Consider the following 288,358-nt stretch of genomic DNA (forward strand, 5'->3'; position numbering starts at 1 on the left):
CATCAGTATAGAATACTGGTGCTATTGCGTGAATATCCTGTGACAAAATGCGATGGACATATTTCCTAGCACTTTGTGTCCGGGCCGGGCCAAATGGTTGAACACCTCCTGATGTTGGCGGTATCATGTTAGGGACATAATAGTTTGCCTGAAAGGGAAAAATGTAGTTAGTTGTGGACGGGTTACTCAGAATAGAGGTACGAAGATAACTAAATTTCCAATAAGCCCATGCCAGCGCGGGGAATCTGTTTAAAGGTGTACCCATATCTTGATAATAACGAACTAGCAAGGATAATTTAGGGATGAGAGGGTGTGAGTTGGGAGATAGAATCCGTAGAAGAAACTTGGTGGCTAACAATTTTGTCCGCAGTTTTAAGGGAAACTCCGCAGCTTCAACCAGTATGGCATTGTTGGGGGATGACTGTAGAGCCCCAATACAAAGTTTAACAAACTGTACTTGAAGTGAATCCAATTGAGTAAGTTTTTGATTGGCTGCCGTGTCGATAAACCCCGAGCCATAATCCAAGTAAGATCGAATAATGTTACGATATAACAGAAGCATCGTAATGGGATCGGATCCCCAAGATCTCTGTCGTAGGGCGAAAAAGATTGTTTCTTTTGGGAAGGGACTTATCCACCAGGTATTTGACTTGGGTGTGCCATAGTAATTTCCGGTCAAGGTAAATACCTAGATATTTAGTAGACTGGACGATCGGGATCGAAAACCCCTGGAATCGAATAGGGTGGTGTTCCGTACGCTGAGCCTAAGAGAAAACAATCGCACGAAATTTGTCGAAGGATACTTCGAAGTTATGATCAGTGAGCCATTTACCAAAATCCAGAAGCGTCATATGTACTGACTTATAAACCTCTTCAAGTGATGGAAGACTGAGATATATCACGAGATCGTCGGCAATTGGATCATACGTGCTCTGCGTGTAATAAAGTTCTCGAGGGACATCGAATAGATTGAGAATAAAATCGGACTTAGGATATCCCCGTGAGGGAGCCCCTTAGAAGTCATACGTGTTGAGATCTGTGGGAAGTGTTTGAGTTGAAGTGATCTGTGCCTTAGCATGTTCAATAGAAGATTAATAAAGAGAGGCGGAAAATTGTAATTGAGCAATTTTTGGAGTAAAATTTTGAGGTCAACATGATCATAAGTCAAAGAAAATTGCCAACAAGGGTTCCTTCCGACATCGTGCTAAACTGATACCTGTAACCAAAAGGTTAATGGCATCAGAGTCAGAACGACCCGGTAGGAAGGCAAATTGATATTTTGATAGCAAGTTATAGAAATCGAGAGACCATTTGAGGCGATCCAGAATAATTTTTTGGAAAAATTTTCTAAGGCATTGTCCCAGGTAAATACCCCTATAACTATCAGGAAGGACAGGATTTTTACCTGGTTTCAATAGGAGGACTAGATAGAATGCGTTCCAAGTGGAGGGGGTTCGAGTCGTCTCAAGGCAAAGATTGAAAATCTGTAGTAAATGCTGCCTAGCTAAAAGAGGGAGCTGCTTTATTACGGAATACGAGATCGCATCCCGTCCAGGTGTCGAATGTTTGGTTGTGTTGATGACCAGATTTAATTCTTGGATGTCAATTGGGCTCATGAGCGACGAAAATTTATTAGAACTAGGAGGGATAACGAAACTATACTGAGGGTCTACTGAATCCGGCGTGAATGTATTCATATCATTTAAGTGTTATACAGTTATATATACATGACTAGTAGGTGCCCAATTAAATTCTTTATGAAAAATAGTTGGTATTTTGTTTTTATTTCAATGTACGGTACCGAAATCCTCCAAATTCGAATACACTTGCCTTTGGTTACGCTCGCTTAAAGACCCAATATGGCGGCTCCATAAGTAGCATTCGTGACTTGACCTCCCTAGACAGACCTTGGCGAAGATCAGAACGAAACTTGACATCTAGCGGCCAAACCGTGAACACGGTCGGGCCTCTTTTTCAGTAGTTATGTTCCGACCTTGTATATCTTGTAGGCAAGACCGACTCCAATCCTCAAACCGTAATATTAAAAAAACATGGCGGCCGAAGTAGCCGGATTGCTGGTATTGGCTAACACGAAAATATCACGTACACGCACGCACATTAATGATGTCCTGACATAAACAATCAACACTTCCCCACTCCAGTACTGAGAAGGAGGGGAGAGAGTAAAGGGATAGTGTTGAAGGCCACTCCAGTACTGAAAAGGAGGGGAAGGGAGTGAACAGGTAGTGCTGAATACACAGCGTGTGTATTCCGACGTTATACTGTAACATTGTAATAAGATGGCTCCTATCCTATCACAGGTGAATCGAGGCCGTATTATTGGCATGTGAGAGGCTCACATGGTCCCCCAAGCAATAGCACAAGCAATACCATGCAGTCTTAAGGCAGTCTGGAGATGGAAAGAAGTATGGCAAGAACAAGGTGAAGAAGGATTGGTAGACCCGATATAACGCAGCTACAAAATATTTCTAACTAGTATAATATACTTTTCGGTCAAAAACCTCCTTTACGTCTTAATACTGTAATTATCAGAATAGGTTACTTTTTAATTTTTTATGTTAAAATACTATTTATTCGGGGCGTCGACCTATAGAGTTCTTTTGCCCCTACTTGCACAATATATGAACCTGCATGTAATTGGAATTGCGGAAGTGTTGAGTGTTGAATGTGAGGAACGTTAAGGACGACACAAACACGCAGGCCCCAGGCCAGGGATATTAATCATTTACAATTAAAACCCCCTGACCCGGCCGGGAATCGAACCCGGGGCGGCCGGACGCGTTGCCCCGTACACCGCGGGGCCGGACGAGTAGGTAACCTAATGCTGTACTTCAATACATCCGCCACTGTGCCCATTTCGATCACAGCAAAGTCTTGTAGCAGGCTGTCTGCATGCAGTCCATGCAGCAATGCGTTAAGCGAGAAGGTGAGTCATTGTGCCTTCGACACTACCTCTTCACTCCCTTCCCCCATGTTTTGTACTGGATTGGCTTTCAACACTACCCCTTCACTCTCTCCCCTTCTTTTCAGTACTGGAGTGGGGCAGTGTTGATTGTTTATGTCGGGACATCATTAATGTGCACGTCTGTACATATTATATAAACGGCGGCAATTTAACATGATAAATGTAACATCATAGTGAAAATCACTTTTACACATATAAAAACGCTTCGTCATCAAGTACGCATCACGTATAAGCAACTAGAATTACATATATTCTACTAGAAAAGAGCCCAACAAGGTGATTATTTAGAAATTTCAGTTCGTCAAATAACGTTTTCTCTTAGATTTCACTTCCCTGGATAGATGAAAATACATGATAAAACTGTTAAAATGATATTTCTAACACCATTTTGAATGTTTCACAATGAATTAAGGTGCGGAATTCCTCGATTTATTCGCTGTCATGAGAACTGTGAAACATAATTTGTTACCTTAGTTTTGAAGGGGTGGACAATTTCTTAAATTCAGCACCCAATGAATGGCAAGTACTCCCGAAATAATAACGTTATTGGCTTTACGTCCCACTAACTATATTTTTACAGTTTTTGGAGACGTCGAAGTGCTGAAATTTAGTCCTGCAGTAGTTCTTTTACGTGCCAGTAAATCTACCGACACAAAGCTGACGTATTTGAGCACCTTCAAATACCACCGGACTGAGCCAGAGTGGAATCTGCCAACTTGGGGTCAGAAGGCCAGCGCTTTAACCGTCTGAGTCACTCAGCCCAATTACACCCGAAATGATTATGTTAACCCATGAACGGCCCTGGTAATGCTAACATAATGTTGACATATGGCATAGCAGCACTTCACACAATGATAGTAACTTTAGTAATGAAACGTTCAGACATTACGGATGTAATAGGTTTTTACCTATTAAAGAACATGAGTGCAAAAACTTTATTGACTAAACATTGATATTTAACCACATGGACGAGCTTCAGTTCGGCGCTCTCTGCTTGATAACAGATAACCACATCATGAATCTGAATGTGTTGGTAGTGTAAAAACCCTACATTATAAACCCAGCTAATCCCTCAAGTCACTATATCTTCTGTGTAACAGTGTACAGATTGCTCCATCTGTCTCACTTATGAGTTTTGTTATACTTCTAGATCTAGCTAAACATTTCCGCAGGCAAAGCACAGTTTATTGTAAAATACATTTGCATCAAAATCACTCGACATTTTGAAGCACATACACACTGACGGATTAACACAATATCAGTTATATTCTATCTAAAGTAATATTTTTCGAGAAACACGAATAGTTTACAAGTAGAGAAATGACTTGCCTAACCTCAGACTTATTCTCAAAATGATGTATGCACGGTACAATTTTCTCATGCACTTCAAAATAATCACGATGTATATTCCTAATCCAGTTCTCTCTTAATGTTCTATTCCGTAGAAAACTTAAGAATAGTTTTAATATTATTTAACGCGCACAATGTGCAAGGAATTACTATATAAATCATTAGTCTTCGTTGCAAAATTTCACCAGTGATTCTGATCGCTGTTTACAATTTAAAACATGGTTCCTAGTACAGTGTGCACCACATCTTAAACATACACAGTTCAAACCTGGTTCATGATAACGCTTTATATTACACAGTTTATAATGGAACCCATGAACGGAGAACCTTGTCAGCAGGTGTCGCAGTTCATATCCACCTTGAACCCACTCGCGATTTAGCATGGCATCGGTAGAGTAGAAATCTTCCCAGATGTCAGCCTTCTTCGATCGTAGGTCTCGAAGCAGATGAATATAGGGTGTTGTTGCTGGAAGTAACAACTGTAACCTTAGCTCTTCCACATAAAATCCCTCTCTGTATAGCTCATACACGAGCCGGGAAGGAGAATATTTGGAGAGGCACAGAGCCCGTTTCAAGTAGATTGCCTTCAACTTCTCGATTTTATCTAACTGTTTCATACTCAAATGTTCCCAAATGTTTTCCAAGCCATATGTTGCTATAGGGCTGATTTTTAGATGAAAGAGTTTTATGGCCGTTTCTAAATACAAGTTTCTCAGGTGCTTAATGTCAGATATTGCTTTCATAGATGCTTTTAGACGGTCTATGAGATGGAGGGTGAAAACATTACCTTGGGTTTGAAAAATTACACCCAAGTATTTAAAATGCTTTACGGACTTAAGTTCTTGGTCTTCATAATGGAAGATTCCATGAGGTCCCCCTCTTCTAAACGTCATGGACACTGTTTTTTCTACATTCAGTTTGAGCTCATTTTTTAAGAATAGTTTTATAAGAGGCATTGCCATAGTTAGACTAAAACCTGGTCCAACTAGTGCACTCATGTTCTTCAATGGGTAAAAACACGATCAAAACAAGCACATTCTCACATTACTGTGTATAAATACAGAGCCTATGTGTCCACTGACTAATATAAATACACTCACACACTTATATTATACGAAGAAACTAATATTTATCGTCAAGTTTCATAAAATTACACCGACTACATACGATAACAACAAACCAAAACAAACCACATTTCCAACAATTCCGGCTACTCGATTCGCCATCTTTGAACGATCGAGAGGATTGGAGCAACACCTCCTAGATAATAAGGCCTAACAATAGGGTAGTGACGTCACGCTACGGAGGCGATGGCAATGCAGAGAAACGCGGAACATGGTTAAACACAGACTTGATTTTAATATTTTTTGCCAATGGAATAATTTATTTACTAACAAATAGCGTTTAAATTTGAAGGATATTGAATTATACTGTCGTTATTACCGTATTTTAGTGACTCTGCCATTAAAGATAAACAGCAAACAGTTGTAAAACACGACAGAATCTTGCAATGTTAACTCACTTAGGCCGAATTGCTAACATCACAACAGAATGTTACAAACATATTTCAATTTAAATAGGCATTACGTGATCTTAAAAGAAAACTAGCACGTATAATATTAGCATAGGCCTAACATCTAAGCTGATGTAGCATCACTGGCAGTATTTGCACATGAGCCTACAATGTTTCCTCCCTTGAAGTTCATGTATGGTTTAATGAGAATTTCACCTATCATCGATGTTACCAATTTGTCATTATTTTCAAAACCTTTATGTATTCCAGAAAGTATGTAAGTTTCTAACCTAATATTGGACTACCATTCGGACTGGAGCCTACTCTTTTAAAAGTATTGACCTATTGTGGCAACATTAAATTGCTACTGTCTCATAAATTTGTAAAAATCGCACGGCGCAACAGCCCTGAAGGGCTTGGCCTTGATCCTGCTCAGCCCGAAGGCCTGCAGATTACGAGGTGTCTTGGGTTCCGCAGGACGAATCCTTTCAGCCGTTATTCTTGGCTTTCTAGACCTGGGCCGCTATCTCACCGTCAGATAGCTCGCAAATGTAAACACGCAGGCTGAGTGAACCTCAAACCAGCCCTCAGATCTAGGTAAAAATCCCTGACTTGGCCTGGAATCGAACCGGGGCCTCCGGGTAAGAGGCAGGCATTATATCCCCTCACCGCGGGGTAGGCCATAAATTTGTAAACATGAGGAGATATCAGACAGAAGGTTGAACAAATAACAAGAAAATCATACACATATTCCTTTATGAACTAAGAAATATTTTAACTATGGCTATTAAATTAACTGTGAGGACATCATCCTCGGTGTCCAGTTCACCAACTAGGACTAGAATTATTTATTGAATCTTTCTACACATTGTTACACTCATTCCTTGTGATGCAGCTATGATGTTTTGTAACTAAAGAATATACCGCATTTGTATTAGTAATTTTGTCCACATATACATTAGAAATATTTTTACTTTAATAAAACCCGTTTAGAATAAAGGTCATGTCTTATAAGATGATTACATATGCCATGCAGTATGGTTGCCTTGATGTATCGATGTACAGAAAAATTACTTACGTTCCCTTCATCACAGTACAACAACCATCAGGTAACAACGTGTTTATTGTACTTTTCAGCTGTGTTGAAATTCTGTGTATGAGATATGTACTATCTTCAATGGCCCTGTTTATTGCTCCTTTCTATTCTACATTTTTGCCTGGTTCTTTTAACTACTCCTCTTCCAAGACCATGATTGTCAGAGACAGCAGTGGCTTATATCTTTTCCAACTGCCCATCTTATTTATAGTCACATTCTGGCAGGATCAGTACCAGTTACTTCCCATAAAATATCACCGACTTTGAAGTGTCTGTGGCATACCTGTAAAATAATATATCCCCGTGAGCGAAATTCGTGCATTTACAGAGTGAATCGGCCTACACCAGCAGCTCCTGTAGGTGGTATGTTTTAATGCGTATAATAATAATAATAATAATAATAATAATAATAATAATAATAATAATAATAATAATAATAATAATAATAATAATAATAATAATAATAATAATAATAATAATAATAATAATAATACCGTTGAAATAATGTATCCCATGATTGTGATCTAACATAACCTTATATCATTGAAGAGTAAATATGCCTACATATCACCAGCTGTTGCGTGTAGTTAAATACGTCATAGGCCTATACTCATTATGATTGTGTGAGAATGTAATAATAATAGTTACTCACCATTGAGTTATTAGTAAATCTGTAGTCTTGTCTTGGAATTGCACGTAAACATATCTGCCGCATAACCTCGTCTTTCGTAAACTTAATGCATGCACTTCGTTATCACTGCCGGAATTCTCCTTAAAGTTGAGTACGCAACACATCAGTACCATTACGTACAACGGTATTAACAATTGGCACCATTAAAAGAATTAAAACTCTTCTAATTTCAGCGTTACATGGCCAAACTCATTGCTGTGTTATTACTGAAAAGGTTCAAGCTTGCCTCCCGATTTTGACGTCACAGTATATTCCCAGAACAGTTGTGAGGCCTTATATATCTAGGAGGTGTTGATTGGAGTCGGTCGTGATTTGGTCTTGTTGTAGGCAACGGTACCACCCTGTTGGGAATACATTGCTTTTTTAGAGGTTGGTTGTATTGTCAATAGTTGTCATTTGTTACAAGGACAGTATCAACAACAAATATGGGGACTGTGTAATACTAATCTGTGTTTATCAACATCGAGAATAATGATTCGCGTTTGAATATTTAGTATTATTTGGGAATATAATCTATCTGATGAACATTATGGTATATATTTCCTCTTTAAGATGACAGTGGAATTCACAAAATAGATTTTAAAAAAAGGTTATTAATTACACGTGTACTAGGTTATCGTGTTTAAAAGTGCATTATTTTTTTAATGTAAATTGCATCCTTGTACTCCTGTTGATTTTGCATGAAGGATGAAGGTAGCTATTGAAGGATGTGCACACGGAGAACTTGAAAAAATTTATGAGACTTTAGTGTTCATCGAAGAACGAGAGCGTGTAAAAATTGATCTCTTGATTTGCTGTGGAGATTTTCAGGCTACGAGGAATATTGAAGATTTGAAATGTATGGCAGTACCGAGAAAATATCAGTCAATGTGTTCATTTTACAAGTAAGTACCGGTAAACAGGTTATACTGTTTATAATCAGTTTTGTTGTTAGACTTTATGGTAAAGTTATATTTATTTAGGTATAATGCGAGAGCTAGCTAACGATCTCCGAGCAGTGCAAGATAGTGACTCACACTATACACTTATTTCAATATCTCTCCAACAACCGCAAAAAGTTTGGTGCATAATCTCATAAACATCATTGTGTAATCATTCTAAACCAGAAGTATCTAATTTTACCTACACTAAAGTGTGGTGTAACCACTTCTTTTAATCAGTTGCTTTCGAATATATTGTACTATTGTCCAGATTAGTTTAGTTGAGATATTGATGGTTACCCTGTGACCTTGGTTGTTTGTGTGCCCCAGTGAAGCAGATAGCCAGAGGTGTATCTGCAGTTTATACATTTCATTGTGCTTGAAACATTTTAATAACACCAATAGCATTTTCTCTTTTTTCAGACTCTTGAATATAATTAGCCTATACCTAAATTCAACCAAGGTATAGAGGAGTTTCTCCTGCCAATAGAAATTAGACTGTTCCATTTAGAACTCAAACAAATAGTTACAAGTCTTATATTAGAAGCATGTAATTAAGACTGAACATTTTGTTGTATCATGCACCAAAGACAAAAAAAAAAGACAAAAAAATAATAACTTTATGTCCGAAAGAAGAAGAAGCAAACATAAACAACAAACATATTATCAGTGTTCAATCAGTTTTTATGGATTTTAAAGCTACTTTAATGCTATTATTTATCATCTGTGTCATTTTTTGTGTATCTTTGTATGGTTTTAGCTGAAGATATTTCCAAAAAAGAGACAAAACATGTCATAAGATGGATGTATATTCAAGTATTAGTTATATGTGAATATAAGATAATAAACATTTATTGAATGGCAGAAAGTGCCTCTAACTCGAGGTTAAAAAAAGAAAAAAAGAAAAGGAATATCTGTCGAGAGACCAGACTAACAAATGATAAACCGAAAATGGGGTAGCAGCCATTCGGCAGTTGCAAAGGTGGCAGTCTGTATGATTGACCGATATGGCCTTATAATATTTAACATGTATTAGCTATGATTGTACTGTACTGCTGCACAACTGAAAACAACAAGAAACTACTATACGCGCACTTTTTCTTGAGCCCGATTTTTACGGGGTGAGGTGCAAGGAGGGAGTGCTGCCAGTTCCGGTTATACTGCCAACTGGATGGAAATGAAATCTGAATTGAATCGATAATATAATCGATCGATATGAATTTTCTAAACATTTATTATCTTACGTCAACAATTGTGTCACACATACATTATTTAACATTATATAACATTTCTCAATGCGAATCTTGTTACTAGCATGAATTATATAGTTTGGCTTTGCTGTGTAAACAACAACAGTACTAGTTTGCAAAGTGTACGCCAGATGTCGCACAGCGATGAATAAGCGATTCATAGTTTGTGTTTCAAAGGTTGCCGATATGGATGTCGAAGATAACCAAGGTCTACCGATTCAGCACTAGGGAGCTCCGGGCTCAAGAAAAAGTGCGCGTATAGTACAACCGTAATTAACTCCCAAGCACATGCAGCTCTCTCCATATGAATGATGTAGCCTACTGATGATGGCTTCCTCTCGGTAAATTATTCCATTTCTTGGGATGGGGACTACACACGTGGGATAATCATCAGGAAGGTAGATACTGATATTCTACAAGGGAGCATGGAATGTTTTAAGCTTTAATCAGTGTAGTAGGCTAGAGAATCTGAAAAGGAAAAATGGAGAGATTAAAGTTAGGTGCAATTGGTATAAGTCGGCAGGAAGAGCAGGATTTTTGGACAGACAAATACAGAATTATCAACACAAAATCAAACAGGGAGAAATGCAGGAGTTGTTTTAATAATGAATATGAAAATAGGGCTGCAGGTAAGCTACTATGATCAGCATAGTAGAAGAATTATTGTTGTCAAGATTGACACCAAGCTAATGCCCACCACAGTAGTGCAGGTCTATATGCCTACTAGTTTAGCAGATAATGAAGAAATTGAAAGAATACAGTATATGAAGATATAGATTTAATACATTATGTAAAAGGAGATGAAAATCTAATTGTGATGGGAGATTGGAATGTAGTTGCAGACTAAGGTAGAGAATGCAATATAGTCGGAGAATTTGGGCAGGAACAAAGGAATGAAAGAGGAAGTTGGCTGGTAGAATTCTGCACTGATCATAATTTATTTCTTGCTAGGCCTATCTTCTTGGTTTAAACACCACAAACGACAGCTGCATACGTGGACAAGAACTGGAGACACTGGAAGGTATCAAATAGCCTTCATTATGATCAGGCAGAGATTCAGAATCAGTGGATAACTCGGGATACTAGACATGATTGACGAATTGCAAAAGTACAAAGGTGTTAAAAATGAGGAGGGCGGAAAAGAATACAGGCGATTAAAGAATGAAGTAGTAAGAAAGTTCAAGGAAGTTAAAAAGGAATGGCTGAATGAGAAGTGTAAGGATGTTGGAGGTTGTATCTTTGTAGGAAAGGTATAAGCTGCATATAGGAAAACCAAGGAAACTTTTGGAGGGAGGAAAACTAAGTTATGTGTATGAATATTAAGAGTTCAGATGGAAAACCACTGTAGGGAAAGAAGACAATTCAGAAAGATGGTAAGACATATCCAACAGTTGCAACAAGGGAAAGTTCTTGAAGAAGAAGAAGAAGAAGAAGAAGAAGAAGAAGAAGAAGAAGAAGAATTTGACATATTTTTGAGGGACTTAAATAGGAACAAGGCACATGGAATTAATGATATACCCTCAAAATTACTGACTGCCTTATGAGAAACCAGCACAGCAAGTTTGTGATACAGGAGAATTGAAATCCGGTTTTAGACAGAATATTGTTATACCTATACCCAAGAAAGCAGGTGCTGAGAAGTGTGAAAACCACCACACCATAGTTCAGTATCTCATGCCTGCAAAATTTTAACGCATTATTTACTGAAGTATGGAAAGACAAGTTGAAGCTGGGTTGCAGGAAGATCAGATGGTTTCAGAAGAAACACATGAAGCAATCATGACTTTACATCTTTTCTTAGAGAATCAAATTAAGAAGGACAAGCCCATGTACATGGCATTCGTAGATCTAGAAAAGGCATTCGATAAAGTTGATTGGACCAAGCTATTTGAGATTCTGCAGGTGTTTCAAAAAATATTACAATTGGTGTTCCACCAATCAGAGTGCACGTCTGACACAACTAGAGACAGGGTCACAAAGGTCAAGAAATAAGGGAACATTCCATTCTTCTCACATTAACACCCACACAATAGCCACTCATCGTCATGAGTTATCTACTTCCAACGCAACAACTGTCTACCTCAATTTTGCAGACAATAGCAACCACGAATGATGTTCCCTCAAGAATCAATAGACAAGCATGTGTACCACAATAAGTGTTAACGAGACATTTTGTCCAACATCAAACATCTACAGCTCCTTATATTTTTTAACAACATAATATTTTAAAGCAGCATCATATTTTAAACCTGAGTGTTACCCAATCGGAGTTACGTCAACAAACAGGCAGTAAATAGGTCATTTGACATCAACCAAGATTCCAAGACACATCTCAGTATTACATTGCGAACAAATAAATCACCTTTCATCTAGAACATAGATCTCCAGTCTAAGAGTCATGCATTATTTTTAATATAAATTTGTTCATTTGACTTGAACACACAATTTTATAATGTATGTCCATAACAGGAAAGAGTTTTCATCGCTTCTGTGATTAAACAATTTTGTTTGTATTTGTATTTGTTTGTCAAATGCTTTCTGTATTTATTTATTTTTTTTTGCTATTTTGCTTTACGTCGCACCGACACAGATGGGTCTTATGGCGATGATTTTCTGTAATTTCATGTATGTTTAGCTGAAGATGGTCCCGAAGGGACCAAAACTAGTACTCAAATATTAATATTGTACTTATACAGTGTTCATTGGTGGGACATCCTTTGTAATATTTTTCTTCTTTTTTCCCTTTGTGCCATTAGGCGTCGGTGCATTTCAGCCATTTATTAAAGTTTCTTCTGTCGTGCGCCATTCTCTGACCATCACCCAGGGCCTTCCCTCGCTTCCTGATCAGTCCCAAGATGTACGCAATCCGTGGCCTCCCTTGTGTTCTTCTTCCTGTTGGTCTGGCTCGCCACACCTGCTTCGCTTTCCTTTCATCTTTTATTCTTTCTAGGCAACCAATCCAGCCCAATCTTCTCCTCTCAATGACATCCATTATTGACTCCTGCTGAAGCTCATCTCTCACTGTGGTGTTTCTGAGATGGTCTTTTCGAATTTTCCCAGCAACTTTCTGCAAATATCTCATCTCAGCGGCGACCAAATGACTTTCCAGTGTTTTATGCACTGTCCAACTCTCTGCACCATACAGGAGGTTTAGCTTTTCTTGATTAGCTTTTCTAATTCTGTTGTTTATTTCTGCCTCTAATTTTCCATCCTCTCTGAAGATGGTGCCCAGGTACTCAGTTTGTTCTACTTGCTCAATATCCTCAAAGTTCCACTTGATCTGATCTGCACTGCTGAAGACCCTTATATCTAGTGCTGCATAAGTCATGTTCTTGGTGTAACAAAAGTAGTCCGTGCAACTTTTTGCTCCTTGGCCTACTGCCTCAAAACTTATTTTATGGATACTTTTATGGGGGGAAAAGGTGTTGCCAATCCTTAGCTTGTTATCAGTACAGAGTTCCAACATTCTTTCACCATTGGTGTTGATGGTACGTTTTGCTCCATGTTGGCCCACACATCCATGTCCTTGATGTAACCTGCTTCCAATCCTAGTGTTCCAGTCCCCCATCACAATAACATGTCTACTTCTTTCCCTGGCTTTGTCTATAGCTTTTTGCATTTGAACATAGAATTGCTCCTTATCTACTTCTTGCATATCTTCAGTGGGGGCATACACCTGCACTACGTAATACTTTCTTCTAGTTCCACATCCACTGTGATAAGTCTGGAGTTAATAGGTTCCCATCCTCTCACTTTGTTTCCCACTGCTTCGGACATAATGATGACTACTCCGTCTTTTGCCCTTCATTCCTGCTAACTCCTGAGTATCTCATTACATGTCCCTTATCCAAATTTATTTGGTCACTACATTTTCTCTTGGCTTCACTGACTCCAAGTATGGCAAACTTGTACTCCTCCATTTCTTCAACAACTGTATTTCTAACTCCTTCCCTGACAGCGAGGTCACGTTCCTAGTGCCAATTCTCATATACCGTTTCACGCCAGGTTGTTTCCTTGATATCCCTCTGGCTACTCTCATGTTTCTCTGAATAGTTAATTTCGCTCCATGTGGGTTATTAGCTCTATAGAAGTTAGCATGATGAGGGGCTGCTCTCTTAGCTGTCATACCAGCCGGTTTTCTGTCAGGGTATCTTCCCTTAGCCTTTGGGGTCCTCTCCCTATCTGCAAGGCAGCAGTTTGTGGTTCACAGTTCCTCTGCCTACTCCGCCGTTGATGTGTTTACAAGGTTCCTTCTTCCGCCTCCATAGCGATTGACTGCCAACTTCTGATGAATTCTTGAATTCATCTGGCCTCCAAAAGGGGAACTCCTCCGCCCATAGCCATTGGTCCCCCTTCTGATTGTCCGGTTTGGTTGGCCGCCTGACCCTCGGCCAGACAGTCACAGGTCATACCGTCTACTGTCACATACGGTAGCAGGATATTCCTGACCTGACCGGGTGTAATATTTTCCAAAACTAGTAATCATCAACACGGAAATGAATATTTTAACTATGATTCTGAAGGTGATAGAGATCAGTTACCGGGGAAAAAGGATTATCCACAATACAAAAATCAATCGGCAATGATAAGAATCGAGGACTTTGAAAAAGAAGCAGGAATCCAGAAAGGAGTGAGGCCAGGCTGTAGTTTGTCCCTTCTACTTTTCAAAGATTATATAGAAGAAGTGGTAAAGGAAGTCAAAGAGGAATTTAAGAAGGGAATCACAATCCAAGAATGATACTGTTATTTTATCTGATTCTGCAGAACATCTGGAGAAATTGATGCAAATGGTATGAACAGAGACTTGGAGAAAGAGTACAGAATGGAAATTGGTAAGTCCAAAATTTAAGTAATGGAGTGCAGTCGAACAGCCAGGAAATATTACATTAGGAAATGATTTTTTTTTTTTTTGAACAAGTTGCTTTACATCACACTGACACAGATAGGTCTTATGGCGACGATGGGAATGATATTCCCCACATATTTAATTAATTCGCATGAGGTCACATACTCATTTTTTAGACAAATAATTGGGCCTATTTAAAAAAAAAAAATTCACTGAGATGACAGTAAATGCAGAGAGGTACCAAAGCATTTTGACGCCAGTCTTCCATCAGTTAATGGTGGTTTCAACAAGATTCAGCCCCTGCTCATACAGTAGAAGATTCCCTCCTTACTATCTCGGAAGTATTTACAGACAGAATGATCAGTGCTGGTTTGTTTCCCCCTTGTTCTCCAGATCTAACAGTGTGTGATTTTTTACTTGAAAAGTCCGTGCAGAAATGAAGACTACTTACGTGTTTGGGGTAAACCTTTTTTCTTTTTTGACATAGTCTCCTTTTAGGCTTATACACTTCGTCCAGCGATGTTCTAGTTTGTTGATTCCTTCCGAATAATAGGATTTGTCCAAGTCTGCAAAATATCCATTAGTGTTTGCAATCACCTCCTCGTTTGAATAAAATCTTTGTCCCGCCAGCCATTTCTTCAAATTGGGGAACAAATAGTAGTCCAAGGGAGCCAAGTCTGGAGAATAGGGGGAATGTGAAACGATTTGGAATCCTATTTCCATTAATTTTGCGACCACAACTGCTGAGGTGCGTGCTGGTGCCTTGTCGTGATGGAAAAGGACCTTCTTGTGGGCCATTCACGGGTGTTTTTCTTGCAGCTCGGTTTTCAAACGGTCCAATAACAATGAATAATATGCACCTGTAATAGTTTTACCCTTTTCCAGATAGTCGAGGAGGATTATCCCTTGTGAATCCCAAAAGACAATCGCCATAACCTTTCCGGCCGAAGGAACGGTCTTCGCCTTTTTTGGTGCAGATTCCCCCTTGGTAACCCATTGTTTAGATTGTTGTTTGGTCTCAGGAGTATAGTAATGTACCATGTTTCATCCACAGTGACGAAACGATGCTTAAAGTCCTCTGGATTCTTCTGGAACAGCTGCAAACCATCCTTGCAACACTTCACACGATTCCGTTCTTGGTGAAGCGTGAGCAATCACGGCACCCATCTTGCGGATAGCTTTCTCATGTCCAAATGTTTATGCAAAATATTATGTACCCGTTCAGTCGAGATGCCCACAGCACTAGCAATCTCATGCATCTTAACTCTTCTGTCATCCATCACCATATCATGGATTTGATTAATGATTTCTAGAGTCGTAATCTCCACAGGCTGTCCAGAACGTTCAGTGTCACTTGTGCCCATATGGCCAGTCCGAAAATTTTGAAACCACTTATAAACTGTTCTAATCGAAGGTGCAGAGTCACCATAATGTTTATCAAGCTTCTCTTTAGTCTCCTCCGGCGTTTTGTCTTTCATAAAGTAATGTTTAATCACCGCAGGAAATTCTTTTTTCGTCCATTTCTTGAAAATCACTCGACTTCCTTAATTCACACAAATGCCAAACACAAAGGAATAGACCAATATGGCTGAAACTTGGTGTGCGTTCATTCAGTGTGCGTTCATTCAGGAGATGCTACTAACTAAACGTGACCTTGATACACGCCGGTGGTGCCATCTCTCGGACTTTGCACAGATTTTTCAAACCACCTTAGTAGACATACGCAATCCTAGTTTGCATCAATAATCTCATCTTTCTCTTCAAATATTCTATTACATATATTATATCATCGTAGCAATATATATTTCTTCAATTCATTTCTCATTTGTAACATCATAACATCTTCATTTCCCATTTCAAATATTCTGCATATGTAAGTTATTTTGATGCATAAATCATTTTATTCTTGACCATTCATGTCATTGGATCAATATCTTCTTAACTAACATACATGTCTCCTGTCTGCCGTCCTATCCATATCTAACATTATTCTAACTTCTTATGATAACATATAACCTCCATATATTAACACATCATTCGGCATTTTATCGAAGATCCTAAAATGTTCTACTCATAAGCACTTCACATACGACATGTCATAACATGTTGGGATTCTTTGATTTCATTGAAATATCATTATCAGAATATTATATCACATTCCCTAACTGGAGTTAGTCTTGTTTCTTAGGAAGACTACATATTCCCTCATATCGACACAATAAATAAATCACTCGCGAGAATCTAACACAATTTAGGTCAGTCTGAAGACAATACGATATACCACCTAGAGTTTAACTACAAATGAGTTATACTTCTCTCTACCGAGCAATTGTATACATTTATTTTAAGAAACTTATCTTTTTCCTTCGCTTCTGGAATTTCACCTTTCGTTCATCTCGCGCAACTCTGGGTGATGGTCATTCTATTCCACTGGTCATCAGGATGTCATCTGGGGTCCAGGTTCCTCTCTGCCTTGTCAGTTCAGCTCGGTATCATCCGGATAGTCTGCCTCAAGTCTTCTTAGAGAGCCATGATGGTGATCTTGAATTGCTCAATTGAAAAGATAAAGCACATTGATTAAATCAGCTGTAACATATTGACGTTATCAAAGCCTTCTAACGTAATTTTACAATGAGATTCAGTTTCAGATTGCTTTGTGTAGACTTAATTGCTATCAGATCTCCAATATGTCTGCTATTATTTCAGTTTTACGTCATATGGAATTGTTTTATGAATTAATATGTGTTGACGCTGTGTTATATCGAATTATTTCCTCTCTGGTCAAGGCCTTGTTCTTGCCGTTTTAAATACTTCTGCTAATCAGTCCTTCCTATATTTAAATTATATAACATGTATATCAATCTTCTTATATTTATGCTTTATTTTGTTATCTAAACGCTATCAATATTCTTTCTTTCTTGGATTTACTTCTCTTTTTCAATAGCTTTATGAGACTTAATTAGCCCGTCGATCGTAACGTGTCTGCTTCCTATTATTGCTTCTTCATTTATGTGTTTTTAATAATGTTGCTTTTAACAATTCAAATTCTTATTTTGTCTTTACCATTGCCATTATGATCTTGAACATTTCGACTTCGCGTTATACTGAACTTCATTGACATTTTATTGAATTTATGCATTGTGTTTAACTTTGTTATCAGTAATTGCTTTCATCCCAACTTGATTTAATTTTATTCCTGGAACAGTGGAATGGCACAGTACTATTAAGCACAGTCACAATCAGTCAAAGACTTAACGTCTACATATTTCAAGCGTCTAATCAACAACCCTTTCCGGAAGACAATGACAAACTCCTAAGGGTGACGCAACGCTTATAAATACACATCATCTTGTCCCAACAGTGGTATAACCATTATAAGATGATGCAACAACAACAAGAATAAATTTTGAGAAAATGAATAAATCCATTACGTTAAAGAGAATGAGGCTCCAAAATTATAAATAATACCTTCAATATTCTGTAGAAAATGAATTTGTTTAGCTACTAAAAGAACCTAAGTACAATAATATTACTAAGAAATTAGGTTAAGTAGTAGGGCCTACACAATATTGAGTCCTTCAGATTTAAATATTGGTAATGATAATGTGATATTAGACATTAGCTGCACTCTGAAAAGTCTTTAAGTTATAATACCAGGCAACATCAGCTAATTACAGTAACCACAGGTTTAGTTTTCTTAAATTTTGTTAATTTGGCTTTATGTCGCACCGACACAGATAACTTATGTCTTGTGGGGATGATGGGATAGGAAACGCCTAGGTGTGGCAAGGAAGCGGCCGTGGCCTTAATTAAGGTACAGCCCCAGCATTTGCCTGGTGTGAAAATGGGAAACAATGGAACACCATTTTCAGGGCTGCCGACAATGGGGTTCGAACCCGTTATCTCCCGGATACAAGCTCACATCTGTGCGGCCCTATCCACATGGCCAACTTGCCCGGTAACTCTCTTTAAGTTTAAACACATTTACCAACTTCGTAGCATATCACTTGAGAATTTCAAAGGAAAACCTTTTCAACTTTCTTCAAATACTATTTTCAACCAATGAAGCTCAAATTTCAGGCGATTCCACTCGGTACCCAAGGCACCAATGACACATCAAGATTGCGCAGCATAGCCAATAATGCAATTTTGTGTGTACTTCGTGCACCAAGTCGGTTATAGTGGACAAGATACCTTCTTTTTAAAAAAGGTTTTTCAAAACTCACCGACGATATGGTCCATAAACAGTCCTTATAGGTACCCTTTTTAAATAGTAGCACAACTCACAGTTTGTTTTTAAAATAACATAATTTAAATTACCGAGCTCAGAACATTTTAAGCAAGCCTCGGACCTATGGGAGTAATGGAGTCCCACTCCCATTTGACAGGCGAGGGACTCCTTGGAAACAACTTGGCGAACGAAATGGAATTCGATGGGGAGCTATCAATATTAATGGGGCTTATGGAAGAAAGAAGGTAGAACTGGCTGAGTCAGCAAAGAGGATGCATCTGGATGTGCTACGAGTAAGTGATATTCGGGTAAGGGGAGATAACGAGGAAGAGATAGGAGATTATAAAGTGTACTTGACGGGTGTTAGAAAGGGAAGGGCAGAGTCTGGGGTAGGGCTGTTTATCAGGAATATCATTGCACGCAATATAGTTTATGTTAGGCACGTAATGAGCGAATGATGTGGGTAGATTTGTCAGTTGGAGGAAATTAGGACTAGAGTTGTGTCCGTGTATTCACCATGTGAGGGTGCAGACGAGGATGAAGTTGACAAGTTTTATGTAGCATTGAGCGACATTGTGGTCAGGGTCAACAGCAAGGATAGAATAGTGCTAATGGGCGATTTCAATGCGAGAGTTGGGAATAGAACTGAAGGATACGAAAGGGTGATTGGTAAATGTGGGGAAGATATGGAAGCTAATGGGAATGGGAAGCATTTGCTGGACTTCTGTGCTAGTATGGGTTTAGCTGTTACGAATACATTCTTCAAGCATAAGGCTATTCACCGCTACACATGGGAGGCTAGGGGTACCAGATCCATAATAGACTATATCTTAATCGACTTAGAATTAAGGAAATCTGTTAGGAATGTACGAGTTTTCCGGGGATTTTTCGATGATGCAGACTACTATCTGATCTGTAGTGAACCAAGTATCTCTAGGCCTAGGGTAGAGAAAGTGAAATCTGTCTGCAAACGAATAAGTTTAGAAAATCTCCAGGACGAGGAAATTAGACAGAAGTACATGGATATGATTAGTGAGAAGTTTCGAACAGTAGACAGTAAGCAGGTTCAGGATATAGAAAGTGAATGGGTGGCATACAGGGATGCTGTAGTAGAAACAGCAAGGGAATGCCTAGGAACAACTGTGTGTAAAGATGGGAAAAGGCGAACCTCTTGGTGGAATGATGAAGTGAGAGCAGCCTGTAAACATAAAAAGAAGGCTTATCAGAAATGGCTCCAAACAAGGGCCGAGGCAGACAGGGATTTGTACGTAGATGAAAGAAACAGAGCGAAACAAATAGTTGTTGAATCCAAAAAGAAATCATGGGAAGATTTTAGTAATAACCTGGAAAGGCTAGGTCGAGCAGCAGGGAAACCTTTCTGGACAGTAATAAAGAATCTTAGGAAGGGAGGGAAAAAGGAAATGAACAGTGTTTTGAGTAATTCAGGTGTACTCTTAATAGATCCCAGGGAATCACTGGAGAGGTGGAGGGAATATTTTGAACATCTTCTCAATGTAAAAGGAAATCATCCTGGTGGTGTTGCAAACAGCCAAGCTCATGGGGAGGAGGAAAATGATGTTGGTGAAATTATGCTTGGGGAAGTGGAAAGGATGGTAAAAAAAACTCCATTGTCATAAGGCAGCAGGAATAGATTAAATTAGACCTGAAATTGTGAAGTATAGTGGGAAGGCAGGGATGAAATGGCTTCATAGGGTAGTAAAATTAGCATGGAGTGTTGGTAAGGTACCTTCAGATTGGACGAAAGCAGTAATTGCACCTATCTGTAAGCAAGTGAACAGGAAGGATTGCAACAACTATCGAGGTATCTCATAGATTAGTATACCAGGCAAAGTATTTATTCACTGGCATCTTGGAAGGGAGGGTGCAATCAGTCGTTGAGAGGAAGTTGGATGAAAACCAGTGTGGTTTCACACCACAGAGAGGCTGTCAGGATCAGATTTTCAGTATGCGCCAGGTAATTGAAAAATGCTACGAGAGGAATAGGCAGTTGTGTTTATGTTTCGTAGATCTAGAGGAAGCATATGGCAGGATACCGAGGGAAAAGATGTTCACTATACTGGGGGACTATGGAATTAAATTAGATTATTAAAATCAATTAAAGGCATTTATGTTGACAATTGGGCTTCAGTGAGAATTGATGGTAGAATGAGTTCTTGGTTCAGGGTACTTACAGGGGTTAGACAAGGCTTTAATCTTTCATCTTTGCTGTTCGTAGTTTACATGGATCATCTGCTGAAAGGTATAAAATGGCAGGGAGGGATTCAGTTAGGTGGAAATGTAGTAAGTAGTTTGGTCTATGCTGACGACTTGGTCATAATGGCAGACTGTGCCGAAAGCCTGCAGTGTCATATCTTGGAACTTGAAAATAGGTGCAATGAGTATGGTATGAAAATTAGCCTCTCGAAGACTAAATTGATGTCAGTAGGTAAGAAATTCAACAGAACTGAATGTTAGATTGGTGATACAAAGCTAGAACAGGTCGATAATTTCAAGTATTTAGGTTGTGTGTTCTCCCAGGATGGTAATATAGTAAGTGAGATTGAATCAAGGTGTCGTAAAGCTAATGCAGTGAGCTCACAGTTGCGATCAGCAGTATTCTGTAAGAAGGAAGTCAGCTCCCAAACGAAACTATCTTTTTATTGGTCTGTTTTCACACCAACTTTGCTTTACGGGAGCGAAAGCTGGGTGAACTCAAGATATTTTATTCATAAGTTAGAAGTAACAGACATGAAAGTAGCAAGAATGATTGCTGGTACAAACAGGTGGGAAAAATGGCAGGATGGTACTCAGAATGAGGAGATAAAGGCTAAGTTAGGAATGAACTCGATGTGTGAAGCTGTACGCATAAACCAGCTTCGGTGGTGGGGTCATGAGGCGAATGGGGGAGGATAGGTTACCTAGGAGAATAATGGACTCTGTTATGGAGGGTTAGAGAAGCAGAGAGAGACCAAGATGACGATGGTTAGACTCGGTTTCTAACTATTTAAAGATAAGAGGTATAGAACTAAATGAGGCCACAACACTAGTTGCAAATCGAGGATTGTGGTGATGTTTAGTAAATTCTCAGAGGCTTGCAGACTGAACGCTGAAAGGCATAACAGTCTATAATGATAATGTATGTATGTATGTATGTATGTATGTATGTAATTTAAATTACACGGTGATAATCACCTAATAAAACAAAGTAAAAATAACTTAACACCGTATTAACCACAATTTTATGTGAGAGGCTCCAAAGCCTCTTCAGCCCCACAAGCAGGGCGGTAAGTAGTCATTTTGTCTAGCCAAAATGGCTAGACGGAGCATCACTCCAAGCACAGCCATACTAGATCTTGGCCGGATCCCATCTGCCAGTCTACAGAGAGGTACACCAGCTAACACTCTTAAGATAGTTGACTATCACAAGGCATAGTCGCAGAATAATAAGCAGTAGAAATTAACCAGTTACAGCCAATAGCTGTCTTGCAGTTTATGGCACATTGTTAAATTATACATTTTAAATTGTGAGAAAATATTCCTCACCAAATCATATTTTTCTAAATTTCATTTTATATCCGTATTGAACTGAGAACATAAGAGAGGTAACTTAAAGGGTCCACCTTTTCAATACAATTGAATGTTATAATGGTTAAGTTACAACATATTTACTTGGGACTAGTTTCAATGCTGTTTAGCGTCATCTTTAGCCAAAATGTGAGAACAAGCATAGGTACATAAATACAAACATATACAATACGCAAAATATTTTAACATTATGCTTAAATGTGAATAAAATGGGGAATAAAATAGTGAGTAGATTTTCAATCACAAGTTTAGAACTTGACAGTCATTATGGGAACGCATGAAAGGGCAAGTGTAAAGCCTGCCAGTAGACGAGCACGTCGAGCAGATTTTGGACAGAAATGAGCTCCAGAGATGATGAACTGCTTCGCATGGACTCTGTTGTTTGGGATTTCTATGTAAATAAGCATTTGTTTTCTCATTAGCTAAGTTAAAATGTTGACGAATTTGGATATTTGGAGTAGTTGAAAAACTGTTTATATTTTTCACAGTATATTTACATAATTTAACATTTTATTGTAAATTTGTTCCATATTGCAAAGTTATTCTTCTCAGAAATACATTCAACATTTATTGTATGAGCAACAGTATTTTGAAGGTGGATTCTGATATTTCTATGAAATACCGAAAGCAAGTTCTGCTTTGTGCACATTCTTTTCTTTCTTGCTGGCTTTGGCCTTGTCACATAACCTGCTGTGACAATAGGGTGAATCAATCTGTAATAACAGTGTAAAAATGCTGTAATTATTTTAATGCTCATATCAGAGAGATTAAACTAATACTCTGTGGCTTTCCTCTTCAGGGAATAAATCTCTGACTGTTCTCTTCTTATAAGTATAAATATTTGATACAATATGGATATTCTTTACACTATTTTGCACCATATTTATAGAGGTTTTAGTTCATATTTCATCATCTACTAGAGGCAATGCCTTGTTGATGTAGCCACATCTGATGATCTTCTAGCCAGTTCACCGATGGAGTTATTGATGTATGACATCCTTTATCATCCCCTGGGTCTCTTTCCCAGTACTTTACCTTCAGTGCCGGTCTGAGTGGCTCAGACGGTTAAGACGCTGGCCTTCTGACCCCAACTTGGCAGGTTCGATCCTGGTTCAGTCCGGTGGTATTTGAAGGTGCTCAAATACGTCAGCCTCGTGTCGGTAGATTTACTGGCACGTAAAAGAACTCCTGCGGGACTAAATTCCGGCACCTTGGCGTCTCCGAAAACCGTAAAAGAGTATTTAGTGGGACGTAAAACAAATAACATTATTATTATTACCTTCAGTGATGGTTTGGAGAATAGTGTCATGTCTCAGTACATGTCCCAGGAACCTCACTTTCCTCTTCTTTATCGTATTAATAAACATCGATTCTCTTATACGTTTTTAAAACAAAGTAATTTGTTTTTTATCAGTCCATATTTTGCTGGTTATTTTTGCATTTCCATAGCCCATATGTCCTATATACATATTTAGCCATTTTATTACATATACTATAAATCCTCGCCCTGTTTATCACAATTGTTTCGGTGCATAAAACAGTGGGTGTTCATGAAATAAATAAGAGCAGGAGTCACTATGGCGAGTATCACCACTTGCTCGCAGAACTGAAGGACTTAATATAATAACAATAAGTTATTTTATTTGTTAAAATAGTGATAGATTTTTTGTGTATGTAAGAATGAGTCTCCATCTACAAAACACCTATTAAACCTTTGCTTACATATGATTCAGCAAAATATACCGGAATGTGGGATGCCTCTGAAAGAAAGATACTTTGAAAAATCATCGGCCCAAACTGTGAAAGAGCAACTTCGAGGAGAAGGTACAGTCATGAATTGTACACCATTTATAAAGATCCACCTATTAGAAGAATAGTGAAATCAGCCAGATTGAGGTGGGCAGGGCACATAGCATGGATGAGTGATATAGAAGTATGTAAAAAATATATTAAAGTAGCTGATGTACCTGTGCTTCGCTGCAGAATTCTACATTGTGTAAAGAATTCTAGGTTAGGTAGTGTACATGTAGTGAGTAAGATTGTATTAAATTGCATAGCTCTTAACATTACCCTACCGTTACCTACATTTCTACATCCTCAAAAAGACTGTCTTAGTGGTTTTCCCAACTGAAATCAACATAGGTCATTGCAGTGACGCCAGTAAGAATGTCGCGATTAAAAGCAATGCTGCCATATGAAATACTCGATCAAATGAAAACCCCCACATTTTTTCACTTTTAATGAACAATACTACACTGCCGATCTACCAGTTCAAAGTTCCAGAGCTGGAATGACCAGGCCGCAGGCGGCGGGAGCTGTGAACACTCCTTGGCTATTATTCCGTCAGTGTGGACGCTGTTCATTCCAATCAGCGCCTCAGAGTAGGGATCGAATAATTTTAATACTATGATGAACCAGTGTGTTACGTACCAGCAGTGTCAGAAAATGTTTGAACCAGAGGAATGGCATGCTAAAGAAGAAGGTTGTCTAACTCCCCAACTATTTCCTGCCAGTATTCAGGCAGGCTGTTATACTCAGTACACAGCAGTAATCCCATCTATCGGAGATGAGTGGCAGCATAAGAGACGAAGAATATCACAACAACAATGGTGAATGTAATGTTATTGTTGATCAATTTTATGAGCTTTCAATGGCCTTCACATTTAGTTTTCTTCCAACTCTGAAATACCACTCTTATAAGACAAAAATTATCGGAAATGTAATTCTCTATAACTCTAGTTATGTAGTATTTATTGATAGGACCACTAATAAAATAAATATTTGAGAACTAAATTTTAGGCCTTCCCCTAAACTACCATTTCACTCAGCGTGAATAAAATGATTTATAGCTTAGATTGTAGTGGCTCATTCCCCGACTTTACATACCAATTAAATAATCTTCAGCTGTTTTCTTGTGATGCGTGTACATACAGACAGGCAGAAATTACGGAAAAGTAAAAGGTACATTTTCTTGTTACTGTGGTCATGGCAGATACAGAATTATCATTCTTTTTAAATTCTGAGCAATGTACAGAGGGGATGAGGTCGACCAAGAACCGGACGGACAGATGAATGGATGGAAGGATGGTTGGACGGACTGACTTCGGGAAACGGGCATTAGAAATTAAAAGCTTTAACGTTGGATCAAGATAAATGGTGGAAGATTGTTGAAGAGGCTAAGGTTTACAATGAACTGTAGAGCAATAGAAGAAGAAGAAGTCTAGAAACAATACATTTTGAACAAGATAGAGCATCATCGTCTATTAAGCTATGGTGACTTTCAGCTTGGATGAAACACAGAGCACTTTTCTTGAACGCTATGTATTAATGCCAAGTTAATGTTTCCAAGTGACTGGGAACCATCATGCAGGCATATCTTAAACGTTCCTGCTAAGAGGTATGCATCAACGACCTGCTCTGAAATAGACTAAGTTCTGCTTCCTTGCTTGTCTGCGCTGATAAACTTAGCCAGCTCCCAGTATACATGCACCTGTAGGTGTGAAAAGTTGCCAAAAAGACACACATTCGCTACTTAATGCATACATACATACATACTGTACATGTTGTTATCCCATTAGGTAACCTGTACTGTTTGATTCACCTCATGTGACTTCTCTACCAAAGCTGAGTCCTACGCATAGCTTCGTCCATTGGGTTCTTTCCAAACCAGTCTTAATCTTTTTATTGTGAGCCATTATTTATTCCTGTTTTTCTGTCAACTATCATTATTGCTACCTTCATGTCTGTTACCTCTTGCTAACGAATATGATATCTTGAGTCCGTTTGTTTTTCACTCCTGTCCAGCAAAGTTGTCCTGGAAACAATGATATATAGCTTTTGCTCTTAAGTTTTCAATTCAATCCCTACTGGAGGCTGATTCCCTATTCCTGGCCTTTTCTTAAATGATTGCAAAGAAATTGGACATTTATTGAATATTTCCCTTGGAAAGTTATTCCAATCCCTAACTCCCCTTCCTATAAATGAATATTTGCCCCAATTTGTCCTCTTGAATTCCAACTTTATCTTCATATTGCGATCTTTCCTTCTTTTAAAGACACCACTCTATAATTTATTCGTCTACTAATATCATTTCATGCCATTGCTCCACTGACAGCTCGGAACATACTGCTTACTCGAGCAACTCGTCTCCTTTCTCCCAACTCTTCCCAGTCCAAACTTTGCAAGATTTTTGTGACGCTACTCTTTTGTCGGAAATCACTCAGAACAAATTGAGTTGCTTTTCTTTGCAGTTATCGAATCAAGTAATCCTGGTGAGTGTCCCATACACTGGAACCATACTCTAGTTGGGGTCTTACCAGAGACTTATATGCTCTCTCCTTTACATCCTTACTACAACACCTAAGCACGCTTATAACCATGTGCAAAGATTTGTACCCTTTATTTAAAATCCCATTTATGTGACTACCCCAATGAAGATCTTTCCTTGTATTAACACCTAGGTACTTACAATGATTCCCATAAGGAACTTTCACCAGGCGAGTTGTCCGTGTGGTTAATGGCGCGCGACTGTGAGCTTGCATCCGGGAGATAGTGGGTTCGAATCCCACTGTTGGCAGCCCTGAAGATGGTTTTCCATGGTTTCCCATTTTCACATCAGGCAAAATGCTGGGGCTGTACCTTAATTAAGGCCACGGCTGCTTCCTTCCAACTACTAGGTGTTTCCTACCCCATCGTCGGCATAAGACCTATCTGTGTCAGTGCGGCGTTTTTCTCCCCATCAACACAGTAATTAAAACTGAGAGGAGTTTTCTTCTTTGTGAAACTCACAACCTGACTTTTAATCCCGTTTGTCATCATACCATTGCGTTCTGTCCATCTTACAACATTATCAAGGTCTCTTTGCAGTTGCTCACAATCTTGTAACTTATTTATTACTCTATACAGAATAACATCATCCACATAAAGGCTGAGCTCTGATTCCACTTCTTTACTCATATCATTTATGTATATAAGAAAACAAAGGTCCAATAATACAGCCTTGAGGAATTCCCCTCTTAATTACTACAGGGTCAGATAAAGCTTCGCCTACTCGTAATTCTCTGAGATCTGTTTTCTAGAACTACAGACACCCATTCAGTCACTTTTTTTTCTAGTCCAGTTGCACTCATTTTTGCCAGTAGTCTCCCATGATCCACCCTATTAAATGCCTTCAACAGGTCAGTCACGATACAACTCATATTCTTCTTAAAAAAGACAATTGACCATACCCATGAACTCATTGCATTAGCTTTGCTCCATCTTGATTCGATTTCCCATACTATACCACTTTTCTAGGAGAATAATCCTGAGAAAGTGGTGAACTTGCTCAGGATTTATATTCCCTACCTTGCCTCTCAGGTTTCTTGCTAATCAACATCACATGAGTCGTGAAAGTGCTGCATTTGTTTTAAAATGAACACATTCTGCCATAATAATAATAATAATTCGGTGTGACTATTTTTGGCCTGGTACAGCCCTTGTAAGGCAGACCCTCCAATGAGGGTGGGCAGCATTTACTTTGTATGTGAAACTGCATGTTATTGTGATGGAAGATAGTGTTGTATGTGGTGTGTGAGGTGTGGGGATGTTTGGGACAGTACAAACACCCAGTTCCCGAGACTAGTGAATTGACCATTTAAGATTAAAATTCCCGTTGCGGCCGGGAATTGAACCTGGACCCCTCTGAACTGAAACCCAGTTCACTGTTCATTCAGCCAAGAAGCCAGATATAGTCTGCCATTAAGACCTAGTGTAGTTATATTAAGCTGAATCTTATAAATTTTTTATATCTGTTCTCGTAACCAGCTTTTACTTGCTAATTTTTTCTAAAACCCTTTATTTCTCACTGGAAGTAAAGCACACTGTGTTAGTTTCCAGTTAAAGTGTATGATTTTATTTGTTAGTAAACATGTTTTCTTAATCATATGATGTCTGTTCCTTTCATATTGTATAACCTGTGAATTTACTATTTCAGATACTATTCAGGAGAAAAGGTTGCTCCTGTTTTGACACTTTTTATTGGAGGTAATCATGAAGCATCAAATTACCTACAGGAGTTACCATATGGAGGATGGGTGGCCCCAAAAATTTATTACGTAGGATATGCTGGTATAGTCAATGTTGCTGGGATTCGAATTGCTGGGTTATCTGGTATATACAAAGGGCATGATTATATGAAAGGCCATTTTGAAAAGCCTCCATATACTGAAGAAACTAAGAGGAGTGTCTATCACATCCGTAACCTTGAGACCTTCAGACTAAAACAGGTATGTATGGAGAAATATTTCTAATAGAATTGTATTGGTAAAACTTCCATGGTATTCCAACACTCTTCCATAAATGGTACCTGATTAGAGTTCTAAGGTAGTCAGGAAAGTAGATGTCTCATTTGAATTCTGGTGACAAACATGCCCTCCCCTTTTACTTCATTTTTGTAAGTATGAAATCCAGATTAGTATTATAATGCCCACCATGCTTAATCTGGCGAAATTAGGTGTCGCCAACATGTATATTCTCTGTTGGGGAATAGTGATTAGTCATTTGTTCAACCCTCACAAGAATTTAGTGTTTGGCAATCCTGACAGTGTGTCAAGGTATAAAACTGACACTCATTTTATTAAACGCATGGCAGTGAATTTATGTGAGGCTTCCTGGTTTGCTTTTTGGGATATGAGTTTAGAATTTGTACAAATGTATGTGCGTATCATTTTGAAAATTTATAGTCTGTTTTACAGGATAACAGGTTAGAATTTGAAAATTATTAGCCTGCTTTTAGGTATAGCTTGATGTGATAAAATAGTACTCTTCCTTTGAGAGAATCTTGGTTATGTAGACGAAAGGTATCCACGAAATGTCACTGTATTATTTGTCCCAAATGGAATATAAATAATTCATTTTACTCAAGTAAAGTGTAAAATCTGTGGTAAATTAAGAAATAAGACGAAATATTTTACTTGCTGGGAATAATATGGATACATACTTTACTACCTTACAACTGTTTTTTTCTGCTACGTCGCAGCGCTTCCGTATGTGTTTTGTTTGTCTAACACTTTTGTGTGTGATGTCTTTGGTCACTGAAGTTTTTTTAATTAATTAGGTGTTGTTTTCTTCTTGTTGCTCATTCGTTTTGTGCCCTAACTCATTCATTAAATTATATATTTATTGGTCCAGGGATCATGCTGTTTTCCTTTCAACAAATAAGTATTATATTTATTGGTCCAGGGATCAGGCTATTTTAGGTGTTTGAACTGCCCGCGCTGGTCATATGGACAAGGATAATGACAATTCACAGGCATAGGACTCCCATTCGTCGGTGAAAGTGCTGGACCTCAAGAAAGAAACAAAAGACGGCATGAGCAGCGGAATACAACGTAAAGGAGTCCTGTCTACGGCCCGTAAGTACGTGTACATATTTCTCTAGTAACGACGGTATTTCTTAATTTACCGCGGATTTTTCACTTTATTGGTGTGAAAGCAATTATTATGTTCCATTTGGGACAAATATTACAGTGACATTTCGTGGATACCTTTGGTCTACATAACCACTTATCTCTGCTTATAAGGGCTATATCATCATTCAGATAGCAAAACCTCTTATCGCACAAACGTTGTCAGAGAAATACTGATTCATAGCACATTTTGTTAAGAATGAGAACTCTTTGATATAGTTCGCACAAGATTGAACCTTAGGGTCTGTATTTCTCCCACACCGCTTTAACATACGAGGTTTTGCTATCTTAATGATGATATGTCTGTATCTGCATGGTCTACCATTTGAATACTTCATATGAAAGTTTTATTCTTCTATGATTTTTGTTGTTATCAAAGTGAGTTTTCCCCTCATAAATTTATTTTATAGGTGTAACAAATTTTAAAGTAAAACTGTTGAATAAAATTTTAAACTTGATGTTGCGAACCCGTTGTTGACTGGTTAGCTTTTATCCAACTGCAGCAGTAGGGTCTAATGTCATCTATTGGAGGTGAATGGCAGCCATAGAAACAATGTATCTCTGTTAACAGCAGTCATTTTAATGTTACTGTTGATCAGTTTTATGGGCTTAGGACATTGCAGGTCGCTGCATTTAGTTTTCTTCCAGTTCGGCGATATTCAGTCAGTGTCTAAAGGCAATGCCTTGTTGATTCAATCATTGTCTTCTGTCTTCAGCTTGCCATTTCATATCGCAGTAGGAACTATATCCAACGTTTTGCATTGCTTCCTAGGTCGACCTCGTCCCTTCTTTCCTAAGATATTTCCTTCTCGTAGATTGGTTAAAAAGGTATTATGACACACTGTATGACCAATGAATTTAGCTGTTCTTCTATGTACTGTTATCATCAGCTGTTTCTTCTCCTGTAATTCTCGCAGGATACTTCGTTAGTTCTTTTTTCAGTCCAACTGACTTTTAACATTTGCCTTCAGACCCACATCTCAAACGCGTCAAGTTTTTTCCTATCCTGTTCTTGGATTGTTCGAGATTCACATTTGTATAAGAGTAAGCTCCACACAAATGACATCACAAAACTTTTCCTAATCTCAATATCTGGATGTAAGAAGATTTCTTTTGTCGCTGAATGCTTGTTTGGTAAGCACGATTCTTCTTCTTATCTCTTTGCTGCAATGGTTATCATTTATGATTAGACTTCTGAGGTAAGGGAAACTGGCGACTTGTTCCACTACTATGTTAGCAAGCCTGATGTCGGTGTGATTTCGCTTTCGGCGATATTAGGGCATCCAAAGTCAAGGGAGTATCATTTCCACCTCCTTTCATGACTTCCTTTTCTTCCCTTTTCCTTTACTTATCCGGCTTTCTTCTTATCCCACGTAAAGAATGTACATCTGTCAAGATGGCCCTCAATAAGTGTTGATGTTCACCCTCGTGATGAAGCTGGGAAGCAGAAACTAGCTCATTGGGGTCAGAGAAGAGATGGATGTAGAACTGGGATTTATGAGGGGAGAGCCTACCTATTTGAAGACGGCATTGTATGAAGATGTGTAAATTGTCCCTTTCCTTTTTGTTTTCATGTTTGTCCTCATCTCCTGTTTCTGTTGCTCCCTCTTGCCACACTGACCTGCATTATGTTCGTACCATTATATGTGTTTGTTTCTTATTCCCCCCTGTCTTCTGTCTCTCTCTCTCTGACTTGATTTGACATTTGTTTGTTACTTTCCTTTACTTGTATAAGCCAAGACAAAAATGAACTAAGAGGTAAAAATTTGAAGTGTACAGATAAAATTGTCATTGTATTTATATTGATGTCAAATGCGCTATAAATACTCATGATGTTTGGGTTAAAAGTGAACTATTGATGGGAGGGGGTACCTCCTGTGGACATTTTAGGGTTCTTGTGATCCCTGCACCAGGATGTCCTCTGGTTCTCAACTATGTATGCACAACACATACTTCCCTAAGTTTAAAATTCCTAAATAATATATTTTCCAAATTGCAAGGCACAAGAGCCACTAGTACAGCCGACGGCTCAACTAGTATAGTTGTGGTAGAAATTGAAACAAGCCCTTGTTTGCTTGCTTGCTTGCCTGTCTCCACTACAGGCACTAGCCATGCATCTTGGTAGGTGTGCTAGTTACCAACTGATGAGCCCAAATTGGCACATTGGAATGAAACACCGGTAACTAAGAGTGAGTCAGCTGGAAAATTTATAATTTCCAATAACAGACCAATTATATTGGAATTATGAATTTACTCATTCAGGAAAAATATTCAAGTTCCCTATGGGAATCGAAATCTATATCATATGCAGTATGTTTCAAGCTGTCAATCAATCATTGTTTGATTTTAGTCATCAATGTTCTGCATTTAGGGTTGTCACCCAAGTGACAGATTCCCCATCAGTTTTTTACTTAGACTTTTCTTAAATGTTTCCAAAGAACTTGGAAATTTATTGAACATTTCCCATGATCATTCGTTCCAATCCCTCATTCCTCATCCTCATCCCCAATTTCTGCTATTGAATTCCAATTTTATTTTCATAACACTATTCTTTTACATGAGTGACCTCCGTGGCTCAGGCGGCAGCGCGCTGGCTTTACACTGCTGGATACCGTGGTTCAAATCCCGGTAATTCCATGTGAGATTTGTGCTGGGCACAGCGGAGGCAGGACAGGTTTTTCTCCAGGTACTCCAGTTTTCCCTGTCATCTTTCATTCCAGCAACACTCTCCAATATCATTTTATTTCATCTATCATTCATCAATTATTGCTCCAGAGGAGTGCGACAGGCTTTGGCAGCCGGAACAATTCCTATCCTCGCCGCAAGTTGGGGCCTTCATTCATTCCATCCCTGACCTGGTCACTGACTGGAAAACAGATTGTAGGTTTTCATTTTCATATTCATTTGCATGAAATAAATTTCATGGTTGAAGGCCCGTATTGATAATTAATGTTTATATCGTATAGTGTTTTACAAAAGTCCCCCTTTTTTTTTAGTGCTTTAACATTGTATTCACTTATCAAAATACAGTGATGTCAAGTTCGACATGTTTCGTTCCTTAATCCATGGGGACATCTTCAGCTACGTATAAACGTGTATACTTCTTCATAACAGAGTGTTATGCTTTTCAGCATTCAGTCTACAAGCCTCTGTGAATTTACTCACCACTGCCACAATTTTCTATTTGTAACTATTTCTGTACCTCTTTAAATTGTTAGAAACTGAGTCTAACCATCGTTGTGTTGGTCTCCTTCTGCTACTCATACCCTCCATAACAGAGTCCGTTATTCTCCAAGGTAACCTATCCCCCTCCATTCGCCTCACATGCCTCCACCACCAAAGCTGGTTTATGCATACAGTTTCATCTATCAAGTTCATTCCTAACAGTATGAATTTCATTCCGTATTGACGGTTTTTCGGTTACATCAATTCAAATGTAAACAGTCTTCCTATTCAATATTTTGTAATATATTACATCTATAAAGATGATATATCTATTGTACCAAATAGGGCATAAACAACACTGCATAGTCGATCTTACCTTCTTACCTGTTATTTGATAAATGCGCCAGATCACCTGCAGTCGGCAGGAAAGGTCGTTTACTGGGTTCTTGTGAACGAGAGTAGGGAGATGAAAAAAAAAATGTTCTATACGTATGCTTACGAAATGAGGAACACAAACGCATTTACTAACATTTTGAGCCTAAGTTGTGTATTCTTAAACCAATATTTTCTTTTTCTATTTTACAATTGATTGCACTAATAGTGCTAAAATGGATGCGCCAAAGGCTCACATTTATAAATCCAAAGATAAACATCGAAAAAATATACAATAGCTGGTTGATGTCGTGCGGGAGACGATAAGTGAACCAAAGAAGCAAAATGTGTCCTTACACGGAACAGCATCGCTGTACCTACAAATAAAATATATGATGCCAGGGTGAGAAATTGTCCTGCAGAAATAAAGCCACAAAAAAGGTCCCCACACATATTTGGGAAAATGCACACAACAAAATAGTAAGTTTGAATCTACAACTACAGGCATATCCTTTCCAATCTCGCATGAAATATACATTTTATGGATGTGAACCAAGGTCCGTTAATAAACGTTATATTTACAAAATGTACTGATTAAGCTAGTTTCCTTAGTGCCCAGTTCCTACCTAAGACACCTCAATTAACACAAAAAAAAATAAAGAGGGAAAAAAAGAAAGAAAGGATGAATGAATGAATGAATGAAAACGTCCCGCCTGCGAGAAAGAATTCCTCACACAACAGTCTCTTTAAAAATGGCGGCGAGCCTCCCTGCCGTGCAGGCTGGGGAAATGGCCTCCAAGACTCGACCGTGAAACACCCCTCACCAACAAAAAAAATCAAAACATAGCCTAGTTTCCAAGCAGGCAGAGCCCTTCACTTCGCCACGGCTCCTTCCCTCTTCTACACATGACGAAAATAGCCATATAATGAGTGAGGACTCATATGCATTTTTTTAACTGTCCAACACCCGTGACAGACCGCCCTGGGTCTTGATTATAACATATGAAGTATAACATTCCGTTATTCACTCCAACCTCGCCGCCAACCCATGCGACGAGTTCCAGCTACCCTCAAGTGTAGGGTTCAGTCCCTTACTTGGCAGAGTATGAGGGGTCGCAAATATTCGTGACATAGCCTACGGTGTAGTTTCATTACACTCACAGTTAATCAAACTCAATACAAACAAGAAGTAAACAATTAAATCCAGGCCGCATGCATGCTCTACATTATGCAGACAGATTCCCTTCCCAATATAGAGAAATGGTACACTACTGTATCATAAATAAGCGATAATTACCAGCATATATCGTCTGATGCCAGGCACTAAAAAAACATTGATCTGAGCTCGTAAATTAAGCTCCCCTACGACTATGTACACAGCAACACTATCACATAAGCTACCTTAATCCTTGCTTCCTATAAAATAAAATAAATGTATATGCCTTACCCTAGAATCTATAAAGAAAATACCTCAACAAATGGCCTAATGGGCCGTAATCATATTCCCTACTATATTTACAAATTAATCACCGTATTTCTGCATAACAACCCCCCGACCCTACACATATATATTAATTATAGTTCGCTTATCTATCATCTTGGAGACCTCTTCCTCTCCATCTGGGCTGACTGCGAATGCTTAAGCAGTCATGGCAGCAGCGTTGTCCCGGATCGATCCCTTAGGTCAAGTCTTCCAGTGTATCACATTCATGATGTCTTCTTCCGTCTGGGTGGCCCGTTGGTAGTCTTCTTGGGGTCGTGGACGGCAGTTCGTAACACCCGTCTCCTGCACACCTCACCGCTCTTCACTTAAATGAAACATCTAGTTTATTCACAGCACACCACCTCCCGATCTATTTACTCCCTTTGACATGGGAATCAGTATTGGATATCTGTAGTCTTGAAACTGACTTTACTATTCCTGCTCCACTAATCTAGTCTTCTATATCTGACCGGAATAATACCAACTATCCTAGCTTATTGTTATTGGTACATCTTTCGCTCGTCGCCACTTCCCTCTCATCGCCTCATAACAAAAGTCTACACATGCAGCACCCTTTGCGTTAAATAATTAAACACTCACAGTCTCACTGCAGACGTCTACATACTGTCATTCACTTAAATTGCTACCAGGAAGTTTATAAATCTCGAATCTACTGAGTCAAGTTATCGCCACAACACTTGTTAGACACAATCTTTGTCTTAGACAAAGGTTTCTGGCGCGAATATCAGCAGAGACTCGACACGCACGGACAGCGATCTTATCATGGACTGAGTGCCTCCTCACACCATTCTCAGCTCTTATAGAATGCAGGAACCCACGCGACGCTCTCGGAAGTCCTGGGAAACAACTTGAGATTGGCATGTGGCCTCGAAATATTTTCTCACGGTAGTTGGCCTCCCATGTAGTTATTTATTCGATTATATATTAATAGACTTTGATGTACCTATGGCTTCGTAAAATTCTGGCAATGATTTCCATCCTTTTACTTTCCTGGGAAACCTTCAAATATAGGAATTACGACTCAATTTCCGTAATGTGGTGAGCCTGTCTGTTCCCGCTGGAAATCTCTGTTAAGATGGCAGGTCTCTCTTTCTCTCTTCCACATATATTCTTCTTCACTCGTACACAACCACACCCTGCCGGGGGAATTACCTTCTCGGTTCCCCCTCTCTATATAGCATCACGCCCTCACGCGCGGCGTGATACTGCGCAACATTATAATTGCGTTAAATATCCATTCTCTAGAATGAACAGAATGGTTCACTATATTATGCAAACATGTTTTGATCCATTTTTGAAAGTCCTCAGTGGAAAATAAGTCATAAAAACATAAGTTGTAATAAAGCACTATAATTCTAAATAAACAATTCAACAAGTGGCTTATTAAAATCTTGCAGTGGTAACCTGGTAGCATATTATTGACACCTAAATAAAATCACTGTTCATGAGAGGTATAATCTTTTGTCTTCTATATATAAAAATTTGATATGTAGATTAATGTTATTCCATTTGTGAGTTGACTTCCATCATAAACTTGATGTTATTGTCATCACTGATATATGATATTAGGGAGGTAAGTATTACATATACCTGTGTGCTGCTGATATCAGCTGAGGTGCTGTCAAATGGGTCATCTATATACAATAACAAAGTTTTATTATGATCCACCTGTTCAATACATTATATTGTCACATTTAAAATATCTTCATTAGTTAAAAAGTTATATGTGGGACATGTTTCGCTCCTTTAGAGAGCATCATCAACCAAATCTGAATCTCGAATAATTGTTATGTACGTAAATAATGACTTAAGAACTATTAGACCCTTTTTCACAAACTTAAAACTTACTCTATTAGAATATCATAACATATAACATCTTTGTATATGTGCCTTAATTACATGTGCTTAATAGGAAAGATACATTAAAATTGTGGAAGAATGAGTTCTGAAATATTTAAAACAAGTAGCATGTCTAAAATCTTAGAAAGACGTGAAAATCAATCTTAAGAGCTAAATTTGAAGATTTTCTTGGCAGTGAGATCTGGTGAAAAAGTTATTTATCCCTTGTGGATAAGAGTCTATGAAGATTCAAATTTCTCATCAATTTTATGATTGAACTTGTGGGTCACCTATGTTACGGTATCTGCAATGGAAATTATCCAGTTCAAAGCATTTATTGAAAAACGTATTGTGATAAAACCTATGTGTGAGTGAAAATGAATAACAAATTTACATGTTCCACCTATCCGTCTGTAACTTGCTTGTTCAAAAGTCTTTTCACCATTAGTCATGTTGTGATGGGTAAGCTAATCTTATTAATAGTAGTGGGGAGTGATGTCAGGGAGAGAGGCAGGGCGTGTTGGGGAAGTTGTTGGGGAGTAGGTGTTGGCGGAGAGCTGTGTGCAGAAGGAGGTATTCTTGTATGTTTGGGGCGGAGCTTACTTTGCTGTAGTTTACAAATTATCGGAATAAATGTTTCTAATAGTATGTTTATGTTTTTTGCAAATTTCATTTAAATTACAAGCTGGGTTCTTGTAATGGTCGATGTTTATGTGGATATTTTCTAGAACATCATTTAGTGGGCCTCTTTGTTCTGGACGTAAGATTGTCAGATCTTGTTCTGTTGTAATATATTTGTGGTTAATATTTTTATGGTGTTCGCTCATAGCCGAGAATCTATTGTATTTTATATCATTTTCACACTAATAATAATAAACACATGAATGCTAGAGTCTATAAAGTAGAGTGCCAAAACTGTCATTCATCTTATATTGGTCAAACAGGCTGGAAATTTCTTACAAGATATGCAGAACACTGCAATGCTTTAAAATATAACAGATATAAACAGCACACAGATGTATGTAACAGTTACCTCCCTAATACAATATATCAGTGATCACAATAACATGAAGTTTATGATGGAAGTCAACTCACAAATGGAATAACTTTAATCTACATATGAAGTTTATATATGTACACTCGCTTTCGCTCGTTGGGGGTTCTGCCCCCAAAACCCCAGGTAGTCTACATTACAAATGGACATTTCGAAACAGACTGTGGCGAAACGGTATCCCGCATTGACAAATGGACTGTGCCAACGGACGGACGTTTAACTGGCCTGCTTGTTTGGTGCTAATATATTTTTTCATATATTGGTGATTTATTGTATGGATAGGAGTAAGCTTTCCGATCTGGGGCAAATTTCACAAGTTGAAAAATTATTTTATTCACTTAATAGTCAGTTACAGTCTTGAAACTTTCATAGCACCAAATTTATAGATTTCTTCATTCCAGGGACAGAAAGTGCTATCTAGTCTTGATTGGAATTACTGTTTAGGCAGAAAGTGCTCTGAAACAAAGTCATAACGGCATGAAATTTACCTGAATAGTTTGATATTATTCAGAGGTAAAACGTTTCAATTTTCTGGTGCACCTGGAAATTGCGTCCACCATTTTGTTTGGCGGTAGGGGTAAAAATTAAAAATGTAAACTTACTAGAATTTTTGACTGGGTTACAGCCTAATAGTTATCACATTGCCGATAGGGCCAAGGAATGTGCACGCTAAATAGTGCAGACTTTCATTTGGAAATTTATTGTTGCCAAACGGTACGTTGTATCGAGAAACGGATTGCGACATCAGACGATGCTTTTAGTCGCCTACATTATTGACTTATACATGTTGTTGGACCTCCGCTACTTACACCACAGAAAGAGGTGAACGTTTCAATCCATGTCAAATTTCGTCCGCTTTTCACAAGTCGAAAAATGATTCTGCCAACTTAGCAGACAGTTACAGTCTTGAAACTTGCCAGGCATATAGACGATGAAACGGCCTACAATTTTGGTTATTTAAGGTTTTGCAGTATCTCTATCGGCTTCACCACAGATTGCTTAAGAAACATAAATTCGGCTGAAGTTTGAGTAGTATCCCGCATATTCCTTCTGTTTTCCCATACATTCAAGGCAGCCAGAATAATGGACGTTGATCCACATATGGCCAATATTAAATATTTGAACTTATTGCAATTACTACGTCGGTTTCAGGCTAGGAGTTATAACTTTGCCAAGTTTTAATTTTGTACTGCTCTGCATCATGGCGTCCACCATTTTGTTGGGAGTAGGGGGGAAAATAAAAAATTTGAACTTTTCAGAATTGTTCCTTGGGTTACAGCTTAATAGCTATCAGATTGCTGAGGGTTACAGCGTAATAGCTATCAGATTGCCGAATTTCAAATTCCTAGCTCATCTGGAATGTTAGTGAGTCAGTCAGTTAGCCTTCTGGCTTTATATAATAGGGATAGAGCCAGGCAATGTCCACGCTAAATGGTACAGACTTTCACTTGGAAATATATTGCGGCCAAACGGTACGTCGTATCGAGGTACAGATTGAGCCATCAGACGACCCTTTAATTCGCCTACATTACTGTTTTAGGCAGTTTCTCGTATCTTGCCTATTTATACCATAGAAAGAGGTGAACGTTTTGATCCACGCAAAATTTTGTCTGCTTTTCACAAGTTGAAAAATGATTTTGCCAACTTAGCACAGAGCTACAGTCTTGAAACTTGGCAGGCATATAGACGATGAAACAGCCTACAATTTTGGTTATTTAAGGTTTTGGCGTATCTCTATCGGCTTCACCACAGATTGCTTAAGAAACATAAATTCGGCTGAAATTTGAGTAGTATTCCACATATTCCTTCCGTTTTCCCATACATTCAAGGCAGCTAGAATAATGAAAGTCGATCCACATATGGCCAATGATCGTGCCAAGGAGCCTGTTGAATTTCATGCATCTATCTGTCTTATGAGTGTGTGAATCAGTAAAATAATTATTGGAAAATGAACAAAATTGACCAAAACTAGGAAAATGAAGGTCAATCTAAGGTAGAAAGGGTCAAGATACGACAAAAAGTTATAGGACCAAAGTTGTAGATCTCTTCATTTTAGGAACCGAAAGTGCACTCCTTTTATTGATAGAAATTACTGTTCAGTCACAAGATAGCTCAAAACGAAAGTGTGCACCGTCATTAAATTTGGCTTAATACAAATTTTTTAGCGGGTAAAATATTACATATTTGAAGTTCTTGCAATTCTACGTCGGTTACCGCCTAGGAGCTGGACCTTTGGCACATTTTTATTTTGTACGGCACTGCATCATGGCGTCTGCCATTTTGTTTGTGGGAAGTGAGCAAAAATTTAAAATTAAAATTTTTTGGAATTTTTCCGTAGGCTTTTGTGCGGGGTGGAGGGAGGGGCAAACATTAATATCAGGGAGTCTGTCAGTTAGTCTTCTGGCTTTATATAATACGGATTTCAAGTTCCTAGTTCATCTGGAAGGGTCTAACATAAAATTTGAGTCCGATATTTTCATTGGCTGGGGGTGGGCTAATATTAATAAATTGAACGTTTTGGAATTTGTCTTTGGGTTACAGCTTAACAGCTATCAGATTTCCGAATTTTAAGTTCCTAGTTCGTCTGGAAGGGTCTAACATGAAATTTGAGTTTGATACTTTGATTGGACTAAATACGAAAAATTTTAATTTTTGGAATTTTTCCTTAGGTTGTAGCCTAATAGCTATCAGACTTCCGAATTTCAAGTTCCTAGCTCATCTGGAAGTGGGCAAACATTAATGTCAGCGAATCAGTCAGTCAGTCAGTTAGCCTTCTGGCTTTATATAACAGGGATATATAAGACAAGAGATTATATCTCAAGAATAGTGATTTTAATTAGGTGTCATAGAGGCTCCTTGGCTCAGACGGCATCATGCCGGCCTCTCACTGCTGGGTTCCGTGGTTTAAATCACGGTCACTCCATGTGAGATTTGTGCTGGACAAAGTGGAGGCCGGACAGGTTTTTCTCCAGGTACTCTGGTTTTCCATGTCATATTTCATTCCAGCAACACTCTCCAATATCATTTAATTTCATCTGTCATTGCCCCAGAGGAGTGCGACAGGCTTTGGCAGCCTGCACATTTCCTATCCTCGTCGCTAGATGGGGGCTTCATTCATGCCATTCCTGACCGGGCTGAATGACTGGAAACAGGCTGTGGATTTTCAATATGTTACCCGGACACCACTGCAGGATTTTAATAAGTCACTTGTTAAATAGTTTTTTAGAAATAGTGTTTTATTGCAACTTATGCTTTTACAACTTATTTTCCACTGAAGATGACTCTAAAATTGGTTGAGACATGTTTGTATAATGTAGATATATCATCTTTATATATGTAATATATTACAAAGTACTGAATAGGAGGATTGTTTACATTTGAATTGATGCACCTAGCCCTTATCTTCTCATTCCAAGTACCCTCCTGCTATTGTTCCCACTTGTTTGTACCAGCAATTATTCTTCCTACTTTCATGTCTGTTACTTCTAACTTATGAATGAGATATTCTGAGTCCACCCAGCTTTCACTCCTATAATGCAAAGTTGATCTGAAAACTGACTGGTGTAAAGATAGTTTCATCCAGGAGCTGACTTCATTCTTACAGAATACTGTTGATCGCAGTTGTGAACTCCCTGCATTAGCTTTGCTGCACCTTGATTCAATCTATACTTACTATATTACCATCCTGATACTTAAAATGATCTAACTGCTCCAGCCCCGTATTCCCAGCCTGACATTCAATTATCTTGGAGTTCTTACCTACTGACCACTTTAGCCTTGGAGAGCTAATTTTCATATCATACTCATTGCACTTATTCTCAGGTTCCAAGATATTAAGCTGCAGACTTTTGGCACAATATGCCATGACGAACAAGTCATTGGCATAGGCCAAATTGCTTACTACATTTTCACCTAACTGAATCCCTCCCTGCCACTTAATGTGTTGCAGTAAGTTATTCATATATACTATGAGAAATAAAGATGAAAGATTACAGCCTTGTCTAATCCCTGTAAGTACCTTGAACCAAGAACTCATTCTACCATCAATCCTCACTGCAGCCCAATTGTCAAAATAAATGCCTTAGATTGTTTTTAATAATCTACCCTTAATCCCATACTCCTTTGGTAACCTGTCATATGCTTTTCTAGATCTGTGAAACAAACATAACTGTCTATTTGCTGTTTCCTCAAAGACGCATACAAAATGCCGTCAGTTGGTACACTTATTTATTTCACCTTGACTTCACATAAACATACACATAACCTAATCAACTGCTGTCACAAACAATATATACACACATCAACAAACTGCAATTTTAACAATTGCCTATCACAGTACACGAAGATTGCAATCTTGAAACAGTTGACTACCGACTGCCTACATTGGAATGTCAGCCTAACCTCGTGGTGACAAGTATACTCCTGTTAAACCATAACTCCTACTAAACAATAACTTGTCCCTACCATCAAGACCACCTGCCCATATATGTGCCTGGCCAGGCTTCTAGAAAGATACGTAATCAAAATACCTTCTCGTAAATTCTCGAGTGCCTAACAACATGGTTATAATGTACAGAATATTCTACCATCATCTCGTCTGATCTAGTGCCGTTCTGGATGTTACAGTGTGTTATATAATAACGTAGTGGATTACAAATCATACATACAGGTAATAATAAATTATATAATATTAATTACAAGTTCTTAGATTAACTAAACTTATATATATGTCTATATACAGTACATGTTTCGCGACATAACCTCACAAACACTGCAATCATTCCACTACATAAATAATAATAATAATAATAATAATACTAAATGGATGTTAACACTTCATAGCCATACATTACAAGTCATAATAACAATAGTAGTAATAATCGTAAAATAATAATAATACGAGCTAGGTACTTCAAGGAAACCCTTCCGATTAAGGCCACGGCTGCTTCCTTCCCTTTCCTAGGCCTTTCCTCTCCCTCGTCACCATAAGACCTATCTGTGTTGGTGCAACCTAAAGTAAAATAGCAACAACAAAAATAATAGAAACCCTTCCGTCTCTTAGTCTCTGATGTTATTGTGATTTGGACAACTTCAGTAGGAATGTTTTATTCAGTCATATCAAAATTAGATGCCCAGTCATATAATTAGCACCTGTTTTTGGGTGTCAATGTTTGCTCGTTTAAGTACAGGGTAGCGGCAGAAACCAGGTAGATGCAGCATGGCCGGCCGGTTCACGTGTCACACTCTCATTCTTTCTCTCTCACACACACATTACTTCCCTAGCTTCGGCAATCTCTGGCACTCTATGCGGTGAATAGGACCACGAGTTTGCATCCATATACGGCATGTAAACACCGACACACTACCGTGTAAAGAAAATTACAATTATTGCTGTAGAAAACCATTGTTTTTTTTTTTTTTTGCTAGTGGATTAACGTCACATTAGCACATCAAAGGTTTTCTGTAATGCAAGAAGAGGAAAGCGTTAGGTCTGGGAAGGAAGTGGCCATAGTCTTAATTAAGGTACATACCCAAAATTTGCCTGGTCTGAAAATGGGAAACCACAAAAAACCATCTCCAGGGCTGCCAAGGGTGGAATTTGAACCTACCATCTTCTATAGAAAACTGTCTTACTTGCAATAAATATTCACTTTGCTTGTAAAAGTGCTTGTATAAAGTACTATCATTACACTTTCTATTCAGTGTACACATTGCACACATGAATAAATGTAGAAAAAGTGGTGAAAGCATAAACAAGCCTTGCACCATGAGCATTTGATTAGAGAGAGTTCGCTACAAGAAACACATAAAATGTCGAAGTCCAGGGAAAGAAAGCAAGTGGTCTGGCTTATCATGAATATACTCTGCCTTGTATCACACATATTACCACATTTTTGTAAACCTTGGAGAAGACAGCTGATCGTGTTCAAAGGCTTGGATGCGAAGAATGTTGTTTCTCTCTTGAATATTGAGGTTCCTATTGTGGAACTAAAGATAATTTTAGAAGATTCTGATGAATTATTTCCATATACAGAATCTGTAAACATCAAGAGGCTGGATGAGTCCCATAGCACCCATCGGAATCGTCTTTATAAATACTTATTTTCCTTCAACTCTTACCTACTTAATGTTGTTCTCTGTCTAATTCGTCCACGAATCAAAGATAAGCAGACTGATATCAGGTACATCAGAAAATATACATATACTCTTGAAAAATATTTTTGACCAAGCTCGTTAGCTGCAGTCGCTTAAGTAAGGCCAGTATCCGGTGTTCGGGAGATAGTGGGTTCAAACCCCACTGTAGGTAGCCCGGAAGATGGTTTTCCATGGTTTCCCCATTTCCACACCAGACAAATGTTGGAGCTGTAACTTAATTAAGGCCACGGCGGTTTCCTTCCCATTCCTCGCCCTTTCCTGTTCTGCCGGGCTGAGTGGCTCAGATGGTTGAGGCGCTGGCCTTCTAACCCCAACTTGGCAGTTTCAATCCTGGCTCAGTCCGGTGGTATTTGAAGATGCTCAAATATGACAGCCTCGTGTCGGTAGATTTACTGGCACGTAAAAGAACTCTTGCGGGACAAAATGCCGGCACCTCGACATCTGCGAAAACTGTAAAAAAGAAGTTAGTGGGACGTAAAGCAAGTAACATTATTATCTTTCCTGTTCCATCGTCGCCATAAGACCTATCTGTGTCGGTGCAACGCAAAACAACTTGGAAAAAAAAAAGAATGTCTAATTTCCTGGATTTAGAGACAACATTGTAAAGATTTAGGGCTTGGAACAAGCTTTCCGTAACCCATGGACCAAAAATGCCATTTTTTTTCTTGCAAAACAATGAGAACCACTGGTAAGAGACATCCATTTGCTGATATAATAAGTTGCTCAGTTGTGATTGCACCTCGGCTAATACAGTCTTATCCCCTGATTTGTATAATGTCCTGTCCCCATGGAATTCGAAACAACCATGTGGTCCGTGTTGAAAACACTTGAGAGGCCATGTTTGTTGCTTTAGTCTTTTGTATGACTCAAAAATATATTAAAAATTGTTGCAATACTGTTGAAATTCTTTGTGTATTGTTTCATGGCAAACTTTGTAAATTTTTTTTGACACATTATCACAAGACCCTTCAAATTTATCCACCTATGATATGAAGCCTTAAAAGAATGAAAATGTACCCGTTGAACTGCTTGGTGTGCCCATCCTTTATAATCACAACGATGGACGATTTTGCGTGCAGTCTTTGAATCCTTGAACTCTCGCAACATTTCTCGGTTGACTTACTATCACTGTCACATTTTGCTCCTTCTTACTGTACCTGTTTTTTTTTCCACATTTAAATATCAGATGGATTTTTTAGCCGTCAGTAAGTGTGCATAACCGGCCTCAGATTTCTTTGTTTACTGCCGTCATTTTGCCAGTAATTGACGCTTTTATGCTTTTAAGAAATGTTGATAAAGCTCAATTTCTTTTCTGGCATGCTGACTTTAAAGTCTTCTTTGTTGCTGTCCACATTGTTAAGAAAATCGCTTTTATATTCACTGGTGTTATCATTGGTAGTATGATCATAATCAAGGAATTGTAAGGAATCTTCTGTAATTACATCAAGGTACACATTTCCCTTAGCATGTTGAGTAAGTCCTTAAACAAATATAGTAAATTTAAAAAAAAAAAATTATTTAAAAAAATTACATGTGGTATTTACCTTTAAAAAAAAATAATAAAGGAATATGCGCAGAACACTAACTGTATATCTCAAAAGCCAAATCAGTCTCTATCTTGTTTATTTCAATTTCCTGCCAGTCTTCTTTGGCAAATTATACCATAAGGCTTTGGACAATGTTCCAGCCAGTAATAGATAGCAGGATGCAATCATTCTTCATGTTATGTGTTCAAAGTTAAAAACAACTTTTCTCAGGAGCAAACAGAAATGGCACATAGTTGCTCACATATACATTGTATATTTAACATTTATGTAACAACTTGTTGCTTCTTGCAATTAAACACATCTAGTTCACGTCACACGGTCATAAAGATGGGTTATTTCCATGAATACTGCAAAATATTGCATTGAGGGCCGTGCAATTCCGTTCTCCTCATGGAGTGGCAGTGATTGCCGAGGCTAGGGAAGTAAGGTGTGTGCGAGAAAGAAAGATTGACGACGTGACACATGAACTGGCCGACCACGTTGTATCTGCTTCCCACCACTACTCCTGTCACTATTTACAAGGATGGGAAGTTCCACCTATTCAATACTGTATATAACATGTTAATATATTATTGGTACTAGTTTCGACCCTTGTATTGGGTCATCTTTAGCCTTAAATTATAATGGAAAAGAACATTACATGTAACATGCAAACACCGACTATATATTAATGGACTTTGAATTCAAGAAATTCGGGGAAATGTGCTGGTTTTTCAGGGATTTTTTGATGATGCGGACCACTACCTGATCTGTCTACGTGATACTTAAATGAGTAAACTTTGACACCCCAAAACAGGTGCTAAATATACGACTGGGAATGTAATTTTGATATGACTATATAAAACATTCCTTCTGAAGTCGTCGTACCAAATCTCAATCAAATTGGAGACTTAGAGATGGTAGGGTTTCCTTGTAAGTTCACTATAAACCAGGTAGTGGTCCGCATCATCGAACAATCCCTGGAAAACCCGCACATTCCTCCAAATTTCTTGAATTCAAAGTCCATTAAAGTATAGTCTATTATGGATCTGGTCTCCCTACCTTCCCATGTGTAGCGGTTAATAGCCTTATGCTTGAAGAATGTATTTGTAACTGCTAATTCCATATTAGTACAGAAGTCTATTAGATGCTTCCCATTCCTATTAGCTTCCATATCTTCCTCACATTTACCAGTCACCGTCCCATATCCTTCAGTACTATTTCCAGCTCTCTCTTATCACTATCCTATTCTTGCTGTCGACCTTGAAGACAATGTCACTCAATGCTTCATAAAACTTTTCAACCTGGGGAAAGTTGAAATTAAAAAAATAAATAATTGTAAATATCATTCATGTTTCTGCAATTTGTTCTGACTTTATAAGTAGCTGAAGATGTCCCAGATTAAGGGACAAAACATGTTCTACTAGAGATAATACCGAGCTGCAGTCGCTTAAGTGCAGCCAGTATCCAGTATTGCAGTAATCAGCTTCATTTTCCGTATCAAAATTTAATCACTAAATTTTACACTATTGAGAATCTTCCACCGTTTTGATACTTTATTTTGCCTTTTGGCAAATTTTTTATTTATATGTTAACAGTACATGTTTCGTTCCTTGTTTAGAACATCCTCAGCTGTTATAGTGGCTTAGGTGAATGGTTAAGATTTTAAAATACATAGATTTACAAATACATTGATTCACTTAAAAACTAAATACGAATTAAGATAGATGATATTAAAAACAGTGTGGGGTTAGTGTGTTACTGGTATGAGAGCAGATGATTACATGGTTGATTGACTTAAAACTATGTCTATTCATTAGAATAGTTGTTCAAAAAATTTTACACTTTGTTACATAAAAAGTCTGTATGCAATTAAAATTCTTTAAAAAATGTTTGACTTCATAACATTGTTTGAATTGTTGAAAGTTTTTCTTCCTTTCCTTCCAGGTAAGTTGTTGTATGTTGTGTGCTTGCTTATAGTGCTTTTGACTGAGTCTAATGTGAAAACTTTTGGAGCTGATTGCTGATCTATTAATGTGAAGGGAGCCTCGTTTCAAATTTCTGATATGAAATAAAATACGGTAGTGGGAATTTGTTCGAAAGCTGTGTCTTTGCGTAATATAGAAATATAAAAAAGTTCATTTACCTTGCTATAGCTGAATTCCGATTCTACTGTGACCCTGGAGGGACGTTTGATGCTGCTTTGCGTCTGGTGAAGTAATGGTGTGTGTATTCCGTTGTATGCTCCTCCCTACGGGGAGGTGGGGCTGCGGAGAGGGGAGGGGGCGTGTCGGTTACAGTGACGGCATCTACTTTGGGAGGGCTGGGTAAAGGGGATGTACAAAATGGCGGAGGCTCTGTCTTGTTCATTCTTCTACTATCTGTATTGTGTCTTTTGCCTAATGCTTCGAGACTTGATAATGTCCCTTCAAATAAAGGGTTTCTATTATCAATAGTTTCATTGAGGTTATTGTCTTGATCACTTTTTTGTTCTAAATAAATATATAGATTTTCTAAAGTATTTGAAATATAAAAAAGTTCATTTACCTTGCTATAGCTGAATTCCGATTCTACTGTGACCCTGGAGGGACGTTTGATGCTGCTTTGCGTCTGGTGAAGTAATGGTGTGTGTATTCCGTTGTATGCTCCTCCCTACGGGGAGGTGGGGCTGCGGAGAGGGGAGGGGGCGTGTCGGTTACAGTGACGGCATCTACTTTGGGAGGGCTGGGTAAAGGGGATGTACAAAATGGCGGAGGCTCTGTCTTGTTCATTCTTCTACTATCTGTATTGTGTCTTTTGCCTAATGCTTCGAGACTTGATAATGTCCCTTCAAATAAAGGGTTTCTATTATCAATAGTTTCATTGAGGTTATTGTCTTGATCACTTTTTTGTTCTAAATAAATATATAGATTTTCTAAAGTATTAAGGAGAGCTCCTTTGTTTATTTTATGTAATATAGTTAAGTCCTGCTCTATGGTTGTAAATTGATGTCCCGTTAAACTCATGTGCTGGCCCATCGCGGAATTTTTTTTATGTCTTTCGGCATTGACATGTTCTTGGTATCTTACAGTAAAACTGCGCCCAGTTTGTCCGACATAACTTTTTTTCATTGATGGCATTTTAATTTATAAACCCGATTCAGAGTATTTGTTTTTACCTAGGAAATTGACAATGTTGTGATTTAAAAATTTTTGCTTCGTGTTGTTGCTGGTTGAAAATGCGATCTTATAATTATGTTTTCTGAATAAATTGGTTACTGTGTATAGGTTAGGGTTGTTGAATGTGAACTTAGCGTATTTGTCTTTCTTTTTCGTTTCGGGTGTTAGATTGGTTTGCAATTTTTGTTTGAATTTACCGATTATTTTGTTTATTATCTTTGGTTCGAAACCATTATACTGGGCTTGTTTGCGAATAAAGAGCAGTTCTTTTTCTCTTTCTGTGTGTGTAAGGGGTATGTTAAACGCTCCGTATATGTAACTGTAATAAGCTGACCTTTTTTGCGATTCTGGGTGCAATGAGTAGTTTTTTATTGTGGTGGGAGTGAAAGTAGGTTTTCTATGTATCTTGAAGACGAACTCTTCCCTTTTTCGTGTTACATTTATGTCCAAAAAATTTATTGATTTTTCTTTTTCTAGTGTGAACTTTATTCTGGAATCAAGTGTATTTAATTTATTGAGGATATCGTCACTGTTATTCTCTTTTTGATCTATTATGGCAAAAATGTCGTCTTTACAGAAAAACAATATATATACAAATCTCCACCTTATCAATACAAATTTATTTCACATTAAGCAGGTAAATATAGTCAAATAGTCAAGACTAGTTTCGACCCCTAGGGGGTCATCCTCAGTTGACATGCATTAAAAATTGTATTGTTCATAAAAACATCACATATAGTGGTAAAAGTTTAGACTAATTTAGACTGATCATTAATGTTGGTATGTCTAATGCATGACTAGTGTGCATCGTTCATGAAGACACATATCACCTTACTGCTACTACCATCCAATTTTTAGGTTATATAATATGGAACACACATATGTTTGTGTAACTCAACAGTGGCAAGTTCAACTATATACACAATTGGCTATTGATTAGTCACATGAGAGTACAGAACACTGGCTTGAACATTTCTGATTGAGGTATCAATGCAACACCTTACTTGCATACATCCTAGAAGCTAAATTCAGTTTGTAAGGCCCATTACTTCTGATTGAAACTTAGTATGAAGTTAAAATTTGAATAAAAATATTTGCTAATGTAGACATTAAAATGTTGTTAAAATGGGCATATAGTCAAAAACAGTGGTATGTATGCCACACATGTCTAGTTAAAAATATATTACATTGATGTTGTTTATGTGCGGTACAACATGTACACTGATTTGGAATAAATGAGGTTTGTATATATAGTGTTCCAACAAAATGGATCCGTAAAAAATATTATATGTAAAGACAATTGGTATTATAATGATCCGCTGCAGATCAGGTAATGCTATTTATTTATCTGGAGATATTATTGGCAGCTACAGATGTTGGAGTTATTAGAAATGTTAATGGAGCATGTTTTCTTCCGTAGTCGCGATGTTTATAGTTGGTGGCATTAGTCAAATATGTTGAAAGTTATGCGTCTTGGTGCACGTTGATTTGTCCTGGAAGCTTATATGTTGTAAAAAACAAGGTGGAGTGTCTGGAAATAGAAATAATAGTGTGATAATGTTGTGGATAGAAAGTGTAATAGTGAATCATATGTCGTTTTACTTACGTAAAGTGTTGGAACCGTGCGTTCTTTGTAGCTGCCTGTTGGGATCTGATACGTGTAGCTCTGAGATTGTAGTTAGCGGCGGTAGAGGGGAGGTTTGGGGGGATGGGTGGAGTGTTAGTGATGGGAGTGGGGTTGGAGGGGAGAGGGTTTTGGGGCGGTTGATTTGAACATATCGATTTTTGTTTGCTTATTCTTTTGATATAGAAATCTTTTAATAAGGGAATTACTGCATGAAAAAGGATATTGTTTCTGTCTATACTTTCATTTAGGTTGGAGTTTGGATTCACGTATTTGTCTAAATTTATGTAAAATTCTTCTATTATACTGAGCAAGGGACTTTTTGGATTCATATTAAGGATTTGCATGTCGTTCTTAATGTCCGTGAAATTATGTTTTTGATCGTCAATATGCTGACCCATAGCTGAGAAATGTCTGTGTTTGACGGCGTTTACATGTTCATTATATCGTATTAAAAAACTTCTACCGGTAAGTCCTATATAGCTGGCTCGGCAGTCGTTGCATTTTAGGCGATAGACTCCTGAGTGATTGTATTTATTTATGTTATTAACTGATTTGGAATTGTATAGTATGTTGGTGTTATTGCGTGCCGTTTTATATGCTATTTTTAGGCCTTGTTTTTTGAAGATATTTGTTATGGGATGTATATGGTTATTGTTGTAAGTAAACAGTGCATATTCTTTTTTATTTTTAGTGATTCTGGTTAGCTTGGTTTTAGGTTGGTTTTTGACTTTATTGATGATCCGGTTTATCATTTCTCTTTTATATCCGTTTTGTTTTGCTATTTCATGGATTGTGTTTAGTTCTTTATTTAGATTTTCCTTTGAAAGTGGAATGTTGTATGCTCTATGAATCATACTATAGTATGCAGCTCTTTTATGGGCATATGGGTGGGTGGAGTCTATCTTTATTGTATTTGATGTGTGGGTAGGTTTTCTATATATATTGTATGTTAGGTGGTTGTTATGTCTGGTTATGGATATGTCTAAGTAATTTATGGTATTGTTGTGTTCAGTGTCCATGGTAAATTTAATGTGGGGATCTATTCTATTTAGTTGTTCTAGGATTATGTTTTCATTAGTATGTCTATTGTCCATGATTATAAATGCATCATCGACAAACCTGCACCAATAGATGATATTTTCTATTTTTTTAATTTCTTGGTGTTCTAAGTAATCCATATATATATCAGCTATTATGCCTGATATTGGTGATCCCATGGGTAATCCTTTTTGTTGATAGATAGTGTCATGGAACTTGAAATAATTGTTATTGATAGCGAATTGTAAAACTTTAATAAATTCATCTATTTCCAATTTGCTTAGCTTACTGTGGTTATAAAGGTTGGATTCTATGATAGTGATAGTTTTTTGTGTGGGTATATTGGGATACATGTTTGTTATATCATATGTTGCTAGCTTGTAGAAGTGTTCTATTCTTATATTCTTAGTAATGTTGCAGAAATCTATTGAGTTTTTTATGGTTTTGTTTGCTTGAAAAACGTAATGTTTTTTAAGGAATTTTTGTATGTATTTGGATAATTTATAAATAGGGCTTGGTCTATAATTTATTATGGGTCTCATAGGAATGTTGTTTTTATGGATCTTAGGATAAGCTTTAGCTGTAGGTATCCCTGGATTCATGGTGGTTAATTTTGCAGTTTCCTGTTCGTTCAAAAGAAAATTGGTGTTTTTTAGGAGAATTTTTAAGTTTTTCTGGATGCTGTTAGTAGGATCTTTAGTCTTGATTTGAAAAGTTTCATCTTGAAAGCAGGTTTTTGTTTTTGTTATATATTCCTCTTTATCCATAATAACTGTAGTGTTTCCTTTATCTGCCTTTGTTACTATTAGGTTATTTTGCTGGATTTTATTTTTGAGTACCTTAATTTGTGTTTGGTTTGTGATATCTTGATTCTGAGGTTTTTGAGTGATCTTATCAACATATTGTGGTAGTGTTTTTTTAATTTCATATCTAATTTCATTTTGTTTTTCTTGGGGTATTTTGTTTAGAGCATCTTCAGTAATAATAGTGGCTATGTTTTCAAATACTGAATTGTTTTTCCAGTTATGTTTTGGTCCTTTGCTCAGTATAGTTGTTTCTTTTTCATTGAATGTTGTGTTAGTTAGGTTTTGGAGTGGGGGATGGAAAATATGTTGGTTGTTATCAGTAGAAACAGTAATATGTTGTCTATACTGTGTATGGTTGGTTTGGTTTAGTGATGCCTTGAGTGCGTTAAGTTTCTTGTTTAAGGTATTCTGCTTCTGTATGGCTATGTTTTCTATCTTTTCGTTAGTTATTTGTTGGAAGTTGCTCCAGTATGTGTGTGGTAGCTCATGTGAGGCTTTAAGGTGTGCTTCATACATTTGTATGTTGAGGTGTTGTTTTTTCCTATACATGAATTTAATTTCTTCTTTAAGCCATATTCGATTGGTTTTGTTTTGGGTATTTTGGGTTTGATATGTGCTTCTATGTTTATTATTATATTTCCTAAGAAATTTAGGAGTTAGATTATTAAGTAGGCATTGTTTCAAGAAAGTGATGTTTTTGACAATATTTGTGATCTTAATCTTCAGATTTTGGTATCTGTGTGCCATTTTTCTTGCCTGGTTGGCTTTTCTACTGTTATTTATAAGTTTCATATATATATATATACAATATATATATATATATACAATATATATAGAAAACCTACCCACACATCAAATACAATAAAGATAGACTCCACCCACCCATATGCCCATAAAAGAGCTGCATACTATAGTATGATTCATAGAGCATACAACATTCCACTTTCAAAGGAAAATCTAAATAAAGAACTAAACACAATCCATGAAATAGCAAAACAAAACGGATATAAAAGAGAAATGATAAACCGGATCATCAATAAAGTCAAAAACCAACCTAAAACCAAGCTAACCAGAATCACTAAAAATAAAAAAGAATATGCACTGTTTACTTACAACAATAACCATATACATCCCATAACAAATATCTTCAAAAAACAAGGCCTAAAAATAGCATATAAAACGGCACGCAATAACACCAACATACTATACAATTCCAAATCAGTTAATAACATAAATAAATACAATCACTCAGGAGTCTATCGCCTAAAATGCAACGACTGCCGAGCCAGCTATATAGGACTTACCGGTAGAAGTTTTTTAATACGATATAATGAACATGTAAACGCCGTCAAACACAGACATTTCTCAGCTATGGGTCAGCATATTGACGATCAAAAACATAATTTCACGGACATTAAGAACGACATGCAAATCCTTAATATGAATCCAAAAAGTCCCTTGCTCAGTATAATAGAAGAATTTTACATAAATTTAGACAAATACGTGAATCCAAACTCCAACCTAAATGAAAGTATAGACAGAAACAATATCCTTTTTCATGCAGTAATTCCCTTATTAAAAGATTTCTATATCAAAAGAATAAGCAAACAAAAATCGATATGTTCAAATCAACCGCCCCAAAACCCTCTCCCCTCCAACCCCACTCCCATCACTAACACTCCACCCATCCCCCCAAACCTCCCCTCTACCGCCGCTAACTACAATCTCAGAGCTACACGTATCAGATCCCAACAGGCAGCTACAAAGAACGCACGGTTCCAACACTTTACGTAAGTAAAACGACATATGATTCACTATTACACTTTCTATCCACAACATTATCACACTATTATTTCTATTTCCAGACACTCCACCTTGTTTTTTACAACATATAAGCTTCCAGGACAAATCAACGTGCACCAAGACGCATAACTTTCAACATATTTGACTAATGCCACCAACTATAAACATCGCGACTACGGAAGAAAACATGCTCCATTAACATTTCTAATAACTCCAACATCTGTAGCTGCCAATAATATCTCCAGATAAATAAATAGCATTACCTGATCTGCAGCGGATCATTATAATACCAATTGTCTTTACATATAATATTTTTTACGGATCCATTTTGTTGGAACACTATATATACAAACCTCATTTATTCCAAATCAGTGTACATGTTGTACCGCACATAAACAACATCAATGTAATATATTTTTAACTAGACATGTGTGGCATACATACCACTGTTTTTGACTATATGCCCATTTTAACAACATTTTAATGTCTACATTAGCAAATATTTTTATTCAAATTTTAACTTCATACTAAGTTTCAATCAGAAGTAATGGGCCTTACAAACTGAATTTAGCTTCTAGGATGTATGCAAGTAAGGTGTTGCATTGATACCTCAATCAGAAATGTTCAAGCCAGTGTTCTGTACTCTCATGTGACTAATCAATAGCCAATTGTGTATATAGTTGAACTTGCCACTGTTGAGTTACACAAACATATGTGTGTTCCATATTATATAACCTAAAAATTGGATGGTAGTAGCAGTAAGGTGATATGTGTCTTCATGAACGATGCACACTAGTCATGCATTAGACATACCAACATTAATGATCAGTCTAAATTAGTCTAAACTTTTACCACTATATGTGATGTTTTTATGAACAATACAATTTTTAATGCATGTCAACTGAGGATGACCCCCTAGGGGTCGAAACTAGTCTTGACTATTTGACTATATTTACCTGCTTAATGTGAAATAAATTTGTATTGATAAGGTGGAGATTTGTATATATATTGTTTTTCTGTAAAGTAATATCCATCAATACGGAAATGAAACTTATAAATAACAGTAAAAATGTCGTCTACGAAGCGTATCCATAAATTAAGACCTTCTATTTGTCCTATTATTTTTTTGGTATGTTCTAGGTAGTCGAGATAAATATTGGCTAAAATATTGGCTAAAATGCCCGAAGGCCTACCCATTGGTAGGCCTTCTTGTTTATATATTTTTGTTATTGAAAGTGAAGTAGTTGTGTTTCGTAATGAATTTGAGTATGTTAATGAAATCCTCTACTTCTGGAATGCCGAGTTGATTATGTTCTATGAGATTCTTTCTGATAATTTTTATTGTTTCGTCCACTGGAATGTTTGTGTACATGTCCTTGATATCGAAGGAACATGTTACTTGATGTGGTGTTAACTTAAAGTTCTTGAGTACTTTGCAAAAATCTATGGAATTTTTTATTGGTGTCTTGTTGTGAAAAACGTAATGTTTGGTTAGGAAAGTGTGTACGTATTGCGATGTTTTATGAGTAGGACTGTTGGGGAAGTTTATTATTGGTCTTATGGGGATTCCTTCTTTATGTAACTTGGGTAAAGCTTTTGTTGTTGGAATGCCGGGATTCATGTTTATCAATTTTTGGACGTCCTGTTCATTCAAAATAAAAGTTGCGTTTCTTAATAGTGTTTTTAACTCTTTCTGAGTTTTAGTTGTAGGGTCTCGTTCTATTTCCGAAAAAGTGCTATTGTTGAAGAAAGTTTCTGTTTTTTTTGATGTATTCCTCTTTATCTAAAACTACTATTGTCCCTCCCTTGTCCGCTTTGGTAATTACTATTTCTTCTTGTTTTATTTTATGTGACAAGCTTGAAGTAGGTTTATTTCTATTATGAGAAACTTTTAAACCTTTTATTAAGTTCGGAATTTTCTTTTTTACCTCGTGTCTGACGTCATTCTGAATTTCGTTAGGGAGTTTTTGTATTACCGTTTCTACTTCTGCAATGGTGGTTATTAGCTCTTTTTCTTTATTCCTACTTGTCCAATTGAAATTGGGGCCTTGACCTAGGGTTTTCATTTCCTCCTCGGTAAGATTAACCTTGGAAATGTTCTTAACTGGCAAAGGGTAATCTTCCAATTCGATTACTGAATTTGAAGAGTAAGCTTTGCTGTTTTCGTTTTTGGACTTAGCATTTTTTAAAGATGTTAATTTTTTGTTAAAGGTTTCCTGTTTTCTACTTAAAATGATATCCATTTTTTCGTGGATGTATCTTTGAAACAAATCCCACTCTAAGGGTAACAGTAGTGTTGGACTTTGGAGATGTGCTAAATACATTTTACCATTGAGAAATGCTTTCTTTCTGTAAAGGTATTTTATTTCATTTTTTAGCCATATTTGATTGACTCTTTTTTGTGTTTCAAAGTGATGTCTGGATGGTACGTGCTTCTTTTGAGTTTTACTCAGAAATTTAGGAACTAGGTTGTCTTTAAGACATTTCTTTAAAAAATCTATGTCTTTAGTTAACTTAGCTACCTTCACCTTTAGATTAAAGTAGGTGTTACCTTATTTATTTGCCTGGTTGGCCTTTGAATTGTAAGTAATCAGCTTCATTTTCCGTATCAAAATTTAATCACTAAATTTTACACTATTGAGAATCTTCCACCGTTTTGATACTTTATTTTGCCTTTTTATTTATATGTTAACAGTACATGTTTCGTTCCTTGTTTAGGAACATCCTCAGCTGTTATAGTGGCTTACCCCTGATACAGAGTGTTTGTTTTTACCTAGGGAATTGACAATGTTGTGATTAAAAAATTTTTGCTTCGTGTTGTTGCTGGTTGAAAATGCGATCTTATAATTATATTTTCTGAATAAATTGGTTACTGTGTATAGGTTAGGGTTGTTGAATGTGAAAGCGTATTTGTCTTTCTTTTTCGTTTCGGGTGTTAGATTGGTTTGCAATTTTTGTTTGAATTTACCGATTATTTTGTTTATTATCTTTGGTTCGAAACCATTATACTGGGCTTGTTTGCGAATAAAGAGCAGTTCTTTTTCTCTTTCTGTGTGTGTAAGGGGTATGTTAAACGCTCTGTATATGTAACTGTAATAAGCTGACCTTTTTTGCGATTCTGGGTGCAATGAGTAGTTTTTTATTGTGGTGGGAGTGAAAGTAGGTTTTCTATGTATCTTGAAGATGAACTCTTCCCTTTTTCGTGTTACATTTATGTCCAATAGTGTGAACTTTATTCTGGAATCAAGTGTATTTAATTTATTGAGGATATCGTCACTGTTATTCTCTTTTTGATCTATTATGGCAAAAATGTCGTCTACGAAGCGTATCCATAAATTAAGACCTTCTATTTGTCCTATTATTTTTTTGGTATGTTCTAGGTAATCGAGATAAATATTGGCTAAAATGCCCGAAGCCGGAGCACCCATTGGGAGGCCTTCTTTTTTATATATTTTGTTATTGAAAGTGAAGTAGTTGTGTTTCGTAATGAATTTGAGTATGTTAATGAAATCCTCTACTTCTGGAATGCCGAGTTGATTATGTTCTATTTTTTGGACATAAATGTAACACGAAAAAGGGAAGAGTTCGTCTTCAAGATACGTAGAAAACCTACTTTCACTCCCACCACAATAAAAAACTACTCATTGCATCCAGAATCGCAAAAAAGGTCAGCTTATTACAGTTACATATACAGAGCGTTTAACATACCCCTTACACACACAGAAAGAGAAAAAGAACTGCTCTTTATTCGCAAACAAGCCCAGTATAATGGTTTCGAACCAAAGATAATAAACAAAATAATCGGTAAATTCAAACAAAAATTGCAAACCAATCTAACACCCGAAACGAAAAAGAAAGACAAATATGCTAAGTTCACATTCAACAACCCTAACCTATACACAGTAACCAATTTATTCAGAAAACATAATTATAAGATCGCATTTTCAACCAGCAACAACACGAAGCAAAAATTTTTTAATCACAACATTGTCAATTTCCTAGGTAAAAACAAATACTCTGAATCAGGGGTTTATAAATTAAAATGCCATCAATGTAAAAAAAGTTATGTCGGACAAACTGGGCGCAGTTTTACTGTAAGATACCAAGAACATGTCAATGCTGTAAGACATAAAAAAATTCCGCGATGGGCCAGCACATGAGTTTAACGGGACATCAATTTACAACCATAGAGCAGGACTTAACTATATTACATAAAATAAACAAAGGAGCTCTCCTTAATACTTTAGAAAATCTATATATTTATTTAGAACAAAAAAGTGATCAGACAATAACCTCAATGAAACTATTGATAATAGAAACCCTTTATTTGAAGGGACATTATCAAGTCTCGAAGCATTAGGCAAAAGACACAATACAGATAGTAGAAGAATGAACAAGACAGAGCCTCCGCCATTTTGTACATCCCCTCTACCCAGCCCTCCCAAAGTTGATGCCGTCACTGTAACCGACACGCCCCCTCCCCTCTCCGCAGCCCCACCTCCCCGTAGGGAGGAGCATACAACGGAATACACACACCATTACTTCACCAGACGCAAAGCAGCATCAAACGTCCCTCCAGGGTCACAGTAGAATCGGAATTCAGCTATAGCAAGGTAAATGAACTTTTTTATACATTCTATATTACGCAAAGACACAGCTTTCGAACAAATTCCCACTACCGTATTTTATTTCATTTCAGAAATTTGAAACGAGGCTCCCTTCACATTAATAGATCAGCAATCAGCTCCAAAAGTTTCCACATTAGACTCAGTCAAAAGCACTATAAGCAAGCACACAACATACAACAACTTACCTGGAAGGAAAGGAAGAAAAACTTTCAACAATTCAAACAATGTTATGAAGTCAAACATTTTTTAAAGAATTTTAATTGCATACAGACTTTTTATGTAACAAAGTGTAAAATTTTTTGAACAACTATTCTAATGAATAGACATAGTTTTAAGTCAATCAACCATGTAATCATCTGCTCTCATACCAGTAACACACTAACCCCACACTGTTTTTAATATCATCTATCTTAATTCATATTTAGTTTTTAAGTGAATCAATGTATTTGTAAATCTATGTATTTTAAAATCTTAACCATTCACCTAAGCCACTATAACAGCTGAGGATGTTCCTAAACAAGGAACGAAACATGCACTGTTAACATATAAATAAAAAATTTGCCAAAAGGCAAAATAAAGTATCAAAACGGTGGAAGATTCTCAATAGTGCAGTATCCAGTATTCGGGAGATAGTGGGTTCGAACCCCACTGTCGGCAGCCCTGAAGATGGTTTTCCGTGGTTTCCCATTTTCACACCAGGCAAATGCTCTGGCTGTACCTTAATTAAGGCCACGGCCACTACCTTCCCACTCCTAACCCTTTCCTGTCCCATCGTCGCCATAAGACCTATCTGTGTCAGTATGACATAAAGCAACTTAAAAATTAAATAACTGGAGGTTCAACCTATTCAATACTCAAAAGAAAGAAACGTAGCAATCACATTTCTATTTAAATGGGACCGGTTTCGACCTTAGTCTAGGTCATCATCAGCCATAAAAAACATGTAAAATGTTTAAGAATGTTGGAGGTCAGTTTTTCACTGTTAGGCACAAAGACACGACATCACATTCTGTTCTGCACAAAGTCACAACATTAACAATCAACTTGCGAAGATCAAAAAGGCTTGAATTCGCAGACGAACAGATCTGTAGATGAAAGCCGCCAGCTCCCGGTGACTACGTGGCACACTCAAGTTTACCAAGATCTTAGCTGGAGTACGGGTGCTCGTTCGGTTATACTAATTGGCATCGTACATTTTTATATACGTACTTGGCTTCCCGCAGCCGTGACAGGTTCTGGACCTTCGAAACGTTCTCCACTCTGCTTTGGTGTTTGGCCGCAGCGCGTGACCTTGAGTGTGCCACGTAGTCACCGGGAGCTGGCGGCTTTCATCTACAGATCTGTTCGTCTGCGAATTCAAGCCTTTTTGATCTTCGCAAGTTGATTGTTAATGTTGTGACTTTGTGCAGAACAGAATGTGATGTCGTGTCTTTGTGCCTAACAGTGAAAAACTGACCTCCAACATTCTTAAACATTTTACATGTTTTTTATGGCTGATGATGACCTAGACTAAGGTCGAAACCGGTCCCATTTAAATAGAAATGTGATTGCTACGTTTCTTTCTTTTGAGTATTGAATAGGTTGAACCTCCAGTTATTTAATTTTTAACATCAATAATTTCAATACGGAACAATGAAATTTTTATCTTTAAATAAAGCAACTTGTAAAAATAATAGAGATAATTGTTTTTTGATATGTGAATACATTGCCTAGCATTGAAAAAAAGGTGGAATTCTCTCAAAAACTATCCGATATAAATACACTACTCTTTTTGATGGAAGTTACTAAGAACAAATAAAAATATTATTGGATTTACACTCCAGTAACTACAGGGAAGTAGGGATGTGATGGTAATGTTGTTTGCAGATGACAGTGTGGTATGGGGAGGTAATGAAGAGAAATGCAAGGTCAACTGGACATGTTGAGTGAATGTAAAATGTGGCCAAAGCTAATAGTAAATCTAAATTATTCATTATTGTCATCATTATTGATTTATTAATAATGTAATTTTATCTATTGTAACTATTGGGCAATTCAGTGAATTTATCTCATAGACAATTGAGTCTTCAGCCTGAAGACTGATTGGATCCACTGTCAGCTGTCATAGACAGCCTAAACATCACTGAAGAGGCATACTAGGTAAATGACAAGAGAGGTAATTCCCTATTGCTTTTCTTACTAAACCAGACTGCTCTTACACGTCAGTCTGCCAAGCCCACTGAAATACACACACTAAGTTACCCTATGAGCAGTGTTCTCTCTAGAACCTTTTTACTGGGCGCACTGCCGTGCCATTTTTACAGACAGCCCTGCTAACATAACCTAGATATGTGCTATTTACATAATATTAATACATATTTAAGTCACTGGGTGCTCCAAATGTGTATATACTGTAAAACTGTTTATTTAAATGATAATTCTTCATTAATGTTAGCATAATTGCATCAATTACATCAGAGTTTAAATGTTTCGCTTGACTATAACGCAATTTCATGCGCGAGAGCTGTCAGGATTAGTGCGGAATCGCATGCAAGGATTTGATACCGCATTTCGGCCAAACCTGTATGGCACTCCACAGCAACCGAGTGCTAAGTCCCGGCGTTACATGATTATGAATGAACAGTTGAACACTAGAAGTTTTGTCTTGTTTGTGATAATAACACCAAAATAGTTCAGTTTTGAAGTTAATACCAGGTGTATGCTTAGGTCTTTTCCTGTTTGACTAAGAAATGACGCCTGCGAGCATTACGCAGCGTATGAATTTGACACATGTTAGTTTGTTCATCTAACATTAACCTACCAACACACACAAGTTGAGTCTGCTGAACACTAGCGTCTGTGGTGTATTCGTTCAGTGATGATGTCGACGTTTGTGCCTGGAAAAGAACATTTGCGGCACACATTTCTTTTCTTATTTAATCAAAAGAAAAAAGCTGTGGAAAGTTATCATTTAATGGTAGAAACATATGGTGAACACGCTCTATTGATTAGAACATGTGAGGCATGGTTTTGACAATAAAAACGTGGTGATTTCAATGCAAAAGACCATACTTTGTGTCTGGTGGGACCAGAGTGGTATTGTGTATTATGAACTCTTGAAGCCCGGCAAAACCGTTAATGCACAACCCTATCGCCAACAAATGATTAATTTAAATCACGCATTGAACGAAAGATGACTGGAATGGGCCAGAGGACATGGCTAAGTGATTTTGTCTCACACAGCAAAACCAGTGAAAGACACCTTGGCTCTTGGATGGACATTCTTCCGCACCTGCCGTACGACCGTGCCCCTCGCCACTTCTGACGTGGTGCCATCTGACTATCAACTCTTCGCATCAGTGGGACACATGCTTGCAGGACAGCACTTCAGCAATTTCGAGGAAGTTGGAAAATGGCTCGACGAATGGTTTGCCTTAAAAGACAAGCAGTTTTCTGGCGTAGTATTCATAACTTACCTGAAAGATGGGCGAAGTTTGTAGAAGCCAATGACCAACATTTTGAATAAACAAAACATGATTTCCCATGAAAATTACCTGTTTTCTTTACCACAAAAACTGGCAAAAACTTATGCATACACCTTGTATTTACCTGTCTAATATTATTGTTAATGAACTGAGGGGAATAAATTGAAATTTTATCATTTTTTTACGTCGTATTCCCCACCCGGTTACTCATTCATGCCATCCAGCTGACGAAAATTTCTGGGGAGAACACTGATGAGCAACACCTTCACACCATTCACAACAAGGAATGGCTGCTGAAGGAATAACTTCCCTAGCATACTTCGGTTCTTTTACATGAACATGAGGATTAAATGGATGGTAATAATTCATATTATTGACTGCCACCATTTTCGATGTTCGGATTTGTCACCTTTTTAAATGTGACTTTGTGTCTGTCTTTAATATTGTTATTTTGATTCCATTATTGTAATTTCTAGCTTTCTAGACTTTTGGAAGCTATTTTTGCTAACAAGGTATAGTAAGTGTTACCAAGAGACATTTTCACTGATGAATTTACACATGATGTTAGATAAAAATAATACTGGAGGAGGCAGTATTGAACCTCACTACATTCTCCATCATTCTTATTATGAACAAGAAATAAACGCATTTCCACATAGCAAGGAAAATTGACTATATTTTTCACGGAATTATTTTTGATTTAGGCTCTTAATGCTTCCATGTTTGCCTATTCACTTGGTGTAATTAATTTTGAAGTTCTTTAGGATCAAGGATTTCTCATGGGAGAAGATGAACATTGTGGGAGGTTCAAGTATTCTGTTAATCTAGAACTCCTGTCTCATGCTGCTTGGTTTGTCTTGTTCTGGCGTTTAGACAGTGTTGATTTGTTCAAGGTTCAGCAGCCCATTGACATCTTCTTGTCTCATGATTGGCCCAGAGGAGTTCATCGTTTTGGGGATGTACAGGAGCTTATAAAGAATAAACCATTTCTTGAGTAAGTCTATGTTTTCCCTTCTTTGACTAGAGATGTAAAGTGTAATTCTATCTTAAGCTCTCCATGTCACAACAGATTCCATGCAGTAATTTTGATTGAAAATTCCTCTTCTTTGCTCAGGATGTTGAATGTGTCCTGTGTTTATACCTTGGTTGCCTAGAAGTCTTTCAGAATTCCCTTGTTTCCCATTTAAATTCCATGCAATAAGTGCTCCCAGTGAGCATAATATACCTTAGGGTATGTGAAACTGAAATTCTGCCATTGTAACTCAAGTTTGGCTGGTCATAGATGTGGTGGATTTAGTTAATCACCAAGTGCTTTTTATAACTACAGGAAGTTATGGCTCATTGGGTTCATCATTTGAAGATTTGTATGTGCTGTGAATATTGTGCTTAAGATTATAATCCATATATATCCTAAGGGAACATATCTATTCAGGAGTTTTTAATTATTTGTGTATGAGTTAATTATTGCCTTATTTCAAATGTTTCCTTTTGACAGCAACATATGGAATCTGCCATCTAGGTGACAGACCTACATGTAGATATGCAGTGAGTGAGTGAGTGAGTGAGTGAGTGATTGATTGATTGATTGATTGATTGATTGATTGATTGATTGATTGAACATTAATTTCTAGAAAGATATAGCCATTAACATCTGCTTGATTTTTTAAATAAACAACTTGCTCCTTATTCACCACATAATCCACAGGATTATAAGTAATGCAACTGAAGTATATGGGGCTTGGTTGAGAATTTATCATATCTATAGAAAATACTGTACCTGACTTTATGCCCAACTCCACCTGCATTTAAGTCAAAATTAGAAATAAAAATTCAGGAACTATTTAAAGTCATTACTTATATTATTCCTGAATGATAAATTATGTAGTGTTTTCTTTCTTTACAGTATTTTCCATATTTTTGATTATCATCTTCTGAATTGCAAACATTCAGGATCCTTGTAATTGGTCATTTATGGGTTGTGAACTGATATCTTTTGGAAATATACACTATATAGGTAAACAATAGTGAACAGTCCATTAACAACTTATCCTTGATCAACCTCTCGGCTTCTGCATCAATTAATGTGTTAATTCCTGTAGCCTGGAAATATTACTTGTACCTTCCACCTTAACAAAGTTTCTCTTCCAGAGTGAAATTAACAGTTGAGTACCTCAGTGGAAAAACAGCAGATCTTAACTCAGTGTACTTTTGAGAGAGATACTGTACATGCATTTGAAAGTTATTGCAAATTCATTAAAGATTTAGAGCACACATTTATATCAAAACTGCTTTAGAGGAAAGAAAGGATAAGTAGAAGTACTATTGTAAGTAATAATTAGCGTCATAGGTTTCCACTGCCAGGACAAAGATATCTGTTGAGCTATCTTCATAAACAACTTTAAAATCAATTAATGTTCATCATTGATTGCCCCAGCAAGATTGTAACCATCTATTTTTCTTTCTCTGACGAGATCTTCACTGTCACTGGTGTGTGTTTCCTGTAGTGCTATGAAATCCACGTATCAATATTCAAAACTTAAGACTACATTACAGGCCTATTTATGACTACTCATACTTTTTCATCATCTGTAAATTCATTATTTTCACCCTCTTTTGTGTCATTTACAGTTTTAAGTTTCTTATATGAATCATGGTAAACAGGACGACTCATTGGCAAAAGTTTCACACTAAGTAATTGTACTTGGATAGCTTGATGGTTTGGCCGCTGGGGTACATGGAGTTGTATGTGATCACAAGGCTTGCTTGTCGACCTCTTATTTTGTATTTACTTTTATCTATTCACCCTGATGGCCAAGGCTAGGATTTACTGTATATGTAATAAAAATGGCTAAATATGTACATACATTCGGGCTAAAAAACTGCAAAATATGGAGTGAAATATGGACTATTTCTTAATAAAAAGGTTTAAAATAATGTGAAAAATATCTATCTTGTATCAAATAATACTTATACAAAGAATACAGAAAAACATTTTTGCTTAAACATGAAAGCTACCAAAATAAGAATGTAAATTAAAGTCCCATGGATCATACGGGATACACTCGTTGAGTGACACAGCCAAAGCCAGCAAGAAAGAAGAAATGTGCAAAGAGCAGAACTTTCTTTCCATATTTCATTGAAGTACCAGAATCCAGCTTTCAGTTATTGATGATTAGTAAAATAAATGTTTTCCTCTTTACATCACACTATGCCTTTGCTGGCAGGACCTAGTGTTTACAGTGCTATGTCTTCTGATATAGGCTAAAGCAATTTTGTTACTTTCATTGATCTGTCTCTGTCTTATCCTTGGCTTTGGCATTATGAAAGTGACTGAGGTATGAGCGATGCTAGTAATGCCATTCCTTCTGCAGCCAGTCCCTGCTATGGGTAAGGGTAAGGGTTATTCTGCCCGAAGGCAGGTCCGAACCTCCGCAGAGGTCTTCCTGAGCCGGAGTTTACATGCGGTAGGGTGGCCAGTTCCTTTCCGCTCCTCCATTCCCTTACCCCCCACCAACAGCGCGTGACAACCCATCCAACTCCTGACCATGCCCAATGTTGCTTAACTTCGGAGATCTCATGGGACCCGGTGTTTCAACGTGGCTACGGCCGTTGGCTCCCTGCTATGAATGGTGTGAAAATGTTGCTCGTAGGGTTGGTTGATGCATGCATTTCAGTGAGCTTGGCAGACTGATATGTAATAGCAACTTGTGGCTCGTGAGGAAAGCAACGGGAAACTAATAATAATGTTATTTGCTTTACGTCCCACTAACTACTTTTACGGTCTTCGGAGACGCCCAACGGGAAACTGCCCCACTCCTCATTTCACTAGTACGCCTCTTCAGTGATGCCTAGGCCATCTATGACAGTAGATGGTGGAACTGTTGAGGATCAGTCCAGCCTTAGGGCTGAGGACTCATCATACATACAAAGGTAATCCCAAAAATAAGGTCTCCTATTTTTTTTTGTTTATTTCTACAATGGTTTACATCATTTTACAGCGTGGACATTTAGCTATTTTTCTACATAATCACCATTTCGGTCGATGCATTTTTGTAGATGCTGTGACAGTTTTTGTATGCCATGTCATACCAGCTCACCGCCATGCTGTTCAGGAAGTTGCGAACCTCATCTTCCACTTCGTCGTTGGTGCTGGCACCCATCTTACGCACACCTTCCGGTATTTCAACTGTTACGTTCAAATTCTGTGAGCGGCGCTTCGGGAAACCTCAGGAACCAAAGGGTGATCCCCCGTTCTTCACGCATGATTTGCTCAACCTTCACGACTGTCTCGATGGAAATTGATGGTCTCTCGCTCCTGTGTTCATCGTGAATTTCAGTCCTACTGGCTGCAAACTCTCTACACCACTTACGAACATTTTTGACATCCATGCACTTGGCGGTAACATCCAATGGGAGCTCCATTCTCAGTGGCTGCCAAGCCAAGACTGAGTGCCTCAGCGCGGCATGCACATGTTTATATGCAAGTATGGGAAACACTCTTCACAATATTGTGACCAACAGCCACATGAACAGAGTTCTGTATTTCTAAAAAAAAATAGGAGACCTTATTTTTGGGATTACCCTCGTACATGCGTCTCACTGACACAGAGAGTTGTTATGGCGACGATGGGATATGAAAGGTCTAGGAGTTGGAAGGAAGAAGCTGTGGCCTTAATTAAGGTACAGCCCCAGCATTTGCCTGGTGTGAAAATGGGAAACCACAGGAAACCATTTTCAGGGCTGCCAACAGTGGAGTTCGAACCCACTATCCCCCGGATGCAAGCTCACAGCTGCGCACCCCTAACCACACGCCAACTCGCCCGGTAAAGTGAATTTCAAATTATTTTCTGGCAATAATAACTATGAAACCATCAAATATGGAAGATGTTTAAAATAAAAATGTTAAAATATTAAATTTTGTTTCTTCAAATATGTAAAAATATACCCTAAAGATGAAAATATGGACAAATATGGAAAATAAAATATGTTTTAAATCACTCAAAATATATATTACAATATTTTCACTATAGCTAGTGAAGAGAACAAAAATATATTTACACGGAAATCCCAGCCCTGCTGATGGCCATACTCATACGTGAATTCAATAATCTCAGGTTTGGTTTTACTTACGAGGATGGAAATAGCATCTCTGATATTACTGCAATAAATGTGATTGTTTTTCTGGGTTTTTTTTTCTTAAGGCTTTTCTGCAACAGAGATAGAGCTTTCATATCATCCTTTTCCAAACAAATGTATTCTTTCTCCCCCTTGCAATTAGGTCGCACCGTTGGTCAGGGATGTATGCATATTGGGTTATATTTTTCTTTTTTGGTCACACCAGAGTCGTGATCAGAAGCCATGTACATGTGCCCACGTATAAAGAACCTATGGGTAATACTGTCAAAAACGTGTCTCTTCACCAAGTGAACCCACAGACACTACAAGGAAATTCTTATTTTATCGTACATACAAATCTGTCTGGATGATGAGATTATGTTTTCCGTTAGTAAGCTGAGAGATGGCCTTAAGAAAACATGAACTGATTTAATTCCTACCTCTGGAGGCACAGTCTTCTGACCAAATACACATAAATCCCTCACCAGTGTGACATACATACACACCAAAGTTGTATGTCCAAAGTTGCTGAAGTCTCTCTCAGAATACCTGGTGTTGGCAAGTGCTACAAATCTGCCATCACCTCTACCACATCACGTTCCACTCCCTTACTTCTTGACAGGATTGCTATCATTATCTTGCACAGTAAATGCATCATAAACTTTACGTGAATTGGTTACTAGAAGTTTAAATGCAGGGTTACATTCTTACCTTACCTATGGCACGCCGGCCTGTTTTCGGGTCATGGCCTCCCCAGTTGCTCTCCGCCCAACTTGTCGATCTTGCGCAGCAACTCTCCAATTCCGTATCTTCAGGATGTGTGCCGTGTCCTGATGTACACCATCTTCCCATCTGTTACGTGGCCTTCCCACAGGCCTTCCTCCTCCAAAGTCTCCTAAGAATACCTTCTTTTTTTTTAAGTTGCTTTACGTCGCACCGACACAGATACGTCTTAGGGCGACGATGTGACAGGAAAGGCCTAGGAGTGGGAAGGAAGCGGCCATGGCCTTAATTAAGGTACAGCCTGGTGCGAAAATGGGAAACCACAGAAAACCATTTTCAGGGCTGCCGAAGTGGGATTCGAACCTAATATCTCCCGAATACTGCATACTTGCCGCACTTAATCGATTGCAGCTATCGAGCTCGGTAAGAATACCTTCTTTGGGATTCGATATTCTTCTATCCTAATTAGATGACCTGGCCATTTAAGTCTCTTAATTCAAATGGCATGCGACAGGGGTGCCTCCCCATACAGGGAATATACTTCATTGTTATATCTAATTCTCCATTTCCCTTGTACGCATATGGGTCCATAAATTCTCCTCAGGATTTTCCTTTTGAAGGAATCTATCTTCTCCACGGCTTTCTTTGGGAGGGTCCACGTATCACTTCCATACATCACTATACTGCGAATGAGGGTTTTGTATAGTATAGCTTTTAGGCTCTGTTTTATATCTCTACTTCTGAAAAGAGGTACTGCGAAGTATGCTCTATTGGCAGCTTGAATTCTGGCCTGTATTTCTACCATTTCCTCATTCTTGTTGGTTAGATGTACGCCAAGATATTTAAAATCATCCACCACCTCCACTTTGGATCCTTCAGGGACAAGTTGGTCATTCGTATATTTCCTTCCCAGAGCCTGCAACATTACCTTAGTCTTTTGTTCATTGATCTTAAGTCCAATCTCTTTGCCTTCTCTACTCAAGTCTTCAAATGCTTCTTTAATCGTCCTTGTTGCTCTTTCCATCAAATTAATGTCATCAGCATATCCAACTAGTTTATCTGTTTTGTATAGAAGTGTTCCACTGGTGTCCACCCTTAACTTTCTAATCACTGTTTCTAGTGCCAGGTTAATAGAATTGGTGCTAAGCCATCTCCTTGTTTCAATCCCTGATTCACTTCGAAGAAGCTGCCTGCTTCAGTCTGAATTTTCATTCCCACCATCATATTTCTCATAGTTAATTCCACTAGTCGCACCAGCTTTTCTGGTATCTTGAACTCTCTTAATATCTCCATTAATTTATACCTGTCAATAGAGTCGTATGCTTGTTGAAAGTCGATAAATATCTGTACCACATCTATGCCTCGTTCCCAACACTTATTTCACAATAAATATCTGATCAATAGTAGATCTTCCCTTCCTGAACCCTGTCTGGTATTCTCCTAGAATTTTTTCTGCCAGGGGTTCTAGTCTCTTCTTCAGGATGGAGAACAACAGCTTATATACTGTACACAGCAGTGTAATCCCTCTATAATTGCTACATACCAACTTATCCCCTTTCTTGTATATTGGGCATATGATGCCTTTGCGCCAGTCTTCAGGCTTTTCTTCTGCATTCCACACACTCATACTTAGATCGTATATAGCTTCTTGTAGTGTGGTTCCTGCGTATTTCCACAACTCTGCAGGGATTCCATCAATACTTGGTTCTTTATTGTTTTTCAATTGCTGTATGGCTTGTATCACTTCTTGCATAGATGGTGCTGTGACTTCCGATTCATTTGTCTCATTGTTATTCCTTGAGGTAGTTGGTGTTTTCCCTTCCATTTCTACTGGGTTCAGGAGGTGTTGGAAATATTCCTTCCATCTATCTGGGATCCCTACTTTATCTCCCAAAAGTTGTCCGTCTCTGTCCTTACACAAGTTTGTTCTTGGCTTGAATCCTTCTTTCATGTCCTTAATTTCTCTGTAAGCCATTTAGCTATCTTCTTTAAATTCTTCCACTGTTCTAGCTATTTTCTCATTTAATTTTCTTGTCTTCTTTCTTTGATATACATTCCTTCCTTCTTTATTCTGATTTTCCACCTCTTGTTTCTTCACCCTTGTTGGTCTCTCTAGGTATGCTGTATATGCCTTATCTCTTTCTTCTATGGCTTTTTGGCATTCCTCATCAAACCATTCCTTTATGTTCCTTTTGGGTGCAATGTCTAGTGTGTCCTTTGCCACTGCTTTAACGCTTTCCTTTAGAGCAATTCATTTGGTTTCGACTGTTGCTGTTTGGTCCTTATTATATTTCTCTACGAGAACTTCTGCCATTCTTTCCCCGTATCTTTCTAATACTTCCTTATTCTTCAGTTCACTAGTATTGTACTTTTCTATCCTACTCCTTCCTTTCTTGCTTTCATAATGCGACACCTTAAGATTGCCTTAACTAGGAAGTGGTCGGAACCACAACTTGTTCCTCTGTATGACGTGTCATCCATGATATTGGATACCCATCTTTTCTCCATCACTACGGGCTCTATTTGATTACTGGTCTTTCCATCCAGCGATATCCATGTTTGCTTGTGTACCTCTATGGGGGAAACAAGTTGACATCACTTTCATGTTTCTGCTGATAGCAAGGTCAAGCAATCTCTGTCCATTATCATTAGTATTGTTGTGTAAACTATGGATCCCTATTATTCCTTGATATATCTACTCCTTTCCAGTTTGTGCATTTAGGCCTCCTATTATCATCTTAGCATTGTTTGATGGGATTGAATCTAGCACTTGTTCCAGTTCAGTATAGAACTGATCCTTGACTATCTGTTCCTTGTCTTCCGTTGGTGCATATACATTTACGATTGTTAGATTATAGAATCGCATTTTATCATGCAGTGTTGCCAATCTTTCATTTACTGTTAAAAATTGTAGTACATCACCTTTGGCTTGTGTTCGTACTATAAATGCTGCTACTCCTTCCTGTGCATTCCTTGACTTCCCACTACTAAATATTGTGTGGGTTTTGGTATCCCAAATCTCATCTCTTTCTGACCATCTTGTTTCTTGGATGGCTGCTATGTCCACTTTGTTGACTTCTGGTTTCTGCGTCAATACTTTCAATGCTGCAGCTCGTAGAAGGGTCCGTACATTCCATGTACCAATTGCATAGTTCATTTCCGTTAGCTTAGCTTGTCATCTATTAAATCCACAATTCCGAGGCATTTTCTGGAGCTTCACAACAGTTTGTTTTCTGGAGCGAGGTTGTTAGCTTTGCTCCAACCCCCAGCAATCCTGGAGGACTGATGTTTTATGTTAGGGTTGCCCCCTTAGCTGACTGGTCCCCATTTAAAGCGTTGGGAACTCGCTTTCTGCCCTTACATGACTTAGCCGTGTACCTTAAAGAATGTACCCGTTGCCCAGAGGTCACGGCGTGGACGTGCATGTATCAGACTTGGTAGGAATACATGACATTTCCTGTGTTTTGCTAGTGCACTTCCATCAGCAAGAAGTGTACCGATAGGACCACATACTACCCCTTTGACCCCCCAATCTTACATTCAGAATTAAAAATACCTCAGTAACATGTATCTTCATAGGCAATCAGTTCCAATACACTGATGTTCATACAAATAATAAGTAAATTTTTTATTTTACCTGGCAAGATTAAGGCTTTCAGGCCTTACTTCCATCTAACCAGGCACAGAAATATATATTACATTGATTACATTATAATAAATAATATAAATAATGAGAAATTATAAATTTATAATAAAAGGAAAATTTCTCAAAACTAATATCATATACTGTATGTAAAAAAATAGAGCACATTAAAAACATAAAAAAGATAAAGAATTTTAAATTAATCTTATGCCAAGGCAACAATGACAATAGAATGGTTTTGAGTAGTAGCATAAAGTTGGTTGATAAAATGTCACCAAAGAGCTTCTTTGAACATGTGATAGCACTTATTTTTCAGGAAGGTGGTTCCACTCACAGCAGGCAAGTACTGTGAATGAATTATTGGCAGTTCTGTGGGTAGGAAAAATAAGGATGGTATTATTATATCTAGTGTTAAAACTGTGATAGGATGAGAGGTATTTGAAAAAGGGAGTAAGGTAATATGGTTGTGAAGAATGAAGGACTTACGGAGATGGCATAGAGGATGCACAGTGCGACAGATTTCTAGTCAGGGTCAAGATGGGTGGTTGTATGGAGGAATTTCATGGTCATAGTACCGTAGGTTACAGACATAACTCACACGTGTTTCGACCCATGTTGCAATCTGCTCAATAACTTGCCCAGTGTTCTCCATAAAATCACATAATAGTCTACATGAGGGAAAACTAGAGCTTCTACCAGCATTTTAAAAAGTTTTTCAGGAAATAAGTATTTATACCTGCACAATATGTGCAATGCGGAGAGCGTTTTCTGGATCATGTTTGTAATATGTCTTGTCCATGACATGTTATCATCGAACATGACACCCTAGGACTTTTATTGAGATATGAATATGTTAGTATTACATAACATTACAGATGTATCTCGATTCACAATTAAGTATTTATTTTCCACCTAGTCGATACAATGATTGCTTAAGGCAATTTTTAATGGTCAAAAGTGGTACATGTTTCGTATATTATCAACATCTTCAGCCACATAACACTGTTTAGATGAAAAATGTATAAAATTGACAAAGTAATGCTTTAGAGGAAGTGTCCTTAAAATTAACATAATCTTGTCAATCTTATGTTGATTTTAAGGACACTTCCTCTAAAGCATTACTTTGTCAATTTTATACATTTTTCATCTAAACAGTGTTATGTGGCTGAAGATGTTGATAATATACGAAACATGTACCACTTTTGACCATTAAAAATTGCCTTAAGCAATCATTGTATCGACTAGGTGGAAAATAAATACTTAATTGTGAATCTATTGAAGTGCGATACGGACCATGAAGCTGATTTTATGTGATGTATCTCGAGTCGATTGATTTTCGCAAGTAATTTTGCAGTCGTAGTACAAGGCATATGCAGAACAAAACACTAAAGATTACGACCAAATAACACATCCCACCTCGGAAGCAGGTTTTCCAGCTTGTTACTGGATAACAGCACAGTATATCTATATATATAAAATAGCATGTCCTGACTGACTAACTGATTCATCATTGCTGATCCAAAACTACTGGACATAAAGAAATGGAATTTTTGGGATACATTTATATTAGAGCATAGGTGCTCATTAAGGGAGAATTTTTGGATATTCCATTGCTAAGGGGGTGAAAAGTTGGGTGAATTGTTTAAATGAGCATATCTATATCTCAAAAACTTTAGAGTTTACAGACATAAAAATTGGTATTTAGAATATACTTTAAAAATAAAGAAACACATATTTTTTGTTTTCAGAAAATCCCCTAAGGGGGTTAAAAAAGGTGAAAAAGGGGTTGAACACCTTTTATGTAAATGCTTATATCTAAAAAACTGAAGATGTTATGGACATGAAAATTGGTATCTGGGATCTCCTTTAAAAATAAAGAAACACAAATGTTTTTATTTTTGGAAAATCCAATTAATGGGGGGGGGGGGTGAACAGGAGTGACAAAGGGGGTGAATTTTTAAAAAGGCTACTGTATACCTGCAGTATATGTCAGAAATGTAAGTAGTTACAGATGTGAAGATTGGTATTTGGAATCTCCTGTAAAAGTAAAGAAACACAGATAATTTATTATCAGAAAATCTACTTAAAGGGGATCTGAAAAATGACGGAAAATTCATTTAAGGAGGGGGAGGAAAAAATTGAAAAATTGTTGAATTCTTTGTATGAGGGTATTCATATCTCAAAAACTAAAGATGTTGCAGATGTGAAGATTGGTATTTGCAATCGCATTTAAAAATAAAGAAACACGTATATTTTGTTTTCAGAAAGAGGGACCTGGCGGCCCCGGGTTTGATTCCCGGCCGGATCAGGGTTTTTTTATTGTAAATGATTAATATACCTGGCCTGGGGACGGGGTGTTTGTATCGTCCTTAACGTTCCTTTCCTCACATTCATCACTCTACACTTTCGCAATTCCAATTACACGCAGGTTCATATCATATGGTGCAAGTAGGGGCAAAAGATCTCTATAGATCGACGCCCCGAACAAATAGCATTTTAAAAAATGTGTATGATGATACTTATATCTAACAAAAACTAAAGGTGTTACAGACGTGAAAATTGGTATTTGGAATCTCGTTTAAAAATAAAGAAACAGGCATTTTGGGGGAAAATTCAACTCGGGGGTTGGGGGGAGGGGTGAAAAAAAGGAGTTGACTTCTTTTTATGAGGATACGTATATCTCAAAAACTGAAGATGTTGCAGTTGTCATAATTGATATTTTAATGCTCCTTTATAAATAAAGAAACATGTATTTTTTGTTTTTGGAAAATTCACTTAAGGGGGAGGGTGAAAGGAAGTGAAAGAAATTGAATTATTTTTATGGTGATACTTATATTCCAAAAACTGAAGGTTAGAGATGTGAACGTTGGTATTTAGAATCTCCTGTAAAAATAAATAAACACACTTTGGCGGCAGGGGGGATCAACTTAACTGAGGGGAGGTGAAAAAGGAGTTGAATTATTTTTATGAGGATACTTATATCTCAGAAACTGAAGATGTTACAGACATGAAAATTTGTATTTGAAATCTTCTTTCAAAGTAAAGAAACGCGTATTCTTTTGTTTTCAGAAAATCCACTTGGAGGTGAAAGAATTGAAAAATTAGTTGAATTATGTGTATAAGGTTACTTATATAAAAATAAAGATGTTACAGACATAGAAATTGGTATTTTGAATCTCCTTTAGAGATAAACACGTATTTTTTTGTTTGCGGCGGGGGGGGGGGGGGATGAAAATAAGTAAAGAAGTGAGAAAGTTGAATTCTTTTCATTGGGATACTTCTATCTCAAAAACTGAAGATGTTATAGATGTGAAAACAATTTTTTGGAATCTCCTTTTAAAATAAAGAAACACATATTAATTGTTTTCGGAAAATCCACTTAAGGGTGTGAAAAGAATTGAAAAAGCGGGTGAATTTTTCAAATGAGTACCAGTATATCTACAGTATATATCAGAAACTTAACATGTTACAGACGTGAAAATTGATATTTGGAATCTCCTTTAACAATAAAGAAAACATATTTTTTTTGTTTTCGGAAACTCCACTTAGGTGGGGGAAGGACTGATAAAGGTTTTTTTTTTTTTTTTTTTTTTTTTTTTTTTTTTTTTTTTTTTTTTTTTTGTGGATACTTATATCTTAAAAACTGAAGATGTTACAGACGTGGTAATAGGTATTTGGAATCTATTTTTAAAAAAAGGAAACTTTTTTTTTTCCGACTTGAGAGAAGACTGTTTCTCACATGTACTGTTCTATGTTGCATGGTCATCTTAAGGCGGAATTCAACTGAGGCAACATTTGGGCGACATGGAGCATGCGACAGTGAAGTACGCTGCAGTCGACTTTCAACTTGAAGAAACATGGCACGTCATGTAGCGTGCGGCTGTTTGGCATGAGACATGTTGCTATCTGTGGAACACTCTCTGGTGCCGCATGCCTCAAAAATTTGCTTGTCAAACAGTGTCGCCCGGGATAGGACAGTGTGTGGATCGGTGCTACAATTTCCGTGCGACAAGATGAAGTGAGCTATTGAAAACACTGCGAATTTAATTGGGGATTATCACAATGCTCCGGAATTGCGGAATGTAACATTGAGTGATTATAAAAACGGCAGCAAAGAAAGCATACATTGAAATGGCCCCCAGAAAAATATGACAGCAGTGTCCACGAACTGAAGAAAATTTTAAAAATGCATTTAGCTTTCTACCAACAGCATAAAAGAATTCAGAAAATGAAAACTGTGGTGCTTCTCCATTGAGAGGAAACCTGTGGTTCGCGTATAATCTACTTACCTTTCTTCTTGACATTGATGCTCCAAACGTTAAGTGACAATGAGGAACGTGAGGTGAATTGATTTTAAGCCACTGTTTTCCTCTAATAAATGAAATAAGGTAACTGCTTATGAACATTTGTAAATAAGATTGTGATTTATTCAATGCCTGCTGAGCTGAGGGGCTCAGACAGTTGAGGCGCTAGTCTTCTGACCCCAACTTGGCAGGTTCAATCCTGGCTGTCTGGTGGTATTTGAAGGAGCTCAAGTAGACCTACGTCAGCCTCGTGTCGGTAGATTTGCACGTAAAATAACGCCTGCTACACTAAATTCCGGCACCTCGGCGACTCAGAAAACCGTAAAAGTAGTAATGGGACATAAAGCTAATAACATTATTGTACAATAATAATAATAATATATTCTACATAATTATCAGTATCTTATGGCATTTCCATGCCTATGGATTTCTCGTAAATACGTTGTTTAATAGCATAACAACAAATGGTTCTCTTTACTACACTGTTAACACACAACAGTTAATCCACTTATTCGGATACCCTTCGCCGCTACTCTAATTACGCAAAGTCTTCGAACGCTGTTTCATCACAGTCTTCTTTTCCCTCACTATGTCTACTTACTGCCGGCCCCGTGGTGTACGGGTAGCATGCCTGCATCTTACCCGGAGGCCCCGGGTTCGATTCCTGGCCAGGTCAGGGACTTTTACCTGGACCTGATGGCTGGTTCGAGGTCCACTCAGCCTATGTGAATAGAACTGAGGAGCTATCTGACGGTGAGGTAGCGGCCTCGGTCTAGAAAGCCAAGAATAACGACCAAGAGGATTTGTCGTGCTGACCACACGACACCTCGTAATCTGCAAGCCTTTGAGCTGAGGAGCGGTAGCTTGGTAGGCCAAGGCCCTTCAAGGGCTGTAGTGCCATTTTTTTTGTCTACTTATTGTCATAGTTGACATGAGTTATCTTTCATTCTCCTAGTATAACTGTATTAGAAATGTGAACTATAAGGGGATAAAATAATCAGAATAGGGTTAGGATATTCTGCTTAAAACTAACTTAATACATTTAATTTTTAAAAATATCATTAAACTCCAGTAAACAAGAAATTCCTAAATCTCCCCGTATCTCTAGGTATACCAATTCTGTCATGGTACACGACCTTCATCTGACAAAGTACTCCATAAACTAATCACTAACGGCTTTTGTCTCTTGAGAATTCCGACGTGGTTTGTTTGCCAAGGGCTCCATGCCTTTTCAGCTTGGATTACTCCGCGCCATGCACATTTCTGGGATGATTTGTGAGATGATAGGTTGAGAAACTCGAAACAAGTACCGGTACATCAAGGAAGTAGCTGTCACCAACCGGTCAAAGTCGAGTGAGGAACTGTTGTCTGGTTGCCTTGATGGAATAACGTTTGTAGTTGGCGACAAGTCTTCACAAGTGACGCATGCTACACCCGACAACACATGTAGCATACCACATTTTTCTGCCCCACTGACAACAAGCCGCATGCTACAAAGAGCAACATTTGTTGCCAGCCGCGTGTTCCATGTCGCCCAAATGTTGCCTCAGTGGAATCCCGCCTTTAGCCCCCGAAAGGCAGTACCACAAACGTGGTTAGTGAAGAGTTTCTGAGGTAAATTAAACTTAATTTTTTGGTGAGTTTTCATACTTCAGGGATTTTCACTTAACGTCTTAGTACAGTACTGTGGGACGATTACTTTTAACAAATTATGAAATCCACGTGAGCGAAGTCGCGGGTAACTGCTAGTTTCTCATAAAAGAACAATTGGATGCAAGATGGGGTCTGCCATTTTTCCACTGAGGTACTCAGTTATTGAATTTAAGTAACAATTTTCATCCTAAACCATCTCTGATGTAGGAAACACAAATAGGGAAATTTACTCCGTGATGGTTGATAATTTTGTATGAGAAGACGGCACCAAAAGAAGATGATCAATTTTCGTGTTATTTTGGTTTGTATCAGATAGAACATGTCAAAAGGGACAAAAATTTATTTTTCTTCGTGGAAAACTGTTGGAGTTAATGGACATTTGTATAGATAATGTAATTCTAAACCTATGTAGTTGCTCAGTTTATCTTCTTATTGAAAGCCATCATTTTACCTATTAATGCAGTTTTTTATCAATTTGATTTATAAGTGTCCATAAAAACGCCCTTATCTTAATGAAGCATTTCTAACATCTTTTCGGTGGAAATCTGTCTATATTTCCTCATCTATATACAGTATACATATAAAATAAGAGTTTTGTCTGTACATTACTCAGAATTTAAAAAGAATGGTATTTCTGTATCGGTTGCATCCACAGTAAGAAGGAAATGCATTTTTTTTTTCATTTTTCATATTCTCTGTCTGTCTGTATGTGCATCACGAGAAAATGGGTCAAGAGAATTTAATGAAAATCAGTATATATAATCAGGGAATGAGGCACTGCAATCAAGGCTATAAATAATTTTATTCACATTGACCAAAATGGTAGTTTAGGGGGAAGCCTAAATTTTAATTCTCAGATATCTGTGTTAACTCCAGGACACTGCCCTTGAGGCGGTAGAGGTGGGATCCCTCGCTTAGTCCGAGGGAAAAACCGACCCTGGAGGATAAACAGATTAAGAAGAAGAAGAAGATATCTGTGTTATTGGGGGTCCTTTCAATAAATACTACGTAACTTAAGGTATATAGAATTAAATTTCCGATCATTATTGTCTTATACTTTTTTTTTACATTTGGCTTTACGTCGTACTGACACAGATAGATCTTATGATGACGATGAGATAGGAAAGGGCGGGTGGGAAGGAAGTGGCCATGACCTTAATTAAGGTACAGCCCCAGCATTTGCCTGGTGTGAAAATGGAAAACCATGGAAAACAATCTTCAGGGCTGCCGACAGTAGAGTTCAAACCCACTATCTTCCGAATGCAAGCTCACAGATGCGTGCCCCTAACCGCATGACCAACTTACTCAGTTAATACATTTTTATTGTGCTTGCTATGATAAGGGAGATATTCATGAATTTTGATTTTTGTTGCTAAGTCCACATCGACGTCGAACCACGAGAAAATGGGTAAACAGTTTTTAATGAGAATCTATTAAAGTCAGGGAATAAGGCAGTACTGTCTAGGCTATAAATCATTTTATTCACACTGGATGAAATGGTAGTTTAGGGCAAGGCACCTACAATGTAATTTTTAAATACCTATATTATTGGTCCTATCGTTAAATCGACAAATAACAACAGTTATATAGAATACAGTTTCTGATCACTTATATCTTACTATACAGTTTTGCAGTACCGACTATGATAATAGAATTCTTGAATTTAGACTAGAAGAAACATATCCCTCATTACTTCACTAAGTGCTTCACTGCATGTCTCTCTGCAGACAAACTTTAGCTGATATTCAATCCTCATTGTTTGTTTGTCCATACTGTAATAACATCATAGGTAAATTTTACTACATCGCGAGTGTTAGTCGCCTGCTCTACCAGGACAATATTCTTTTATCCAACTATCTTTACATACTGTTTCTGCTGACTGAATAATTCTGCCGTCTGTAAGTCCTCACATATACACTCCCCTTGTTGATTACTGATTCCTGGAACTTCTTTTCTTTCCCCTGACTTTTATTGCTTCGCAACTATTGCAAGGTTGAGAAACAGTGCCCTTGGTTATATATGATTTCAATCAATCAATCACCACCAATCTAAATTTAGGGCTGCCACCCACATGGCAGATTTCTCATCAGTTGTTTACCGAGTCGTTTTTTAAATGATTTCAAAGAAGTTTGAAATTTATCAAACATGTCTCTTGGTAAATTATTCCAATCGCTAATTCCTCTTCTTGTAAACTGTTACTGTAATAGTTTTTTATAAATTATCCAGCAATAAAAATTGTGAAAATGAATGAAAAGATATCTCCTACCATAATTAGTATGCTGTGACTTGCATGTAACATCAATGCCGATAGGTTGGGAAGGGATTATTCCTGATACATTAAAAGTAAGTTGCAAATGTGACGACATAAATAGGATAAAAACATAATAAAAGTTTAATACGGTTATTAATTTAACCCTACATTGCATGAATTTTTTTATATCCACAACTCTGACGTGAGAAAATGATTACAGGGAGATCAGGTATGTAACAGAACATTGACAACATATTTTTGATGTATTTGATCATACTGCTGAGCAAAAAGAGAAAAATTCAGTAGTGTGCAAAAATGCTACATCATGCACTGTAGGCTACTTATGTACAAATGTTATCCCAGTGCAGTATAGGAGAAGTGTTGTTTATAACTCGTCATAATGTAGAAAAAGTTAAACTTATTTTTAAACAATAAAACAAAATTAATACACTGATGGAAAAAATGTCTTTCTCAAATGGATAGGTCATATCCACAGTTTCAACTGATGTGATAGCCTTTGGAACAATCTGTATTCCTTTTCAAACACAGTGCTGCTTGTCTATTGCCATCCATTAATTGCTGCTAATTTCAGATGTCCATACCTTACCTCACAGCCTGCACAGTTGCTAGGTAATATTGTCTGGCCATCCACCTATACCTTACATCACAGCTTGCACAGTTGCTAGGGTTACACTTCCGTCAAGCTACCTTCCGTAACACATATTTTCAAATGATCCCCAACCATGAAACATTTATGTCAAAAGAAATCATGAATATATTTGCTAAAGGTAAACAACTCCATCTTCAGAAAACACAGTACATTATTATTATTATTGTTATTGTTGTTGTTATTATTATTGAAGTAAACTACAACCAAAAAATAGTTATGGCAGATGGAGAGGACAGCAGTTTCATGTGACAATTAGCGCCATCTAGTGACATCATTCAGGAAATAATACTTTCCAAAACATACCATACAGCAGTACCTACGGTATATAGAACAAGAGGTAACATCACTTACAAGGGGTCATTCCCTACTCGTCACCACTGATTTTGTTCAAATTTATAGAACATGTAGGGCTTGGTTAGAAATGAAAGTACCCGAAGTGGGAACTCCAGATGGCCAAGCGTATAGAAAATAAAAATAAAAATACAAATGTTGACGCGGCTCTCGCACTGCATAAGCCACTTACGTTAGCGCACACGCCGAGCAGTTGTTGGCGTAGAGGTAAGAGCTTGGGCTAGTAATTCGATGGTCGTAGGTTCGGCTCCCCGTGTGGAGAATATTTTTCTCAATTTTTATATTATTCATTTATGTTAATTTGTTTTATGTATTTATATGCAAAAGACATACAGGACGTCATTTTTTTAATGCGCGCACAATTGTAGAAAATTTGGAGTTGTGAACTTTCCCGACGTGTTCAAACAGAAATTCTTTTTTCTCCTTTACTGGATATCTCCCCTCATTGGGTATGTGCCATAAATGTGAATAGTCGTTTCACAATAAGATTCGTTTTCACCTGACAAGTGAAGGTTGCTCCTGACCACTGTACACAAACAATAGTTTCTTGGCACTGGTAGAAAAAAGTCTGACAATGAAATCCCAATTTTTTACCTTTTCTATGCCTTCTGCATATAAATAAATAAATAAATAAAATGAATTATTCACCTCTTTTCATAATTGGAAAATGAATAATATAAAAGTTGACAGGAAACAACAGTCTCCACACGGGGAGTCAAACGCACGACCAACGAATTAGCAGTCCGAGTTCTTACCGCTATGCCAACAACTGCTCGGTTTGCGCACTAACGTAAGTGGCTTATACGGTGCGAGAGCCGCGTCAACATTTGTATTTTTATTTTCTATACGCTTGGTCATCTGGAGTTCCCACTTCGGGTACTTTCATTTCTAGCCAAGCCCTGTATGTTCTATAAATTTGAGCGAAATCGGTGGTGACGAGTAGGGAATGCCCCCTTGTTAGACACACTCATGAAGCTTCAGCAATAGTCACCAACTATACTCTTCTCCATATATGTCTCAACTAACTATTGAGAAGAGGAATGAAGAAATGAACTCATTGCTGACATCAGCCAACAGATAATAGAGGATCAGTGGAGGGAGGGGGAACATTTTGAGACTGTCCGGGCACTAGTGAAAAGCATTCTGCCTATTCCACTTAAGTATTTGAAGATGGAAATTCAGATTGGTTTATGGAATCTGGAGGAAGCCCTAGATGCTGGAGTGACATGCAGGACATCCTGTAAAAGCTAGGGAAAATTTTAAACAGGAATCAGCAGCTGAAGAGATAGATAAATTGCTTGTGACACCATTATTGATAAATGAAGAGGGGGGGGGACAGTGCGAAATGGGTAAAATTTCTCTCCAAGAAGAATAAGAAGAGAGAATAGAAGAAGAAGAAGAAGAAGAAAGAAAGAAAGAAAGAAATTCAACTTACAACAGATGGAGCGGAATCTGGCAGAATGGAAGTCATTGATAGCAGGGAAAGCCAAGAGAAACAGACTATAATCTATCAGCTTCATTGTCCGTATTGATGAATTAAGAATGCAAGTATGAAGAATGAGATTTCCACCTAATCAATACTTTATTACAAATGTTTGAAGTTATCTACATTGAAACAGTACCGGTTTCGACCTGTAAAAAGGTCATCATGAGCTGTTGGTGAACCTGCTTAATAGCGATAGTACGTAAAACATTACTAAAGCTAATTTAACAAGAATGCCTTATTCTATTATAATATTACTTAAGATATATACATATGGTACAATATGGGGCTTAGACTCATTGGAGTTCCATTCAAAAACCTGTGCTGTTGCCAACATTATGTCAAACAATATACATATATACATATGGTGCAATAAAGGGCTTTGGCTTGCTGGAGTCCCTTGAATGCCACACACTCCAAAAATTGTATAACAGAGGTTGAAAATACAGTTCCTATAGAATAGAGGATCACTGAGGTTTCGGTGTTAAGTTGAAACGTCTTTGCAGCATGTCGGCACTGAGACCAACCGTTGTGAATACACAATCAAGGTGCTTTGTTGGGCCGCAATTTTGCGGGGAGCGTAATAGACTGACATTCTGTAGCTTGTTCATTCTTATTGTATGATGTTGCTGATAAATACTAATTTCCAGGTTCCTTGTTGAGGCATGTCATGCTATGGATGAAGTTTTGAAATTAAAGAAAGGTTGATAGAGTCCCCTTTCTCAGATTTTGAATTTACCTGAGCACAAATGCAAGTGTGAAGAGGGGACTCTATCAACCTTTCTTTAATTTCAAAACTTCATCCATAGCATGACATGCCTCAACAAGGAACCTGGAAATTAGTATTTATCAGCAACATCATACAATAAGAATGAACAAGCTACAGAATGTCAGTCTATTACGCTCCCCGCAAAATTGCGGCCCAACAAAGCACCTTGATTGTGTATTCACAACGGTTGGTCTCAGTGCCGACATGCTGCAAAGACGTTTCAACTTAACACCGAAACCTCAGTGATCCTCTATTCTATAGGAACTGTATTTTCAACCTCTGTTATACAATTTTTGGAGTGTGTGGCATTCAAGGGACTCCAGCAAGCCAAAGCCCTTTATTGCACCATATGTATATATGTATATTGTTTGACATAATGTTGGCAACAGCACAGGTTTTTGAATGGAACTCCAATGAGTCTAAGCCCCATATTGTACCATATGTATATATCTTAAGTAATATTATAATAGAATAAGGCATTCTTGTTAAATTAGCTTTAGTAATGTTTTACGTACTATCGCTATTAAGCAGGTTCACCAACAGCTCATGATGACCTTTTTACAGGTCGAAACCGGTACTGTTTCAATGTAGATAACTTCAAACATTTGTAATAAAGTATTGACTAGGTGGAAATCTCATTCTTCATACTTGCAAGAGAAACAGACTCAGTTAAAATTTAGGGGTCATCCAGAAGCTGTACTTATGAAGCCAAAGAGCGGTAAGACCTATGCGGACGTTTTGAAGGACATTCGGTGTAAAATAAAACCAGAAGACAGTGGAGAGAGCATTCACTCTATTTGCAAAACAAGCTTGGGTGATTCTTCTCAAGTTCAGTAAAGCCACACAAAATGAGAATAGAGATAACTTTAATAAATCTCTGAGAAATATCGGATGAGATGGGGTTGTGAAGTCTTTAAACCCATGTACTACCTTGGAAATTCGGGATCTGTACAGTGTCACCACTGCTCTAGATATAGAGGAAGCTGTAAGATGGGATCTTTGGAACTTTGAAGGAGAATTAAATGTCTCAATTACACATCTGAATAGCAGAAAGCAGAAACTTGCCATTGTAGAGATAGAGGATAAGAAGGCTCAGAAACTATTGGAGATAGGTAAAATGATTATATTGTAGAATCCGGAAAAGGATCATGGTATCTCGTTTTAGATGACTATTGTATGGGCATCAGGCACGTAACTGCAAAGATGCAAACAAATGTAAGCTTTATTCTAAGTGTGGAGAAGCTGGACACAAGGCTGAAAGTTGTAAAGCAAAGCCACGATATATAATTTGTACAGATATGGATGTTGAAGAAGCTAAACGAAATCATGTTTCTGGTCCAGGAGCATGCATAGCATTTCATGAAGCTCGGGAAAAGCCTAAAATAAGCAGTAAATGACACAGACTGTTCATTGTAACCTTAAAAAGATTACATATATTCGATGAAACTAGTTTCGGTCTTCTTTAGAGACCATCATCAGTCAAAATCAAGTTAAGGCAAGACATGAATTATAGATAAAATTTATTTAGCAAGTATGTGTTGTTGAAATTCAGTGCAAGACAAGTAAAGATTTGGATGTTAAACACTCATTTTTCCCATCGTCACCATAAAATCTATCTGTGTCGGTGCGATGTAAGACATTTCCCTTGTCCATCTTCTGGCAGGTTGGATTGTTTTTGGCACCTTTCCATCTTCCTCTATCCAACCATCCATTGTTCTTCCTTAACTGTGTTCCAAACCAAGTTTCTTCTAATTATACTATTCTCATTTGTTTTCAACTTCCTTAGTCTTGATCTCTCTCTTGCACTCCCTCCTTCTGTCTGTGTCTCTATCACCTGCTTCAGCATCCTTCCCTTCTCCATCCTTGTAATGTGTCCGAACCATCTAAGTTTATCCTCCTCCATTCAATCATAAAGCTTTTCCACTCTGATTTCCATCCTGTCTTCCTCATTTCTTACTCTGTCCTTTCGTGTCTTCCCTATCATACTTTTTAAAACTTTCATTTCACTGGCTTGGATTGTATTTTCCTGTCTTTTTTGTCAGTATCCAGGTCTCTGCTGCGTATGTCAATATTGGGTAGTAGTACATCTTATACATCACCCCTTTACACTTCATTGTTACTTCCTTCCACTATACCCAGGTTTCTCACAGTCTGGTAGAATGCATTTCCCTGTTGAATCCTTTTACTGATGTCCATGTCCAGCTGTGCATCATACATCAGTTTGATTCTGTTGTACTTGAAGCTCTCTACAATTTCAAAGTTTTGTCCCTTTATTTTTAAAATTCCTTTCCCTTACCTTTCTCTTGTAGTCAACACCATTGCCTTACTCTCTTTCATGCTGATTTTCATTTCATAATTTTCAAATATCTCACTCAACATGTTGAGTTGTCCTTGTACTTCCTCTCTGTTTGCTCTGTACACCAAATATCATATCCAAGCAGCATTACCTTCAGCTCCCTGTCCCTGTACTTTTCCTTTGTCTCTTTCACAATTTTGTCCATAACCAGTATGAATAACAGTGGTGACAAACCACTTCCTTGACATAGTCCAGTTTCATTCCAAACCACTCCCTTCTCCCCACACTTCTGCAACAATTTTTGCACTATACTTGCCCATATTCTATCATTTGTTTTCCAAATAGTTTCTGGTGCGTTACATTCCATACCTTTGCTGTGGGTACACTGTAATAAGCCTTTTCTTAACAAAGGAATGTCATCATCTCTTCTGTATTACCAGTATTTTTCTATTAACTACCTTGTACTGAAAATGAGGTCTTGTTTTTATCTTCAGTTTCAAAAGCCATCTTATAATTGAACTCTCAACTTTCTTCTCATTTTCATTTCTATTACCCTTTCAAATATCTTTGCTACCTAAGATATGAGTGTGATTCCTCCATAATTATGACATATCTTCTTGCCTCTCTTCTTAAACATAGGTATAATTACTGATTTACTCCAGTTATTTTGTACTGATTTCTTCCCCCCCCCCCCCCCGCCCCCAAATACATCTAAATAGCCTATACAGACATTGTAGACAAATGGGTGCTGCTGCTTTTATCTTTTCCTTACACAGTTCATCCAATCCTGCTACTTTTCCCACTTCCATTCATTTGAAAGCTGTTCGCCCACCTCTTCCATTGTGATTTCACTATTGCATTCAAGAGTTCTTCAAAGTAATCATTCCATTCTTTTTTCCTTATCTCCTCTGGTTGCATTATTATCTCATCCTTTTTCCACTTCTCCTGCTTTGTGTAGACTCTTTCTTCTTGCAAGTCCATATAGCATCCTTTTACCACTATACACATCCTCTTCCTACTCTTCTGTAAATCATTCCCAGATTTTCTTCACTTACTGCTGTACTTTCTTGCACCTTCTTTTCATTTCCTGATACTTTCATCTATCTTCTTCCATTTTATCCCTGTTCCATACATGTCATGCTTTCTTATTATTTTTTTGCTGTTTTCTTTACCCTCCACCCTGAGGTCTTTTAACTTTCACCCTTTCAGCTGTTCTGCCACAAGCACTCTCCGTACAGCTTACAAATGCCTTCTTGCACATGTTTCATTCCACTTCCACACTTTCCACTTCAGTTCTGGGTATGTGTTGTTTCAATTTATATTGGAATTTTTGTATTTTTATTTTCTTCTCTCTTATTTCTTTCATTTTCACTATTTTTCCTACTTTCATTTTTGCTACCAATACTCTATGGTCTCCATCAAATGTACTTCTAGCAAGGTTCTTGATATTCATAATGAAGTTCAAATTTACTGAAAAACTATTTACATTTTCTGTGTCTTTATTTTCTATATATTAGACAATATAGCTGCAACAAATGGAAAAATTTAGTGAATGCTTTCTTTACAGAAATGATATAAATTCTGACAGTCTTGGAAGTAAGCCCTGTGAAGAACTCCTTCAGGACTTGAAGCCTTCATACTGGTTTTCTGCTCACCTACATGTGAAGTTTTCTGCATTAATTCAGCATTCTGATGTAAGTAATGCTTGTATTGAGTATTATGTAACCTTTGTCCTGTTTCTTGCAGCTTTACTTTATCGATTTTATGTTTATTTTTCTAGGATTTGAAGAACAAGCAGACCAAGTTTCTAGCATTAGATAAATGCTTGCCAAGAAGAAAATTTTTACAGGTATGTATCAGATACACATTTTAAAATTGAACTGTACTGTATTAAATACCTTACATCAAGCCAGTCTTATCAGCTATGAATTATAATTATGACACCATTGATTTCATATAGTACGTTGCAAGATTGAGTTCTGATACAGTTAGTTGGCGCACCATATCATTACACTAGATATTTGCTAATCCCATCATTCCTTGCAAAAAGGGGTACCGAATTAGGGCGAGTGACGAATTATTGAGAGTGTCTGAGGGGTGTAGTTGAAGAACTACTGTATTTTATTAAATCCAATGTTACAATCTAGTTAAATTTACTGAAAATGCGAACTTGAAACAAATGAAGGATTGTAGTGAATACTAACTTAGTTTACAGAAATAATTTGAATTCTGATAGTCTTGAGAGTAAGCCTTTATATTGGTTTTCTGCTCAATTACGTGTGAAGATTTCTGCATTAATTCAAGAAAAATTTAATTTACATACATACATACATACATATATACATTATCATTGTAGACTGTTATGCCTTTCAGCGTTCAGTCTGCAAGCCTCTGTGAGTTTACTAAACGTCGCCACAATCCTCGATTTGTAACTAGTGTTGTGGCCTCATTTATTTCTATACCTCTTATCTTTAAATCGTTAGAAACGGAGTCTGATCATCGTCATCTTGGTCTACGTCTACTTCTCTTACCCTCCATAACAGAGTCCATTATTCTCCTAGGTAACCTATCCTCCTCCATTCGCCTTACATGACCCCACCACCGAAGCCGGTTTATGCGTACAGCTTCATCCATAGAGTTCATTCCTAAATTAGCTTTTATCTCCTCATTCTGAGTACCCTCCTGCCATTGTTCCCACCTGTTTGTACCAGCAATCATTCTTGCTACTTTCATGTCTGTTACTTCTAACTTATGAATAAGATATCCTGAGTCCACCCAGCTTTCGCTCCCGTAAAGCAAAGTTGGTCTGAAAAGAGACCGATATAAAGATAGTTTCGTCTGGGAGCTGACTTCCTTCTTACAGAATACTATTGATAGCAACTGTGAGCTCACTGCATTAGCTTTACGACACCTTGATTCAATCTCACTTACTATATTACCATCCTGGGAGAACACACAACCTAAATACTTGAAATTATCGACCTGTTCTAGCTTTGGATCACCAATCTGATATTCAACTTCTTACCTACTGACACCAGTTTAGTCTTCAAGAGGCTAATTTTCATACCATACACATTGCACCTGTTTTCTAGTTCCAAGATATGACACTGCAGGCTTTCGGCATAATCTGCCATTAAGACCAAGTCGTCAGCATAGGCCAGACTGCTTACTACATTTCCACCTAACTGAATCCCTCAATGCCATTTTATACCTTTCAGCAGATGATCCATGTAAACTACGAACAGCAAAGGTGAAAGATTACAGCCTTGTCTAACCCCTGTAAGTACCCTGAACCAAGAACTTATTCTACCATCAATTTTCACTGAAGCCCAATAGTCAACATAAATGCCTTTGATTGATTTAATAATCTACCTTTAATTCCATAGTCCCCCAGTATAGCGAACATCTTTTCCGTTGGTACCCTGTCATGTTCTTTCTCTAGATCTACGAAACTTAAACACAACTGAATATTCCTCTCGTAGCATTTTTCAATTACCTGGCACATACTGAAAATCTGATCCTGACAGCCTCTCTATGGTCTGAAACCACACTGGTTTTCGTCCAACTTCCTCTCAACGACCGATCGCACCCTCCCTTCCAAGATGCCAGTGAATAAATACTTTGCCTGGTATACTAATCAATGAGATACCTCGATAGTTGTTGCAATCCTTCCTGTTCTCTTGCTGATAGATAGGTGCAATTACTGCTTTTGTCCAATCTGAAGGTACTTTACCAACACTCCATGCTAATTTTACTACTCTATGAAGCCATTTCACCCCTGCCTTCCCACTATACTTCACCATTTCAGGTCTAATTTCATCTATTCCTTCTGCTTTATGACAATGGAGTTTATTTACCATCCTTTCCACTTCTTCAAACGTAATTTCACCAACATCATTTTCCTCCTCCCCATGAGCTTGGCTGTTTGCAACACCACCAGGATGATTTCCTTTTACATTGAGAAGATGTTCAAAATATTCCCTCCACCTCTCCAGTGATTCCCTGGGATCTATTATGAGTTCACCTGAATTACTCAAAACACTGTTCATTTCCTTTTTCCCTCCCTTCCTAAGATTCTTTATTACTGTCCAGAAAGATTTCCCTGCTGCTTGACCTAGCCTTTCCAGGTTATTACCAAAATCTTCCCACGACTTCTTTTTGGATTCAACAGCTATTTGTGTCGCTCTGTTTCTTTCGTCTACGTACAAATCCCTGTCTGCCTCGGTCCTTGTTTGGAGCCTTTTCTGATAAGCCTTTTTTTTATGTTTACAAGCTGCTCTCACTTCATCATTCCACCAATATGTTTGCCTTTTCCCATCTTTACATACAGTTGTTCCTAGACATTCCGTTGCTGTTTCTACTACAGCATCCCTGTATGCCACCCATTCACTTTCTATATCCTGAACCTGCTTACTGTCTACTATTCGAAACTTCTCACTAATCATATCCATGTACTTCTGTCTAATTTCCTCTTCCTGGAGATTTTCTACCCTTATTTGTTTGCAGACAGATTTCACTTTCTCTACCCTAGGCCTAGAGATACTTAGTTCACTACAGATCAGGTAGTGGTCTGTATCATTGAAAAATCCACGGAAAACTCGTACATTCCTAACAGATTTGCTGAATTCGAAGTCGGTTAAGATATAGTCTATTATGGATCTGGTACCCCTAGCCTCGCATGTGTAGCGGTGAATAGCCTTATGCTTGAAGAATGTATTTGTAACTGCTAAACCCATACTAGCACAGAAGTCCAGCAAAATTTAATTTAATGTAAGAAAAATTAACAAAGAAAGAATTATTTCTTGAGTTTCCTACATGCTGTATCACTCATTATAAAACCTCTGCCAACCTTTTAGTTGTAACAATGAAGATGTTATAATTGATTGTACTCGCTCTTTCCAATAATCTTTCGTTTCTCCAACTCGCTGTTCATTTGGCTCTCGTATTGCCCATTACCATTTACTTTTTTTAATCATTTGCTTGTCCATCATTATATTTAGCAGCAGTGGCTTTCTGCAAAGAATCTCTGTCCAACTTGTCCAAAACTTCCATTTTCTGCTTCAGGCATGACTTCAAGTGATGACTATAACTGAAGGAAGAATTTCAAATGAAGTCATTGCCATAATGTTGGCGTCCAGTTAATTGCTGTAGTATGGTGGTTGTTAGAGATTCCTTAAGAGCATAGCTGGTTATTTTTGCTTATTTAATGTCTGGACTAGAGGCAGGACTATTGAGGCCAAGGTTTTGTGAGGTTTCCTCAGTGTTCGGTTATATTAGGTAGGAATAGCCTACTCTCTAAGCCTAGTGGAACACTTCATTTATGAATCCTTCAAAACTTTTTTTTTTCCTGCACTTTCCTCATTATGCTGTGGTTTCTTAAAACACTGTATTCTGCAGCTCATTGTAGATGTTTTCTTTACATTTTAACTGGTGAAGTGTATCATATAGCTGCTGGCAAATTCGTCCTAGTGCTCTCATCACTGTTGTTACTTTTGACAGTTTGTCTGTCAGTACAATATTATTTTGCAAGCCGTCCACTTCAGGACCGTATCGGTGAGTACAATCAACAAATTAATTTTTTAAAAACCACCTAATCGATAGTTTATTTTTGTGCCTTGTGCAAAATTAAAAATACATTAGCACACACAGAACATGTTTCGACCACTTATTGGTCATCTTCAGCTGTATATAGATAGCTTAGATGCAGACATTTGGACAGTAAGCACATTAAACCATAAAACTGTGTCCCATGGGATCCTAAAAACTATTGCTCTAGGTGCTCTAAATGAAAGGATAGGGTGGGGGTGAGAGGGGTAGGTTGGGGAGTAAGGTAATATGTGTGAATACTTAAATTACAATTCGCATCTACAATTGTGTTTAAAAAACTTATTAACTAATATACATATTTAAAATATTTAAAAGCGTCCATGGTGTTACATTTTTCGTAATAACACTAGGTGGCATGAATAAAAAGTCAGTGTTTGTAACAGTCTTCAGGCATTAACACTCTTCAGGCATTTGTGAGAAGGATACTTAAATTAAAATTCGCGTCTACCTGATGTTAAAAAACTTATTTACTAATAAACATATTTGAAAAATATCTTAAAGCGTCTATGGTGAGGCACTTTTTAAAAACTTTTGGGCTACGCTATGTTGACGATACTTATGCCATAATAAATAAAGAACTTAATGACAGTCAAAGTATTCTAAATACCTTAAATAGTTTGGACCCAAACATTAAATTTACAGCAGAAGAAGGTACACTCAATTTTCTAGATAATCAAACAATTCTGAAAAACAACCATTTCCAGTTTAAAATATACAGAAAACCACTTTTACACCGACTGCAATTAAAAGCGATTCTTTACATCCCATTTCACAAAAGAAATCCGCTTACTATAGTTTCGTCAACAGGGCCTTTGAAATTCCGCTAACAGAAACAGACAGAAAGAAGGAACTATCTTACATTCGCCAACAAGCCCTACATAACGGTTTCAGTTTGGAATTCATCAACAAAATCATTACTAAGTGCAAATATCAACAGCAAATTAAACTAAAGCAGCAATCGGAGAAGGCAAAGAGGTATGTCAAATTCACCTTTAATAACCTGAGGATTTATGAAATCATGAATTTGTTCAAGAAACACAACACCAAAGTAGCTTTCTCAACCAACAACAATACAAAACACAGATTCTTTAATCGCAACAGAGTCAATAAACTTAAGGATGACGAATTCCAGGAATCTGGCATTTATAGGCTGACATGTACTCAGTGCAGAAAACATACGTGGGACAATCTGGAAGGAGCTTTATAATTAGATATCAGGAACACGTCAATGCAGAGAGGTACAGAATATTCTCTGCCATGGGAGCTCATATGAAAGAGGCAGGCCACAAAATCACTAATATCAGACAGGACCTTCAAATCATCAGTAGGATCAATAAAGGAAGTCTAATGAACAGCCTAGAAAACATCCACATTATTCTTGATAAATTAGAGAACAGGGAACGGAATCTAAACAAAATGAACGACCAAAAAATCCTCTTATATGAGCATATCAGTAAATACATGGAATGGGTAAACAGAAAACAAACAAGACGAACAAGTGAAATAATCAAACACGATGTCACGGAACCACAGCTATTACTCCCTCCCCCCCCCTCACGAGACGTATTAGATGACGACACAACTCTACTTCCCCTTCTCCAGAGGATTGCATGAACAATCAGACCGTGTCACGTCGCTACTACACTAGTTTTTTTGTTTATGAATTTCATTTTCCGTATTGATAGATTCAATGTATAGACAAGAAATGTGTTTTTCCACCAATCAATACACGATTTATTGTAAATAGATTACACTAGTACCGATTTCGGTCCTTAACGGCCATCATCAGCTAGTACATGATTAGTTTCCAGCCATTAGACAAATCACAAGTTGTTATTGTATTAGACATCCGGATGTCTAATGGGGGATGGAAATGCAGTATACAGTAGCATGAAGTTAAAATATCTGTGGTCAAAGGCAAAAAGTAGGGCCGGGGTCAGGCTTCCCCAATAGTCACTCCTTCTTCCCCTCCACCTAAATCCCCCTCCACAGCTAACATGAGCCCCAGACGCAGTCGTAGTAGAACACAGCAAGCCTTCAGACATATTGGTACAAGACCTCCACAACAACAATAGTAAGTACTCTTTCCATATACACACCAGGCATTCCTTCATACATACACTATACTTATACTAGCTTATCTTTACAGACTACACCACAAACGAACATAGACAAGAGAGGTGTTGTCACCAACAGCTTCTAAATTCAAACTCAAGACCTGCAGTTTATTATATTAAAATTTACTGGAGTACATCACAGTTGGATTATATAACACAATTTTTTTTTCATGACGAAGGTTCATACCAACATGACACATATCAGCCTCAGAACATTCTTGAAGATTACCTCACACAGCTAAACTAATATACATAGAAGCAAAGGAATCACACAGAAGATAGAAGAATTGAATCTAAGCAACATGATCTTTTAATAAGCATTTTAATGTGTTAAAACTTTTTAAGTGTTTTATATTGTGGCCCATATGTTTTAATGTGTTCTGTATACTCGCGTTCTAACTTATTGTAACTTTTTACCTTTGGCCACAGATATTTTAGCTTCATGCTACTGTATACTGCATTTCCGTCCCCCATTAGACATCCGGATGTCTAACACAATAACAACTTGTGATTTTGTCTAATGGCTGGAAACTAATCATCTACTAGCTGATGATGGCCATTAAGGGCCGAAACCGGTACTGGTGTAATCTATTTACAATAAATCGTGTACTGATTGGTGGAAAAACAAATTTCTTGTCTATACGCTACTACACTAGGTCGTGCACAAAGACAGATCCCCAAGGCAGCACGGAATAAACATCTTTCCAGATAAGGTGAGTCAAGACAACATAATTTTCAATACATTACTTTTCCCGCGATCTATTTAATTACGGAGCTTTTCTATTTTATGTCATATTTTAATATATTATGATCTGCTGGTTGCAGATAGTGAGGCAAGCTGCCCTAATCAGAAGACCACCATTTTATATAACAGAGAAGCTACCATAGGACTCTTGCAAGTCAAACAGTTAACACATCCTTTTACCACAATCTAAAGAGCAACATTTGCAAGTCAAACAGTCAACATGGCCTTTTACCATAACCTAAAGAGTAACATGTAAGGAAGATACTCAATACAAAATACAAACAACAAATACCTGAAGACTGGAATATACTGTACATAGATTTTTTTTTTAAGTGCCTCACCATAGACGCTTTAATATATTTTTCAAATATGTTTATTAGTAAATAAGTTTTTTAACATCATGTAGACGTGAATTTTAATTTAAGTATCCTTCTCACAAATTCCTCCTCTGCGAACCATGTGACCTTGCCGCGGTGGGGAGGCTTACGTGTCCCAATGAAGCAGATAGCCGAGCCGCAGGTGCAACCATATCGGATGGGTATCTGTTGAGAGACCAGACTAATGAATGGTTCTTCGAAACGGGGGTAGCAGCCTTTCGGTAGTTGCAAGGGCGGCTGTCTAGTTGATTGATTGACTGATACGGCCTTGTAATAATACTCAAAATGGCTTACCAGTGTTGATACTGCTACACAGCTGAAAGCAACGGGAAACTACAGTCGTAACTACCTCCCGAGGACATGCAGCTCTCTCTGTATGAATGATGTACTGATGATGGCTTCGTCCCGGGTAAAATATTCCGGAGGTAAACTAGTCCCCCATTCGGATCTCCGGGTGGGGACTACACGAGAGGGGGCAATCATCAGGAAGATGGATACTGACATTCTGCGAGTCGGAGCGTGGAATGTTAGAAGTTTGAATCGTTGTGGTAGGTTAGAGAATCTGAAAAGGGAGATGAATAGGCTAAAGTTAGATGTAGTTGGCATAAGTGAAGTATGTTGGCAGGAAAAACAGGATTTTTGGTCAGGCGACTACCGAATTATCAACACAAAATCAAACGGGAAATGCAGGAGTTGGTTTAATAATGAATAAGAAAATAGGGCAGTGGGTAAGCTACTACGACCAGCATAGTGAAAGAATTATTGTCGTCAAGATAGACACCAAAGCATTGCCCACCACAATAGTGCAGGTCTATATGCCTACTAGTTCAGCGGATGATGAGGAAATCGAAAGAATATATGAGGAGATAGAAGATTTAATACAATATGTCAAAGGTGACGAGAATCTAATTGTGATGGGAGACTGGAATGCAGTGGTACGCAAAGGAAGAGAAGGTAATATGGTAGGAGAATTTGGATTGGGACAAAGGAACAAAAGAGGAAGTCGGCTGGTTGAATTCTGCACTGATCACAATTTAGTCCTTGCCAGAACTTGGTTCAAACACCACAAACGACGGCTGTATACGTGGACGAGACCTGGAGACACTGGAAGGTATCAAATAGATTTCATTATGATTAGGCAGAGATTCAGAAACCAGGAGTTGGATTGCAAAACTTTCCCAGGAGCAGATGTGGACTCTGATCACAACTTGTTGGTCATGAAATGCCACCTGAAGTTGAAGAAATTGAAGAAAGGAAAGAATGCAAAAAGATGGGATCTAGACAAGTTCAAAGAAAAGAATGTGAGGGATTGTTTCAAGGAACATGTTGCACAAAGACTAAATGAAAAGGCTGAAGGAAACACTATAGAGGAAGAGTGGAGAGTCATGAAAAATGAAGTCAGTAGGGCTGCTGAAGAAATGTTAGGAAGGAAGTAAAGATCAACTAAGAATCAGTGGATAACTCAGGAGATACTAGACCTGATTGATGAACGACGAAAATACAAGAATGCTAGAAATGAAGAGGGCAGAAAAGAATACAGGCAATTAAAGAATCAAGTGGATAGAAAGTGCAAGGTAGCTAAGGAAGAACGGCTGAGGGAGAAGTGCAAGGATGTCGAAGGCTGTATGGTCCTGGGAAAGGTAGATGCTGCATACAGGAAAATCAAGGAAATCTTTGGAGAAAGGAAATCTAGGTGTATGAATATAAGAGCTCAGATGGAAAACCACTTCTAGGGAAAGAAGACAAAGCAGAAAGATGGCAGGAGCATATCCAACAGTTGTATCAAGGTAAAGATGTAGATAATTTGGTTCTAGAACATGAAGAGGCTGTTGATGCTGATGAAGTGGGAGACCCAATTTTGAGGTCAGAGTTTGGCAGAGCTTTCAGTGACCTAAATAGGAACTAGGCACCTGGAATTGATGACATTCCCTCTGAATTACTGACTGCCTTAGGAGAAACCAGCATGGCAAGGTTATTCCATTTAGTGTGCAGGATGTATGAGACAGGAGAAGTCCCATCCGATTTTTGGCAGAATGTTGTTATACCTATTCCCAAGAAAGCCGGTGCTGACAGGTGTGAAAACTACCGCACCATTATTTTAGTATCTCATGCCTGCAAAATTTTAACACTATTATTTGCAGAAGAATGGAAAAACAAGTTGAAGCTGAGTTTTTAGAAGATCAATTTGGCTTCAGAAGAAATGTAGGAACACGTGAAGCAATCCTGACTTTACATCTGATCTTAGAGGAATCAAGAAGGACAAGCCCACATGCATGGCATTCGTAGATCTAGAAAAGGCATTCGATAATGTTGATTGGACCAAGCTATTTATGATTCTGAAGGTGTTCGGGATCAGATACCGAGAACGAAAAATTATCTACAATCTGTATAAAAATCAGTCTGCAGTGATAAGAATAGAGGGCTTTGAAAAAGAAGCAGCAATCCAGAAAGGAGTGAGGCAAGGCTGCAGTTTGTCCCCTCTCCTTTTCAATGTTTACATAGAACAGGCAGTAAAGGAAATCAAAGAGAAATTTGGAAAGGGAATCACAGTCCAAGGACAGGAAATCAAAACCTTGAGATTTGCCGATGATATTGTTCTTTTATCTGAGACTGCAGAAGATCTCGAGAAGTTGCTGAATGGTATGGACGAAGTCTTGGGTAAGGAGTACAAGACGAAAATAAATACGTCCAAAACAAAAGTAATATAGTGCAGTCGAACGAAGGCAGGTGATGTAGGAAATATTAGATTAGGAAATGAAGTCTTAAAGGAAGTAGATGAATATTGTTACTTGTGTAGTAAAATAACTAACGATGGCAGAAGTAAGGAGGACATAGAATGCAGACTAGCACAAGCAAGGAATAGCTTTCTTAAGAAGAGAAATTTGCTCACTTCAAACATTGATATCGGAATTAGAAAGATGTTTTTGAAGACTTTCGTGTGGAGCGTGGCATTGTATGGAAGTGAAACATGGACGATAACTAGCTCAGAAAGAAAGAGAATAGAAGCTTTTGAAATGTGGTGTTACAGAAGAATGCTGAAGGTGAGATGGATAGATCGAATCACGAATGAAGAGATACTGAATCGAATTGGTGAGAGGAGATCGATTTGGCTAAATTTAAATCATAAATGAAAGAAAAGTTCCACCTAATCAATACTATTTTATTATCACCTGTAGGACCGGTTTCGACCTCTCAGAAGGTCATCCTCAGCTACACTAGAATTGCATTTACATACTATGCCTCATATTGAAAACTAATGACATACTCTAGAATTCAACAGTTTTATAGTGGTTATACCCATGCTAAGAATTCAGTGTTTTACATAGTTACAATTACAAAAATTAATTGCTCTTATTACACTCAATGTACATTAGTAAGAACAAATATGAGTTTGTCTTTAACGTGATGAGTATGTCGGAGTATTTTTAACATAGGCATTTGCCTAGTCAATTTAATTGATCTCCAATCTTATGAAAATTTAGTCCTGTATTAATCAATTAAACTGACTAGGCAAATGCCTATGTTAAAAATACTCCGACATACTCATCATGTTAAAGAAAGGACGAACTCGTATTAGTTCTTATATATGTACATTGAGTGTAATAAGAGCAATTAAGTTTTATAATTGTAACTATGTAAAACATTGAATTCTTAGCATGGGTATAACCACTATAAAACTGTTGAATTCTAGAGTATGTCATTAGCTCTCAATATGAGGCATAGTATGTAAATGCAATTCTAGTGTAGCTGAGGATGACCTTCTGAGAGGTCGAAACCGGTCCTACAGGTGATAATAAAATAGTATTGATTAGGTGGAACTTTTCTTTCATTTATGACTTATGGTGACTATCGGTACGGAACAAAAATGAAATTTATCAATCAAGATATTGGCTAAATTTGACGAGAAAAACATATAGAATGATAGGACACATCTTAAGACACCCAGGACCTGTTCAGTTGGTTTTTGAAGGAAGTGTAGGTGGTAAGAACGGTAGGGGTAGACCATGGTATGAATATGACAAGCAGATTAGAGCAGATGTAGGATGCAATAGTTACGTAGAAATGAAAAGGTTAGCACAGGATAGGGTGGCATGGAGGGCTGCATCAAACCAGTCTATGGACTGATGACTCAAACAACAACTCACAAATGCCTGAAGGCTGTTACAAACATTGACTTTTTATTCATGCCACCTAGTGTTATTACGAAAAGTGTATCACCATAGACGCTTTTAAATATTTTAAATATGTATATTAGTTAATAAGCTTTTTAAACTCAACTGTAGACACGAATTGTAATTTAAGTATTATTCACACATATTACCTTAACCCCCCCCCCCCCCCCCAAACACCCCGCCCCCTTTTTTTTAGAGCACCTAGAGCAATTTTTTTTAGAATCCCATGGAACATAGTTTTAAGGTTTAATGTGCTTACTGTCCAAATGTTTTCATCTAAGCTATCTACATACAGCTGAAGATGACCACTAAATGGTCAAAACATGTTCTGTGTGTGCTAATGTATTTTTAATTTTGTCCAAGGCAAAAAAATAAAGTATCGAATAGGTGGTTTTTAAAATTAATTTGTTGAAATTACAATATCAGGTTGGTTGTGACTCATTCTATCAGTCTGTACTACTTCCCTGTTCCAGTGCTCTTTTCACTCCTGAATGTAAACTGGATGTGTTCTGTATTTTCTCTACCTGTGTTACACTTTCTACAGAGGTTGTTTGGTAGATCTCTGACGATGTACTTTCGGTAGTTCTTTCCGCTACAACTTTGTCTTGTTTGGCCAACGTGAATCCAACAGTTTCACCCACTTTCAACCACTTATATGATGCATCAAAATCATTATCTGGCTGGTTCATGAAGGCTGGATATCTGCCATGATACTGTTTTCTACCTTTGCTTTGTTGCAGCATCATCATCATCAGTCTTGCTGTATGGCAATAGCTTTCAGTCTGCTAGTTTTTATCCACATCATTTCAACTGTCTACTTCTGACTTTGATGTCTGCCCAGTACTTCCGCATACGTTCTCGATGTTGTTCTTTCCTCCCCTGCGTCCATGCCTTTCCAGTTTTTAATTTTGGCTTGTCTCAGAAACCCTGAAATGTTTGAGGTTTCTTCTTAAGTGGGACATGCTCCTGAATGTCATTATGTGTAATTCCCACTTCTTCAAGGTCTCTATCCACCTCAGTGAACCATATCCCCTTGGTTTTCTTCTGCTGAAGGAAGGTAATGATGCGGTTGGTCAATGTTGTTGGATGCATTCATGTCACAAGCCCATAAAAGATTATTATTCTTTACCAGATGGTATTGGTAATCTTCTCTACGTGGGTGTATAGTTTGTCATTATGCTGTCTTCTGTACTCCCCATTGTCTTTGACGTTACTTAATATATTTCTCAAATTCTTCCTTTCTTTGACCTCTAGTTTCTTGATCAGGCCTTTCTTTCTTCATTGCAAGACATTCTGAAGTGTATAAGACCTCTGGATGGATGACGCTGCAGTAATGCCTCAAATTTGCTGTGAAAGATACGGACCTTTTGTTGTAGATACCTTTGGTTAAATGGTACGCCATTTCCATTTTGTTTGGTGTTGTCAATTCTCCCAGATACTTGAACTTATCTACTCGTATCATTTTGTCTTGTCCCAGTGCGAGTTCTCTTTGTTTTATCAAAAGAGATCTGTAGGCCTGCCTTTGCTGCTTGTGTTTTAACACATTGGAGACGGCCATATTTGAATGTGCTACCCTCCAGAAACCGCAGGATTTTTAATGGCTTTTGAAATTTTTTCAATGCTAGGGTTAGCCATGATTATAACAAGTTTTGGAATATTTAGAAAGAACACATTTTCTTCTACACAAAAATGAGTTTTAATTATCATAATAGTGCTGCAATTTTTAAATATAAATTTATGAAGATAATAAGTTTTACAAACGAAAAAATCGACGCAGTGATGTATGCCAGTTTCGGTTAATATTTCGAAATCTGTCTAGTATTGTGGACACATCTACTGAAACACAATAATACCGATTCTAACCTAATTGGTCAATTGGCACTGGTATCCTTGTTTACATAATTAGAAATAGGAAAGGATTTCCACCTATCAATACTTGTTTATTGCACTTATTATGCTACAGGACCAGTTTCGACCCTTTACATAAGGTCATCTTCAGCTGAACCATGCATACATATCTATGTGATAAAGCTATGATTAAGATTTTGTTGTCAAAGGAATGCCATACGATAATAAACATTAGGTCACATCCAAATGGGGCATGTCGTAATGTGAACTGGCATATATGTCACTATGTACAACAATGCATTGTATGTCTAAAATAGTATGTTTAAGGTCTTAAAATTAGTTGATAAAACAGATCTCTACTTAAAACTAACTTATATATATGTACAAGATGAATACAATATATGGAAGCACTTCTTGCGCACGGCACATATATGCCAGTTCACGTTACGACATGCCCCATTTGGATGTGACCTTATGTTTATTATCGTATGGCATTCCTTTGACAATACAATCTTAATCATAGCTTCATCACATAGATATGTATGCATGGTTCAGCTGAAGATGACCTTATGTAAAGGGTCAAAACCGGTCCTGTAGCATAATAAGTGCAATAAACAAGTATTGATAGGTGGAAATCCTTTCCTATTTCTAATTGTGTAATTCGTTAATACGGAAATGAAGATTATAGATTACGATCCTTGTTTACAACCAGGAATTTGGTTTTCCACTGTTTGTTGTATGATGACGGGGTTGCGTCGAGTTGCTGCAGGTTGTCATCTGTACACGGGAAACTCCCACATTTTTACGAAGCGGTATAAAACAGTATTACAGAACCCACTTCAGAAAGCGGTATATAACTACGTTACACTTCATATCAGTTTGAAATTAGCTCATTATCTACATTTTCTTGCCTGAAGCGCCAGAATCATCATGTTTACTTAGTGTGTAATTGTTATCCTCATCCTCATTTTCAGAACTCGTGTCTTTCATAAGAACATCCATTATGGATTCCTTGTCGAAATTTTGTACACTTGAATTAGACATGCTAAATATTCGCAAGAATTACACAAACAAGCCTGCCTCTCGAACACACACTCTTCCTCTCCGCATGTACATTACCTACTTTCCCGCCCATTTCCATCTGAGAGTCAACGATGTCGCAACCCCAGGTTATGTAAGAACGTGGCTGTTATCAATGCCTTGAAGGAAGAGCTCACAACGTATGCTCATAACTAGTACATTTCATGCTTAATAGAAGCATTCAGCAGTATACTAGTGAAGTCACAGCTCGCTGAAACGGCAGCTATTTTTTTTAGCTACAGTGAAAACGTTCCTGTAGATTCTCCGAGCTCCGTCAGCATCTTGGTGCGCCCGTAGTTTCTACGAGCGGCGTCTCCAATGTGTTAAGCTGAAAATTCTGTTCCATGGCTGTGTTTAAGAAATTGGAAAAAATTGCATGATCATCTGCAAAGGCTAGGCAATCAACATGAAAATTTTGGCTTTTGCACCCTAGCCTGACTATCATTTGAACTCCTTGATTATTTATTTCTTTGCACCACCCCCGGATGACCTTTTCAAGGACACAGTTGAAGAGTAGAAGTGATAGTCGATTTCCTTGCCTAACTCCTATCTTGATTCAGAGGCGTCCGAGATCTCTATCCTGAACTTCACTTTCAAAGTGGTGTTGGTTAATGTTCGTTGGATGATTGTTCTGGTTTTGTTGTCTAGGCCAAAATCCTTTAAAATTCCGATCAGGGTGGTACGATTTATTGAGTCATATGCTTTTTTGAAGTGTGGAGGAAAGGGAACCAGGGTAGAGTGTTACCCAGGAATTAGGTTGAGGCAGATGTTGAGGAAAGTAGAAGAGAAGGAAGAGGGAAAGGAGAAGGTGGTAGTGTTTCATGTTGGTACTAACAACGTAAGGCAAGCAGGTATAAGTACCAACATAGTTGGGGATGTGTGGGATCTGGTAAATGCAGCACGGATGAAGTTTAAGGAAGCGGGATTGTTATCAGTGGAATACTGTGTAGGAGGGATACTGACTAGAAGGTGATTGGGGATTTAAATGAGACTATGGAGTGGGTATGTGGGAAACTGGGAGTGAGATTTCTAGATCCTAATGGGTGGGTAGGAGACAGGGATTTGCGCTCAGATGGCCTTCACTTAAACCACAGTGGTACATATAAGTTAAGAAACTTGTTTAGAAGGGTTATAGGCAGGTACATTCAAGGAAACGGGATGGCCTAGGGAGTGGTGTGAAGTGAACAGGGAACTGGAAATCAAGTAGGGACGACATAAAAATGTTTGTGCTCAACTGTAGAAGCATTGTAAACAAAGGAATCGAATTAAGTAATTTAATAGATTTATACTTACCAGATATTGTAATAGGAGTTGAATCATGGCTGAGAAGTGATATAATGGATGCAGAAATATTCTCACGGAACTGGAGTGTGTATCATAGAGATAGGATAGGAATAGTAGGAGGGGGAGTATTCATTCTGGTGAAAGAAGAATTTGTAAGCTACGAAAATGTTAAGGATGAAAAACATGAAATTCTGGGTGTAAGGCTCATCTCTAAAGATAACAGGCAACTTGATGTCTTTGGAGTGTACCGACCGGGAAAGGGTAGTGCTGATGCTGATTCAGAATTATTTATAAGATAATCAGCTATGTTGGAAATGATATGGAAAGGAATGTTATAGTAGCAGGTGATCTCAATTTACCAAATGTCAATTGGGAAGGTAATTGGAACGACAGGAAGCATGAACAACAAATGGCAAATAAGTTAATAAAGTGATGGAACCAACTAGAGGGAGGAATATTTTGGATGTGGTGCTGATAAAACCAGATGAGCTCTATAGAGAAACCGAAGTAATAGATGGTATTAGTGATCACGAAGCTGTTTTTGTCGTAGTTAAAAATAAATGTGAAAGAAAGGAAGGTATTAGGACTATTAGGCAGTATATGGCTGACAAAACAGGCATGAGGGAGTTTTTAAAAAGTAACTATGGTTGCTGGAAAATGGTAAATAAAAATGTAAACAGACTCTGGGATGGGTTTAAAGCAATTGTTGAGGAATGTGAAGATAGGTTTGTACCTTTAAAGGTGGTAAGGAATGGTAAAGATCCACTATATTATAACAGAGAAGTAAAGAGATTAAGAAGGAGGTGCAGATTGGAACGAAATAGAGTTAGATATGGTTGTGGAAGTAAGGAGAAATTGAAGAAACTTACAAGGAAATTGAATCTAGCAAAGAAGTCAGCTAAGGATAACATGGTGGCAAGCATAATTGGTGGTCATACAAATTTTAGTGAAAAATGGAAGGGTATGTATAGGTATTTTAAGGCAGAAACAGGTTCAAAGAAGGACATTCCAGAAATCATTAATGAGCAAGGGGAGTGTGTATGCGGGGATCTTCAAAAGGCAGAAGTATTCAGTCAGCAGTATGTAAAGATTGTTGGTTACAAGGATAATATCCAGATAGGGGAGATGAGTAATACTAAAGAAGTACAGTATTAAAATTTGCCTATGATGAAAATGACATTTACAGTAAGATACAAAAGTTGAAAATTAGAAAAGCAGCTGAAATTGATAAGGTTTCGGGGGATATACTCAAGACTATGGGTTGGGATATAGTACCATATCTGAAGTACTTGCTTGATTATTGTTTGCATGAAGGAACTTTACCAAATGAATGGAGAGTTGCTATAGTAGCCCCTGTATATAAAGGGAAGGGTGATAGACATAAAGCTGAAAATTACAGGCCAGTCAGTTTTACATGCATTGTATGCAAGCTTTGGGAAAACATTCTTTCTGATTATATAAGACATGTTTGCAAAATTAATTACTGGTTTGATAGAAGGCAGTTTGGGTTTAGGAAAGGTTATTCCACTGAACCCCAACTTGTAGGATTCCAGCAAGATATAGCAGATATCCTGGATTCAGGAGGTGAATTGGACTGTATCACAATTGACCTGTCTAAGGCATTTGATAGGGTCGATCATGGAAGACTGCTGGCAAAAATGAGTGCTATTGGACTAGAAAAAAGAGTGACTGAATGGGTGGCTATATTTCTAGAAAATAGAACTCAGAGAATTAGAGTAGGCAAAGCTTTATCTGACCCTGTAATAATTAAGAGGGGAATTCCTCAAGGCAGTATTATTGGACCTTTATGTTTTCTTATACTGTATATATCAATGATATGTGTAAAGAAGTGGAATCAGAGATAAGGCTGTTTGCAAATGATGTTATTCTGTACAGAGTAATAAATAACTTACAAGATTGTGAGCAACTGCAAAATGACCTTGATAATGTTGCGAGATGGACAGTAGGCAATGGTATGATGATAAACGGGGATAAAAGTCAGGTTGTGAGTTTCACAAATAGGAAAAGTGCTCTCAGTTTTAATTACTGCGTTGATGGGGTGAAAGTTCCTTTTGGGGATCACTGTAAGTACCTAGGTGTTAATATAAGAAGAGACCTTCATTGGGGTAATCACATAAATATGATTGTTAATAAAGGGTACAGATCTCTGCACATGTTTATGAGGGTATTTAGGGGTTGTAGTAAGGATGTAAAGGAGAGGGTTGTATGGGACCCTCACCAGGATTACTTGATTCAATAACTGAAAAAAATCCAAAGAAAAGCAGCTCGATTTGTTCTGGGTGATTTCCAACAAAAGAATAACATTACAAAAATGTTGCACAGTTTGGGCTGGGAGAAAGGAGACGAGCTGCTCGATTAAGTGGTATGTTCCGAGCTGTTAGTGGAGAGATAGCGTGGGAGAACATCAGTAGATGAATATGTTTGAGTGGTGTCTTTAAAAGTAGGAAAGATCACAATATGAAGATAAAGTTGGAATTCAAGGGGACAAATTGGGGCAAATATTCTTTTACAGGAAGGGGAGTTAGGGATTGGAATAACTTACCAAGGGAAATGTTCAATGATTTTCCAATTTCTTTGCGATCATTAAAGAAAAGGCTAGGAAAACAACAGATAGGGAATCTGCCACCTGGGCGACTGCCCTAAATGCAGATCATTAGTGATTGATTGACTACAAATTCTTTATTCCTGAGTTTCAAATATGAAAGGATGGATTTGAGATTCAAGATTTTTTCAATGCAAGAACACCCTTTCCTGAAACCTCTTTGATATTCACCAATTTGTGGGTCTAGTTGTTCTTCTGACCTCATTTGAATGGCTTTTGACAGAATTTTGTATGTTATCAGCCGGAGAGAGATACCATGGTAGATATTCACGCGTGTTTTACCGCCTTTCTTACGAAGGGGGTGAATCAAAGCTGAAGTCCAGCCTTTTGGAAGTATCTCTGTTTCCCAAATCTCGCAGATAATTTCTGTTAGTTTATCCAGTTTTTTGTAATCTGCATACTTCCAAAGTTCAGTGATTATAGAGTCCTCACCTGGTGCCTTGTCCTTAAGTGACTGAATAACATGTTTGAGTTCTTCTTTTGTTGGCGGTGATGAATCGGGATGAATTTGCACAATGTCTTCAAAAGGAAATGAGAATTTGGAGCTTCACAGTTCAAAAAGGATGCAAAATAATTTGCCAGAATCTGGCAATTGTCCTTATTATTGTGAGCCACTTTAGTGTTGGGACTTCTGAATTGTTGGCTTGGAGGATTGTATTTGCTGATATTGCTCTTAAAGGTTCTATAGAAGTTTTGTGTATTGGTCTTCTGAAAGTCTTGTTCAATTTGTGCTAGTTGCTTCTTGTCAAACATACATTTGACCCTACGGATGGTCTTTGCAGTATGTTTTCTGGTGTTCAGGAAGTTGTCCTGTTAGTATTTTTATTAGGGTTCCATCTCTGCCAAGCAAGTTGTCTTTATCCTACTGCCACATCACATTCACTGTTCCACCGTGTATGTTTCCTGTGTTTTGACAGTAAAATAGTCGTCTTTGCTGTTCCAACAAGGGCCTCTTGTAGTTGTATCCAGTTCTCACGATTCAGGGATTCAAGTTTTGTGTGAATTCTCACTTGGACCTCAGCTTTTCTATATCAGACCTACCAATCTTTTTCACCTGTGCCTTTCTGGAGTTTCTAGGAAGCAGCTTAAGTTTAATCTTTGAGAGATAGTGATTTAGTCTAGGTTGGCATTTCTCAGAACTTCAACCTTCTGGATCTCTCGCTTTGCTTTCCAGGTGATGCCAATATGATCAGTTTGAAATTCTCTAAGATTGGGATTAGGGGATATCCAAGTCTTCTGTTTCCTTGTTAAGAGTGCTTGAAGGCTGTTGATTTCAAGACTAGATTGAATGCCCTACACAGCTCCACAAGTCTCTCTCCATTGCGAATAGTTCTCCTATGTGCTCGGTAACTTGCAATAATGCTTTGGAATTTTTTTTTTTTACCAAGCTGGGCTTTGAAATCCCCAGCCAGAATGATGGTGTATTTGTCTACAACTGTAGAGAGGATATCTTCTAGCTCTTCCAAAACTTGTCTGTTCCTTCTAGATCCTTTTTATTTGCCTGGTTGATTGGCACGTGGACATTCATGATGATGTACATTTTATGTGTGCTTCTGAAGGAAAGAGAAAAGACTTGACTATTAGGAGAGTTGAAGTCCGTGATGGAATTAAGAGTGCCTGAATGGTCAAAGCATAATGAATATTGTATGGAAAGAAGTGTTATAAACTACATTACCAATTCATCTGTTATTATGTACTGGTATTAAAAGTTCATAAAACTAGTCAAAAAGGCAGGCAAAACAATGTGTCTACGACAGGCATATCAGACAAGTTATCTGATCTGTTTATAACGAATGCTCCGGAGCATCATGGGTCCACTAGTATGTTTAAAAATTATCTGTCCATTACTGCTTATTGAAGAAAGAGAGAAGAAAACAACATTACTATAACATAATTTTGTACATTTTTTAAAAAGAAAACAATTTTCAAGCAAAAGAAAGAAGGAAAGGTCAGATAGGCACTTGATGGTAAATAAGTTCTTGAACTTCAACTTGAACTTTCAAAAATCACAATAAATCATACAATTCAGGTCTTTCTCTCCTTTAAGAATGTGGTTATAGTAATAGGTACATTAATATAAAGACAGGAAATGTATAAAATTAAATTAAGAGAGGCTGTGTGTCTTTCTTTCTTTCTTTCTTTCTTTCTTTCTTTCTTTCTTTCTTTCCTTTCCTTCTTTCTTAATTCTTCTTGTTAGTTTGAGTAGCTCAGGCGATGGAGTACTGCTCTCCTGAGATCAGGTTGGCAGGTTCGATCACACCTCAGTCCAGCGGTATTTGAAGGTGCTCGAATACGCCAGCATTGGTAGATTTATAATCACATAAAGAAAACTCCTGCAGGACGAAATTCTGGCACCTCGGCATCTATGAACATTGTAAAAGTATTAGTGGGGTGTTAAACCAATAACATTATTATTCTCAATTCCTCAGTGAGCTTGAAAGCTGACCTAATTTATGCTCACACAGTTTGGCTCATTAATGCCCATGTTCCTGGGTAAGCTTGAAAATACACTGCCTGACAAAACAAAAGGAGGAAACAAAATGAAACTTCATGTGTTGAGAGGGTATGTGATATTTAAGTGATTACAAAATAGAGTGTTATTTACAAAGAACTTGACAGTAAGCTCACTTATCAGTATGACGTTTTATCCGCTCTGGCTAGGATGCATGCTCTGATTTGGTTGGGAAGGGTGTCATAAAACTGTTGTATCCTCTCCTGTGGCAAACTGGCCCACAGATGTTGTAACTGGTCCTTGATATCTTGGATACTGGCGCTGGGATGGAGTTGACGCCTGAGCTGGTCCCACACGTTCCATCAGGGACAGATCTGGTGATCGTACTGGCCACGGGAGTACCTCAACATCACGCAGACAGTTCATAGAGACACATGCTGTGTGTGGACGAGCATTGTCCTGTTGAAAAATGGCACCATGATATTGTCGCATGAGATGTAACACATGAGGACGCAGGATGTCTGTGACATATCTTTGTACTGTCAGAGTTTCCTCAATTACTTTCAGCCGTGACTTGAAGTCATACACGATGACTCCCCTCACCATGACGCCAGGAGTAACACTGCTATGCCTCTCTAAAACATTGGAAAAATGGGACCTCTCCCCACGTCGCCAACATACTCACAGACGATGGTTATCCCTGGTAGTGTAGAACTGCGATTCATCATTGAACACAGTGTGATGCCATTCTTCAGCAGTCCACCACTCCAAATGCAGCCGTTTGTGTTGTGGTGTTAGTGGCAGCCTAGGCGTGGAATGGTAATTCCCTAGTCTGCCTGCTGCTGGTCTCTGGCCCATGGTGACATACAGTGTTGCAGGGAGTCCATTACTTGTTCTCGGATGGCGGTGCAGATGTGCAGGGGTTACGATGTGCTTGGTTCACAATACAGTGATCCTTCCTTGTGGTGGTCAGGCGTCGTTGACCAGAACCTTGATGACAAGTATGCCTGCCCTCACGTTACTGTGCAGTCCAACGTCGGGCCACTGTTACATACGAATGCCCCACAAATCTGGATGTTGCATGATTCGATCAGCCAGCCAAATGGAGATCCACAGTGAGGCCCCTTTCAAACTCTATCATGTGCTAATAACACTAACATGAGTACACGGCATCTCCGTGTCCTTCACAGTGATACTCAACATCTGACCCTGTTTATGCCCTTTATATAACCTGTGACAATAAACTTTGGTGAATGAAGTCAGAACGGTCAATCTGGCAATACTAGCGACACACAACCCTGCACCTGCGTAGCAGCAGGTATTGACCACCTGCTCCCAATGTTTTTCAGTTGAGCATTGTGTGTGTGCCATGTAGGACCTGTTTTGACACAGTGTGTGTTTAGTGCGTTGGTTCTGAACTGCGAACAGGAACATGAATGACCAAAAGATCAATGTACAGTTTTGTTTTAAGCTTGGCAGGACACCGAAAGAAACGCATGCGATGCTGGTACGTGTTTATGAAGATCAAGCACTGTCCTTGAAGTGTGCGTATGAGTTGTTCGCCCGTTTTCGAGGAGGCCGGGAAAGTGTTTCTGACAACCCCCATAGCGGAAGACTGGCGACCGCCATCAGTGACAAAAACATTGAGAAGGTGAGGATATTAATCACGAACGATCGGCGATCAACTGTGCGCATGATAGCGGATGAACTACAGTTTAACCATGAATCCGTGCAACAAATCATTACCCAGAAGTTAGAGAAGAGGAAAATGTGTTCTCATCTTGTGCCACATCACTTGATTGACGATCAGAAGCAGGCACATTTAGAGGCTTCACAGGGTTTTGTCGAAACGATGGATCCGACACCAAATTTATTGAACTGTATCGTCACTGAGGATGAAACCTGCTGTCTCAGGAACAACGCTGAAACGAAACGGCAAATACTATTCCAAACGGCATCCACGGGGCCCTCAGCTAAGGGCCCCGTGGATGGCAACCCACACTCCGATGTTAAGAGCCCCGTGGGCCCCTTTTAGTCATCTTTTACGACAGGCAGGGGATACCATGGGCCTTATTTTACTGCCACCACCCACAGGGATACATATTTTAGAGGTGGTAGTGGTGAATATGGTTTTAATAGGAAGTACAACTGGGCAACCATCCTTTATTAACACTAATTAGAAGGTAAAAATGGAAGGGATCAGACACTTTGAGAAATGAAGGTATTGGCCAAATTTTTTATTAGTAGAATTTTCACTAATATGTCCCACTTACAATCTGTAATACTATTCCAAAATGGTAGGAAAGTATTTTCCTTCAAAACAACTTTCTTTGTGGACCAGTCAAATAATTCTGGTTTGAAATTTGCTGAACTTACTCAGGTGTAAGGAGTAGGGATTCAGTTTTCCCTTCTAATGACCTTAATCCACTCTGCTCTCCTTTCTTCATTAACAGGAAACCTGAGCAAAAATTGACAATAAACAACATAAGTCTTCTTACAAAATTTGGACAGGGCTTCTGGGACTGAAATACTAACACAATAACTGTGGGGGTAATATAATATACTGTACTACATATTATAAGCCATACTTAGAACATTACATGTGAAATGTGATTCCAGGAATACTTTGGGGTTTTACATTTTTCATGTAACCGTACGCACAACATGATGTTATAATAGCTACAACACCATCTTAATATTAGTAATTCATTTACATTTTACATTTTAGTGCGTCATACAATGTTCACAACTGAAAATTCCCGCAATTAAATAAACAATTTATTTCAGTTAATGGCCGTAAATTACACTTAAATTACATAATTAATTAAACAGAATTTTTTTAGTCCAATCTGCCTCTTAGTACAGGTAAGTCTCCTCGCACAATACACAAATACATTCCCACAATTGCAATTTGCGTTCACCATATTTACTTCAGTGAGCTGTGATGGGTTTGACTGCTAAAAAACAGTGTGCGTTCTTGCACCTACAGTATATACGACCACGCCCCATATGCATAGCACTGTCATTGGGCTTAACTCTCAGAGCTCCAATGCATCTCCCTGTATTCTTTACCCCCTGATATCAGGAGCACTGTACCAACCTTGATGCAAATAATACCTAGCTAGACCTCATCTTTTTGCTGCCAAATGTTGAAAGAAATATGCTGGGAATATTCGCATATATATGGTTGTTGGGTCATCAGTCCACAGACTGGTTTGATGCAGCCTTCCATGCCACCCTGTCCTGTGTTAACCTTTTTGTTTATTCATAATTATTGCATCCTACATCTGCTCTAATCTGCTTGTCATATTCATACCTTGGTCTACCCCTACCATTCTTACTGCCTACACTTCCCTCAAAAACTAACTGAACAAGTCCCGGATGTCTTAAAATGTACCCTATCATTCTCTCTCTTCTTGTCAAATTTAGCCCTATCAATCTCCACTCACCAATTTGATTCAGTATCTCTTCATTCGTGATTCGATCTATCCATCTCACCTTCAGCATATATGGTATTTATTTGTATTAACTGGTTGCTGTACCCAGGTTTAGCATTCACAAGGAATCACACTCCAGACAAAGGTTTTTGCAGAGACCTCCTATAATATTTATGTGCTTGAGGTAGTTAGTCTCTTCACACATTGGTCTAGGAACCATTAGTAGAACTCTTCCAGCTGTTGATCATCAGTCTCCTTGATTTGTTATAACCCTTTGTGGGTGGAGCATAAAGTCACCCATGATATCTCCCACTTGTTGTAAGAGGCAACTAAAAGGGAATTCTCAGGGGCTCTAGTCTTGGGAATATGGGGTGTTGACTATGGGGTTGCATCTGGCATTGCCCCACTTACTTGTGCCAGGTACCTCACCTTCTTCTTTATCATCCAACACCTCTGTTGTCAACTCTTGCTAGTTCCAAAAGACAACATCTGTTTTTATTTTTTTATTTATTGAGATAAAAAAACTGTTAAAATTCATTGTAACAGTAAAATTCAGGACATTTTATGTGACTTGTTACAAATCATAACATAAATATAAAACATAGGGCCAGAGATAGATTCAGCAATGCGTTCAGGAGATATTTAAAATTGCAGATGTGGAATTTTGGAAGTAAGCTAATGGAAAATCGTGTTTTGGAATGTTCTAGCATATGTCAAGTTTTCGAACAAAACATTGAATTTTGCTTGAGAAGGATAATTTTATCTACATAATCTTGTTATGCACTCCTAATTTAATAAAAACACAAAATTTACTGTAAACACAGGTAAATTGAATGAAAATAGTATATAGCAACATAATTATTATACTGTGTTATACTTGAGTCGAAAACATACAGATTTACAGTTAAGTCACTTTGAGGTATACAAAATATAACGTGTGAGATCATGTTACAAATGCCCAGTATTTTGCAATATCCAATGCACTCGGAGTAGCTTGTAGGAGATCATCCTCTGTGCAAGATGTTGGGCACTGAAGCATGTGGCTCAAGGTTTGTTCTTATCCACACTCACACTTTGTATCACTAGTCCTGAACCCCCATTTCTTCAAGTTATCTCTGGATCTTCCCACTCCTGATTGTAGCCTGTTCAGAGATTTCCACACCAGCCAGCTTTCATTATGTCCAGATGGTAACTGCTCAGCCGCTGGCATCCATCCGCAGAGGTGAGGGGTCTTCTTCTTCCACAGTTCCAGCCTTGCCTTCTCTGGTGAGATAGTAGCACCTCAGATGTCCTCAGGAAGCTCGAGGTTTGGATTGTTTGAGGGTGAGAACCCAACATAATAAAAAATATGGAGCAATAAGTCACATGGATTAGATTCTCAAGTTGTCATCCTCCTCTCGGAATTCACAGGGTCCATGACCTTCTTATAATATTGAACTTCATTGCTTTTCCACTCTTCCTCATTGCATACCATCAGCAGTTTATTCACATCATTCACCTTTTCTTTGATGGCTATTTCAAGAGGCAACTGAATTTTCTCAAAAGTTACTGTTTTTCCTCTTTTCAGTTAACCCTTTGAAATCATTAGTCACTCCTATAATTTTGCTTTCTATGAAGAAGAGTAGAGGAGAGTAGAGTAGAGGATTTTCCTTTCCTAAATACAGGATTGTATTCTAAAGAGCCATGACCCTGGTGATTTAAAGGAAGTTTGGACGCTATCTTTCCAGTCATACACCAGACAGTCAACTTTTAATGTATTCGCTGGGCCAAACTGCATGAAAATTTTAGTGTAGTTCTCTGTCAGTCAATCAGTCACTACTGATCTGCATGTAGGGCAGTCGTCCAGCTGGCAGATTCCCTATCTGTTGTTTTCCTAGCATTTTCTTAAATGATTGCAAAGAAATTGGAAATTTATTGAACATCATCCTTGGTAAGTTATTCCAATTCCTAACTCCCCTTCCTATAAACAAATATTTGCCCCAGTTTGTTCTCTTGAATTCCAGCTTTATCTTCATATTGTGATCTTTCCTACTTTTAAAGACACCACTGAAACTTATTCGCCTACTGAAGTCATTCCACGCCATCTGTCCACTGACAGCTCCAAACATTCCACTTACTGTAGGATGCTAATTAGTTTATTAATTATATCACCTATTCAATACATTAAATTTTAAACAATTAGGAATTTATCATTATTACCATATGAATGCGAGACGTGTTTCGCCTTTCATAGAAGGCATCATCAGTCATTGTACCACCTCAAGGTTAAATCAGGTACCTGATTTATATTTAAATTATAATTACTAAGAATTAATATTAACATATTTACAGTAGGAGTAGCCTAACGAGAAAAACAATGTTCGGTGTTTATATGAATAACAACATATCAGCCCTTGGCCGTTGATTACCACTGCTGATGGACGCTGTTATATGCCTGTTATTCCTGGGGCAGTTTTAACAAGTACCTTGTTTTCTCAGTGCTCTTATTTGCACATCTGTCACAAATGTTTAATCCAATTCTGATATAAATAATATTTTTAGCATAAAAGAGTGAAAATGAGAATTACTGTAGGAATTGTAAGGAGTTTTTCTTTCTCTTTTACAGATAGTCGACATTCCACATGATCCCCAGAAAGCTATGGAACTTGAATATGATTTAGAATGGCTCACTATTTTATTCTTGACCAACCATCTGTTGAGTGTAAAAAAGAGTGTACAGTATATGCCTGGTCCAGGGAGCAATGAAAGGTTTGCAGCTTATTTTTAACCTTTTATTCTTATAGTTTTCTTATGTTTTTATTTTATTTTTGTATCATTTTCCTCATGTTGTGTTTCAAGAAAGTTTATAAAATGCTGCTGATGATGATGATAGTGCAAATCAGCTTAAAATGAGAAAGTATTCTTAAGTATTACTATTACTTCAAAGCTTTGTAAATGAGACAACTCCCCTACCCTGCCGGCCTACATTCTGATGGTCAAAATTTTTTCTACCCGTGGGACACGAACCAGCTAACCACAACCTCAGGCCATTAAAGACTTGACACCTTAACGATCATGGCCACCTGGCGGACTTATTGCTTTCCACCACCACTAGTAGGGATGGCAAATAACAGTTTCAGTGCTAGTAAAAATGTGATTGAACTAAGCGGTAATAGCGAAAATTTGTGATGCGATAAGTGAGGTATTTTTATATAAATTTAATACGAAGGGAATCGGGACTTTGAATTTACTACATGCTAAGCAGGGAAAATGTGTTAATGAGGAACGCACTAACAAGGTTTAACTGTATATCATATAATATAAATGGCAATGTCACACATGAAGAATTAGACCAGTTGTATTTATCATATGCAGTTATCTTAATATTGGTCCGTATTGATAGAATTATAATTACAGTAGCTAGACATAAGGATTCCACCTAATCACTACATATTTACTTTTATGTGTCCATTTATATTTGTCACATTGTGGCACTAGTTTCAATCATATAATGATCATCTTCAGCCACTTATAATTAAAAATTGACAAAGCATTACATTCGGCATGTATACATAAAATAATGACAAAACTTATACATTAAAAAATTGGGTGATGTGCTAATGAGTTTTGTTGTGATGTTTGATGTGTCTTAAAAAAAAGGTGAGATTTGCGTCAGCGATGTCAGTACAGGTATATATTCTTAAAATTATAATTTTTTAAAATGACATTCGCATTGGATAAAATAGTTTGGTAGTTTTTCGCGTGGCTGTGATCTTGCATCCGGGATATATTGGGTTCGAATCCCACTGTCGGCAGCCCTGAGGATAGTTTTCCATGGTTTTCCATTTTCATACCAGGCAAATGCTGAAGCTGTACCTTAATTAAGGCCATGGCCACTTCCTTCCATCTCCTGGGCCTTCCCTATCCCATTGTCACCATAAGACCTATCTCTGCCACTAGCAAAAAAAAAAGTTTTTTGATGAATGTTAAATTCATCCCATTTAATTAGTTGAGTCTGTGGAAAGTGCATCTATGAGAATTTCAGCATTCACATAATCATGAATGTCACTTGAGTACTGTTGATTTAAACCCATAAATTGGGAAATAAGATGCTGAGGAGAAATTGGCAGTTTTTTCTTCAGGAAACCTCAATACAGTTGATTGCCTGTGTTTAATTTGTGAACTTATATTGTTTTCCAGAAGTTTGAAAACTAGGTTAGTTTACATTTTTAGAACCTCGTAGCTTTATATGAATTTGTGAATTGTGCCAATACGGGTTGTTGAAGATAGCATCTGAAAGGGAAAGCAAAGAAAAAACTTAATGGGGCTTGTGAAGCAAAGTTGGATGAATGTGTGAGTAATGTGTTTTTACGGAACCCACCTCCGGTAGCACCGTCACTGCTGGTTGTACACAGACTAAAACTGAACTGACCACTGACAAGAGTGTGCGAGGAAAAAAGTAAAGAAAGGGGTAGTGAGGAGAATGTTGTAGTAAGGTGGATCTGGCAGATATGATGGAGTGGGGATTGTTGGAGGGGTATATGGGTATCTCTATGTTCATGGGATTTGTTATTTTTATTCATTTTGTATTATTATATACTGGAATGGTGATGTCAAATAATGTATTTGCTTTTTTTCTGAAATTTCATTTATATTGAAATTCGGGTTGAAATACTGTTCCAAATGTATGAAAACATTCTCCATAATATTCAAAAGAGCCCCTTTGTTTATCACCTTAATGATTCTCAAGTCTTGTTCAGTAGTTGTGAATTTATGTCCGGTTGTGCACTTACGAACAACATAGGGACATTCACCTCCAAATAAATTAAACAATAGATCACTACATTCATAAGGAAAACCTATTCAAAATACGAATGTTCCCCTTAAAGTTACATAAGTCTTGACCCATATTACTATTGAACGAACATGAATATCAGTAAAGTTGCTCATTTACACAGAAAAGGATACCAATTCCCAGATCAACTCAAAAAACAATGGCTACTGTAGAAACGACAAAATAGTTCGCCACCAACCACAACACTCTTGATGTGTTATTTAGTTTAAAGTGTAGATATGTTATTCGGACTTCATCAGTGGTTTAAATTATATCAGTGTTTACACAGAAAAGGATACCAACTCCCATATCAACTCAAAAACAATGGCTGCTGTAGAAACGGCAAAATAGTTTGCCATCAACCACAACATTTTTGATGTATTTTTTAGTTTAAAGTGTAGATATGTTATTCAGACTTTGTCAATGGTTTAAATTAAGACTATAAATTGTGTCATATCAGTGTTTATATCATTATTGGTTATGTGTGTGCTTATGTCTTCCAATTGGAGCGTGGCTGAAGATGACCCAATATATATGGGGCCGAAACTAGTCCCAGTGTTATAATATACATACTAATAGTATTGAATAGGTGGACCCTTCCTACCCTTTGATAGTGATCAATTGTCAATATGGACCATAATGAAATTCATAACTTATGAGATGAAATGAAATGGCATCTGGCTTTTAGTGCCGGGAGTGTCCGAGGACATGTTCGGCACACCAGGTGCAGGTCTTTCTATTTGACGCCCGTAGGCGACCTGCACTTCATGATGAGGATGAAATGATGATGAAAAGACACATACACCCAGCCCCCATGCCAGCGAAATTAACCAATGATGGAATCAAACCCGGGACCCCTGTGACCAAAGGCCAGCACACTAACCATTTAGCCATGGAGCTGGATATCATTATTATTATTATTATTATTATTATTATTATTATTATTATTATTATTATTATTATTCATCTACCTCCTTTAAGGCTTCATTTCCTAATTATATATATATATATATATATAGGTAAATATCATTCTATGGATGTATGTATGTTTCACATCTCCTCCTAAACCACTGGAGCAATTTCAACCAAACTACTTGGTACACTTACGGCTTAATATCAGGAGACAAACCATGTGGGGGGGGTAAGACACCCTTAGCACCTTTAGGGGTGGGGAGAGAAGGATGAGAAATAAAAATAATAAAAAATTGTGTGGTATCCATCGTTTTGGGGATTGCTGAGATTAATATTGACACTCCAGATGTTGTTTAAGTCCTTCAACCCCGTTTGGCATAGGATGTAAGAAAGAGTGAAAAAGAAAATGTCCAAAATGACCGAGATAATGGACAGATGTGTGTGTGTTCCAGCATATCTCTCAACCAAAATTGATACAAGTATGACTTACTATCTGGAAAAGATATTGTGGGGTTAAGAGACCCCTAGCACCTCTAGGGTAGAGGGGTGAAATGTAAAAATAATTGAAAACGACCTATATTATTGTCGAATGCATAGTTTTCGTGGTTGCTGAGATGAACTGACACACTGTATGCTGTTTAGTCAATGTACTGGCGCCATAGGCATGGTGGTGAGAAGGGGGTGAAAAATGAACCATCCAAACTTACCAAAATTATGGATGAATGTGTGTATGTTCCAGCACAGCTCTCAACCAAAGCTGGTACACATATGACTTATATGGAAAAATTCTGTGAGGGGTGGGTGGGTGGAGGGGTAAGGCACACCTTGCTCCCCTAGGAGTGGGAGTGAAATGTGAAAAAAATCAGAAACAACTTATATTAATGTCAAATCCATAGTTTTCGGGGTCGCTGAGATGAACTGTGATGCTCTGGATGCCATTTAAGTCCCGGTTCTTCCTCAGTTGGAATGAGGGTTGAGAAAGGCTGAAGAAAGGTGTCGAAAATAAGCAAGATTATGGATGTATGTGTGTGTGTTCTAGCATAGCTCTCAACCAACCACTGTATGTGTGGATGTTCCATTATACCTCTCAACCAAACTTGTTTCATATGTGAATATCTGGTGAGAAAACATTTTTAGTGTAAGACACTCTTATCATTCATAGGGGTGGGGTTGAGGAGAAGGTGTCCTGTAAAAATAATAAAAAATTACCAACATTAGTGTCAAATTCATAATTTTCTCGGTTGCTGAGATGTATAGTGGCTTTAAGTCCAAGTTCAGTCCCCATTGGCATGGGGGTTGAGAAGAGATAAAAAGAAAGTCCAAAATGACCAGGATTATGGGTGTGTGTGTGTGTGGGGGGGGGGGGGGGGGGGTTGAGCATAGCACTCAACCAAACTTGGTATATATTTGACTTGATCTTCTTTTACAACTTTTTCCCACATCCATGGGGTCACAGGTGCGAACTGCGTCGCATATGAGGATTTGCCCCTGTTCTATGGCTGGATGCCCCTCCTGGCACCAACCCTGTACAGAGGGATGTAATCACTATTACGTGTTTCTGTGATGGTTGGTAGTGTAGTTTGTTGTTTGAATATGAATAGGAAAGTGTTGGGGCAAACACAAACACATCGTTCCAGAGCCAGAAGAATTAATCAGACTCAGTTAAAATTCCCAACCCAGCCAAGAATCAAATGTGGGACCCTCTGAACCTAAAGCCTCAATGCAGACCATTCAGTCAATGAGTCAGACACACATATGGCTTACTATCTTTAAAAAAAATACTTTGAGGGTAAGACACCCTGAGCAGAGGGGGGTGACATGTAAAAATAACCTAAAATGATCAATATCATTGTCGTTTCCATGGTTTTGAGGGTCACTGAAATGAATTCGGACTATCTGGATGCCATTGAATTTCATGTTCAGCCTCCATCGGCGTGGAGGTTGGAAAGGTTTGAAAAAGAAAATGCCCAAAATGAGTGATATAATTGTTGAATCCTCAGTTTCCGGGTCGCTTGCTTATAAGTGACAGTCCCAGTGACAGTTGGAATCTTGTACATCATAGCTGTAGCGGATTGCGTAAATATGTAAGAGTTAAATTATTTACTTTCATTATTTATTTGAAAGAGTCAGCTACTTCATTGACAATCTCGGCTTCGGCAAGGACAAAGTTTAATGTAAAACTAAATGATCTCAAACTAAAATTTAAAATTAAACACTAAAGAACAACTCTAAATCTACAAACGAGTTTGTAAAATATCAATCAACTTCACAATAAAGACATCTACAAATTATTACTTCAAACAGTTAATACTACGCCCTTTCTGCGTCCAGGTCGGTGTACGTAAAATGAATCCGAGCCAGTTTCTCAGGGTATTTGAGCATATAAGTTGTTTTATGTGGGTTCAAAGGAAAGTTGATATGCCAAGTCTTTTAATAAGTACCTGAGGATTCGATGAACATCTTTGACGCGTCAATGAGTCGACATGATCATCCAACAACTTACTACCTTAATTCTAAGATACCTTAAACTATAGCAGAAATCTATTAATAAGACCTCGAGTAATTTTTAACTACCATTATTTATTAAGTAGAATGTATATGAATCTTGGAAGAGAAAAAGGTAACAATATAATTAAAATCTGAAATTGATTGATTTCTGTATCTCTGGATTGATAAATTCATTTTGATAATGATCACATTTGGTCTGTATGCTTCACTTCATCACTATTGAAATTGGCTCTTATATACAACATTCCTTAAATGAAATTCTAAATAAATATAATCTCCTTATGGGAAATCTGGTTGCATTGAAATCACATTCCTTTCACTTAACATTCGTTGACATTTGTAATACTCTAACTTGTTCTTACTACAGCTCAATAACATTAATTTTTGATGGCCTTACGTCTGAATACAACTTCTGAATTCTAGCCTGATTAATACATTATCTCATGAATTCTTTTATGGTTCTCTTAAGCCTTCGGAACTCCGAAAAGTTTCTTATTTGCCTCAGTCAGTAATTAAAAAACTACCATACTATTTAAGAATATGCTTCAAATTCACATTCCTATCTAAGTTAATGTAATCATAGAATCAAGCACATTATATACAGCCTTAACTAGTTCTGAATAAGACTATAAAATCTCACATATATCGCTTTCAGTTAGGAAAAACTTATTTATGAAGACATAAAATAATATGAACCCGTATACGTTCTTACAATCAATGGCAGTGATCCTCTCTTATTACTTAAATTATTCCAGGATCAACTTAAATTAATGCAGCTATCTACATATAAGAAGTTCTACTTTCATGTTGGAGTATAACTGGTATTTATTCCTAGTAGGGATATTATTTGATGATTATGACCTATTATCCTATCTCTATCTTATATGAGGTTAGGGTATGTTGCAATGATAGTAGTATGTGACCTCTTGATTACTTATCATGTTACTCGATTAACAACACATGTGATCCTAGCTTGTGTCGATATTTGTCTTGCTTATATTAAATATTCCCTTTCTTTCAATCTCGACGTAGAATATACTCGTATTTAAATCATCTTTCATATATCAACTTTGCATTCTCATAAAGCATTCATTTCAACTCATATTTCTTCTTATTATAATTACCTTTTCCTAATAACACATTTCCTTGACGCACAAGTAATCTTTAACACTGGATCATTATCTTCTTAACTCGTCATAACTTTCATCTTACTTGTTTACATTCCAATACCTCATAACCTATATCTTATAATACCGGTATCACTGTATTACATATCTGTATACTCTGAATATGTTCCCTACGTTGATCTCAAAATTATCACTTGGATTCTAAATGATTTTATAACATTTTCTTCTGATGTGAACTTCGCTTTTAGCTATGGCATAACACTACTTAAGGCATTCTCTCTTTTCTGTTGGGATCTGCATGTATCCATAGATGACTATGTACTTCCTTTTAAATCAAATTATCATAAAGTCACTCGCGAGAATCTAACATAATTAAATTGAAATAATAAATAAGTAGTTCAACCTATTCAATACAAATAAATAAGAAATGTAGTGTTACATTCCTATTTAATTATAAGTGGAAGCGGTACCGGTTTCGACCCCAATCCGGGTCATCATCAACCGAATAAAATGCAAAAAACAATGCATAGGTGAGAAAGAAATTAAAGAACGAGTCTCCACATGTTAAAAGGTTAATTCTGAAGATCAAAAACTGTCCAACTATATTTCGACTACATACAACCTAATAAAATTATTCTCTATCAAATTACGTAAATTTGTACAAGAAACTTATCTTCCTTCCTCTGCTTCTGGACTACCCTAGGTTTGTTTCATTCTCCACTGTTGGAAACGGCTCCTGTGGCTGGCAGCTGGCTAACCAGTTGTCTTCCTCGGTCTCGGCTGGTCATGCCTCGGGTCAGGTTATCTCAGATGGTCCATCTCCCATCTTTTAAAGATATGCCATCTCGTCTTGCTCGTTCATGCAAATCGAATACATATCTGTAGTCAGCTGATATATGGTTAAATATTCAAAGCGTTCTAATTAAACAAGATAATGTTTCTTTTCAAGATTCTTGTTTACATCTCTAATTTCTTTGTTAGACCTTACAAATGTCTGCATTAACTTCTATTATGTGAATTCTGCTGAATTATTGAATAAAATTTCCAGTGTTATTTCGTTACCGTAGCTTCTCAAGTATTTATTTTTCTCAGTCCTGTCAGAGTTTTATGGCAGGCTGGTTATTGAATCTTGCCTAGCATTTAATATGTAGATAACGCATTTTGTATGTATTTCTTGGCTTATTTCACGATAAATTACTATCGTATTCTTGCTGATGTGTTCTTTTCTTGCAGTACTCTTCTTTTCTTGGAGTCTTATAAGATTAATTGATACTCTAATCTTCAATGCTTTTATCTGATGAAAATGTCCGTCTTTTTATCTCAGTGTTGGCTCTCCTCAACAATTCAAATCTGATGTTTTTTTGTCTTTTTGACACTGCCATAATGATGATACCTATTCCGCTATTGACTTCCTTGACATACTGTGAAGTTGTTCATTCTATTTAACTTCGTTGCGGGTACTTACGTTTATTCCGATCTGACTGAAACTTTACTTTTGAAATAGCGTAATGGAACAATACAAATCCTAAAACTAACATTCAGAAAAGTATTACTTTCTCATCATCATCGTCATCCTTTAACTGTCTCCAGTTGCCCGGGTTCGATACAAGAGCGCTCTCCATCTTGTCTATCCAGGTACATTTCTTCCTTCTCAACATGGTGCCATTCCACTCCTCTTCCTTCCAGGTCCCAGTTTACTTGACTGATCCACTGTCTGGAAAAAAATACTGTATGGGTAAGAGACCCCTAGCACCCCTAGGGTAGAGTGTGATATGTAAAGATGAAATGTCGTATGGCTTTTAGTGCCGGGATATCACAGGACGGGTTTGGCTCGCCAAGTGCAGGTCTTTCTATTTGACTTCCGTAGGCGACCTGCGCGTCGTGATGAGGATGAAATGATAATGAAGACAACACATACACCCAGCCCCCATGCCACTGGAATTAACCAATTAAGGTTAAAATCCCCGACCCGCCCGGGGATCGAACCTGGGACCCTCTGAACCTACGGCCAGTATGCTGACCGTTCAGCCAACGAGTCGGACATGTAAAGAAAATCACATCCATAGTTTTCGAGGTTGCTGAGATGAACTGTTGCCTTTTAAGGCAAAGTTAAGCCCCAATCGGAATAGCAGTTAGGATGAAAAAGACTGTCCAAAATGACTGAGATTATGGATGGACGTGTATATGTTCTAGCATAGCTCTCAACCAAACTTGGTACACATATGACTTAACACCTACAAAAAATACTGTAGATTTAAGACACTCCTAGCATCCCGAGGGGCAGGGGTGAAATTTAATAATAATACAAAAATTCCAATCTTCATTTTCAATTCCCCTTGTCCAGCTCCTGCCAGGTTGGGTGTTGATGGCACTTCTCCACAGTTGCCTCTCCTTCCACCACTCCTCTTCGGTGATGGTATTCCAGTCCAGTCTTCTTTTTCTTTTACTGTTCTTGACAGCTTCCAACACTTGTTTTTGAAAATTATCTCAAACTAAAACTTGCAATATTAATGTAAAAACCATAGTTTTCAGGGTCTTTGAGATGAATAGTGGCACTCTGAATGTTGTTTAAGTCCAAGTTCAGCCCCAATCAAAATGGGATCTGGAAGGTGTGAAAAAGAATGTCCAAAATGACCGAGATTATGGATGTTTGTGTGTATATTCCAACACAGCCCTCAACCAAATTTGGTACGACTTCTATCTCAAAAATCTACTTTGGTGGTAAGACATCCGCAGCTTCCCTAGGGTTGGGAGATGGGGTGAGGGGACATGTAAAAATAATCAGAAACGACCGACATTATTGTCAAATCCATGTTTTTCACAATCGCTGACATGAATTGTGATGCTCTGGGTGCCGTTCAAGTCGAAGCTCAGCCCCAATCAGAATGGGTTTTGGAAGGGGTGAGCAGAATATCCAAAATGAGATTGTGAATGTTTGTGTGTATATTCCAGTGTAGCCCTCAACCGAATATGATACACATATGACTTCTATCTCAAAAATGTACTCTGGTGGTAAGATAACCCCAGCTTCCCTAGGGTTGGGGGATGGAGGAGGGTGACATATAAAAATGATTGGAAACTACCAATATTAGTGCCAAATCTATAGTTTTCGGGGTCGTTTAGACAAATTGTGACAATCCAGATGCCGTTTAAGTCCAAGTTCAGCACCCGTCGGCATGCAGCGAAAAGTGGTGAAAAGGAAATTGTCCAAAATTACCAATATGATGAATGTATTTGTCTTATGTTCTAGCATGGCTCTCAACCTGACTTGGTATGACTTACTATCATAAAGTAATACTGCAGTGGGGTAAAATAATCCTAGGTGAGGAGATGGGAGAGGGTGACATGTAAAACATCGAAAACGACCAATATTAGCGCTGAATCCATAGTGGGATGAATAGTGACATTCTGGATGCTGTTTAAGTCCAACCTTTGCCCCCACTGGCATGGGGGGTAGGCAGGGATGGAAAGAAAAATGTACAAAATGACCGAGATTATGGTTATATGTGTGGATCACTTACTATCTGAAAGAAGAAGAAAAAACACTGTAGTGGTAAGACTTCCTGTAGAGAAGAGGTGACATGTAAAAATTATTGAAAACAACTGATATTAGTGTCTAATCGATAGTTTTCGCAGTCGTTGAGATGAATTGTGACACTCTGGATGCTGTCTAAGTCCAAGTTCAGCCTCAATCAGCATTGGAGTTGAGAATGAGTGAAAAAGGAAATGTCTGATATTAGTGTTGAATCCACACTTCTCAGGGTCGATAAACTGATTAGTGACAGTCCTAATGACATAGAAATCATGTACATATCTATAGTGTGATGGCGTAAATGAATACAATTATAACTTACTTTTATTATCAACTACTTCTCAGACAATCTGAGCTTCCACAAAGACATTGTTTTACACAAAACTAAATAATCTCAAACTTCAACTAAACCTATAACAATAACTCTAAATTTATCAGAGTTAGTAAAATATTTATTAATCAACGTCACAATAAAGAGATCTACATAAATTCATTTCAGACAGGTAATACAAGTCCTGAAATTAAACATACGAAAATGTACCCGAGCAGAGCCAGGTTCTACAGCTAGTCTATTATATTTTGTACATGCCTGACTTCATTTGATTGCATTCCATTGTTTTTGTTTGAATTTATTCATTTATTATTATTATTATTATTATTATTATTTTGTGCAACCAAGAACAGGATGAAGAAGAAGAAGACTCATTCCCCAAGACTGTGTCCTTATCATTCAACAGTTTCTTCAGATTTTCTGCAGACTCAGTTAAACCAACAATATGCAGTCGCTTAAGAGCGGCCAGTGTCCAGTATTCGGGAGATAGTGGGTTCGAGCCCCACTGTCGGCAGTCCTCAAGATGGTTTCCCATTTTCACACTGGGCAAAAGCTGGGGCTGTACCTTAATTAAGGCCACGGCTGCCTCCTTCTCATTTCTAGCCCTTTCTTGTCCCATCGTCGCCATAAGACCTATCTGTGTAGGTGCAACATAAAGCCACTTGTAAAAAAACAAAAAACAATATAATCGGCAATTCTCAGAGTTTTGATTTTCTCTCCTTGGATTGTGATTCCTTTTCTACATTCCTCTTTGATTTCCTTTACCAGCTGTTCTATATTAACACTGAAACGCAGAACAGACAAACATTTCTTTCTGGATTGCTGCCCCTTTCTTAGTAGTCTTCAGTTCTTATCACTGCAGACTGATTTGTGTACAGATTGTCAATAATCCTTCTTTCTTGGTATCGGATTGCAGTCACATTCAGAATATCAGATAGCTTGGTCCAATCAACATTGTTCAATGCCTTTGTTAGATTTATGAATGCAATGTACACGAGTTTGTCCTTCATTCGATCTTCTATGATCAGAATAAAGATTACTTCACTTGTTTCTACATTTCTCCTGAAGCCAAACTGATCCTTTACCAACTCAGCTTCAACTTGGCTCTCCATTCTTCTGAATATAATGTGTTCAAATTTTGCAAGCATGGAATACTAAAATAATGGTGTGGTAGTTTTCACACTTTTCAGCACCTGCATTTTCAGGAACGTGTATAAAAACATTTTTAAAATCGGATGGCACTTCTCTTGCGTCATACTTGTATATCTTACACACTAAATGAAATCACCTTGCTGTGCTGGATTCTCCTTACGCAATCAGTAGTTCTGGGAGGTATATCATTATTTCCAGGTGCCTTGTTCCTATTTAGGCCTCTCAGTGATGTTTCATGTTCTGACCTCAAAATTGGATCTTTCATTTTATCAGCATCAACAGCCTATTCTTTTTCCAGAAACTTATCACTACTTCTTTCCTTTATTGTTAAATATGTTCCTGCATTCCTTTCGCCTTGTCTTCTTTCTGTAGATGTGGTTTCCCATCTGAGCTTCCAATATTCATATACCCAATTTTCTTTTCTCCAAAGATTTCCATGATTTTCTTATACGCAGCATCCACCTTTCTTACAACCATATGACCTTCAACATCCTCGCAGTTCTTTCAGCCATTCTTCCTTAGCCATCCTGCACTATCTTTCTGCTTCATTCTTTAATCCATTTCCGTGCAATGATGGAAATTTCCATCATGAGTCTTTGGTTCACATTTATACAACGACAAAAATATCCATCATGCAGCGTAAGTTCTTCTTCATGGTTCCCGTGGATACGTATATCTTTCAGTAATGTTTACAATATATCTTAGAGATGTTGTTTGTTGTATGCTTCCATTCCCGCTTGTTCACAGCCTGCTTGATTGTTATTTCATTATCAAATAAGTTATGAAAGTTTGTCTTGTCACTTAGCGCGAGAACGTAAACAAAACACCCTGGCTAACTCATACGATGTTGAACATGATTAAATAGTACTTTTTTAGAGAACAGTGACTAGAGTGACACTTTCTCTGAGCAAAGTGATGATGAATTATCTTCAGGGAATGTTAGTGATAGTTCTTCAAGTGAATTAGAGAGTGATATTAGAGAATTTGCAACAGTTGGTAATGAGCCTAACCTCCAAAATTGGAACTGGTCAGTGACGGGCAATCTTACAAAAAATATATCCTGCGCTACAAATGATGATCTGAATGCTTGCGTAAGATGAAGACTGGGTGAGAATCCAGAGAAGGTTGACGTTTTGGGTGAGTTTCTACCTCAAGAATTCTGGGAATTTGTTCAAATGAAACAAATTCTTATGCTGCTAAGGCACTTCAGGAAATAATAAAACCAAAACTTATGATGAAGAAAAGTAGTTTCCTGTTACAAATGATGAACTGAAGGCTTACATGTCTTTGTGTATTTTGATGTCCCAGACTAAAAGACCTTCCACCTTCCATTCAAGAAAACAGGACCAAGAGGTAGGTTCAACAAATGCCAATTTTTTCTGAAGTGATGCCTCATAGACAGTTCAAGAGCATCTCTAGATTTTTATATTTTGCTCCAGATTCTCCACAGAACACCAGTGATAAACTCAGGAAAGTCAGATCAGTATTACAATTATTGTTGGATATATTTCAAAGGGTGTTATGTACCTGGGGAAAAAATCTGTATGGATGAAAGTCTAATGAAGTTTTGAGGGCGGTTGGTAGAAATGTACAGTCTACTCCGCAAGGATTATTACATAATATGTTAGTTTCAATGCTGCTACCTACAAATTATTCTGGAGGAGAGATGTGTTCATTATGCCTGCCAGGGTCCAACCCACCCACCCCTAGAAATATATTTACTTTTATAACCTGAAGTAGTGGTCCAGGCGCCATTATCCATTCTTCTGCCAAGGATCACGGGCATTGGCCGAGGGTACCAACCACTGCAAAAGACAAACTACTAAAGAGGCCTGCGAAGTTTGAAAGAGTTGTGGCGTCAGGCGGTAACCTTACACTTTCTCAATTCCTCCTTTAACCTCGAGGCTTATGGCAAGAAATAAAGATCACTTATTAGCTTTAACGGAATTTTGCACATCCAGGCCAATTTCTGTCATGAGAACAGTGGCCCCTTTGGGGCCACACTCCCTTTGAGAGGCTCTTTTCTATCACCGCGGTGCATACTGTCCGCACGGCAAGAAAAAATTAATTTAGTAATTGTAACCTATCTTTGCACTTCGAGGCCACTCTCTCTCATGAGAACAGTGTCCCCTTCGGGGACACACTCCCTTCGAGAGGCTCTATTTCCGCGGCTCATACTGTCCGCACGGCAAGGAAAAAAATGTATAGCCGTATCAAACCAGCAACCAACAGTTGGCAGCATTGCTATTCTACTTACCTCTACTTACCTCAGCACTACAAGTGGAAACCTAAGTATTAAACAAAGGACAGTCACTTTGCGCACGACATAGTGTTGCCTCGTGTTACTAACATTGCGGAGTAGACTCACTACTTGTGCTTAACACCAATGCTGTTGGAACTGTACGTAAAACAGAAAATTCATGCCATCACACTTTGCTACAACAAAACTAAAGAGAGGGGAAATGACTTTTGCTTCAGCAAATGCAATTCTGGCCACAAAATGGGTTGATAAAAGGGATGTCCATTTCCTGTCAACAGTGCATGAAAAATCAGATTTTGTTGAGACCACAAACAAAAGAGGGAAACTTGTCCTAAAACCAAATATGACTGTGGATTACAATTTTGGTATGGGTGGTGTTGATGTACATGATCAGTGCCTTGCTTCATACATACTAATGAGATGGTATGCCAAAGGGTATAAAAAGATATATTTCTGTGTGCTGGATATAGCAGTGTTGAATGCCGGTGTTATTTATCACATGCTGAATCCCAGCAAGAAGAGAAGTTTCTCAAGCTTCAGGACTGACATTGCAGAGCAACTTTTGGAATAGGTTGTTCTGCCTGATTACCAGACCAGCGGTAGTCCAAGTGCTGCAAGCACACTCCTAAGATTGCAAGCTAAACATTGGGGGCATTTTCTTGTGAAGATAGAACTGCAAACAAGAAGAGCCCATCCAGAAGGTGCAAGGTTTGCTGTGACAGTTACCAAAAAAATCCTGAGGGAAGGAATAGGGGTGAATCCCGCTATGAATGCGATAGGTGCAAGGTGGCATTGCATATTGATGACTGCTTTAAGTTCTACCACAATGTGTTGAACTATTGTCATGTGTAGTTCTTTCTGTCCATTGTTGAGATAATTTGTTACAAGTGTACCGATAATTTTCAACGTAAGTTAAATTGCAGTTCATTGCCAGTTTGTTCTGTGAAAAATTGCATCTGAATGGATTAATCATATCTTGTACTTTTGCTCTTCATCAATCAGGTCTAGTATCTCCTGAGTTATTCACTGATTCTTATTTGTTCTTGCCTTTATCTTAAGATTTCTTGAGCAACCGTACTGATCTCATTCTTCACAACTGTCCACTCTTCATCTGTTATGTTTCCTTCAGCATTCTTTATTCCCTGTGCAACCTGTTCATTGAAACAGTCCTCAATCTCTTTTCTTTCAATTTGTCTACGTTTGATCTCCTTGCATTCCTTCCTTACTTCATCAGTTTCTTCAACTTCACATGGCATTTCATGACCAGCAAGTTGTGATTAGAGTTCACTTCTGCTTCTAGGAGAGTCTTGCAAGTCAACACCTGGTTTCTGAATCTCTTCCTACGAGTATCATGCCTTCCAGTGCGTCTAAGTCTTGTTCACGTGTACAGCCATAGTTTGTGGTTTTTCAACCGAGTATTAGCAGGGACGAAACCATGATCGGTGTAGAATTCTACCAGCAAACTTCCTCTTTCATTCCTTTGTCCTAGTCCATATTTTCCTGCTACATCATTACCCACTTGTCCTTGACAAATCACTGTACTTCAGTCTTCCATCACAGTTAGATTCTCATCTCCTTTTACATATTGTATTAAATCTTGTATCTTTTTATATATTCCTTCAATTCCTTCATCAGAACTAGTAGGCATATAGATAGACCTGCACTATTGTGGTGAGCACTGCCTTGGTGTCTATCTCGACAACAACAATCCGTTCACTTTGCTGGTCATAGTAACTTACCCATTACCCTATTTTATTCATTATTAAACCCACTCCTGCATTTCCCCTGTTTGATTTTGTGTTGACAATTCTATAGTTGCCTAACCAGAAATCCTGCTCTTGCTGCCAACGTACTTCACTTATACCAACTACTGTACATCCAACTTTAGTCTTTCCACTTCCCTTTTCAGATTCTCTAACTTGCCATAGTAACTCAGACTTCTAACATTCCACGCTCCAACTCGTGTAGTGTCGGTATACATCTTCCTGATGAGAACTCACTCTCATCTAGTCACCACCCAGAGATCTAAAGGGGGCACTATTTTACTTTCAGAATATTTTACTTGGGAGGAAGCTATCATAATTACATCATTCATTCATTCATTCATTCAGAGAAAGCTGCATGTCCTTAGGAGTTATGGCTGTAGTTTCCCGTTGCTTTCTGCCATGTTAGCTATTATTACACCAGGCGAGTTGGCCGTGCGCGTAGAGGCGCGCGGCTGTGAGCTTGCATCTGGGAGATAGTAGGTTCGAATCCCACTATTGGCAGCCCTGAAGATGGTTTTCCGTGGTTTCCCATTTTCACACCAGGCAAATGCTGGGGCTGTACCTTAATTAAGGCCACGGCCGCTTCCTTCCAACTCCTAGGCCTTTCCTATCCCATCGTCGCCATAAGACCTATCTGTGTCGGTGCGACGTAAAGCCCCTAGCTATTATTACAAGGTTACAGTCATTCGACCAGTCTGCCAGCCTTGCAGCTTCCAAAAGGCTGCTTAACCCCCCCACCACTTTCAATAAACCATTTGTTAATCTCGTCTCTCGACAGATACCATACGATATGGTTGCACCTGCAGCTCAGCTACCTGCTTCATTGGGATGCAGAAACTACCCACCCACCACATGGTTCACAGGGGAGGTCTCCTAGATATTGTTACAAAATAATTCCCCATCTTCATTCTCAGGCCTTAAACACCATATTATCAGGGAAAATGAATTTACAGTGGAATTTCGATATCTCGAATCACCCCGGAAACTAAATTTTATTTTGAGTTATCGAAATTTCGAGATGTAGAGAATACCATTTTTGAGCATGTATAGCACATAATTGAACCATATGTATCTACGGGCTTATACTGAATACATTATTTTTAACAGTATCTAAAAATATACAAACAAACTCTATTTTATGGCATCGCTTTCTTTTTTCTGTTGGTTTTACGTTGCACCGACACAGATAGGCCTTATGGCGATGATGGGATAGGAAAGGGCTAGGCGTGGAAAGGAAACAGCCTTGGCCGTAATTAAGGTACAGCCCCAACATTTGCCTTGTGTGAAAATGGGAAAACCACAGAAAACCATCTTCAAATGCAATGAGAAGAAGGCTTCCACCTAATCAATACTTATTTATTAAATTAAAAATTAAAATTACAGGACCGGTTTCGACCTTTCTAGGTCATCTTCAGCTGGTCATACAATCACATATAACATATCATGCAATCATAAAACATCACTAGATCTAACAAAAAATGTCATACAACGATAACATGTCAAAATTATTCTCATGATTGGGGGGCAGTCATCAAATTGGAACCTAGTATTCACTGTCTTTTCATGAATAACATACATAAAAACACATTCATGAAAGTTTGGATTGTGCATAGGCGTAAGTTTTTCTAAAATTAGATGCTAGCTTTGTAAAACATATATGGTAACACAAAGAGAGCATGTGTATCGATCACAATATGTTAGTCTTGTGTGTTACATTTCCTTGTTTCCTGAACCTTCAGTTGTACCATCGCCCTCTAGTATACCTCTCAGCCTTCCCACTTCGCTCGGCTTGTGTGCTTCTTTGCGAACATCACATAGGGACTACTTCGGCCGCTGTGACGCTAGAAGCATGGACGAGACCCGCGCTGAAGGCATGTTAGGAATAACAAGAAAGAGGGAGAAAACAATGTGTCGAGTGTCTTTTCTTTATGTAGTTTACTGAGATTGTGTTGAGTTGTGATATTAGTGGACGTACAGACTATTTATTTCATCATAAGAAGGTATGTAATGGTGGTAATTTATTAAAAATGCAATGAGAAGAAGGCTTCCACCTAATCAATACTTATTTATTAAATTAAAAATTAAAATTACAGGACTTTAATTAGTTATTGCTTACGATCTTGTCATAGGCTACATTAACTTGGCATATTAATGTCCTATTGCAGGTTTCTATCTATCAATAGCAATGGTGTATTGCTGCGTGCCTTGCTGCACAAGCCGGAGTAGTAAAGTGAAAGGAGTATCATTTCACAAATTTCCCAACCGAACTGACCTCAGAGAACAATGGCTTAAAGCTATATCAGGAGCAAACTTCAGGCCCAATTTAAATTCTAGATCTTCTGTGGTATGTAGCCTTCATTTTCGTGAGTCTGACTATTGAACTGGATTGAAAATTAAGAAACTGCAGGATGCTGCTGATCCCTCGGTTTTCCCTTCTTAGCCATCTTACAAAGTCCAACAGATCAAAGCAGAACGTACACCTATTATAAAACATTCGGTATTGCCAGAGGTAAGAAACGGAAATATGAATCAACTGAGCCAGGCTGTGACGAAAGTAATACTTCAGGTGTTTCCCTGCACGAGTGTCCCCCAAATCATAATTTTCATCGTTCCGTTGATGTCCAGTGCGACATTTTAGACGAGAAGCTACTCAAAATAGGAACAAATAAATTGCGACTAAAACTGTGGAGAGCGCAGGCTAAACTTTCACGTCTTGAAAACTAACGGAATAAAACTAATCAGGAGTTGGAGATGTATAACAATAATTATCATAAAGCCTTGTCACGAATAATTAAAACAGCCGAGCATGATCCCTCAAATGCCAAGTCTTCATTCCTTCTTGAGCAAATAGCGAATTTTGAGAAATGCTCTCCGAGATGGACAGAATCCACGGCAAAACACAGTATAGTTTGGGAATGCATATCGCCCAAAGGTTATAGGTATGCTAAGAAAAATATACTAAAGTTGCTTTCTAAGAGCACGTTGTCCAGGTATTTGGGTGATACTTCATGCGACACAGGAGTTACGAACCTTGTGAAAGCGAGATTAACTTTAGAATCTGAACGTTTGAATGAGGCTGAAAGAGTATGTTCCTTGATAGTGGATGAAATGGCAATAAAACAACAATTGCAATATGACAAAAAGCTAGATACTTTCTTTGGTCACAAAACCACATCTGTTCCAGATAATACTATATCCGAAATTAAGAACGTCAAGAATGTGAGGGAATCCGAAATTCTCGCCAATAATTTGCTTTGTTTTATGATAGCGGGATTATGCACTAAGTACAGACTTCCAGCCGCGTACTTCTTTACCAAACGAATCTCAGGCAAGGAACTGTATAATTTGACACTGTCTGTTATCAGAGAGATTGAGCCTTGTGGATTTTTTGTAATACGTCTAGTTTTCGATAATCATAAGACCAATGTTAATGTGATGAGACGACTTTCCAATAGCAAGATTTTGAAGCCAAAATTACTCACCCAAATGACCCGAACCTACCCTTATTTCTTGCATTTGACCGATGTCACATTTAAAGAACGTAAGAAACACATTTTTAGAGAAGACCATGTTTGACGGAGAAGACACAATAAGTGGCTCTCACGTGAAGAATTTATATGAATTGCAAGCAAGTCAAGTGGTAAAACTTGTTCGCTTTCTGACTCGAAAATATGTAAGCCCAAACAACATAGAAAAAATGAATGTGAAACGAGCAAAGGACATATTTTCTACACCAGTAATAACAGCTCTGATATATCTCCAAAAACATTCTGGACATCCAAAAGCCCACTTGTTCCAAGACTGCACAGCGACTATGTACTTCATGAAAATGATTCAGAAATGGTTCAATATCCATGATGTTAGCAGTTACAACAACGCTAAGTTTTGCCCTGACAAGGTCCATTTTTTCAACACAGATGATGACAGGCTTCACTGACTGGAGAGTGAGTTTCTGGTATATCTTGAGGATGTGAAGGAAGCATGCCATGAGCAAGGAGTGAGTTTTCTCAGCAATGAAACTTACAAGGCTATTCAGCTAATTATGTGTTCTACAGTTCTCTATATCGAATACTTATTGTCGTCTGGCTTTCATTTTATGCTAACTAGAGTATTTAACAGCGATTCTCTAGAAATGTTCTTTAGCATTTTGAGGAGAACTTCAGGCAACAATGACATGCTGGATTCAAGGGCTGTAGTACTTGCCCTCAACAAAATTTTGAAGATAGGAATTCCTTTGAAACAGCGAAATCAACATACTCGTGAGATGAATGTTATTAGCTGTGTCAAGTGATCTCAATCAGTCCCATCGGAAGTGATCCCTAACATTCCAGGAACAGTGACAGAAATCCTGCAAAATCTTCACAAGCCGCATTGTACGTATACTCACTTTTACAAAATTTATTTACTGTTGGTTATTAGATAACAGTATTCTAAATAATAACCATACTGTTATTATGCAGTAAACTTAATACCCTTATTTCTTTTACAGATCTGGTGATAGTGTCTATTAAACTTGCATCGCTTGCTTTCCTCAGTGGTTTCGTTGTGAAGGAAATAAAAAAGATGTAACTTGTGAATCATGCCGTAGCCTAATTCAACAAGAAAAATGCAGTTCTCCACTAATGGACATAATTTTTAAGCAAGATCGGTGTAATGTCTTCTATCCATCAGAACGGTTGGTGTGGATTATAAACATTGTTAATGATTTTGTGTGTGAAGCTGCAAAATTTGTTAATACAGGAGCTTGTACGACTTTAACTACCGTAGTTCTGCCTGTTTTGAAGAGTTCAGAGGTTTTAAAGTGCGACTCAAATGACAGTTCTAATCATTTGAGAAATTAGGTCAGGTAATCTGCAAAACTCTTCTCGAGTATCTTAAAAAACATTGGAGATGAAGTGACTGAATGTTTTGAGAGGGTGAAATACTTAAACAATAAGCTGATCAACAGGAAAATTTTCAGAATGTAGGCCTAACTGCTGTGGGGAACTACGTACCACTCGTTCTGAATGGCCACGCTTGCAGCACTGCGGTGGAGAAAGTGAGTACTTCTTGATGTTCGCATGTATTCTTAAAGTGGGGAGGCTGATGTGTACTAGAGGGCGATGGTTGTACACTGTGATAGAATCTCGTTGCTCAATGTTAATTTGCCATATTTAAAAAAAAAAAAATTAGTTTTGTCCTTGAGTCTAAACTAATTAGTTTTTAAAAACTTTACTGAAAATTCAAGTAATGGAGGTTCGAGATATCAAGGTTTTGCTAATCATAATTTCTCAGGTGATGTCCATGAGTTGAGTTCTTTCAGGATATCATTCACAATATTTCATAGTATTACTTGATGCGTAAATATTTTTCCTCAGATCACCTTTCAAAACAGATTCACATTAACACTCTCTCTACCAAGCCCGTAGATTTTATGGGCTGCATTTTTCCCGAAAATCGCGAACCCCATAGTTTCTACGGAGTCGCTCATATAAATTAATGTTATTTTGCTAAGCGGTGTTCCTACGGATCTGGACATTAGGAGTTTATGCATCGTACTGTTAGTAACAACACTGAGCAAGAGATGACACTCCAGTTGACATATTTCTCATGACAGTGTTATTGCTCCACTTCACAGCGCGCAGGAGAGTGGAAATAGAGGCCCAATCATGGCGTGATATTAAGGATTGTTTAGCTGATATGGATGATTTGTAAGATGAGGAATTAGATACTGGTATATTTTAAGGTATATAAAAAGAAAAACCAAACCCCATGGCACTACAGCCCTTGAAGGGCCTTGGCCTACCAAGCGACCACTGCTTAGCCTGAATGCCTGCAGATTATAAGGTGTCATGTGGTCAGCACGGTGAATCCTCTCGCCGTTATTCTTGGCTTTCTAGACTGGGGCTGCCATCTCACCGTCAGATAGCTCCTCAATTCTAATCACGTAGGCTGAGTGGACCTCGAACCAGCCCTCAGGTCCAGGTAAAAATCCCTGACCTGGCCGGGAATCTAACCCGAGGCCTCCGGGTAAGAGGCAGGCACGCTACCCCTACACCACGGGGCCGGCTTATTTGAAGGTATACACTTGAAAAATACTATAAAAGCATGGTATTACAAAATATTGAGTGTTTACAAAACAATACAATTTCCTCCACCATTTCACAGTTCTGTGTTCAGGTGTGTTATACTGAATGCACTGATCACTCAAATCAACTTCAGACTTGTGCATGTTGTAGTCCAAAATAGTTAGTGGTTTGAGTATTTTTTACCAATCCTTGTCACGTGTTCCCCAAAGTATGCTCGATGCTTCTCGCTATATCCAGTACATTTTGGCTCTACAAATCGGTGCACAGGAAGAAATTAACTATCTCTGATTTCATCTCCCAGTTTTCAGGACAGCTTGTTGAGGATGTTGTTCATAACACAATTACATCAACTGGAATTGTAGGAAGGCAAACAGAAGCAACATTTTATACAACACATTCCTTCTACAACCAAGAAGTATGCTGCTAGGATGTGCCCATTTGTAGTGCGAGAAGTAAGAAATCCAGCAGGAAAGCTTCTTGTAAGGAAAGACTCTACCAATGTGAGCAATGTGGTGTTGTACTGTGTATGGAGCCATGCTTTAAAATATAGCACACGAAGGAACAATATGTTTCTATGTAATAAAGTACCTACAACTGATAATAATGGTGTAAAGCAGGCTATAAATTCAATCTATAGTGATAAGTGAAATTATACAGTTTTATAAACTGTAATCCTTTACAGATTATGAACTTCATTCTGTATTGATGGTTGAACTCTGTATTGAATAGGAGGATTGTAATAAATTATCTTGTTGTAACAGTGATCCTTTGTTTGTCTATTTTGTGTGACATTTGTATAGTTGAAAAAACCTGTAATATTTGAGATTGATGGGAAATAATTGTGGTTTTTATTTATGTGTTATTGCAGAAGAATATATCTTTGAAATGGTTTAAGTTTCATTAAAGTTTGTACCATAATTACAACACAAAATAAATGTAAATATTGCAGAGAATGCCTGATTTTTAGGGATTTGTACATAAATATGGTCTGGTAGTGAGAATATTTATACCCTAAGAAAGACTAATTTTTTGATTACAGTAGAATTCCAGTAGTCCAGCATCCAACAGTCCGGAATGCCCGATGGTCCGGCACCATTCCAAGATTTTTTAAATGTTATTATCTCTTAATAATGATCTCTCGTGAACAATTTGATGCATTATTTGTCGAAACCAATCGAAGTGCATTTTTTATTATTTCAAAGTTAACATTGGAAATATATCTGATACAATCCATTTGTTATGCATTGACTTACTTAAATATCTCTACAGTATCTCTGAAATATTCAGCCTAGAAGGCTGTGTGTTATACTGAGTACTGGAAAGCCAACCATATGATAAAAAAACAGATTTCAAAAATTGAATGTATGGGCCACGTTCAAAAACGGATGGGAACATGCCTTCAAAAATTGAAGCGGACAGAAGGAGAAGAGAAGTTGTAGATGGAAAGACTCTAAATGTTAAAGGAAGACTTACAGATAAAAACATCGATGAACTCCGGCATTATTATGGAATGGCAATAAGAAACAACACGTTTGAAAAGAGGAGTGTGTTATTAAACTAAAGATTCTGCTGATCAACATTTTTCTGCAAAACGCCGTGTTACAGCTGTTCTCGCTGTACGCCTTAACCTATATCGTAGTAAGAGGTACCACCCGATAGTCTGGCATTTTCGGTAATCCGGCACTGGGCCGGTCCTGATCGTGCCGGACTATCGGACTTCTACTGTACTTTTATCCTGACTCAGTAGTATCTCATTGAATTTTCACTTAACTCTGCTTGAAATGTAGGAAATCTGTCAGCCCTGTATATATCTTCTTTAGACTATTGTAAACACATTAAACCTGGTTTAATATCTTGGATTTTGTATGTTATAGACCTATTTGGAAATTCTTATAATCAGAATGTCATCATAGCCTTTCAGAATCTATTATTTTGAAGGTAGCATAGTTTCCTGTCATGTGAAAGTGTAATTTTCAGTTTTCTAAGCCTTCTTAAATGTAACTTATACCAGTCTTTCAAATGTTAAGTCTAGTGACTAATCATATTTTTGAAAAGAAATACTATGATGTTTTCCAGACCTTTTTTATCTGAATAATCCATCAGTTCTTTTATTTTGTAGGTGGATCTTCACTCCCACTGATGAAGAAAAGGATTTGGTGCGGCGTAAGTTTGACAGTGATCTCCGCATACCTGGCAATTTCACCCAAACAGTAACTCCTTATAATCCTGAGGAGTCAAGTGCAAATTCCCCATCATTTCATCAACCATCAGCTCAGATAAACCCTCAGACTATGGTGTTCTGTGATCGTTTGGGTGTTGATGATCCAATGACTCTCTTATTGGAGGGCAGCAGTGGTTCCATGGGCTTAAACTCTAGCCAATTGTCTGGGTGCTCCCCACCAAGTTTTCTAACTCCTGAGAAGCCTGGGGACATCACAAGGGTCTCTATGAATGACAGCACCGACTTAGACGATGCAGGTGATATAGAAGAATATTACAATAATTCTGCTGTCTCAAAGAGGTCTTCATCAAATCATCTCTCTAATACCATGCCTATGGGAAGATTGAGCTTGGCACTGCCAAGTCCTCAGAATAGTGACTTAGATGAACCTCAAACCAAAGGATTTTGTGAAGATGTTATCAACTCATCAAAGACTCAAAGTCCTACTCTTCCGAGTCCTAAAGATAGTGAGGGGGAAGATGTAGTTGGCACTGGGGGTGAAATTTCCTCATCAAAGCAGAGCTCTCAAGAGCAAGTACCTTCAGGTAATATTACATTTGAATAACAATGGATATACAGTAAGGCCATTCCTTCAAAATTATAACTGTCCCATTTAAGGTATCTCACTTGAGCAGCAAGTCCGGAAATTATTTTAGATCTCTTATATGCATTTGTTGTTTGCTCACTTGTTGAATTTCTCGGTGACTAGATCAAGAAACTCTTAACCTCTCTCTCTGATGTGCAATATTTTGATATAGCCATTCCAATAATTTTTACTTGAGTGTGACCCTTTGTGAACTAAACAGTCCTGTTTGTGCACAGTCTGCCAGCTACCACAATTTTTTATTGTAAATAGGGACCATTCTCCTCTGTAGTTTAAAACTGACCTTCGAGCACCTAAGGCTTTAGAACCCTTTTTATTTTCATGAGGGCGATGTTGTTGATGTTACTACTTCATGAACTTAGTAACTGATATTACTATATTTTATCACAGGCTTCAGGTTATTTTCATCATCATCATCATCATCATCATAATTTATTTCCCTCATCCAGTTCCCGTTGGATTATTTTGTTTCGGCTATTTATGAAACACATTTCTTCTATTTATGTGGGCATTTTTTAAGAAAAAAGTGATTTCACAACATTAAAAATTATTAAAAATAATGAACATACTTATATCTAAACAAAATACAGTAATCTAATGTGTGTAATTTTGTGCCTTGTAGTTGGCAGCCTCAAAATCTGGAATTTCAGCTATAGAGCTTATTGAAGAAAGCCTCAACATCTTATTTCCATCAGATGCTGAGGCTTCATATTGTAACTGTGATTGGGATAATTACACCTACACATACTAATAAAAATAATAATAATAAATAAATAAATAATAAATAATAATAAATAAATAAATAATAAATAAATAAATAGATAATAAATAAATAATAAATAAATAAATAAATAATAACAATACGAAAATCCAAATTGACAATAATAATATTGACACCCAATGTGATTAAGAAATAGTAAAATGACGCAGTGGCGGTGAATACGCATCAGAGCATGGAAACGTGACGGACAACTTTCAATACCCAAAGTTAAATAACATACAAGGGAACACTTACAGGCCTAAAATGACAACTAAGACAGGATTGTGGAACATGCGGGGCCCCTATGAGGTCCATGGCAACGTATGACGTTATAGGGGAGAAAAGACTTACAATAAACACCCTCTATCTCAACTATATTAAAATAACAAAGAAAGTTTTACCAAAGCAAGTTAAATACCATAGGAACTGATGCTTAACTCGACGACTGATACAGGTTGGCTAACCAAAACGAAAACATAATCAGGATATGTGAAATCTTTAGTAAAACCAACTTATACGTATGTAGAATTACACAAGGCTTGACAATTAAAATGCAGATATAAGACTTGAAGTTACAACCTACGAGAATCTAGGGCAAACTCGAACACATTAAAACAAAACTTTAAAAATGATATTAAGCGAGAAAATACCAAAATACAAAGGAGTTAAATTAAATCAAATAAAATTAGAAAACATGGAAATGGCACTTACCAAAAGGGAGGTAGGGTCCCCGGAGGGGAAACACTCGAGCACAACTGCACTCACTAGGGCGGTCGGATGGAAAATGACGCCGAGCATGCATCATTTTCCCAAAGCCAACAAGAAGACCGGAAATGGGCCGATCACAATTGACCAATAAGAAACAATTTCCAATAGATTCTCGTTTGCCAATACAATTGCATGACCATATATGGTCATTTCCTGGTGTACTGATACAAGAGGGATTACATCACCTGTTTCAACATCAGTAATCGCGCATGCTGTATAGGATGCTTCAAAATAAAGCACCTTACAAAATTTTACATCAGATTACAGTTTTGACATACAGAATTTAAAAAAAAATTATAATAATTCTTCAAATATTCTTCAAGTTAAACGTCCCAAATGTTGTTTTTCTTCTTCATGCTTGCCGACATTAATTTTAAATGATCAGTTACACAAAATTTACATACAAAAAAAATCACTTCAAAACACTTCTGGATCTTGCAATGTTTATACTGTTCCATAACAGAAATGAAATCCTTCAGACACTTTAAATAAATAAAAACTTTAAAATTATATTTCCCATTGTTGTAGTTCTCCGCCCCACCACATATTACATTCTCCTCCTCCCGACGTCGAGCTCCATTTAACAAAAAATTTTTTTTTAATGCAAATGAAATTAAAGGGAGGCTTAAATGGTGATTTGAAGATTCTCGCAACGCCACAATTGCACCACACCACAAACTTTTATCTTCGTTCTCTTCAGAAACGTCTTTACACGTGAAAAGGCACAGACCGTGGCCGATGGCCAACGTCCCCATCCATACTCCAGTCCAATCATTGCTCTCTTACAGCCTCAGCACAGCCCACCAGCTTAGTGAACTGGCCCAAAACAGGCAAAGGTTATTGACGCAGCAATGCCATCAGAACCACCTTCCCATTCCACCATCAGATATAGTGGCGAATAGGTACATTGCAGGCTCCAAACAGATACCCCAGGTCGAACAGAGTCAGTGGTATTACAGTCACTGGAACATAAACAGACGCGGCAGAAACTTGGAACTGAAGAAATAAGGCCACTGGCCTGAACTATTGACGCCTTAAAGTTGAGTTTCGAGGGTGTTTGTTGTTATTTTTTTGTAAGAATAACAAGCCTCCTTAGGGAGGTTCCCTCTCATAGTTCTGGAATACCCCAGCCCCTTGGCAAGTGCTATTTCAGAATTTAGGACAATTTAAAGGACTAAAAAGAAATCTGCCAGAGTTTACCCTAGTACCAAAAACATTACGAAATCCCTAACTTCAATGTAACCGTGATTGGGATAATAACGCCTACACATACTAATAAAAATAATAATATGAAAATAATAAATAAATGAATAATAATAATACGAAAATCCGAATTGACAATATTAATATTGACACTTAGTGTGAATAAAGAAATAGTAAAATAATGCAGTGGCAGTGAATACACATCAGAGCATGGAAACGTGACGGACAACTTTCAATACCCAAAGTTAAATAATATACAAGGGAACACTTACAGGCCTAAAATGACAACTAAGACAGGATTGTGGAACATGCGGGGCCCCTATGAGGTCCATGGCAACGTATGACGTTATGGGGGAGAAAAGACTTACAGTAAACACCCTCTAGCTCAACTATATTAAAATAACAAAGAAAGTTTTACCAAAGCAAGTTAAATTACATAGGAACTGATGCTTAACTCGACGACTGATACAGGTTGGCTAACCAAAACGAAAACATAATGAGGATATGTGAAATCTTTAGTAAAACCAACTTATACGTATGTAGAATTACACAAGGCTTGACAATTAAAATGCAGGTATAAGTCTTGAAGTTACAACCTACGAGAATCTAGGGCGAACTTGAACACATTAAAACAAAACTTTAAAAATTATATTAAGCAAGAAAATACCAAAATACAAAGGAGTTAAATTAAATAAAATAAAATCAGAAAACATTGAAATGGCAATGGAAATGGCACTTACCAAAAGGGAGGTAGGGTCCCGGGAAGGGAAACCCTCGAGCACAACTGCTCTCGCTAGGGCGGTCGGATGGAAAATGACGCCGAGCATGCATCATTTTCCCAAAGCCAACAAGAAGACCGGAAATGGGCCGATCACAGTTAACCAATAAGAAACAATTTCCAATAGATTCTCGTTTGCCAATACAATTGCATGACCATATATGGTCATTTCCTGGTGTACTGATACAAGAGGGATTACATCACCTGTTTCAACATCAGTAATCGCGCATGCTGTATAGGATGCTTCAAAATAAAGCACCTTACAAAATTTTACATCAGATTACAGTTTTGACATACAGAATTTTAAAAAAAAAATTATAATAATTCTTCAAAAATTCTTCAAGTTAAACGTCCCAAATGTTGTTTTTCTTCTTCATGCTTGCCGACATTAATTTTAAATGATCAGTTACACAAAATTTACATACAAAAAAAACCACTTCAAAACACTTCTGCATCTTGCAATGTTTATACTGTTCCATAACAGAAATGAAATCCTTCAGACACTTTAAATAAATAAAAACTTTAAAATTATATTTCCCATTGTTGTAGTTCTCCATCACACCACATATTACACATATAATGAGCTATCGAGCATTGCCGATTATATTTCTTAAACCACTCTCTCAAGTTTAACCGTATCCTAGGAATCTTTGACCCATTCACAAACTTAAGACTTCTTTCTCTTGGTGTCACTTCAAAATCTGGTGGCACATCCAGCTGTTCTTTCTTTTTGAACCCTTATATGGTTGTATTGATGTTATCTAAAGGTTGAAAATAGCAAATTAGGCATCCTGCAACTGGAACTGGGTTTATAATTAATTTATTGTATTTTTTTTAACAATTTCTGTTCTTTGATAGTGAACTGATACCATATTTAAGAGTCAAGTTTCTTTAAGAGATCACCAGGACATGTACGCCTAATTTTATCAGTCCATAACTTCATCCATTCTTCATCCGTCTGGCCTTTTGTTCAAGCATTTACAAAGATTTCCTTAGACAATGTAACCGAGAATGTATCATTTCACTGAGACCACAGTATAATATACACAAAACTGAAAGTTTGCTCATAAGTGTCAGTAGCAACACGCCTCAACATTCAATCTTGAGTAATGTCAGTTCAGCACCAACCTCTCAGTGTGTACATGTTAAGCCTTCATGAGTCATATTAATCTGACAAATGAAAACTTATACATTCAACGGCAATGTTTTATTTGATCCCTTATTGACTAGAACAAAGACAACCTGTGTATGTTTACTAGCTTATTTGAATGATGGGACATTTTATTTTTTATTATTTACATTGTATAACTTTCATTGGATCACTCTAGCCAACTTTATACAAAGAACTTTTCAGTTTCCGTCAGCCAGTACTTCTTCATTCTCTCGGATCTTATCTTTCTTCATTGGAAATCACCTTTCTTATTGTCTGTTTGTTGATTCAGGTTTGCAGTCTGGTTTGTTTGTGTGTGAGTTTCTGAATTTGTCAGTTTTGTTTCTTAGGTCCCACTGTAATTTGTAGTTCATCCATATCTTCCTTGATTTCTGTAATCCACTTAATGTTGCACTTACTACTCCATAATTTTTCTATTATTCTCCTGTTCTCTGGTGTTCTGATTAGATGTCCAAAAATGAAATTTGTTTCTTCCTAATTCTGCTCATTACAGTTTTTATTTCCTTGTAGACTGTTTCATTAGAAGCTACTCTCCAGTGTCCATCTTTTTGGTAGGATTTGTTGATGCATATTCTAATGATTCTTCTCTCTATCTTAAGTATTTTGTCTACTTGTGCTGTGTTAGTTGTTTTGAAGATGGTTTCACTTGTGTATGTTATTTCTGGTTGAGTGACTGTTTTGTAGTGTTTTAATTTTGTTGCTATTAACAGGCCCTTTTCGTTGTAGGTATTCTTGGTGATATATAGTGCTCTGGTCAATTTATTTATTCTGTTATGCCATGTTGGCTTTTCGTTGAGGTTATATGTTTTGATTTCTCCCAGATATTTAAATTTATCTACAATTTTGATTTATTGGTTTCCTATGGCAATTCCTATGAGTGGTGGGTCAGTTAACATGATTACTGTCTTTTCGAAGGATATTCCAAGACCAATTTTCTGTGTTATTTCCTGTAGAGATGTAACTTGTTGTCTAGTTTCCTGAATATTGTTGGACAAGAGAGCAAGGTTATCAGGAAATCCTAGGCAATTTAAACTTCTGTTGTCTTCGGGTCTTCCAATTTGGATGTTCTTTGGGTTAATCTTGTACCATTCCTCATTATATATTCCAAGGCACAGTTGAACAGCAGGGGTGACAAGCAATCTCCTTGTTTTAAACCTGTTTTTATGATGAATGGCCCTGGGAATTCCCCTCTGAACTTGACTTTTGATTTTAGTGTTGGTTCAGGTGAGTTCTATCAATTTGATTAATTTTGGATAGAGCCTGAAATTTCTTAAGATTTCTAACATTGAAGGTCTATGGATATAGTCGTATGCTTTTTTAAAGTCCACAAAGATTATTGCAAGAGGTTTTTTTTGTTTCTTGTAATATGCTATGAGGAGTGCGACAGGCCTCGGCAGCCAGCTCAATTCCTATCTTCGCCGCAAGATTGGGGCTTCATTTATTCCATCCCTGATCTGGTCCAATGACTGGAAAACAGGCTGTAGATTTTCATTTTCAATGTGCTCTGGCTAATTTTAAAGTGATGATTTGTTCTGCACAGCTTCTCCAAGGTCTGAAGCCTCCTTATTATTCACCTGATTCTTCCTCTAGTTGCTCTTTGATCCTCCTGTATAGGATTCTGGAGAAAATCTTGTATGTGCATTGTAAGAGAGAGATACCTCTGTAATTATCTGGATTGCTTTTTTCTCCTTTTTTGTGGAGTGGGTGGATTATGGCTGTGGTCCAATGTTCGGGGAACTTTTCTGTTATCCAGATTTTTGTTAGGGCCATGTGCAAGGATGTTCGAACTGTATCACAGGCATATTTCCACATTTCTGTGAAAACTTGATCTTCTCCACATGCCTTATAATTTTTCAACTCTGAGTGCTGTTTCCACCTCTTGGATTGTTGGGGGATTTATGAGTTCAGGCAGGGTCTTGAGGGCATGTTTGTATTAATTGCTAAAAGTTCCTGGGGTTCTCCACAATTCAAAAGTTTAATGAATGCTTTTGCCATGTTTTTTTTTTTTTGTTTTGTTTTTTTGTCATTATGTGTTGTTTTTCCATCTCACTTTTTAGCATTAATGTGGAAGGAGCAAATTTTTGTAGTTGTCTTCCAAACATTTTGTGAACGTCTCTGGGATTGGTTTTTGTGTAATTTTCTTCTGTTGAGTTGATTATATCCTTCTGTGATTGTCTCTTGGTTTACCTGATAATTTGTGTGAACTTTTTCCTGATATTTTTGAGGTTGGTTGCACTTTTTTCTGTTTTGTGTGTTTGAAATTTTAGCCATGCCTGATGACTTTCTTCATGAATTTTGTCACATTCTGAGGTCCACCAGGCATGTCTTTTACATGGGTTCAACAGGGCTAAATTTTCAGCTTGTTGCCTTAGAATTGGAACCAATTCTTCTAAGTTATTTTATTTGTTAAAGAAGATAATACACAAGATTTATAAATTATGTAACTCAGGTTAGACATTCAAGTGATTAAATATTTAAGATGATATTACATGTGGACTGTGTTTTTAATTACCTTCAGGTCTCATTGTGTCCAGTATTTTTAGTAAGAATTTTATAAGGTTGGTGCATTTTCAAGCTTCGTTGTTGAGGTATTTTGTACTAGATGTATAAAAATTCATTGTCTCATTTTTATAATATGTATTTAAATTATGTAATTTTAAGTTTTGCATGTGTTTATATTCAGACTTGTTGACCAATATTTCAATATGTTGGTTATAAATGATTAATGCTTTCTACTTTTAATATGTTGCTTTCGCTATTAACTCTGTCTAGATTACTTAGCTGAAGGAAGGATCAATTAGGGTTTGAAACATGTACTATTATTAAATGTTACATGTGCTGTATCGAATAGTTGGGTAGAGCTTGTATAATTTCTTTATAAGAAATTTTGTCTAACTTTAGATTTGTAGTTTTCATCATCGTATTCTTTTGCATTACGTTCTACACTCTGGATAACAGCTGTGATGATCTGATCATTGTCTAGTTCTTTTTCTGTTGTGCAGTTAACATCAGTTTCAAAAAGCCCCTCATCAAAATCGTCGGTTTGAGCGTCAGCTTTCAAGAATTGTATATCTTGAACGATTACCTGTGTATCTTCATCTTCATTTTGATAAATTTCAACTGCTATTTTCATTCAAAGTTACACCAGGATTTTTCAAGTGTTGATGCTTTCATTTCTTCCCAAGCCCCAGCTATTGTGTAAATAGCATCTTTTGTATTAAAATGTTTCATTGCCTCAAACAGGTTACTTGCTGCCTTCTTCTGTCTTCTCCAAAATGGATGCAACATATTTCTGCCAATATCTCCTCTTTTGCTATTCAGTTACCCTTTGATCCATGGGTTGGACAAAATAAGTAACATTGGATGGAGGAAATACAGCTTCCTCACCCCCTCCACTTTTTTAAAGTTCCTGTTAAGATACGAAAAAAGCACATACAGGGAGTTGTTTTACCTTGAAATGTTGTTCAACCACATGCACAAAGGGCTCAGAGAACCATGATTTAAAAAGTTTGCTGTCCATCGAGGCCAATTTTTTATGGCAATAATATACTGCCAGAGATGACAAATGAATAATCTTGGATGACTTCGACGTTTTTGATTTGTCGATCATAGAGAGTGGTAATTTATGACTACCATTAGCATTGCTGCAAGTAGCAAAAGTCACTCACTCCTTTGCAAGTTTTTCCCCTTTTACAGTGTCATTTTGTGTGACCAGAGTTCTTTGTGGAAGCATCTTATAGTTGAGGCCCGATTCATCAATGATACACACTTGATTGGGGTTATGTCATATTCCTTAACAAATTAGTTTCAAATTCTGAAACAAATGCACGTGAAGCTACATCATCAGCTGATAGCTTCTCACCTAAAATCACGTCATTTTGAATTCCATTACTTTTTTTTTTTCAGTGATGCAACCAGCCTTCACCTCAAAGTAAAATTACCATTCTTTTCTTCCCAATTTTTATTTAAAATAAGCACCTTTCCTTTAATAATGAGGCTAGACAATGGGGTTCTTTTTCTTTTTCCTTCGAAAACCACACCCAAAAGGCATGATCTAACAGTTCAGATTTAAGCCTTACAAACTTCACTTGCAATTTTTTATAGGACTCACCTCGTGTCTTACCTTACATTTGTTAATTTGTTAAGAAAGAAGCCATATTTTCCAGTGTCGACTTATTAAATGGCCCGTATCGCACTTCAATAGATGCACAACTAAGTATTCAATTATTTTCCACCTAGTCGATACAATGATTGCCTAAGGCAATTTAATGGTTAAAAGTGGTACATGTTTCATATATTATCAACATCTCAGCCACATAACACTGTTTAGATGAAAAATACATAAATTGACAAAGTAATGCTTTGGAGGAAGTGTCCTTAATGGAATAATGGTTACTTTATGCAAGATAATGCAACGACACACACTGATAATCGGTCTGTGGAGGTAATAAGGAAGTTTCCAAAGATCTTGTGGTTAATTATCCCCCTAGATCTCCTGTTTTAAATTTCTGTGATTATTACCTGTGGGGGATGCTGAAGGGAAAAGTGTATGTGAACAACCCTCACACAAGAGAAGAACTACAAGGGAACATTACACAAGTTATTTCAAACATCACACGGGGTGAGATTTGCCAAGTGTCTGCAAAACTTTTCAAGCATGTTTGACAGCTGAGGGACAACATTTTGAATATCAAATGTAATGCCAGGTAGGTTTTAGACTAATAGTTTCACTAGAAATGGATTTCTGTAAGTGTGAATTGCTGTGAGTAGTGGGGAGGAAAAGCGTGCATTATACCGGCTAGCGATGGAGTGCCATTTCGCCTGCCGTGCCGTGCTCTGAGTGGTGCTGTAGAGCGAGCCAAAAAAAGACCCTGTTTGTAAACTGACACAACAATTTAAGTGCAAACTTTTATTTTATAACAGAACTTTTTAATGTCATATGTGTATTGATTTCATGTTTTAATATCAATATTCATGTAATTATGTTGAAGTGTTTACTAGAATATGAGAAATTTTACTTGTGACGTTTATTCGCTGAGGAAGAGAATGACAGTACTTGAAACATGTATGAGAATTAAATATTGAATTAATGAAGGATATTAAATATTGACAGGACAGGCCTAACAACAACTGCTTGTGTTATTCTAACTGTGAACCATGCGACTGCTAATAGTTTTACAGTAAATTTAATCGTGAATTGCTCTAGGGTGCAAGTGACGTTGTGTATGTAGTGTAAATGGTTTACCCCATAAATTTGAGACTGAATAACTAGTGTGACTGAACAGAGAGAGAGAGAGAGAGAATTTTTTTTTTGTGTGTGTGTGCCTATATAGTTTGTTTGGCAATTAGTATTTGCTGATAAATCTTAGAATAAATGCTATCAGTCATGTATTTATTTACCTGATACCTACCTTCAAGTTACAGTATGTAACATTCAAGTTCCAACATGCTTACATTGTACATATAATACACGTCTGGACATGTGTCATGGTCCGATTATGCAGAGTCAAACCACCGGAGGTCGGATTAACGGCTGAGGACCATATTTGATTTGCACTTGTTTATTCCTTTCCATTACCTACATCGACCTGTTGGGTTACTTTTCTCCTTCAGCATTTGTCCTCTGTTCCTAGTCTTTTACCACCTGTATTCACCTCTTTTTTTTTTTTTTCTTCCATTTTACTGTGTTTATCTGGCTTTCTTATCCTATGCTTCCCACATCGAGACTGAAAATCTATCTGAATGGCCCTTCAATTAGTTTGTTACTCGCCTTCATGATGAAGCTAGGAAGCTGAAACGAGCTTGTATGGGGCTAAAAAAGAAATGGATGCAGAGGAAGTGGGTTTGATGAAGATGAACCAATATATTGAAGACAGCAGTGTATGAAGATGTGGAGACCGTCCTTATCCTTTAACATTTTCTTTCTATTTCTTCCTGTTCCCACACTGACCTGTCATTGATTCTTTTTATGTTCCTGTCTTTCTATATATGGCTTGATTTTCACTTCTTTGTTCCTTTCCATTACTTATATTTTATTTATATATAAATCACTCCTGTCTGTTTCTTTTAGGAACTGAAGATGAAGTTATTTCTGAGACACTTGAGTCACATCCTGTTGTGAAAAGGTTTAAGCGCCGGAACCAAGAGTTTTATACAAGCAGAGAAGAGGACTGTTGACAACAAAAAAGCAGTGTAGTAAATGTAGTTTTAAAACAATGTTAAGAAGAAAACCTGCCCAGAAGTACAAATGAAATTTTACAAAAAAAAAAAAAGCATATGCATAATATAGAGGAGTGATATTTTGCAGTTCATACTTTTTTATATATCTGTGTATTTTTTTACTCTTGAAGAACAAAGTTTCATCCACATGAATAGTTTATTTTAGTTTATACAGCAAAATTATTAAGAATGAGTGATAATAGTGTAATGAATTACATTTCTCTCCACTGCTATTGGTTTTATTCTTCATTGACAAATTTTATGAATGTCTGTCCCAAGTTAATAGAAAAGTATTCAAACCGAGTGTTGGATATTTTGGGATTGTTGTAGTTGTGTCACTAACCATATATACTTCTCCTCTTCTGTTTTCCTCTGTCATTTACAGTACATAAATGAGTTATTTTCAACATTAATCAAATTCTTTCATGATTATATCATCACCTTAATGTTATAACTAGGCAACTCCATGTTTTCAAGATTTAGTTATGCACTCTGTGCTTAGCTGCCTGAAGGATTCTGTCAGATGCTACGGCTGAATATCACAGAATGTGTCGTTTAGCCCAATCTCCCATTTCACCAAGTAGGCATGTGGTTGTGTAGTGCATATTTTCATGCTGCAAGTGTGTATCTAAAGATACCTAGTTGTACAAGTAACATGGGCTGAGAACAATAAGAGGTTCTATATTACCATTCACTGTTGATAATGGGCATGTTTTTCAGCCACCACTGATCTGCACTTAGGGCAGTCTCTCAGGTGGCAGATTCCCTATCTGGTGTTTACCTAGTCCTTTCTTAAATAACTGAAAAGAATTTGGAAATTTATTGAACATTTCCCTTGGTAAATTATTCCAATCCCTAACTCTCCTTCCTATGAATGAATATTTGCCCCAGTCTGTCTTCTTGAATTCCAACTTTATCTTCCTATTGTGATCTTTCCTAGTTTTAAAAACGTATTCGTCTACTAATGTCATTACACGCCATCTCTCCACAGACAGCTCGGAATATACCACTTAGTTGAGCAGCTCGTCTCCTTTCTCCCAAGTCTTCCCTGCCCAAACGTTGCAACATTTTTGTAACTACTGTTTTGTCAGAAATCACCCAGAACAAATCGAGTTGCTCTGACAGCAGTTAAATAAAGTGACTTTTCTGGGAATTTCTTAATCAGGTTTGTAAAATTTCATGAAATGCGCTTCAGGGAACCAAGTATAAAAGATTTTAGCATTTTACTACAAGTATTAAATCAGTTTGTAATTTTTTGGAACATAAATTTACATTTAATACTGTGTATGTTGCATTTAAAAAATCACAAGTAGGCAACTCAGCATCTCACAAATTTCAGACCAGTGCAACGAGATAACTTATTTTTAGTTTCAGTAAATCATTTATGAAACAAAATTCTGTTAATAGCACAAAATATAGCATATTTTGCATCAATTCAATACATTTCTTCTGAATTTTTGTAAGATATTTTTCTGCAACAGAGCATTAGGGTTTAAGGAAATTTTCAAACCTTTCTATAATACAGCTATTATTAAATTACCCAGTTTTAGTACTAAGGTGACAATATTATGATGGAGTAAAAATCACTTGGGTCTCTTTTTTGGGCCATGTCAGTATTGATATTCCTGCTTTTCATAGCATTACTTCCACTTTGCAGGGTACCTGTGGCCAATATGCAGTCCTTAACTGGGTCAAAAGCCACTTTCAAATCAGCCTACATATTACAATTTACACTACTAAGTCCTGTAATGTGAAAGATCTGACCTAGGATGCCTATCCCATCAGTAGGCTGTGTGGTGGGGAGGGACAAGAAAGAAAAAAAGTTGCAGGGAGAGACTAAAATCAAATGGAAGGTTTACCTGACATAAAAAATAAGTAATGAAATCTCTTGTTCAATTGTGACAATTGTGGATCTGATTACCCTGTTTTGGACATCTGCTGGTGTAATTCCTCCCTGTTTCAAATCGGTTTTAATTTCGCCAGTCCATTTCATTGTGTCTGTTTTACCTTTAGTCCTTTTTTCATAGAATTCGACTACTTGTTTGCTATGTCTATCTGGATGCATTCTTTTAACATGACTGTAGAATCTTAGCCTGGTTTTAAAATGTCACTATGAATATTTGTGTATTGTTCGATTTCCTGTCTGCCTCTAAGTTGGTATTGTCCATTGGTGAGTTTTGGGCCTAGAATTTTTCTTATGATTTTGCGTTCCTTTTTCACAATGTTTTCATTGTCTGCTTTCCTGTTGAAAATTGCGCCTGATCCATAAAGACATTCTGGTTTAACGACTATTGTAATATCTCAGTTTTGTATGCTTGGAGATACATTTTTTGTTATAGATATTTTGGGTTAGTCAATGTGCAGTTTCCATCTTTTGGCATCTAATTTCATTGGCTTTTGTTTCAAGACCATTTTCCTGAATTGTTTCACCAAAGTACTTAAATTGTGATACTTGTTTAATTTTTCCGTATTTTGTTTCCATGAATTTTGGTGCATGTTTGTTCCAGATCATATATGCTGTTTTTTCAAAAGATATCTGAAGGCCAAATTTTTCTGCAATTTCTTTCAGGAGTTCACTCTGATTTTGGGCTGTTGAAATGTCTTGGGTTAGTATTGCTAGGTCGTCCGCAAATGCTAAGCAATCTATCGCTAGTTTTCCTCTGCCTTAAGTGAATTGGTGAATTTTGAGGCCCAATTACTGTTGGCGCTATTCTTTTATCACTTTTTCAAGGATGCAGTTGAAGAGTAAGGGCGAGAGTCCATCTCCTTGTCTTACTCCTGTTTTGATTTCAAAGGGATCTTAGGTTTACCCCATGATTTTAATCTCGGATTTGGTGTCTGTCAGTGTCTGTTTCATGATTGAAAGTGTTTTCATGTCTAAAACTTGTTCTTTCAATATTTGAAAGAGTGATTTGTAATCAACTGTACCATAGGCTTTTTTGAAATCAACAAATATGCAGATTAAATTTTTGCTACAAATTCTCTGATGTCTTAGGATTAGCTTTAGGTTCAAGATTTGCTCTGGACACAATCGCCTGGTCTGAATCCTGCCTGATGTTCTCTGATTTGTGGTTCTAGTTTTTGTGCTCTGTCAAGAAGACATTGGGATAGAATTTTGTATGCAACCGATATTATTATTATTATTATTATTATTATTATTATTATTATTATTATTATTATTATTATTATTATTATTATTATTATTATTATTATTATTATTATTATTATTATTATTATTATTATTATTATTATTATATATAATTCGCTGGGGCCATCAAGGACCACGTTAAGTCTTGTTGCATTTGACACTGAACTTGGCCTTCTTTAGAGCCCAAATTTCCCTCATTCTTTGTGAGTGGGCCTGCTTACGCTCCTCTGTCCAAGGGGCACCGTGTCTTCTCTTCGGTTGCTCGTCTCGGTTTAGCCCGTTCGTCAATATTTTCTTGCGGAAGAGATCTCTGTTAAGGGCGTCTTCAGCTGAGATATGTAGCATTTGCAGGTCTTCTTTGGTATTTCTAAACCAGGGAATTGTGGTTTTGGGGTTTGAATAAAAAAAGTGAAATATTTCTTTAGTTAACTTTCTTCCGTCCATTCTTTTTAGATGACCGTAAAATCGTGCCCGTCTTTTTCTGAATGTGTCGGTAATTTTCTCTATTTTGCTGTAGACTTCCTTGTTGGATCTCTGTAGTTTGATCCCAAAATTCCTCTCACAATTTTGCGTTCTCGTTTCTCCAGTTCTTCAAGGAGTCCTTTGTTGGCATTTAGAGACAGGGTTTCGGCTGCATATAGAACTACTGGCTTCAGAACTGTTTCATAGTGACGTATCTTGGTGTTTTGGGAAAGGCATTTTTTGTTGTAGATTGTGCGGGATGTTTGGTAGGCTATTTCCAGTTTGCGTACTCGCTCCTGAAGTGCTTCTTTGTCCAGTCCATTTTTCATGATGATCTCACCCAGGTATTTGAATTTGTCTACTCTGGTGATGTCCCCGTATTTTGTATGGAGTTTTGGTGGAGCCTCTTTGATGTTAGTCATTACTTCTGTTTTCTCAAACGATATCTGCAAACCAGTTTGTTCGGCATTTTCCTGTAAAATTTCAACTTGAGCTCTAACAGTTTCTATGTCGTTTGAGAGAACAGCAATATCATCAGCAAATGCTATGCAGTCTGTTGCGATCCTCTTGGATTTCGTTCCTATTCTCAATGGACTGTAGTTGGTTTCCTGTAATCTCACCCGCCAGGTTCTGATGATCTTTTCAAGAACACAGTTGAAGAGTATCGGGGATAGCCCATCACCTTGTCGGACTCCTGTTTTGATGTCAAAGGAATTATTATTATTATTATTATTATTATTATTATTATTATTATTATTATTATTATTATTATTATTATTCAACTTATCCCAGCTATTTCTGGGGTCACTGGAGCCACCAAGACTCATTTTGGTTTTGGCCAGGGGTTTAAGGTCAAATGCTCTTCCTGACATCATGCGACTTTTGAGACGAAAATTTCAACACAGGATAGACCACGATTCAAAACTCTTGCCTTATTAGTATTATTAACTTTCTTCTGCTTATCCCAGCTATTCATGAGGTCGCCAGAGTTATCCAAGCTCATTTTGTTTCTGGCTGGGAATTTAAAGTCAGATATCCTTCCTAATGCCATGTGACTTTGAGATGAAAATTTCTACCCAGGATTGACCGGGACTCGAACCTCAGCCTTCTGAGTGGGAAGCCAGCAACTAAGCCACTGAATTAATCATGCCCCCATTATTATTATTATTATTATTATTATTATTATTATTATTATTATTATTATTATTATTATTATTATTATTGTTGTTGTTGTTGTTGTTGTTGTTGTTGTTGTTGTTGTAAAAACACATTTAAAAAATTAAATCTAAGATATATATAATCCGTTATAGACTCAAGTGGCACATTACTAGATGTGCTTCACCATCTGTCTATTGGGACCAAAAATGCACTGCAGAGTGGGTAACTTGTTCCACCAGAGAGTCTGCACATGGCACTCCCAGGCTCTCAGGGCTAGGAGGAGCCATGCTGAAGCCAGAACGGAAGGAGGGATATAGTGAAAAGGAAAGAGCAGGAGGTATGCATAGTAGTGGGGAATGATGTGTGTAGATGACACATTTTATGAGACATAGAAGGAATTCAAGAATTACAAAAAGCAGCCATTTTATTACATACGCACATAATGTTATTGGCTTTTCGTCCCACTAACTACTTTTATTGTTTTTGGAGCCTGTTATAGACTGTTGTGCCTTTCAGCATTCAGTCTACAAGCCTCTTATAAATTACTAAATGTTGAATCATGTCTGTATTTCTCAGCCTACAAGCACGTAAAACACAGGCGTGTATTTATAACACCGGCCGCGAAAGCCTCAATAATTACCAAATGCTGACACAATCCTCTGTTTGTAATTAGCTCTCTAGCTTTGTTTAATTCTATACCTCTTATCTTTAAATCATTACAAAAAATCTAATCCTTGCTGTCTTGGTCTCCCTTTACTTCTCTTACCATATGGACGAGTCCATTATTCTCCTAGATAACCTATCCTCCATTCATCTCCCAGCCCAGGATCAACCAGGATTATTATTATTATTATTATTATTATTATTATTATTATTATTATTATTATTATTATTATTATTATTATTATTATTATATGGTAAAAGACCACATTTAAAAAAATATAATCAAAGTTAAATATATAGTCCATTCTATTAAATAAATATTAAGATTGTCTTTCTTTCTACATTTAAGATGACACCTGACATTTCTAACACTGCTTCCAATGCTTCATCAGACAAACACGACCTAATCTTACTCTTATTAAAGTTCATGTCTGAAAATGTGTGTTCATACAGCCAAACATAACAACTAATTTGCATGCCATTGTATGAATACATGGAAGCTTTTTCTGTTCCCAGTTCTTATAAAATGCAAGAAGGCCACCTGGAACATTGTAATATCTGTCTTTCAGAATTGTGTTTCATTGAATCCCTATCACTTCTCTTTGAAATTTGACTGAAGCCTGCTCAAAATTTACAGAAGGCATCAGATAGTTCGTGTAATTGTTCAAGGGCTTCACAGAACTGTCATTGTTACAGTTGGACAAGCCACATGGTTTTAATGTTGGGAATTCGTCAAAAACGTTTTTTCCCGTAAACTTTTCTCGAACAATAAAAGTTCCATCTTAAAAGCACGAATACTGTCCCACGTATTACTGTTCAGTACATTTTGTCCATGCAAAGAAACATTTAAATCATTCAATTGGTTTGTAACGCTGGCTGAAAAGGCAAAGTTAGCAACCTAGTGCAAGCATTTTTACACTACCACAACTACGGCGACAGAGAGTAATGGGCGTCAGCCCTGGGCAGACATGGCAACATCATGGCTCCCTGGTTCTCAAATGCTAAGTTGGAATGGCCTGTCCAGTGGGCTAGGTCATATCCAGGTACCACTGTCATGACTGGTGGCATGTCACAAAATTCCGGAGGAGTGAACAGTTTCTAGTCGTGAGACCATTGTTGGACTAGGTTGAAGTTCTTAGGAACTAGCCTCTCATTTGCCTGCAGAGGAGGATGTCTTGAATTTAGCCTGTTTGGGTCATGCATCAGGTACATTAGCATGAATAAGAAGGGCTTGATTTAGACATAGCTTGTAGTATTCTGTAATCAGAGCAATTTACCTGCAAAGATGTGATCGAGGGCTATGACTTAAAACTGAAAGCCACTGAGTTCCAGTGGTCTTAATGGTTCCCCAGATCAGGCAGAAAGTGTTGTTAATTTGGACATCAATCTTTCATGTATGAAGGCTGTTTAGCTACACAAGAGCACAGTAATAAACTACAACTCTCTGCTGTTCAGCTGTTGGCCTTGTTCTTTCTGCTGTTCAATAGACATCCAAGCATTTGGGCATTACCTTGGATAGAATCTCTCTTTCAAATGATATTTAATAAAGAATGCTGAAAAGCTCAGATCAAGAACAACATTCTTCAGAAACTGTCAAAAAACACTCTTGACATCCCTGCTAGCTCTTTGGTTGTTCATATGGAAAAAAGCTACCATATAATTAAGGCTACTTTCCCTTTAAACTGCAGTTCTGGTTGTACTACCTATGCACAGCAATTATATTCCCTTCCCTTTTGAGATCTAAGCTAAGTTTGAGAACTGCAAACTGTATTTCAAAAACCTATGGATCCAAAAGAAAACGACAATTTTTCAAAGGGTAGCTTACACTGTGTCAGGGTCCATATAAAATTGTACTCTTTTATCCAAACTGCTCCACAGCCGCATACAAAATGAGGATTACCAGGCGAGTTGGCCGTGCGGTTAGGGGCGCGCAGCTGTGAGCTTGCATCTGGGAGATAGTAGGTTGGAACCCCACTGTTGGCAACCCGGAAGATGGTTTTCCATGGTTTCCCATTTTCACACCAGGCAAATGCTTGGGCTGTACCATAATTAAGGCCAGGGCTGCTTCTTTTCCATTCCTAGCTCTGTCCTATCCCATCCTTGCCATAAAACATATCTGTGTCGGTGCGACATAAAACGAATGGAAAAAAGAGGATTCCAACAGCTTTTTTAAGGTTTTCTAGCAATATTACCTGCTCCTACATAATACACAAAATACACCCTGACAGCATTCATTAGAAGACAACTTGTTTCCCTATCAGCACAGTATAAAACCTATCTGTGTTCATAGATTAAAAAATTAATAATTTGTCTGTCATAAGCTCAAGATCCCTGTACATCTTCCCATGAGTATGATTTCTTTAAAGATGTCCATGACAAACGTACAAGTTCATCACATGGGTTAAATCACTTATTTTACATTTTCTATAATTATGTCAGAAATTTTGGGTAATTGGGCAATCTTTTGCTGACTAATTTTGCACACCGCTTCTGAACTTGCTAAAAGCTTCCTCTCCTCTATTGTGAGTAGTTCTGCCAAAATTATTAAAGTGTGGTACAATTATGGTTCCCACAGGCTGTTTCTGACAAACTAAGTGTTATAAGACATATATGCAAGGCATGAAAAGAAGATAATAAAAATTGGTATTTTCTTGCCTACATCAAGACATCTGGCATCCCTAGTAATATACCGTATTTACTCACGTATTAGACCCCTTTTTCCCCCGCTTTTACAGCCAAAAATAATAAAGGGGGGTCAAACATGTGACCTCAAAATTTTGTGCAGCGAACACATGACTTCTAGGTTATAAAGAGCTATAAATTGTACGTGTAAACATTCTATACTATTATTTAACAAACATAGAATGTATTTAAGTTATACTGGCTATTTTTGTCGGAAGGCAGTATTTCTAAACGTAAAAAGACAAAAAATGGTGAACACGACTTTTAGGCCTATGGTACCGGTACATATAAAAGTCTGTTTTTGTTACTCATATCACGTCATTCATTACATCTCATTAATTCCTCTGGTGAGGCTGACGTCAGGAAGGGCATACGGCTGTAAAAACACTGCTACGAAGATTCGTCTCACTTCATATTCGATCCCGTAGAAGAAAGGGATATGGGTATCATTTTATCATAAAATTAAATATTGATACAAGAGAACTTAATGGCCAATCATTTGTCTCTCTCAGTTCAGCAGTAGGCCTACCGCACAGTAAACCTGATCACTGCTTCCATTTGAATTATTGCCTTGCGCCGCCAACTTCCCTGCCTTGCTACCAGCATGTCGGCATTGTAAGTCACGTCATCTTCACTGCTATCTCTCGTCAGTCACGTCAGCCATGCTTCATTCTCTTTGAGCCATGCACTGCAACAAATACAGTAGAGACAATACGCGACACTCAGCGAGATATCGAGGGACAGCTATTAGAGCTCTCTCTAGCAGATTGACCGGAGAACTACTGATTCTGTCATAAGAGCACGTGTATTTGTGTGTGAAGTTTTTGGTGTTATTTATGCATTTTCAATTAGTTGACATAATTAAATAGTAGCGTGTGTCATTCCTTGATATCTCCTCTTAACATGAGGGGAAAGGTATATGCTGTGTTTGGTTGCAGTAACTATGTAGTAGAGAAGAATGCGCGGTCTTTCTTAGTTTCCCTTGTGACAAGAAAATATAAGTAATATTGTGTTTGCATATATATTCATCCAGTGACAAGGAGATTTTTATAGTACTTCATAATCTTCTGACCTGCTCGACCCATATACGCATATTTTATTGTATAGTGCAGCAGTTAACCTTCAATACCGATGTGTTGTTGTAGGTGTGATCTGTGGGTTTGATTTAATTCGGGAAAATACACATGCATATGGGTGTGGCTGGTTGTGTTCCAAGTTACCCCATTTGGAATGCCGTAATGCGTTGTCAAGCACTGAAGAAAATATGGGTGATTTAAGAAATGTACATACTTTGTTGAAACAATATGATGATGCAAATTTGCTTTACCCTAACGTAGTGGCATTATGGCAAATATTGCTTATAGGGAAAGTTTGAATGTTTTTGAGGCTAAATTTATAGATTTTATTTCTGTTAGTAGGCTTCATGTTAAAAGGAAGATTGTCCAGCTGTTAAATGTTATTATTAAAGTATGAAGGCTTTCACGGCCGGTGTCAATATAATAAAATTCTTCCGGGCTGTTATGCCGTGGTCCACTCCTCTCGCTTCTCCTAGACGTTTCGACTACTGCTGCGGTAGTCATCTTCTGTGGAGTCGTGTAGATACGCTCTCCTGTATCCCGCTGGCGACTGCAAAAGTTGTTTGGGAAGCAGCTGTATTTATATGTAAGTGTGTGGCCTCCAATTGGTTTGCGCTGTGCAAACCGACATCTGATTGACTATCTGAAAGCACGACCTCCGATTGGGTCGCGCCGAGCAGCTTGACGTTTGGTTGGCTATCTGAGCACACGACCTCTGATTGGTTCGCGCCGGGCATGGATTCTGACTGGGTCGCTCCGAGAAGTCTGTCGTCTGATTGGATCTCGGAGTGCACGACCTCCGATTGGGTCGTGCCGAGCAATGGATCCTCTGGTTGGTTGACTGTAATGTCCCTGTTCTTAGTAAACTTCGGCCATACGTTATATAAAGGGGTGTACCAGGCCTTGCTGAGTTTCAGTCCTTCCTCCTTTCTATTAAAGTTATCTGGATGTTTATGTATTTCGATTGCTTACCAGTAGAGACGGGCGTGAAAGTGGGATGTTGTGGCCAGTATGTCAGTATCCTCGTAACGGATCTCATGATTTCCGTCAAGCAGTGCATGCTCCGCTACTGCTGATTTGTCGTATTGCCCCAAGCGACAATTCCTTTTGTGTTCCATCAGGCGAGTATTGACACTTCTGCCAGTCGTGCCAATATAAACAGCATACTGGCCTTCGGTTCAGAGGATCCTGGGTTCGATTCCCGGCCGGGCCGGGGATTTTAATCGCTTCGAGGACTGGTGTTCGTGTCCGTCCCAACACTCATATTCGCACAACACACTACACTACCAACTACCACAGAAACACTCAATAGTGATTACATTCCTCCATATAGGGTTGGTGGCAGAAAGGGCATCCGGCCATAAAACGGCCAAATCCACATGTGCAACGCAGTTCGCACCCACAACCCCACGCGTGTGGGAAAAGCGGTACGAAAAGAAAAAGAAGAAGAAGTGTATGTGTTTGTTTAGCTATCTCCTTGAAAGGATCTTTTAACAACCAAGATCTCAGTGTCCAGACTAAGTTACTGTATTTACTTGCATATTTCCCTCACTTTTTATTTTATTTTTTTACAAATTTCAGGACAAAAAAATATAGCAAGAAGAAATTATGAGGGATGGGAACCGGAAGTATTTACGCTGATCATGGGCAGGACTTTCCAGATGCCTTTCATCGTAAAAAGCACATGGGTGGAATGTGTGCAATTGAGCTAATTTTTGTGCAGTGACCACATAATTCAATAATAACATTAAAAAATTTTGAAGGTTCGCATTTTTCTGGTGATCTGCATAACTGCCATTACTGACTGAAGAAAGAATGAACAACAAAATTTTATGAGAACAGGACAGTTGAAGATAGCACATTGTATATTTAGGTAATTAAATGACCCCAGAAATTCCAGTGAATTTAAAAAATCTCTTCGTGGTGGCAAAATCTCTCATGGGAATATCCGATAGCAGGTGTCACATCATCCTATTAAAACAAGAAAATCCTGAGTTAAAATCACACATGGTATTTAGCAAGGGTGGCTTGTGAGGTAGTACTGTTGTGTCATGGCACCACCAATGTAACAAAGAATATGACATTCTTTTCCTACCAAGAACAGTTTACATAAAATATCAAAAACATGAATGTAAATCATATTCTGCTTTCATTTGAATGAGCGTGCAAACCAACTTGTGCTCTGGTGGCACTTGTCGGAGTAGCTGCGCCAGATCTCACGGGCACCACTTCCGAACATAAGACACTGTACAAAAGACTGGCTCAGTTTGCCTTCGGTTTTATGTGTATTGTTCAGGGCTGAGAGTGCACCAGTGTGGTGCAACTCTTCAATTTCATCCGCTAGAGTGCAGCGTGTACAAGCACATGTCAAAACTGCTTTAAATTTCAACCACTAGGAATACAACAGTACAGCATATGTCAAGCACAACACCCAGCATTACCAATATAGCGATTTTGTCACTGTATCTAATGACTATTATATCTTTTAACAAGATATCCTTCGTTCTCTTGTGTTAAAATAGACATCTAGCAACTTTTTAAAAAAAAGCTTGTATCAGCTATAGCACTAAATCTTCACAATTTGTAATGTAACAGTCTGGGATTTTTACAATAGCAGTGGTAAATTATTTTTGTTTATAATCATATAGGGTGCAACGGATATCCCTTCCGAATTTAAATACATGTGTAAAATAGACTTGAAGTTGAAGGTAAGGCATTTTTTAAATTTCATGTTAGCGGCTACTGTGCTTGTGTGCACGCATATGTTGGCAATAGTTATGATTTATTCCTATGTGAGGCAAGCATGTGTTACATTCAGTACCGTTCTTGCTAGTTCCTTTGAAGGTGGTTTTGGAACAAACACTTTTGGTGAGTAGGCCGTACATATGTTTTCTTCATTTTTTTCCTAGAGAGGTTACTAACTTGTTCAATAAATGTCTTAAAACTGAAATTTTAAGAAAAATGCATGTGGATTAAAGTAAATATTTATATTAGTTTCTCAATTTTTTATACTACATTAAAAGAATGTTCTTGTACAATAGCACAGTTAAATAATGTGATTTCATGTAACTTATACTATAGGTAAATATGTACTGTCTGTACTTGCAACTCTGAAAGGTTTATTAACAAATTTTGAATGTGCTGGTGGTGCCGGTACAATAATCACTAGCTCCACTGGTACTAAGTAGTGACTAGTAACAAACAGTAAATAAATTAAGATTGCAGGTACTCACGGTTCCTTCTTTATTCCATAATTTTATCATAGTCATCGCTGTCCTCACCTTTGCCTTCGTCTTCCTTGTCACAATTGCACCAAATAAAATAATGCCATCTAAGGCATTACTTATGCCAGTCTTTTTACAACTTTTCACTTCCACTGACTCCATAATGAGAGCCCATATTCAATGTATCCAACTTCACGGAAGTTTCAGAGTTTAGTCAAATGTGTTATGACATGATGTCCTGTTTCTTTCATATGGGAGCTCATAGCTGAATATATATTGTGCTTAATGGCATTATAGTTTTCTAAGTACCTAGTTTGAAAACTCCGGCCTGTTTGACCAATATAAGAGATGTTGCATTGCGTGCAGTGGGCCTGTATATGCCTGAGCCTGAGTAAATGTTTTTGCTTCACAACGATAGAACAAGACCTCACAATTATCAAAAGAGTAGACAAAGGAAAGTTGATGAATGAACTTGAAACCATCTATATACTTTTGGACCAATACTACAACAAAAATCTATACCTCAATGATTTGATTGAAGTCAAGAATCCATTCCTTGCTCCTACAACTACGTAAAGAAGACTGTTATCTTGTCATAACACATTTGACTTTCACACCTTCAAGCCAGTTAAATAAGACTATAGACAGCTGAACAGCAACTTAAGAAGACTGTTGTCTTATCTTAACATACGAATTTAACATCTTTAACAGTCTATCAGCTTTACTTTTTCATATCTTCCAACAGGAGTTATCAAGGAAACACATTTCTATTTCATTATAAAGATTGAGCTGTTTATTGCTCTACCCTCAACAGGTTTTTGGGCACATTGACTCAACGCTCCGGAAAGTATAATCGTGTGAACTTGTGACGTGCAGCTTATTACTATGATTTTAATGAAGGACATTCTAATAATTTTTTATGTTCAGACTAACACCTATATTGATACCCTCTTTTTACGACTTGTAAGAACAGTCAGGATCCTGATTTTTCACCATACAGGTTTGAGTTTGAGGCTGATGATGCCCTTAATATGGGCGAAACATGTCCCTTAACATTTTATAATAATTTTTAATTCTTAAAAAAGATCTCTTTGTATTCAATAGGTGGATATTAAAAAAAAAAAAACACTTGTAACATACTTTGTATTTACGTACATTTCAAATACGGACCTAACATGAGAATTATAACGTGTACTGGATACTGGCCACACTTCAGCGACTGCGGCTATCAAGCTTGGTGATTTGTGTTTTAAGAGGAAATACTCTCTGAACAAATTAAATTGAGATAAAAATTAAATCTGGAAACCATCCACTTAGTGTGAAAGCTGCAAAGATGATCCTTGAAAACTTTGTTTATAGATGCATTAGTCCTCCAGGATTCGCAGCAAGGACTGTATTGTGATTAGTTAACTTCTTTCTAACTGACTCGACAAGGTAGCCACGAAAACTGCTGAGTATTGGCATGGCCTTCTTCCGTTATAAAGCTCTAGGACACCGACCCTACACTATTTGAATCCAGTCCTCCATTAAGTCAGCCATCATACATCCCTTTTTTTGAACACAAACATGGATTCCTGGAGGGAGGTGTCCTTTTGAAAGTGAAATATGGCATATGGAGGAAGTTCTTTTATTTTATTTTTTCCATCTGCAGCACAAGCCTGGTACTGTGGTGGAGTTTCTCCCCTTCCTGTCATCCTAATTATGCCACTTGATGCACCCATTTCATTTCCTGTAGTGTTCCATACATGTCAGAAAATACGAGTGTGATATGTGTTTCCAGTCTGTGAAAGCAAAATTCCAGGCTCTTGCCACTGATGTATAATAAATAAGTAAATTCCACAACTTTGTCCACGAAGTCCTTCAGGAGCCACTGGGAAAGAGTTGTTCTTCGTAGGCTCAGTCCTTGACATCCCATAAAACAAGTAGTCCATCCTCTGCTGGCTCTAAATTCCTGACCAAAGATAAAGACAGATAACATCTATACATAAGTAGAAGAAGAATACAAAACATGTTAGACACACAAATATTTTTAAAACCTTTAAAATGTTGTCCACGTTATTCTACAACTTGTCCAGTTTTTTAGATATAAAATATTTTTTAGAGTTGAAGATGTCCATACAAGGGGACAAAACATATACTAATTAAGTGTTGTTCTAATTATGTGTTTGTTTTTGATATAGACAAAACAATAATAAATTTATTGAAAAGCTGGGAAATCTCTTTTACAATTGTGATGAAAACTATGCACTGCCATTCTCATAAATACATGTCTCATCTAAAAATTGGCCATTATCCATGTTTGGTCTATCATGGCTCCTGTGCCAAAGAATTCTGGCCAGATTTCTTCTCTCATACTTTTAGTGATTCTAATAGGTTTTCAGAGGCTTTGGTGTTAGGTAGATGTAGATGAATCCTGAGGTCTTCAATAAGGAAAGTTTCTCTTTGCCTGAAGATAGACAAGTCTGGATTGTGTAGTCTTTGACCATCCAAGGGTCTGTTGATGTCTTTTCACTCTTTCAAATGTCGACAGACTCTTTACAATAAGGTGTGGCCAGATAATTTCTATGCAATACGTAAGCACTGGCATAATTTTAGTTCTGAATAATATCATGGCTGTCTCTAGGCTGAGGAATCTTATGTATCTTGTGTGCAGTGTGATTGCGTGATATTTGAAATCTGGCATGAAATTTAATTTACCTCTTCTTGATAAGAATTTCTGCTGCTGCAGTGGCTTTTCCTCCATTTCTAAACACAATCATTTCTGTTTTTGATATGTTATTTCAAAGTTTTGACAAACCATCCTTCCATTCGTTTATAGTATTTTGAAGTTTTATGATATCTATCTATATCATCACCTATTACACTTTCACTTTGGCCTATTCTTAAAATATCCTCAGGTGCAAGTATGAAATGTAGAGGATTCAGAGAATCTCCCTGAAGAACTCCATTTGATTGGAGTATCAGCTCTGAAAGGGAGAGGTTGTCTGAATCTAATTTTTTGTTCAATTGTAAAATTGATCTTGTAATTTATGTCCATATGTTGCTTTTATCTAAATATTCTTTCAATTTCTTCAGTACTAATTTTCTGTTTATGAGGTCATATGCTTTTGTAAAGTCCATAAATATGATATAGAAGTCTTCTTTGACTTCAAAAGCTTCCCAAATGTTCTTTTATAGAAGTTCTGTTACATTTAAAGTTGATCTTCCATTCCTGAATCCTAGCTGAGTTTGTGGGAGATTTTTGTGTTTTTCTGTGATTATTGTCGTAAAAACTTTGAAAGGAACATTTTCCAGAGTAATACCCCTATATTTATGAGGGTCCTTAGGATCTCCTGTACCTTTATACTGTAACAGTAAATGTGGTACTTTGGTAGAGATGAAACGCAGGGCGTGTACCATTCGTTGAAGTGCATACAGGGGGAGAGGGTTTGTTTAAATAAATTTTAAAATTTTTTTTCCAGAGTTTATTAAGAAATTGAAAGTAATGTCACCTCTGTACAGCGGATACAGTAGAAAATGTTCCTCGTCCTATGGCTGGCGATGTCCTTGGATTCCGGCAGCTCCATTTTCCATATCAGCGAACCACCATTCGTCCCCCGATGGAAGTTCTAGAAAATCCATTTGATGTCTTGAAGATCCATGCGACGTTAATGAATGGCGTTGAGGTAGTCCTTGTGAATGGTGAACATGAATGAACATCGTTAAGCCCTGGGACGAGTTAATGTAAAGGCTGCTTCTGCACAGATGAGAGGAACGTTTATAAATGGTTTTAACAAAGTTCAAACACAAAACGTATCTTTATCACACGGTGAAATGTCACTCAGTTTTGTCCCGTGTTAAGTGAAAGAATGCCACTAGACTCGAATAAGCATGTAAGTTAATACTCATAAAATAAAAGTCCACTCGAAACTTATCGTCGAGTTTAACAGAGTCACTTAAAGTTTGTGGCACTTGGTACAACGTAAGGTAATGCCGCATGACTTAGTTCTTTGAAGCACTGTTCAACATAATTCATTGAAAATAAAGATATTCCACTCGTGAATTAGAACTCATTCACGTATATGAAATCAAAAGACGAAATTAATAGAGTATTGACAGTCCTTGGTTCGACTGTTCGTAAACTGAATGTTCGCAGAATTGAAATGTGCTGTTTATTAGAATTGAAATGCACTGTTCACACATACACAGTTCACAGTTCATGACCTAAAATATTGACACAGTTCATGGAATGGTAAATTAAATTTGGATTCAAACACAGTCTTATAACTCGAAGTATTTAGTACTCAGTAAGGAGCAATCAGTTCTAAGTCCTGTCCATAACATAAAACTTCAATTTCGAGCACTCGAAAACGTTTGCGAGTCTTAGACACTCGTATAGAGTAACAGTCAGTAGATAATGTCCAGACGATACACAATTCATCTCACGTCCTATCGGAGTAAAAGGTTGTCACAGTATAAAGAAATCTGCATAAGTCCATATTCAACATGATTAGGTTAAAGTCCACGGACTTGAAACTTAATAGCGGCTTCACGCTCGATCACGGTGCCCGCGAACCGACTGTGCAAACACTACAGTCTAGCGTGCACATAGATACTCCGGCCACACACTGGCATCACACTCTGGCAACATGCTGTAACACACTGCAGCGCACTGCAGCACACTCTAACATGCTGGAACACACACTGGTCTGCTGAGCGAAGCAGTACGTATTTATATCTGATCCGGGCCTCCACCCCTTGTTCCATAACTTTATCGTCCCAAGTCAGATTCACGTGAAATTCGGCAGGAACATAGCTAAGGGATCAAGTTATATGGTGATGTTGTTCAATTTGTTCAATTATTATCGTGGGAAAAGTTATTACCCGTCGAAACTCGAACATTCTACATCAGTCTAGGCTCTGTAGTGCGGCGAGGCATGCTGTGACGTCACCCGCTCACTACGTCACACGCGCACAGCTGTTGCTCGCCGTCCAGTCAGTCCTTCGTAAGCGGCCCGGAGCATAACACGTAAGTTTTAAAATTTCTATGACGGGGACTTAGTTTGTACCGCCGTTACCGGTACATCACAGCACCTTTGTCGTTGATTGTCTTCATTGCTCTGGTATGGTGGCCATCTCAGTGCATTTATTATAAAGCTTAGACCACCCGGAGAGTGAGAGTTTAGCAGTATCTTTTATATATTCATTGTATAATTTTTCAGGACCTGGAGTTTTTCTGTTCGTGGTTTTCTTAATGATATTTTTTACTTCAGTTTTAGTCAATGGAGTCCCCTCTGTAGGCATTAATAAATTGGTTTCCTGCATGTTACCTGGTAGTTAATTTAGTCCATCTTTGGTGAGCATGTTTTGTAAAGTCCATAAATATGACATAGAAGTCCTCTTTGACTTCAAAAGCTTCCCAAATGTTCTTTAATAGAAGTTCTATTGCATTTAAAGTTGATCTTCCATTCCTGAATCCTAGCTGAGTTTGTAGCTTGGTACAACGTTCGCTATGTAATTATCTAGGTGACGGGGATTCGCAAGCGTACAAAGCAGTCTCAGATAACAGTACAGCCCCGGTGTTATTGCCTCCATGATAGGCTGTTAATGACAACTCACGAGGGAACAGTACGAAGTCAGACGGCGAATTTCTATTTGATTTTTACATATTCGTGAAGGTTTTTTAAAGCTGAAACAGGTAGTGGAGGTCTGATTTTTTTGTGGTCCTTTTTAAGGGGACATGTGGCAGCTCCATTTTGGTGGTGTGCGCCCTGAATTGTAAGTTCATGCCGGCACATGTCAGCGGCTGACTTGCCTCGCCTTCACTCTCCACTCATTCGGTTCTCCACTACCCCTCACCATATACGGCTGCCTGCAGTTGTGTGTATGGGACAGCGAATCCTGTTCTATACAGTCAAGTTCTCTAAGACTGATGGCTGTTCCACATACAGGCGATCAAATTGGATTCTCTGCTTTGTTATGACCGCTTGCAACAGTGACCTTTCCCCATTTTCCTGGAAAATGAACAATCAATGGTGACATATTTAAAGGCATCCGTGTAGGCTTTCATATGTTCTTGTACCCTAGGTCCAAACTTTCCATTAATCTCTTGGAAAACAATTAAGAACAAATATTCCATTTTTCCGACTTTGGAAATCCGATATTGCACTGTGTGGGAGTGCAGCTCTTATTAATACCAATGGTGTTAATATTCAGGAAGCTACAGAGCTTTCTGATAAAGAGCAAATCATGTACATACAAATAAAGACAAGTTTGATGCAATTTTAGAGGGAAAATGCAAACTTACTCAGGAGGAAGAAGCTGTTTTTGTTGATTCAGAAGACGAAGATGGCGTTGAGGAGGGGACATCGCCGAAAAAACTCAAACATGGAGATGAGTTTAACGAAGATAACATGGCTTGTGATGGCTGAGGAAGACCCTGTAAGTCAGTGGAAGATTATGATTCCAAATTATTGTTGGACATGTATCGAAAAAAAAAGGAACGGGGACTCATGTACGCTGTATGGAAGTATGGAGAAATTAGGAAATGTGCAATGTTTCGAGCTTATGTGAAAGAAGAGTGTACCAGGGCAAGGATGCGTTGTCTATATGTCACAAAATCGAACCTTGAGCGTTGGATTGGTGAAGGTAGAGAGTTGTATTGCCCCAAACACTCTCTTCAGAGTGACTCCTAATTGACAAACCTTAAAAGGCATTTGAAAATTTGGTTCTGAAAGTAACCAAACTAGTCAGCAAAACATTTAAAACAGACAAAGAAGTAGGACATGAAGTGGCTAAAAAGTTTGTAACATTCATTAATGACTTGCAAGAATAGAAAGAGATCATGAATGCCAGTATCTGGAATTCGGACAATTCCCGATTCAAGTACGAAATGGCAACACACAGAAGTTACAATTTATGTGGTGTAGAAGACGTTCTTGCTATGCTTGTTTGCCGAAATAATTTTATGCACTCCCACACAGTGCAGTATCGGATTTCCAAAGTCGGAGAAATGGAACATTTGTTCTTAATCGTTTTCCAAGAAATTAATTGAAAGTTTGGACCTAGGGTACAAGAACATATGAAAGTCTACACTGGTGCCTTTAAATATGTCGCCATTGATTGTTCATCTTCCGGGAAAATGGGGAAAGGGCATGTACGTGACTGATTCCAAAACGTTTTCCGTCTGCAATTACAAGAAGACGGAAGAAATCTTCACGTAGATTTATTCAGTGGCCACAGCAAAAATGCACAACTTGAATCTCTGACAAACATGTACAAACTGAATACATACCAAAAGGAACTATGTATTTTTGCCAACCGTGTGATCTTGGACTCTTCCGACAAAATGTTTAGTCCATCGAATGGAAAACATTTGCCGAGTAAGGAATTTACACAGCCAGTTAAAATTAAAACCCAAAAGCAGACTTTTCATTATAACTGGTCAAATGCTAGTGCATAACCAATTACAAACTGATTGTTTTGTACCAATGCTGAAATATGTTTGGGAAGCAGGTGATTATTCCATTACTGACAATATACCACAATTCCATACTGTCTCGCAAAGTAATTTTCATAATTTGACTGGTAAAAAATGTGCTGGAAATGACTGTACCAATTTTTTATTTATAAGGTGTGCACGTAGTTTTTTTTTTACATCGCACCGACACAGATAGGTCTTATGGCAACGATGGGACAGGAAAGGACTAGGACTGACTGGGAAGGAAGCGGCCGTGGCCTTAATTAAGGTACAGCCCCAGCATTTGCCTGGTTTGAAAATGGGAAACCACGGAAAACCATCTTCAGAGCTGCCAACAGTGGGGTTCGAATAGTCGATACTGCCCGCAATTATGCGACTGCAGCTATCGAGCTTGGTACATTGTTTTCTTGTGTTATTCACATTTTGAGTTAGATTTTCACTATCATACCATGAACAATGAACCACTGTTAGACTTTGTTAGAATAAAGTCATTTCTTGAACACTTTGAATGTAATGATGATGCAGATGATATTTGATTATGTATTATTTGTATGTTAAGCAGTGATTTATAAACCACTTTATTGCTTATTTATTCCACAATGAATTCATCTTTGTAAATAAAATATCCCAACTAACATCAGTCTTAACCCGCCATCGTGTGTACACAGTTGTAGGCAGCCGTATATGATAGGGGATGGTAGAGAACTGCACGAGTGGAGAGGGAAGGCGAGGCAAGACAGCCGCTGACTGTGAGCACTGACGTGCCGGCATGTACTATACAATTCAGGGTGCGCACAGTCAACTTGGAGCTCCAAAATGCCCCTTTAAAAAGGAGCAGCGAAAAATTAGACCTCCACTACCTGTTTCAGCATACAAAGTAATTGTCGAATACCATATTTACGCGAATAATCTCAGTCGTCGAATAATCCCTGCACCATAATTTTAGGAAGGATCATTTTGAAAAAAAATTAAATGAATTAAAATTCCATCGAAGGAGTAATGTAGGCATAAACAAACCTTTCATACCACTCCGCGAGGTCCACGCGGTCTTTACGAAAAAATGAACGAGTACATTTTTGGATATAACCGCTTTGCCTGAACATATTTGAGATGGCAAAAATACATTATCACTGCTATAAAATATATCTGCCATAAAAATTAGCAAGTAGGCCTAGGTATTTCATTAATCTGAATTTGTAATAGGCTTGATTGCCTGTAGTTTGGAAAATTTATTGTCTCTTGCATCACTAGAATCCTTAGCAAGTAGGCCTAGGTATTTCATTACTCTGAACTGAATCCTCTCCTAAATTACTTACAAATTCATCACACTCCATGTCTAAAACACTTTTCACACGCGGTCTCTTTTTACTTGGATATTAACACGACCGGTGGTGGATAATTCTTTTTGTGAAATGTAAATACTTGAAACAGACACACCGGTGAACAATGATGTTAGTTTTGTGATGCAGTAAAACTTCGTTAATTCGAAATCGTTGGGACGCAAAAATCTGACTTTGAATTACGTCATTTCGAATTAACCGCAAAGTCGTGCTTCAGAAATGCCAACCCTTACCGTGTCACGAAATATTCAAGACGTGTTACTGCGTGCAACTAACATTGATTCACAGTTTAAACCTTTCAAATGCCATGGAAAAAAATCCAAAATCTATCCAATAAGGTGCATTTATAGTATTCAAATAACGCATTTGGATAACTCAGGGGCAAAATAACCCCTTGCAACAAACGGAAAAAAGAAACACAATTCAAAGTCGACAAACTTGACCATGTGATACACAAGTAGATCTTCAATACGGACAAAGAAGATGAAATTTATAACCTGCAAACTTGACCATATGGGTCCTTAATTGATCTGTATCGACTCGTAATAACAATAACGTACAACGGGTGATTGTTTGATCCGCCCTGTCAATATATTTTGAAAATATAAAAACTCTTGTCATTATCGCACTATCAATCACCTTTATTCTAATAATTTTATCAACAAGAGATCCGTATTTTACCAACATACTTACCAAAAACATGGATCTTATATCTATTGATCTAATATATCTTGAAAATATATTGTCAGGGCGGATCAAACAATCATTCGTTGTACGTTATTGTTACACAATTCAAAGACAAGGACAAATTATGCTGGCTCCTCTGTGCAAGTGCATTATCTGCTGTCTACCTCTAGGTTCTAGCCAGTCTTGGTAATTGTGTTTGGCTCCTGCACAATAAACATGCCCAAACCATCGGAGACAGCTGTTGTGCATTTTTCATGGATTGGTGTGACACCAATCGGTTTCCTGATCCTGTCTTTGGAAATGCAATCTAATTTAGTGATGCCTGCTATCCACCTCGGCATCTTTGTCTAAGCTGGTATTCTGTCTCAGTTATAGTCAGCCAACATTTGCAACCATAGAGATTGACAAGATAGACAACAGTATGGTAGATTTTAGATGATTTTGCATCCTGCAGTTACAAGTGACTGGTTGTTGTTCGCCACTTCATCCCGACTGCATTTAATCTCATGTTGACCTCCTCAACAAATAGGCAGTCCTTAGTTATCATGGAACCAAGGTATTTAAACTTCCTCACGCAGAGAGGTCGTTGCCATCCAATTTGATAGTTCCCATATTTTGTATGTCTGATTTCATGTACTCAGTTTTCTTCTTGTTGAAGCGCAGACCATATTGTGCCAGTTGATAGCTCAATTTTTTAATTTAACATTGTAGATCCAGCTTTCTCTCTGCAGCCAACATGACATCGTCAGCATAGAGAAGGGTCCATAGCAATGACCGGTGCAAGTCATTGTGACAGCGTCCATCACTAAACTGAACAGCAGCAGTGATAGGGCAAAACCTTGGTGTACACTAACCATGATGGGAAGGTCTCTGGATTCTTCTGCAGTAGTTTGGATATAGCTCCTCGATTCTATATAAAGCAGCTGCACCCAATTAGCAAGATATTCTGGCACACTCAATTCTTGATGCGCTTGATAGAGGAGACTGTGCGGAACTCAATCCAAGGCCTTCTCATCAGTACCCCTTGAGGTCCAAGAATGCGAGATGAAGCGGCTTGTCCTTCTCACACTGTTTCTCGACTAAGAGCCGTGCAACATGAATTGCATCGGTTATACTGGAATTCTTCACAAATCCAGCTTTGTTGCTGGTAAGCTTAATGATCTCATGAGTGCTTTTGCAGTAATGTACCTAGGTACATAAGGAGTAGCCATCTTCTCCAGACAGATGGACCCAAACAATAAATCATTTGGATCATACCTTCCCAATTTAACTCTGGTTTGTTTTGCTTCAACTACCTTTACTAACATCTTCCCAGTTCTTACAATCACTTTCACTTTTTCTTTCCATGCGTACAATTTTTAGCCACCTGCCCATATACTCACACAACTCACAATCAAACTAAGAATTTAAAAATTTATAGCATGATATGAACTAATAGTGAGGCTTTGTTTACCTCTAATCTTGAATGGTACCGAGCTCGATAGCTGCAGTCGCTTAAGTGCGGTCAGTATCCAGTATTCGGGAGATAGTAGGTTCGAACCCCACTGTCGGCAGCCCTGAAGATGCTTTTCCGTGGTTTCCCTTTTTCACACCAGGCAAATGCTAGGGCTGTACCTTAATTAAGGCCACGGCCGCTTCCTTCCCACACCTAGCCCTTTCCTGTCCCATTGTCGCCACAAGACCTATCTGTGTCGGTGCGATGTAAAGCAACTTGAAAAAAAAAAAAAAAAAAAAAAATTCTTGAATTTTGAGAGGAATGTAGAAACTTTCACAGCAAAGTACCAGACAAAAGTTTGCTAGAGAGTTACTTCTAAACCAAATGCAAACTGATCCATATTATTACTTTAATTTTCTTTACTAAGCTTGTTATCTCTGCCATGGTTGAACATTGTACTAACAACACACAAGTTTTCAGTGATGCTTGGATGGGAAAGGTAGTGGATTGGGAAGGTATTGGCCATAACCCTGATTAATGTACAGCATTAGAATTTGTTTAGTGTAAAATGGGAAACCATGGAAAACCGCCTTCAGGGCTGCTGACAGTGGGGATTTATTCCAAAATCTCCCAAATGCAAGCTTACATGTACTGCATAGCCAACTTGCCTACTGCCACAGTAGAATACTGTTAACCCGACCTCCAATGGTTTGACTCTGTATGTAATCCAACCATGATGCAGATCCAGACATGTACTATATCTATGTACATTGTAGGCATGTTGGTACTTGAAACGTTACATACAATACATTGTTGAATCAATTAGCTGGTGATACATTAGTCCCTACATAAAATTTCAAATGAATGGATTGGGTGTTACTATGATTAAAGACTAGGAGGAGAATAGGAGAGAACTAGAAATCCATGCAATGACAATTTTTAAGGAGGAAGGATTTAGAATTCGTAAAATGTTCAAAAAATCTACATCTGAATGGTTAGGACATGCTTTGTGGTTTTTGCAGGAAAGAAGAAGAAACTGTATCATCTGGCTCCATTATCAGAGAAAAGGCACTTATTTTGAATAAAAAATTGGAAGGAGAAAGTTATAATTTTACTGCAAGTGAAGGCTGGTTGCAATGCTGGAAAAAATGTCATGGAGTTCAAAATGAGGTGATTTCAGGTGAGAAGCATTTTGATGATGTAGCTTCAAGTGCATTTGTTTCATAATCTGATAAAATTGCTAAGGAACGTGAAACAATACCCGAACAAGTGTAAAACATTGATAAATCGGGCTTGAACTACAAGATGCTTCCAAAAAAAACTCGTGCTGCATGATATGACTCTGTGAAAGGGACAAAACGTGGAAAGGATACTTGCAGTAATGCTGACACTAGTCTTAATTACTGCTCTTTATAATCGACAAATCGAAAACACCGAGGGAACTGAGGGGTATTAATTTGTCATCCCTACCTGCATATTATTGCTATTAAAAAAATCAACCTGGATGGACAGCAACCTTTTTTTATAATGGTTCGATAAGCAGTTTGCTCCTGCAGTTGAACATCATTTGAAGGTAAAACAACTGCCTGTACATGACATCGTGGTGTTGGATAAGGTGCCTTCTTATCCATATGAAGCTGTATTTCTTCACCTAATGTCTACTTCTCTCATCCAATCCATGAATCAAGGTGTAACTGAATGGCTAAAGAGGAGATATCGCCAGAAATATGATGCATACATTTTTGAAAAGTTAGAAGGTGGCAACAACCTGTCTGAGGCAATGAAATCTTTCAATAAAACGATGCTATTTACACAGTTGCTGAGGCTTGGGAAGAAATTAAAACTTCGAAACTTGAAAAATCCTGGTGTAAACTTTGGCTGACAATGGCAGTTGAAATTTATCAGAACAATGATCAAAATGAAGATGAAGATACACAGGCAATTGTCTGAGATATGCTAATCTTGAAATCTGATGTTCAAACCAACAACATTAGTGAGTGCCTTCCTGAAAATGATCTTGACTGCACAATGGAAGAAGAATCAGATGACGATGAATCATCGCAGCTGTTTTTCAGAGTGCAGACAATTCTGAAAAAAGAAGACTGATGATGATGATGATGATGATGAAAACTGCGAATCTCTCAGTAGAGTATCCCATGCAGACTCCAAATAGGCTTTCGATTCAGCTCTTCTGTACATTGAACATAATTCTTGTTCCATGCCCACAGATGTTTTGTGGATAAGGAAACTGAGGGCTATAGCAGCAAAATCTTGAATGTTATCTGCCAGACAAATGAGCATTACCTTATTTTTTTAAATTCTTAATTGTTCAAGGTATGCCTATTTATTATTGTATGTACTTGTTGTAGTTGTATTAGTATGTACAGTATTGTAATAAACAGTGTTGCTCCTCCGGTAATCCAACCTTTCTTGCATTCCAACCGTGCCCTCATACCGAAGGTTTGAATTAACAAAGTTCTACTGCATTAAGTTCATGTATATATTGATAACTAGAGATGGGAATTTGCCTGTTTTATTCCTGTGTTCAGAAACGTAGGCTTTGGAGATATAAATCTGTTTTAGGGTATTTTTAGCTAGATTTTGTTGGTTTTATTGTGCCTATAAATGGCTAATTCAGGGGTTTGTGCCTATTTGGAGTATAATTGCCTATTTAATGCCTTTTGATTGTATTTTAAAGAAGCTGGTTTTCTTCCAATGCATTATATTGTAGCTGGTGTGCTCGACAGAATTATCTTCTCGATTCTCAGCATGAACAAAAAGCGGGAATTCTTGGAAGTCACCAGAAATAGTGCTTGGGAAATTTCCATCAGGAGAAACAAGGAACAATTTGACCTCGTAGCCTTCAATCCCTCCAACCTTCTAAGACATACGTGAGAACCAATGAACGTCGAACTACGCTGCACAACCTATATCCCCTACCTCCCTCTCGATGTGAACTGTTGTACGGATACGATTCATCTTCATAATGTGGTATGATTTATTGTGAAGAAGAAGACGTGTAACCGCGGCAATGCCGCCCCCCCACCACGCAAAAAAAAAGTCAAAGTCGTACTGGCTGAAGCAGTGGATCACAGGGGATCCCAATTTCACTACGGATGGAAGGGTAGTCTTCTGCCAAGCTTACTGTAAGGAGGTAAGTTTGTATGTTCCTTATCTTTTTTGTGATTAAGAATTACGATCACATTTCATTGTAGCATTTAGAGGCCTATTAATTTATGTATTGTGGCAAGTTGTTTTGTTGCATTGCTGTATTAGCTGTGTTCTTTAAATAATTTACATTGCTAAAATGTAAATAATCATTTAATTACTGAATGAGGAGTTAGAACGCTGCTGGTCTCACATCAGAGAGTGGATGAAAATAAAAAATTGGTATTTTGAATATTAGGTATCTGTAGGCTCTAGTGAACTCTATTACGCTTCCACTAAGGCTTTGCGAAACATTGGTTGCAGATCCAATGTGGCGCAGCTACGACGAAGTCACAGAGGCTAGACTTACAACAAGGCATGGCTTGGACAATGTCACAGCATGTTTTACAAGACTGCCAAGACTATCTTTACAAGACCACGCCAGTGAAAAAACCATTCTTCTGGATTGGTGAGGTCCGGTTAGTAACCGTTGTGCTGGGGGACAAGCAAAGAGAGTCTGAGGGGTGTAAGCTCCCGGGTTAGAGCCGCAAAGTGGCCAATAGCCTCTAGCATCCCTAGAGTCTTGCTAAATTTTTATTTTAAAAAAGTGTATTATTATTTGCTTTATGTTGCACCGACACAGATAGGTCTTACGGCAACGATGGGATAGGAAAGGCTGAGGAGTGGGAAGGAAGTGGCCATGGCCTTAATTAAGGTAGAACCTCAGCATTTGCCTGGTGTGAAAATGGGAAACCATGAAAAATAATCTTCAGGGCTGCCGAAAGTGGGTTCGAACCCACTATCTCCCAGATGCAAGCTCACAGCTGCGCGCCCCTAACCGCATGGCCAACTCGCCTGGTTTGCTAAATTGTGACAAAAAGTAAGGTTATATAGATGATGATTCCCATAGGGAATCTGAAATATTTGTCCCGAATTAGTAAATTTATAATACCAATATAAATGGTCCGTTAATGGACATTATAAATTTTCCAGTTTTCCCTATGGGAATCATCACTATATCATCTGATAGCCAAGCAGGCATCAATTATTGGTAAAGGGACAAAGTCTCTCATAGTGCATTGGCACTGCCGGTGGCTCCAAGTAGCCTATGCAGTGGCCTGCACAGTATGCACTAGCCAGCATCTTGGTAGGTGTGCTAGGTACCAACTGATGAGCCCAACCTAGCACACGAGGGCAAAACGCTGGCAACCAGGAATGAGTTAGCTGGAAAATTTATAATGTCCAATAACAGACCGTTTATACTGGTTTATAAAAAGTAAGGTTATGCGCGCATTGAACGACAATTTCAAATGATGCAGTTTTTAGAATTTTCTACGAAGGTGGCAGCCTTGTGGGCACACATGATGCAGGATCTATTGTAGGTAACAGAAAATAGTCTTCATGGCAGCTGACCCAAGCCAGCGAATAGCTACAAATAAAATGTTCACAAATCTGATATTTATAGTGCCTCCATTTTAATTTTTCTCTATTAGTAAAAATACTGCAAGGGGCAACCCTGAAGATGGTTTTCCGTGGTTTCCCATTTTTCACCAGGAAAATTCCGGGGCTGTACCTTAATTAAGGCCACAGCCACTTCCTTCCCATTCCTAGGCCTTTCCTATCCCATCGTCGCCATAAGACCTATCTGTGCCGGTGTAACGTAAAGCAAATTGTAAGAAAAAACGGGCGGGGGCAGCTTGGTGAGTCCTTCGCAAGCATGAAAGAAGGATCTCTCCTCCACGCTTCACAGGTATCGTTTCATGTCTTGGTTTTTTCCTTCTTTTTTTCACCCGGTGAACTTGACATGATATTGTCAAATTATAACTGAAAAATCTTTAAAGGGCATATTTCCATATAAATGACGAATTTCCTTGCTCCTATAAAGTTTTATTATTCTGGAAACATCATCTCTAATAAGTTTTTTTATGAAATAAATGCATGCTATATACAAAGCATTATTGCCAATTAGCCCAACTGTAGACATTTAAGATATAGGAACATTGTCATTTAAGTCAATTTTATTATTTTTCAGATCAAATGTGAAAGAGTAATATATAGATCGACATAGAAATACTGTGACGCATCTGACACGAGTACAGAAAGCTGTATCAACGCAGCCTTTCTACCAGTCCACTGTGAACAATGACCAACAACAATTTTCTTCAGACGTATGCACTGCAATGGTGGGAGCAAATATACCCCTGCGTAAACTGGAGCATCCAACATTCAAGGAATTTTTAAGAAAATACACGAGCAAAATAATACCATGTCCCTCAACGCTATGGAAGAATTACCTGCAGTCATCATATTTATCGGTAAGTTTAAAAAGCAATTTTATAGCAGTAAACACCAAGTTAGATTCAACCTATGTTTCAATCTTCTCTCTGAATGAGAAATGGGTACAATACTGTTAAAATTTTGAGGATTTTATTTACTACCCTGACAGTTGCCCAGTGCCTGCAGGTCATTCAAGCCATGGATGAAAAGGATGCTATCTACATAAGGGAAGGTAAGAAAGCCTTGTCCTGTCCATCGGTTCCATCCCATTTACATTCCTGAAGGCAAATTTCAACAAGCTGCCGGGAGCAATCACAGAGTTGCAGAAGAGTGGTATGCCCTGGTGGTGTCATTTAGGATTGTGGAAGAAGTCAGGGAAAGTTTTGACTGAACCTCTGGGAAGGCTGCCGCTCTCAGTACAAAAACATTCTGCATGACAGGAGAACAAGATTGTTACTGGAAAACATTGAAAATTTGCTTGTTGTAAATTCCTTTTATAGTAATTGAGTGTGTTATTAAATTATAAGTAATTTTTTCATGACTATTTTTGGCCTATTTTACACATTAGTGCCTAATTACATGCCTATTTTGGCTATTTTAAGAGCCTACACGCTTGCCTATTTTAACTGTTTTTAGTGCCTATAATTCTCATCTCTAATGACTGATAAAAAAGATAGCCTATAGAAGGGGAATGTTTAAGGTGGCTGTAATGATTAGGGCCCCTTCACACTAGGCAACAGGAATCGGTGACCGGAATCTGCTACAGAGTAGCTCATAAATTCCATGTCGCCGAGCAGTAGCCCATCTCGCTACTTAGCCGCCTTCCCCAGTCTGAGTTCTTCTGTTGCTCTTGTTATTGTCAAAAGGAAGGAAGGAATGAAAAAAAGCTTTGTAGATTTCATTCGCATCCTATATTGAAAGATCATTTGGAAAAAGGACTATTCGATGGTTTGTGTGATGGTGGTACCCAGTGTTTCAGTTACTCAGAATGTCAGAGATCTTTGGATGAACTTTTTGAAAGCAGGAATACAAAGTTGAGAAAAACAATACCAGCTAAATAAATAATAGCCTTACCTTTGAGATAAGTCGGAGATACTGGTCATTACTTGAGACCATGCATTTCTTCTTCTCACCTCTAGTACTATATTTGTGACCTGTGTTAGAACAGTCATCAAGAAAGGATGGAGAAATTTATTTGTGTTCTAAAATTTGTTGTAGTATAATTTTTTATTTAATTCAGAAACATCAAGAGAGGATGAGGAAATTTAGTTTTGTTCTAAAATGTATTGTAATAAATACTTTTTTTAATGTTTAATTCAGAAACAACAAGAGAGACATTATTATGAAGAGGTTTCGATCTAGGAAGAATTTAAAATTTTATTTCGACTTGTGTTTGATGTTTGAACAAATTGTGTATTTTGTAATATGGTGAAACTGTGTGCAGTACCTAACTTTTGTGACACGGTGTATGGATACGTGGCACTTCTAGGAGTATTTTTCTTGTTGTTTCCTGTCCTTTGCTGGCTCATCAGAAGGATGTTCCTCGAACAGCTTTCTGATAGGTCAGAATAATGATCTTTTCCGTTGGTGAATATGGAGATCTGGGGAAATTCATTGTTCTCATTGGTCTATGATATAGATGTTGATTCCTGTAGGGAACCTGAAATATTTGTCCCGAATGAGTAAATTTATAATACCATTATAAATGGTCCATTATTGGACATTATAAATTTTCCAGCTAACTCATTCCTGGTTGCCAGCGTTTCACCCCAGTGTGCTAAGTTGGTAAATAGCACACCCACCAAGACACATGGCTAGTGCATACCGTGGAGGCCACTGCGTAGGCCATTTGGAGCCACCAGCAGTGCCAATGCTCTATGAGAGACTTTGTTTCATTACCAAAAATTGATGCATGCCTGGTCATCAGATGATACGCCGATGGCGTATTTGTAACTAAATGTAAATTTACTAACGATGTTACCAATCACGTGTCAATTTCGATGTAACGTTTTAATCTCCTACCATTCGAGGAGCTTGATTATGTCATTATTTTTTAAACTCTATGTGTTGTTTAACTTCAGTGTCCTTCATTGTATCACCCTGATTTCATTTTTATTTTATTTTGATCGACTGATTTTGTATTCTCTTCCTTTTGTTAATAGATTATTTCAAGGGTGTTTGTCGTATGCTTCTCCTCCCTACAACGCCATACTTTCCAATGGTCTCGTTAGGGTTCCTTCCATGTTTCCACATCCTTCCGTAGTTGTCGTTTGGTAGACCTGTAAGTTGAAGTTTTCGCATCTCGAACATGGCGTTAATTTTTATTTTTAGTCTATATTTCTTTATTTTCTTCTTCTTCTTTTTATTATTATTAGTATTATGTGCGCACAACAAGTGCTACAATATTCATCTCAGTTTAAGTTCTGATGGCAGTATAATTTGGATAATTAAATCTTATGTGTTTATTTGATCCACTTGTCTAGATAGATCATTCACAGTGAATATAATTATTTTTTTTAATACAGTTTATAGTATTTTGAAATGGAATACATAATGAGAAAAATCTTGAAATGTAAAGTGACACTGAAAGGAATTCTAAACGGAAATTAACTGAGGGTGAGTAGCTGGGCTACAGAGTAGCCTAATGTGAAGACCCCAATACAAAGCAATGGGTTGCAAAATCTGCCTCTGCTACCGGTGGAGGGATTGAGCTACTTCAAGGTCAGTCACCGGGCTCCTTTCTGTAGCTTGGCTACAGAGTAGGGCCCAGAATGAAATCATTTAAAATAATATTCCAAAGTACAGGCAGCTGGTAGCAGATTCTTGTTGGCTAGTGTGAAGCGGCTCTTATTGTTTTAAGAGCAAGTACAACTGGGCAACCATCCTCAATATTTAAGAAGCAGATAGGAAGTACAGAATATTATATAAGGTGAATCTCTCACCTATGGTAAAAAGAAAGGTGGTGATAAGGACGATGATAAAGCCAAGATGTACTAGGTATAGTCCAATACAGCCTAAGCCACTGACGAGTGCAGCCGTGTTGCGTGGAGGGTCCCTGGAGTGGGAGAAGGTAGTGCAGGTGCTGAGTGCAGGAAGGTAATGAGGAGTGTACTGGCAGTGATTGGTGTGGAGCAATACAGGGCGACCATAGGAGGATGGCAGGGGAGAAAGAAGAAAGAAGAAGTGAAACTAGGAGGGTGTAATAAGAAAATGGAAACGAAAGGAGAATTAATGCTAGCAGCGGCGGTGATGATAATACTGCTTTGGATTGGGGGTGTCAAGCTGAACCCAGGTCCGACTTCCAGTGGAAATATGAGCTGGGAAGACATGGAAGCAATTAGAAGAGTTGTAAAAGAGGTAGTCATAGAAGTCTGCCCCTTTAAGCAACTCAAAAATATGATGCAAGAGCAAACGAGGGAGTTTGAAAAAATTAAGGGATGGTTCAGAGAAAGGGCAGACGACACAACATCGCAAGTGAGGCAAAATATCGAAGAAGTTGCAGCATTAAAGGAGAAAATAGGTCGCTTAGAAGAGGAGATGCTGAAACTGAAAGCAGAAGTGGAAGCCAACACTCTAAATCGCAGGAAGAAATGCCTATTTATATATGGTGTGCCTGAGGAGAAGAGGGAGGACAAAGTGCTTACAATTTATAAAGTAGTGGACCTAATTCAGGGGAAAATGAAAATTAATTTTAGCCAAGTGGACATTGACGATGTGCAGAGAGTGGGAAGAATTAGAGGCCTATCAAAGTTCAACTGTTTTCTACGTTGATGGCTGATATTGTGGCTGGAAACGCGGGAAACATGCAGAGGGGAAAAATATGGATCAAGAGGGACATGGGAACTGAAGCGATCAGGAACGATAAAATTCTGAGAAAACATATGATACTAGCTAGACTTCAAGGGCTGAGAGCAATTTTCAGAGGACAAGATCTAGTAGTGTCAAGCAGCAGCTGGAGTAGAATCTGGTCTGTGAATAAACTGATGAATCTAGAAATGAAGATAAAACAAGATGAAGAAACAGAGAGAAGTGTAGCCATTAGTGGGGAAGATAGGCAAGTGAAAGATAGTGAGTTAGGCAATACCAAGGAAAACTGAAAGCGGATAGGAGGAGGACAGAGAGTGGAGCTTAGAGAAAGCGTGATCGTTAATAGTGAAAAAGGAAGAGTGGCAGACAATGGGGTGAGATTAGGAAGGCCAAGGGATGCAGCTATGGGCACAGCACGTGAAGAGGATAGGCAGAGAAGAGAATGCAGTGAAGTTACGGAGGTGCAGAGTGAAAAGAATAACGCAGAGGTACCCAGGCAGAGGATTGAAATGTGTTTGAGCAGAGGAAGCAAAGGCGGCCTTGAAAGGAACAAGAGCTTAAGTGAACTGTGGGGATTAAAATGAAATGAAGACGGTATTGTAACAAGAAGTAAAACTCTAATAATGTTAGTAAGTAGTTGTAGTAAATATGTTTTGGAGGAGAGAGTATAGTGGATATGACGGTAAGTGATCGGTGGTTTACGTGTTTGTATAATGAAACTAAATTTAAGTTTGGAGAGGGAGAAGCGGTGGAAGATGTAATGGCAGAATTTAAGTGTTGAAAGGGATGAGAATATAGTGAATTTGACGGTGATTGTGGTACGTGTCGGTAAATAGGTATAGTGAATTAATGGAGTAAGTTGTAATTCGTATTGTCCCCTTCAAATTTGGCGATATTTAGAATATTTACGACAAGTTAACATTAAAAGTTTTATTGTTCGCCGGGAGCTGTATTTGTCATTTGGGAAGCAGTGAGCGAGCTCCAAACTGGTTTTTTTTTTTTTCCTTTATTCAGAGGGGCGATGTATTGATCCACATTAGACTGAGTGCAAGGTAGATCACGTGACGAGCCTATGTTTCTAGCCTGCCACGCGCGGACGACCTGGACTGCGAGCAAGCTTTGAGAACAGTCGTAGAGACCCCGTGAACCAATGATCGTCTTCAAAAAATACACACCTCCCGAGCCAAGGCTATAAAAAGCTATGTTCAAAGTAAATCTCTCTCTACTTTACTCTGATGTACTCTACTCTGGTCTACTCTGCTGTTCATCATAATCACGTGGAAGGAGAATTTTGCTGTGCAAGCAGACATCCGTTCTGCCGAATTTAGTGAAGTTCTGGACAGGGAAGGTGACTGACCAGGGAAATGCCGGAATGACTGACTGCAACCTGGGATCGAACCTCATCTAAAACTTGAGTACCATCTAAAAATTTATTTTCTTTCTCATCTTTGTAAAACTAGAGGATCTTTCTTCTTTAAATTGTAGCTCTATTAGTTCTTGTTGTAGATAGAAATATTTCATTTTTCCATTTCTTGAGGTGTCATGGTAGTCGAGTTACATGTGTGCGACTGAAATTTGAAACCTATTAGATTAGCTGTGTAGTCTGTCTTTGAGTGAGTTCCCATGCATATGAGTTAGATATATCTAAAAATCACTGACCACGCGATAAACTTTATTTATTTGCCTGTGATATTGGAATTAATCTGGATTGAAATTATGTGTAAAATTTGTGAGATAGGATCGAACCTAGTGTCATTTTAAGATCACTTGTATTCTTTAGGATCGAGTCATCTGATTTCATGATATTTCATGAGGATTGATAGATATAATAATCACTTGAATAATAATAAAATCAAGTAAAGATCGGGTTAAAATGGAATTAAACGGTCGTGAGCTATAACTTATTTTAGATTCCTTATATGTGAGATTTAATGTGCTCAGTTCATGATGTGCCTGGAATACGGCTATGTAATTTATTAATTGGAGAATTTATTATTGATGAATGACTGGTTGTTGTGTCTTTGGGAGCACAATAATTTATTATAAGTGGAGCACATGTTGCGTATATATTTCACGAATAGGGAGTCATAATAATGCGATTGAGGCTCACGAACGCGATGTTTGCGACTTGTAACCCATGTGATGGTGATGATTATGGAATCTTCAAATAAAATTTCGGAAATTTAGATGAATCTCCATCTTTGTCTGAGGAATATTTCAACCCAAGTGATATCACGAATTTCGATCACTAGCCACTATTGAAGAAAGAGTATTTCCTTACACGAACTTATCCTCCCGGGAACTATCGACGTGACAATGCTTAAAAATAAAGAATACATATTTATGGGCAGGATTCCCTGTAAATAATGAATATAAAAAGTACGTGTTACCTTGTGTGAATGTGGTGTGTGTGTGTGTGTGTGTGCGTGCGTGTGTGTGTAGTAAATATGAATATTTTCCATTGTTCAGTGTGATTTGATCTGGTCGTGCATTTATGGCAACGGCACAGATTGTGTTCAAACTTTGTTTGCCACCATGAGGATTTATTTTGCGCACCTTAAGGAAAAGTTTAATGATATTAGTGTCAAGTAAGACTAGATTAGGATTTAATTTGCTGTTTATTAAGATTTAAGGGAAAGATTGTCTCGTTATTTTTCCGCAAAGGCAAGTGATTTGTAAATTAATTTCTAATTAACTCACATGTGAATAAGAAATTTTCCAATACATTTATATTTAAATTCCAAAATATTTTCAAATTAATTTGAAATCTATGCAAATGTAAGAATTAAATGTTCACAAATGGCATAATCAACTTGGATTCTGTGATAATGAGTAATAGTAATTAACTAAAGAATAATCATTTAAAAATGTGAATTATAATTGACATGAGAATTATTTAGTGAGATACACTAGTTGGAAAACACGATCGTGTGATGACAAGGTAAAATATTGCACAGACAAGTTTAGAGATTATTATTATTATTATTATTATTATTATTATTAATAATAATAATAATAATAATAATACCTGTGTGGGGATTTACCGGTTACCTCCATCGGGCGCGTCCCATTGCAATTGGGGAAGCTCGCTGGCTCTGCCGCCAGCAGAGTCAGAGGGTAGTAAAGAAATAAAATACCACCGTGAAAAAAAAAAAAAAAAAAACTGGTCCCTTGCCAGGGTTACAGCGAAGACTGGTAAATGACCAGAAGCCAGAAAACATCTTGAGGCAACCTCTAGGGCTAACAACTTTAGTTGTAAAAGGATGGGTACCCGTCCAAAGTAAAGTCAAGTCAAAAAGCATGATGGCACAACATTTCAAGAAACATACCCCAGGGGGTAAATCTTCGGATAAATCCCTCGTCGTGAATGCCACGGCGCACGAGTCTCGTTCGGATTCTGGGGGAGACTCGACATCATGCAAGAGACGAGTCGGAGCGTCTCGGTGTACCCCGAAGAGTCAAAAACTCAGGCCAAAATCTAAAACCTTTCTAGCAACTTTCAACATAAATTCACTTACACAAACTGGCAAGCTGAAAACCCTCACCAAAGCTCTTCACGAAAATCAGATATCCATAATGGCCCTACAGGAAATAAGGTACCCAGATGAAGAGATTTTTTAATCCGAAGGCTACCGATTTTTCAAGAGCAAAGCGCAAAGAGGAATCCTCAATGGAGCTGTGATGCTTGGAACCGCGTTTGCTGTTAGAACCAAGATCCTTAAATCGGTTGCAAATTTCGAACCTGTGAATGACAGATTGTCTGTACTCACAATTAAATGCGCGAACAAAACCTACGCCCTAGTTAACGCACATGCTCCTACAAACGATAACAACAAGTCTGATCCAGACGAAGTTGATAATTTCTGGGAACTACTGGATGAAAAATTAAACAAAATCCCCAAACACCATGTCAAGCTTCTTTTGGGTGACTTCAATGCCCAACTAGGTCGTGAACAGAAGTACAAGAAAGTTATAGAAAATTACCCTGCTCACAAAAGAACCAATCCCAACGGCAAAAGACTGGTGTCCATTTGCGAAAATCACAACCTCCAGGTCATGTCGACCCACTTTCGCCATCTACCCAGAAAGCAAATGACTTGGCGTTCTCCCGTCCAAGCTCTCGGAGAGTTCCAAATTGATCACGTTGCAATCTCCAGGAGAAACAGCCCTGAGATTATGAATGTTAAGGTAAAGAAAGGCATCAATGTGGCCTCAGATCATTATATGTCTCTTATCAAATTCAAACCAATTCCCACAAACACAAGGAAGACAGCCAAACAGATCACACGCTTCGACAATGATAAACTTTGGCAAAGGGTCGAGGAGCTCCAGGAGAAGGCTAGACCAAATGACTGTGACTTTAACAACGCCAAAAGTCTCCTTGTTGAGGCCGCCAAAGACGTTGCAGAAATCAAGAGAAGCAAAAAGCATGCCTGGTGGAATGGTACTTGCGAATCAGTCCTCCAAGAAAGACTCAATGCATGAAAACAGTACTACTCTACGAAATCAGAAAATGATTGGGAAACCTACAAAACCCAACGTGCCCAAGCAGCTAGGGTGTTCAGAACTGAGAAACGTAAATACGAAAAATCTCTCATTTGAAAAGATAGAACAAAACTTTAGGAAGAATGAAAGCAAAGAGTACTACAGAGCCTTCAAACGCAAACTCACTAGCTATAAACCACCATCTCTATGCTTTGAGCGAAAGGACGGCACACTGGCGACGTCAAATGAAGAAAATTGCAGCATTCTGGCAGATTACTTCAAGAATTTACTTAATTGCTCTAAACCGCAAAGCGCCATTGAGACCAAGGAACCCTTACTCAGGTACCCAGATTCCAGACCACCCGACAGAGATGAAATCAAGCGCCACATTGCCCGTCTCAAAAATAACAAAGCGCCGGGTGAAGACTCAGTAGTAGCAGAACTATGGAAATATGCCCCAGAGGAATCACTTGATATCTTGCAAAAGCAAATATAAGAAATTTGGAACAAGGAGACCCTACCTGAAGATTGGAAAATAGCTTTGATCCATCCACTACACAAAAAAGGCAGCATGAAGAACATCAACAACTACAGAGGAATATCTCTGCTACCCGTGACTTACAAAATTCTATCACTTGCCATCCTGGAGCGTTTGGAAGCACAAGTCAAACATCAAATAGGTGAATACCAAGGAGGGTTCAGAAAAGGTCGCTCAACAGCTGAACAGATCCAAAATCTCAAAACGATCATCAGATATTGTACACTAACGTCCAAGCAGTATGTGTCTGTCTTTGTGGTCATTAAGAAAGCGTACGACTCAATTGACCGGGAAGTCCTGCTAAACATCTTAAATGAATTTGGAGTTGATTTGAAACTGCTGGCATTAATTAGAGCCACCCTGACCGGTACAAAATCCAAGGTGAAGTTCCACGGATGTCTCTCGCATTCCTTTGACATCAAAACAGGAGTCCGACAAGGTGATGGGCTATCCCCGATACTCTTCAACTGTGTTCTTGAAAAGATTATCAGAACCTGGCGGGTGAGATTACAGGAAACCAACCACAGTCCATTGAGAATAGGAACCAAATCCAAGGGGATCGCAGCAGAATGCTTAGCATTTGCCGATGATATTGCTGTTCTCTCAAACGATATAGAAACCGCTAGAGCTCAAGTTGAAATTTTAAAGGAAATTTCCGAACAAACTGGTTTGCAGATATCGTTTGAGAAAACAGAAGTAATGACTAACATCAAAGAGGCTCCACCAAAACTCCATACAAAATACGGGGACATCACCCGAGTAGACAAATTCAAATACCTGGGTGAGATCATCATGAAAAATGGACTGGACAAAGAAGCACTTCAGGAGCAAGTACGCAAACTGGAAATAGCCTACCAAACATCCCGCACAATCTACAACAAAAAATGCCTTTCCCAAAACACCAAGATACATCACTATGAAACAGTTCTGAAGCCAGTAGTTCTATATGCAGCCGAAACCCTGTCTCTAAATGCCAACAAAGGACTCCTTGAAGAACTGGAGAAAAGAGAACGCAAAATTGTGAGAGGAATCTTGGAATCAAAGTACAAAAATGGAATCCATCAAAAGAGATCCAACAAGGAAGTCTACAGCAAAATAGAGAAAATTACCGATACAATCAGAAAAAGACGGGCACGATTTTACGGTCATCTGAAAAGAATGGACGGAAGAAAGTTAACTGAAGAAATCTTTCACTTTTTTGATTCCAACCCCAAAACCACAATTTCCTGGTTTAGAAATATCAAAGAAGACCTGCAAATGCTACATATCTTAGCTGAAGACGCCCTTAACAGAGATCTGTTCTGCAAGAAAATATTGACAAACAGGCTAAACCGAGACGAGCAACTGAAGAGAAGACACGGTGCCCCTTGGACAGAGGAGCGTAAGCAGGCCCACTCACAAAGAATGAGGGAAATTTGGGCTCTAAAGAAGGCCAAGTTCAGTGTCAAATGCAACAAGACTTAACGTGGTCCTTGATGGCCCCAGCGAATTATATATATATATATATATATATAAAATAATAATAATAATTAATTCATTAATGGTAAAATTTTGGAATTAATTTTGATTTTCACTAAAGCTTCTACTGGTGTTATTGATGAGTATTATACACCTTAAAGACTGAGATTCATCAGAATTCAACATTCACCACGTGTTGAGATTAATAAAAATTCATGGAGCCTTTAGCAAATTTTTCTGTGGAATAAGAAGCGAGATAGCTGTCTACTAATTTTGTACAAACCTTTATTGAAGTCTTTGGACTCTTTCAGTTAAATACTTTAATTTTTAAAGGCAGTAAAGGCCTAATTTTGTTTGTTAATTTTAATTCCAGAACAGTAATGCTGGAGGACAAGAAGTACGTTTGGTTAGAAAATGCTACTGGAGAATGAGATATTATGAAAGTTCGCTGTAAGAAATCCAGCAAGGATATTTTATGTTATAAATGCTTGTGTTAATAAATGTAAGAGTGTTGTTTAAAAAAAAAAAATATTTTGCTTGGTCATCAACCCCTTTACCCTTAAATGCCTCTAGAAAATGGAAAGCCAGGAACGGACGGTCCACCTCGGAATCTCTCGCTCACTGGCTGGGCTTAGCCAGGCAATATTGGGGGCAGTATGTAGTAAGGCAATTGGGAATTGATTTGGAGTGTTAAGTGTAAGTGAATGGTGACGGTGGTATGTGTTGGTTTAATAGGTACAGTAACTGATATATAGTAAGGTAATTTGGAACTGATTTGGAATGTTAAGTGTAAGTGAATGATTGTGGAGTTGGATGGAGTTTTTGGTAGATGTGGTATCCTTGTGAAATGGGTTATGGTAATTTTTATGTTATTTGTATATGAATCTGTTTTTGGTATGATATAGGAATAAGAGGCGAATGGGAGGTATAAGGGAATTGGTAAAGTAATCAGTGTGTTGTTTATTGGATACAGGAGTGAAGTTTGACAATTCTAGGTGTATATGCTTTTGGTATGAATTGTAAGGAAATGTGGCAAGTAATTAGTGTGTTGTGTATTAGGTTTAGGAGCGAAGTATGGCAAAGTTATGTGAATAGGTATTTAGTATGAATATTGAATTGATGAATAGGGTGGTATAAGGAGAGAAAAGTGAATAATTGGTGTATTGACTGTGAAAGCTTGAAGGCAATTTGAAGGCTGAGAAAAGTGAAAAATTGCTGTAATGATGGAGGTGTATGTACGGTGCTATTTGTAAGTTTGTACGTAATGTGGAAAAGCAATTAGTGGGTTAATTGATAGTGCTATTTGTTTGGAGATTGTTTATGGTAGTGTAGGGATGAGAAAAGTGAATATTTGGTGTAAGGATAGTTGGTATTTGATGTTTGTTGTGTAATTATCAGAGCAGATATATTGAATATAAGTATATGGCATACGAGTAAATAGAACGGTAAGTAAGCTATTAAGTGAAGAAGGCATGTAATGGAAATTGGAAGTTGGCAGAGTATGTGGTCGAGGAGTTCGAAGCATTGGACTGCCTTCTCATTGCACAATTGAGGGCGAGATGGAAATCTAAATAGTGCAGTGCTGGTGAGATAGTACAAGTCAGCAGATTGAGTAAGTGTAATAATCTCATTATTTGGTATGTAGCAAGGTAATCTGTAATTGATTTGGAGTATTAAGTGCAAGTAAATGATTGTGGAGTTGGATAGTTTTGGTAGATAATGGCATATAAGTTGCAATTGATATGTAGTAAGGAAATTTGGAAATGATCTGGAGTATGGATAAGGTGGTATAAGGTTGAGGAAAGTGAATAATCGGTGGAATGACAGATGTATATGTATGGTGCTGTTTGTAAGTTTGAAGGTAATATGGAAAAGTAATTAGTGGGTTATACGATAGTTTTGTTTGTTCATTGGAAGTAGAGTTGGCAGAGTATATAGTTGAAGAGGTCGAAACGTTGGACTGCCTTCTCATTGCACAATTGAGGACAAGCTGGAACTCTAAGTGGTGCAATGCTTGTGAGGTAATAGAGGTACTACAGCACTGCAGATTGAGTAAGTGTAAGAATGTCATTAAGGAATTTAAATGATAGAGGACTGCCCTGTGTAAACAGAAAAGTCAGCACACTCAACAGTAAACGCGATCTTGCCTGGGTTAGCTAGGAGTAGAAGTGTGCTGCCAGACTAGCTGACTCAGGCAGACAATCTGGGACAGTGTTAATGTTGCGCAACCCCAGTGGGTACTCAACACTCTCAAGTCAACTGGTATCAGCATCTGTCGTTCATTGTCATTTAATTTTGCTCATATCAGTGGCACATTTCATATCATTTTAGTTTGTCTTACTGCATTTAATTTTGCCATTATATTTTAACAATTTAATTTTGCCTGTTTGTAAATACGTGTGCCGTTACTGCCGTAATGCAATGGTTATTGGATCTCCGGAAAGGAGTTGTGCATGGCCATTTATCAGCATTTGGTGTTATATCATTTTAGTTTAAATATGGCTGTAGGTTGTACATTGTTATTTTTATCATTTATCAGATCAAAAGGGTATCTGTTTACTGTAGATCTCGAGAAAAATAATAAACATGAAAACATAATAATAATAATAATAATAATAATAATAATAATAATAATAATAATAATAATACCCGTGTGGGGATTTACCGGTTACCTTCATCGGGCATGTCCCATTGGAATTGGGGAAGCTCGCTGGCTCTGCCGCCAGCAGAGTCAGAGGGTAGTAGGGAAATAAAATACCACCGTGAAAAAAAAATACTGGTCCCTTGCCAGGGTTATGGCGAAGACTGGTAAATGACCAGAAGCCAGAAAACATCTTGAGGCAACCCTCTAGGGCTAACAACCCTAGTTGTAAAAGGATGGGTACCCATCCAAAGCAAAGTCAAGTCAAAAAGCATGATGGCACAACATTTCAAGAAACATACCCCAGGGGGTAAATCTTCGGATAAATCCCTCGTCGTGAACGCCACGGCGCACAAGTCTCGTTCCGATTCTGGGGGAGACTCGACATCATGCAAGAGACGAGTCGGAGCTTCTCGGTGTACCCCGAAGAGTCAAAACTCAGGCCAAAATCTAAAACCTTTCTAGCAACTTTCAACATAAATTCACTTACACAAACTGGTAGCTGAAAACCCTTACCAAAGCTCTTCACGAAAATCAGATATCCATAATGGCCCTACAGGAAACAAGGTACCCAGATGAAGAGATTTTTGAATCCGAAGGCTACCGATTTTTCAAGAGCAAAGCGCAAAGAGGAATCCTCAATGGAGCTGTGATGCTTGGAACTGCGTTTGCTGTTAGAACCAAGATCCTTAAATCGGTTGCAAATTTCGAACCTGTGAATGACAGATTGTCTATACTCACAATTAAATGCGCGAACAAAACCTACGCCCTAGTTAACGCACATGCTCCTACAAACGATAACAACAAGTCTGATCCAGATGAAGTTGATAATTTCTGGGACCTACTGGATGAAAAATAAAAAAAAATCCCCAAACACCATGTCACGCTTCTTTTGGGTGACTTCAATGCCCAACTAGGTCCTGAACAGAAGTACAAGAAAGTTATAGGAAATTACCCTGCTCACAAAAGAACCAATCCCAACAGCAAAAGACTGGTGTCCATTTGCGAAAATCACAACCTGCAGGTCATCTCGACCCACCTTTGCCATCTACCCAGAAAGCAAATGACTTGGCGTTCTCCCGTCCAAGCTCTCGGAGAGTTCCAAATTGATCACGTTGCAATCTCCAGGAGAAACAGCCCTGAGATTATGAATGTTAAAGTAAAGAAAGGCATCAATGTGGCCTCAGATCATTATATGTCTCTTATCAAATTCAAACCAATTCCCGCAAACACAAGGAAGACAACCAAACAGATCACACGCTTCGACAATGATAAACTTTGGCAAAGGGTCGAGGAGTTCCAGGAGAAGGCTAGACCAAATGACTGTGACTTTAACAACGCCAAAAGTCTCCTTGTTGAGGCCGCCAAAGGCGTTGCAGAAATCAAGAGAAGCAAAAAGCATGCCTGGTGGAATAGTACCTGCGAATCAGTCCTCCAAGAAAGACTCAATGCGTGGAAACAGTACTACTCTACGAAATCAGAAAATGATTGGGAAACCTACAAAACCCAACGTGCCCAAGCAGCTAGGGTGTTCAGAACTGAGAAACGTAAATACGAAAAATCTCTCATTGAAAAGTTAGAACAAAACTTTAGGAAGAATGAAAGCAGAGAGTACTACAGAGCCTTCAAACGCAAACTCACTGGCTATAAACCACCATCTCTATGCTTTGAGCGAAAGGACGGCACACTGGCGACGTCAAATGAAGAAAATTGCAGCATTCTGGCAGATTACTTCAAGAATTTACTTAATTGCTCTCAACCGCAAAGCGCCATTGAGACCAAGGAACCCTTACTCAGGTACCCAGATTCCAGACCACCCGACAGAGATGAAATCAAGCGCCACATTGCCCGTCTCAAAAATAACAAAGCGCCGGGGGAAGACTCAGTAGTAGTATTAGAACTATGGAAATATGCCCCAGAGGAATCACTTGATATCTTGAAAAAGCAAATAGAAGAAATTTGGAACAAGGAGACCCTACCCGAAGATAGCTTTGATCCATCCATTACACAAAAAAGGCAGCATGAAGAACATCAACAACTACAGAGGAATATCTTTGCTACCCGTGACTTACAAAATTCTATCACTTGCCATCCTGGAGCGTTTGGAAGCACAAGTCAAACATCAAATAGGTGAATACCAAGGAGGGTTCAGAAAAGGTCGCTCAACAGCTGAACAGATCCAAAATCTCAAAACGATCATCAGATATTGTACACTAACGTCCAAGCAGTATGTGTCTGTCTTTGTGGACTTTAAGAAAGCGTACGACTCCATTGACCGGGAAGTCCTGCTAAACATCTTAAATGAATTTGGAGTTGATTTGAAACCGCTGGCATTAATTAGTGCCACCCTGACCGATACAAAATCCAAGGTGAAATTCCACGGATGTCTCTCGCATTCCTTTGATATCAAAACAGGAGTCCGATGAGGTGATGGGCTATCCCCGATACTCTTCAACTGTGTTCTTGAAAAGATCATCAGAACCTGGTGGGTGAGATTACAGGAAACCAACTACAGTCCATTAAGAATAGGAACCAAATCCAAGGGGATCGCAACAGACTGCTTAGCATTTGCCGATGATATTGCTGTTCTCTCAAACGACATAGAAACCGCTAGAGCTCAAGTTGAAATTTTAAAGGAAATTGCCGAACAAACTGGTTTGCAGATATCGTTTGAGAAAACAGAAGTAATGACTAACATCAAAGAGGCTCCACCAAAACTCCATACAAAATACGGGGACATCCCCGAGTAGACAAATTCAAATACCTGGGTGAAATCATCATGAAAAATGGAATGGACAAAGAAGCACTTCAGGAGCGAGTACGCAAACTGGAAATAGCCTACCAAACATCCCGCACAATCTACAACAAAAAATGCCTTTCCCAAAACACCAAGATACATCACTATGAAACAGTTCTGAAGCCAGTAGTTCTATATGCAGCCGAAACCCTGTCTCTAAATGCCAAAAAAGGACTCCTTGAAGAACTGGAGAAAAGAGAACGCAAAATTGTGAGAGGAATCTTAGGATCAAAGTACAAAAATGGAATCCATCAAAAGAGATCCAACAAGGAAGTCTACAGCAAAATAGAGAAAATTACCGACACAATCAGAAAAATAATAACATTAAGTTATTGAAATAATAACATTAAGTTATTTATTGACCACCTAATCAATACAAAATCGTCTTGGATGATTTACATAAATTTGTTAGCTAATAGTGGGACATGTTTCGCCTTCTCTGAAGGCATCATCAGCCATAGTCTTAACCTTAAATTAAAAATAAGCGTCTAAATAACATGTAGTGATGAAATGAATTTTAAAATCTTGAAGAGATTTGAAGTAAAATAACATTAAAAATAACAATGATGGTTTGAAAATACAATGTGATGAGATACAATAGTGGAAGTATTAACAAAATTAACCTTAGAAGGCTGCTAAAATAAGTACAATGGAATAAAACAACAGATTGTTATACAACAAGTAGTTTGCATAAAAGTAAAGTTGATAGTAATGGCGGTTATAATTAGACGATGGCGAAAAATCTTATGTAATCAAAGTAAAGAGGAGAGAGTAAAAGTCAAAGTTAGTCGAGAGATCCGAAGTTCATTATGATCTTGAAGATAAAGGATGAAAGTCAGATGCATATGGTGAAGTTGTAGAACACGTTGAGGATATCAATACGGACCAAAAATGATATTTATTACATGTAACAATCAGAAAAAGTCGGGCACGATTTTACGGTCATCTGAAAAGAATGGACGGAAGAAAGTTAACTAAAGAAATCTTTCACTTTTTGGATTCGAACCCCAAAATCACAATTCCCTGGTTTAGAAATACCAAAGAAGACCTGCAAATGCTACTTATCTCAGCTGAAGGCGCCCTTAACAGAGAACTCTTCCGCAAGAAAATATTGACGAACGGGCTAAACCGAGACGAGCAACTGAAGAGAAGACACGGTGCCCCTTGGACAGAGGAGCGTAAGGAGGCCCACTCACAAAGAATGAGGGAAATTTGGGCTCTAAAGAAGGCCAAGTTCAGTGTCAAATGCAACAAGACTTAACGTGGTCCTTGATGGCCCCAGCGAATTATAATAATAATAATAATAATAATAATAATAATAATAATAATAATAATAATAATAATAATAAACATGTACTAGGTATAGTCCAATTCACTACTGTTTTTGTAGTACAAATGCATGTTGTTAAGACAACAATCGTATGTACATACCTGCATTTGATGACACTAGAGCAACTGTCAGTCCATAGTAATGCTCATAACATATCCAATTTAAGCATGTGGATAGTGGGTGCAAACAAACGTTTTCATACTTCAATATGCAAGTTAACAGTTGATGACTGCGCCTCATGTAACAAGATCTACACCAGGCCACGTAACTGTCATTATGATAGCAGTGGCTCAAAGTGACTTGTGTCGGCAAGCACGCAGTTTTAGAGTGTTGTCTCCTGGAGGGAACAACACTGCTTACCAGCAAAGGCTGGTATTATGTGCAGTATTCTGTATGCGATTGAGGTGGTATTCATGGAAACAAACATCTCTTGTGTGGATCATTTCCTTCATAGAACCCCACAGATAGAAATCCAAAGGGGTTAAATTACAGTTTCTGGGGGACCAGGCCACTAGTCCATCTCAATCTGTGATAGTTGGTGTTCAGGCATTGATGAACACAGCGGGAATAATGGGAAGGTGCATCATCAAGTTGAAACTTTTTTTTTTTTTTGCTAGTTGCTTTACGTTGCACCGACACAGATAGGTCTTATGGCGACGATGGGACGGGAAAGGCCTAGGAATGGGAAGGAAGCTGCCGTGGCCTTAATTAAGGTAGAGCCCCCAGCATTTTCCTGGCGTGAAAATGGGAAACCACGGAAAACCATCTTCAGGGCTGCCGACAGTGGGGTTCGAACCCACTATCTCCCTGATGCGAGCTCACTGCTGCGCGCTCCTAACCGCATGGCTAACTCACCCGATACCATATATATTGAGAGGAACTTTCCCCAATAACCCTGGCAATATCTCCTCGAGGAAGTGGAGATGGCAATTTACCACTGAGACGTCCTTCCAGTACCTAGAGTCCAATCAAAGTATTTCTCACTATTCCCGCCCAGATATTAATTGAACATGTAGCTAAGAAATTTGGGCTCATAGCGAAGTCAATACAGCAACCACTGAGAGAACCAAAGCCATTTTTATTTGTCCCAGGCTGAAGTGCTTGCACAAATTGTAAATTAAATGGGCATAGCCCATTTTCATGTACAATACTCCATGCCGTACTTTGCAGTATGCAAGCTGCAGCTTGGCGAGGCCTGATTGAAGAACTGGCATGCAAAAAGCCAAGAACATCATCTTAGTTTTAATGTCCTGTCCTTCATGCTCAGCTACTGATCTGCCCCATACTGTGCTGCTTTCTCATATGTTCTGTTGCACTGTCACAAACATATGTCCATGTATTTGCCGTCTCTTCAGAAATCAACACCGATATTACCTTATGGCTACTAGGGTATTTCAATCACACAAGCCATATACATAATGAATATCAGCATACTGCGCATTTGTTAACTTTACCACTGTTCTCTGCATACGGTGGGTGACTATTGGAAGTGTCTAACTAAGAGCACAACAAGGAGGGAGGAAACTCTATTCCACTGCACCATGTGCGTGATGAGGACTGGACTGCCGCACAGTACAGCAAAGTTGTCCTGTTTATGTTTTCAAAAAACACATGGCTTGGTGGTACATGTGCACTACGATGAACAAAAGTATGGCAACATGGCAGTAGCTTCCAGAGTAGTCAACGATGAGTAGACCTATTTTGCTTGCTCGAGGCAGCACATGGTACACATCCTCCTCCACTGTTGATAAACTGTACTTAACAAATGGTGGTAGTGGCTGTTTATTTAGTCATCACTATGATGTTGGTAACGATAGGTTATGATTGGAATTTTGACACAAATCTTCTCTTTTGGAATAGAGAAGTGTGAATATGTAAAGAAATTGTTACTTCTTTTCCATTTTGGTGGGTATTGAAGGCAATTTACCATCCTTTAAAACCAAAAGAGTATTCTTATTAAATAAGACTTCACTACTACAAACTGGAAATAATGCTTTATGTCCAACACCATAGCCGCTGTTTAGTTAAAGGATACTTATAATGCCATATTCAACAACATGGCTGATGATTAACAAACAGAAGGGTTACAATACTAGAATAGCTTCTCTCCAGGGGGGTCATACAGTAGGCTGACGATTATCCAAGGCTCCGGGTTAACCAATGGAGTTCTTGGAAAATAAACATACCTATTTTTTTGTAACAGTGCAGTGGTGTGTCATTGAAGTTGAACGGTACCATAGCAATGGGTGGGTGCTGGCCACTAATTAGGTCAAGCAGTGACGATGCGCTGCCCTTGCTGCTGCTAGTATAGTTATAAGATTTTGCACCGCTACACCCCTCCCCCCTCATGATTCGTGGAACACTACACGTCTTGTCACTCGTCCAACATCGGGCTTCATTTATTTGTTTACTGCCAGTTGGAGTCAAGTTTCTGTTGCATTGTCAGTGTATCTGATTGTTACGGTGTTTAAATCTGTGTAGGCCTATTCTAGGCGAGTAATGCAGTATGAGTGGCGAACTGGAAAGGTGTGTGTTTCCGCTGGAAACAAAATTTAACCCAATAAAAAGGAGATGTTAGTGGAAGGACATTGAAAAGCGAGTCGAAGTGTGAGCGCGGGCAGTCTTCCCATCATGTACAGAAATAAAAAACCACACGCGGGTGGACAGCACAATTTTTCATGAAATGTTTTTCAGGAAATTCGTTCCTGTGGTTGAGGCATTCCTAATAAGAAAAGAAAGCCCCCTAAAAAAGTGGCATTGTTGCAATATTAACCAGTTGGGTGGGCAATGCCGTGAGATCCGCGGCTGCAAGTCGCTTGCTCGGTGGGGAATGCGGATATATCCGCCGATTCAATATTTTTTTTTCTCAGTTGCCTGCCTGCAGAGGTTTATTTCCTTTTCAGCAGCGTATTCCGGATGAGTCTGCCCTCCGATGTGAATTTTTTTAACTACGTTCTCCCAATACCAATGTGTCATCCATGAGTTGCAACATAAAGAACGCAACTGAAGTCCGGGCAAGAACGACCTAAGGCCTAATAGCTCTGCGCTGAAGCTTTAGCTCATCGCCTAATCGTCCCTTGGATGTAATAATATTGCTGTTGAAGGGATTTCTAGTTATTATGACACTGAAAAGACCTCTCTGATGACATTTTAGAACTGTGGGCTGATTTATTATCCCCTTCCTTCACGACTGGAGTGTGTGTTTATCGCGAGTTACACGACATTTTATTATCGTACGCATCCGTAATATTTTATGATTTCCGTTCAAACTGCTGAGACCAGGGTTCTATTCGATCCTTTTTCTTACATTTTTTCCGCTAAAATATCTATAACGAATTACCGGCCCCCACTGTTAGAGGAAGATGACTTACGGGTCATAATAAACGAAATGTTGGAATTTAGTGGGGAGAATTGTGATATTAGTGAAGTAAGTTCTGCCGAAGGGGAATTCGTAAGTGAAGGAAATTACCTGGAGTAAGTACTGCAGGCTCTAATATACAGGGTTTGGGCGTAGCTGATGCAAATGTTCAGCAGTCGCAAAAGAGACAACACATGTTCGATTCCAGTTCAAGTAGCGATCATGACAGTGACAGTTGTGACGATAATACTGATTACATCCAACCATTGCAAGTTCTTCATCAACTTATTCTGAAAATGGACAAAGAAATTCCCGCTTTGATCCAAATTTCCATCGTGATGTAAAGAGAGTATTTTTAGGGAAAACAAAACGAGCGAAATATTTTAATTACATCTTTATCACGAGATATTCCAGGACATAGCTGAACAGACAAAAGATGCCGAGCAGGAAATCGCACATAAAACCTAGTTTAGTAAGACGAATGGAAGAAATCGAGATCAAGACCGTTTTCGAACAAATAAGGACGAAAAAAGCTTCTTATGACCATACTGTTGCCGCAGGGGATTGTACAGAAACCTAAATTAGGACACTATTTCTCGCAATCGCTTGTTCACTTCGCCTATTTTCTATGAGCTGATGACACAAAAGAGATTTTTTCTCGCCAGATTGAGTGGCCTGGCCAGCCTCCTGACCCCAACTTGGCAGGTTCGATTCTGGCTCAGACCGGTAGTAATTTAAGGTGCTCAAATACGTCGGCTTCTTGTAAGCAGATTTAATGGCATGCAAAAGAACTCCTGCGGGACTAAATTCCAGCACCTCAGTGTCTCCGAAAACCGTAAAAGTAGTTAGTGGGACTTGAAGCCAATAAAATTATTATTATTATTATCATTATTATTATATTTTCCTCCGCAGCTTTATACATATCTCTAACAATGACGTGAATAATGCACAACTTCCTCCAAAAATATACGAAATAAATCCAGTATTTAACCACCTGTTAGCAAAATTTTCGGAAGCTTATACCCGTGATGGCAAAATGTCAATTGATGAGAACCCTTTGCTATGGAAAGGGTGGCTAGGGTGGAAAGTTTACATAACAAGAAAACGATCGCGTTTCGGAATGGAATTACATAAATTATGCAAAGGCGAGACAGGTTATATAACATGACCTGCTTCCGTGTGTATCATAATCAACAGCTGTAAAAGACATAACACTGTGAATACTGTAAATATTACCTGTATTGTAGTGTAATGTAGTGCGTTCATGTCACTTAGTAATTGTAGGGAGGCTATATAAACTTGATCCCTCAAAAGCGCTAACCAACATAACAGAAAATTTCGTGAGTATTATAATTTATTCCTTTGCACATCTTTTAAGTATATGTAAACTTTGTAAATCTACGATTTACATATACAGAAACATTTATTTCCAGGCTGAGATTGATAGTAAACTGCCTAAAATATTCAGGTGAAAGTCACTGTATAAACAAAAACCAGAGCTTTGCTGTTAGGAAGAAGCAATCTCGATATCACAGTGTGAAAGCACTTAGTACGTTTTTGCACAAAGTATTGAAAAATTAAAATAATGGAATTTTTCAAGAATTAAATACATTATATTCAAGTAAATATTTCTCTTTTGGCCCTTCAATAGTTCATTTTAGTCTAAGATTGTTTTAATCAAGTAAATAAATATTTTCTTCAATCAGGGAAATCGCTCCCCACCTGAGAGTGAGCTATTGTGTACCGAGCTCCCTGCTTAAGGGGTAAAAACCATGTTCTTGCCACCTAATGTGACCTCATTAATACAGCCCGTGCATCAAGGGGTCCTTGAGACAATAAAAAGAAACTACCAGCGGAGGCTTCTCAGGTGCTGATCTCCAGATTGGGTGAAAGGATGGACGTAAGAGAAATTTTTAAAAAAATTAACGGTGAAAGATGTTTCATATTGGATTGCGACATCATGGGATGAAGTTAAGAACCCAACATTTCAAAGATATGGAGAAAGATGTTTGGCTTGGAGAAATCCAACCAAACTTTGCTGGGATTGGACAATGAAAATGCCTCATAAGTTATGAATTTCATTATGGTCCGTATTGACAGTTGATCACTATCAAAGGGTAGAGAGAGGTCCACCAATTCAATACCAATGGTATGAAAATACCTCTCGACTTGCCCGGCTACCTAATGAGCTACCAGTGAAAACACCAATTGAAAATAAAGTCAGAGTGGTGTAACCAAGATCAGTAAATGGAGCTGACAATGCTGTCGTTGATATGGTCAACAGTCCTGAAGAAAATTATGAGCAGCACAACGCCGACAAGAGCACCCCAAAAATACCACATTCTGAGGGACTGAAGGCGATCGAAGTTGCTCCAACCTGCACTGAACAGCAAGAAAAGGTCTATGCCGCTTGGTCTACTGTCCCTACAGTGTTGGCATTACGTCGCAATGTCCAAATAAGGTAAGAAGTTAGCCCAAAAACTAGGATTTTTTTCAAAAGGTTTTATCATGTAATATTGTCATTTGTTTAAAGTACGCAATGTAAATTTTAAGGAATTATGTTGTAATAAACAATTACACTACAGTTTTAAGCACTTTTTCATTATTTATGACCTATTACCTTATCTCTGTATTATCAGAGTTTTTCCTTATCCAAGGTAGTCTCAGTCACAATTGGCTCAGATAACTGCAAGTCTGCTGTACTAACACCGCCAAGATGACAAAGCCTTGCAGCTCAACCATGACGTCACTGCTTGTAGGCGAACACTGCCTACCGAGAGGGCCAGTAACCAAATCGAGTTTCGTTTCGAAAAAAGCCGCCACCACCTGTATTATTCTTCATAATAAATAAAATGCAATAATAATATATGGAAATAATACAAAGTTAGCATTTGTTGGTTAGCATTTCAAAGTCAGGAATTCAATTTTAATTATGGTGATTTATCACCTCGTAAGTTTCTCACAAAAATATCATTTTAAATTTGTTTTTGTTACCATAGCATAGTAGCAATGCTCGTGTTGGATATAGCCTACATTAAAATAACTGAAAATATACAAACCGTATTGAGTCATTCCCTTTGAAAGGCTCACAATCTGACCCTCTACGATTTGAAAAAATACTTTAAATACTTGTTACAAACAGCAATAAATGGCATTTTACAAAATTATGTATCTTCCAGATAATTATCTCAAGAGTCGTTGATAAATGAATTACTGAAATATTGCTAAAATTAGAGATGCAGCATTTTACATATTTTGATATATCTTCGGTTTCGCTTAAGAAACTCAATTGAGTTTCAGCTTATTTTCAAGGCAAAATATCGGTCTTTTATATTAAGCACCTTTCAAGACCCATATTTTTTTTAAGTTTTAATTTTCAAGCACAAAATGACAAGAATTGTAATTTTAATTTCTCAGGATCCTACACCTTACATTTAAAATAAATATATTAAATAAAGTCTAAAGTTAGAACTCAAAAATGTGCCTACCATACTGTATTCTGAAAGTCTGAAGCAAGAACTCAAAAAGCTTGTTATTATTTATTTTGTTAAGTGGCGTGTTCATTCTGACAAGTATTGAACAGGAGGTTTTCAATAAATTAATTGTAAATTTTAATATATTGAATTTCAATACGGTCTAAAAATGAAATTAATCACTTGCAACACAGGCTAATACTAACCACTTTGAGAAATATTCCAATGGAAAAGATAAAACTACAGTGTAGGGCCTAAACCAAAGATAAAAGTTTGGGATCTATAACAACCTGAGAAACCCATGCAAATTAAGAACAGGTCAGGAAGAGTGGCATAGATTTTAAAATAATTGTAGGCGCTGCAACCAATACGGTTAGAAAAAAGAGCACCAAAATCAAGAAGGAAACCCCCTGGTAGAATAAGACTGTCCAGAATGCCATAAAAGAAAAAAATATGGCTAGGAAAGAAAGTGATAAGGAAAACCAGAATGGTGTAGAAAAAAATGAAATCAGACTGAAAGAATTACACTAGAAGCACAGAGAACTGAAACTTAAAGCAATGAGATTAACAAAACCAGAGAAAGAAAAATGTTGGATGGCTTTCACTGTAAAACTAGAAAAGGATAGCAGAAACAACAAGAAGCTCTTGTATAGAATTGTGAATAACAGAAGAATTATGTTTCCATGAAAGCCATAGAAATGGATGATGGAAAGAGGAAGACATACGAAAAGAGATGAGGACATATTTTGCTCAGCTATATAATGGAAAAGATCAAATGGAGATGGAAGAAGATGGTTCAGGAGTTGAGTGAGCATCTTCTTACCTAGTTTGAAGTTGCAAATGTCTTGAAGAGTAGGATGAAGTGAGTGAAGAAAAGGCTGCAGAAATCTATGGTCTTTATTCATTATTCAGAATTATGAATACAATCTGAAAGGAAGAAAAGATCCCAGAAAATTGATCAAAGGGCATTATAGTTCGTCCTCTTCAAAAATAATAACAATCATGGTACTGTATTGGGTTTACATCCCAGTAACTACTTTTATAGTTTTTGGAGACGCCAAGGTGCCGGAATTTAGTTCCACGGGAGTCCTTTTACGTGCCAGTAAATCTACCGACACGAGGCTGACATATTTGAGCACCTTCAAATACCACCGGAATGAGCCAGGATCGAACCTGCCAAGTTGGAATCAGAAGGCCAGCACCCCAACCGTCTGAGCCACTCAGTCTGGCCTCTTCAAAAAGGGAAGCAGGCTTAAATGTAGCAAGTACAGAGGAATCACACTGACAATGAATCACACATTGACAAATGGTTAAGGAGCATCACTGAACCTCAGCTAGAACAACAATATGGCTTTAGGGGTAACAGAACAACCACAGACCTCATCTTTGCTGTTAGGATGATTATGGAGAAATACTGGGAGAAAGGAAGAGGTATGATCTTTGTTTTCTTGGATATAGGGAAAAGCTTATGACAGCTGGCCTAGGGACAAGATCTGGGAATGTCTAACAATAACAAAAGTATCAGAATCTCTTATCAGAAAACTGAAAATTCTCCATAACTATTGTTAGAGTTGTGTCCAAATAGGGAGTAGATATTCAGATTGGTTTGTCACAACTAAGGGACTACAACATGGCAGTGGATTGTCACCATTATTAATCACTGTAAGAATGACCATGAGAACACCGCTGGTCCTGGTACAATCACGGTAATGGATGAAATCATCAAGAAGGTGAATCAACAGAATTCTAGAAATGATTTTCAAGCATTTGCTTTTGCAGATGATGATGATATATGGGGTTGCACAGATGATGAAGTACAGCAGAAACTAAACACCTGGAACTACCAATTTAAGGAGTTTGGCTTTAAAATCAGTCCTACAAAAACAGTAATTATGAAAATGAGCAGTCAAGGACAATATACGAACATTATGCTGGAATGAAAGAAATTAGAAGAGGTTGATCATTTCCAATATCATGGCAACATTGTAACTCAAGATGGATGAAGTTCAACTGAAATCACGAACAGAGCCCATTTTTACCACCAAGTCAGGAACTTCCTTTGGGACTGTCAAGTGACTTTGATATCTAAGAAGACTCTATATCATGCCTACTTCGTACCAATATCATATGGACTGGAAACTTGTGCCATCAACAGAAGGGATAATAGCAGACTCCAGGCTGCAGAAATGAAATTCCTGGGGTCAGTGTTTCAGTACATAAGACTAGATAATATAAGAAATGAAATGATCTGAAGACGTCCAAATGGAACCATTTTGTGATTTTGTGCAACTTTTTTTTTTTTTTTTTTTTTTTACTATCTTCTTTACGTCACGCCAGCCCCAGAGTGTAGGGGTAGTGTGTTTGCCTCTTACCCAGAGGCCACTGGTTCAATTCCCGGCCAGGTCAGGGACTTTTACCTGGATCTGAGGGCTGGTTCAAGGTCCACTCAGACTACATGATTACAATTGAGGGGCTATCAAATGATGGGTCTAGAGAGCCAAGAATAATGGCCATGAGGATTCGTCGTGCTGACCACACGAGAATTCGTAATCTGCAGGCCTGTCAGTCTGAGCAGAGGTCGCTTGGTAGGCAAAGGCCCTTGGGGGCTGTTGCGCCATAGGGTTTGGTTTTTAGTTTACATCACGTCGACACAGATAAGTCTTATAACAACGATGGGATAGGAAAGGGAAACCACGGAAAACCATCTTCAGGGCTGCCGACCATGTGGTTCGAACCAGCTATTGTGCAACTCAAGTAACATCAAGATTGAAATGGTCTGGTCACTTGAAGAGAATGGATTCAGTAAGAGTAGCAAGGGAGTGGTTTGAAAGGGACCTGGAGGGCAAACAACCTACAGACTGTCTCACCATGTTTGAGAGTCGGAATATGCAATCTCTGCGAGGTTTGGTTTTAGTAATGCACTCCCTATATGAACATCTGCACAAAAATTAACGTTGCTGACTTATATAGTTCGGAAGAAATATAACAAGCCTAACATACGATGCATTTGCTCATTATTAGCAATATAATTTGAATATTCCTTATTCTTCCCATATGTATATACAAATATCTTACATCTCCCAGATACAGGGAGACAAGTCCCTTGATGGAAGAGCTCGTAGGACAGGACGATCTGTTTTGCAAGCATTGTTCTTTCAGCCCAGTGATTGCTGATCCGAAGCACTTGTCCAGTTTTCTTGTTTGCTTGTTCCTTATCATTTACACTGTTTAATTAGTTGGAAGTGCAAAAGTCCGTGCAGTATATGTGTGTGAGAAAGTGCCATAATTGTAAACCATATGTGAATCAGGCCAGTCTGTGATTAAATATTCAAAAGGAAAATATTTAATGTGTTTTCCAAAGAAGAAAATCCTGGAAGTACTCTGGATGAAACAACACATGCAGTGGTCAATGCAACAGGTATTTCTAAGGTGAACATTTACCGTGCTAGGAAAGAACATAAGGTTGATCACAAACTCCTAAGAAAACATGTAAAATGACAAAGCTAAGTGAAAAATACGACGGTTTTACAGAAGACATCCACAAAAAAAAATATTTAAAAAACTTTTTAAGAAATGAAATACCAACTCTTAATCAAATATTAGCTTCGGTTAATAATGATGATACATTGCCTACATTTTCTCAAGCAACTCTTCACTGACTTTTGAAAAGAACGAAATAGTGTTGTGGAGAACAAAGTACAGTATTTACATCAAACTAAGAAATTTCATGAAGAGGATAGATCTATTTATTTCCTTGATGAAACATGGGTAAATGCAGGACACACTATTATGAAAATTTGGAAAGATGAAACTATACAATCTAGCAAAGATGGATTTCTTATGGTATTATTCGAGTGGATTGAAAGCTCCCTCCGGCAAGGGTAAACAACTTATTGTTCTCCATATAGGAAATGAAAATGGTTTTGTGGAAAGGGGGTTGTTATTATTTGGATCTAAGTCTAGCAATGATTAGCATCAGGAAATGGATGGAAACTCATTCAAGAAATGGTTTGTTGACATTCTTCCCCAGCTAGAAAGCAATGCTTTGATTGTTTTAGACAATGCTCCCTACGACTCTTGTTAAAGTCGAGAGAATTCCAAACAAGTCCTGGAGAAATGAGACTATGGAGTGGGTATGTGGGAAACTGGGAGAGAAATTTCTAGATCCTAATGGGTGGGTAGGAGACAGGGATCTGCGCTCAGATGGCCTTCACTTAAACCGCAGTGGTACATATAAGTTAGGAAACTTGTTTAGAAGGGTTATAGGCAGGTATATTCAGGGAAACGGGGTGGCTTAGGGAGCAGTGTTAAGCGAACAGGAAACTGGAAATCAAGTAGGGATGTCAAAAATGTTAGTGCTCAACTGTAGAAGCATTGTAAACAAAGGAATTGAATTAAGTAATTTAATAGATAAATACTTACCAGAAATTGTTATAGGAGTTGAATCATGGCTGAGAAATGATATAATGGATGCAGAAATATTCTCACGGAACTGGAGTGTGTATCATAGAGACAGGATAGGAATAGTAGGAGGGGGAGTATTCATTCTGGTGAAAGAAGAATTTGTAAGCTACGAAAAAGTTAAGGATGAAAAACATGAAATTCTAGGTGTAAGGCTCATCTCTAAAGATAATAGGCAACTTGATGTCTTTGGAGTGTACAGACCGGGAAAGGGTGGCACTGATAATGATTCTTATTTGATAAGATAATCAGCTATGTTGGAAATGATATGGAAAGGAATGTGATAGTAGCAGGTGATCTTAATTTACCAAATGTCAATTGGGAAGGTAATGCAAACGATAGGAAGCATGAACAACAAATGGCAAATAAGTTAATATGGGAAGGGCAGCTGATTCAGAAAGTGATGGAACCAACTAGAGGGAAGAATATTTTGGATGTGGTGCTGATAAAACCAGATGAGCTCTATAGAGAAACCGAAGTAATAGATGGTATTAGTGATCACGAAGCTGTTTCTGTCGTAGTTAAAAATAAATGTGAAAGAAAGGTATTAAAATTAAGACTATTAGGGAGTACCATATGGCTGACAAAACAGGCATGAGGGAGTTTTTAAAAAGTAACTATGATCGCTGGAAAATGGTAAATAAAAATGTAAACAGACTCTGGGATGGGTTTAAAGCAATTGTTGAAGAATGTGAAAATAGGTTTGTACCTTTAAAGGTGGTAAGGAATGGTAAAGATCCACTATATTATAACAGAGAGGTAAAGAGATTAAGAAGGAGGTGCAGGTTGGAACGAAATAGAGTTAGAAATGGTTGTGGAAGTAAGGAGAAATTGAAGAAACTTACAAGGAAATTGAATCTAGCAAAAAAGTCAGCTAAGGATAACATGATGGCAAGCATAATTGGTGGTCATACCAATTTTAGTGAAAAATGGAAGGGTATGTATAGGTATTTTATGGCAGAAACAGGTTCAAAGGAGGACATTCCAGGAATCATTAATGAACAAGGGGAGTGTGTATGCGAGGATCTTCAAAAGGCAGAAGTATTCAGTCAGCAGTATGTAAAGATTGTTGGTTACAAGGATAATGTCCAGACAGGGGAGATGAGTAATACTAAAGAAGTATTCAAATTTACCTATGATGACAATGACATTTACAATAAAATACAAATGTTGAAAACTAGAAAAGCAGCTGGAATTGATAAGATTTCTGGGGATATACTAAAGGCAATGGGTTGGGATATAGTACCATATCTGAAATACTTATTTGATTATTGTTTGGTTGAAGGAGCTATACCAAATGAATGGATAGTTGCTATAGTAGACCCTGTGTATGGCTGATGTGGGAGTGAGTAGTGTGCCAGATGGCCAACTGAATAGTTTAAACAGAGGTAGGAGGAGGTCTATTAATGTTACCTCTTGGAAGGACAATGTGCGAAAAGCACTGCGGAACAGTGGGAAAGCATACACAACCACAAAAGGTATGCTCAAACCTGGGAAATGTCCTTTCATTCAGGTAAGTACAAGAATGTAGTATGAGGTGTTTTTGAATTCTGTAACATGTCTCCTTTGCACGTGTCTCTATGCGCTGATAATAGCAAATAAGAGTTTTGTGAAGAAGAGCAGGATGATATTTTCAGGCATTTTTAGGTTAGTGTGTGTGTCCTTTTAGAGCTGGGTTTGCATGTATTTGCGGAGTAATTGCGAACACCTCACTCTTGAAATGAAGGAGGAAAGTTTCCATAACTTCTAGCGCAAGAATTGTCATGGACAGTCAATGTTCCTAGCAGAAAATATGGAAATAATCAAATCTCAGCGCCGGAGAATGGATGAAGCTATATCACATTGGTCGTGTACTTTCATGTATTACATTGTAATTAAAGGAAAACATTTTCATGTCTGCCACAAAACATTTTGTGATGTATTACAGATAACACCCAGGAGAGTTCAGATGATACAAGAGAAAATAAAAAAGCGGAGACACAGAATTTAAAGATCGTCATGGCACCCACAAAAACAGAAGGAATTGTATCCCAGAGAAAGACACACAAATAGTAAATGACCATATAAAAAGTTTTGCATCCCAAGAGAGTCAATACAGTAGAAAAGAAAACAGTAAGAAATGTCTTAAGTGCAGATTTAAGTGTTGCTACTATGTTCAGATTGCTCTGGAAAGAAAACCCAACCTCAAAAGTGTCTTCACATTTTTATTGTAGTATCTTCATTAAAGAACATAATACAGGGTGGGGCAGAGTGGACTCCCTAGTTTCAATAAATCACTGAAGAGCGTGCACGTGAGTAAGCGGAGTGGGAGTAGTAGCATTTGGTGGGGGGAAAGACGCTATTTTAGTAGTCACCATGCCGTGGACTGGCGAGCATCGTGGTTTTGTAGTCGCAACGTTTTTTAAAAATAACGATAGTGTGGTGGCGACGCAGAGGGTATTTCGTTGGCGGTTTGGTAGCAAAATTTTTGTTACTGGGCAGCTGAAAACCCACGCAATCTTCACCAAAGACCTCTTCATTCACCAAAAGTGACTGTGTGGTGTGCTGTGTCCTCCATAGGCATTATTGGCCCCTACTTTTGTGAATCGGAAGATGCAACCGTTACTGTGAACGCTGTGCGCTATTGTGAGATGTTGGAGAACTTTTTCTTCCCCAAAATGGAAGAGTATGGTGAGGAAATGGAAATGGAAGCCTTTTGGTTTCAACAGGACGGTGCCACGGCTCATACCGCCCGTCGCTCTCGCCAACTTCTGCAAGAACAGTTTCCCGGCCGCGTGATCTCAATATGAGGGGATGTTTCATGGCCCGCTTGATCCCCCGATTTAAGCCCATGCGATTATTTTCTTTGGGGTTACCTCATATCTGAGGTTTATAAAGTTCGACCAAGGACCGTGGAAGCCCTTAAGGAAGCAATTGCTGATGTCATCGCTGGAATAACGCCAGATATGCTGCGCAGAGTTTTTGAAAACTTTATTGAACGGCTGAATATGTGCGTCGCTCGTCAAGGTCGTCACCTGGACGATATCATTTTTAGAACCAAATGAAAAAAATGGCATTGTATGTAGATTTCAGAAATAAAAAGCTTTTGTAATAATCTTGTACGGTTTTTATACAGTTAACCCATCAAATCAGGGAGCCCACTCTGCCCCACCCTGTATAAGAGTTGGACTTCTGAGGTCTGATAGCTGTGCCACATGTGATAAACTGCACATAATGTTAATTGCAGCACAGTTGGAGGCGGAGAAAGAAAAGATACGTGAGAGTAAATTACAACATTGTAAAGCCGAAAAGGCTTCCCACAACAATGGGAACATGTTATAAAGAATACTTGTCCTAATAATCCATTTCAAGTGACAATGATGACCCAGGAAAACTTTCTTGATGTGACGCAATTGGAGTCCAACCTAAAGAAAGACCCAGCTTTAAAAATAATGAATGCTATGTGGCTTCGTTTATCGGCAGACAGTCCCATTGTAGTTCAAGTTCGACCTGGTCACAATGTCTTATACCCACGGAGTACTTACAATATTATAAAGAGGCAGCACGGGAAGGCCAAGGCAAATGAACAATATATTGCTACTCCATTTACAAGCTTCAAGCCAATGTACACAGGACCCATTCCTATTAATAAAGAAAAAAAGGGCCTAGCACGTGTGAATTTTTAGAACCACAGTACCGCACCTTCTACAAAAGCTTGCTTTCTGATTGATACTATGCTTCTCTTAGTGTTCATTAGCCCTTTCCTACAGGAAAAATAAGCAGACATGGACTTCTAATTCCTTCATCTGCTTTTACTAGGCATTGTGCTTTGTATTATTTGGGGAAATGTGAAGCAACTGACATTTTACCTCTGATACAATGTGTGATTTTCTGAATATCGAATATTTTTGTGAATTTTTTGAAGAACTGAAGGCAGAATATAACTGATATCGGCATGTTATCAATCTTATTTTGAGTAACACTTTAGTATTTATTGAAACTACACAGTTCAAAACAATTAGGGGAACATGTTTTTGAACGACTGCCATGCTCCACAAAACAATACCTCACACCCAGGTATATTACCAACTAAACCTTTTATTCTTTACCATTGAAGTGTACATAAGGGCATTGATGGATTCGCATTCATTTTTCAGAACACAAACGGAAATGTCCAAATAGGGGGCGAAAACAAAGTGATAACAGTCCTCAAGGGTGGATTTTTATCACAGCTTCAGTATGGTGTACGTCCTCCACGAGCATTTATCACAGCCTGACACCTACGTGGCATGCTCCATATAAGTCAGTGGAGGTCACATTGCGGTGTCAGGTACCATTCTTCAATGAGAGCCTGTTCGAGGTCTTGGAGATTCTGTCGTGGAACAGGGTGCCCACGAACACTTCTGTCAAGCCCTCCCACACATGCGCGATGGGACCAAGGTCGGGACTCACTGCTGGCCATTCCATCTCTTGAATGTCCAATTCTCGCAAGACAGCTCTGGCGATGCGCACTACATGTGCCCTGGCATTGTCGTGCATGAGTACGGGCAAACAGAAGGCAAGCTGCGCAATGTTGCTGCGTTAAACGGGGCACTCGAACAGGACACTTCTCTTAACCTGTTCCTTACTGTCTGATCAGACACCGTGACTCCAGTGACCCTCCTGAGGTCTTGTTGCAGTTCTCTGGCAGTTGCAGAACGCTGCCGCAACACACAGATGGTCAGATATTGGTCATTCTGTGGGATTGTCATTAGTCCACGAACTTGTCCAACTCTCCTTGTGAACTGGCCTGTCTCACTGTAGCGATTCCACAAGTGCTGAATAACTGACGGAGAGACATTGAGATCCACAGCAACACGACGAAAAGTCCATCCTACCTGGATCAAAGTGACAGCCCTTGTGACGTGAACCTCGTTAAGATGTCTCATGGAATGTGCTGGTTGACGTAAAACATGCTCAAATAACCGCAGTAGTCTGTGTACCTCACAACGACACACGGACGCACCGCTATTCACTTTGTTTTGAGGGGTTCATCTGACAGTTTAATGCATGGCTATTAAGCCTACAGATGGAGTATGTAATAGACAAGAGTATAACCTCGATCTGACATACAATGAGTAGCTCAGGTCTCAAGGTATGCTGTACGACCATTGGAATCCCATCTACCAAATTAACATTCACATACCAGACGTTACAAAACATGTTCCCCAAATTTTTTTGAACTGTGCATTTCATACATTTTTCAAATTTATAAATATAGTCGATTCATTATGTTTTCTGTCTCTCCTGTAAAATTAGTAAAATGGATTATGCAACATTTTTGAGGGAAGCCCTTCAATTCAAGATGCAAGGTTAGATAACGAGATCAGCAGAAGGGTACAAGTGCATAATACGTTCTACCAGAATGTAAGGAACTTGGTGAGGAACAGAGAAGTTCCCATGAAATTAGAAGAGATCATGTACAAGATGTATACTCCTATATTAATGTATGCAGAGACTTGGACACTGACAGTAAGAGATGAAAGTAATATTCAGGTCATTGAGATGAAATTCCTAAGGAGTATCGTAGGGAAGACAAGGAGAGGCAGAGTGAGAGATGTTGAGGTTGTAAAAGAAATAGGGGTAGAAAACTGAGAGTGATAGGATGGAGAAGAATAAATTGAGATGGTTTGGACATGTTATGAGGATGGAGGAGGGAAAAATACCAAAAGAAGTGTTGAAGGCTAAGGTAGAGAGGTAAAAGGGCAAGACAGATTTACTCTGCCAAGAACAGTATAAGAAAATGAAGAATGGAATGGAATACAAGTACTGAAGAGGAGTGGTGGAAGGAAAGGTAATGGTGGAAAAGTACCATCAACATCCCGACCTGGCAGAAGCTGGACAAGGGGAAATGAAAATGATGAAAATTTAGAGTAATTTTCAGATGGTTGCATCTGCCTGCAAACGTTTGTTATTGTGTTGAGTCCAAGAGAGTTACCTCTTGTAATACAAGCGGTGTGTTCTCGCAAATATCTGTACCAAGTTATTTTTAAATAAACAGTGAAAATTGGTTCCCAAATATCAAATTTTAGACCTAATTATTCCCGTTGCTGTTTCTTCCGCAACCAACTCTGTGAACTCAGCTTCCTCAAATGCATCATCCATGGATATCATTCAAATTACCAATGCGTTTATGTCCCAGAAAGTATGCTGCATGGTCCAGTTTCTTTAGAATCAAGTGGAATATCTATTTAATATATTACAAGGCTGGACCAAAAAACAACAGTGAAATGAAATGGCGTATGGCTCTTAGTGCCGGGAGTGTCTGGGGACATGTTCGGCTTGCCAGGTGCGGGGAATCGAACTCGGGACCCCTGTGACCAAAGGCCAGCATGCTAACCATTGAGCCATGGAGCCAGACAAAACAACAGTAATGTGTAGTATGATGTTCTGTAAACAGATACACTGTATTTTTAGGTAGGTACATGTATAAAATTGGGCATTTACTTCATGTCAAATAGATTAATGTGAAATTCAACTGGTGTGCCGATATTTCCTCTGCTGCGTGCCGTGCACCGCGCCAACTCATGCTACTGTATTGCATTGCATTGTTATTGCAATCAAACAGAAAATTGTGTCGTGTTGTTAATCTACAGTAGTAGCCGCAAGGCACATCAGTGGTAGAAGATTGAGCAAAAAGCGTGGGTACGTTATGCTAGTGTTGCTACACGACAGGCAACAATGAACAAATGAAGCAAGATTATCGTATGATGTTCTGTAAACAGATGTGACTCACATCAGTAGTGACAATTACACTTTGTGGAGAAAATATTACATTTTTATTCCATTTTAGCTACCTAAACTATGATTTATAGGAATTATACATATATACATCTTCATTATAGACTGTTATGACTTTCAGCGTTCAGTCTGCAAGCCTCTATGAATTTACAAATCGCTGCCACATTTCTCTATTTGTAACTAGTTCTGTGTCCTCGTTTAGTTGTATACCTTTCTATTTCCTCATTCCAAGTACCCTCCTGCCATTGTTTCCACCTGTTTGTACCAGCAATCATTCTCACTACTTTCATGTCTCTTACTTCTAACTTATGAATAAGATACCCTGAGTCCAACCACCTTTCACTCCCATAAAGCAAAGTTGGCCTGAAAACCGAAAAAAAAAAACAATTTGTACAAACCATGTTGTTTTATCAGCTTATTCTTTGCTTTAATTTCTTTAATTATTAACAAAATCTTAGCGAAAATACGTACAAATTGTCATTCGTTGCGACTAACCAATTCCTAAAGCGCGACAGCAAGTAGTGGAGACTCGCACAGCAGCATGTAGTATGTGCTGTGAAGAAGGGCAGCAGGGGGTGGGGGGTGGTGGGGCGTTTTCATTCTTCACTGGTGTGAGGCGGGCCACTTAGAGGGTGTCGCCCTCTCTCTGGCCAGGGGAGTTGGAGGGGTTAGTGAATATATTAGTTTGGGGATGGGAGTAAGCTGGGGAATTTAGAAGGGATATATAAATTGCTCCTGGCTAAGAAGCGCAGTATCTGCTCGGTGCTTTTTATTGAATTTAATACAGGATTTTACAATTTAGTGCAATAATTTGGAGAATATTAATAAACAATGTATTACAATTTTGACTTAATTACTAAAGATATGAATGATTTGTTTACAGAGTTCCGAGATATTCAAGAGGGATGAGAGTAGTAGTTTTAGGAGGTTATGTATATGGGAAGGGATGGGTTGAGGAGGGGGATTCCGGGATTGGTAGGTTGATGCTCTAGGGCGGTTATGCGTTCGTGGGGGACTTCGAGATGGTTCCACACGGTGGTGTCGACCGAAGAGTTGGATTCGCTGTTGGGTGAGCCGATGCGTTTCTTCTGTCGAGTCGAGTTGAAGTCTCACCATGAAGGTGGGCCCTGTTGCGTTGCGGATCCGGAATGCTCTTTTAACCTGGAGTCCTCCTTGACGAAGTTCCCGGGTGATGAGTTCTAGGGGGATGCCGGGGCTTACACCACGTATGACGCAGCTGGATGCCGGTGTTGAGGGTGACGAGGTTTCTTTTTTTTTTTTTTTTTTTGCTAGGGGCTTTACGTCGCGCCGACACAGATAGGTCTTATGGTGACGATGGGATGGGAAAGGCCTAGGAGTTGGAAGGAAGCGGCCGTGGCCTTAATTAAGGTACAGCCCCAGCATTTGCCTGGTGTGAAAATGGGAAACCACGGAAAACCATTTTCAGGGCTGCCGATAGTGGGATTCGAACCTACTATCTCCCGGATGCAAGCTCACAGCCGCGCGCCTCTACGCGCACGGCCAACTCGCCCGGTGACGAGGTTTCTCCGTTGTGGGCAGGTGAAGATGGTCTTGTCGATGTTGTCCGTGTGGTGATGATATCTTCTTCTTGTGGCTGGAGTGCTGGGATGGGTGGGGAAATGGAAAGAGGGAATGTCATTATGGGGGAGGGATGGGTCATGACAGTGGTGGATACGGGAATATAGGGAGAGATGTGGGTTGGAGTAGTGGCTATGATAGTGGTAACTGTGGTAGTAGTAGCAGTGGTGTATGAGTAGATCATCGGTTTGGGTGGAGGAGGTGGAATGTATGGAGGTGGATGTTTGGGTCTTGGTGTGATGGTAGGGCCAAGTTCGACCACGTGTGGAAGTCCATGGATATAGATTCCATATTGGAGTGCTCTGTTCATGTCTTCCTCTGTGGCCAATTCAACTAAGATGTTCTTTGTGGGGGAAGAGTTTTCCCATATTCGCGTTAAATTTAGAACTGGGACTCCTCTGCCATGGAGATAGGAGAAGAGGTCTCCGTCAGTGTAGGTGATATCTACGCCACGAATTATGCAGTTTGGCATTTTGGGGAGGCCAACTTCCAACTTGGTGTCGGCCTTGTTTTGCTAATTGACACGGCGGGGCACTAGATTATCCGTGGAGAGTTCCCCAGCCGTAATAAAAAGGCGTAGATAGGTGTTTTGCAATTGAGCGAGAGAGTGGCAGCAGGGGCATATTTTTTCCCTTATGGGCATGGAGGTATGATTCACCCACTTGCTGCACACATTCATCAGTCTGGCAATCTCTTCAGTGCCTGTTAGTTTGTTAGTGTGTAGTCAAATACTAATTGATTTTTAATTGTATAATCATGCCGTACTTCTAATTCATCGCAATATTTGTGCAATTAATGTTCCTTTGGTGCAAGTTTTATTGTATAGTACTGAATCAAAAGCTTAAAAAAAAAAAAAATTTATCACATTTAAGTTGGTAGACAGTCAAACTTTTACTTCTGTGTTGAAATTCGTTCAGAGGGCATCAAAAATATTTTTTTTTAATGTATAACAACCCCCCCCCCCAAAATATATCCCTTAAACCGGGTATATTTTCTTGTCTATACATTTTTTTGCCCTCCCACTTCTAATTCCCAATCGTCGTTACTGACTCACATGACGTTATGCTAGCATTGTTACAACAAAATAGAGCCAATATTACGTTTTTTGAACAGCGGAAAGTAATTTTGAAGTGGTATTGGAAAACTGAGAATGTTGTTGAAGTTCAACGGTGATGGAGATGTGTGTACAGAACGGAACGATCAAAACGAGTGACAATTGCATGCATTCGAGACAAATTTGAGACTCATGGTACCGTACCATATGCTGTATTGACAAGGACAGATCTGCAAACCCCACGTCCTCACCTATGGTTTAGGAATGCTTTGAGCACTCACCACAGAGATCTACAAAGCAATGTGCGTATGAAACTGGGATTAGCAGAACCAGCGTGCATCGTAGTATTAAAACAGCAAAGTGGAAAGTTTTCATCCCATGATTTTTGCATACATTAAATAAAGATGATCCTGATCGGAGAATGCAGTACTGTGAGTGGTTTCGGAACATGGTGCATGAGGATGAGGCCTTTGTAAGGAATGTTGTTTGGTCCATTGAGGCACAATTTAAGTTAAACAGTACTGTTAACCGGCGTAACTGAGTCTACTGGTGTGCAAACGATCCTTTCTTTTTTTTTTTTTTTTTTGAAATGGCTGTTAATTTATGTCAAATTAATGTTTGGTGTGGGTTGTCATCTAGGGGTCTAATTGGACCATTCTTTTTTGAAGGAACAGTAACTGGCCAAGAGTATCTGAATATGGTACGCACATCTATCTACCCGCTATTTGCAGACTATGGAAATGAGGAATTTTACTTCCAACAGGATGTTGCAACACATTACCACAAAGACGTCCATGCGTACCTTGATCACAATCTTCCAAGGCACTGGACAGGACGAAGAGGTCCGATTGAGTTTCCACCGCGTTCTCCGGATCAGGGTAAAGTGTTATCCAGGAATTAGGTTAAGGCAGATGTTGAGGAAAAAAGAAGAGAAGGAGGAGGGAAAGGAGAAGGTGGTAGTGTTTCATGTTGGTACTAACAACGTAGGACAAGCAGGTATAAGTACCAACATAGTTGGAGATGTGTGGGACCTGGTAAATGCAGCACGGATGAAGTTTAAGGAAGCGGAGATTGTTATCAGTTGAATACTGTGTAGGAGGGATATTGACTGAAAGGTGACTGGGGATTTCTTCTTTTTTCTTCACGGGGCCTTTCAATATTAGTTCCTAATTAGCGTTGACCTCTAAGATCTTTGGCTACCTTTTCCTTCATTCCCACCTAGATATACCTGCTCCTTCACAAAGCTGCAGGTTATTCTTATTGGGTCTTCTTGGATTTTTTTCTCTCTCTTCACCTGGTAGTCCTAGTGGAGAGTCTGATTCTACCCAGCGCCTCACATTCGAAAAGTATGTGTTCAGCTGATTCCTCTGCTTCATTGCATTTCCTACATATAGTATATTGTCTCTTATTACCGCAATTCTGTATAGGTGTTTTTTCAGATGGCAGTGTCCTGTCAACAGTCCTACTCCCCATCTTATATTTTCTCTGCTGAGTTTCAACAGTTCTTTAGTATGCTTCTTGTTTGGTCCTTTTATCAGTTCTTTTGCAAGCCTGCATCCTGGAGTAATTTTTCAGTTCTCGATTTGTTTCTTTTGTACCCATTTTCCTATGTAGTGTCGGGCTTGTCCATAGGAAATCCTGCATACAGGTTCTGGGCCTATAAAATGTGTTTCTGCCCCTTTCCTAGCCAGTTTATCTGCCTTTTCATTTCCTTCTATACCTGCAAGCCTTGGTACTCATATTATTTTGACAATGTTGTACTTTCAGAGCTTCAGAAGTGAAGGCAATACCAGACAATTCTGAATATTATCCAGACTGCTTCTAGTGCCTTAATTGCTGCCTGGCTGTCCATAAAAATGAACTTATTCCTATAGTTCATTTTCAGATTTTCTTCAAGACATGTTATGATAGCTATCACTTCTGCTTGAAAAACTGTAATGCATTTGCCCAGACTCATGTGGACTGATCTCTCAGGTCTTCCCCCGTTGATCCCTTCCTCCTGTGCCATCCCCAGTCTTTGAGCCATCAGTCCACCACACTATATCTTCTTTTTCAGTATTCCAATTGTCGATATCCCATTCTTCCTTTTTTTTTATTTATTTTTTTTATTATCTGGGTCTCAGATGGTTTTTCAAAGTTGTACTTTGGTATCATATGATCAGAAGGCATGTGTAGAACTTCCTCTGTTAATTTTACAGTGTCCTAGATTGGGTCTTTGTGCATTCCAGCACTCTGATTGTGCCAATATATATGAAATCATTCTACCCTGTCCTTTTTATGAAATTGCATAGCGATGAGAGGTCTAGTAAAGTATTCAAGGCTTCTGTCGGTGTAGTTCTCATAGCCCCATTTATGGCTATGCATACCATTCTCTGTAGGCTATCCAATCTACTACTGACTTTTCCTTGATCACTGTATATATCCACATTACCATTGATGGTCTTAGGCCCCATGTCTTCCCGACAGCTATTTTACATGCATACAGCAAGTATTTGGCTCGGGTTATGTTCCTTTCTATATGTGGATTCCAGGTTAGATTTTTATCTAATACTACACCTAGGTGCAGTGCCTGCCCTCCATATATATATCTTGCCCAAAGAGCTTCACTGATCCCTTTCCCTCTAATTTTCTCCTTCTTGTAAAAGGGACCAGAGTTATCTTCTTCGGGTTGACTGATAGTTGTTCTTCCCGACACCAGGTCTCCACAAGGTTAAGTGATCTCTGCACGAGGTCCTGATAACACTCATCACCTTGCCTCGTACCACAATCACGAGGTCGTCGGCGTATCCTTGTGTATAAAAACCTTGTTCGATGAGCATAGCTATGATTTTGTTCACCACGAGGTTCCACAGCAGAGGAGAAAGAACTCCTCCCTGAGCACAGCCTCAGGTGGCCTTAACTGTCAGCGTTTCTTCAAACAGGGTTGCTTTTTATCTTCCTTCCAACATGGATTTAATCCATTTGACGACGGTTTTACTCACCTTGTTCTTTTCCAATGCTTTGATCATAGAGTCATAGGTTGTATTGCTGAAGGCTCCTTCTATTTCTAGAAATACCACCAGTGATTGGGGATTTAAATGAGACTCTAGAGTAGGTATGTGAGAAACTGGAGGTGAGATTTCTAGACCTAATGGGTGGATAGGAGATATGGATCTGCGCTCAGATGGCCTTCACTTAAACCACAGTGGCACAATAAGTTAGGAAACTTGTTTAGAAGGGTTATAGGGAGGTACATTCAGAGAAACTGGGTGGCCTAGGGAGAGGTGATACGGGAACAAGGAACTGGAAATCAAGTACGGATGACATTAAAAATGTTAGTGCTGAACTGTAGAAGTATTGTAAAGAAAGGAATAGAATTAAGTACCGTATTAACGAGAATAATACCTGCATTTTTTTTTTTTTAAATTGAGGCACAAAATTGGGGTGCGGGTTTTATTTGAGTCAATGTTGGCATTTTCTTTTCAAATTCAGCATTCCTAAAGTTAGGATGTGGGGATTATTGGCGTAAATACGGTAATTTAATACATATACTTGCCAGATATTGTATAGGAGTTGAATCACGGCTGAGAAATGATATAATGGATGCAGAAATTTTTTCAAGGAATTGGAGTGTGTATCGTAGAGATAGGATAGGAATGGTAGGAGGGGTGCATTCATTCTCGTGAAAGAAGAATTTGTAAGCTACGAAAAAGTTAAAGATGACAAACATGAAATTCTAGGTGTAAGGCTCATCTCTAAAGATAACAGGCAACTTGATGTCTTAGGAGTGTACAGACCGGGAAAGGGTAGCGCTCACGCTGATTCAGAATTATTTGATAAGATAATCAGCTATGTGGGAAACGATAAGGAAAGGAACGCAATTGTAGCGGGTGATCTCAATTTACCAAATGTCTATTGGGAAGGTAATGCGAACGACAGGAAGCATGACCAACAAATGGCAAATAAGTTAATATGGGAAGGGCATCTGATTCAGAAAGTGATGGAACCAACTAGAGGAACGAATATTCTGGATGTGGTGCTGGTAAAACCAGATGAGCTCTATAAGAAAACAAAGTCTTCTTCTTCTTTTCATACTGCTTTTCCCACACCTGAGGTGTTGCAATGTGGATTTGGCCCTGTTTTACGGCCGGATGCCCTTCCTGACACCAATGCTATATGGAGGGATGTAATCACTATTGCATGTATCTGTGGTAGTTGGTAGTGTAGCATGTTGTGTGAATATAAAGAGGAGTGTGTTGGGGCAGACACAAATACCCAGTCCCCGAGCCAGAAGAATTAAACGGAAGCGATTAAAATCCCCGACCCGGAATCGAACCCGGGACCCTCTGAACCAAAAGCCAGTACGCTGACCATTCAGCCAACGAGTCAAACTATAGAGAAACCGAAGTAATAGATGGTATTAGTGATCACAATTTTGTTTTTGTGGTAGTTAAATATAAATATGAAAGGAAGATATTAAAATTAGGTCTATTAGGCAGTACCATATGGCTGATAAAACAGGCATGAGGGAATTTGAAAAAGTAACTATGATTGGTGGAAAACTGCAAATAAAAATGTAAACAGACTCTGGGATGGGTTTAAAGCAATTGTTGAGGAATGTGAAAATAGGTTTTTAACTTTAAAGATGGTAAGGAATGGTAAAGATCCACTATATTATACCAGAGAAGTAGACTAAGGAGGAGGTGCAGGTTGGAAATTTATAGAGTTTTTTTTTTTTTTTTTGCTGGATACTGGCTGCACTTAAGCAACTGCAGCTATCGAGCTCAGTGAAATAGAGTTAGAAATGGCTGTGGAAGGAGAAATTGAAGGAACTTACTAGGAAATTGAATCTAGCAAAGAAGTCAGGTAAGGATAACATAACCGGGCAAGTTGGCTGTGGGCATGCATCTGGGAGATAGTGGGTTCGAATCCCACCGTCGGCAGCCCTGAAGATGGTTTTCCGTGGTTTCCCATTTTCACACCAGGCAAATGCTGGGGCTGTACCTTAATTAAGGCCATGGCCACTTCCTTCCAACTCCTAAGCCTTTCCTCTCCCATCTTCGCCATAAGACCTACCTGTATCAGTGCGACATAAAGTCACTAGCAAAAAAAAAAAAAAAAAAAAAAAAAAAGATGGGAAGCATAATTGGCGGTTATACAAATTTTAGTGAAAAATGTATGTATGGGTACTTTAAGGCAGAAACAGGTTCCAAGAAGGATATTTCAGGAAACATTAATGAACAAGAAGAGTGTGTATGTGAGGATCTTCAAAAGGCAGAAGTATTTAGTCAGCAGTATGTAAAGATTGTTGGTTACAAGGATAATGTCCAAATAGAGGACATGACTAATACTTACGAAGTATTTTAGTGAAAAATGTATGTATGGGTACTTTAAGGCAGAAACAGGTTCCAAGAAGGATATTTCAGGAAACATTAATGAACAAGAAGAGTGTGTATGTGAGGATCTTCAAAAGGCAGAAGTATTTAGTCAGCAGTATGTAAAGATTGTTGGTTATAAGGATAATGTCCAAATAGAGGACATGACTAATACTTACGAAGTATTAAAATTTACCTATGACAACAATGACATTTACAGTAAGATACAAAAGTTGAAAACTAGAAAAGCAGCTGGAATTTGTAAGGTTTCGGGGAATATACTAGACAATAGGTTGGCATATAGTACCATATCTGAAGTACTTGTTCAATTATTCATGAAGGAACTTCACCAAATGAATGGAGAGTTGCTATAGTAGCCTCTTTATATAAAGGAAAGGGTGATAGACATAAAGCTGAAAATTACAGGCCAGTCAATTTCACATGCATTGCATGTAAGCTTTGGGAAAGCATTCTTTCTGATTATATTAGACATGTTTGCAAAATTAATAACTGGTTTGGTAGAAGACAGTTTGAGTTTAGGAAAGGTTATTCCACCGAACCTCAGCTTGTAGGATTCCAGCAAGATATAGCAGAGGGAGCCCAATTTTGTTTGCTGCAGGAGAGCCCGTATCATATTTGTTACGCCTCTGCCTCCCAGCCCAAAGACTGCAACATTTACGTAAGAGTACACCCAGCTAATCGTGCTGCTTTCCTCTGGATCTTTTCCAGTTCTCCTATCAAGTAATCTTGGTGTGGGTTCCCGCTAAATACTATTCCTGCCTTCAAGCTAATTGCATTGTAGGTGTATGGTGGTATTATTATTAACATTATTGGGCATTACTGTACGTTCATTATGACGCAGTAATTAGTTGAATGTCTCCAGGTAAGGTCGTATGTTTTCAGTACTTTGTCTTATTTTTCTTCTGCAAATTGATCATGGACACCACCCAGCAGAAACGTTAAAAAATTGTGACATAAGCCGAGCATACTTCTGCTGCTGCTGCTGATGATGATGATGCTTGTTGTTTTAAGGGGCCTAACAACGAAGGTCATCGGCCCCTAATGGAACGAGATGGACGACATGATATATGATAGTTAAAATTTTAAAATGTTTCCACTGACTAGAGTTTAAAAAAAAGAGGTGACGAAGAAAAATGAGCATGAGATTAAAATAATCAGCGGATATAATTTGCAATGCCTTATTTCTAATAAAATAAGAGAAAATACAGGAAAAAGAGGAATAAGGCATTACCTGATAGTACAGATATATATACATAATTTACATTAGATGTTAAAATAACACATTAAAATACACAACACAAACTAAAATGAAGTCAATGGGATAAAAGCGCAATTAACACAATACACTAAGACAAAGGACATCATTACACACGATAAAATAGATCACTATCCCTCACAAAGCGGATGACCAGGTTGCTGACTGCTCGTCATCTCGCAAGATAAGGGAGATTGTACTCAGGAGGTTAAGACTACGGCGCAGATTGACCAGGTCCACACACTCCGTAAGGATGTGTACCCCAGTAAGATGATCGCCGCAAGTACACACCGGATGGGGTTCTCCTTTCAATAGATGGGAGTAAGTCAGGATACCGTGGCCGATGCGAAGATGACAAAATACCACTGCTTCCCTCCGCGAAGCCTGAAGGGAAGTCCTCCATACCTTGTTGTTCCTTTTATCGCTCTCAGCTTATATGGAAGTGGAATGGCCTGCCACTCCATCTCCCAATGAGAGCATATTCTAAGATACAAAAACAAATTGCCTCATAACATGGTGCTGGTGTGGCTACAGTATATTCAGTTTTGATGTGATACTGAAAAACTGGGTCCTTTTTTTTATAGTGAATGAAACTATAGAAATGCAAGACTACACCAAAAGAAGGCTGTTTACTCATTAGGAAGAATAAAATAAACTCCAGGCTCTCAACTGCTGACCTAAACAGAGATGCGAGAGTTGGCAAAATGTTCATGTTACAACAGTTCGCCGCAGACTGCTGGAGGCACAAAGTTCAGCGCGCAGACCAGCAAAGCAGGAGCTTCTGATGGACACACTGTACCAAAAGCAACTGATATGGGCTAAAACCACATAAAGACTGGATTTTGGAAGAAAGTTGTTGTTTCAGAGGTGGTGGTGATGATCTTTGTTTTAAGAGAAAATACAACTAGGTAATCATCCTCTCTGAACAAATAAAGTGGAAAAGAAATTTAACATAAAACAAAATTATTTATTCAACGAAGACATTTTGAAATAAATTACGAAATAAAACAAAAATTATTGTATCGAGCTGAAAAGGTCACTAACGAATCCAAAGGAATGTTAAGTTCTCCAAGTACAGAACACTTGAAATTTACATACCCTCCACTGTCACACATAAAGCGAGTGTCTCCTGCACGCCAAGGCTCCGTCTTAGGCCAGAAAAGATCGGCGCACTCTGTGAGGACGTAGGCCACAGTGAAGTCGGCACCACAAGAACACATTGGGGGGGGGGGGGGTCTTCTCTCTTTAGGAGATAAGTGTGTGTAGAACGTCCATGACTTATCCTCAGCCTACACAATACTATGGCCTCTCTCTGTGAAGGTCGGAAGGAGGACCACCACACGGTAGTTGTCTTCTTAAATTGTTTAAAGTTTGGATAGCTAGCCACTCCAATTCCCAGGACACCAGGATGGTTCAACGTAGCTGAGAACAAATATCTTTAGCAGGGGACCAGAAACTTTAGCCCCCATAACGTATACTGAACAGTGACCAGTACATAGAAATAGGCCTTGGAGGTAAAAGTACCACTTCCTTTGCAGCTTCATCTGCAAGTTAATTTCTTGAAATCCCAACATGGCTTGGAAGCCACATGAAAGCGATTCTGGTGTCAGCATCACTTAACCTGGCTAGAATGTTATGAATCCGCTGCACCAGTGGGTGTGTGGGAAACAGGTGTCAACAGACTGCAGACAACTCAACAAGTCGGTACACATAACAAAGTAGATTCTTTTGTCATCCAATGCAAACTGCAGAGCTTCTAAGTTGGCAAAGATCTCCGCAGTATACACACTATAGACACTAGGAAGCAAGAACTTCCTGCTTATATTATAGGTGATGAAAGAGCAACCCATATTTTCTTCGATCTTAGAACTATCAGAAGTATGTGTTCAGCGTGTTTACATAAAAAAACATCTGAGAAAATGTCACAGCCCATATTCAACAAGCACTTAAACATCCTCCAAAAGAAGTTCTGGAGGGGACCAGAAACTTCAGCCCCCATAACGTATAATGAACAGTGACCAGTACATAGAAATCCTTCAGACTTTAAATCATACCACACATCCAGAAAGGTCAACAAATTCTTTGTGAAGACGAAAACACTGAAGTGCTCCCTTGGTCCAGTAACTCACCAGATATCAACTCCACTGAAAATTTATGGGCCATTTGTATGGAGAAAATAACGAAACTGGTTTGACCAACAAATGAGCATTGTGTGGTTTCATGATGAAGAGATCAAGAATATTTGCAAAAAATTGGTAGAATTCGTATCAAAATATGTTGATGCTTTTTTGAAAAATGGTCACAAAGTACTAAGGTGTGAATTTCTGTAAGCGCAGAACTGATTTTCAGTAGTTTTTAAGACTTTTCCGTATCTTCTTTAAATTTATTTGTATACTGCTGTACAGTCAGTTTCAATTTTTCTATACAAGAATAATTCTAGGGGCAGGTTGGTGGTCCTTGGAAAGCATAAAGGAAGGATCCCTCTCCTAATCTACTTTAGGTACTGTTACACATAATGTTTGCATGATTTTGATCTTCCTAAAAAATACGAAGTAGCTAGTGAAGTAGGTATTAGAAGTTACTAAACTATTTTTTATGTCTGATCTTTACTGCCTGAAAAATCTGGATTAAAGTGACTGTTTTTTCAGCAATTGTTGGTCTGTGAAGTTAATTACCAGTAGCATTTGTGGTGGTGTGTATGCTGGATCACATTTAAGACAACACCAGAGCTAATATTAGTAGACAATGGATAGCAATCCTGCCTTCACACCGAGTAGTCTAGCTAACTAGCTAGCGTTTTGTTTTGTTCTCTCAATGTAAATACAGAATACTTATATCTTTATGTGATTATTTGAATCCAACAAAAATTGTAAAATGTACATTCGTTGCGATTTTTTATTTATAGTTTTAACTCTCAGTCAAGTAATTGTGTGCAACTTGCACAGAAATATTTTATAAGGTGTGCAATGTCAGTTAAGAATACATATTTTAATATCAAGTCCACTCGTTACTAGTACGAGCCACACCATGTTTCCCCTCACAAATTTTATATGAAGAATGTCCGGCTTATAGATTAGAAAATACGGTAATCTGGTATATTGCTATATAAGTTTTCTTAAGAACGAATTGCTGTGGCATTCCTTAAAATAAATATCAGTTGAAGGAATGTTAAGATTATAATAATATTACCGCTAGTAGGATATTGTTCTTGAGCAGTTAAATTCAGAAGCGATCTTCCTTTTTTGTATTATGCTCCTACAAATAGGTTATCGTCTACGTTGATTGAAATTTAGTGTTCGTGGCCTTAATTTATATCCATTTAAACTCAGCAAATTTTTGTACCTTTGAATCAGCGTCAAACTTTGTGTGCCTCATTCCGTACTATAGCCTTCCGAAGTAAAATATTTCTTGTCTAACTCTGTTATAAAATACATGCTTTGCCAATGAACTTTTGCAGTTGTATGGGTAAATTGTGCAAGTAGACAACTAAGCTTGAGTAGCGTTTATAGGAGTAGGAAAGTTCATAAAACGAAGATAAAGTTTGAATTTTTAAAAAAAGGACAAATTGGGCAACACATTCCTTTACGGGAATGGAAGAATTTAGCAAAGTATGTGTTTGACTATTCAAACTTTTTTGAAATCATTTCAGAACAGACTAGGTAATGAACTGTTAGGGAATCTGCCACCTGAGTGTGAGCCCTAAATGCAGATCAATTGTGATTGAATTGAAACAGAAGGAATTTTGTAACAAAACATGAAAAGAGACCTAGCGTACATACAGACACATTTCTCCAGAGTACCCTCAATGATGGAACGTTCAAATCAAAGAAGTAGCCACTGCCGACACCAGTCCAGTACGTAGAAGGCCTGACAGAATTGGCTAAGTTCCAGGGACAGCTGGAAAAGCAGTTTCTACAAAATTTACTGCTGGAAAATAATCCTACATACAGTACTATCCTCCAAATTAGTAAGGTGCTTGAAGGTAAAGCTATGGTAACAAATATAGCACGATACAAGTATTCTACCATTACATCATGTGATGTGATCTTTTTATTGTACAAACCAATATTTTATCGAAACAAGATGCAATCTTTTGCAAGAAAATATTGAAAAGCTGCCTGTATTATATTGTAATTCTCATTAAAAAGCTAATAGCTGAATACACTAGGAAGGTGAATAGAATATTGTAACTACAGTAATCATTAACTAGCTAGTTTTTTGTTTTGTTCTTTTATTGTAAATACAGAATACTTATTTCTTTGTGTGTTTATTTAAATACAACAAAAAATTATTGTGATTCCATTTTACAAGTGGCTTAAAGTCCCACCGACATACAGGCCTTCTTTCAGAACTTTATTAGGACTTCCCACCTAATTACATACATACATACATACATACATACATACATACATACATACATTATCATTATAGACTGTTATGTCTTTCAGCGTTCAGTCTGCAAGCCTCTGAGAATTTACTAAACGTCGCCACAATCCTCAATTTGCAACTAGTGTTGTGGCCTCATTTAGTTCTATACCTCTTATCTTTAAATCGTTAGAAACCGAGTCTAACCATCGTCGTCTTGGTCTCCCTCTACTTCTCTTACCCTCCATAACAGAGTCCATTATTCTCCTAGGTAACCTATCCTCCTCCATTCGCCTCACATGACCCCACCACCGAAGCTGGTTTATGCGTACAGCTTCATCCATCGAGTTCATTCCTAAATTAGCCTTTATCTCCTCATTCCGAGTTCCCTCCTGCCATTGTTCCCACCTGTTTGTACCAACAATCATTCTTGCTACTTTCATGTCTGTTACTTCTAACTTATGAATAAGATATCCTGAGTCCACCCAGCTTTCGCTCCCGTAAAGCAAAGTTGGTCTGAAAACAGACCGATGTAAAGATAGTTTCGTCTGGGAGCTGACTTCCTTCTTACAGAATACTGCTGATCGCAACTGCGAGCTCACTGCATTAGCTTTACTACACCTTGATTCAACCTCTCTTACTATATTACCATCCTGGGAAAACACACAACCTAAATACTTGAAATTATCGACCTGTATAACCAATCTGACATTCAATTCTGTTGAATTTCTTACCTACTGACATCAATTTAGTCTTCGAGAGGCTAATTTTCATACCATACTCATTGCACCTATTTCCAAGTTCCAAGATGTTAGACTGCAGGCTTTCGGCACAGTCTGCCATTAAGACCAAGTCGTCAGCATAGGGCAAACTGCTTACTACATTTCCACCTAACTGAATCCCTTCCTGCCATTTTATACCTTTAAGCATATGATCCATGTAAACTACAAACAGCAAAGGTGAAAGATTACAGCCTTGTCTAACTCCTGTAAGTACCCTGAACCAAGAACTAATTCTACCATCAATTCTCACTGAAGCCCAATTGTCAACATAAATGCCTTTCATTGATTTTAATAATCTACCTTTAATTCCATAGTCCCCCAGTATAGTGAACATCTTTTCCCTCTGTACCCTGTCATATGCTTTCTCTAGATCTACGAAACATAAACACAACTGCCTATTCCTCTTGTAGCATTTTTCAATTACCTGGCGCATACTGAAAATCTGATCCTGACAGCCTCTCTGTGGTCTGAAACCACACTGGTTTTCATCCAACTTCCTCTCAACGACTGATCGCACCCCCCTTTCCAAGATGCCAGTGAATACTTTGCCTGGTATACTAATCAATGAGATACCTCGATAGTTACTGCAATCCTTCCTGTTCCCTTGCTTATAGATAGGTGCAATTACTGCTTTTGTCCAATCTGAAGGTACCTTACCAACACTCCACGCTAATTTTACTACCCTATGAAGCCATTTCATCCCTGCCTTCCCACTGTACTTCACCATTTCAGGTCTAATTTCATCTATTCCTGCTGCCTTATGACAATGGAGTTTATTTACTATCCTTTCCACTTCCTCAAGCATAATTTCACCAACATCATTTTCCTCCTCCCCATGAGCTTGGCTGTTTGCAACACTACCATGATGATTTCCTTTTACATTGAGAAGATGTTCAAAATATTCCCTCCAACTCTCCAGTGATTCCCTGGGATCTATTATGAGTTCACCTGAATTACTCAAAACACTGTTCATTTCCTTTTTCCTCCCTTCCTAAGATTCTTTATTACTGTCCAGAAAGGTTTCCCTGCTGCTTGACCTAGCCTTTCCAGGTTATTACCAAAATCTTCCCACGACTTCTTTTTGGATTCAATAACTATTTGTTTCGCTCTGTTTCTTTCACCTACGTACCAATCCCTGTCTGCCTCGGCCCTTGTTTGGAGCCATTTCCGATAAGCCTTCTTTTTACGTTTACAGGCTGCTCTCACTTCATCATTCCACCAAGATGTTCGCCTTTTCCCATCTTTACACACAGTTGTTCCTAGGCATTCCCTTGCTGTTTCTACTACAGCATCCCACCTAATTAACACTGTATAAATATGATTGAAATTTTATTCTACCTCATAAAAAGCAGGACTAGTTCCAGTCCACTATTGGCCCATCCTCGGCTACAATATTAAAAACTTAAATATACACACAACACAAACTATGATATAAAATTCTTGTCAAAATTACATTCCTTCTTTGGTAATGCCTTCATGAGTTTTGAAGTTCATAGTTGATGTGTTGTGAGTGTAGTTTCTAAGTTTAGCTGAGAATGGTCCAATATTGGACCAAAATTAGTCCTACTTTTAATGAGGTAGAATAAAAATTCAATCATATTTGTGCAGTGTTGGTTAGGTGGGAAGTCCTAATAAAGTTCTGGTTACTGAAATTGGGAAATCAACATGGAAAATGAAAATCATAAATTATGAGATAGCATGGGGAGATATCCGGCTTCAGTTGGAAAATAATTATATCGGCAGGACAGACCACAAATATAAAATTAGAAGGAATTTTAGCAGAAGCGATTGGGGTAAATTTTCATTCATTGGGAAGGGTGTGAAGGAGTGGAACAGTTTACCAGGGGTAGTGTTTGATCCTTTTCCAAAATCTGTACAGATATTCAAGAAGAGAATAAACAGCAACACAGAAAATAAATGAAGTGTTAGAGGGCATTAAACCAGGGCAGGTTATTGTAAATAATAAAATGTGTGTGAATAAATTAATTCCATCCCCTGGTCTAAGGAGTTGGACAGCCAAAGTTGGGGACTGCCTGTAGGGGTGAAGTACATTGGGGACTTCGAGGGCCCTGGGACTGCTATGGTAGCTGTGAAGGCCCTTCAGGAACTCTGAAAAGTGGTGGCAAAAGGGGCTCTGGTTAAGACGCAGCAGGTCGTTATGCTACTTAGGTTCCAGAATGGGTAAAAAAAAGGTAAATAAATGCAATGTAAAGTTTAATCTTATACCAGTTATATAGTATCATTTGAAGTAATTCCACATATTTTAATTAGAATTTTGTAAACAATATAAATTTATTAAGGATGAGCTGTGTGTTTAATAAAAAAAATTGTTAGCATATATTGTATAACATTGTATTATAAGAACATTTTCTTCTCTTGTTAATTTAATATTTAGTGCTTGACAATAATGTATTTTAGTGTACCATTTGCCACCGAGGTAGACACCTCATTTGCAAATAAAGAGATTTTGATTTGATTTTGAGGTCTTATGGCAACGATGGGATAGGAAAGGGCTAGGAGTTACGATACAGCCCCAGGATTCGCCTGCTGTGCACCATAGGAAACCACAAAAAAATCATCTTCAGGACTGCTGACAGTGGGGTTCGAACCCACCTCTCCTGAATGTAAGCTCACAGCTGTGCGCCCCTAACTGCACAGCCAATTTGCACAGTATTGTATTTCATAATAATATTATTATTATTAAATATATTTTCATAGCTTCATATTCATCCAAAATAAATTTAATGTTTCTGCAAAAAAAAATGTAATTGTCTTTAATTATCACACACATTTACGCTATAAACAGATCGATGGCGGTAAATCAAATCACACACACACCTAAGAACATTAAGTCTCAGCCCTTATGGTGAAAGGAAGCAAATAATTTGACATTCCATAAGAATTCACCGTTAGTTTTGATGACAGCATTCATCACGACACTGAACTGACATCCACTGTCTGCGAGTTTTACTACACTTTAAAATGTTACCCACTCTTGAAGAGATTTATCAGAATTTGTTTTTAGTAAAACAATTAATTAACAATATGTTCCCACTATGTTAAAATATTTTGATCAGCATTACCAAACTGATCTTTAAGTGACGAAGAAGGAACTATGAACTGCTTACTTGGTCAAAAACCAATACTGACCAAAAAGTAGGTATGGAAAGCGGACTGGGCTTCAATAATATAAAATCAAACTAAATAATGATTAATAATAAAACACAGTTTCCAATCGAAAGGTTGTTCGATAATTTGTGCGTTGCTAGTAGGCTGCTATACTGAAATATATTACACTGTATATTCACTGTACCAGTACAAAAATGTATTACATATCAAGCATTGCAAATGTTTCATAATTTTTTGAGATAAGAAACTTTTATACACAGCTATAAATACTTAAACAATTCAACACTGTTGAAACACACTTCACCAGGGTCGGAACTTTCCTTGCGTAGCGTGAGTTAGTATCCATGACTTATGCTCTCTAGCCTTCATAGCCATTTGTTTGTGACGAGGGTGAGTCTTGCAAAGTACATACAAACGTTCTTCCCTTACCACAAAATAGCAATCCTTGCATCTTCTCTTAAGCCGACCTTTCACTTTAAAACCACAAGCAGGAATAACAGTTGGATTAAAAGGTTCAAGCAGTTTCCCGTTAACATTTATGAATCCAATGCAAGCAACAGCAGTCACACTACTTCTCAAGCTGCCCAACGCGTAACAACCCAGTGAGGAAATATTAGCTGAGAACAGGGTACTAGGTAGAATTCTTGAGCAACCTCTCTTCAAGGCAGCCCTCCCTGCACTTACGAGGAAGTTCATCGTTTAACTAGTTTTTCATCTACCTGGAAAAAGACATAGCCCTAGCGTAGACACACTGTTCTGTTCTGTTCGTGAAGTTGATATGGGCTCGTTATTTCACCCAGACACAATACTATTATTACTATTATTATTATTATCATTATTATTATTAAGAAAAGAGCGCACAAACGTGCATAAAATTAGTATACTCTGAACAAATAGATACAAAATACACTATTCTTTGCTGTATTCCTTTAGAGTCTTGTGTCTCTGTGTACAAATTGTAAAATGATAACGCTCACACACTTTGTTGCATAGTGTGCATAAGCAGCCTTCATCTGGGTCATGGAAGTATGTTTTCATGCACAATTTATGGTGAAATCCATGTACGGCTAGGCTAGTAACGGCACTACGCAAAACCTGGTTTGGTCCACTCCATCTTCGGTCTAGCATGGCTTCTGTCGTGAAAAATTCCGGCCATATTTCTTCTTGTTTTTCCTTTCTTTTCCTAAGGACTGCTTCTGCTTGTGGTGTAGATGGTAGCTGTAGGATGTACCTCATATCTTCTATGAAAAAGCGTTCTTTTGCAAGCATATACGCTAGTCTTGACGGCGCTGTTTTTGCTATCCCCAGTATTCTTTTCAGGAATCTGGCTTTTACTCTTTCTAGGGTTTCTAAGTCGGTCTTAGTAAGGTGGTCCCAAATGAGATGAATACCATAGGTGAGAGTAGGGAGAATTTTGCTGCGGAAGAGAAGCATTGCTGTTTCTAGCGAGATCATGGTGGGGTTTTCAATGTCGTAGATCCCTCGTATGGCTGCTGCCGTTCTTTCTCTTATGTGTATTCTGTAAGAGGTACCATTAGATTGAAGAGTGATGCCGAGGTATCGGAAATTACCCACTCTTTTCAAGGTCTGTCCTGAAAACGTGATTGCGTCTTGTGCCGCAACTCTTCCTCCTTTTCGAAATGTCATGTAAACAGTTTTGTCTTTATTTAGTTGTAGGTCATTTTCGTCAGCCCAGATCTGTAACTTGTCCATTGCTTCCTGGAGGACCTCCCTGTTTCTTGAGCCTAGTATCATATCATCAGCATAGGCGTATAGCGCGACTGGAGAATTCTGTATTATCTTCGTTACATCTGCTGTGGCGATATTGAATAAGATTGGGCTTAATGGATCACCCTGGAGGACCCCATTGGTTTGTGTGATGGGGGACGAGGTTGATACACCGTCTTCGATTTCAACGAAATTGAATGCTAGCAAATGATTTATTGCAGTGACCAGAGGGTTGTTTTGTCCAATCATATGTTCTAGCTTCTTCATTAACTTGGCTCTGTTCAGGAAATCGAAGGCTTTCGTATAATCAATGAAGACAACGTGAAATTTTCCTCCTCTGTGCCTTAGTGCCTCATGTATGTCGTTTAGTAGATTTGCAATTGCGTTCAGGGTCCCTCTCCCTTTCTTGAATCCAAATTGCTCCTCCGGAATGTGGATTTCAATTTCCCTCTCAAGTCGCCGGGCGAGAATTCTTGTGTAAATCTTGAAGGAGTTGTTCTCTAACGCTATTCCTCTGTATGAGTTTTCATCATTGGCTTCTCCTTTTCCTTTATAGAGTATTTTCATTCGTGATTGCCTCCAGCTATCTGGAATAAATCCCCTTTCAAGACTTCTATTGAAGAGTTTTGTCCATACGGGACCTAGTATTTCCAGGGAGTCTTGTAGATTTGCAGTATATATCCCGTCTGGCCCTGCGGCCTTCCGCTTTTTCATGGTAAATACTATATCTTTTACTTCTGTAAGAGTTATTGCAGATATTGTTGTATTGTTCTGTTTTCTGATGTCGAGAGCCCGGGTTCTGTTTCCTTTGTTGAGAATTGTTGTGAAGTGGGTTTTCCAAGATTCAATGGATATATGATTAGACTGATGTTGTACTTTTTTCTTCAAGGCTATGTAGGGGTCTTTAAAAGCTTCCTTAGCTTGTATCTTTGCATGATCTTCCATATATGCTGATTTCTTGAGAGCTAACAGATGCTTATAGAGTTTTCTTTGACGAGCGTACATTTGAAGGTTTGATTTATTCGATTGTTGTCTGGCTTGGCGCAGTAGTTGAAGTGTTTTCCTTCGTTCTTCATAACACTCATGATCAAACCAAATTTTTGAGGTCCGTTCTGTTTTGGGTATCATGGCGTTTTTAATGTAGTGGTTGATAATTTCTAGAGCAGAATCTGTTTGGTCTGCTTCAATGAGCTGTGATGCTAATTCTATCTTTGTTTGGTTTGCCTGTAGATTATCGATGTCTAGTTTCCTTGATCCTGTTTGTGTGAGTTTTACTTTGTCTTGGCAGTTCTTTCTTACTCTGAAATGGTTTTCCGTGGTTTCCCATTTTCATACCAGGCAAATGCTGGGGCTGTACCTTAATTAAGGCCACGGCCGCTTCCTTCCAACTCCTAGGCCTTTCCTATCCCATTGTCGCCATAAGACCTATCTGTGCCGGTGCGACGTAAAGCCCCTAGCAACAAAAAAAAACTTACTCTGAAAGTCGCATAGATTGGTAAATGTTTCTTGAGTACTGAGATGTTTTGTCGTTTTGCTATTTGGTGATCCATAACGGTGATCCCTCTGCCTCGGAAGAAGATGAGATCGATAGTGCTAGTTCCATTCGGTGCAATGTATGTAACTTCCTCTTTTTTATTAATCAGATTGTATCCTTCAGCTGCTAAGATTTCCAAGAAGAGATCCGTCTTGCTGTTCGGTTTGTCGAGTCTGCAGTTCAGGTCGCCGGTAATTATAACATTTTCTTCCTTTGCTACATATGTTATTACCCTAATGACTTGTTCCATCGCGTCATCCATAGCTTTTGCAGGGCTGATATAAATTCCTACGAAAGATATGTAGGCTGTTTTCACAACAATTGTATTTTCTTCAATATTGATTTCTTTGATCACTCCTATTTTATCATTATAGAAGCAGGATACGCCTCCTTCTGGTCTTCCCCGGCTCTTTTGGATTGCTAGTGCATGTTTACTGTAGTAGTGAGGTATGTCTAAATTTTCTGTGATCATTGTTTCTGTGGTAATTATTACATCTAGTCCGTTCCATAGGTCATCGGATGTTGTTTCGATTAGTTTCCGTAAGCCTTCTACGTTCCATAGCATGACGTTTATTTCAAGAAAGTTCGTGTCCTTAATCTTTGCTGGTTCATCTTCTGCACTGATCGACATGTCAAAGTTCGACCCCAACTCGCCTTTCTCGGCGAAAATTGAACCTTCTGACTATTACTCCTTTTGGCCAGAAACCTGGAGATTTTACTTTGTCGAGTTCCCCGGAGGAGAGACCAAGTTTAAACGACTTATTTATCCCTTTTGTTTCCAGCATTTCACATTGAATGTCGCTGGTTATCCCATTTTTCCTCAGAAAGTTTACGAGAGTTTCTTCTTCCGCGCTGTGGTGAATGCTTCCTACATATAGCCATGCTTGTCCTGATTTTAAATCGGAGTCCTCATCGGTTCTCGTCCCTCTGATGACACAATACTGTATTATAGTTGTACTAGTTCTACACGCGCACACAATTCCAATAAAGTTCTGTTCTGTTCGTGAAGTTGATTTGGGCTCGTTATTTCACCCAGACACAATACTGTATTATATTTGTACTAGTTCTACACACGCACACAATTTCAATAAAGTAGTACACCAATGCAGTTGACAATGTTTTCTGAGTACGAAGTACTTGAAGATTGAGGGAAGTAGACCATGCAGCAGACTCACAAAATGGGTTCAAAGCACTTGAAGTAGTTCAGTAAAAGACGTATAACCTATACAATTGAGAGTGAGGAAATACGTATACAAGACTAGGAGATATAGGAAAAGCACAGGGACACAAGGTAGACTAACCTTCACGCTAGAGTGGCCGTCTCAGCGACTTCTACAAAACATACACACCGGGCCAACATATAAGGGACAAGCAGGAGAGGGCAGGGGAACGACGGACGGGTGGATATATGTGAGAGTGTAGGACTTTGGACAGATGGAGATAAATATCTGAGCAACGTATATGGGGGATGTAGAGAGGGGAAAGTGTCAGTGAAATCGTAAACAAAAGATGAAGAGGGCGACATGTGTTGATATGAACATCAATGAAAATGTACACGCGATCGGTGGAGGGGGAGATGAGAATAAACGGTAGCTATGTGTCTTGGTTGAAGAGGAGGCGTTAGGGAGGGCGAATGAGAATATGACGAAATATGTAAGTAGTGTCAATGTATTGTGGGAAAGTGGGGTTAGAGTTGTAAATTAGAGTGATCTAAGAACTGATTTAAGATACGTATGATTGTGGGAGAGGGCTTGTATACGAGACATGCAATTGACGAGGGGAGTGGATAATTGTATTATATTAAGTTGGAGTACAGGCATCGGCGAGGAGAGTTGTACAATGGGCATTGAAAAAAGAGATGATTGATATCAGCATCTACAGATCCACAATTGCATAGGGGATGCGGTTGTAAGCGGAATCGAAATTTATAGAGAGGTGTAAGGGAATGATTAAAGCGAAGACGTATGATATTGATGATATGACGACGAGTGTAGGTGGCGTGTTGATACCAGAAAGTAGTAGGTAGTATGGGTTGGAGACTATGATAGAATTTGCCTTTCTGACATGCAGATGTTGTCCATGTGTTTTGCCATATTTGTCGTTGTTGTGATTTGAGGAGAGATATGAAGTCTGTGGCTGGAACAGAAAATGTAGCTGGGGTTGTAGATAAGAGGGAAGCCTCTTTCGCTAAGCGATCGCCTCGTTCATTGCCTGGTATGTTCTTATGTGCAGGTATCCAAATGAGGGTTATTTGGACACCTGATTGGTGTAAATTGAAGAGGATGTGTTTGACATTATAAACATACCAGTTCAGCGTAAACTTGTTAGATTTTAGTGTTTGGAGCACGGAGAGAGAGTCAGTGAATATATTAGCAGATTGTATGGATGAATGTTTGATGTACAGTAATGTTTGTCGTATGGCAAGGAGTTCAGCCGAAAAAATAGAAAAGTGGGACGATAAGTGAAACAATTCAGCATACTGAGTCTGTTCGTAATAAAAAGCAGCGCCGACACCACAACAATTTTTGGATCCATCAGTATAAAAATTGGGACAGGCATTAGTGGATGAAATGCGAACTTTTTTAGAATGTAGAGGAAAAAATGAAAGCCGGTAAGGGAGCATAGCAAAAGAAGATTCTTTAGAATGAATAATAGTAGGAGTATATTGAATCACTTCGTATGCCACAGAATAGTATGGTAGCACATGACTACGAATAATAGTAGATTTAAAAGGGGAGGCAGACTCAAATGCCCATATTAAGTCAGGGGCTCGGCAAGGATGTGTGATAGGTGTTGAGAATGATTGAGCGAGTAATTGTATTTTGGGTAGAAGGTTATTGGAGAGCACGAGAAGTCGTTTGAGGAGATACTTAGATGCTAGAAATCTGCGTCGAAGGAGAAGAGGAGGGTCACCAGTTTCAACTAATAAGGCATTAGTAGGTGTGGTAGACAACGCACCAAAACAAACTCGTAGTGCTTGATTTTGAATTGTGTTGAGGGATTGAAGGGCAGATGGTGATGCAAGATCAATTATATGTGCACAGTAGTCGAAACGAGCACGGATGGTGGAGCAGTAGACTAATTTTGCAGTAGCAGGATCAGCTCCCCACGAACGACGTGTAATGGCTTTTAGGAGGTTAATATACGTGGTAGTACAGTTGCGTAGGTGTTGTATATGTTGGGAAAATTGTAATTTACGGTCAAGGATAATGCCAAGATATTTATGGTGCGAACGTATGGGAATTTCATAAGTATCGAACAGTAAAGGATCGGAGTTGTAAACCCGCTTGGTAGTAAAGATTACTGCAGAGCATTTATCGGGTGATAAAGAGAACCCATGAGTGTGTAACCAGGACTGAACTTGAATGAGCAGCCGTGTTATGCATTTGCGAGCAACATCTACGTCTTTATGGGAAAAGTAGAGAACTATGTCGTCGGCATACATAAGAAATCGGGCAGATTGGAGGGCAAGTTGCTCGAGGCCGGATAAATATAAAGCAAACAGTATTCCACTGAAGATATCACCTTGAGGGACGCCGACAGTAGCTTGACAAGGGGATGGCGTAGTGAGAGGAGGTTTGAAGATTAGAGTGCGAGACGTTAACAGATGACGTAGAAGAGTTATGAAAGTGGTTGGGATGCCTTTCTGTGATAACACATCCCATAACATATTCAGGGGGACGGAATCAAAGGCACCTTGTATATCGAGGAAGACAGCAATAGTGTGTTCTTTTCGAGATTTAGCTAATAAGATGCCTATTATAAGCATATTGATCGCATCCTGAGCATTTCGACCTTTACAGTTAGCATACTGATACTTGGGAAGGAGGGAATAATATTCTAAGTACCAGAGAAACCTTTGGAGCAGGAGTTTAAGAAATAGTTTGCGTATACAAGACGGCAAAATTATTCCCCTAATATTGTGAGGGGAGGTCATTGGACGTCGAGGCTTTGGAACCAGAACTAGGAAAAAAGTGTTCCACTCGGGAGGAAGAGTCGTAGTATGTAAAACAAAATTAAAGTACTGAACAAGCACTTGTAGGGCTTTGGTCGGCAACTGTTGTAACATAGCATAAGAGATATAATCAGGACCGGGAGTGGATGATTTGCAGGAGTTAAGAACGGACGTGAGCTCAGGGAGAGTGATCGGACGTGAAAGGACTGAACACTGACGAGTGGAAGCAGAGATAGCTGGAGTATAAGGTGGAAGTGCATGATCTGGAGTGAGGGACCTTAGAAACTCATGCAGAATAGTCGGCGGGATTTGAGGGCGTGGGACGTGAGTGGAAGCCCGGGTGAGAGCACGGATAGCATTCCATAAGTGAGATGCAGAAATATGGTTATGGAAAGAGGATATAAAAGTTTTCCAGGCCTGTCGTCGTTTTTGATTGAATACACGTTTGATATGAGCAATATGATGTTTGAGGTGAAAGTAGTGTGAAGGGGTTAGAGTTTTACGATAAATTTTGAAGAGTCTCTTGCGTTTAAGGATTAATTGGTGACATTCACTGTCCCACCACTTTAATTGAGAGGCACCAGTTGTCATGGAGTTTGATGGTGGTGTAAAAGGATGGTATAGGTCCAGATACTGTGTTATTATTTTGAGCAGTGAGTGATAGGATAATTCTGTTACAGGGAAGGTCTCCAATTGGGTTACCATGTAGGAGTTAAAGCACGAAGCATTGAACTGTTTCATGGAACGTAGCCGAGCGATATAATTGTCGTTAAGTGGGTTTTTAGTAATATACCCGTGGCCATAAGTAATGAGTGTCACTGAGTACCCGCCACGTGGTTATAGAGGCAATGGAGTGGCGGCAAAGTGATAGATCGACTGCACTAGGCAACGAACCAGGAGGAGTGAGCCTGGTAGGGGAACCATCGTTCAGAAGCAAGAGATGATGTTGAGTTACAGCATGTAAGAACTGTGTGCCTTTGGAGGTGTTGAGCGGGGCTCCCCACTGAGTATGATGAATATTGACATCTCCCAAAAACAACAGTTGGGTATCAGGTGGAAACTGATTAAAAAAATTGAACCATTCTGCAAAAGAGTTGTAGTTATCAGGGGGATTATACAAGTTTATAACATATGTGTTCTGATATATAAGACCTAGGGAATAGGTATTTGGTATTATGTATTGTAGATGTAATGGAGTGTACGATAACGAAGTATGTATCATAAGTGCGACACCATCAAATCCTGCTCCGTCATGGCGTTCGATAGAATATCCTGGAAAATAAAAGTGAGTTGTATGAGAAAACCAAGTCTCTTGCAAAGCGACTATATGAGGAGATGTTTCGTGCATGAGGATTTTGAATTCGTATTGTTTATTTTGTAGGCTCCTAGCATTCCATTGAAGTATGCGTACTACCATTATTAAAGATAAGGTGTAAACTTTCTCGAAGTTGACTAATAACTGGTAAGATATTGGGGTGATCTCCAGTTAGTTGAGTAAGCTGCATGAGAAGATTGAGAACACACTGATGAACATGTTCTCGCTGTGGGAGTGTAATACCAGTTTGAGGATGCTGTGCGGGTTGCAGAGGCATTGACGGGCTCGATGTTGAGGGAGTTGGCTGACTGGCTTGAATGGGGTATTGATAACTCAGAGATTGAGAGGGGCGAGAGGATGTATTGGATTGCACTAGCTGGAGATACGCAGCTCTATCATACCCGGGAGAAGGATTAGGTGGCAAATCCTTAACAATCACTTGTGTGAATTTGCGTTTGCGAGGGGCGTCTGGTATTGGAGAAGGATGTTGAGAGGGTAGGGGAGGAAATTGTTGAATGTTATTATACTCAGAATAAGTAGGTGGAAATAGTCGAGCAGAAGCTTCTGAGAAGGAGATGTTATCAGTGCACATGAGTTTTTTGATTTCCACTTGCTTCTGATGAACAGCACAATCTGATGAACCCGTTTCGTGTTCCCGATTGCAATGTACACATAATTTGACATTAGCAAGGCAGTCTGAGGTAGGATGATTCAAACCACAGTTGCGACAGCGAAAGTTAGTGGACTGGCAATTGCGTATGGTGTGTCCATAACGCTGGCATTTGGAACAAATAATGGGGTAAAATATAAAGGGATTGACTTCTAACATTACATGATAGATTGAAACATATTTGGGCAACGTTTTGGAGCAAAAAACAATCTTTACGGAGCCGGTAGGTAGATATACTGCCTGACCATCTTGGAGGGATTTACGGCGTAGGCGATGAACAGAATGAACTTTGACGTCACTCTGAAGTAAAGTAAGAATATCGGATTCAGTTAGATCTTTCTCAACACCGCGTATAATGCCTACGCGGAAGATATTGGAGTGAGGAATAAAGGCATGCAACTTGTGTGTATCAAGGAACTTATTCTGCAGAAAGTCATTAGCATGATTAGGAGAGTGAAAGTTTACCTGAATCCTGTTACGGCATTTATACTGGATGGATTTAACAGGAAAGTTCCTTTCATGGAGTAAACGCCCTATAGCCATAGGGTGTAGGTTGCCAATGTTATTACCTTGTTTGGATGAAACAAAGACAAGATATGGTCCTGGGTGGTTTAATGGGTAGAAATTACATGCACTAGTATTAGGAGGTTGAGCAGGAGGGGGAGGGTTAGTATTGCATTGGGTCGAATATGCAACGAAGGGGTAGGAGTAGAACTATCATTCACGTTTGTATCCATTTTCACTTCTTCTTCCCGTTCAACATTACTATTTGACGCGGGATGAAAGTCCCGAGTACCTCCACTATCAGAACTCATGCCACCACTGCACAATCACACGCAAGCTAGCACTCGAACGCAGGAGTAAGTTCTAGAAACTTCAGACACCGAACACGAAACCTCGAACACAACGAACCGTACAGTACGATGCCGCGGACGAGACTATCAATTCCAATAATGTAATACACCAATGCAGGTTATGTTCTGTTCGTGAAGTTGATTTGGGCTCGTTATTTCACCCAGACACAATACTGTATTATATTTGTACTAGTTCTACACGCGCACACATTTTCAATAAAGTAGTACACAAATGCAGTTTACAATGTTTTCTGAGTACGAAGTACTTGAAGATTGAGGGAAGTAGACCACGCAGCGGACTCACAAAATGGGTTACCAATGCAGGTTGTGTTCAGTTCTGTTCGTGAAGTTGATTTGGGCTCGTTATTTCACCCAGACACAATACTGCATTATATTTGTACTAGTTCTACACGGGCACACAATTCCAATATCAAAATCAAATCAAATCAAAATCTCTTTATTTGCAAAGGTGTCTACCTCAGTGGCAAATGGTACACTAAAATACATTATTGTCAAGCACTAAATTTTAAATTAACAGGAGACGAAGAAAATTTTCCTAGAATACAATATTATACAATTTACGCTAATAATTTTTTCTATTAAACACACACATCATCCTTAATAAATTTATATTGTTTACAAAATTCTACCGGTACTTATAATATCTTACAAACATAGTCAACTCATATACAGTACGGTATGTGAAATTACTTCTAATAATACTATACAACTGGTATAAGATTAAAATTAACATTGAATTTATTTACATATTTATATTTTACCCATTTTGGAACCTAAGTAGCATAACGACCTGCTGCGTCTTAACCAGAGCCCCTTTTGCCACCACTTTTCAGAGTTCCTGAAGGGTCTTCACAGCTACCGTAGCGGTCCCAGGGCCCTCGAAGTCCCCACTGTACTTCACCCATACAGGCAGTCCCCTACTTGGGCTGTCCAAACACCTTAGACCAGGGGATGGAATTAATTTAATCACACACATTTATTATTTACAATATTCTGCACTGGTCGAATGCCCTCTAACATTTAATTTATTATCTCTGTTGTTGTTTATTCTCTTCTTGAATATCTGTACAGATTTTGGAAAAGGATCAAACACTACCGCTGGTAAACTGTTCCACTCCTTCACGCCTTCCCAATGAAAGAAAATTTACCCCAATCGCTTCTGCTAAAATTCCTTCTAATTTTGTACTTGTGGTCAGTTCTACCAATATAATTATTTTCCAACCGAAGCCTCTCATGGATAGGCTCTATATAATCCTATAAGTCTAGTTTTCTCCCTTCTCTTACTTAAAGTTTCCCACCCAAGTTCCTTTAACATTTCTGATACACTACTCTTTCTCCTGAAATCCCCTGTTGCAAACCTTGCTGCTTTCCTCTGCACACCATCTAGTTCTTTTATTAGGTATTCTTGGTGAGGATCCCAAACACTGTTTGCATATTCCAATAATGGACGAACCATACTTAAGTAACTTTTTTCTTTTAATTCTTTGTTGCATCCTTTAAGTAGCCTCATTATGACATGTAACGATCTGTATGCTTTCCCAACAACGTCATCAACATGACCCTTCCAGTGCAAATTACTTTCAAATCTCACACCTAAGTATTTGCACTTGCCATCTTTTTGGATAACTACCTCATCCAAAGTATATTCAAATTCAGTTTTAAAGCTCCTGTTTGTAAATGTTGTAACAGTTGATTTGCCTCCATTAATCTTCATATGATTTTCTTCAACCCATTCCTGGATACTGTCAAGGTCCCTTTGTAATTCTGAACAATCCTCAATGTTATTTATTTCCCTATAAACAATTATGTCATCTGCATACAATCTTATTTTCGATGTTATATTGTTCCCTAAGTCATTTGCGTATATTAAGAAAAGTAACGGACCGATTATACTACCCTGTGCAATTCCCTTCCAGACTTTCTCTTCCTGTGATATATTATTTCCTACTTTGACTTTCTGAACCCTTGAATTTAGAAATGTTCTTATCCAACGTATAACCCTTACGTCCAATCCTATTCCCTCCAATTTCTTTAATAATATTCCATGTTCCACTCTATCAAAGGCTTTGGAAAGATCTATGGCTATGCAATCTAACTGGCCTCCTGAATCTAACTGATCTGATATGTCCTGCTGAAATCCCACCAGTTGTGCCTCGCAAGAAAATTTCTTTCTAAATCCGTACTGGCTCCTCATGAACCAATTTTTATCATCACATATCCCTCTGATGTACTTTGCTATTAAACTCTCCAGTATTTTACAAACTATACTGGTCAGGCTGATTGGTCTGTAGTTCTCTGGTTTCCTTTTATCACCCTTTCCTTTATAAATTGGTATTATTATAGATTCCTTCCATTCCTTTGGTATCACACTATTATTTATGACATAGTCAAAGAGAAATTTTAAATAAGGCACTATATACCACCCCATTGTCTTTAATACCTCCCCAGTAATTTGATCACTTCCTGCTACTTTTCCTTGCTGAAGCAGTTGGATTTCTCTGAAAATATCTTCATTTGTGAATGAGAAGCTTCTTGTTTCCCTCTGTGTCTCTCCCTCTCTATCTTCTGTTACGGTTTCCAAGTCCTGACAATCTTCTACTGAATCTCGGAATTCCCTACTAAAGAGGTTTGCTTTCTCAGTATCTGTTAAATAGTGTTCACCCCCTTCTCCCACCATTGTAGGAATTTGGATTCCTTTTCCTTTTTGATTCCTAATATATGAATACAGCTTTTTCCATTTCCCTTTGTGGTCATTACCCTCTTGAAGAATGCCATTCATATAATTCTCTTTTGCTTCCTTTTTCACTCTATTCAGTTCCCTCATTAGTTGTTTTCTAGTTTCTCTATTCTCCCTACCTTCTTTGATTTTCCTGTTTACTATTCTACATTTTCTTTTTAATTTTCTTATTTCCCTTGTGTAATAAACAGGGTCTGAGGTCATTTTACCCTTCTTAACAGGTACAAATCTCTTCTCTCCTTCCCAAATTATTCCTTTAAATTTAGCCCAGAGTGTATCCACATTATTCCCTTCACTTATCCAACAACTGAATTGTGATTTAAGGTAAGTCCCAAATTCATCAACTTTAGTTTTTCTGTATAATTTCTTGTCTTTTGTGACCCTCTTATTAAGCATTTTTGGTACGAGTCCTACATCCATTATTACAGCCTTATGGTCAATTATTCCTTCAATTACCTCAGTTTTATCAACAATTTCCCACGGTTTAACCAAGAATACATCTAGCAAGTTATTGAGACGAGTTGGTTCTTGTACTACTTGTGTAAATCCTCCCTCCCAAATTAACTTATTTGCCAGTTTCTGTTCATGGGCTTCACTTGCAGCTCCATTCCATTCAACTTCAGGCAAGTTTAGATCTCCCCCAATTATTACCGTATCATTATTGTTTTTATGAGTCTAATCTATTATTTTCTCAAATATTTCCATATCTCTTTCCTCTCTTCCAGGCCTATATGTTCCTATAATTCCCACCTCCTTCATATTATCACAAACTAATTTTATCCCTAATATTTCATCCCTTTCATCAGTAAACCATTCATGCGAACAATAAGTTTCCTTCACCAGAATAAATACCCCTCCTCCTTTTTTATCTCCTCGGTCTCTACGATAGACTGTATACCCTTCTGGAAATACTTCTGTATTACCCACTCCTTCTCTCAACCACGATTCCACTCCTATCACCACATCCGTCTCATAAGATTCCATCAATGTACCGAATTTTAATTGTTTATTTACTACACTCTGACAGTTTACCAAGAGCAATCTCAGACCTCCTTCCTCCCTAAAACTTGACTGTTGCAATTGGGTAACGTTTGACTCATGAGTTGAGAACTTCCCTGGATAAAGTAGTACACCAATGCAGTTTACAATGTTTTCTGAGTACGAAGTACTTGAAGATTGAGGGAAGTAGACCATGCAGCGGATTCACAAAATGGGTTCAAAGCACTTGAAGTAGTTCAGGAAAAGACGTATCACCTAGACAACTGAGAGTGAGGAAATACGTATACAAGACTAGGAGATATAGGAAAAGCACAGGGACACAAGGTAAACTAACCTTCACGCTAGAGTGGCCGTCTCAACGACTTCTACAAAACAAACACACCGGGCCAACATATAAGGGACAAGCAGGAGAGGGCAGTGGAACGACGGAGGGGTGGATATATGTGAGAGTGTAGGACTTTGGACAGGTGGAAAGAAATATCTGAGCAACGTATATGGAGGATGTAGAGAGCGCAAAGTGTCAGTGAAATCGTAAACAAAAGATGAAGAGGGGCGACAGTGTGTTGATATGAACATCAATGAAAATGTACACGCGATCGGTGGAGGGGGAGATGAGAATAAACGGTAGCTATGTGTCTTGGTTGAAGAGGAGGCGTTAGGGAGGGCGAATGAGAATATGACGAAATATGTAAGTAGTGTCAATGTATTGTGGGAAAGTGGGGTTAGAGTTGTAAATTAGAGTGATCTAAGAACTGATTTAAGATACGTATGATTGTGGGAGAGGGCTTGTATACGAGACATGCAATTGACGAGGGGAGTGGATAATTGTATTGTATTAAGCTGGAGTACAGGCATCGGCGAGGAGAGTTGTACAATGGGCATTGAAAAAAGAGATGATTGATATCAGCATGTACAGATCCACAATGACATAGGGGATGCGGTTGTAAGCGAAATCGAAATTTATAGAGAGGTGTGAGGGAATGATTAAAGCGAAGACGTATGATATTGATGATATGACGACGAGTGTAGGTGGCGTGTTGATACCAGAAAGTAGTAGGTAATGTGGGTTGGAGACTATGATAGAATTTGCCTTTCTGACATGCAGATGTTGTCCATGTGTTTTGCCATATTTGTCGTTATTGTGATTTGAGGAGAGATATGAAGTCTGTGGCTGGAACAGAAAATGTAGCTGGGGTTGTAGATAATAGGGAAGCCTCTTTCACTAAGCGATCGGCTCGTTCATTGCCTGGTATGTTCTTATGTAGCGTAGACACTCCACTCACTCCGCTTGCTGTACCGTACACAGACACACACCTTTTAGTGATACATGGACCAAGACCTTTTATAAAATAGTTGGTCTTGTTCAGTGCTTAGCCTACAAGGAATACAAAACCTGCCCAATAACCACTCATAGCTGTCCGCCCTATGGATGCTATATTTGCCGCTAGAGGCGCTACAATTCAACCTCACATGAACCCATCGGTTGGCGGTATTTCTACACGTTGTATGCTTACTGGTAACGTCTACTACGAAAGTTGAATGTTAATACTGGTAGAAATAATGAAGCTCAATAATGATTTTATTTTGTCCGAATCCTTGGCTGAATCGTCAGTGTTGAGGCCTTCTATTCAGAAGTCCCCGGATTCGATTACCGGCCGAATTGGTGATTGTAATCACGTCTACTTAATTCTTCTGGCTCGGGGACTGGTGTTTGTGCTTGTTCCAACACTTTTCCTTTCATATTCAGACAACAAACTACACTTCCAACCACCACAGGAACTTCATATAGTGATTACTAGACCTCGGAATTTTAGGTGCTAACATGTTATTTTAACTGCATAAAACAGACTCTCACATAGGCTCTACAATATTTTTAGGCAGCTTCAGTTTTACTTATCATAATATGCATTATTGAAAATACCATGTTGACTTTGCTAAATTCATTATAATTCGTTAGGGGGCATATAAAACAAGTTTCACTCACCTCTTTGCTGCAAACGTCACAGCATATAATTTTACCATCAGATGTGAAATGGGTAAACTCTTGTAAATTGAGGATAATTTGGAACCTGACACTTTCGGCTTAACTCACACACTGACAAAACGGGAAAACGGTATTGTTAAAATACGTCAATTATATTACACTGGCGTACTGCTGCGTACCATTTTGTAAACAAGGCTATAGAAATAAAGTTCCTGGAAGTAGTTTCCATGAATTTCCTTGCCAAGAGTCAACTAGGGAGTTATGGATTAAAGCAATAAGCCGGCAAGGTATGGTACAGAAAATACGCAGACCATGTGAAGGCAAAAATTAAATCACTTATTAATATTGCTCCTGTTCTGATGATAATAATTTCCTTATTCTGTTGTGTAGGTGGTACCAAAGATAAGTTATGGAACCCTAGTGACCGGTCCGTCGAGTGCTGCAATGGCATATATTGGAGGGTATTTGGTAAGAGTTGTCGAAGACCACATGCCAAGCCAAGAGTGTGTTGATAAAATTAGTACAGTAGTATTCAGAGTCCATCTCAACTAACGTCATTAATAAAAATCAAAGACAGAGGTGGTCTCACGTCTCAGGTATCCAAAGCCAAGTTTTGTTTCACTGCTGATGAAACTGGGGCAAGTAAGGGACGAAATGTTATCGGTAATACTGTGCAGTCCAAAAATAGCACAAACATTAACCGAAATACTGCCACGTGTTGCTAAAAATCCTGTTCTACAGTGTGGGAAAAGTGATTATCCTGAGGAACTAAGCGGAATAATAGGCCTACTGCAGAAGTTTCTGCGCCCCTCTGTCACTAACTACGCTAATGGCATGACAGATGAGTATTGCCGAGAATAATTCTCGAGAAGAAAAACAATTTATGAGAAGAAAATATAAGGAAAAATTGTTAAAGTCGTTCCTTTTCAATGAAAATCTACGGTGCGGTAGTAAAAATATCTAGTGCAGACCTTGTACCCTTTTAAATGACACATAAATTTCGACAGTTATGTGTGTTATCTGAAATGAAAATCCACAGCTGAATTGAACTCCTAGGGGTAAAAGGTGAACATTTATTCTTTTCTACTTCATTCTGCTCAGTAACGTATATAATATACAGGAAGTGTAGTGTAGAGGTAAATTTGTGCAGGTTTTAACTCCCGTTAGCAATGCTATTGAGTGCTGAAATGAGGTGGTATACTAGCGCTGCAGTGGTCAAGACGCGCACTGCCAGGCGGACATTGTTTCTGAAGAGAACACTGCGAGTGAACAGGCTTTATATTCCTTGTAGGCTAAGTTCTGTGATGGACACCGTAGTGCTGAATAGGTCGACCTCGGTTATCTTCGATATTCGTATTGGCAACCTTTGAAACACAAACTATGAATCGCTAATGCATTGCTGCTTGAAAAATCTGGCTTAAACTTTACGTACTAGTACTGTTGTTGTTTACACAGCAAAGTCAAACTATAGAAATCATGCTGGGACAAGATTCGCATCGAGAAATGTTACATAATGTTATATAAAGTGTGTATAACATTCTTTCTTTCTTGAGGAGTTTGTATGGGATTGAGGCGTACTTTTTTCCCAGTCTCAAGCCATACGTAGTATTTCACCTAAGTATATTATACAATTTGCTATGCACACGCATCACTATTAAAAACTATTTGCACACGAATAACCATGTGGGTAATGTTTAAATACTAGGAATCACTTCACTGCTATTAACACCAGAAAATATGCTAGGCTAAACACCTTTAAAAACCATGTAGGAGTGTCATTTCAAAGTATGTAGTGAAAAAACAAATGAACGAGGCATGTTCACAACCGTAATTGAGTTGAATCAAGAAATTGGTTGACGAGAGTTATTATGTGTGATGATGGTTTAAATAACAAAACGGAAATACTTGTTGGCACAGGTACGTGTAGACTTATTAATTTCTGAATTAAAAATCGTTGTTGGTAGGCGTATTGAGAACATTGGAAAAATAGATGATCACTATCACCATTTCTTTGTCGACATGTACAATATGGAAGATTAGACATTTGAAAACGATCTTTATACTCGGGTGTTAAGGTATGATTGAAACGTAAACGTATTATATTGATAATGTGCCGGCGCGTATACGTACTTTTGAAATACCATGCTTGTATAAGAATAGTGGGCTGTACTTGATATAAGTATTTTCCCTATTTACCAGCAGAAAGTCGCCATAGTGTTTGCCAAGCTTGATAGCGTCTTGTTTAATGAGAGAAAAGAAGTCAGAAATCGGAATTTTGGTTTGTAGTGGGTTTGAGGTAGTGTGATTTTCCTCCTTGGCTGCAGAATCCGCTTGATTATTACCGAAGTGATTAGTATGCCCTTTTATCCAGATCAACGTAATGTATACGCCTGACTACTCAAGTTGATAGATCAAGTGTTTAACCTCGTATAAATACATATTATAGGATTGCGGAAGTGCCTGTAAAGCGTGAAGAACAAATTTGAGAATCTGTACAGATATTTACTTTACGGAAACCGGAACGTTGGTTATATAATAGTGCTTGAGAGATCGCATAGAGTTCTGCTATGAAGATAGTTATAGTATTCGGTAGCGGATACTTAAAACTTGTATGTGTATGAGAGTCAAAGAATGCTGCTCCTACTCTATTTGAAATTTTGCGCCATCGGTAAAAATATTTAAGTCGTGTGGGTTTAATAATACTTTAATTTTTTTTTGAATTGGCCTAATAGATTCTGTCCTTTGGCAAGGTTGGGCTGATAAGGAGGAGGAAGGTATTATTATTATTATTTGCGGTTTGAAAGTGAGAGTATCATAATTGTATGAATGCATGATTAAGCGAGGTGTTCGTAGGACCAAATCTTGAATATGCTGCAATTCAAGAACGCCATATATATATCGCTGAGTATCTTCCACTTTTTGGTGGACGCTGTTGGTAATATTTAAGTGTGTATAACATAGTTGTGGGCTGAAGGTAGTAAAGGTTTAGAAAATTCATATCGATCGATCATATCGATTCAAATCAGATTACATTTTCATTCTGTTGGCATTGTTGGATGCGCTAGCGAGTGGTTGACTGTTCCAAGAGCTCTGTGTTAAATCAGTGATAAAGTAGTTAATAATTGTAGAAATTTACAAAATTTTGTGTGTGCGTGATACATTTAGCTCCACAAATAATTGTGTTTAGTGTTTATTTGTAGTAATCTGCGATTAGAGGCATTTATTTACAGTTTTCACACTGAGTAGTTCCGTAGGCGTTCGCTAGAGTACAACCGGTAATTTAGGTCTGCGTGAAAGAAGAAATATCTCTTTCTTTTTAATAGTATTGTTAAAACATCAATAGTTTTGTTGATAAAATACGGTACTTACAAAGGCGAGATATTAAAAAGAGTCGTAACTTCGGCAGCGGTTATATCTATTAGTGCAGGCATTTGACAGTGTAGCGTATTCTAAATAGCAGTTCAACGGTCCCACCTATCACGAAGGTAATGACTTCTTTTAGTAACGCAATACTGTTGTAAATTTTGTTTAAAGAAAGGATTTCTACAGAATAGACAGTATTTCACTGGCGAAATAGTTAACAGTCGTAATTGTTATTGATTAATGTCGGCCTTCTTATTCAAATATTGGCATTGTTGGCTACAGTTTGTGAACAAAGGGTGTAGTGTATCAAGAAAATATAAATAAAAATCAGCTGATTCTTGTATTCCGATCATTGTAGTTCTGAGTAGGCAGTTAAAGTATTCGTAATTTATATTCCACACCCTCGACATTTCAGTATTTATGAGCGGTTACCTAATAATCAAGTTTCTACCGTACATTCCAATAATTGCAATTCCAAGTACCTGGCGTAATTTAGACAGAAATACTTTTGAGAAATTATTGTATACAACCTCATATTTTTCACCATTTACGGACACTTTTATTCTTCGTCCCGCGGAGTAGGAAAAATAATAGAAATCCAGCATCTGTAAAGATCACATAACCGCATTTCAGTTGGGAATTGTAGTGCACATACAGTATATTAGATAGTAACTTGCCTGTTATATTCGTGTGTATTTTTGTGTAAACGGCAGGTTTCATTTCTATTACACCATAGTAGTACAAGTAGTACTAATATTAATCTGTGTACGTATTTAACTTTGTTGGTAATCTTTGAGTATCGTACCTACCGGTAGTTCTTGCGAATATCTAAATTTAAGCCTAATTGGAATTGTCATTCCTATTTGTGCTTAGTAAGAAGCTTGGATACATCTGAACGTAGTTTTAACAGGAATTGTGGTGTAGTGTAGTAACTTATTAGGCATTCGAGTGCCTATTCTATATATTTGAGTACCTAGTTTTCTGAATTTCGAACTTTAATGGTAATTTTCTATTCTGCTTTTGCTTGGAAATAACCTGTTGTAATTAGAATACGTCTGAACGTAGTTTAAAATTATTGCAGTGTATTGTAATATCTGTACCTAGTCTGAACGTAGTTTAAAATTATTGTAGAGTATTATAGCATAGTAGTATATTTATTCTATTACTGTGAAATATTTGTATAGTATAGTACCGTTTATGTGGTATCTGTAGTAACTCTCTTACTAAAATTCTGTTGTTGTAATTAGGATAGACTTAACTGCAGTTAAGAAATGTGTAATTCTTGTGTATTATTCTCTGTTTCCAGTAATTAACAAGAATTTTCTTCGTGTTAGCGTGTTGTAGGGAATTGTGGAGGACAGGTGGTCTAATGTTTTAAGGGGAAGGAGATTGCAGGCTAAGGGCTCTATTCAGGATCAAAATTCAGGACAGGTGTCGATGAGAAATCGGTACGAGTCACTGCAGGTAGAACAACCGAAGGAAGATGAGGAACAGGGAACTGTTGCCGAGAAGTTTGGAAGTAGGAGAAAGGGAAGAGGTGGGAAAGGGAAATGCGGAGTAGTGGATAGGAAAGGACAAGTGGAACAGGGTCATGGATTGGAGAAAAGGGAGGAGGAAGTAGCTTCTGCAGTTGTCAGGAAAGATAGGGCTGACCAGGAGGGGAGGGGATAAATGAGGTGGGTGTGGTCATGGCTCTGGTCATGGAGGATTCTATTGTTAGACATGTCGGGAAAGTGTGTAGAGGAAAGGGTACCAGGCTAGAGTGTTATCCAGGAATTAGGTTAAGGCAGATGTTGAGGAAAGTAAAAGAGAAGGAGGAGGGAAAGAAGAAGGGGGTAGAATCAATCAATCAATCAATACTGATCTGCATTTAGGGCAGTCGCCCAGGTGGCAGATTCCCTATCTGTTGCTTTCCTAGCCTTTTCCGAAATGATTTCAAAGAAATTGGAAATTTATTGGTAAGTTATTCCAATCCCTAATTCCCCTTCCTATAAATGAATATTTGCCCCAGTTTGTCCTCTTGAATTCCAACTTTATCTTCATATTGTGATCTTTCCTACTTTTATAGACGCCATTCAAACCTATTCGTCTACTAATGTCATTCCACGCCATCTCTCCGCTGACAGCTCGGAACATACCACTTAGTCGAGCAGCTCTTCTTCTTTCTCTCAATTCTTCCCAACCCAAACATTGCAACATTTTTGTAACGCTACTCTGTTGTCGGAAATCACCCAGAACAAATCGAGCTGCTTTTCTTTGGATTTTTTCCAGTTCTTGAATCAGGTAATCCTGGTGAGGGTCCCATGCACTGGAACCATACTCTAGTTGGGGTCTTACCAGAGACTTATATGCACTCTCCTTTACATCCTTACTACAACCCCTAAACACCCTCATAACCATGTGCAGAGATCGGTACCCTTTATTTGCAATCCCATTTATGTGATTACCCCAGTGAAGATCTTTCCTTATATCAACACCTAGATACTTACAGTGATCCCCAAAAGGAACTTTCACCCCATCAACGCAGTAATTAAAATTGAGAGGACTTTTCCTATTTGTGAAACTCACAACCTGACTTTTAGCCCCGTTTATCAACATACCATTGCCTGCTGTCCATCTCACAATATTTTCGAGGTCACGTTGCAGTTGCTCACAATCTTGTAACTTATTTATCACTCTATAGAGAATAACATCATCCGCAAAAAGCCTTACCTCCGATTCCACTCCTTTACTCATATCATTTATATATATAAGAAAACATAAAAGTCCGATAACACTGCCCTGAGGAACTCCCCTCTCAACTATTACAGGCTCAGACAAAGCTTCACCTACTCTAACTCTCTGAGATCTATTTTCTAGAAATATAGCAACCCATTCAGTCACTCTTTTGTCTAGTCCAATTGCACTCATTTTTGCCAGTAGTCTCCCATGATCCACCCTATCAAATGCTTTAGACATGTCAATCGTGATACAGTCCATTTGACCTCCAGAATCCAAGATATCTGCTATATCTTGCTGGAATCCTACAAGTTGAGCTTCAGTGGAATAACCTTTCCTAAAACCGAATTGCCTTCTATCGAACCAGTTATTAATTTCACAAACATGTCTAATATAATCAGAAAGAATGCCTTCCCAAAGCTTACATACAATGTTTCACGTTGGTACTAACAACGTCAGGCAAGCAGGTGTAAGTACCAACATAGTTGGGGATGTGTGGGATCTGGTAAATGCAGCATGGATGAAGTTTAAGGAAGCGGAAATTGTTATCAGTGGAATACTGTATAGGAGGGATACTGACTGGAATGTGATTGGGGATTTAAATAAGACTATGGAGTGAGCATGTGGGAAACGGGAAGTGAAATTTCTAGATCCTAATGGGTGGGTAGGAGATAGAGATATGCGCTCAGATGGCCTTCACTCAAACCGCAGTGGTACATATAAGTTAGGAAATTTGTTTGGAAGGGTTATAGGGAGGTACATTCAGGGAAACCGGGTGCGCTAGGGAGCGGTGTTAAGGGAACAGGGAACTGGAAATCAAATAGGGATGACATAAAACTGTTAGTGCTCAACTGTAGAAGTATTGTAAAGAAAGGAATAGAATTAAGTAACATAATAAATATATGAGGCGTCCATTTCCAAAGGGTTCCTTGTCCAAGAAGTGAAATTGTTGGGAAAAGGCGAAAAAATTTTATCAGACATACTGCTTATTGTATGCTCATAATATTTTGCACGCATTTTACTATTGATCATGGAAGCCTTTTGGAGGGATCACAGCTTATAGAACCTAACGATTCTTCGTAAATTAAAAAATATAACTTGGACAAGGTGCGATTTGGAACTGCAAGATGGACAAGGGCATTATTGAAACAGTATGAAATGGACAAGGGAGACTTTGTTTCTGTATGAATTAAAATTACTGTTTTAACGATAAGAATAAGAAATATTCTTGATGTAATGTTAGCTAATTTATTCATAAAAGTTGAAACCAACATATCCACAATTATTCAGCTGAATCAACAATATCCTTCATCAGTCGTCCCTCATCTTCGTCCTCTTATAGGTCTGAATTGTCTCTAGCGCAATTTGTTAATATGATTTCTTTGTAGAAAAGCAAATCAAGTACGGTATGACAATCTTCACCATAATGAAGTTGAAGTAACCTCTTAATATCCTCCATTTTCCTGGGATAAAACACGATGTGGAACTTACGAACGTCTTGAAGTGTGATATTTGAGCAGTGGAGATCCTTGCGGTCCTTGTGTTGGCAATCTGGTAATTTCGAGAGGAAGTTCTTTGAGGAGTAAATAGTTCTTTTATGCACATTCTTCTTCCATAATATAGGATTTCGTTCTTTCTTTCTGGCCTTTCCTTTAAGACACGGTGTCACTGTTCCTTCTCGCCTAACCTCATTTTTACTGCGTGTTGATTCTTGCATCATGTCTGCAATTGATATTGACTTACACTGTAATACCAGAATTCTCGTTATGAACCCAATAAAGTACACTAAATAATGAATGAAGTATAAAACATATAAGCACATTGCAATTACTCGCCTAAATCGAACCAATAATTCGCATAAACATTACAGGCTTCCTGATCGTTGAAAATAGAAGGTTTGATTTTATTTATCTACGAAAGCAATGCTGCCAACTGGAAAACACGAATTATTCATTGAAATACAGCAAAGAGTTAATAATTCCATTTATAATAAAGTTCAACTGGAAGAGATCCATACCGACTTTGTCAAGAACAATTCCAGAGACTTTTATCAGACCTTCAAGAGAAAACTCAAAGGATACGAAGCGCCAAGTTTGAGTTTCAGAAACGAACAGTGTAAAATCGGACTGAACAACCAAGAAAACTGTGAGATATTAGCCAGATACTTCCACACTCTCTTGAATTGTCCTTCCCCAACCTCTAAACTAGAACTTCCAGACATACCAGAGAACTCAGAAGATGACGAACCACCAACAAAGGATGAAGTCTAGGAAGCTCTCGAAAAGCTCAAAAACAACAGGGCAAGTGGAGAGGACTCAATAACGGCAGATATGTTGAAATGGGCAGAGCCGGAAATCTTAGATGATCTTCACAAAATCATCAAGGAATTCTGGGAGAAGGAGACAATCCCAGAAGAATGGAAAACAGCACTTATCCATCCGCTGCATAAGAAAGGGGACAAGCAGGATGTCAACAACTATTGAGGCGTGTCCCTCCTCCCGATCGCCTATAACATTCTCTCAAAACCGCTTCTTAATAGAATAGAAGGTAATCTGGACCAACAACTAGGGGAATACCAAGCAGGGTTTAGGAAAGGCCGCTCCTGTATCGAACAAATTTTCAACCTGAAGTCAATACTCCGCCACAGAATGTTGAGTGGTAAGAAAATTGTGGTGTCGTTTATAGACTTCAAAAAAGCCTTCGATTCGGTGGACAGAGAGACTTTGTACAAGATCATTAGGGAATTTGGAGTCAAAACCAAACTGGCAAATATAATCAAAGAGACCCTAACAGGCACAACCTCCAAGGTAAAATTCTTCGGGCATCTCTCACAATCATTTGAAATCAAGACAGGCGTGAGGCAAGGGGATGGACTATCCCCACTCCTATTCAACTGTGTCCTAGAAAAGATAGTGAGAATATGGAACTCAGAACTTGAACATCAAGGGATAATCCCGATCTGTCTAGGGAGAAAATCAGGTGGGATTAAAGTCAACTGCTTGGCTTTCGCTGACGAATTTGCTATACTATCAGAAAGTCCAGAGGGCGCAACCATCCAGATCAACCTCTTGGAAAGAATCGCCAGCCAAACAGGACTGAGGATCTCAGCAGAAAAGACCAAATTCATGACGAACATCAAAGATGGACTAAAATTCTTGGAAACAGAGATAGGACGGATAGAAAGGGTCAAGAAGTTCAAGTACCTTGGTGAGACGATACAGGAGAATGGACTAGAAGAAGCTGCAGTGGAAGATCGGATCTCAAAAATGGAGAGAGCTTATGGCTTGACAAAAAACATCTACAATAAGAAGTGCTTATCTTGGAATTCCAAATTATAACATTACAACACCGTGGTCAAAACAGAATGCCTGTATGCCAGTGAATGCCTGTCCATGAACTACAAGCTGGTGAAGCTAGAAGTCCTAGGAAGAAGAATCCTCAGAAAAATTATGGGAGCTGTCCAAACTGAAAGCGGATGGAAATTTCGGAGTAACAACGAAGTTTACCAGAAGGTGGAAAGAATCTCAGAGACCATGAAGAAAAGGAGGCTGGCGTTTCTTGGACATCTATACAGAATGAAGGCAAACAGACTTACCAAACAGATATTTGATTACTTCTGGAGAAAAAGACAACTACAGCATGGATTAAGGAAACGAAGAAGGATATGGACAGGTTAAGCATCTTGGAAGACCAGCTGTTAGAAAGGAATGCGTTTAGGAACACACTGAAGAATTTGGAAGGTGTTCAAGCCGCAGGAAGAACTAGGAAGACCGGAAGAGCCTGGACAGATGAACAACGGAAGCAGGTCAGCGAACGCATGAGGGAGTATTGGACACAGAGAAAACTCCACACGAAGAGAAAGAAATGAAGTTGTAGCGTGATCCTTAGTGGTCCATTCGCTTGTAAAAAAAGTATGGTAATAGGATATCAAACACATGGACAGGGGTCACTTTGGAACTCAGTAGTGCAGCTTGTTTACCCTCGCAATGGGACAAGCAAACATTTGTTACTGTGTATTATTATGTCTGCCATATTGGATTTCTGGCATTGGACAAGGGTCACCTTGGAAATGCATAGGATATTCAAATGCAATTTTCGAGGGCTTCGGGCCGTTTTGGTTCAGTAAGATAAGTATCAATCAGTAGATTATGCATAGACGAAGCCATTGATACAGTAACTTGTATTTTTCATATAGGTGGACAAGGAATCCTTTGGAAATGGATGACTCATATACTTACCAGATATTTTAATAGGAGTTGAATCATGGCTGGAAACTGATACAATGGATAGAGAAATTTTCTCATGGAACTGGAGGGTGTATCGTAGAGATAGGATAGGAATGGTAGTAGCGGGAGTATTCATTCTCGTGAAAGAAGAATTTGTAAGCTTCGAAAAAGTTAAAGATGGCAGGCACTAAGTTCTAGGAATAAGGCTCATTTCTAAAGATAATAGACAACCTGATGCCTTTGGAGTGTACAGACCAGGAAAGGGTAGCGCAGATGCTGATTCAGAATTATTTGATAAGATAATCAGCTATGTGGGAAACGATAAGGAAAGGAGCGCGATCGTAGCGAGTGATCTCAATTTATCAAATGTCAATTGGCAAGATAAAAGAAATGACAGGAAGCATGAAGAACAAATGGCAAATAAGTTAATTTTGAAAGGGCACCTGATTCAGAAAGTGATGGAACCAACTAGAGGGAAGAATATTCTGGATGTGGTGCTGGTAAAGCCAGATGAGCTCTATAGGGAAACCGAATTAATGGATGGTATTAGTGATCATGAAGCTGTTTTTGTGGTAATTAAAAATAAATGTGAAAGAAAGGAAGGTCTTAAATGCAGGACTGTTAGGCAGTACCATATGGCTGATAAAACAGGCATGAGGGAGTTTTTAATAAGTAACTATGATCGGTGGAAAATGGTAAATAAAAATGTAAACAGACTCTGGGGTGGGTTTAAAGCAATTGTTGAGGAATGTGAAAATAGATTTGTACCTTTAAAGGTGGTAAGGAATGGCAAAGATTCACTACATTATAACAGGGAAGAAAAGAGTCTAAGAAGGAGGTGCAGGTTGGAAAGAAATAGTGTTAGAAATGGCTGTGGAAGTAAGGATAAATTGAAGGAACATACTAGGAAATTGAATCTAGCAAAACATTCAGCTAAGGATAACATGCAGGCAAGCATAATTGGTGGCCACACAAATTTTCGTGAAAAATGGAAGAGTATGTATAGTTACTTTAAGGCAGAAACCGGTTCCAAGAAGGACATTCCATGAGTAATTAATGAACAAGGGGAGTGTGAATGAGAGGATCTTCAAAAGGCAGAAATATTCAGTCAGCAGTATGCAAAGATTGTTGGTTACAAGGATAATGTCCAGATAGAGGAGGTGACTAATACTAAAAAAGTATTAAAATTTACCTATAAAAGCAACGACATTTACAGTAAGATGCAAAAGTTGAAAACTAGAAAAGCAGCTGGACTTGATAAGATTTCTGGGGATATGCTAAAGGCAATGGGGTGGGATATAGTACCATATCTGAAGTACATGTTTTATTATTATTTGCATGAAGGAACTTTGCCAAATGAATGGAGAGTTGCTATAGCAGCCCCTGTACATAAAGGAAAGAATGATAAACATAAAGCTGAAAGTTACAGGCCAGTCAGTTTGACATGCATTGTATGTTAGCTTTGGGAAAGAATTCTTTCTGATTATATTAGACATGTTTGCAAAGTTAATAACTTGTTTGATAGAAGGCAGTTTGGGTTTAGGAAAGGTTATTCCACTGAAGAACAACTTGTAGGATTCCAGCAAGATATAGCAAATATCCTGGATTCAGGAGGTCAATTGGACTGTATTGCGATTGACTTATCTAAAGCATTTGATAGGGTAGATCATGGGAGACTACTGGCAAAAATGAGTGCAATTGGACTAGGAAAAAGAGTGACCAAATGGATGGCTCTGTTTCTAGAAATTATAACTCAGAAAATTAGAGTAGGTGAAGCTTTATCTGTCCCTGTAAAAATTAAGAGGGGAATTAGTGAAGGCAGTATTATTGTACCTTTATGTTTTCTTATATATATCAATGATATGTGTAAAGAAGTGGAATCAGAGATAAGGCTTTTCGCAGATGATGTTATTCTGTACAGAGTAATAAATAATTTACAAGATTGTGAGCAACTGTAAAATGACCTCAATAATGTTGTGAGATAGACAGTAGGCAATGGTATGAAGATAATAGGGAATAAAAGTCAGGTTGTGAGTTTCACAAATAGGAAAAGTCCTCTCAGTTTTAATTACTGCGTTGATGGGGTGAAAGTTTACTTTGGGGATCATTGTAAATACCTACGTATTAATATAAGGAATGATATTCATTGGAGTAATCACATAAATACGATTGTAAATAAAGGGTACTGATCTCTGCACATGGTTATGAGAGCATTTAAGGGGTTATTAAGGATGTAAAGGAGAGAGAATATTTGTCTCTGGTGAGACCCCAACTAGAGTATGGTTCCAGTGTATGGGACCCTTACCAGGATTACTTGATTCAGGAACTGGAAGCAATCCAAAGAAAAGCAGCTCGATTTGTTCTGGGCGATTTCCGACAAAATAGTAGCGTTACAAAAATGTTGCAAAGTTCGGGCTGGGAAGACTTGGGAGAAAGGAGACGAACTGCTCGACTAAGTGGTATGTTCCGAGCTGTCAGTGGAGAGATGGCGTGGGAGGACATCTGTAAACGAATAAGTTTGGACGATTTCTTTAAAAGTAGGGAAGATCACAATATGAAGATAAAGTTGGAATTCAAGAGGACAAGTTGGGGCAAATATTTCTTTATAGGAAGGGGAGTTAGCGATTGGAATAACTTACCAAGGGGGATGTTCAATAAATTTCCAATTTCTTTGCAATCATTTAAGAAAAGGCTAAGAAAACAACAGATAGGGTATCTGCCACCTGGGCGACTGCCCTAAATGCAGATCAATAGTGATTGATTGATTGATTGATTGATTGGTTGATTGATTGATTGATTGATTGATTGATTGATTGATTGATTGATTGATTGATTGATTGATTGATTGATTGATTGATTGATTGATTGATTATAGGCCTAAGCAAAGAACTGAACAAGAAACGAAGAACAGTATTACCGGAACCGTGAGAGCTCACTCTTTACTCCAGCCGCACAAAGAAATATCGCTAAAAGCTTCGCAGACTATACTGTACGCGAACCGTTGCTTGAGCCCTGAGCTCCATAGTACTGAATCCACGGCCGACTGGATCCCTCGCTGCGTTCCTTATGCCGGCCTTGACAATCGCTTGTGAACCCCAGCATAAAGCTGTAATTGGAAAGTTTCACCGTAATGCCGTTGGAGCGCTGGCCTACTACCCACCGACAGTAAGCTGTATTCCGCAAGTTGCCGCATTTCCAGTTTTATTTATATTTTTTTGGCGTCGTAAATGTTGGCAACTTGTTCACAATTAGGTGCATGTTGGCTTGATATTGAGATCTGATAGTTATGGGCTTGTGAGTTTATTTTTTTATTGTGTAGTGTGGTAATTTTATTTTTTAAATTGTGTTTACAAATCTTGGAATATGTGACATTCTTGCGCACCGTTTCGTACTTCGAGCAGAAAATTTATGGAAACAAGTACATAGTGATTTCTCGCTGTAACTTCGTCCTGTACAAGGATTTTATATTTATGCGCTAATTCGTTTTTAATGGTGTGGTGATTTTCTTTTCAATCAATCAAATATCAATCAATCAATCAATCAATCAATCAATCAATACTGATCTGCATTTAGGGCAGTCACCCAGGTGGCAGATTCCCTTCCTCAAGATCCACACGCAAAACAGGCCAGTTCATTCAACGGTCTTCCTTCATAGCATAAATATAAATGTTACTCTCTCACAGTTTCATTATCTGTCGTCATTCGTCAACTAAGAGATAAGTACCCTTTCCCCACGAAATAGAAATGTATGATAAAATGATCTCATAAAGTCCAAATAACACGTTTTCCTCGTGTGACTGCCAGTTCCTGATAAGAAATACAGAATAGCACGGAGACAGACTGGAGAACAAATTTAAAAGGAACGTAAAATGGATAAAACACTAAATTCCGCTATAATAAATCTGGAATTCTGCCAAAAATTTTGCTGTCCGCTAAATGATATATTTCTCCGCCGACAGTCTTCTAATTCCGCCAAATTTAGAAGGAAAATCCGCTAAGTTGGCATCACTTGTCCTAGAGCGTGAGATTGCGGGTCGGGGATACAACTGGGAAGGATGACCACTACCTCGCCCAGTCGGCCGCAACTACTATGCTTAATAGTGGCCTTGTGTTGGGGATGGGAAGATTGGAAGGCATAGAAAAGGAAGAGTGAAGGAAGCAGCCGTGGCCTTAAGTTAGTTACGATCCCGGCAGTTGCTTGGAGGAGAAGTGGGAAACTACGGAAAACCATTTCGAGGATGTCTGAGGTGGGCATCGACAGCCTCTCTGAACAGTTGACCTCCCAAGGCGGAATGGAGCCCGTTCCAGCCTTCGTACCACCTATTTAAATTTCGTGGCAGGGCCAGGAATCGAACCCGGGCCTCCGGGGGAGGCAGCAAATCACGCTAAACAGGTATTTTACCCATGAATTTTCCTTCATAGCATAATGCTTTAGGGGGTGTCGTATTTGCCATATGACAGCAACACAACCCATTTTTATCCAAGGTAATCTGAATTTAAACATTTAAACATTGACAAGTAAGAATAGCTACTGCTATGACGGTAAGGCCAACGTATGAAGTGTTGTACCTGGGCAATGAGGCCGATGACCTAGAAGTTAGGCCTCTTTAAACAAGCATCATCATCATCATCATCATCATCATCATCGAACAGAGAACAGCTTACCATTTATTCACTCAAAATACTTTTCTCGCACTGAATTTGTATTTAAAATTCTTCTTCTTCGCAATATGTTTTACATCGCACCGACCAAGACCGACTCCAATCCTCAGACCGTAATATAAAAAACATGGCGGCTGGAGTAGCCGGATTGCTGCGATTGGCTACCGCGAAAATAACACGTACACAGGCGGTAATTTAACATTACAAATGTAACACCATAGGGAAAACCACTGTAGCACGTACGAAAACACATCGGCAACCACTGCCCATCATATATAATCAACTAGATGTACATATATTCTACTACAATAAATGGACAACCCCAAAATCAAAAAGGAACAGCAAGCTGATTATTTAGTCAAACAAACACTGTCTCTTCAATTTCACTTCACAGCATAATGGGAAAAGATTACAAAACTGGTTAAATAATTTGATAGCATCATTTTGAACTTTTTTAACAAATTATGGTATAAAATTTCTCAATTTGTTCCTATGCACGAGAGCTAAGAAAGCATAACTTCTGCTCTGAGGGAATTAAACATTTTAATAAGAATATTACAGAGCAGAGTGATTTGGTGAGGGTGTGTTGCTGGAATATTCCTGGAATGAATCAAGCTAATGTTTGAAGGTGAATGGAGGTAATCAAGCCAGCCAAGGGAAATGGGTGCAAATACTACAGAACATTAAATGAATGTAAAATATGCTTTAGGCCTACCTTATTTACTGCTGAGTTTTAATGCCTTACATTTGTTCACATTAAATCCAAGTTCCTCAGTAATTTTCCTTTTATGCTCCTGGTTCTCAAGTTTTTTTGCCAGTTCCCTGGACACATTTTTATCATGCAGCACTTTTGAATAGTTATAAACAAATATGTTAACAAACAATTTCACACATATCTTTACAATATTTATCAAAGGAACATCACAACTGCATTCGTCTTTTACATTGCTGATATTGGTCTATATAAACTGCATCCCTAATATAATCACAGCATCTCTCTGATTTTCTAACTTTAAAAATGCAGGTCCTGCTGCTAATGAGTACCTGAACAAGTCTATAAATGTCACAACAAAAACACATCAAAAAAGATGAAGGACACTTCAAACCACCCCTGTTGAGTTCACTGAAATAAGATAGAAGATCTTCCTTGTCACAATTGATGATTAAGTCATCTTCAGATTGAAATACTTGCTTACACTGTGTGCACTTCCCACTTTTCTCTAACTTTAACAAAACCTTCATACTCGTGTAACTTGCAATACATACAATTATTTTTAGCGTTTCAAGAGAAATCGACACTAAAGGTGTTTCATCCAAGGCAGACTGAAATGTATCCAAGTTCTCAACTATTTTATCTGGGCTGAAAGTAACTGTCAGATCCTTGAGAGTAAATTCCCCCAACTTTGCAGAATGAAGTTTTAACAAACTTATCGCCTTGAGACTTCGTTCAGATTTTGACACTTGCTCTACTGAGACATTATATGCGCAGCCACTTAACCTTCTGTACGCTCCGAATTTGCCCTCCAAAATGTCTGTCTGTAGCTTACCTCTCAGAATGTAGGACCATTTATATTTATTGAAAATATATATGCATAACTGAACAACTGCAGTCAATGTGTGTATAAAAGCTAAGAATGTTTCATTACTAAGTTAACCCTCATTGCGTGAGGTGCTGCTATCAATATATGTCTTAATAGTTTCTAGAAAGGTAAGCTTAGCATCACCAGGGGGAATTAATCGGACTAGTATCATCATTTTGTGTGTATTTCCCTTTCATTGGGTGCTGAACATTTGAAATTGTCCACCACTTAGAAACTAATTTTTAAAAAAGGACAGTCCCCTCAGAAATATTGACACCCTCACTTTTAAACATAACCAGTGCCACTGTGTTTTTCGTATCAAATATACTCATAGCAAGAGCAACATTCTATCTCTCTATAGCGGTGGGATACAGTGCCTTTCTTGATAAGTTTTGAGCCAGTTTTAATATCGTATATTTTCAGAATGGAGCAGGTCTCTAATATCAGATAACGTTGCCTCAACATCTGTGCACTGAAAAGTAGATTGGTTTGCAGTAATTTTAAAACTAATTTTAAAAAAAGGACAGTCCCCTCAGAAATATTGACACCCTCACTTTTAAACATAACCAGTGCCACTGTGTTTTTCGTATCAAATATACTCATAGCAAGAGCAACATTCTATCTCTCTATAGCGGTGGGATACAGTGCCTTTCTTGATAAGTTTTGAGCCAGTTTTAATATCGTATATTTTCAGAATGGAACAGGTCTCTAATATCAGATAACGTTGCCTCAACATCTGTGCACTGAAAAGTAGATTGGTTTGCAGTAGAGTATAGCATGCTTTCTATTTTTAGAAATATCTGCTCAGTGTTTGGAATGACAAAAGTTTGACTGGGTAGATTTAACCAATTATTTCTTACACATTTCAGCAAATGTACTCTGTCGAACAGAAATAGTGACCTGGAAGTATTAGCTGGGTTTGCAATGCAGTATTTTAGAGTACCACCCCCAAAAACTCAAACATCTTGCGATTCATGTTATGGTTATCTGATATCAAACAGACTACATCAAATTGAAGCTCGTCCATGAAGGTTAAGACATCAATAGTTAGAGTCAATAGAGTGTTTGCATTCATGTTTCTCACAGGGAAAAGACCTATTTCATCTTCACTGTCTGAATGTAAAGAGGACAACATGAAAGCCTGAATGGTAATGGCAGAGTCTCCTCCTGGGCTATTTTCAGCCATTCCTATTATTTTCCCTGCTTTATAACTGAGTTTGGAATTGACATAGATCTCATCCAACAAAATAGCGACAACTTTCTCATCATCATTCAGGAGCTCACATTTTTCTCTTAAAAATGACTTTTGCAAAGGGCCGATACCGGAACTGTTTGGACCTATTTTGGACAAGAATTGTCTCAGATAAACATGGTGAGGTAGTGTCATTATGTTTGTTCTTCTCAAAGACTGATAAGCCCCTGGATGTGAGTAAGAAATATTTGCAGCCCATATTAAAAGATCTGCTGAATATTTAATTTGACAAGAAAGAGCAAGTTCCAACTGTTGTAATGCAAACTTTATCTTTCCAGCCCTCTCGACATTCATATCGGCATCGAGTAGCAAGCCCTCCTTTGTAAAATTTATCAATGAAGTTACTCTTGCAGAGAGAGAAACATTTTCCTCATTATAATTAGTAAGACAACTCACCAGATTCTCCAGTTTGCTCCATCTATCACACTTGTAGGTATTGTTTCCATTAGACTGCAAGATCCAGGCAAACTTTTCCACAGACAAGCACAGATTCTTGTAAAATACACTTATATCTAAATCGTTGGACACTTTAAAGCACACAGACACTGATGGAATGTCTCGATATCCATTATCATCTATTTTAATGAAACTAACATAGTCTTCCTTCACAATCGTTGTGAATAGATTTACCTGCCTATTTTTAATTTCACATAATAAAGAATCAAAATTTGCAATAGTATCCTGTTCACACAATTCATTAAAATTTTCCTCATCTCTCTGTAATATCTTCTGCAAAAGTTCTTCAGGATCTTTTCTTCCTTTACTTAGCCTGACTGTTAGATATGGTGGTTGATTAGGGAAAATTGTGGGGTAAGCAGCATTACTTAGTTTTGGATATTTTCGAGGAACACGAATAGGTTCTCCGTTTAGATCTCGAAAACATCTTCCCTAACCACAAACTTATCCTCGAAGTGGTGTATGCACACGACTGTTTTATTATTTACTTCAAAATTGTCACGGTGTATGCTCCTAATCCACTTTTCTCTTACTATTTTCTCCTTAGGAAACTTAAAAATACTAGTACGAGAGGCATTCGTGTAGTTTGATTTACAACCAGGCACACAGCATGAGCGACCCATATTAAAAAAACACATACTTACATTACTAGACATAATTACACACCATGAATGTCCACTGATTCATATACACACTCCCACGCTAAAATTATGCAAATAACATAAATTTATCCTCAACTTTCATGAAAAAACAACGACTGAACACAATAACAACAAACCCACGTTTACAACAAATCCGGCTACTCGATTCGCCATATTTGAGCGATCGAGAGTAGCATTAAAGTCTGAGGATTGGAGTCGGTTTTGCACCGACACAGATAGGTCTATTGATGCCGGTGAAATAGGAAAGGGCTAGCAGTGGGAAGGAACGGGCCGTGGCCTTAATTAAGGTACAGCCTGATGTGAAAATGGGAAACCACGGAAAACCATCCCCAGGGCTGCCGACACTGGGGTTCGAATCCACTATCTCCCGGATTAAAGCTCACAGCTCCACGCCACGCGCCCAACTTGTACCAACCTACTGCATTTAAAGTAAAATTATTATCTGAATTTATCACGGCCAACTTGCCCGGTATTTAATATTCTAGTGAAAGGTATGAATTAAATGTAATCTGAAACCACATATATTGAAATTAAAATTTAGACATATTTGAGTCAAAATATTTATGTTATGCATTCAATGAATATGGAAAAAGCAAGACTTTCATGTTTTGTCCAGCCCCATTTCTGAGTGCAGCGCTTGAAGAATTTTAAAACTCTGATTGAACAACGACTCTTAATCTCAATATTAACACCAGAAGACAAAAGTATTGTGGTAAGTTCTGCTATGTATCTAAGTGCCATGATAATAAAAACAATTACTATTATTCCTCACAATTAAGGAACGTCAGTTGGACTACTCCATCCTCCACAGTTTCATTTCACGACGTTATTTTAGCACATATCAATGAAGGATTAATCATTTTAACAATATTAGTCAATATAACATACCATTTTATTCCCTAAATTAAGATACATCGGCAATCAGAGTCAATATGAAAACGTCATCTCCCCGCAATTTCATTTCACGACATGATTTTGTCAAATATCAACGAAAGTAACCTTTAGGATTAATCATTTCAACAGTGTTAACCTGTGTAACATTCTCCATAACTCTAAATTACGATAAATCGGCAATCAATGTCAATATATTTTCCATACAGAAGTATGAATTTCTACCGCAAATAGATCGGCCGCCAGCGCCACATGTCGAGCTGTGTAACTACTCCGATTACTGTGCGTGGACCCGATTGTCAAGGCCGGTAGGAGCTAGCTAGAGCGACGCATCAAGTTGGCCGTGGCTGACTCGGTAGGCCTCGCTTATCTTGGACATCCATATTAGCAACCTTTGAAACACAAACTATGAATCGCTGATGTATCATTGTGCGACATCTGGCGTACACTTTACGAACTGGTACTGTTGTTGTTTACACAGCAAAGCCGAACTATATAATTCATGCTAGGTACAAGATTCGCTTCGAGAAATGTTATATAATGTTAAATAATGTATGTGTGATCCAGTTGTTGGCGTAAGGTAATAAATGTTTAGAAAATTCATATGGATCGATCATATTATCGATTCAATTTATATTTCATTTCCATCCAGTTGGCAGTATAACCGGAACCGGCAGCGCTCCCGCCTTACTCCACATCCGGTAAAAATCGGGCTCAAGCATGGCCGTGGCTCAAGGAAATGTTCGCGTATTGTACACGGAACAGGTTTGCCGATAGGAGCGTTTTTTACGCCCTGCGAACTGTTTCCAACGTAGGCAATGCCCAACCAGGGAGTAAGTGCCCAGTTGACAGTTGTTGCAAAATTTGTTATACGTTATAGGTTACAACCACTAAATTACATTTTTTGCCGTGCGGACAGTATGCATAGTTAAGAGCCTCTCAAAGGGAGTGTGACCCTGGCCTGGATTTGGAAAAATTACAGCTATTGTACAATTTCTCTTGGCGTATTTTTATTCTGCGTGTGTTGGTAACGGAACCAGCCAGTTAGGAATTATGGGAATGACGACATGTCGGCCCATGGCCGTGCTCATAGCTCCTAGCTCTAATACATGATCCTTGTAATGGTCATTGTGATATAAAAGTAAGCATACGTTTTTGGGCGGAGAAGTCTGTCTCTGGCATTGGTTATGAACACATCTCTCTTCTAAAAGAATTTAAAGGTACAATTCACATATATTTCTTTGCGAAGTTGTGAGTTATACTGGAGTGCCTACACTAGGCGCTACCCCACAATTTCCGTATTTGACAAAGACTGTAAATGTCTTGGTAAATGCTGTATAGGGGGTCTATCATTAGTATATAGGATTAAGGGCCGAATTCATAGACAGCACTTATACATAAGTGTCCCTTGTAAGCCAGGTTTCATGTCATATTATCTACTTACGTGTCCCACTTATTGCTATAAGTGAACCTCCCACACACTCTTAATGGACTCACTTATGTTGGTTGGTAGCAAGATGGAAGATAATGATTTTGCTGAATATTTTGCATTTCATGCAGAGAATGCTTTCCGTGCAACCAAAAGATATTTGAGAGACATGGAAAATCCTGTAGAAATGTATAGCGATCAACAATTTGAAAGAAGGTTTCGATTTAGTAAAGTGAAAGTAATGAATATTCTTGTTCTTTTTGTTAAGGGAGTGAACATAACCTTTAGAGGACTCCCAATCTCACCATTAATGAAGATATTAATTGCTCTGAGATTTTATGTCACCTCTCCATTTCAGGTGAGTTATCATTAATTTATTATTATTTCTTGGCTTAATTAATTGGAAAATGTTACAAGTTGATACGTTATCAAAACTGTACGCTTATTGAATAGTAAAGACTTACCTGGAATATGAACTTAAATATGACATTCTACAGTATTCCTCTTTTAATTTTTCAGCTGGTTTGCGCTGATTTATATCAGATTATCCGATCGACCGTATGTCGGATTATATCAGAAGATTCTGAAATCATGGCATCCCACATCAAAAGATACATAAAATTTCCTGCAGACAAGAATGTAGTAAATGGTATAAAAGTGGCTTTCCAGGAGTCGTTGGTCTTATTGATGGAACTCACATCCCTATAAAAATTCTTGGAGGGAACAATGCTGAAGTATTCCGCGAACCGGGCGAGTTGGCCGTGCGTGTAGAGGCGCGGCTGTGAGCTTGAATCCGGGAGATAGTAGGTTCGAATCCCACTATCGGAGCCCTGATAATGGTTTTCCGTGGTTTCCCATTTTCACACCAGGCAAATGCTGGGGCTGTACCTTAATTAAGGCCACGGCCGCTTCCTTCCAACTCCTAGGTCTTTCCTGTCCCATCGTCTCCATAAGACCTATCTGTGTCGGTGCGACGTAAAGCCCCTAGCAAAAAAGAAGTATTCCGCAACAGAAAAACATTTTTTACTAAATGTACAGATAGTTGCAGGACCTAATGAAGAAATCTTCGATATAGTTACAAGATGGCCAGGTTCTGCTCACGATAGGCGAATTTTTGAAAAAAAAGTCGTATTAGAGTGAGGTTAAGTGAAGGGCACATACCTGAACATTTGCTAGGGGACTGTGGCTATCCTCAACGTGGTTACATTTACACACCTGTTCCACAATCAAATTCTCGTGCTGAAATGAATTACAACACTGCCCACAGGAGAACTAGGAGTACCGTTGAAAGGACCATCGGGAGATGGAAGAGAAGGTTTCCGCGCCTATATTTCGAATTTCAAAATAAATTGAGAATTGTCACTAGGAAAATTATAGCTTGTGCAGTTTTATACAACATAGGGATACAGGCTGGAGATCTCTGGGAAGCAGAGGAGTTGGAGGAAGAAAGGGAAATTATTGAAGTTCTTTTGTACATATTGCTGAAAATATTAGGGGCAGCGTAATAAGACAAAACTTTATAGACAGGCATTCCAATAATTAATTTATTGCACTTCCATTAATTACATTATTTTTTAAATTCCAAGTCACGTTTCAGTTTATGAAATTGTTCTTCATGTCTCGCCGTTTCTAATTGTTGCTTCGCTACTGAGACAATAATTTACGATACCCTCATTTGTTGGACATGTATATTTGTGTGTGGGGACCTTATCTGCAATTAACTTTTGGTTCGTTTCTTTAATTTATTTTGTAATTTTGGTTCTTCTTACCACATATTTCGGGTTCGTGTGTATTGTGTGTGTTGCCTAGTGATTGACAAAAGGAAGATTGAATCCTTGTTGCAACAAGTTAATTATCTATGGCCAGTAATTAATTTACAATGGTATACCTTAAAGTTTAAAGTCTAATATTAAAATTAAAAATAATATTTTTACAAAAGGCATTTGTTAATAAGATTGTAATCCTCTTCTGTATTATAATTCTGCTACTGGTCTGAGTTAGTACAATTTAGTAATATAATATTCATTTATTTACCTTATTGCTTCTTTAATTATTAAAGTTTTGAAAGTAGGAATCTCTTACTGTAAGTTTTAATGAATTCTGTTCATTTATTTAAATGTTAAGTGCTTTGAAAGAAAGTTATTTACCCTTTATTTTTTAAAAAGAAAGAAAGTATTTATTTAACCATAAATGATATGAATTGATTTTTTCTTTAAGTAAACATCTTATTTACAATTTTATTTCGTCTGTCATTTAGTCGTTAACAATGTTGACCTGCCAACGTGTCAAATGTTAACGTAAGATCCTGCCCTTTTCACTCCCTATTTTGCCCTCCACGCTTCGTATTTGGTGCTACTGCCCTTATGGTAAGTATTGTGTTTTGTTTTCGTTGTTGTTTGGTGCATTTCTGGTAAGGTTGTAGTAGTGTTGTGGTAGCAGATCGTGGTTGCTACATTGTTGTTGCTGTTGTTCTAACAACTTGATAAGTTGCCCAGGTCAACCTTGTTGGCTGCTAAAAGTGACCAACCTTTTAAACTTAAAAATTGTAAAACTGAAATGGACCAAAGTATTTCCTTCCTATGTATGTTTCAGGTTTAATCGAGACTTGCTTGTCACTGCCTTCTTGGCCTTGGAGTATGGCGTAGCTCTGTATTTGTGCACTTGCTGCTTGTTTTGTTTACCATGTTCCGTGGTCATGGAATCCTGTTGTGTTTTGGGTCTGCTTATTCTATACCTGCCATGTAGGGGTAAGTTGAATACCTTTCTCACTTTTATTATTAATTAATTTGAAATATTTACTTATCTGCTTTCAGATTTAAATAATTGAATATTTCTTCCACATTTTACCTTAATGATGTGATGTTCTTTGATCTTGTTATCTCCAGCCTCTTGGTATACTATAGCCCTTGTTGGAATTGCAGTGCCTGTCCTTAGTGGGATTTACTTCGATTAATTTGTGTTGGGTTGTTGGAACTGGTGTTGTAACCCTGGTTTAATCTCTAAGTTATGTTTTTATTCCAGCTTCATTCCTGGTCCAGATGGAGTGTTACAATTTGTATTGTAATTGCATTTTCTCTTCCAGTGACTGTGTGCCCACCTCGCTGTTTGGCCTGAACATGTGAAATTGATTTACAATCTTGACCCATGGTGACTCTCTCCTTCCACTTTTATTTTACTGTCCTGCCTTGTCCAGGTTACGATGTGTCCATGTGTAATTATTCTGAGTTTATTTAATGTGGTGAGTTCTCATGTGTTGGTGATTCTTGCTTATGTAGGCTTATATTGGTTCGTATCTGGGTCATGTGCTGTGGAATTTCTTCCTATTTTACCTTATGTGGTCTTGTGCATTTTCCCGTTCTTGATATGGTGTTGTAGGTCTGTATTGAACTCGTGGATGATTATGTCATGTGATTATGCTATATTGATGAGAATCTCACTTGGAGCTGTTGTGTTTAATGCTATTAGTGTAACCTTGGGCCGTGTTCGTGTTGTCATGTACTCTGAAAAGCTTTTCGTGATTGAACGGTGATAGCCTACGTCTGTATGGTTCATCTGAGATGGTATTATCTTTTTAATTTGATGTGTCCATGTCAGGTAGCTCTGTCAGTTCTGTTGTGGAGTGATTAATTTCAGTACCTGATGTTATTCATGTCTTAGTCCTCTTGGTACTACTCATTCCCTTTTATTCACCCTTTTCTGCTGTGTGCATGTACTTCACTCATGTGGTCTTGTTGTAATGAGGTGTGGTCTTAATTTATTTGTAAATTTGTGATCTCCTTGACCTGGTTAATTGTAGTTATTGTGTATTGGCTCCTTCCCCTTGCATATTTTCGGTCAGGTGTCTGTGTACTATATTCTTGTTCCGTGTTTCATTGTCTGCTGCTTATGAGGCGTGACTGGTGTCACGCATGTGTGTGATCTTCTGGTGCTGGTTAATGATGTCAGTTTCGGCCATGTGCTTGAGTGAATTTTTCATTCTTCCTGCTTTTTCATTGCTAGTCCTGGTTCGTTGCTGCATGTGTTGATTCTTAGTTGCCCTTTTCAGTTGTCGTTATACCTGTGTGTTGTTACTGGTACTTCATGGCGGTTGCGTGGGCTCGTTTCTGAGTTCTGGTGTGGAGTACAGCTGGCTTTTAGCTTAAGTACCCCTTCGTTTTTACTGTGTCTTCATGTTGGGATTTTGGTTGTGAGTTTCGCAATTGTTGTGTTGTTACTGGTGACGTTCTTTATATAATTATTGTGGAATCTGTTCTGAAATTAACCTTCTGCAGTAAATTTTCCTTCCTGTTCATTTTCTGTGGGTTATGGGAGTGTATTTGGTAAATGTTGTCATTTCATGAATGTATACTGTCCTGATCATGTCTTCATTTGATGTCTAGTGGTATGAGAACTTATGTCTCTTTTGATTGGTATCCGTGGATCAGAGGCTGTATGTGATCTGGTGTTATTATGAAAAATTTATGTACGAGGCATTTTCCTTGCACATGGTGGTTGTCACTGTGTAACGTCTTCTAATTTATCTTATTTACATAAGGTATTCCTTTGTTTGTGCCTTTCCCAGTTACTCATTTGGTTTGGTAACCTAAACTCTTGTAATTCTGTCGCTTCTGGCTCTACCCCGAATGTTTTTGCAACTCTATATTGTTGCCTGGTTGTCATCCGACTGTTCCGGGTTCTATTCCAATGAGTATGGGATCATTTGGGGTAATCCTGGAACTGTCGCCTAAAATTCCTTGTCCGTCGTTGGGGTATGGGACCCAACTGATTGACTGAAGGTTCTTCTCCATCAACTCATGCGTCTTATCATCGTGTAACTTATCATTTCTTCATCGTTTATGTTTTCTTATATCACGTGTATTCCGACTGGCTGGTAGGGTGTCTGTGGTGATTGGCATAATCACACAGGGTGGACTGTTGTTTGCCACCATATTATTAGTCCTGGGTTATCCAGAGGTTCTTTTGAACGCTTGATGGTTGTGATAATACACCTGTGCTCAGTATATTCAAAGATTATTTATATGGAGATGTAATTTTCCTTGAATTTTGGCCCTTGTTATGCTGCGTAGAGCTGGTTCTGTTTGATGTAATGTCGTTTCCACGTCTTGTCAGTTGTTCCATATCGTTCTGACAGTAATTGTTGGCTGTCATGTGGTTGTTGACCTTGGTGATGGTTGCATGCTAATCTCTTGCGGACACACTTTGAGATCTCCCCACCATCTATTTTAATACCGGTTAAGTCTCCAGTTATTGCCATTGCTTGCTCCTTATTCTGGGTCGATTTTCCGTGTGATTGCTGCTTTATGGTTACGGGTGGTTGAATTTACTGTAGTTTTTCTGCCTCTCCGTTACCTGTTTTCCTAATCTTCACGTTCTGGGTTACCTGATTTCTATAGATGGTTTGTCGGTATGTGTACTGCTACATTCCTCTAGTAATATGCTTTTCCATTGTTACCTCCATGTACCCCCTGGTCATTTATCTTTCCTGTTCTTGGTCTTGACGATCCTTCTGGTATATGTACTGTCCTGTAGAATTATGTAATGTGTGGAAGAATGCTAGTATTTCATGTACATGAATGTGAAAACCATAATGGTCTTCGACCTATCAATTTCCTGTGTTTATTGAATTTTACTTAACTTGCTGGGACTAAAACCACTGTAACCTAAAATATTCTAAATTATATTTCTGATCTCTTTGGGGTAGTCTTGATACTAGTATGTTGAAGTCTTGGGATATTTAAGTTATTTTGTCCTTTATCTTTATATGTAAATCTTATTCAACGGTTGGATGGGTAATACTATAACTCATAAATTGGTAATTCAAAAAACTGGTGTATGTTTGCTTACTAGCCAACAAATGAATGTAAAATACTAAATTATTTTGGTAATTTTTCAAATGCCGATACAAACTAATGGTCTGATGTAATGACGTTAACGGTGTTACTTATATGTTTAACTCGGGTGCAAAATTTGAACTGTTATCTCTGGAAAATTTGGTCATGTGGAACTTGCGTAATTCCTCGAAACATAATGAAATATTTCAAAGGTGTCCTGAAAACCTAGTTGGAAAATTTTTGTCTGCTCTAACATGTGTAGTTGAACCATTTTGGTTCATTGTGGTCTGTAAATATGCACTTGGTCCCTCGCTTTTGCTCGTGTGTGTGGTGTTTCAGTTTTAATCGCGCGGCGTTATTCCCATGCATCTGCTGAACGGAGAACTAGTGTATGAAATATCTATGGTTGCTTACTATGCTGTGTGCTGGTGTGATTGAACTACGTTATGTACTGTCAACTTGTGTGGTGTGTGATGTGACGCTGGCCCCGTTGTATCTCTTCGGTCACACTTAACGTGTTTATCTACTGGTATATGGTGAAATTCTGCTATCCTTTAACCAAGTAAGACCCTTCCATGTTTACTGTACTTAATATTTTGGACTATCATCTCTGTATCAACGTGTGAAGATTTATTTTGGACATTGAAATTGTATCATATAATTTTGCATCCCAACGTCTTGACCCTTTGCCTCCCCGTGTTTTGGCTTCCGGAGGGGAGAACTGAGACAATAATTTACGATACCCTCATTTGTTGGACATGTATATTTGTGTGTGGGGACCTTATCTGCAATTCTCGTGCATTGTTGCATTGCCGTTAATTTATGTGCCGGTACTGTAGCTATTTAAAATGCATTTAAAATCCATTATTACGTCAATAATTTTGATTTTCCTTATTGGTCCAATAAGCTAATCCTTGACTTGAGCATGCGTAGTGTCTCTCTTGAACGGAGCGCTCTGCAGTTGTTTTTCTGTCTCGTCAACTAGCGAGCGAGGAGTCTTGTTCTGAGCGAGCTGTGAGATGGACGCCATTAGCCTTGTTCCTTAAAAGACTTTGAAAAGTATCGAAATGGAGCTGGATACTCCCGGTTAGGCGGGAGATACAGTAGGCAATATACCTAAATACGTTTTCAGTCTTATGTTCCTCTAGTGATAGTGATTTGGTATTTTCCTAATTCTTTTAATTCTACTATGTGAGTGTTGATTGTGGGCCTGCGTGCCAAGGCATGCAGATTACCTCTGAAAACCAGTTTCTGGTGTAAGTTTGTGATAAAGGATTACACTAATTTGAATACAAAACCACCAGCATGTAAGTAATATTTATTCAAAAATTATTTTGGAGCAACGCCAACTTCAGTGGATTACTTGGAGGAGACATTGTTTACAAACGTCGTCTTGGAATTTTCAAAAACATTATCTTGTCCGTTTACGAACCAGCGTGTCACTGTTATTTAATTCTAGGCCTACCTCGAGTTATCGCCAATGTAGTTTGAATTGAATCTGAACTCTTTACCCGGTATTTGGAAATTTAATCGCCGGCTGAAAAATTTAAATCACTATTGATAAAATTCTCATGCAAAAGTGATATGTAAATTTAATTACGAGGCGAATTGGAAACTCGGGGTGAGCATATGTGCATTATGTCATTCCTACCTTGCTGTTATTGAGATTGTTGTACGTTTTTGGTTTTCTGCTCCATATACGGTGTGCGTATTGTTTTGGTTGTTCGTATTATTATTATTATTATTATTATTATTATTATTATTATTATTATTATTATTATTATTATTATTATTATTATTATTATTGCACGGTGTGTTTCTCTCACTGCCTGTTTTCTCTGATTTTGGAATGCGTACTCTGATTGTATCTGATTTCATATGATTTTCCAAATTGTGTCTTGTTGCTATGTAATCCTTTCTTGCCGATATCTCCTGCATTCGGTCTTATCTCATGTGCTCATTGTCGTGGTTCCAAGGCCACCTCGTAGTTAATTTAATAACGACCATCTTGGTCTTTTGTAAAATTATTCCTTATAGGAAATGCCACTTTCTATGAATTTAATCTCATGATACATGTAATTATAATTTTATTATTATTAGTCATGTCAGTACTCCTCGGTTGTAGAAATATGAAATTTCTTTGCCCGGTTCATGAACTTCGAGGTGATTAACGCTCACATTCCTTCTTCTTACGTAGTTTTGTTTTCTTCTTACTTTGTTACGTCACTAGCCTAAATATTTATTATCTGGTGAACGCTAAAGGTTTTGGCAGGCTTTGCCTATTATTAAAAAAATGTAATAGCTTGGGTCGGGAGTTGCTAGTGGACCTTTAGCGTGTGTTGTTGTTCTGTTTACATTGTGGAACATAATAATTTTTTTCTCCCCTTGTAATATTGTATGAATTTGGGGAATACTTTTCTAGTTCCTAGTTATTAACTTTTGGTTCGTTTCTTTAATTTATTTTGTAATTTTTGTTCTGCTTGCCACATATTTCGCGTTCGTGTGTATGGTGTGTATTGCCTAGTGATTGACAAAAGGAAGATTGAATCCTTGTTGCAACAAGTTAATTATCTATGGCCAGTAATTAATTTACAAAAGTATACCTTAAAGTTTAAAGTCTAATATTAAAATTAAAAATAATATTTTTACAAAAGGCATTTGTTAATAAGATTGTAATCCTCTTCTGTATTATAATTCTGCTGCTTGTCTGAGTTAGTACAATTTAGTAATATAATATTCATTTATTTACCTTATTGCTTCTTTAATTATTAAAGTTTCGAAAGTAGGAATATCTTACTGTAAGTTTTAATGAATTCTGTTCATTTATTTAAATGTTAAGTGTTTTGAAAGAAAGTTATTTACCCTTTATTGTTTTAAAAGAAAGAAAGTATTTATTTAACTATAAATGCTATGAATTGATTTTTAAGTAAACATCTTTACAATTTTATTTCGTCTGTCATTTACTAGTTAACAATGTTGACCTGCCAACGTGTCGAATGTTAACGTAAGATCCTGCCCATTTCACTCCCTATTTTGCCCTCCACGCTTCGTATTTGGTGCTACTGCCCTTATGGTAAGTATTGTGGTTTGTTTTCGTTGTTGTTTGGTGCATTTCTGGTAAGGTTGCAGCTACCTCTACTTGAATTTTGATTAATTCACATTTTAGTGACTGCACTTCTCTTCTCATCTCTCCTATTTCTTTTTCGAGTTTTAATAAATAGTCTGCTTTGTCTATTCTTAATTGAGCCTCTTCAGAAAATAGATTCTTCTTGCGACGTAGCAGTTTTTATTATTTCATTAAAATAAATATCAATTAATGCATCAGAATCTTACCATCGGTACACTGTGGAACGAGAACATCTTCTGCTAGCACATATGCACCAGATCGATTATAGGCCAACATCAGCGTATCGCTATCAATCACATATTTCATTTCAATATCAATATTGCAGCAAGAGACCAGATCAGGATTATTTACTGCTGAAGTTTCTGGAGGTGGATCTCCTCCAGTCTTCATGACAGCTCTTTCCTCCGCAGCCAGCTCAGCGTTTCTGCGAAATTTAATATTCTCCCACAGTTTTTTCAACAGTGCAACATCCTTCTGAAAGAACAAAATTTCAAAAATAAAATACAATTCAATATCTATATAAAGAGTAAAAATATATAAAAGATGTATGCCTTGTGTAGTCTGTTCGCATCTAATGCTCGCTTCGACCGTAAGAACCGTTCTTAACCTATATCAGTAAAATAATGCAGTATTACCATGAATGGAAATATTTCATCAGTTACGCAGGTAAAAATGGCAAACGAAATTGTCGGGACGGCGTGTGCTTTGTGAAAACATACTATTTCCATTTTATTAGGGAAGAAACTTAATAAGTAAAACGTAAGGACAGTGGATGTATTTGTCAAAGCATGAGAAGTATTGTAAGGCTAGATATTTTACATTTGTAAACAAATTAAGAAGAAAATTTGACTGTAATGTTTACCTGGGCATTCTCGGAGTTTGCGTTATATTCCACAACAAGTTTCTCCCAAGCTTTTTTTTTCTTCTGTAGAGAATCGGCATCGGTCTGTTTGTTTTCTATGATATTCATGTACCTCGATAAAAGTTCTTGAAGGTTCCTTCTCTCTAGATCGCTGTATTGTTTTCCTTTAGGCATTCTGATGACAAAATACACATACGCAATCTTATTGTATAAATGTTCGTACTCTCTAAGTGTTGTCTTTAATTGTAAACTCACATAAGTGAATACTTATTAGAAGTGATCCCTTATTACTTACTAAGTGCTGACTATGAATTCGACCCTAACAGCAGTGTCACACTTCAAATATCTTTGTTTGACCTTACAAACACGCGGTATCATATTCATAAAATAGAAGATAAAACAAGCACGGCTAGAAAGGCGATGAATCGCATGAAACTCATCAATAGATTATCAATTGGAACAGCAATGAAATTATTCAAAATAAAAATCACTCCTATCATATCATATGGACTGGAATTAATATGGATACACTGCCCAGAGAGAAATTTGGAACAAATTGAAAAAGTGAAAGCTACTTTTCTAAAGAAATGTTTACCGGTATGTCTTTCCAAATTCATACCATCTGGGCACGCATACGAGCTCGTTAGGAGTCTTTCTTCATTGAGGGCCTACGACTGTAGCTACTTATTCCAGTAACTTATATATAAATGCCTCATGGAAATGCTTCGGAAAAATGAATTATGGTCAGAGTTATACCCCACAGACGCTATGACCTGCAGTGATTGGCAACAAGGGATCTATGAGCTGAGACATTTAATAACACGCTATGCCGTTTATGACTTCCACTTCAAGGTGTGCACGACCAGCAAATATCTCGATCCCAACATAACCTGTCTTTGTGCTGTCTGCAACAGAATTTGTTATCTATATCACGCAATGATATACAGTGAAAGGAAGTGTTCATTAAAATGCTTTGCAGTAAGGGACAGTGACTATTCTAATAATTATTGTTAACTATTGTATTTCTACACACCGTTCTCGATAGCTGCAGTCGCTTAAGTGCGGCCAGTATCCAGTAATCGGGAGATAGTGGGTTCGAAGCCCACTGTCGGCAGCCCTGAAGATGGTTTTCCGTGGTTTCCCATTTTCACAAGAGGCAAATGCCGGGGCTGTACCTTAATTAAGGCGACGGACGCTTCCTTCCAATTCCTAGGCCTTTCCTATCCCATTGTCGCCGTAAGACGTATCTGTGCCGGTGCGACCTAAAGCAAATAGAAAAATGTATTCCTACACATTGTGCGCTTTTCCTCTTTATTGTTATATACGAATGATAACCACTAATCTTGCCGTATAGAAGGGATAAAGAAGTACAAAATCATACACCAGTGAAAGCAGGAGTATATGACACAATATTCGCCAATAATCTTGATGTGTCACTTATCCAATTTCCAACCGTGTGAGACACTAAACTTGATATGACTGGAGGGAAACGAATGAATTGTGTAGTAACAGACACAGAACATCAATATATAACAGAAGTGCACAGTCTATGTGCACACTAAACTTGAAATGACTGGAGGGAAACGAATGAATTGTGTAGTAACAGACACAGAACATCAATATATAACAGAAGTGCACAGTCTATGTTAGAGCTTGGAAACAAAGATGACCGCAGCGCTCGTAGTGGTCTGGATGCTAAGCGATAGCACGGCCGAATGTATCCCTTGCTGCGCTAGCGAGAGCGACGCATCAAGTTGGTTGTGGTTATAGGTATGAGAATCTTAGCTTCCAAAGTACCTCCTGGTATGAGGAATTTCATTTTGTTTTATAGGATATCCCGCCTCCCCACACGTTTCTCAATATCTTACCATGTTGAGGCGGCTAAAAATGGCCCTGGAATTGGAAGCGTGGTTTGGCGACCACGCGGCCCTTAGCTGAGTCCTATCATTGCTTCCACTTACTTGTTCCAGGTTCCACACAGTCTATCCTATCCGACTTACCTTGGTCAACTCTTGTTCTTTTCTAACTCTGATGATATTACACATGGATATCTAGGGAGTATTTCATTTTCCTGCCCCTTGTGTCACTTTTCTTTCTTTGACAGGTTCCTTCATTTTTCGAATTGTCAGATCACAGAATTTTCAGGACCACTTGCTAGGCCACTCAACCTTTGCCCATGGTTCACGAACTAGGATGTGACTACAGAAAACCACACCATTAACCCATACAGTATATACAGATAATATTTTACAACCACACTAGTCTTAAAATTCCTCAGCCTACTTATGACAATGCGTAACCTAATCAATGAAGAACAAGCAGTATACCATAGGCTGTACACATATAATGCTTACAACCACACAAGTCTTAAAATTAAATTACCTAGGCCAACATATGGCATAGAGAGCCTAATTGACCAATGAAGAAAATGTAAATTTCCAATAAATTTCCAATTTCTTTGCAATCATTTAAGAAAAGCTAGGAAAACAACAGATAGAGAATCTGCCACCTGGGCGACTGCCCTAAATGAATATCAGTAGTGACTGACTTTTGATCCCTTCAATTTTTTCTCTCTAATTAGTGTTAATGGAGGATGGTTTCCCAGTTGTACTTCCTCTTAAAACAATAACAACCAGCACCACCACTCATTCAGTAGTCTTCCCATCCTTTTTCTTTATCCCCCAACTGCAGGTTTTCTAATCCCTGGAAATTTTCACTAATCTTATCCATATACTCCTTTCTAATTTCCTCATTGTAGAGTTTTTTCACCCTCATCCGTCTGCAAATGGAGTTCACTTGCGTTATCCTAGGTAAAATTCTTCAAAGAATGGTGCTAACCTAACCTTACTTACACATAGTCCCAGTGAATGAAAATGCTTCCCTCTAATGGGTTATGGGACCACCGGTGGATTTTATGGTCCACGCCGCCTGAGCACAAGGAGGGCCACTACGTCAAATATGTCCGAGATGCCCACTCCTCTTCTATAGCAACTGGTATCCCAACTCTCAGGTCCAGTTGCTAGGCCACTCAACCATTGCCAATGGTTATTTTATTTATTTATCGTATGATGAATCTATGTACACGCATGTATATAGTTCAGGGTAAATGTGCATAGTCACAAGTCCGTACAGTATAATACAGGTAATATTTACAGCCACACAAGTCTTAAAATTCCTCAGCCTACATATGACAATGTGTAAACTAATCAATGAAGGACAAGCAGTATACAATAGGCTATATATATATCATGCTTACAACCACACAAGTATTAAAACAAAATTACCTGGGCCATCATATTGCATAGCAAACTCAATCGACCAATATTGGTGCCAGCAAATAGGGCAAGCAATCATACAGTCTATACAACGGCACAAGTCTTAAAACTACCTAAGCCTGCGTACAGCTAACGTGGTAATAAATTCTAGCAAAATTAACACTATTTACAAACACAATTGTTACTGAGATTTGAATTTTTTAAAACCTTTTTGTCATGTCCAGCTGAATACTTTCTCTCAACCAAATGTTTACACTATTTTAAATGAGAAATGGAAGAGCTGCCTGCAAAATCACATTTTCAAGACAATGTTTCCTACAAAAGGAGTGGGCTGGCCTGGAGAATACACCTTTAAAGCTATCTTCTAATGCTTCTGTACACAATGGGTCATGAATATGAAGCAGAAAATCATTCGGTTGTTCACTGGAATACTGCAAGTTAGCTGATGAACGGTTTTCCTTGAAATATGTAAATAAATAGCCTTCAGTCAAGTTAGGTGAATATAGATTTCCCTTGCGCACATCACACTCATTATTTTGTACCGCACCTAAAACTTTCAAAATATATCCTTTTACATGTGTCACAGCTTGATTGTCCTCTGAAAGTTTAGAGTGGGTTTCACTGGTCTGACTTGAGACAGTAATTTATACCTTCACGATCCACAGAGCCAGTGCCACATATAGTCCGCGCACCTCTTAGCGATATTTATTTGTACGGAGTGAAGGAGTAAGGAGGAAACTCTCCCGGTTCGGGTAATACTGCCAACTGAATGGAAATGAAATCTGAATTGAATCTATAATATTATCGATCGATATTAATTTTTATACCTTTATTATCTTAAGCCAACAACTGTGTCATACACATATTATATAACATTTCTCGATGCGAATCTTGTTCCCAGCGTAAATTTTATAGTTTGGTTTTGCTGTGCAAACAACAACAGTATTAGTACGCAAAGTGTACGCCAGAAGTCGCACAGCGATGTATAAGCGATTCATAGTAGGTTTCCAATACGAATCTCGAAGATACCCGAGTTCGATCTATTTAGCACCAGGGTGCCCATGTATTGCTGAAAGGTGCGCGTACGGTATGTACTGCTGGATTGTCATCATCAGCACTTTGAAAAACTGATATAAATTGCTAAGTGGAAAAAAATATCACTCTCACACTTACTCATAGTCTTGAAGGGCAAAGCCATATTTTTTCCAATACAAGTTTTTGAATGTATTACAAGCTGAAAACATGTAGGATTTGTTTTGGAAATGCCATGCTGTCATATGCAACATAATGCATTCTCTAAGGGCTCCAGATTGAGAGCTTTCTACTTCCTTTCTTCTACTTATTCCCCCAAAACATAATAGATCTTATAGTAATCTGCCACCCATCAATTAAACTGATTGTGCATGTCTTATCTCTACCTGTTTTAAGGTCTCTTATTTTCCAGGTACCTACCTTTTTTAGAATAGTGTTCCAAAACTCAATGTGTGGGGAATTTCCTGAAAGGGCACATCTATACCTCTTACTTTCATGGGCATTCTGGTTACAACTGTTCAAATAATCCAAAAGGTTGTCACTTGCTTCTACAAATTCTGCTGTGTATAAAGCTTCTGAAGGCAACACTTTGAGTAGCTTACATATGTTTCAATTACAGCTGCCACAGTATGGCTTAACTGTGCAGCAACAAATTTAACTTTCATTCACATAGCTATCCTGGAAGTTGAAGTGTTGTTTTCTGAGTTTGGGCAAAGAGGACAAACTGGGCAAACATTCTTTCATAGGAAGGGGATTTAGGGATTCCAATAACTTTCCAAGGAAATGTTCAATTAGTTTCTAATTTCTTTGAAATCATTTAGAAAAACGCTAGGATAACAACAGGTAGGGAATCTTCCACCTGGGCGACTGCCCTAAATGCAGATCAGTTTTGATTGATATAAATCTTTTCTCTTGGTCTATTTTGAATATTGAATGTATTTAAATTTTACCACCCTGTGATCATTAACATGAATTTTATTTTCAACTAAAGCACTTCTGGTATTTTTCAGAAGGGGAACATGATACAAGACAATAATTGGTTCACTATTCACCAGAAAATGTAATGGACTGGGTCTATCTAAATTACCTTGACAATGCTTTCTGATTTCTCGAGCCATGTTCACAAATTATGCGAACAACTTTCAACCCTTACCTATAACAAATTCAATCAGCTGTTGTAAGGCTACATTACATGCTGGTACTGAATTTGTAGTGAAATAAGAGGCAATTACAGTATTTGTTTCCAAGTTCTGTGAATACCTCTTAACGTGAAAACTAATGCATTTGCTAGAGCAGATGATCTTCCTAAAGGACCAAGATCTTCATACCCACACATAACTTGTTTATTAGCCTCATTATATAACCCCTTTTATAGTGACATTTCATCAAATAGGATGGCACGGTATTTGTCAAAATCAGACATTTTAGAACCTCTACTTTCAGTACTTCAACAATGGATGGATTCAGACCAGTGTCATAAGGTACCTGAAATGGTAAAGAGTTCAAATGCCTGACAGAGGGAAGATTATCGAGTAATCAATTATCGACATAAGCGAGGCCCGCATTTATAAATTGAATGTGCCATAACCTTATCCTCATTCCACCACATACCAGATAGAGCTTTGTTAGCAATCTGTAACTGAGCACTGATAAACGATTTACTGACAAAAAAATTATACTCACCTTCATCCATATCAGTTTGTGTGTTTTCTCCAATCTCAACCTCTTCAAAAACACTTAATAACGAAAGATCTAGATTGCAATGCCTGTTTGTGGAATTACTGAAATTTCATTTAGGCCTACATTTCTATTTTATGCCATGCTATTACTTGACACAGGCATGTCTAAGTTACAGGGATTATAGGGGATAGTTTCCAGATGTTTAATATGAAGATAAAGTTGGAATTCAAGAGGACAGATTGGGGCAAATATTAATTTATATCACAAGGAGTAAGGGATTGCAATAAATTATCAAGGGAAATGTTTAATAAATTTCCAAGTTTGTTGAAAATATTGAAGAAAAAGGTAGATAAACAATTGATAGGTAAACTGCCACCTGGGCAACCAACCTAAAAGCAGATCATTGATTGATTGATTGATTGATTGATTGATTGATTGATTGATTGATTGATTGATTGAAAAACATTATAATTTAATTGGTGTCTAGTGTGCCGGTAGTTAATAAGGTCCTGCTCAAGAAAATGAACTTAACAAAAATAAAAACTAGAACAATTTACACCATCACTCACAGGACACACATGCTTTCCACTGCTTCAGAGAATCCTTATTTATAAAATGCTTATTCTTGATGTTGAGATTGCCAGTCATATCGACATAATAGCCACTTGTACATGCTGAAAACTTACAGGATTACTTTAATCTCCACGTGTTACCTCTCTGAAATAAAGAACATGGCGTTTATAAACAAAGTTTCAATACCGAAAACAAGGAAATGGAAGGAATGAAAAAGTATAATTTAACACGCTATTTATAATTATATTTCCATAACTTACCTTCGCTGTACTTAGCATCTTCGGGCAGAAAATAACAATGTTTATATTCTGATTACATGTACATATACAGAACTCAAACATACAGCAACACTTGGACATTAAGCGTACCGTATCCAAAAACTTTAAGCGGTTCCTTCTTCGTCGCAAATTCTTCTCATAACCATACAGAATTAAACAGTATTAAACAGTACAGAACTGAATCGCCATTTTCCATTTTACGAGCATAGGCCACGAGGCAAGTCAGCCAATCAAGACGCGCATAGGCCACTAGGAAAGTCAGCCAATCAAGACGCGATTCTACACCCTGCTGCGCTTCAAATTGGTATGGACCTGAAATACGGCCTTTTATACTTTTGTCATCATACCTTCACCCCCATTGTAACAAACAGCAATGGAAGCAGGAGTATACTTATATGACCTAGGGCATATTCGTAATACAGTAGCTTACAAAAGAATCTGGACATCATCTAAATACTTATTGATCGCATTTATTATGTCAGGTGTGGTATTGTCACCGCCGTCTCGATCCACTTATACTGCCTGCTCAATGCCACTAGTTTAACAGAAGAAGGCACGAATTCCAATATTTCTTCAAGTCGCCGTAAGAGGGCAGACGCACAACCTTCGCTGTCAGCATGGGTGTAGCATTGTGTTGTTGGTGCATGAATGTGTGTGAAAACTGAGTTATTTACCTACAATGAGTAAACGTGTTTGTTCATTTCCGTTCGTACAAGAGATATTTTGTGTAGAACTGTGAAATGAATTAATCATGTTATGTGTATAGATATTTTAAAAGTGCTTTAATGGTGCACTTATTTCTTTCCCTTTGTGCAAGATATTTTTGTAGAACTGAAACTTCAGATTTCCCCGCAAAATATTCAACTGTTGTGTACCATTTTGCCAATCGCGGCAAGGTGGTTCGCAGCCAGAAGGGATACGACTCCATGAAATACCGTCTAGAAGGGAATTAAGAGAAAAGCGGCTGTCAGTCTTATCTAGGCAATGGCCTAACAAAGGAAGTAATCGGATAACCTCAGATTATTCTCGCATCTGTAGCCTTTAGGCCTTATTTCAGAAGGTTATTAAAGCCGTGGAGGGCAGTAGAATTCTTGTCATAAGAATTGTGATCGACAATTACGAAACAAACGTCTTCATGTTTAAACATATTGTACAATCTCAAATATCTAGAAAAAAATATCCCAATCAAACTAGAAACAGGAAATCAAATCTTGATTTGCGAGTACTTGGTTCGTGTTGTTGAAGAGAGGATGGAGTGTGACATTTGCGTCAGCAACAGCTCACTGCCTAGAACTTCGACACCACTAAATGGAACTGATTATGCATCAAGACAGACGAGGAGTTCAATACCCAAAACCTTGTTTTGTTGCTCTGGTGAAGCATCTGCAGGAGTTCGTTGAAGCTACTGTGCCCTATTGTCGAAGTACTACAAACTTACGAGCGTAATACGAGGACTTGCGACTTCTTCCCTTTCAGAATGTGTTTTGTTACTGTGTGAGGTCAAAGAACACCAGAAAACTGTTAGTCATATTATCCTAACCATGTTCGTAAGACCTCTATTAACTGATATTGCGTTGGCAAGAACAGAAAATATTAGCTGCCCCGTATACGGTACCAGTCCAAGCCTTCGTCCAGGAAAATTTTTAAGTTGTAATATGAGAAGGCCAACTGCGACTTCATACAGGTAATATTGCCGATATTTAATTGTCCTGATGTAATTTACGAGCCTTCAGTGAACATATGACCATACTGCATTGTATCTTGTAGGCTGTCGTCACTAGAATACGTATTTGTACTTCCTCTTAAAACAATAATCACCACCACCAACCTTAGAATACGTTTAGAACATTGTGCGCTTATGCCTGCCATCTAACGGAGAAATTTTGTCGCAGCCTATTCGCAAAAAGCCTCGCATAGAGCAGGCAGTATAGGAGGATCGAGACGGTGATGGATATTGTAAAGCAAACATGAGACGTTGGTGGGAAGGTGATGGCGGATACTCATGAGACGAGGTACAAAATGTCGACGAACAAAATCATACGGAGGACATTGTAATAATAGATGATTCGCGTCGGGGTCGGGTGTACCACATATCCACGTGGAAAAGTTGGTGAATCAAAATCTGTATTTATATTGAGGCGTTAGTGCGTGATTAAAACGAAGGCGAATAATATTGGTGATGTGACGCCGAGGATAGATACCCTTCGTATACCAACGTTTAGTGAGAATGATGGACTGTATATTAAAATAGAATTTTCCTTTATGTGATGCACAAATATGCCAGTCCTCTTGCCAATTACGATATGCTGTATTTATAAGAATGGGATAAAAATCTGTCGAGGGAACTGCTATCTGAAGCGGAGATGTATCAGCGCGAGCTGCACGTGTAGCAAAGATATCAGCTTGTTCGTTTCCATATATACCCTTACGGCTAGGGACCCAGACACGCGTAATAAAGACACCAGATTGGTGCATAGTATATAAAAGGCTTTTAACACCTTATAAACACCAGTTTAGTGAAAAATTAGAAGACATTCGCGATTGCAAGACACTAACAGTATCAATATAATCAGTAGCTTTTTAATGGAATGTTTCCTTGATATATAATTGTGTTTGTCTCATGACAAAGAGTTCTGGGGAGAAAATGAGACAGAAGGTAAATGATACAGCTTTGCCACTTGTGTTTTGGCTGTAAAGAAGGCTTCCCCGGCGCCATGGGAGTTTTTAGCGCCATCAGTATTGATATTGAGTCCTTGATCGTTAAGGGGTACACGTAGATTTTTCGTAAGGGACGCATTAGCAGTTGAACCCGAAGGTAACTTAGAAAAACGGAATGCATGTGAGGCGATGTTCGTGGGCACAATAATACACTTTCAAGAAAACAGAATAGGGTGGAACAGCAGAGGTTCGCAAGATCAAATGAATTAGGTAATCCCGGTGAAGGTCTCATACACTGGAACCATACTCCAGTTGGGGTCTTACCAGAGATTTATATGCCCTGTCCTTTACATCCTTTCTACAAACTCTAAATACCCTCATAAGCATGTGCAGAGATCTGTAACCTTTATTTACAATCATATTTATGTGATTATCCCAATGAAGATCTTTCCTTATATTAACACCTAGCTACTTACAATAATCCCCAAAAGGAACTGAGTGTCAAGCACGACGGTATTCTGATAGACTTAACGTTCGCGTGCCAACACTGTTAATCCAAGATCATCACGTTGAACATTTAAAACTGGTAGGGCAGTGATAACGCGTGATCGGGGAGGGAGGAGTTCACGGACACAGATTTCAGTATCATTTCAATTAATGCAGTGGTATGAGTTGTGTAATTTGTGCAAAACCAAAGTAGAGTGCGCCGAGGACGAAATCCGTAGATACAGAAAAAATGATAAAAAAACTCTGCAGGTATGTTCTGTTGATCGGCCGCGTCACGCAATGGATCAGAAACTTCTGAAATGTACACATGCAGATACGGTGTGAGCCGGTGGTTATTAGTTATAGGCCAGTACAAACTATATGAATATGTTAAAAGGAGTTGATGTAGCCAAAACCTAAATAACTAACATAAATACAGCTAATCATGTATCCATATCTATAAAGTGTCACCAGGTTACGATGATGAAACAGGAGTTGCACGAGCGTAATGAACAGATGTTGAGACACGGATTCATCCAATCCAAAGGAAAGAGGTCAGCGATAGACCGCAGCAGCAGAACCGACTAATGGACGGAAGAACTGAAAATAATGGTTGAGTAGGCGTGGAGGTTATTTTCCTGACCGAAGTGAGATAATACTAGAAAGATGAGTAGCCTTTACCAATTATAATATGTTGTAGTATGCGTAAATACTTACTGGCGACTGCAAATAGTAGAACAAGTTAAGATGTGAGAAAATCGCCAGAGCGGAATTGTAAATATGGTAATGCATATATATAATAATGAGTGAATCATTTCCATTTCATCAATTTCATTTTTATTTGAGG

At 38.2% G+C, this 288,358-nt stretch overlaps 1 protein-coding gene across 1 annotated transcript; it reads left to right on the plus strand.

Annotated features, from left to right (window-relative positions):
- The first annotated feature begins 8,056 nt into the window (after positions 1 to 8,056).
- ldbr (lariat debranching enzyme) lies at positions 8,057 to 149,647 on the plus strand. The gene is made up of 8 exons (XM_067148596.2): positions 8,057 to 8,520; positions 28,443 to 28,734; positions 62,950 to 63,050; positions 86,882 to 87,008; positions 87,095 to 87,163; positions 113,662 to 113,804; positions 137,645 to 138,291; positions 149,101 to 149,647. The coding sequence occupies exons 1-8, from the start codon at positions 8,324 to 8,326 to the stop codon at positions 149,205 to 149,207; spliced, it is 1,683 nt and encodes a 560-aa protein (XP_067004697.2). The 5' UTR covers positions 8,057 to 8,323; the 3' UTR covers positions 149,208 to 149,647.
- Positions 149,648 to 288,358: the final 138,711 nt, after the last annotated feature.

The sequence above is a fragment of the Anabrus simplex genome, chromosome 5, assembly GCF_040414725.1.
Source record: "Anabrus simplex isolate iqAnaSimp1 chromosome 5, ASM4041472v1, whole genome shotgun sequence".
NCBI lineage: Eukaryota > Metazoa > Arthropoda > Insecta > Orthoptera > Tettigoniidae > Anabrus > Anabrus simplex.

Bases quoted from the DNA above. Each gene is read 5' to 3' on its own strand.
- ldbr (XM_067148596.2), top strand. From the start codon at position 8,324: ATGAAGGTAGCTATTGAAGGATGTGCACACGGAGAACTTGAAAAAATT. The intron at 87,164-113,661 runs GTATGTATCAGA...TCTCTTTTACAG, and splicing joins CAAGAAGAAAATTTTTACAG to ATAGTCGACATTCCACATGA. The intron at 138,292-149,100 runs GTAATATTACAT...TGTTTCTTTTAG, and splicing joins TCAAGAGCAAGTACCTTCAG to GAACTGAAGATGAAGTTATT.